The sequence below is a fragment of the Colletotrichum tamarilloi genome (assembly GCF_030869305.1).
Source record: "Colletotrichum tamarilloi strain Tom-12 chromosome Unknown Scaffold_23.1, whole genome shotgun sequence".
In the NCBI taxonomy this organism is placed as follows: Eukaryota; Fungi; Ascomycota; class Sordariomycetes; order Glomerellales; family Glomerellaceae; genus Colletotrichum; species Colletotrichum tamarilloi.
Window position 1 is genome coordinate 172,544 of NW_026849406.1, and position 265,931 is coordinate 438,474.

Here is a 265,931-nt window from a genome sequence, read left to right on the forward strand (position 1 = left end):
ATATAATCGAATATTATATTTTTATTAGTAATTATAATAGCTATAGCTCGCTATAAAGCTTATACGGGCTATTTGTATTTTTTTTATAAATTATATAGTTTTTAATTATTTTTATAATTTTAGTACGTATAGTAAATTTATTATAGTACTAGCGAATTTATTTTTATATTTTAATAACTCTTTAGTAACTATATATTAGTATACTATAAATTTTTATAATAAGCTTAAAGGTTATTTTTTTAGTCGGGCTAGTATTAATCCTCTTAGCTATTATAAAAAGCTTTATAATTAGTATAAAGCTACTATTCTTTTTTTATTTAAGAATAATTTATATTTTTTTAGGGATTACGACTTTATAATTAGGTCTTTTATTAAGAGCGTCTACTCTATTATTTTTTAAACTTTTTTAATAAATAATTTAAAAGTTATATTTAAATAAGAATTCGCTCTATTTAACTTATTATTTATTTAGGTTTTTATTTATTATAAAGTTTATAAAGTTCTTATAGTCTATATAGACTATAACTTCGTATTTAGTTCTAGATAATTATAGTTTTTATTTTTAAAATACTTTAATAATTACTATTAATTCTTTATTATAGATTTATTAATTTAATTCTATTCTATAAAATACTTTAAAATAAAAATAATATAAATAAAGCTTTTTTTATTTATTTTATTATTTTAAAACCGCTCTTATAATAAAGTTTAAAGCGTTAATCTTAATTTTAAAAAGTTTTTAGGGGTCCGGGATTATAATAACTAGTTCAGAAATAATTATATTTTTAATTTTAATAAATACTTTTTTATACTTAGGGTCCTAAATAAATAGGGTATCTTTTTATATTAAGTTATTAAGAGGTCTAATTATATTAGTATAGTCCTTAAAGAATCGTTAGTAAAAGTTAATAAATTTTAAAAAATTTTATATATCCTTAATGTTTTATAATATAAGCTAGTTTTTAATTATTTTTATTTTTAATACTTATATATAGATTTATCTTAGTATAATAATATATTTAAAAAAGTCTATTTTTTATATATAGAACTCGTATTTAGAAAGTTTAATATATAGTTTAGTATTTTAGAGCTTTTAAAATATTATATAAATATACTTTTTATATATTTTAAAATTAGGGGAGAAGATAAGAACGTTATTAATATAAATAATAATAAAAATATTAACGTAGTCCCGGAGTACGTAATTAACTATTATTTAAAAAGTTATTAGAGTATTAGTAAGTTTAAAAGGTATAACGAGGTATTTAAAAAGTCTTTTACGAGTTTAAAATACCGTTTTCTATTTATTTCTTTTTTTAATTTAAATCTAATTAAATACTTTTTTAAGATTTATAGTAGTAAACTAGTTAGTTTTATAAAATAAATTTCTAAGCTTAATAATAAGTAGTAAGAGGTAGTAATTTTCTTTTATAATTTCGTTAAGTTTTTTATAATTAATAATAAGTCTTAATTTTTTACCCTTTTTTAGTATAAAAAATAAGGGAAATCTTATAAGAGAATTTAATAGTTAAATATATCTTTTTTTAAACTTCTTATTAATATATTTATTAAGGTATTCTTATTTTTTTTAGTTTATTAGGTATATTAAATAGAACCCAGGTTATACTCTTTTTTTAAGTTCGATTTTTATATTTTAATTATTATATTTTAGTAATCCTATTTTTTTAGGTTTTATAAATAGTTTTATATATATTTAATACTCTTTAAATATAGTTTAAAGTCGTTACGATTCTTAATCGTTAGTACTATATATAAACTTTTTAAAGTTTTTTATTATTTTAATAAAAGCTATATATTATATTTAATTTCGTTTTTTAAGAGTTATTAAAAATCCGTTTAAACCCTTTTTTTTTTTAAGTCGTTTAGTAACTAGATTTTCTTAGAAAACCTAGTTAGTAATCTAATCTATCCGTAGGTTATATTTTTGTAACTATACGAATTTTAAGATAATATTAATATTTCCAATCTTTATAATATTATATTATAGTTATTTTTACTAGTTATTAATATATATTAAAAAGTATATAGTCTTTTAATTAATATATCCATAGTTATAATTAACTCGTTCTCTTTTTATTATTTATAATTAATATAAGTTATCCTTTTATATTTATAATAAGTTAAGTTTATTTACTATCTTTAGTAAAATATAGGTTTTTTATATACTACTATTAATAATAATATTTAGTTTTCGTTTATAAATATCGAGGTTAATTTATAAGTATACGTTATTACGTTATTTAGTTATATATAAGAACTTTTTTTTTATTCTCGCTTTTTATTATTTTTTTATAATTAGCTTTTTTAGTTCTTTAATATACGCTTTTTTTATTAAGCATTTTGCTTATATAGTTTTTATTATTCCTTCTATACCTTATTTTTTTTAATATAATAAACTTAATATTAGTTATATTTATAATCTTTTTATTTTATATACTTACTATTAAAGTATTTTATAAAAAAGCTAGGGTTTAGACTAAATATTACTTTATTATTATTATCGAAACTTAGTAATATTTAGCTAAGTAGTTAGTTTTTTATATAAATATTCTTAATAAGTTTATTATTACGTTTTTATAAGTAAAAACGGCTATTTTATTTATATACGAGGTATTAAAAGTATTTATTATTTAAGTATTTTACTTAAAATAATTCTTTATAAAAAGGGTCCGTAGGGTTAAGTAGAGAATAGTTTTTATTTATATAAGGGGTTATTATAACCTTTTTACGTTCTTTAGTTTTATAAAACTAAATAGTTTAGTTATTTTTAAATAAATAGATATATTTATATTATAGTTCTTTATTATTTTTTTTAAAACTAATATTATTAATACTAAGTAGTACTTTATAATCGATCTCTATTTAAGTACGTTATTAAGTAATATTATAAAGTTCGTCCAAATTATAAAGTAATTTTGCTTTATTAAAATAAAAAGAGCTAGGTCCTATTTTAATATTTTTTTTTTTAAAATTAAAGTTAATTTTTTTTTTTATAACTCCAAAGTTAAGAGTTAGTCTTTTAATTATTTTAATTTTGTTTTTATATAAGAGGTTTTTAAGCTACTCTTTAATTTTATAAATAAATTTTTTATTATTATTCTTTTTTTATATTATATAAATAGATTTAATTAGGATTTTATTTAAATCGAGTCTTTTTTTAAACTTAGTAAATTATTTTTAGTTTATATAGTTTTATTATACTATATAAACGAGGCTATTTATAATTTTTTTAGTATCGGGTCTTTTTTTTTTAAATTTAAAGAGTTATTTTTTTATATTAGCTAAGAGTTTTTATTTAATTTAACTTTTAAAGAGGTAAAGTATATTTTTTATAACGGGGTTTATTCTAGCCTTTTTTTTTATATTTTTATAAATCTAAAAGAGCATAATAATATACTTAATATTATTTTTTTTAAAAGTATAGGGTTAGTAAGCGGGTATTTTTTTTTTTATTATTATTACTAGGGTTTTAATAGGGGGTAATATAGTATCGTACCCGGATCGTTTTTTAATTTTAATTTACTTTAAGTACTATTTTATTTATTTTTTATTATTTTAGTAAGTAAGATAGTTATTATTATAATAAGTTATTTATAAAAGTTATTTATAAGGGACTTCTCTATTTATAATATTAGCTCGTTTTTTTAAAATAGGTTAGTATTAAATATGCTTAAGTTATTAATAATCTTTAGCTATATATTTTAATTTATTATAGTTATAGTATTTAAAATCCTTTTTTTATTATAATTCTTTACGTTTAGCAATATTAAGGTTTATAAGTCCTTTATATTATTTATAAAATATGCTTTATTATTATTAATTTCTTAGGTTATTTTAATAGTTACTTAGTAATTTATTATAATTTTAATATTTTCGACCGGAGTTAGCCTAAGGGCGTCGTACGTCTCCCTTTTTTTTATATTGTTTATATAATTAAATCTTAATTTTAATAGCGAGTTTAATATATTATAAGAATTCTATTAGTATTTTTATTTTACTAAGTTCGTTTTTAATTTTATTTTTTAATCTTTAATAAAACGAAAAGATATAGGTTTTTTTAATAAAATCGAGTCGTATTATAAGTTTTTTAAACTTAGTAGTATAATATGAAGCGGACTTAGTTTATTAAAAATTAGCTAAGTCTCTTTTAGTTTATCGTTTTTTATTAAAGTCTTAAAATAAGGATTTAAAAGTACTCTAAAATTTTATTATATTACTAAAAATATTCGCAGTTTTTTTTTTATAATATAGTAAATAATTATTATTATTAAGGAATTCTTTTTAAAAAAGTTCGAACTATTCTAAGGCTCGTCCCCTAAAGAAGGTTACTATATAAATAACTTATTTAGTCTTATTATAAAAGTTAGTAATATAAAATATTTAGTAAGTTCTAATTTAAATTAAGAATCCCTTAAAACGTTTAATAGTTTTATTAAAAATAATAGGTATATTAAGTTTAAGTTTTTTTTATTTATTTATAGGAGTTTTAATAATATTAATAATAGCTTAGAGGGTTCTAACTTTTTATTTTAAGTTTTTTTTTTTTTTTTTAATTCTTAGGTTAGTTATAATTTTATTAACTATATTTTAAAGAGCGGTAATATTTTTATTATTTTTAGTTAGGGTTATAACTATTTAAATAGAGTTATTATTAAAGAGTTTTATAAGTTTTTCATTTTACTTATTACTTTTTTTAATAGTGCGCCGTATTTTTTTATAATTTACTTTTTTAAAAACTATATTACTATCGGAGTTATAAATAATATTAAGTATTTTATTATCCTTAACCTTAGCTAGCTCGCTAATTAAGTTAACGAGTTATTTAGAGTTAAATAAAGGGGTACTTAGGGTTTTAAAAAATATCGTCGTTCGTTTTATTACTTAGTAAGTCTTATAGGGTTAACTTATTAAATAGGAGTAATTAAAATATTTTAACTAGCTAGTTATAATAAGTATATTAATAAAAATTAAAGTTACGAATATTAAATAAATAGTATCGTAATTATAAATAGCTTTTTTAAAGCTATATTTATAAATTATAAAATAAATAAAGCTTTAATAATTAATTATAGTTTTATTAAAAGAGGTTCTTAATAAAAATAGTTAAAAGTAATTATAAGATTTAATATTAAATTAATTATTAAAAAAACTATAAGAAGTTTATTTTTAAGCCTAGCTTAAGTTTATATTATATATAAATCTCGTTTTTAAATATATTTTTTATAATATTTTTATTTATTATTACCTAACTATTTACTAAACGGTCGTTTATTTTATTTATTTATAATCGTTTATTTTATTTATTTATGAGTATTTATTTTTTATTTTATTATATAATCGTAGTTACGTAACTTATTTATAGTTCTTCTATCCCGAGAGGAGTTACCCTAAGTCCGTATTTCTATATATATAATATAGTAGCCGCTATAGGTCCTGTGGGGCGAGGCCCTAGCCTTATTATATATATTAGGTCGTAATAAAGTAGTATAGAGGATATACCCCTAGTTACCTTATTTTTAATAAGTAATATAGCTACCCTTACGTAACCCCTATTACTTATAGTTATAAGTAATTCTTTATAATAATATATAAGATTTATTATGATATTTATTTATATATATAAGAAATTCGCGCTATTAATACTTAAAATATATAGTAGCCGTAGGTTTATTAGAAGGAAAGGTTTTGGTAGAGTGCCTCTTGTAGTCTGCTGTATGGCATTCTGTTTTCTTTTTAAAAATCTCTTAATTTCTTTTTAGTATTGACTAATATTAGACCTTTGCCTTCTTCCTACTGCTTGATAAACCGATAGCGCGGAGTAGTAGGGCCCCTTAGCTCGGCTTACTGGGCCGAAGATTGCTCCTTGACTCGGCTTCCTGGCCCGCCTGCACTCTAGCTACTAATTACTGTAACGGGACACTCTACCGATGCCATGGCTCGGAGCAAAGTCACGGCATTAGGGTGTCTCTATTCACGAGGATGCAAACTCTGGTCACCTGTTTGCCAAAGCAAGGCACTATAGACTACCTGCCTTACTGAACATGCCTTTGACTGCACTGTACAGGCTTACAAGCATTGAAAACGCAGTAACAAATGACCATTTGCCATGGCCTCTGTTTGGTATTGTTGAGTTGCGAGTAGGACGTTGCAATGAACAACCTCCTACCTCAGAGTCACTCTTGTTGACAGCTTGGAGTCTGAAAACAAAAGCTCTCGTCTTTGTCTACGAGATATCTTCCAAAACTAAAATCTCTTACCTAGGGCAAAGGATTTTGGTAAACAGGAACCTATAAATTTATAGAGCATTTGTCCTTGTTTGATTGGTGTTTTAAAAGGACAAAGCACTCGATGTAACAGTAAGTATGGTGTACCGCTTACATTGCTTACGAGGCCTTCAGAGTTGGTCTACCGCTATCCACGCGAGTGAATGCTACACATGCATCGGGAGCAGAGATCGCGTGAAGATATAAGAAGACGCAGTACCCAAAAGGGATCCAAATCACCAGTCATTCCCAGATTCATGGTGCCATTCGCAAGGTATGTACTGTCAAATTATGTGCAAGAAGTAAAGGCTATGTACAAATTTTCCCACTGAGGAGTCGTGGTGCGTCAATTAAAGAAACACGCCGAGCCCAGGGGTACGAAAATCGGATGTTCCCTGAGGCAGGCTGCTCAATGATCCCTTTTCAACAGTTGCCCGATGCAGTGAAGGAGGCCTTCTCCTTGGTACCAACTTTGTTTACGACGACCTGCTTACCGTTGGAGCAGGTGACGCGGACGCTGACTGTGTCCACAAGGAAGCCGTCACCACTGCTCTTCTGCCAGTAGTTGTAGTCCTGACGGACGGTGGGCTGCCAGCTCTTGCCGCTGTCGGTACTGACTTCGAACTTGGTGACTGGGTAGTTGTGGTTCACAACTTGCATGGAGAACCTAGGAGTTATGTAAGTCAGACTATCTGGGTCACTGCCGTGATAAAAGACACATACCAATATTTCGAAGTTCCTTCCTTGTTTCGGACGATCAAGGGTGAGGTGATGCCGCAAGGAACCTGTTCCCATGAGACGCTGATCTGTCCCTTATTGGGATCGTCGAGCTTGGCGAAAGCATCGGGGAAGAGATCGAGTTGGCCGTTTCCGCAACCTGAGGGGCACTTATCGACGACCTGATACCGAGTTAAAATGGCTCGTAGATGTGATTGAAAGAGATTATTGATACTCACCATAACCTTGATGGTGTTGCCCTTGGGTCCCTTCACATTGAGGCAAGTACCGCAGTTTCCGTTGTAGTTGGTATAGGACAAGGCAGTACCCAGGACGCTTGATGGCAACGTGTAACCGGAAAACAGGCAGTTACCTCCGTTCAGGTTTCCACCATACCAAGTTGCAACAGCGCTCGTGGCAGCGGTGGTGCCTTGAACCATGACGGCAAGGGCCGCGCCGAGAGAAATAAGACCGTGCATCTTGATGGATGGAGGGGATGATCCTGGAAGTCAAGCGAGAATGAACTGGATGGAAGGCTGGTTGGGAAGAGATCGCAGGAAAGCCAGCTCGATTTATACCAGGAAGCCCACGATGCTTGTCCCAATCACTTTAAAGTACGCAACCAAATGAAGAAGGTCTCAAGGGACGGGCTGACATACTGTCAGCCATGCGGCATCCCACAGAAGAAACAATACTCAATTCATTAATCTATTTCACCCGAATGACAAACTCTTTGGGGTATCATTCCTAAAGACTAATGGCTCTTGCAACTTATCAGAAACCCGCCACTCAGCAATAACAGCCCCCCTTTCTCTGCCATGTGAGACTACATGGGGGAATTCTGCCCTCTAATTTGTCAAAGTAGCGCTAGGAGCGCGGAGCAAGCGGAAACGCGATCGGGAAACGAAGCCACAGAGGTTCACAATGGGCCTGTTCTGCCTCCTACTCTATACTAGCAGCGGACTGTGCTTCGTCGGCTCCCCGGCTACCTGCATTAATTTATAGGTGTCATCCTGTCAAGGGGGCTTGTATCCGCGTCGTACGGTTTGTTGCCGACTTTGGGTTTATCCCTTGGTGGAGGAGCGTGCCAATTGGGAGCTTTAAAGTTCAACGTTTCACTAAATAGTCAATGCTAACCCAAAGGGATGGTTACTGGCCGCGAGTCTGGACCGGAGTGGATAGTGGACATGAGTCGCGATATTGCGGGCGGTGCCGTATTTCAGATTGCACGGCCTGTTCGTGAGCAGAATTCCACTTCGGATCCCACGTGGACGGATCGCGTTGTGGGAATCTATTGTGAAAAGAGACAGGGCTGCTTCAAAATGCCATGTCTTCGGGTCTAGCCTATTTCTTCTTCTCCATGCCGGTATTCCGTGCAGGTGGTTGATGGCCCTGTCAGGCTGTCATCGGTCAAGCCGGTGGTGTTCGCTTGTAATTAGTAGAAGCGATGTCCTAAGGTAGTGATGATCACATTTCTTTTGTTCATCCCTTCGATTGTCTTGCCGCACAACAAGTTGCTTGGCTATTGCCGAGTTGCTCAGATAGATTACAGACGGCCGTTCGGGCGAATGGCATTGACGCATAGATTTTTGTTTGCATTCTTTCGAAACAAAACGTCCTGTTGTTTGTCTCTCGAGATTCAATCCAGGCCATCACATAAGCCTACTAATTTGTACATATTGTCATTTGCAACCATGACAAATTGACATTTAAATTGCCAGCAACATCCTTCAGTCAGACCATACCCTCGCTATTGACGAGCTTTTTCGAACGCATCTGAACTCTTTTAGTGAAAAGCCTGATTCCACTGCACGTGAGCCGTCAGAGACCTAAGCTGATGAATGCCCAGGTGCGCTGACCCGTCAAAAGTCCGCCATCGCCCCGCTTAGACTGAACAAGGCAGTTTGAAGCATACACCACATCTCACACGACAAGGTAGGTAACGATGCATCTTCGGTCAAGTTGTAGTCACATCCAATTGGCACTTGCCCAGCAGCCTCTCACCCAAGGGTTACGAAAATGTACCCGGAAGATCGGAATCACTGAATCAGCACCATGGTCCAGCCCCAACGGTCTGGCCGAACCGGTGCTTGAAAAACGACCATTCACCAATGTAGGACTGATAGCCGAGGATATGACTCGAGATTCAAGCTGAACGAGGACGCTTTCGTATTCTCGCATATAACACGCTAACTGAAGATGGCATTCGGCGAGCGGGCCTTGAAGTCAGACCATGTGTGTCGCCGCATGCGTCCGATGTTCACAGGTGAGCAAGTGTCCACACCACGAACTTCTCAAGCCGCAGACGGAATGTCTCAACATCCGCCCTGCCTGAATTACTCCCGGATTCTTCAACATCGTCTGCTCACCGGAAGTCGCATCATTTGAACGCCCCAAATCATTTCTGTTCCGACTGCCTGTGACGTTTTCATACTTTGGTTCGTCTCATGTTTTCTTGGTATCATGTGTCCGTGGTGGATGGCAAGCGCGTCAAAATGTATATCTAAGTCTCTCCATGCGTGACTTATCGTCAGACATGGGCATGCATTAACCTAGTCAAAAACTGTCCGGTAATTCTCACACCACAATGGTCACCACACAATCAAAACCCGAGTCTTCTGGTCTGGACATGTCGAAGTACATCACTCCGTGGAAGCTTGATCCACAGCAACCATACCTCCTGAAAAATTGCAGAATTGTTGACCCTGTTCATGGATCGATCAGCAGCAATGCCACTATCGCCCTGTCCGCCGGCAAGATTATTTCCGTTGAAGCAGGCGAGCCAGCAAAGTCAGATGGAATTGATATCAAGACAGAAAACATTATCGACCTTGAGGGAAAATATGTCTGCCCCGGTCTGATCGACTGCCATGTCCACATCGCAGTTACACCAGGCGCAGCCAGTCTGGCGTCGTACCGAGATATGACTGAAACCAAAAGCCTTCTGCGGCAGCCTAGTGTTCTGAAGTCAATGCTCCAGCGCGGGTTCACTACTGTCAGAGACTGCGGTGGTGCAACTCTCGCCATGAAAGAGGCCGTTGAAGAGGGCATCTATCCCGGTCCGCGCCTCTTCATCTCTGGAAAGGCTCTGTCCCAGACTGGCGGCCACGGCGACATGAGAGGGCGACACGACACCATCCCTTGCTGCGGCGGCGCTGTATCGGGCATCAGTCGAATCGTAGATGGGGTGCCGGAATGCTACCGTGTTGCTAGAGACGAGCTGCGCCAAGGTGCAGACTTCATCAAGATCATGGGCGGTGGTGGCGTTGCCAGTCCAACTGACCGCATCGATCAGCTCCAGTTCTCTGACGACGAAATCAAGGCTATAGTCACCGTCGCAAATAACGCAAAGACATATGTCACGAGTCACTGCTATACCACAGAGGCAGTGACACAGGCCATCAACCAGGGCGTCAGGGGTATTGAGCACGGCAACCTGATCGATCTCGAAACTGCAAAATTGATGGCGGATACGGGGACCTTTCTCACGCCGACGCTTGTCACTCACTTCGTATCAAAGGAGTCACATTTCCTAGATGCTGAGTCAGAGGCCAAAGTCACCACTGTACTTGAACAGGGCTTAGTTACACTCAAGATGGCAACTGAGGTCGGTGTCACAGTATGTTTCGGAACAGATCTGCTGGGTCCAACTCACTTCGCTCAGTCGAAAGAGTTCTCTATTCGCAGTCAAGTCCAGACATCTCTTCAGATTCTGCAAAGCGCCACTATCAATGCCGCCAAGCTGCTTGGCCAAGAAAACAAGCTTGGCCAGGTCAAGGAAGGATTCATGGCAGATTTATTGATTCTAGATTGTAACCCTCTGGATGATATCACAATCCTGGACAAGTCTCAGGAGTCTATATTGGCTGTTGTGAAGGATGGCAGGGTCATGCATTCGCATCTGAGCTATATGAAAGAAGAGCCGAGAGTCTGAGGCCCCGGGGTCAATTGACCTCAAGTATAGAATCATTTAATTAGCATCAATAGAGATCCAAAGAATTTCTTGCATCTTACCTTAACAGCAATTCTTCCTGGGCGCGTTTGTCTCGCTCTTACCGGTGACCAAGTTTGATCAAAATCTATTCCAAACCATTTGTATTGACTTGATATCCTACCGTATTTACAGCTTTTCGAAAGAATCGAACTCTATTCGACAAATTTCTTCGTGTAAAATGACTTCGGCTTTATGGTGGTGTTCCAAAGCGCGTACTCAAGAAACCGAGTAGCCGGCCGCGATTTCGGCTTTTGAGCCCCATCTCTACGTCACCTGAGTTTTTTCCCCCCCGGATTGTTAATAGAAAACACGATTTGTAATGTATCATGGCTGATAAATCACATTCAGAATCTCAGGGACATGATCTCCAATAAGAAAGGCATCAATCCATTGAAGAATCCCAGCCTGCCTGGAGATACATCCAAAGCTCTTTGCTGCCAATTTTGACTAGGAACTTCTTCTTTTGATTACGCTTCCTTGGTCATGTCGACCTCAGTAACAACCACTCAACCCCATGCAATGGAACTTGGCTCGGCTCCAATAGACGATGGCATGGAGACGGAAACTCGAGTATCAGCTATCACCCGTCGACTAGAAGCCTCTGCCATCCCTCGAGAGTTCGCCTCCTTCGCGGAAGAAATCGGGTTCGTCTGCATATGCTCTATGGGCCAGCTGCTGTTTGCAATACATCTTTCGCATATCTTTGTCAATCAAATCACTTTAATCGACGCTCTGAAAACGACTTCGCTCAATACACCATGGCTTATCGGTTCATATCTCGTCGCTAACGGAGTTTCCGTTCTGATCTCGGGCTCCTTGGCAGATCTTATTAGTCCGAAACATCTCACCTGTGCGGCCTTCATCTGGCTTACTCTTTGGAATCTTATCGGTGCGTTCTCTGTCATACCTAAGAGAATAATACTATTCTTCGTCGCTCGAGCAATGTCTGGCTTGGCCGTTGGAACCCTTTGCTCCGCGGCGATGAGCATGCTCGGGAGGGTTTACAATCCCGGTCTACGGAAGAACCGAGTATTTTCTTTGATGGGTGCCATGATTCCCCTCGGGTTTGCCATTGGGTTCATACAGGGCGGTGCGTTAAGTACACGTTTGCCCTGGATATTCGGGTCAACATCCATCTTGTCTCTGGCATGCCTCGTCGCCGCTATCTGGTGTATTCCTTCTCTCCCCAATGAATCATTGTCTTTGAAGGACTTTGACTACATCGGAGCTGCAGCAGCAATTCTTGGATGCGGATTGCTCATCTTTGGTCTCACTCAAGGATCGCCTGCGCAGTGGACTCCATACACTTACACCCTTGTCATCATCGGAGTTGCCTGTTTAGCCAGCTTCGGTCTCATTGAGAGCCGCGTACGGCGGCCGCTGATCGACAATCGCCTTTGGAAGACTCCTGGATTCTTTCCTTTGATCTCGTCCTATTTCCTGGGATACGGTGCTTATGCCGGAGCCTGGCAATTCTATGCGGTGCGCTTTCTGCTTACCATCCAGCAAAAGCCACCCATCATTGTCGCATGTTATCTTCTCCCTATCGGTGTAAGCGGAACCCTTGCGTCGTGGATTGTATCCAGGACGCTTCATATAATACCGGGACACGTTATCATGATGGGAAGTATGCTTGCATTTGCCACAGGCCCTGCTTTCTTCTTACCTCAACAAGCGGGTACACTTTATTGGGCGCTCTCATTTCCCTGCTTCATCGTAAGCACATTTGGGCCGGATATGTCGTTCGCAGCTGTCTCCGTGTTCATCACGTCGAACGTGCCCAGATCGTACCAAGGTGCTGCAGGAAGCTTGGTCATCACTGCGCAAAACCTGTCCACCGCTGTACTCGCGGCATTGGGAGACACTATTGGGGAAAAGATCACAGGGCAGCCGGGGGGTTCCCTAGACTTAATGGCCCTGCGTTCCATCTGGTGGCTGAGCCTGGCGACCGCTCTGACAGGCGCTTTGATATGTGGTTTCTTCGTCAGAATACCAAGGAGTGAAGAGAAGGAGCATATCAGCTGAATGTATGCACAGGAATATGAAGGATTCTTGGGTATTACTGGTCATAAAACATTTATTATGTTCATCAACACCTCGATGGTGTATTTCAATTGATATAGCCTCATGCTCGTTACCTAACCACGCTTATTCAAATGCTGGCCTACCTTCTGGTGGCACTGGGGTATCATCAAGCTGTCTTCTAAATCTCTGCATCTCCAGGATTCTACACCGTCTCGCTGGACTTCTGTGATTGCGTAGTGGTTGAGCAAGCCGCAACATGCTCAAGGTCGACATTGAGGTCGTACGCTGGCTCGCTGACGACATCAAATCTGCTCATGCGTGTTATTTGCAGCGTCTTGACGGTTGATTTGTAGTTGTAAGCGTTAGACTTGTCCGAATAGCCAGCGTTTCGGTTCGATCGGAAGTATGGTCTTAAGCATGGTAATGTCGCGACTAAAAGACCAATATTGACGTCTAGCTCGCTCCAAAGTTCTGCGACTCAGCCGTCAGCACACGTATCAAAGAGCCTATAGAGACATGCAGCATGTTCAAATACTCACCAACCAAACCGAAAGGCAAGGCCTCGACCGATGCTGTCTGAATCGTAATGAAGCGAACGAGAGAGAAGGTCATGTTGATGATGCCGAGACCAAAGGTACAATAAACGCCGATTTTGAGGGCTCTTTTGATCTTCAAATCAGGTAAGATGAGCCAAGGAAGGCAGAAAACTTTGTAGAAAGTCAGGAAATCTTTGAGCTGAAATACCAGGGTCTCTGTTTACTTACTCAGAATATCCCCGAAGAAATGCAATGCCCAACCGACTTGGAACACAATTGCGGGAGACGAAGCCGAGCACATAACATTTTCTGTTCCTACGACCCGATCTTCGACAGACCTGACCGAGAGCTGAAGTCAGTTTCAATGCCTGAAAACGGGATTTCTCTCTGTCGGATTAACTGACCAGTTCTTACTAAGGGGCAGGCAAATAGTGAAAAGCAAAATCATGCTGACCAAGTACGCCAGCCCAACGTATATTATAGCAGTCCATAACATCATTCGTCGATAGTACATAAAAATGGGGAATATCTGAATGTAGACGGCGAGAAGGGCTCCTTTGCAGAGGTAAAATGTTGTGAAGAATGGTATGCTGCTAGCCCAAAACAACTTTCAGGCACGGAGTGTCAGTACAACTGAATTGATCATGAAAAAGGTGTTCTTTCTTACCCTCATAATTAGCATAACTTCGTCGTCGTTTCCGTCGAATCCATCGAGATTGATTTTGATATTTTGATGCAAAGCGCCCATGACTGTGAACTGTATATCGAATGAGGCAGTTACAACTGCAGAGCACCATGCTAGGCATAGGAAGTAATCGCTAATTTGTAATTTCCTCCCTTGGATGTTGATTCGGAGATGAAGAGAAGCAGCTAGTACTGCGCCGGCGGTCAAGATGGTGACCCATCCCGTCGTCTAAGTTCGTGCCAGAAAGGTCAGCGATCATGTTCCGATTTCCAAGGTCCCGACATTCAGAATCTGAGATCTGACATACAATGATTGTTACCGCCTTTGGGGTCGGAAAGTGAGCCATTATCCATCGTCACATCTTCACACACGTTGTTGAGCCCCGTCAAGAAAGTGGGCGTCTGGAATTATAAAAGAGGATGGAAAAAGAGCTGAATTCCTGCGTGGGCTAGTTGAGACAGACTGACTCCTAGCGTGAGATGAGAACCATACTAGCCCTGGTTCCGTTATCCGATTTCGAACTAAACATACGTACGATACCGAATTCATCGTCCGGATTCGGAAGTGTTCCAACTTTATCCTTGAAAGTCACGCCCATCGGCCGACCCTAGATCCTCTTGCACATGCGTGAAAGCGCTGCAAGAACACAAGTACAGCAAGGCAGGCGTCCTCCAAAGGGATGCATAACGATGTGGACATGGCTTGCATGAACTCATTGTGAAGATAATGCCGATGCCAACCATTATAGAGAGAACATCAATTGAATCGAAGTGGACCATTCAAGCGGGTTCTGCATATTCATTGCATCAGGGGTCTGAGATGAGTGTCTTGGTCGGCTGACATGCTGTTTCCCCTGCAACGTGGAGTATTGTCTTGGATGCAAAAGATCACCCGTGTCACCGCCTGATTCAAGATTTGACACCCCGCTCGCCAAATTCATTCTTAGATTCAAAGAGCGCCGGTAAAGTATATCATCGGATGCCTCTCATTTGCGGCCCTTCCTCGATCGGGATCGAGTTCGGGAAGCCGAAAAGACAACGGCCCGCGGAATTCTTCAAATAAAACACAAGATGCGTTGAGCCCTTACGAGCCTTAGTTTGGTGCCGCTATGAGCCTATCTACAGGTAGTAAAGGAAACAGAACAGCCAAACTCCGCGCATACGTTTCGCGCACTCCGTTTCGTCCGTACCCGTGCAGCCGATTTGACGGGCCGGAACGGTGCCCATGGAACCAGTCTGTGCGATCCGCGCCACATCGCAGCACATGAGTACGTAGACTGAGCCGCTTTATCCTGATCACTCACGCTACCATTGGGCTGCAGTCCTAATCTATTTAGACTAGTAACCGCGCCGAGACCAATGTGGTGAACTAGACCCGGGGCAGCACGTGGAATAATCAGGTTGTTTACAGGCTTCGGCCTTTCGAAACGGGAACTAGCTTCTGGGAGATCCCGAAGAGTGGGACACTCGCTGCGTAACCGTTCTAGACCAGCACTTTCCGATGTTTTGATAAGTACGGACGTATGAGCTTTCCCCATCAGATAGCAATCATTGGGCAAGAGACTTAAAGGTACGTTTCAAGAGCACGCCATTATACAGTCAACACAGTATTCTAGACAGATTCTTTCGCTTTGACGACACGCTAATCGATTAGAATTCCAACAATGACCCTTCTAGATGCATTTTTAACATTTCCGTCGAGTCAATTGAAGACTTCACGGAGAGAAACGCGTAGAAATATTGAGCCTGCTGAGATGAATCTACTTAGGTAGATACCTTATTCAATGATCTTCGCGGCTCGCCAGAGACATATAGGTCACAAGTCAAATCGCCTTCACCCATTCCGAGGTTAGATTTTGAGAGCTGATGTTGACTTCTCTAATATTCATCCATAATTTTCCATGTATCAAACCTCGGTACCCAGAGAACAATCTGCTTCTGAAGGGACCCCGGTGTCCGGGCCGCATGTTCACTCGGGGCCTCCGCCGAGACGGCCCCACTTCGCCGCGTTTCCGAAACCATCGAATCCGGGCATGGGTGAGACAAGGCGAGTAAGGGTGGCGGAAATCGAAGACACAGGAAACGTTTCTGTACGAATCATCTAACGTAAGCTCGGTTTGCCCGCACCACTTTGTGCTCGCCTTTGACGAAAACGGCCTGCCGCGATCCGACAATTCGAACTTACGGTTGGCCCTTCCCCCACGCCCTTCCGGCACCCGGTAACAGTTGCTCATCTAGCCATCGACCCTGCACTATACCTAGATAATATGATGTGTCTCTCTTTCTTCCGGCGCAGAGCAACCATGGGGGTTTTCAGACTCCTGTTCCAAAACGGTACCTAGCCTCGGCGACCTCGGCGAGGTGTGGCGCATCTTCGCCGGTCGAAACTGACTGGCTGGGAAACAAACACTGTTCAAGAAAGAAGACATAAGATGACGTGCTCTGGTCATAGAAGAAATGGAAAGATCATTGGAGTGGCTTGAAAAGTTCCAAACCTGTTGTAAAACAACCATAGCGGACTGGGCCTGTTCACATATCGCTCTGACAAGTTTCATGTCTGCTCGAATTTGTCCCTGCGCTGTCGGATTCAATGAGCAGAAGTCACGACGTCACTTTTTCAAAGCTTCGCAGGAAAGATGGAGTAGTCATTTATTAACATCACGAAATGCTAAACTATTTGGTTAGGTAAGACGATGAGATTATAATTCTTGCTCTTCCTGCCATCCCACCGCAGTATTTACCACAAAGTCTTAGTTCATAAGTTCAACCGAGGGCTCCAGCTTGCGTCCAAAAAGGATCTATCGTTCAATTTTGCCATGACCAATTGGTCTTCTAGACGGCTCTCCATCGGCTCGAAGCCGATATATCGCGAACCGGACCTTGTTCCTCGTAAGTAACGCTCACGAAGTCGGTCCGAATAATCTTTCCGTCAGAGGGACGCTGACTTGAGTCACTTTGTCTGGATGTGAGAGTTGGGGCATTTGAAGAAGCTGATATGCCCTGGTTCGAGTCGTTTGCTGGCGTAAGGATATTCTCCTGGCTGTCGCCCTCGACAATGGTGAGACCAAGTTCATCTTTGGGTTTGACTTTTGGCTTGCGCTGTCCCAGCTCAATACCTCCTCCTCCCCGAGATTTTGACTTGCTCTGAGAGCCGTAGTCCTCATAATATTGTGGCGTTTGTTTGGACCCCTTAGACGAGCTGAAGGGGTTGCGCCGAAGAATGAGCTCAAGAAGCGGCTGCATGACAGGTATTGAGCTTGCGATAATGATGGTGCTGCCCTCGACACTACCGGAATCCAATTTCAGTAAGGTGTTTCTTCCCGTGAGCCTCCTGAAGCTGATTGTACGTTGTAAAGAAGGGGCTAGACTTACACTGTCCAGATCACCAGATCAGAGGTATCGTCTATGCGGAAAAGATCAGTAAGATCTATTAACTTATTCAACAGGAAATACGGGACCCTACATGAGAAATCCTTGCTCGCAAGGGACGGGATGCGAGTCGTCTTGTAAATAGCAACGATACCAGATCTTCAAGTTATTAGTTGTATGAATCATGTTTTGAAGCTGCAAACTGGCCGAAAGAAAGAAGATTCTTACATTGACCCGATGCCTAGCGCACAAGAAAGCGCAATTTTCTTTTTTGTGGCCATCTGAAGGCGGAATAGTACAATTGCCGGGTAAACAGCGAGGTATACATCGACAAAGGCCGAGAAAGCTGTGTCGTAGGACAGTATTAGCAAAACTCAAGAACCTTTCTAAGTACTTATGGAAAAGGGTTGCCTCACATCCCGCATAAATGCAATAGGCCACCAGAATATTGACATCAAAGCAGGTGCCCTTGACAGAAAAGTCCCACAAGGACCTGGCCGGCATGCAACGTCCAAGTAGGAGACCAGCCGTGACGAACAGCGTCAACTGGCACCAAATCCCCAGCCACCATAAAAACCACTTATGATATCTGTCAGGGTTCATCAGTCGAACCAACAAGGAGACAACAGCTAGTTTGGGGAGACCGAAGGACATGATACCAGGGCAGAAAGCTGCCGTAGTCCAGAGAATGGCTCCCTGCTGCTGCTCGGTCGATAGTAGGGACATGTGCCTTCCGTTTCCGTAGGTGACTGCGATCGTAGACAAAGCCGTTGAGATGTAACCGCAGAACTGGGAAAATTCTTAAATTAGACTGAGTTGCTGACGCGAAAGAGGCAAGCGAAGAGAGTGTAATTCGTGACAGGAACTCCACAGACAACCATAGACACGTACCAATCCTAAGATGATGAACCAATCATCGCTCTGGAACTTCTTCATTATCTTCCCCCTCACGTAGACACGACCGAAGACGAAGCAAGTGCTGATGGCCGTGACAATCCAGCAGACGATAACGATGATTGGCCCTTTGTCCTGGGCCTTCCACTCATCTGATCCCTCCGCTGGCGAAGCCGACATGTTGGATTTGTAGTAAGCAACGAATGGGAATATATCGATCACGAGAAATGTGACACAGGAGACAAGAGCTGATCTAGGCGCAACCAAGACTCTGTTGAATAAATGCAAAGCAGACTGCGGCATAATGCCTTGCAGAGCGATTCTTCAGCATCGACCAAGAAATTGGCCGAAGACGTGCAGATCTTGCGCAACCTGGGATTCTTACCAGGTATTGGGGTGCTCGGGGTGATCAGGTGTCGTGTCGTTAGGTAGCTGGAGACGGAGCAATCTCCTATTCGACCTTTCCTTCGGAAGAAAAGAAAAAGCCAGCTTGCAACTCAAGGGTCTTGCTCAAAGTTTCATGTAGCATTGCCGGTTTTGCAATCATTCCATATCTCGCCCCTGAAGATCTGGATTCCATTGACAAAAAGAGCATCGGCTGAGGGGTAAAACTGCGAGACCATGGGCACATAAAGTCCAAGGATGTATCAAACCCTGCACCAACAAGCAAACATGTCAGGGGATATACGGCGTACGTGCAGAATGAAGAATCAACTTGGAAATCTTGAGTCGCTTGGGTACTTGTGAATACGGCGTGATATGGTCGACGTGAGCCGCGGCGCGCGGCCCGCAGCCCATTGACCCTTTTGGAAAGGAGATCGCAGTTCTCATCACGTTGGAAGTAGTCGTCTTGGCGGCTCCTTTAGTTCAGGTGGAACTTTAAAATCGGCGGATGCAGGAGCAACATGGGGTGTTTGATGGCGTGGAACGGCTCCCGTTATGTAAAGACCCTGGTTGAGCACCAACAGCCAAGTGTCGAGAATCACACCTCGTCGAATGGAGGACAAAAGCACTCGCCGCTAATGTATCTTCGGCCCTCGATTTATCTCAACCATACGGATACCGCCACGAGAATAGATGATAGCAATAATGTGTTGAGACAAAACTCAGACCAAAAGAGCTATGCAGTAGCGCTTGTAGTGAAAAAAAAATCTCTTAGGGGACATTCAACGGGATTCGCTTTCTTGAGAGACTGTGACGGGGACCTAGAGTTCTTTCATGCTTCAAAGGCAGATGTGGGCCGAGATATGATGAACGGATGAAGCAAACGGCCGTTGGACGGGGCGATCAGCATGGACTTGATGAAATTGGCTTTCTATTCGCATAGATACTAGGGTGTTGGTCTTCTGTATGGTTGGCTTCCAACGAATTTCATGTTGGCGCAAACCAACAAACATTTGCCCAGAGCATACCTAGTCCGGAAGACTCCTCCTGTTGGGCCCGGCGACCCGGGGCCCCGGTCCTCCCAGGCCAGGGTACTTTGTGAGCGGTTCGGCCTCTTGCGAGTTTCCGGTGTAAGACTTCTTCAGCATACGTATCAGTGACAAGGAATTTGGCGAGCACGCAGGAGTGAAACCTCGTCTGGCTGCGCAAAGTGGCTCGAATGCGAACGGCACGGTTGGTGGAGGATTCGAGCAATCGAGACTCGACAGGTGTTTTCTGAGTCCTGCAGTTTGACGGATAGGCGCCCTTTCCTCCACCTCTCTTTCCTACTGATATTCTTGAGGATTCTATCTCTTATCGTAAGTGTGCGTAGTTGTCGGACAGAAGGTTGCAGGGTGTGGGGGATGTCTGCGCGTCGTCTCCCCTGACTTCTGCCAAGATCCGATTTCGCTGAAATGACTGAGGCAGATATAAAGCACACGTCTTGCAAACTCTATGCCTGACTACCCCCGAGTTCTCACTCATCTGTCATTCATTTCACTGTGATACATCACTCAAATTTATAATGTCTTCCACAAACGGCTCGAACGGCACCAAAGGAGCCTCCTTTGTTGATGCAGCAATCGCCACTCGTCCGAACGACTTGGAAGCGGTTCCTCGTCTGCTCAAGGATCTCAACGAAAACATTGGCTCTTTGTCTGCTGATGACCACCATGCGCGTCACGAGCTGCTCCTTAAGGCTCGGTCTATCGTACAAGCTCTCGAGGCTCCAAGAGAGACCATGATCAAGCACTGCTGGGCACAGGTAAGCCCCAGGTGGTCAGCTGATATACATGTTACTTGATATGACTGACTTTCATCAAAGACCGGTGCAATTGCTGGTATCAACTTTGGCGTAGATACGGGTCTGTGGAAGCTCATGGCCAAGAACGGCGACAGGCCACAGACGGTGAAGGAGCTTGCTGAAGCTCTCGGCGTCGACCCGGCCCTGCTCAGTTAGTGAGCTCCCTTCTTATACTACTCACATGGCTCATAATTTCTACAGGCCGCCTCATGCGCCATCTTGGTGCCATGGGCTATATCAAGGAGACGAGCCTTGATGAGTACCAACCTACCAACTTCTCAAAGTCATTGAGCCTCCCCATGATTGGAGATGGGTATATCGCGATGTAAGTCGAACTATTTAGCTCGCTATTGGGCTCCTTGCCCTCGCATACTTCGTTGCTCTATTGCATTGTATCAATGCCTTTGCTAACTTCTTGGAAACCCAAGGACATCTTGCACTGGCGCTGGGCCCTTGAGATTCCACGAGTACTCTCGCAAGAGGGGCTTCAAGAACCCCACTGATGCCAAGGACACACCTATGATGTACGCATACAACACTGACAAGGATATGTTTGCGTGGCAGCAGGACCTTGGATGTAAGTACAATTACCAACATACTTTGGTGACAGATGGGCACTGACATGCAATCTACATAGACGGTACTCACTTCAACCACCACATGTCCGGCTACCGCCAGGGTCGTAATCCTTGGATGGCCCCCGGCTTTTTCCCCGTGAAGGAGAGGCTTATCGAGGGCGCTAGCACGGACGCCGACGCGCCCTTCTTGGTGGACATTGGCGGCAGCATCGGTCACGACTTGGCTGAGTTCCACTCGTACTTCCCTGAGGCGCCAGGCAAGCTGATCCTGCAGGATCTTCCAGTCGTTATTGGCCAGATCCAAGAGCTCACGCCAGCAATCATGCCAATGGGCCATGACTTTCTGACAGAGCAGCCCGTGAAGGGAGCTCGCGCCTACTACATGCACTCATGTCTGCATGACTGGCCGGATAACGTCTGTGAGACTATCCTGAAGCAGATCAAGGCTGCTATGAAGCCTGGGTACAGCAAGTTGTTGATCAATGAGAACGTCATTCCCTCAACAGGAGCATGGTGGGAGACGTCGGCTCTTGACATGGTCATGCTAACGCTTTTTTGCTCAAAGGAGCGTACTGAGGGTGACTGGTACCACTTGTTGGAGATCATCGCAGGACTGAAGATTGTCAAGATTTGGGGTGGTGGCAAAGGTGTTGAGAGTCTGATCGAGGTTGAGCTTCCCTAAACCTCCTAGATTTTCTACCTATTGTACTTGTACGTCGTGGTTGTCATTTATATTGATGAAGACGAAGTACAGAATCGTGCATCAAGTGCTAGAGTCACCTATTCTTTAGAACCACTTCGAACCTTTGGCAGACTCAGAGCTTCCCGTTCACATTTGTCCTAGTGACCTTGTCAATGGCCTGTGCTGCGCGCTTCACATTCTCCTCGCTCAAGCCAGCAAGATTGATCCTTCCGGACCCTGGGAGATGAACATGATACGCCTCAACTAGCTCCCTGCACTGAGATGGTGACAGCACCAGGCACCTATACACAAGATTAGCGATGTAACCATCCACCGTTAAGAACACAGCACTACTGACGAGAACAGTCCCTTTTCCTTCACCAGATATGACCAATTTCCGGGTGTCTACTTGAAGTCAATCCTGGCACGTATATCTGCTTTCGGAGCAAAGTACCTTGAGACGTATCGCAAGCTCATCATACAGAGCTTGGCGGTTTCTCTTCAGACGTTTCCTCATGCCATCGGTCTCTGAAGTCCTAAAGCATGTTGTTAGCGGATGAAAAATAGGGACTTCTCGAACACCGACTTACCACTCTTTTCGCAAGTCGGCATCGTTGAGTACGATCTTGACAAGACGGCTACCGTAGGCCGGAGCTGATGAGTACGTGTGCCTGATCAAACTTCGAAGCCTATCTTGAACATTTGCAGCTACCTCCTGCGAGTTGCCAACAAAATGAAGGGCGCCACAACGCTCCCCATACAATGCAAAGTTCTTTGAGAATGACTGGCAAACCATCATCTCAATCCCCGCATCTACGAAAACGCGTACACTCGCGGCATCTTCGTCAAGCCCGTCACCCAGGCCTTGATACGCTATATCAAAGAACGGCAAGTGCCCGTAATGTTTCATCTCACAAGCTAACTCCTTCCATTGTTTTAGGCTTAGATCGACTCCTGTAGGATTATGGCAGCAACCTTGCAATACGAAAATGCTGCCTCGCGCAGCCGATCGTACAGTATCGAGGAGAGCGGTAAAGTTGACAGCATGTTTTGACGCTTCGAGATAGGAGTAAGTGGTGGTTTTCAGACCGGTATCTTGGAAAATCGGAATGTGGTTTCCCCATGTGGGAACTCCGATGTAGACTCTGGGTTTCGGTTCCATAACTTTTGAAATGAAGAGGGCTCCCAGAGAGTTGGCCCCTGTCCCGGAGATGGTCTGAACTGAAGAAATCTGGGTGTTGAAGTTAGTGTATTTAACCTGAGAAGTGATTTGAATCTATTCGGATATCATTTGATCTCAGAAGACTACGAAGCCAACCACATACTCTGCCAGTTTGAAGGGCATCGCTGTGCGCGCCAAACATGACTTCGGCGGCAAGTCGGAGAAAATCCGCATTTCCTATCGTCAACTCATACTAGACAAAGATCTCAGCCTACTAACTTTCCAAAACGTTGGGTTTTAGACTCCTACATCATGCCCTAGGTCCAGATCATCTAGTTCTAATTTGGCCTACGTTTTGATCAGTTCTGACTCCAATCGAAGCTTGCCCTGTCTTGTCTCTAGTACTGGGGCAGAAACTTTTGACGATACCTTTTTGACAACCTCCAGCTCTTGGTAACTACCCTCTTCGTTACTATAGATACCAACACCCAAGTCGACCTTTTCTGGGCTTGTGTCGTTGTCTGCATCCCTTTTGAGGGTGAACATGGGGTCCGGAGGACCGGGCTGTACGTGTCCAAACATCGTGGCAAAGCTGGAATGCCAAAGCTGGAATGAAGAAACGCTGAAGGCTTTTGCAAGTAAGCCTTCGAGCTTTCTCTTAATTTTTTGAATTGACCACTCAAATATTAGCGAGCAAATGGCGACTCAAATTCCCCGGCTAACTAGCATCCATCGCCGAGTTGGCGGCGGTGCGGGCTACCGAGTCTCCACTTGACACTTGCACGCTATCGGGAAGGCTGGCCGAATCGCTCAGATTGGCGGGAAGAGGAGCCGAACCATCAACAAGTAAGCTGACACTATCCTCGGCCCAAGGAAGCAATGAATACTAAATAATATCTTCATGATACCTCATGATGAAGTACTGCACGTTGACAATTCAGTAATATTTTCGTTCATCTAAAATGGCCTCTCTCCTTTCCAACAGCTTGACTCGCCTAAGCGCGTCGGGAAAGCTATGCACGGTATGCTTCAGAAGAGAGCCATAGTATTACTCCTCTTACTGACATAACGATATAGGCAATGGGCATTCGCCTTGTGTCAAATACACAAATTGTCCATTTGGCGGCAAACGGAGGGTTTGATGCTCTTTTCATTGACCTCGAACATTCGACATTATCCATTCATGATGCCAGTCAGCACTGTATCGTTGGTCTTCAGTTGGGTATGACGCCCTTTGTCAGAGTACCTTATCAGTGCGGCAATGGCTTTGTTCAAAAGGTTCTCGATGGAGGAGCCATGGGAGTTGTATTTCCTCATATTCACGGCCGCGGTAAGTACCACAAGAGATTCCTACCTGGATTTCCGCGTCCATTCGGTTGGCAAGAGGAACTTACAAAGTCATTGCAGTTGATGCCATGGCTGCTGTCTCGATCTGCAAATATCCGCCGCAAGGAAAGAGGTCCATCACTGGCCAACTGCCCGTATTCTCATTAAAGGCTGTGCCACAGAGCACCATAATCTCAGAGACGAACGCCAACGGCTCAACTGTATTCCTGATGATCGAGACGAAGGAGAGTATTGAGAACATCGACGAGATCGCTTCTGTTGAAGGCGCCGACGTTCTCCTCGTCGGGTCGAATGACCTCGCTATCGAGTTAGGCGCGCCGAGCCAATTCAAGAGTCCAGTTTTCCGGGAAGCTATGGAGATCGTAAGCCGGGCATGCAAAAAACACGGCAAGATCATGGGCTTGGCTGGTATCTACAACAACCATGAGCTGCATGACTGGGCGATTAATGAACTAGGCGTCCGCTTTCTCCTTGGAGGACAAGACTCTGCGATACTAGCCCGGGGAGCTGCAGAAACAATGGCGGAGATCGCGAAAGTGCAGAAGTAATCTCCAAATATTCAAATGATCAAGGCCTAACATCGTCAAAACCCAATTTCCAGTCATCTGAGACACATTGCAACTTTATCCTATGCACGAAATCCTCGGGTCTTTTGTTTGTGTTCATGATCTTGGATCTGGGCTATCCTGCTCACGTGCAGCGGTTATGTCTCAGGACTTGCGTGGTGAGCGCCACCATTACATCATCGCCGTTGAACGATTCTTGAACACAACCATTTCCCCGGACGCCTCGGAATAACCACATTCACTCTACCTCTTAGATATTGTTGCCTGATCACTAGTCGCATGGCTTGATTCAAGAGCCCACTTTACATATTCCCTGAGGAAAGGCTTCAGTTTCCGCCTTGGCACCACAGCATCCTTTATCATGGCCTCCATTCTCCTCGCCATCCCGCGCATTATTCTCGCGTTCGAATACTTCGTCGGCGGTATTCCTAGACTCGGCCCTTGGCCTTTCAAGACGCTTCACGAGAGAATCTACCGAAAGTCTCAGAAGACTGCGCCGTTCCTCCACCCACTCTACCCTTTCACTGATCAACGCAAGATCAAGCTTCATATGCAATACATCGGAGCGCTGATGGTCACGGAAGGCTTCCTACTCGCGCTGCCACAAACCCGAGGGGGGGCTTTCGCCCTCTTCCTCGGATGCTTTTTGACATCTTCTGGATACTGGAGCCAGATGCGAGCAGATATGCCGTATTGGCTTCCCGTCACAAACTTCGGTCTATCATGGCTGGTGTGGTACATCGAGAACAGATCATAGTCGGAGGGAGTAGGTCATGTTCTCGTGTATTGAGTCTCTCAGTATTCTCCTTCATAAGTTGAAGCAAAGCAAGTCAATTGTTAAACTCTGGTTGTGCTAGATACTCTCCAGTCTACGCCCTGGATCTTGATGTGGAACTCGTTGATCTTTCGCCATTAGAGCCGAAACTCCTTGTTGAATCTAATCGTTGGTTCCCTGCTCAAACGTGGCTTATCAATGGTCCCTGTCGGGCTAACAAATCCGATTTCCGAAAACTAGGTGGAAGACTCAGAGACGAGAGGCTTCCTTCCATAGATGGACCAGCTGAGAATAGTTAGTAACCGCGACCAGTAGGAACGGAGTTCAATAAGCTCACATGTTGAAATACGCATGGATAGTCCTATTCTTGAACTCTTTGCGGGCCTCAGCCATGAGAACAAGCACTTCTTCCCTACTCCACCCATGGACCCGAGTGCACGGAGCCATGCAGAAGCCCTCCCAGCCAGCGATGGCATTCTCATGATTCCAGATTCCCAACTCCTTGTACTTCGGATTCTTGGGCCAAGAGTTTGTCGGCCACTTATAGAGCTGTTTGTGTACGTCCTCGAACCCGGTCTCGATCAGGACATCTTTCATCCTGCTGATGTCCTCGAATGGTTGACCAATGATGGCTGCCGCATCGAAGAGTAGGGTGGCGGACTTCGTGATTGCCGAGTCGGGCTTCAGGGTGCCATCATCTGATGTTGGCACGGCATCGAATTCAATCAGCTCCAAGTACCCTCCGGGACTCAGATTGCTGCAGTCTAGCTTAGCCACCTCCTGACACTGAATCCGCTCCGCCTTCTTAAAACGGAAATCTTGCTACTTACTCGAAGCACGTCTGTATGTAGGCCTTCCAGTCTTTGATGGACGAATTCATCATCCGACTATGAATGTAGTCAAATGGTTTCGAGAATGTCCAAGGCTGATCGATATCGTCTATCTCAAACTTGACATTTGGTGGCACACTGGATGCTCGCGTTAGTTTTTAGCATCTCGCCTGGGCCCTGAATTTCACTATACACTCACAATTCAGGCTGGACAGCTGAAAGATCGACGCCGCAAACCTCAGCATCAGGGTGCTCTTCCCCAAAGTCGATAGCCCAGATACCGCTACCAGTTCCAACGTCGAGAACATTGCCAACCTTCGATCTTGGATCATTGGGTGGAGCAGTTGCGAGCTTGTTATCAAAAGTCAAGATGAAGAGGTTGTGCTGGAGATCTACCGCAGTGGCGCAAGGTCAACATCCTACCTAGGCTTCAAGTGAATACTGATGATCTTACCAAGCCGGTCATTCTCCCTCTCATCATTCGGGAAGAAGTATTCTGACGAAAACATAAGTCAGCTTCATTTAACAACTGCAACACATGCGTGAGTAACTTGAGGATTCCAACGTACTGCCGTCTTTATACGCGTGATACGTTCTCCCGTTCTCTATCCTGTATTCCAAGATAGAACTGCTGACACTCGTACTCGAGGATGCAACGCTCTGGTTCAAGTAGTCAACATCAAAGATGAGAATTTAGATGGTGAGTTGCTCACGCTGCCAAGGTTCGATTCAGCGTCGCTCTCGTCGTGGTCCTCAGCAATGAGCACAACTTCATGATCGGTCGTGTCGTTGGGTTGCGTTGCCTGAGCCGCCGCCGTTGACGGTTGAGCCACCGGGTTCGTGTTGTTATCTGCACACATTTTGCAAAGTTTGACGGCCACAAAAGTTCAGCCGAAGCCCGTCGAACACTACTCTAATGGAAGTTCAAGAGTTTTGAAAGACAAAGAGACAGTCTCGCCTGATTACCCCTCTTCTTGGCCTCGGACAGTGTTGTTGGTTCAACCAACACGAAACCTGCATACAGATCCTTGGTAGTCTGCCATTTTCGGTTGATGGTCCCGAAACAGGGGTACAGTCCACGTATCAGATCAAGGCGGTTCTATAAGTGGGATGCAACAATTCTGCAACACAGTGTGGCAGCGATGGCTGGCTGCTGGTTGGAGGTTTTCTGTTGAGAAGCGAAGCGATTCAGCCTAGCAAGCACGGTCGACTCTAGACACCAACCTCTCAGCTCAATGCCAGGATTCTCATGGACTCACTAGCACATTGATGAGTTTTAAAAAGTAAAACTTTGCACAAAATAGTGGCGAATAAAGTGACGGCGCTGCCCCATAACTGCCTGGCGGTGTCATCAAGTATGATAGACTGACAGCTCCGCATCTGGCAACCGAGATACAATGCAAATGAGATAAACAACGGGGACGAAAGGATACCGATGTAGAGGTGTGGATATCGAGCTCAGATCATTGAGCATAGATACCAGCAATTAGGCTGGCAGGTGTTTTGCTTCGATCTGGGATGCTTGGTAGTATTACTGAGGGGCCTAACTCCATGTTTGAGTGCAAATTTCGCGACTACCAATGGCAGGCAAATGATTACATCATGAGATGATTCCAAGATGCGGGATAAAGTTCCAAAGGCTATTTAGGTTCAGCCTCATTTCAATGAAAAGGATGGCTCGGGCCACATCGAGACCCGAGTCTTAACCAAGATGGAGAACGATATACTAAGCGTTATAGAGCAGCAAACTCTGTGCCGGGATGATGATGACCACGCCCCATCTAGGCCACGTGGTGAATGAATATTTGATCATTTTTGTACAAAATGTTTTGTTTGTATCGTATATGTACATGAATAGCACACACCGTTGGCTCATGTCAAGCATGACCACATCTCCCATCAACCACCACGAACGTCTCCTATGAGTCAGACGTTCTTTACGTGCAGTCGCTGGCGCCGGAGATGAATGTGCCGTCAGAGTTCTCGCAGCCGCAGACGCCCGTGTTGGGGTCCTTGATGCAGCCGGTGCCAACACCGTCCTCTTCACCGGTGCCGCTATACATCGTAAACCCGTCAGCCACCATTCCATTACTAGCAAAACAAAAAGAACATCACTGGTTCATCTTTTCGCAACTCACCTCCAGAAGAAAGTCCAGCAGTCGTCGTCGGTGATCATCTCGGTGGGGGACTCGCAGGTGTACGCGGAGCAGGTACCGTAGGGGTACCCGTTGTTGCCGTCGTACTGGTGGTCGGTCTCGAAGACGGCGAACGTCTGGGTCTTGCTGGTGCGGGTGTTGTGGGAGCACTCGGCGGCCTGGATGGCCTTTGAGACCTTTGTGGCGCTGCAGTTGTAGCTCGAGGGACACTTGCCCTTGGTGTTGGAGGTGGCCGGGTCGAGGGTCGCGGCCACGAGGGCGGGGGCGAGGAGGAAGAGGGCGGAGAGCTGCATCTTGAGGCGGTTAGAGGTCGGAAAATGGGTAAGAACGAGTGTGATGTGTTTCCGGTTGTGTTGTAAACGAGAGTTATCCGAGTCCAGCCCAAGGAGTTGCAAAGAATTGAAGCACGAATGAACGGTGGTGTGTGAGAATGGAGAGCAAGATCAAAACGAGACTTTCGGAGGAAAAAGGGAAAGTCGCGTCAAGTTCATATATAGATTGCTCAAAATCGACCCATCCCTGGGATTTGTTTCCCTTCATCTTGGTCTGGTGTTCTCTGTGGGTGGTAGCGTATGTCCAATGTAAATTGCTTCTGGGGCCCGCGTTTCGAACAAACGAACGCATTACGAGCGCCTGGAGGCCGGCCGGCCCCTGAGCGCGCGGCACCCGGTCCCGGCGGGGCGGGAAGCATCCCAGTCTCCCGCTCGGAATCGGGTTCTAGACCTTTTGGGTTTCTATTTCCATCAGACAGACCCGTTCACCTCTAATCAAGAGGCCATTTTGAGAATCGATGGTGCCTGACTGACGTCGAGAGCTTGTTCGATGCCAAGTCATCAACCTGGGAGAACAAGAAAGGCTTGGCTCTCCTGAGTGAGAGTTTCTGCTGACACCCCTTACCCATCGTCCCAAATCCCCACACAATCTGACATTTCCCGCGGTGGATCCCGCGGCACTGCCTTGGCCAGCTAATACTTCGTGTTCTGTTGTTTTTATGACATGACAGACCTCCACTCACCCACATCTCATGTCTCTCGGAACTCAACATGAGAGTTCATCGGACGGACCAGCACATCAAGTAAATAGGCAGAGCTGCAGCCCGCCGTTCACATTTGGATACAGGAGCTCACTCAGTCAATATCCCTACTTGAGGTAAGACGCTCGGAAGCAGCTGACGTTTCATCCGGACAGGTGAGCTCAACTCAGCCCAGAGCAGAGCCCAGGGGTCGAGGAAATTAAAGGCGATCAGTGGGGACCCCCGCGTCCTGCATTTCCAGCGCACGGCGAACGATGCCGTTCACTAACTCATTCACCGAACGGATGAACGCATCACTGTGGCTTAGACAAAATATCGTTCAAATGTATTAACTTATTTTTGATGACGACGCTCTCTAAAAACCCGCGAATTGCAGGCTCTTGCATGTTTGTGAGAAATTGTTGCTTAGGTCGAGTCGCGAAAAAAGAAGCAAATCTCGCCAAAACTGTGCCACTGTGGGCACGGCGGACGGCACAAGTGGGAGAAGTTTAGATGTTTCAAGCATAACAAAGCTCGAATGATTTTGAGCGACGGAACTCGCGTGAGTCGTGTTGTTGCTAGCCACTCTATGCGCGACATATTCAGGAGCTTGGTACGACAGATGAGATAGAAGTGAGGCTTGCGCGGCGCGTCAATCCTCGAGACGATCATCTTTTGATCTAATGAAAACTTCAAACTTGCTCATTCTTTGAACGCCCTGATCTATACTGAGTAGGTCTCGTCGGAACTGCTCTCCCTCGCACGAGGACCTTCTCTATGTGATTCGCGTCGATCCAGTCGCTGGCCCGAGCTTCAGCATACAGGATTCTCATGAAGGCTGATAATTGAGATCGATTATTGCTCGATTAACCTTTGAGGCTCGCCGGGATCAAGCAGATGTCTTGGCATCACTTGGAAGCAGTCTAAAGCACCAATGAGATGCGAGGTCGTCTTCGGGCATTTAAAAGACGCAAAGTGTGGGGTGTTGCAGCGGGCGGGCGCTCTAATCTGGGGCGGAAGCTCATGATCTCTGGTGAGAATAACTTCATCAGTCTTTTGGCTCATACTCAATCTCACCGACATTTACTCAGACGTCGACATACTATTTCAACAATACCCATCCGGCTTCGATGAGATGAATCTATCCCATTCCCTCGATCCGAATAATCTAAGTTTTTCACCGCATATCAAGCACAACATTACTACCCTTCCCGCCCCCGTAAAACAACCTCACATTCTCTCCGACAACCCTCCGGATATTCACCCTCGTCTGATCAGCGCACCACGCCAAATGCGGCGTCAGCGTCAAGTTTAAGCCCTTTGCCTCCTCCCCCAGTAACACACTATCCTGCCCACTCCCCGCCGGCTCAACCTCATAAACATCCGTCGCCGCCCCCGAGATCCTACCCTCCCGCAACGCTGCCACCAGCGCAGCCTCATTCACGGTCCCGCCCCGCCCGACGTTGATAATCACGGCGTCAGGCCTCATCGTCGCCATCTCAGCCTCGCCGACGAGGTTTTTGGTCTCCGCCGTGAGGGGCACGATGAGGAAGAGTGTCGTTGCGCGACAGATGACCTCTGCGAAGGGCGTGCGGTGGACGTCTCCGTTGCCATTCGGCTGAGCGGCGGCAGCGGGAGTTACCCCGTTACCGTTCACAGCATGCGCGGCATCGTTCTTCCTCGCAGCGACGAGGACCTTCATGCCCAGCGAGCGACACATCTTGGCGACGCGCTGCCCTATGGGCCCGTAGCCGATCATCCCCACCACCTCGTTGCCGCACGTATGCGGCGGGCGGCCCTCACTGTCGAGGAGGAGGGAGGACATGCTCCCCTTTGCGCGCCAGGGGTTCGGGCGGCCCTCAGCGTGGTCCATCATCGTGTTATGGAGCGTCACGAAGCGTCGGCGGGATGAGAAGTACTAGAGTTCCCCGGCATCCAAGGTCAGTGAACAGCTTTCTCTCTCTTTCCACCCCTAGTCGATGATGGCTCATGACTTGAGATGTCGAAGATTCGTCTCAAACTAGAGAGCGGAAGGACTCACCAAGCCGAGGGCGTGCTCGGAGACGGCTTCGACTGTCGCGTTGGGTGAGTATATCACGGTCACGCCGCGACGCCTGCACTCCTCTAGATCGATGTGGTCTGTTCCTACCGTCTCTGTGATGATACACTTTCTGCGTCGTCCACGTCGTCAGCCATCGCTCGCCTTCAAACCAGCTAGCTATGTCGAGTTTGCTTCTGAGCACGGTAATGTAAGCAGATTGGCGGCGGTCGTTCCCCAGCTCAAGTAGACACTTGTCTTACAGGAGTCCTAGAGGGAAGACTTCCAAAGTCATCAGCCCTGCCCGGTACACCATACCCTCTCAATCTCGTGGTCTGGTAGGTAGGAATCACTCGATCCTGCGCCAGACCACCTTGCCCGGCCATTGACCTCATTACTCTTAGAAGCAACAGCCCCTTTCCCCCTGAGATCCTCTCCTCAACTCATCCTCACCTCAACCCCCACCCCCTCCTCCCTCTCAACCCTTAGCCACCACAACCCAAACCGAACTCCCCCAAAACTGAAGAAAATTCAACCCAAAACTCACAAATACGGCGCCTCCCCAAGCGTCTCCTTATTAATAGGCACAGTCGTCGTAATCAGCACGCTCGCAGGCCACGCCCTCGCCGCCGCGACGGCGCTCTCCGAGGGCCGGGTATACTCGTACCCCATAACCTCATGCGTCACTCCCGGCCCCAGGTCACCATCATTGACCTCCGGAGGCGGCACGTGGATCGTCTCGAGCTTGACGATGACGTGGTGCGTAGCCGAGGGCGGGCGGGCGGGCTTCTTTACTTCTGTCGCGGGGTCGGCCATTGCTTCCTTCGTTGGTTGTGTTCCCTTTTTGTAAAGGTGTGTTGTCTGCTGTGCTCTTTGTAGGGTTGAAGTAGGTGTTTCAAGGACGGTGAGTCTATAAAGATGTGAGCATGATGGATGATGATAAGGGAGTGTTTATACCAACGGTGGTGTAACGACAAACACGCCCTACAGATGGAACCCGTGTTAAAGTCGCGCAGTCGATCTCTTGTTCAGTCTCAAAAGTCTAAAAGATCTCGTCTCAACTTGATATATGCAAGCCACAGCTGTAAACTCAGATCCCAAACCTCAATCCCAAGAAACGAGCGACGAGATAAGTATTTGTGTACGGCTGGCTACTTATCTTATCAAAACAACAGAAAAAAGCAAGGAAAAAAGAGGCTCAGGGGTGCCACACGTCCGGACATAACACTCTGCTGCTCCCTTCCAAAGTTCCCAACCTCGCTAGTGCCATGCTACTTTCTCCGCGCTCCGCATTTTCCCACTCCCGGGACGCGATAAGATCGGCACATGTAATATGACATGCCGTGTGTTTGCTACTCGATGGAAGGGCGCGGTGTAGACATGGCGCGGCTTTGATTTTTGACATCCACATATCCATGATCCATCCACACAACCACAAACCCCTCGACGCCCTCACCCTCAACTCAAACGCGGGGAGCCGCAAGAAGGGTGTGACAACCGCGGAAGGAATTCCGTGCTTACCATGCGGCTTACAATGTCTGAGAGACCCTCACGAAAGGCGCTCGTCTTTTCGTGCAACATGTAGAACGGAATAACATCTCTCACAAATCAATTTGACAAGCTCTGCCACTGCTTCAAGACATGCATGTAATGATGGCATCATTTCTCTCTTTTGGCAAAATGTCCTAGTCCTGTTCCTGACTCTAGACGGGACCATCTGCCCGAGGACTTTTCTCGCCCGGGACAGTATTGCTACTGGTTCATCCACTCACGTTCCAATTATCCTACTCCCATCAAGCTGCAAACCCCCTGACAGCAAAACTCAACACGAACCTCGCCCATCCTATTTCCTAAACGTAGCGCTCCTCTCACCTCTGGGAGGCGGCGCCTTTCTCGCGCCCTTGAGCGGCTCATCGCCCGTCTTCGCATACGGATCAAACGTCGGCTTGACGTGCGTCTTGCCGCGGTTGCCTGTCCTCGCCGCATGGAGCACCGATGTGGCCTTGCTGTAGTCAAACGTCTCCTCCTCCTCGTCGCTGTCGCTCGAGTCCACACCGTCAGCCTCCTGCTGCTCGGCTTCCTTCGCCTCCTTCTTGGCCTTCTTCGCGGCACGCTTCTGTTCCTTCTTCGCCTTCTTCTCCGCCTCCTTTTGAGCCTTCTCGGCCTTCTTCGCCGCCTTCTTCTCCGTCTTGGACTTGCGGTTGTTGATCGCCGTCAGGTATCCTTGCAGTTTTCTCTGCTTCTCCGCGGCCGTCTCCTTCGCCTCCTCCAATTGAGCCGGCTCAGCCTTCTTCTTGGCGACTTCCTTCTCCAAGCGTTGTACCTCGGCCGCGGCCTTGTCGTAATCTTCCGTGTAGCGCGCCACCTTGTCTGCTCTCTTCGCAGCCACCTTTGCCTCGCGCTCGCCAGCATCCGTCTTGCCGTGCTTCTTTGACTTCCTCTCGGACTCTGGCCGCTCCAAAACAATGTCGATGGAGCTCTCGCCGGATTCTGACTCGTTGTCGCTAACATCAGAAGCGTCTGCTGCAGGGGCTTTCCGTTTCGTGCCAGCCTTGAGGGTGAATTCCTCCTCCACCTCAGGCTCAGCGGGCTGAGCGGCCGCAGCAGCCTTGGCTTCCTCCTCGACGCCTCCCTCCATAGCAACATCTTCCTCGGGAGCGACCTCGACCGTTTTCGCATTTTGCACAAACTTCTGCCACGGGAGCAAGACGTACTCTCCAAGGCCATTAGCTGCAGAGGCTGGCTGTTCCCAGGCCGAGCTCAGAGCCATGCGGCCGAACAGCTGTGACTCTGACAGGAGGGCAGGTTCCAGCGCTCCCTCGACCGCGTCCTCGCTCGCAGCCACTGCCAAAGGCTTGGCAGCGGCCCTTGGAAGCTCCGACTTGAAAAAGTCCAGCAGACGCGGTTCGTTGATGCCCCTTTCACGTGCCTCCTGGTAGCGCGTCCATATCTCGGTGACGTTCTTCCGTGCGATGAAGGCGTGGTTCGGTATCAGTGCATGTAGAGCTTTGGCGTCGGGCGGCATGTGTTTTGCGATATCGCCAACGATACCATCGGGCATAACAAAGGCTGTACTTTCGTCCTCCTTTCGTGCCACCTCGTCTCTCCATTCCCAGATGGCTCTATATACGGCAAATTGCTGGCCCGAAAAGGGCATAGGGTGCTTCAGAAGAGTGTTGTACCAGCCCTTGCTTCCCTTGCCAGACTTGGGGTTGAACGTCTCACCACCATACCGACTCAATGAGAGAGTTTTGGATTTCTGGAGCGTCATTTCGATGTAGTCGGTGCTGGGGTTGCCCCTGTCCGACTTCATCACGAGCTCGTTGCGCATCTTGTCGTAGATGTAAAGCAGGAAGTGGGTATCAGAACGGGCATAGTACAGCATCTCGTCAGAAAGGGGGCTACACAGTATTAGTATCTCAGAGAGGTCGCTTCAGGGGTTTGCTTACCGCACTCTCCAGTCGGCAAGTTGGTACTTCTTGTCGGCGTCAAAGTTGACAAACTTCTTGAGAAGAAATGCTAAGCTTTTTTGGGGGTAGTGTAGCGCTTCGCATGCACTTCCGGTATCGAACAGACCGTTGACATACAGACCGAGATCGCGCTGCAGCCAAACCATGTCCATAAATGGGCCGTGGAAGACCTAGAATTGTTAGTTTTGTCGAGGCATCGTCAGTGAGCTTAGCAGTACTAACCTTGATTATACTGGGGTCGGCAAAGACTTCGTTGAGTACCTGGAGCTGCTGTCTCCATGGCTTCAGAGTGTCTACAATCCAGTCCTGTTCTCTTGTGCTTATCTGCATCAACGAGGTGAGTCCGACGTATGTTCTGAAGTCGTGATGTTCCAGGTCGACGGCAATTTCCTTGGCCTTCTTGAGGTCCTTCAGCATCTTCAGGACCCCTTCGTATGTGTCGACGTAAATAGCTTCCGTACCTTCGACGGGCTGCCATGGAATCGGCTCGGCTTGTTCGTAGACTCGGTCGGGGTATTTCGCCTCGAGGATTTCGGCTTCGTACGGATGCTTGTATCTGATCTTTCTGTCAGTATCACTGAGAAATAGTAACTTCTCCGGTCTCCTGCGCGAGTTGGCTGCAGCCTTGTATGCGACCTTGTCGGAACTAGGCACTCTAGGAAATATCAACGGTAAGAAAGTTTGGTAGTCATACTGAACAAAACCCTCTTCTGTTTCGCTACTTATCAGGCTTTTCTCCAAAGGCACCGTAGCATGAGGCTTTTCGGTAATGAGGGGCTTCCATTGAGCGTTGTTGTCGACCGGCTGATCGAAGTGGAGTTGGGGTTTAGTGATGTTGGCGCTGCGGACAACGCCTCCAGCCGTCTTGGGCTTCTTCGATTGGGGAGCCTATGTAGCGTTAGTATACATGGTATTCCGTGTAAACAATGGAGCGCGCTTACGGCATCAGTAGCAGGCGCATCCTTCCTCTTCAAAGCTCCGGTGTACTCGTCAATAGATGTGTCGGCTTTCTCCAAGACTGAGTCGACAACGTCCACGATGCTTCGCCAGCGCATATCCACGTCGTCGGCATCTTCGAGATCGGGCGCATTTAGTCCGCAGACCTCTGCAGCTGACTTGAGCAGTGTGGTCGAGAGCTCGAGGATCCGTGTGGTTTTGGCGTCGAGATCGTCGCCGACGCTGGGGTTGACGGCACGCTGGAAGGGCAGGTCCTCGGCGGAGACACGGTTGACCGACTTGACAGTGGCCACGAGCGCGGCCTGGATCTTGTCCTGAAGAGACTTGAAGTCCTGGGGGGACGCCATCGTATCGGCGCAACGGGTGTGGTTCTCGGTGGAGGCTGTCGCGGTTTCGCTGCGAAGTTTGACGATTGAACAAAAAAAAAGAGCCCACCATGAAAGGCCCCGGCCGATAAGATTAGAGGCGTTATCTAATCGATAAGCGCCTGGATAAGCGACTTCGATGCTTGGCGCAGGATACCTTACACTTCGAGGAATGAAAGATGTATTCGTATTGGGATGATGGAGAGTCTGGTTTCAGTCGATGCTGACAGTAATTTCACAAAACCAGTGTTGGTGTTCAGAATGTCTGAAATTGAGAAGTTGCAATTGATTACACAGAGGATGAAGCTGGTGAGTGTGAGGTGGATGCCAGTAAAAGGGAAGGCAAGAGCCTTGGCCAAGCCCTTCCACTTACAGCGGATGACGCCGCTGACCTTAGGCACTCAGGCCCCTGTGATGATTTTGTCTCCATTTCTAGCCGCAACCTGCAACTTCACCTCTCAGTCCTCCGTGAGTTCCGTCAACAGAGAAGCATCCATCATGTCTGCGTCTTTAGCCCCCGAATGCAATGAAGTCAAGGAGTAAGCAGTTGATTTGTGAAGAAATGAATGAATGGGCTGCTAATACTGCTGGGGTAGGCGCTACGATACATGCTTCTTGAAATGGTACAGTGAGAGTAAGTTGGTTCCCTGCACACGACATGGATGGCGAAGGAGGCTTCTAACGACGGGCTGAAGAGTACCTCAGAGGCACCGGAACAGATAACAATGAGTGTGCCGATCTATTCAAGAACTACCAAAAGTGTTTGACGGTAGGTGACGTCTCAACGACGACGACTGCTCTCACAACCAAGCTTTCGGGTGAGCGGCGAGGAAGAGCACAATGACTGACTGGCAGGTAGGTCGCCCTCAAGGAACGCGGCATAGACAAGCTGCTGGATGAGGCGCGGGAAGACCAGAAAGACAACGATGCGACATACATGGGACGTGAATGTGAGTGCCGCATCAGCATGCACCCTCCCCATTGCTGCAATGTGTTCGTGGAGATGAGAATCTGACCACTTGTGCAGGAGGCATTTCAAATTCCGGACAAGATATCTCGCTAGCTAGTTTCCTTTGGCGTTTTTCCAGGTTGCATTTGTCGGGCACAATGTGGCAGTGTTTAGAGACGGCAATCTCCCAATATGATGTTTTTTTTCCCTGGCTTTTCCATGACGCGTCCGCGCGCCGGCTACCTGTTCCTCTGGTGACTCGGATGTGGACACCAACGTCTAGACTGAGTAGACTCTCAGGTAAGCTTGAATTTCTCCGAGGGAGACTCCCGGGATGCAGACAACAAGTGATACCTAAGGTACCTCACAGGCTCATAGAGCAAATTAGGTAGTGGGGTGCCACAGTATGCGCAATGCGAACAAGACAGCAAAGGCAAAGAAAGGAATCCTGGATGGCTGTGCAGGTAAACGGTGTAACGTGGGTTCATTGCTGGACATGTGTCAATATTGAGATCACCGTCAAGTCTCCATCGACTTGATGCACGACCAAGGAGGCCCCCAAGTTGCATGATGGACACGGAAAGCCTTTTGTCCCAACATATGAGCACAACTATATGACATATGAAGTCTAACGAACATGTACAAAACGTGAATAGAACTATCCGAGTACTTTTAGGTAAGTACCTTGATGTGATGCACCAGCCCACGTGATGTTGGTAGATTTACTTTCACCAGATCGCGCCGGGTCACTATGGAAAAAACCTAGCAAAAAATGGAAGCATGGACCAGAGGCGGGCCAGTCCCAGCTATGAAAAAGCCAAGCTCAAGCAGGGTGGGGGCTCGTTCCAGGTTCCAGACCGCCCACATCCCCGTAGACCCTCTGAGTGCGTCCCGCGGGTCACTGGTCAGCAGGAACTCCTACTCGTAGAAATCCTGCAAAGTGCAGCATTCAGCCAAACCTGGAAAATGTCCAGATCTCTCGTCTCCTTTAGTGGACGCGAGACCCGCCAGCGAGACATTTCGCTAGCGGCAGAGCGACTTGTATGTGCATATGTACCTTCCCTAGGCTGGAGGCTGGACGGCACACTGCAGAGAAACCAACAGGGACTAACTCCCCAAGGTACAGTGTACCTTACCGGTAGAGGAAGAACCTGATGTCCTGACGTCCTCCACCTCAGCTAACCCCAAAGCTGCCAAACCTCTTGTACCCCCCGTTCTGTCCCTCCAATAATTACATGGCAAATTCCCAGATTTACCGCATCCCTCTACGCGCGCGTGAAGCTTGTCCCTGGCTCTCTACATAGTTGTTTCTAGTCCCATCTTGTCTTGTGCCCTTTTCCAAGGTCCGCGTCGAGTACCTTTACTCCATCGGCCGTCCAGACTGCAGAGACTCGAGAGTAAGGTATCCACGCCCACATCCCTCCACGACTCCACGTCCCTTCTTCTTCTTCTTCTTCTTCTTCTTCTTCTTCTTCTTCTTCTTCTTCTCCTCCCATCTAGAACATCTCTGCGCAAAGCAACACAACACCAACTACGGTGCTACATCAGCGGATTCGAATCATCGCACCAAGCCAGTCCTCGCCCGACCCTCGTCCTCCTCCGAAAGCTCTCCAAGACACGCCGAATCAAGCTTGCGACCCCACGATCCTTTCCTAGCTTTCACCCCCCTCTTCCCCCCCGCGCTTGTCCCGCAATCACCGCCGCCGAGTCCGCAGTCCGACGCCCAAACTAGGTCCTTTCCGCCCCGACATACCAGTACCTCTCCTTGGCGACAAGCCTCGGCATGCACTATCCAAGGGAATAACGATTCTATGCACCCCCTCTCGGTTCTCAGCCTTGGGATCTTCGTAGCTGGCTACATCACCGCTCGATGGGATCTGGTCACACGTCTCTATGAGCTTGCTATTTTCGCCTGGGACTACGGAGTTATTGTATGATGATCCTCCCTCCCTCCCTCGGGCCCAGCTACCTATGCGCTGCCTCTTTCTCGACCCTAACATCCATGTCTAGACACGCGCCGCCAAAGGTTTCGCGCTCTTGACCTTCGTCTACCTCGTCATATTCATCCCCGTGGAACGATTGGCCACCAAGGAGGCGAACCTGGTACGACAAACCCTTTCGACCCCCTCGCTGAGACATGTCTGGTTGCGCAACTGGGAGAAGCATCTGGCTAATGACGGACTCGACCACAGCATCCCCGATCCACCGGAGCTGGCGTCTCGGCCAGGGAACAGTTGCGACGGAGAGGCTCCTTCTGAGCGCCGTCTCCCGCGCTGCCCTCGGCTGACATGCCAGAAAATGACGGTTTAATGAGGATATTCTGGCCGACGGACATCCAGCGCTCCGACCTGCCTGGCGTCGTCGTGGGATGGAGGAACTCGAGCCTGGATGTCTTCGTCGTAGCCATTCTTGACGATGTCGATGTCAGCAACCCCCCTAGACCACCAGCTCTTTCACCAATTGACCAATCTACAGGCCGGCCATGTCGAATTCGCCCTCAAAATCGGCACCCTCTTTCGAAACTCCCCTCACCCCGTCAATAGCATCTACGAACGATGCGGCCACAATGCGATGCACGTCCTCGGTCTGACGAACCCTAGCGAAGCCGTCGTACTCGATCCCTCCCTCTTCATCGCGACAACACCAGCCGGCGCAAAATCGCCCCGAATCGCGTGCGCAAAGGCTCTCAGCATACAGATCATACTCTACGACCGACCGCGCCCCAGCAGAATGCAGTACATCTCGCTGAACCCCATCTCGCTCGCGCTTGGGAATAAGGAGGCACCGGGCCTACCACCGACAGAACACATGGCTGAAGAAGAGAGGCAGGAGCTGAAGGTGAAGGAGGAAAAGAGAAAGTTGGTGGAAAAGCTTAAACAACACACCATCATTAAGCGGTCTCCGTCACCAAAAGAGAGAGCACTACCAAAAATTGTGAATCAAATCAACTGGTCGTGGGAGCTGGAGCAGCTGTTGCAGAAGAACATCTCCCGGATCGGCACCCGACCCAAGCGATCTCTCAGCGTCTCGGAGCGAGTGGTGGAGCATGCGACATCAATGCGGAATTTCGTCTGGGACCTCTTGATCTTCTACCTGCTTCCGCTGATACAGTGGGGGTTTGTGTATATGCTCATGGGTCACAGGGCGGTCGCCGAGTTGCTCCTCCAAATTTTGGAATTCCGATTGAGGGACGACTACCTAGCTTTGAAGGACATATCGGCAACGGCGCAACAAGTAGAGATCCGATTGCAGCAGTTTTGCTACTGGCCCATGCAGTACACCACTTTGCGACAGCGCAAGAATGACTGGGAGAGCGTCACGACCAGTCACCCTGACTACATACGGTTCTACAATAGCCTATGGCTTGTCGCCAACGATGTCATCATTGGTATTGCGTTGGGCTCCTACATCATTGACAACGCGGAGTGGGCCGCCAACGCAATCAGCGAGCTTCTGAGGGTGTACACGGTCGAGGCGCTTCAAAGAAGTATATCGTGGCTAATGGGATGGCCTGCGGGTTTGAAGCTGAATAGCGAGCTGGCTCTCTTCCTAGGAGACCTTTTCCTCTGGGTCATTGATTACTGGTCAAGTGAGTTCGTCTGCATTCAGAATTCAGGAGTGAAAGATTACTGACTTGAATAGACTGTATCGCGACGCTTCAGCCGTTATTGCCACATATCATCTGGTTCATTGGCTTTTCCAGCTTCGCCGGAGCCAGCATGCCCATTGCCATGTTCTCCGACCTGCTTTCCAGCTTGACCGTTCACATTTACTCCTTTTATCTGGCATCTGCCCGGATCTACCATTGGCAGCTCACAATACTCATCTCGCTCTTTCACCTGTTCCGTGGCAAGAAGCACAATGTCCTCCGCAATCGTATCGACTCGTGCGACTACGACCTGGACCAGCTTCTTGTGGGCACCATCCTCTTCACCCTACTCTTCTTCCTCCTCCCGACCGTGGTGGTGTTCTACTTGAACTTCGCCGTCGCACGAATGGTCATTATTTCGCTAAAGGCTATTTTTGATACACTTCTCTCTTGTCTAAATCACTTTCCCCTTTTTGCGCTGATGTTGCGGGTCAAAGACCCGAGACGACTACCAGGTATACATCACTCCACATCAATGCGAAGAGCCTGACTAACACGGAGTAGGCGGCATCCGTTTTGAACTTCGAGATACCCTTGACTATAGACTTAATAATACTTCCAACGAGCCACCGACCTCCGTCATCTACCTCAAGGTATGTCATTCCTCCCTTGTCACCACCGTATGTTTATAGAGAACTCGCTTCTAACACGCCTCACCAGTCCATCCCCCTCACCTTCCGCGCCATGTTCCACCAGTACTTCCAGATGGGCAACCGCATCCGCAAGCACTACCTCTCGCCCACGGTGGTACTCTGCCTGGTGACGGGCAAGTTCGTCCCGCCGCTCAACCGCAAGAACCTGTACAGCCTGCAGTACAGCATGCTCCCCGCGCGCCGCGCGAGCTTCCGCCAGATGTGGGACGCCATCACGACGGTGCAGCCCAGCAGGAAGCCCGTGCCGTTTGTGATGAATGGGAAAAGGTATCCCACGGGAATCGGGGGCGGGGGGAGGACGAGGTATCATCACTAGATTAATGAAATTCTTACGTTTTAGTTCTTTGGCGAGAATGGTGGCTTGTTGCGTTGATGTTGCTCTCTTGTGATGTGTGTACCGTCGATTGATTTTTCCTCCATCGATGACTTCAGCCCTCTGGCCTCTGTGAAGCCACCAACTAATTCTCGGGTCCTCCCACGACCCAAAGATGTAACTCAACCGCGCATCGTCCTTGACGTCGGCATTGACATCGCCCGCGTGCCGAAGACGCTCGGTCGTCGCGTCACCGGATCCCACGAGGCCAGAACGTGCGTGGGTCAAGATGAGGAGTTGACGGTGCTTTCGGCTGTGACTGGTACAGAAGAAAAAGGCGCAGGTCCACGGTTGGGAGGTAGAGGAGACGGAGTTAAGGGATGAGAGAGTATGGCGAGAAGGTTCTTTGGTTTCTGTTGGCTGATTTTGTATGGATGAAGGGAAAGTACTGATTTTCTGCACCATTCATAGGGGAGAGGGGTTCGCCCCTTCTCGACGGTGTTGTATCTGGTTGGCATGCCTGGGTGACTGGGACTCAAGGCCGGCGTGGGGTATATCTACGAGGTCGGTGATTAGACTGAAACGTGGGAGACAGGTCACATGGCGCGGCCGTCATATACGTGCTAGATATTAGACATATGCACGATCTTCATGCCCTTCATTTAGCGTCGGTGAGATTATATCCTCGAACCCGCCGCGTAGTCTGGCTAGATGGGATCGTATTGGAGTCGCTGCCGTGAGCTTTCAACCCCCTCCGAGCTCTTCTCTTCTCGTGCTCAGGGCTCAAGGGTATAGATTTTGAAGATGGAGAGGACAAGCTCACAGTAGAGACTAGTCTGGTCTTGAGCTCCAAGTTGAGGTTTAGGGTTGGCCGCGTTGTCCTGGTTACTTGGTCTTGCGTCCATTCTCGCAGGGTTGGTCTTCGTCTTCGAAGTCACGTCCGTTCGTTGTGGTGTCTCTCGATACTTGAAGTCAAACTCCGGCATGCTGCAGTCTTCCTGAGTCTTCTGTCTGGCACGAGCGAGTAAATCCATCTCGTCGTCGACGGATCGTACGGTGTTCCCGAGTGAGGTTGGAGTCCGTAGCTGTGATTACGGTCATTAAGTCCCGGGCACGGAATTCGACCCCTATTTTGGATACGCAAGATGACAGACCGTACTTGCCCTGTCTCTCTCTGCACTTTGGTCTTATTCAACAGTGTATACGTCTTTGTAGGTTGATGTAGGTTGATGATGAGGATTAAGTGATAGATCGTATCTAAGGAAGTTTAGTAAATGTTAGGGATCTAGATGAGTAAATGAACAGACAACAGCTCATCATGGCGGAATACATGCAAGATAAGTCACCGAGTAGAGGTGTCTTACATGCTTGTCGAGAAGGCCGCCAATCCGATGTGCCCGGATTCTTCTCATTTCCATAGGAGCTCTTTCTCTCAATAGGCTTTTATAGCATAGCGGCATGAAGGCTTGGGGGCAGCAGAGGCTTTTTTTCTCTCTTGAGATATGCAATTTGGTCCAAGCGCTCGACCGCGCTTCAAAAGGAGAGACTTGATGGGTAGACGAAGAAAGCACTCCAAAGCCCCTGTATTGTATGACACAGTCTCGTCAACTCAATCCCAGCTTTACCTTCAGAACCATCTCTCTGCACTTTGTTGCAGAGGTTTCTTGTCATCCAGCAGGCGCACATATATAGAGATGGATGAATACGTGCTTCCAGGGGGCTGAAACTAACTATGACCACAACCCAAGTGCTGGGCGAGAACCCCTAGGTGAAAGAGTCCGGCCTTTCTGCTACGGGGGTTCTTATCACGGCGTTGTCTATTACATAGGTCGCTAAGCTCATCGCGAGGCTTGTGTCATGGACCCGGAGCCGGTTACACGGTCATGCTTCTACCCTAGACCTGTGTTGTGCAATACATATCACCGAGGAATCTCATAGAGCTTGCAGCTTATCAAACTTGCTCTCCAGTAGACGAAATTGATGGCTCAGACATATCCCTAGAGTTGTTCCCGGCTCGGCCCTATTTTTTGGAAATTCATTGACTACCGCTATGTTTCACGAACCGAGTCTGCAACAGTGAAGACAACGTTTAAAAGAGAAGCATACCATCAGACATGCGTGGAGCGCATTGAAGCCTTGCTTCTCCTTAGCGATAGACGTGAATGGCCTGACGCCTAGATCTGTCCACGTCCTCATCGCTTACAGGCCATCTTTCCCTTGGTCGAAATGACAAGGCTGAGTCTGGATGATTGTACGGCCGTATGTCAAGACTTTGGCACTGGTAAGAGCACAGAGATTGTAACAAGTCTCTATTCGGTTTTCACTTGACGTCCTCTCACCATGACTCAAGAAAGCGGATGAACAATCGAGACTGAAAGAGTTTGCTCTCTGTCGGTCAGCTATAGCAAAGCAGTGTCACCGCATACGACGGCCGACGAATCTCTCCACTGGCAGCCCGAGCTCGAGTCATCTCGTACGAATGGCTCAATGACCGACAAGCTAAATCCCTTAGCAGGGGCATCCACATCAGCTGAGTGAACTTGCGGGACCTGCTTCCCCATGGGGGGCGGGGGCCTTCGATACGATGACCTCGAGTCTTCCGTTTCCTGGTGGGCAACTGGCAACTGGCAACGGAACAACGTGATGAGATAACACCGTTGCCGTTGTTGGTCTGTTGGATCAACAGACTTCATGGCGCATTAGTCGTGTCCTGTGTAACATTTCGCCAGATTCCCACGCGTTACTCCAGGAAGCTCTCGAGGTTTGATCGTGGTTGTTGCTTGAATACCCTTACTAGATTTTCAAGATCTTACTGCACTTTTAGGAGACGACCTTCTACTTCCATTTCCTTCCCATTCCTTAACATATCACCATAATCATATCATCAAAACAAACCACATCCCATCAACATCTCCCAGAATCCCAGCAGCCGAGGGACAGACGTCGTTTCCGTTCCCCCCCACGTCCATTCCCTCCCAATCCATAAAAGGCAAAGAGTGGGTCAGATTATCAGGTACCGTGTCTGCCCTGTTTTTCCTGCACCCTCGCTTACTCCTGCAGCAGTTCGGCTCTTCGCGACGCCGTTGCACTCGCCAATCCCTCGGTTCTCCGAATTGGAGAACACAGCCCAAAAAAATGAGCCCAGGTCTCAAAAAAGTCGAACGAGGTTCGCGTGAGGGGAAACCTGCCATTACCCTACAGCCGGGTTCGTCATAAATAGGAAAAAATACCAAAAAAAAGGGTTGGAAGGATTACTTAATCTCTCCAACGACATCCCATCTCAAAATCAACGTCGGGTGGTGCCAAAGACTGCAAGCCCACATTAACGCAACATCACGACATTACCGACCAGGCGACCACATTGCCCGCTAACCTCGCAAAACACGGTGGATACGAACGAAAACGGTGACAAGAATGGGAATTGGTCTTGGATGGGACAGAAGTCCATGATGCCATTACTGTTCTGTGGAGCCCCTCTAGCAAGTCGAAAGTCCAATCCCGCAGCGCCGCCTGACCGTCGAAACCTTTACGTTGGGACCCGCAAAGCTGATCCCAAAAGGGGGCAAAGAAAACGGGGGGGGGGGGGGGGGGGGGGGGATGATCGGGGCTGGGGGGGAAGGGGGAAGGGAAGGGGGTGCCACGGGTGGGAACACGCGCACGAAAGAGGTACCTGCGATAAGAGCAGCAAGAGACTAAGTACACTTTTTTCTTTTCCTCTTTGTACTGCTGCGATGAAACGGTGATCAGTACGGAAATGGAGAATTACAGCGTACGGATGGATATTCGCCCTTGTCTCGTCTCTCAAGTGAGAGGGAGACGACAATGGTCCTGCGGGAGCCGACAGGTCAAGTTGGGTGCCTTGCCACCCAGGACATATGATCGAGATCTGGAGGAGCACATGAGGAGGATGGAAGAAAGTCGATCGCGAACCTCAAGATTCTCATCGCCGTTGTCAATGACCATCACGTGTCTTGTCTGATTTCATCTGGACTTTTCTAGCTTTTCCGAAGCTTCTTCTTCAAAGCTCAAGCTCGCTCAAGCTTTCGACGGCGAAAGTTTTCGTCGCGGGTTTGAAGGGGATGGGAGTGGGGGAAAGAACTCAAAAGACCACCAAAACAAACGGCCGTTCGTCGTCTAGAAAGGACAGGTGTGTAAGAGACCCGAGGGGGTGTGTGAGCGTCTCCGTGACGGTGTTCCTCAGTCTACTTGTCTGGCAGCCTGCGGATACAGCGCTGTCGGACGCACGACTCGGAGCCAGGCTTCGACGATAAGGACATACGTCGAGGTCGAGCGGAGCACTCGGAAACCGAGCTTGTTGTCCTTCCGGGCTTGGGTCAGGGATTTTTAGGGGGGGACCAGACTATCGTTGACGGCGTCAATGACAGTTACGACGGGAATAGTAGTCTTGGTTGATGGTTCAAGCTGCTCGAGTGAGAGGAAGAGTGATGGGAAAATGGCGGCGACCGGCCTGGCTCTTCAATTGGCACATCAAGAGGTGTGCCTCCAGCGGTAGTACCTCTTCTTTGCCTGTGGCATCATCATCATCGTGGTCTTCTACTGCAGCGCCTTCAAGACCAAGATTCAGATGAGCAGGTAGGATATCCACACGGCATTTAAAGGAGAGAGACTCCCGAAAGTGAAGTCACTGGATCGAACCTAGTGGTGAACAAGCCAGCAGATTGATAAGTGAGAGGAGAGAGAGGCGTAGGGCATGGCATGGCGCGTGATTGCTCGTGTGCAAACAACCCCGTGGGGATGGCATGCTGGCTTCCCGCCGCCAGGCCCGGGAAGACACCCGCAAAAAAAAAAAGTCTACCTAGGTAGCTCGAGTGAAGCTCGCCCAATTCTCATCTCACATTGGCCAATTCGACCTCGAAAGATCTCGGGAAGCTTCAAGCTCTGGCACTCGGTAGAACTGGTCCCTTCCCCAGAGTGGAGATGAAGTGCCTGAACTCGGGCGGTGAGATTGTGCTGGTTGCCGGGTTGTACGGAGAATTTTGACCTTGTCTCACGATCTCATGCCCAATGCTCAGAATTTCATCAATTGCCTCACAAAAGTCATCAAAGTCGGTGATCATCAGTTTGAGGTTTGTAGTATTTTTACAGAAAAAATTGTATCAGGGCCAGGAGCCACGGGGGTAGGCTGGCTGAAGCAAAAGATGGGGAGATGCAAAACTTTTTCGCTGGTAAGAGTAGTGCGTTACCTCGTCCCTGCCACAGACCAATTTCCATCTATACAACACAGCAGAGCCGTGCGGTCTATGACCTCTAATCGTCTAAAATGCCCACCATGCTGTCTATCCCGTCTATTAACTCTAGCTCGTCACGCAGTGTGGAGTGGATGATGCTCCATTGCGTGACCATAGGCGAACCTGTCCCAAGAGGAGATGGCGGTCAAGAGAGCACAGCTCCGTCCGAAAACTGTCTCCTTGCCTCTCCCCAGCTCGCCAGTGCGAAATGAATCGCTTACGTCTATCGTAGTTGTTAGCTTTGATGAGTCTCGATGAGATGAGAATGGATTGGTGATGACGCACGAACTTGGCCATGAGGGCAACCATGAGGTCGAAAAGACCGATGGCCTCGACGAAAGCGAAACCAAGAATGGCGTAGGAGAAGAGCTGGCCACGGAGGGCAGGGTTGCGGGCAACACCGTTGAGGAGGGCGGCGAAGACCAGACCGATACCGATACCAGCACCGGTAAGACCGATGGCGGCGGAACCCATACCCAAGTTCTTGGAGACCTCGACCATGGCCTGGGCGATCTCAGAAGAGTAGGCGCGCTTGGCCTGGACCTGGGTGAAGACCTTGGAGGACTTGATGGTGGTAGCCTGCTGGCGCTTGACAGCCTGGAGGGGGCTGGAGAAGCCTGAAAATTTCGCAAATCGAATGTCAGAACAATCGTGGTTCTCTCATTATTTTCTTGTTTTCTCGACGGGGAGGTGGGAAGGCGACGATATCGAACTCATCGTTGATATCGGATCGGTGCCGCGAGGCCAATTGATGTGATTGCTCATTGGCTTCGATGTCGGCGTCGGTCTTATTCTTTTTTTCTTGTTCGATGCCTTTCCCATTTCCTCCCTTCGTCTCCGTTCTCTCGACGAGAACTAATTTTTCAAGACTTACCAGTGATGGTGCGCTTGGGCATGGCAGAGACGCGCACCGCAGGGCGGGCGGCCTTGGTGGCCATCTGAGTGGCGAGTCTGGAGGCGAGGACACGAGTGGAGGCCATTGTGACTGATGTGAGGGGAGATTGTGGGATAGACGGTGATGGACTGGGAGGAAGAGAAGATAGGAAACAAGGACAGATTGGGATGGAGGTAGGTAAAGTGGAAGGAAGAAGGAGGAGAGAGAAAAAGCTCAAAAGCAGGTTCGGAAGGGAAAAGCTCTCGCTCAGGTGACGGGCAAGCTCGGTAGAGAGAGGAGGGCAGGGGCCCGGGCAACGGGACGGCGGAAGTTGATCCAGATGGCTCGCCAGCCAGGCCTCAGGTTCCACGCTGGAGATGATGAGCCTGAGGCTTCTTCAGGATGTGTGTGGGATCGGATCAAACTGGAGACGGCAGAAACTGGTGAGTATCCGTACCGTTTGTGTATTCACTAGACATCGGTGGGCCCGGCGCTGGGGACGGATTCGCAATGAACGAGGCGTCCCAATCAGGTTTAGACATGTGCGGTCGTTGACATATCGTGGACCTTCATCCACCAAAGAGATCCAACACACACGCCCTCGCACCGATCTCGGGCATTGTCGGGAGGCTGGACGGCGAAGGGGATCCCTGAACGGAGAGAGGGAGAGTCTGAGAGATGGTTGATCTTGGGGCCCTTTGACCGTGCCTGAGGCGTACGGAGTGTGTACTTGCTGGATATGCCCCCTTGGCCAGGAACACGAATCATGAGAAGTGGGTTGCGGTATCAAGGCTAAGGAGAATCCGCAAGGTTGAGTCCGTTACGGCCGGCTAATCGATAATCAACATGTAGGTCCAGCGTGTGTCAACTCAGTCTTTGAGACGGCATGAGCACGCAATGTCCATGTTCCAAAGCATCTTGGCTTAACGGAGAGAGACCACCTCAAGCTCACTGAAGCATTCTAGATAAGAGGCTGTTGGTGCCGGAAACACACGGGTTGAGCCTGGATGGGAGTCCCATGGCGAGAGAAAATTTTCTCAAAAAAAAACATTCCCTCAGGCACACAGCGCAAAAAAAGAGAGAGAGAAAAAGCCGCCAAATGTCAGCTTTGATATCAGCCCGGTCATGGCTTGCGGTGACCCCCACCCGATACCGTCGAAGGCCCCCACTCTGAGGCGCCTGGGTCCAATCAGCCGCAGCCTTGCACTCACACGTGGGTGGACCCGACAAAATAGCTCAAGGAAAAAAGGCGTCAACACCAGAAAAGAAGTGGACACGATGACCGAGTTGGAACGTTGGTCCCAGAGATAAAAAGGGACGCGGTGAGACGGATCGTGGTTTGAAGGGGAGATAGAGAATTGGCCCAAGGCCTACTTCCGTTTTGTCGCTTGCGTCGATTTGCATTTCATGTCGTGCTCCCTCCCTTCACTTCTCAACCATTCCTCGTTCCCTTTCCTTTCACTGTTCTTCCCATCTTCTTATCAAACTTTTTCGTTTTTTTCGTTCGAGTCGATGCCGCCGCCAAACCATCAGCGAAGATGGGATGAAGTCAATCGAAGCACGCACACATGCCTTGGCCAGCCCAGTTTCCTGTCAGGGACGCTTGCCGTCTGACTGCACACACGCCCCTTCCCTGCACCCCCGACTGCAAGTAGACGAGTGTTACGTGAGATCCCGGCAGCACCCAGAAACCTGGCTGGCGTGCACTTGCACTGGCAGCGCTCCGAGGGACGCTGCAGTGTTCTCGTTGCTGGACAGCTTGGCCCTACCGATGGCCGACGGTCGACGGACGTGGTGGCGATTCATCTGCCAATGGCAGGCAGGTTCGCTCCATTGAGCCGACGTCCGAGGTTCCAGTGTCTGAGATGGCCGAGATGGGTGCGACCGCAGCGCCGTAACCGTAATGTCGGGATCCACAAAAGGAGTATCTGCGAGATTGATTCAGCGTCAAACGTAAATCTAGCGTTTGTCAATCCCAGCTGTCGGTACGCGATACGCAGGTCGCTCGAAATGATGCGTGGGTCTGCCATGTCTCGGAGGCCATGTACCTTTTACGGTTGGGCTTCACCCGTGAGGCGTCCAGGATGAGCCTGTGAGGTACCGCCCTCCGTCCAACCACTGGGGGTGAGGCCGACGCCGGGAGAAAAATTTGACTCCCAGCCAAGCTGCTCTTGCTAGTGCAAGCGCAAGCTTTGAGGGAGAAGAAACGCCGAAACGCACCGTTGGCGCTCGCCATTCCGCTTCGCTGCCATTGTCTTGTGGTGCATGCCTGAGGCTACAGAGCCTCAAAAATGACGCATCATTGTTGTCTCTGTCTCTGTCAGGGTGTGAGTGTCTCCTGCGTCAATGCCAATGGCGTCGTCGAGGGCCTGGAAGCCAGTGGTTGAGCTAGAGCTTGTGCTTCTGAATCATGTGTCCGAGTCTGACATTCCGATCGTATCTGAAATTGGAACTCTCGAACAAAAAGCAATGGTGTTTGCTTGTACCGACCATCTTTGATGATGCCGACTGATAAGACGCGGGAGATTATTGAGCCATTGGGCCGTGTGGCGTCAATTGATTGCTCAATGATGGTGGTATTCGGGATGATGGATGATGGAAGCTGATGGTGTCATGTGCGATAACGGGACAGATGACCATGAAGCCAAAAGGCCCAAAAAGTCCTTCCCTTTCTCCAGCGCCACGAGAGTCCAGAGGTTCTTCACCTCAGGCAAGTACGGATACGTACACGGAGTAGGTTCTTACCCTACCTTAGGTACCTTACCTTGGGTATCTTCCCTTCCGAGGGCAGCTGCTAGGGTTACTCTTACTGTTGTCATTCCTTCCTTTTCATTGTCCTAGTAGTCTAGGCTCTTTCTTCCTTCTCTCCTTCCTGTCTTGCGGGTGGCTCTTGTCATGGCTATTTCCTTCCCTTCCCTTTCCATGTCTCTTGCCGGCCTAAAGTGCCTTAGGTAAGAAGCAGGCGCCGTCCGGCGGCATGTCGTCGCCTTAGGCTCATGCTTCCATGCTTATTCCGCGGTGGCTGCATCATCAACCGAAACACCCGATGCCGCCCAGCGCGCCGAGAATCGATGAACGGGCAGGAACGGGATCGACTTGAGACGCCACATGCCCAAGAGGTTGCACTGTTGCACACACACCCGCCACAGCTGCAAGTCCCGGGGGCCCCTTCCGGGATTGGATTGAGGCACCAACACTTGAAGCAACTGCGGAAATAACCACCGAGCGCGACAAGGAGCAGACTACAGGCGACTACCTACGTACAGGCGACCCCGAAGAAATACATCCGCCCGAAAGAACGTCCATGGCTGTGCGATTTTTCGGCCGGGAATGAGTTGCATTTGGAAGGCTTCTAGTAATTCGCTAGACTCGCTACGACGTTCCATTCCTTACGCAAAACCCAGGCTTCTCTACCAGCCATTCGGAACGTACGCAGACACGAAGCCCAACGCGCATACGATTTCCCTGCGACTATTCGTTTCTCCCCTTGGAGCCGCTTTTGTAGTTGCTCCAATACCGAGTCGAACGAACCCCCAGGCATCACTGCATCAATCTCGTTTGCCATTGCAACCTCCGAACCACATAACCGTCCGAGCGAGGCTGTCAAGGCGTTCAACAGTTCAACAAAGGAGGGAAAAAATTTCAATCTGTCATTTCGGTTGGCGTCACTGTGACAGTCCAGAGCTCTCTGCGACTGGCCCAAGCTCCTTTCCCGATTCGACTTATGGCGATAATTGCTACTCCCTTTTGCGAATTGGCGGCTCTCAGCCTTCCGATAACTTCCGTCGGGTCGTATTGTTTCATTCCAACGAGAATGGCGATGATGTTCTTAAACCTCACTTCTAGGGCATCAAATCCTTCCGTCTGCTTGAAACTTTCCACGAATCCCTTTACCTAACTAGGGGCCATTTGTGGCAGTTGCCGCGTCCGCACCGTCAAGTTGTCCGGTTCGGGCTGACTGTGCGCGCTCCTGTTCACGTTCCCAGTAGTACGCGCTGCGCCTGGGCTTGTTACCTCGCGCTGGGTAAGCTCCAAGATCCTCGCCGACGAGGCTCACATTTTCAAACTGGCCACTCTTCCAAACGCCTTCATGCACGAGCCCATCCATGTGCAACAACCCGGCGATGCGGATATCCCCACGACCCAGATCTCTGGCGCAGATCGCGTACTTGCTAAACCGGCCCTCAGTCACCCGTTTGTCGAGGCCATCGTGAATCCACACACATGAAAGATTGTTAACACAAATTGAGACGGTACCCGGCTCCTCGAAGGAAAATCCATCGTACTTATCCGCCTTGGGAGCTAGATATACGTAAAGGTCCTGGTACTCTTCTCTGTGCCCCGCATCGAAAGCCGTGATATCATGGCCTGGAAGCTTCCTAAACAATTGTTCGACTTCGGGAAACTGAGGTCGCTGAGGGTTCGTTGGGTCTTGCGTCCAAAAAACAAATGCCACCTGATTGCACGACTTATTCCTGCCCCGATGTGACATTTCGAAGACCGTGTACGGCCATGGCTTAGCTGCAACGACTGATCCTGGAGGACTTGCCCTTCTTGCTTGGGCATCGTACTCGCTCAAGAGATCACATAGTTTTCCCAGCTTGAAAGCTGGAAACCCTAGGGAGTCTTCAGCTACCTTCAGACTGATTGGGAGGCCGACTGGACCAAATCCTGCTGCAGTCTCGTCATACATCTCCGTAAGCAATGGCATAACTCGCGAAGAGGGCTTATGCGTCCAATTCGGCGTCCATGACGGGATCCTGAATTTCTCAGGTTTCTCCTGTTGGACCATTTCATCCCCCTCATCCGCTTCCTCGCCGACCTCGCCGACGTGGAACGACCTGAGCAGTAACGCCGGGATTCCAAACCTCTGCGCAATCCACCTGGCCATCTGCATATACGCCTCCCTCGTCGACATCGTATAGTCGGCTACAATTCCATCGCTCTGTGCGCAAGATATAAGCCCATAAACGGCGAACAGCTTGTCTCTTGGATCTGACGCATGGCTGTTGCGCGCCAGGTCCAGGAGCCGGAGCAGGTCACTCGAGTCCCTGTACGCAGGCGCCCGAAACTGCAGAACGGACGGCAGCTGCAGCATGTTCAGCAGCCGCGGCTTCTCTTTCGTGTTGATGAGCAAGCATCGGTCCGCCAGCCAGGGGATCTGGAGCCGTGACCAGGGCATCTCGTACTGCCCGCAGATCAACGTCGCCTGCCTAGCCAGCGCCACCTCTTGAAGAATCCATGCCCGCGAAAAGTACCGCCGCGTGAGAAGCGTCTCCAACGCCTGCTGGAGCGACAGCCGCCGGGGCAGATCCGGGGTCGTCGTGTCCCGATCATTCAAGAAGCGGAAGAGCGCCTCTTCCTCGGGCACCGGTTCCCCGACGTAGACGAGGACGCGCTGCGCGCGGGAGTAGATTTGCGGCATCAAGCGCACCTGGTGGCCCCTCTCCTCGACGTCCTGCTGGTTCATGCAGACGGCGTCGATCCAGACGACCCTCTGCGCGCCGCGGCTGCGGACGCGCCGCAGCGCCGTCTCGCAGTTGGCCGTAACGAAGAAGGCGCGGCCGTCGAGGGTGATGGGCTGCGTCCAGGCCATCGCGCCATCCTCGCTCGCCCAGGTGTAGGAGATCGCATCGTAGTCTATCATGCTGGCGGTGCTGCTCAGGGCGAGGGTGCATCTGATGGGGTCTGCGAATTCCCCCGGCTCTAGGGTGAGGAGGCGGATGTCTGTTTGGGATTCTAGGGGCCTGTAGACGGCAGTGTCTATTGTATTTTCATCCTCGTCATTTGCTTCAGGTGGTGGTAATGTATCGAGATCGAGTTGGATGGAGCCGCAGCTTAGGCAGCTGGAGATGCCGCCGCTGGTGAAGACGTCTAGGCGCCGGCATGACGGGTCGTGCCATTCTGCCATGATGAATGCAGTGTAGCTCCTCCTCAATGCTTTGGTAAAAACTCAAGTTCTAACGAGAATGATGATTCTAAGTGTCAGGAGATTGTTGCAAGATTCAAGTGAGCAAGTAAGTGTAAATAGGCGGTACGTTGGCTGCATGTCAGATGTGAGGTCCGGCGGCTAATCCTGCAAGAGGTACGCATAGCCTCAGCAGCTGATTGGCAGCTTACCATACAAGGTCGTAGTTTGTCGACTGGATGAGTTGACTTCAACACAGATCATTCCCGAGGAGAGGTGGAATGGAACAGGATTTCCATGGACAGGTAATGGTGTTTTTTTACTAGGTATACTATTTATGTGTATACAGATGCATATCGGTGAATACATATTTTTGATCAGACTTCTCTAAGCAACAACGGCATAGTATCACCTAGCAGAATTAACACATATACATACATTCTATATAAACTCCATCTTGGAGGCAGAAGAAACCCATAGGCAATCAAATTAATTACCACCACGGACTAAAAAGAGTTCACCCCCCCGGTGCTGAATTGGGGGCTACATCTCTTGGTGCTCATGCTGGGATTCGAACTCGGGTACTCTCGTATGCGCTTAGCCTGTCGTCGAGTAGGCTGGTTGGTGTAGATAGTTGATTGTTGACCATTAACCATTCCACCACCCACGCCACAGTTTGACCTGACCCCCGACCTAGGGGGCGCCTGCTGTGCTGGTGACAGGAATTAGATTGAGGAGGGGTATATACCTTTCTCGTGTATTCAGATAGAAGGTGGGTAGGATACCTTGAGGGCCTTCCTTCCCGTCTCATGAGACAATGGGAAGGTGTGAGCCTCTCCCGCCTTCTCTTGCCGGGATGTTCAATATGACCTTGGATTATTGCCGCATTTGGATGGGAACGCTGAACGGCCAAGGCTGCTTAGAGACTGAAGGAGACCGATACTGTCAATTACGTCCATATAGTTGATCATTGAGTAGTGAGATGGCATTCATATATGAGGCAGCCGAGACGGTGGTGTCAGAACAACACCACCATGGCATGGTAACGTCAGAAGAAAGACATGCCCTGTTCATACGCCATACATAAGCCATTGTTCTCATTTCGATAGGGGCTTAAAGTATACCATACCCCAGACTCTCATTACTTCGAGCTGCGGTAGGCATCCTCTTTCGCTTGAGACGTCTCTGTTGATCTACCGACACGGATGCTGCCGAAAATTGTCAAGTATGGAGAGCAGCGGTGACTACGCTTCATCGCTCGCTCTCGTACGTTCACGAGATTGAGTATATAAGGTGTCTATCTCCACCTCAACTTATATAGTCACGGACTGGTAGCCCCAGAGTCTTCTCCTTCACATTGTTCGCTTCGCAATTTTGGAATTTCCAATAAATTCGCTATGAAGATGTACACGTACATTTCTGAAGCAAGGGTATCTAAAAAAACATATCCAACACAAAAGCCTGCTCCAGACAAACAAGATTATCCCCCCTCCGGAACTGAGCCAACACCTGAATGAGAAGACTCTGACTTGCTCCAAAATCTCATAAGGGTACTCCGCCGGCCTGATTCATGAGACGCGTGGTCACTGGAAGTTGAAGACCTAGTGAAGATGGTCGCCGTGGATGCGTCGCTAGACTTTCGAGTCGACGTCTGCGAATACTTCTGAAGGAGTCGCTTGATCTCCGACCCGGCCAGTCCACAGTTGGAAGCCGCCTGGAAAGCGTTCCGGCCATTTGCATCGGTCAAGCGAGGATCCGCGCCGTGGGAAAGGAGCACTTCGATCATGCCGATTTTGCGGGAGCTTTTTGTTGCTACAACCTGGATCGCGGCAATCAGGGGAGTGCACACATTGTTGTTGCTGAGATAGGGGGACGAAGTCTGCGATCTCTTCGTCTGATGGCAGATATTGGGATCGGCTCCTTCGCCCAGCAAGAACCGGACCATTGCCTCGTTCCCCATCTCGCAAGCCATATACAGCGCCGTCTTTCCCGAATTGTCGATGAGATCCAAAAGGTTAGGCGTGTCTTTGAGGAGAAGTCGGGCAACATTGACGCCGCCGGATTTGTTCTGACATCGGTGTAGGGGACTCAGACCTGCACTATCACGAACGTCGGCCCGCGCGCCCGTCTGCAACAACAGCCCAACGCTGTCACGGTTCCTGGTCGACGCGGCAAGCAGCAAGGGCGTCGGTAGACCAACGTTGCCCCCGTTCTCGAGACTGACCACATGTCCCACCATTTGCCTCAATACCTCGAGGTTTTCGTCTTGGATGGCCTTATGGAGCGGCGAGGTTCGTGTCATGAAGTCGCAGGCGTCGAAGCGGAAGCCGGTCGGGACATCGATGTCGAATCCGTTCTCGCGACACCACTGAAAGGCTTGAGAGAGCTCGCCCATGGAGGACGGCCTCCTGGCGTCTGGTACAGAGTCTGGATCAGGGGGCGACGCAGGACGGCTTGTCAGCGGGATGATGACGGTGTTGACCCAGACTTCCACACCGCGCGCTTCGTCAAATGCCCCGTCGAGTTGCAGAGCCTTGATGTACAAATCTGCCGTCTCTTGTACCAGTTCAACCGGGATGGGTTCTTGGTTCTTCCGGCCTTCAAGAGCTCGGCTTAGGAATGTCTTTGCCTGCCTTAGATTACCGAGTCGGATGTATAGACTCCCCAGGTCGTGGTATAGCCGACTTCGCCGTTCGTTGTTCCGAAACTCCTCGGGTTGCTTCACCTCTTCCTGGAGTAAGTCCTGCAGAATTCCTTTCGCCTCGGTGATTTCCTCTTCTGTTTCACTTCTTAAAAGGATATCGGCGAGTCGCTCTTTCATGACAGCTTGCTCGGCAAAGCTAAAGTCAACGTCGTATCCTGGCTGGCTAAGCTGTTCTCGGATCTCGATGCCCCGCTTCTGATATAGCGAAGCCCGGAGAAATATTCCGCAGTCTACCAGGCGGTCGACTATTTCTTGGTTCGCGTCGTACTGGTGACTGAGGATGTCTTTGCTTGGTCCGTCTGGATGTTCGGGCTCTGGGTCCCAGTCGTCTGAGTCTACGTCTCCTGATGTTTGTTTAGAGTCCTGGTCCTTTCCCGATGCCAACTTAGTGTACGATGAGTTGAACGACAAGAACGAGTGGTGTTGGTCTGCATTTTGCAAAGTGACTGCGGCTGCTACTTCGTCGGCCGACATTCGCCAGGCTTGGATCTCTCTTGTGACAGACAGAGATTCATCCATTCTTGTGTCACTTTCGTCGTCCCATTCCGTTGATGGTCGTCGTTGACCCTTGCCCGTACGTGAGATGAGGTTCGCGGCTCGAATTTCGTCGGTCAAGTTTCTGATTGCGACATGCACCTGGTCTTGAGACTTTTGTTGAGTCCATAATGAGCCGCTTCTAAAGTCAGTCATCCGATCCACCAAAGGGTTCTGCTTGAAGGGTTTCACGTACAGAGACAGGGTTATCAGACTGAGTTGAAGTACTTGTGTATACGACGTAATGTGAGAGACCAGATCGCGAATCACAACCGACTTCAACGTCATGGTAAAGCTTGCTCTAGCTTTATCAATCGGACCCGGCTTGTCGTCAAGTTCCGGTAGCTCTTTCTGCAGCCTGTCAAGCGAGGAGCGGCATGATTTGAGAATTTGGTAAATATCTTGGTGATGCTCTCTCTCAAAGGAAAGCTGATGCGGGTGCTGCTTCAGGATTCGAGCCACATTGCGCAGCGCGGCGTGTAGGTTCCGTATGGTCTCGTGGAATTCGCAGATGCTCGAGGAAATGGCTTTGCTCTCTTGGACAAACTTGCCCGTGCCTTCTACGATCTTGCCGGCTATTCCGACCATCTGCAGAGCAAAGGCGGCAATCGAAAGAGGATCCATCTCAATCTGAGTTGTTTGTGCAGCGCTGTTATCCGAATCTCTGGCTCTCCTCAGTCTCCTGAACGGCGGCCGCGTCCATTGACTTCGCGATAATCGATGCAAAGAGTCCTCGGGCGTTGAACGATGAACATGTTAGGGAGTCGTGGATGGGCTCGGTGCAATGTGCAAAGTCAACAAGCACTCGAGTGGAAAAGAACACACAGTAGAGGACGGGCGGGCAGTGAAGGGGCAGACATTGGACACCCTCCTCCATCTATCGATGAGGCAAGTACACTTGTGGTCCCCGCGATCGACAGATGTTACCCTCCCAAATGAGTCTTACTCGCCGAGACAAAAAATCGCTGCCGTCAATCTGGGGGGCATAGCCACGAAGGAACACATCACGAGCGTAGGGCAGGCTGCTGCCGCAGTCGGTGTAACGCAGAGTTCAGCTGGCCCTGCACTGCGGGCTCCTCAGTGAGTAGGTACTCCTTGGATGTCATTGTCTCACTTCCAAGCAAATGATCTCACTCCGTAATCGACCCCGACCTTAGAGCTTCTTTCTGCCCACTTGAGTAGGTAGCCGTGACTCTATACAACGGGCCCCCGCGGGGAACCTCGCAGGACCGGGGTCTACTCCGTGGTGTGGGAGTTGATGCAGTAGCCTTATTCCACTTGAACCCCAGTTGCCAAGCTTCACCCCGACTATGTCCTCTGGGTCTGTGGCGCAGCAGGATACCAGGCGATGAACAATATGCATAATATTCATAAGCAAGACATAGTGATGACAGCAGGAGAGCTGGGCGATCTGCACCTTGCAGCCCCAAACTCATCTTGTGAACGTCGATTGGCTTGGGCAAAGCCACAGTTCAAGTGCTGCCTGGCGCCGTACATCTGCAGCTTCCTCCCGTATTCGGGATCGAGTACAAGAAACTCAGCGTCGGCGGGTGAAGTCAGTTGCGAGTGCCCGAGATGAGGCTTCTCTAGGACTTAAGGACTTCTGGAATGACACATCAAAATCCCAAGAGTTCGTCTCGTTGGTCAATGTAACCCCCCGATACCTCAATAGTTTAGCACGTTTCCCGGTGGTACAAAGGGCAACACTGCGGTCAATCTGGCATCTGTCACTCAAGGCTCCTTCCATTGCCTGATGGGATGGTGGATGGCAGGGAGGCGGAAAGGTTTGGCTTCGCCTCCACATTCACAGCCCTACATATGGGGGGGGGGGGGGTGGGGGAGACCAGATGCCCCTCGCTTCACTCTACTCCGCATCTGGTATATACGAGTAGACAAGTAAACGGGACGACGATCGCTGGCTCGAAGGATGAAAATGACGGGCCTGTGCATGGGCTGCCATCTGATTGTACAACGCCAGCCGAGGAAAGCCTGCGAGACAAAGTCTCAGTGAGACGCGGGACGCGGGACGTCGTCATTCAATCCTATTGGGGGCCATGAGGTCTCACTTCCTGGGCCATGGTTCATGCCGTTTCGCGCTCGCATAGGCGACCATAATGACAGTGCCCTACCTATATGACTGAGCGGCCTGGCTTCCGTTCACTTAATACCCAGGATAGGCCTGGCTCGCGATCGATTTCAGCCCTATATTGGCTACTCGTGATGCTACTTATCGTGGTATTGCTGATAAGTGCCAATTAAGTCCATAATCTCCCAGAACGATCATATTGACAACGGCATGTCTGATATCGACACTCTCGGCCAGGCCGAGTCTCATTCTGGCCATGACAGGGTTACAAAACAACAAGCCCGCCACCGGCATATCAACGACCGGGCGGTAATCGAGAACCCTCTCTGTAAGCTCCATGTCCGAGGACTCCAAACATTCAACTCTACTACTCAAAATCCCCTTCCCTTCTAAAGACCGCTTCTTTTGCTGACTCAAATCTCTCCATTTAGCTCACTATACCGACGAACAGCTAGAGGCAGATGTCACGTCATTCGCGGAGAGGTATCTGAACGTCGATAAGGGAGCTTTGATACGAGCTGCGCGTGTGGCAAAGGATATCAAGCTATATGACGAAGTTGCGAGAAACCCAAGCGGTGCGGCAGGAAAGGAGCTTCCGGTCCAGCTGACGGCGGAGGAGAAGCGGGCACTTGTTCGGGAACGCGACGTCCCGTTCAGCGAAAAGGGGATGTGGACCATCATCATTACTGTGTCCCTCGCAGCATTCTTGCAAGGTAGGCAAACCATCTTCTTGTCTTTGGCTCAATATCGGTTCACGGGCTCACCGAGCTCCCTAGGCCACGTGCAAGCGTCATTCAACGGCTCCTCTCTGTATGACACCGAGTTCGGGCTGAACACGACGGCAAAGAAAGACGACAACAGTGTGACGGGTAGCCATGCTGAGTTGGGAATCGATGACTGGAAGCTGGGAGCCGCAAACGCGTCTCCTTTCTTGTTCGCTGCGCTGCTGGGGTGTCCTCTTGCGCTACCCGTAAACCATTATCTCGGTCGTAAAGGGGGGATGGTGGTGGCTGCTTTTCTTATCCTGGTCAGCTCGATTGCTTCGGCCTTTGCGACGAACTGGGTGCATCTTTTTGGTATTCGGCTGGTGAATGGTATAGGTTAGTGTACACACCTCCCTTTTTCAAAGATATCACAATGCTAATGATGGGATCAGGTATGGGACTCAAGGCCGTCAGCACTCCAATCCTAGCCAGTGAGACCGCGGTTGGTTTCTGGCGTGGCACCTCCATTCTCGCATGGCAGCTGTGGGTAGCCGCGGGCCTGATGGTCGGCTTCGCCTTCAACCTGATCTTCGACACAGCGGCCAACAAGCGGCTGACCTTCCAACTCATGGTGGGCGCGCCCATGGTCCCCGCCCTCGCGCTGCTCGTCCTGGTCATCTGTTTCTGCGAAGAAAGCCCGCGCTACCTGATGCGCGTGTCGAGTCCCCGGTACGACCCGCAGCGGGCCTACGAGATCCTCAAGAAGCTGAGGAACACCGAGCTTCAGGCTCTCCGGGACATCTACCTCGTGCACAAGTCTATAGAGCAGGAGGAAGTGCCGGGCGGGGTCGCGAATCTCAAGTACATTCCGGGATTTGTGTCAACCGTGGTGGGATTCCTGCGGCAGTGGAGGCAGCTGTTTCTTGAGAGGCGGTTGAGGAACGCATTGATTAGTAGCTCGACTGTGGCGCTTGCCCAGCAACTGTGTGGTAAGACGCGAACTCTCTGAAGTGTGATTAGACGTAGATGAGAGCCGTGCTGACTTGACGCAACAGGAATCAACGTGCTGGCCTTCTACTCGGGCACGCTGTTCAGCCGCGCCGGTGCAGTGAAGCGAGATGCCATGTTCTTCAGTCTAGGCTATGGAGCTGTCAACTTCATCTTTGGGCTACCCGCCATCCGAACGATCGATACGTTGGGCAGACGGAAATGGCTGATATTGACACTCCCCGTGATGGCACTCTTCATGCTCCTCGCGGGCGTCTCCTTCAACATCCACAACCTGAATGCCAAGGTCCCAGTGGTGGCACTATTCATCCTCCTGTTTGCGGCCGCGTATTCACCTGGTCTGGGGCCTATCCCGTTCACCTACGCGTCAGAGAGCTTCCCGCTATCTCACCGCGAAGCTGGGGCCGCGGTCGCCATCGCGGTGAATCTGGGCTTTGCCGGTCTGCTCTCCGTCTTCTTCCCGCGTATCAATTCCGGGCTGGGCGACGGCGGCTCGCTATACCTCTTTGCGGGACTGAATGTCTTGGCCCTGGTCATGGTCTTCTTACTGTTGGAGGAGACCAAGAGGCGCAGCCTAGAAGACCTGGACCTCGTGTTTGCTGTGTCGAAGCGACAGTTCGTCAAGCACCAGGTTGTCGAGTACTTGCCGTGGTTCTTTAGGCGTTATGTCCTGCGGAAGCACGAGTACAAGCCGAGTCTGTATATTGATCTGATCTGGGGGTCCAGAGGCGACGAAGACGAGCGGACACGGGCGAGGGATGCGCGGCGGATGGACGGGAGGAGAGATAGTTCCGAGTCGGACAGAGACAGCACTCACGCGTAAATAGGTTGAGGACCGGGCTGCGTGAATGGACGATGAATTCTGGTGATTGCAACAGCGTTGTGGCTGAGTTCACGAAAGCGAGAAAGCGAATTGATGATTTACTTATTAGTCCTTTTGGCGTGAAACTGGTCCGCAAATTACTCGTTGGCTTTACGCGTATACGAGTCAAGGATTATTGGAATTATTTGGTGGCAATGATACTTGGCTTTGGGTCAAAAATAGGAATGCCAGACTTGTTGAAGCTTAGGAAGAATTGTTACAATTGCTGGATTTAAAAAGTTCTTTGAAGGCGTGATGCACCCAGCATTCGTTGTTGGATTGTACCTTTTGGTACCCAGGGTAGATAGTTGTGTGTCCGTGTACCTATGTCGGAGCTGCTCGTGGAAGGAGCTGAAGCTTACTCCGGAGCCAGCGGGCCGGTCAGACCCACCTCCATCCCGTCAAATCCCCGATTATTTGGCGGCGTCAGCCCGGAGTTCAAGCGAGAGCCAACGCCGCGGCCCCTCCGCCTGACCCCGCTAGAGTCCCTTGGGAAGGGCTCCCATTGGCTCCGGGGGTCACAGGTGGAACACGAAAACGAGCGAGGGTGGCAGGTGCAGTCACGCAGACGCTTTTTCCTACCTCGCGCTGCATTGTCCGGGACTCTGCAGGGCGTTTGGATGAGGGCTGCGACGCTGCGCTATGGCAGGCGTGACGATTGTGTCTTTCTTTAAAAGTCCAGGATGGTCTACTTCCCATACCTAGTTGTTAAGCCAAGCCTTTTCTCTCTCTTCTCTTTTTTGAATTACTTTACCTTGGGTTGCTTGCTTTGTTCTTCAACTAAACCCGTAGCCACGGAAACAAAACGGTTCCATTGTTCAAGGTCAAAGTAATGGACTGCTCGGCAGGGGGGTAGACCATTTGTACTCGCTTAAGGTAAAGGCCCCCGAAGGATTTAGCGCTTGGCGGTCGCTCAAGCCGTACGCTGGGCCCGATAAGGTACCTCCACCCGTCGACTGACATTGCGCATCCCGCTAATCAGGGCACCCCGTCAGGACGTCATCGAACCGTCCCAATTATTCCAATCTCGGACCTTTCGTGACCCGTGCAGTCCGCCGTCGTCAGTCGCTGCGCGTGTGTCCTGCTGCTCTCCTATCTCGAAACCGCAAAGTTGAATTTGTCTCTTCCTTCTCCAAGCTCCAGGACGTCGTCATTGCACCTTGGCGGCATAGCGAACGAGAAGCACTGCCAGATCTCGACAACACAAGCCCTCGCCATGTCCACATTTCGATTGACTATCGAAGACGGCCAGTTCCGCGACGGCTACGGTAGACAAGTTGTGCTTCGAGGCCTCAATGTCGCCGCCGACGCCAAGCTCCCCAGCGAGCCAGATCAACCCTCGCACATTGGCGACGACTTCTTCGATGGCGACAATGTCAAGTTTCACAACCGTCCTTTTCCCAAGGACGAGGCTCACGTTCATTTCTCGAGGATAAAGCGCTACGGATACAACACCATCCGTTACGTCTTCACCTGGGAGGCCATCGAAGCCGCTGGCCCAGGACGTTACGATGAAGAATGGATCCAGCATACGATTGAGATTCTGAGGATAGCTAAAGAATATGGCTTTTACATCTTCATGGACCCTCACCAGGACGTGGTATGTCTGACTGTTCTCTCCCCCATCATGTGGTTCCCAAGGCTAACAAACCAATCCTACAGTGGTCGAGGTACTGTGGTGGTTCTGGCGCCCCAATGTGGACAATCTACGCCTGCGGCCTCAACCCGCAGAGCTTCTCCGCCACCGAGGCCGCGATCGTGCACAACACATACCCGAAGCCCGAAGAGTTCCCCAAGATGATCTGGTCGACAAACTACTGGCGTCTCGCCGCCGCGACAATCTTCACCATGTATTTTGGCGGCAGGGATTTTGCGCCAAAGTGCATCATTAACGGCATCAACATTCAGGACTTTTTGCAGGGCCACTTCGTCGCCGCCTGCGCGCACCTCGCGAAGCGCATACACGAGGCCGGCGACCTCGAGAACGAGGTTGTCATCGGGTGGGAGAGCATGAACGAGCCGGGCTGCGGTCTGGTCGGCTACCAGGATATCGCCGTCATCCCCAATGCGCAGAAGCTGAAGAAGGGCTCGTGCCCGACGATCTGGCAGACGCTCCTCACGGGATCTGGCCGCGCCTGCGAGGTGGAAACGTGGGACATGGGTGGCATGGGCCCGTACAAGGTCGGTCGTTCACTGATTGACCCCCACGGTGAGATGGCTTGGCTGCCCGCCGACTATGACGACTCGAGATACGGCTGGAAGCGAGACGAGGGTTGGAAGCTCGGCGAGTGCATCTGGGCTCAGCACGGTATCTGGGATACGAAGACGGATACCCTGGTCAAGAAGGACTACTTTTCCAAAAACCCTAGGACCGGGAAAACGATCGACCACCCAGAGTTTACTAATACGTATTTCATGGACTCTTACCGGTTATACAGAGACGCTATCCGCCCCATTCACAAGAACTGCATTATGCTGATGCAATACCCGACACTAGAGCTACCACCTCAGATCAAAGGCACCGCCGACGACGATCCGATGATGGCCTTTTCACCGCATTGGTACGATGGTATTACACTCATGACGAAACGATGGAACAGAGTATGGAACGTGGACGTTGTTGGCGTGTTGCGCGGGCGATACTGGCACGAGGCACTCTCTGTTAAGGTCGGTGAGACTGCTATTCGGAACTGCTTCAAAGACCAGCTTGCGTCATTGCGGCAAGAAGGCCTGGATAGAATGGGTAATCACCCATGTGTTATGACGGAATTCGGTATCCCATACGATATGGGCGACAAGAAAGCGTATAAGACGGGAGATTACTCGGATCAGTCAGCTGCCTTGGATGCCAACTATTTTGGTGCCGAAGGCTCGGGTATGGAAGGCCACTGTTTGTGGGTTTACGTTGCAAAGGTAAGCAACCTCTCTCATGCGCGATGTCACCCTAGCTAACACACGTTAAAGAACACTCACGAGCACGGTGATCTCTGGAACGGCGAGGATCTGTCAGTCTTCTCACTAGACGACAAGACACTACCCATGTCGCCTCTCCCCCGCAGCCCATCACCCAACCCGTCGTCAGACCTCAAGCGCAACTCCATGAGCAGAGACGTTCCGGACGAATCGACCGTCACGCCGGAAAACCTGCAAAGCACAATCACGAACCCGTCGATATCATCCGCCCCCTCCAAGGACCCAGAGCTGACCAACGCGCCGGGCCTCCGCGCCGCCGAGGCCTTTGTGCGGCCGACCCCCGTCGTCGTGGCGGGCGACGTGCTCGAGTACGGCTTCGACCTGCGCAGCTGCACCTTTACGCTCAAGCTCAAGGCCGCCGCGCCTCCATCCGAGACGGCGCCGACGGTGGTGTTCTTGCCCGAGTTTCACTACCCACAGGATAACTGCACGGTCGAGGTGTCGTCGGGCAAGTGGGCGATCAGCATGGATGATGACGAGGGCCCGCTGCTGCAGAAGCTCAGGTGGTGGCACGCGGACGGGGAGCAGACGCTCAAGGTTACGGGCTTGGTGAGGCAGCATAACATCGTCGAAGGATCCGAGGAGGACATGGGGTACCTGGAGCAGTGCCAGCAGAACTACGCTAGGTGCAGCGTGATGTAAAGAGTGTGTTATGGTCAGGATTGGGATGAGAAGAGTTGCCAGGCGAGGTTATCCAGAGATACGAACAGGGTCCGCCACACGGCCCGCCCATGATGTGATGGTCAAGAGGTGGTTATTGCAGGCATTGTTTTTTCTTTACATTTAGAGCAATGAAGAGGGCGAAGGATTTTTGGCGGCTTTCAAGGCACACCTCTGGCTATCAGGGAGTTAATGGGGAGCATACTTGTTGGCTTATGATGACCTCCCGTAATTGTTCGTGATGTTTGAACGTAATGTTGAGTGGAGCGTGTCCCTAATCGCCCCTTAATCTTTCATATCTAGCAAGCAACTAAGACAAACCGAGAGACCCTGCAAATACATCCGATGTTTCAACATCACCTTAGTAAGATTAGGTACATTAGTCTGCGATGACACGCATGTCGATGATGGGCTAAGTTTTGCGCTTAGCTGACTTGACTAAGGTACCTACCCGATTCTCATTAGTAGTAGTCCTCCTACATCGGGTTTTCGGACAGGAATGGTCAAGCGGCAGTCTTTTTTCCCCCCCTTCCCCCTTCTTCTGCAGTCTACAATTAAACTTTTCTTGTCCTTGGTGGTCCACCGGGCAACTTGTCTCATGCTTCTCTGATGCAGCGTTGACGTGCGTTTGTGTCGGCTGCTCGGGTGGTGTGGTTCATGCACTCCCGGCCCCGGCGGCGGCTCGGCTGCAACATCATCATACATGGCACATCCGCGAGTTGTCAGGGACACGACGGTTCAGTTTGTGGGATGAGATATGGCTAGCGACATATAACACACCTTGGCCGGTAAAAAAAAAAAAAAAAGGCCAAAAACATACATCACCAGGTATTCGCTGATCGTCACCGACTCAACTACTGATCTGGCCCTCATCGGCTTGTCTATGGGAGAGCGGACGGGATCCCGAATTTTCCGATGGGTGTGGTCGTATGTGCTTGTTCGGTGAGGTCAATTGCATTATAGCGGAAAGACAACGCCAGGTGGAATGGAAATCCATGTCGTCGATGATCTGTACGGTTGTGGATATTGGTTTCAGTGGTGGGGGATGACGTCGGCCAGCTGGGCCTCTTGCCCGGTAATGAACGAACTGTTGCTGGGAATGGGGTAGTGGTAGATGATACTATAAGTGTGTTTTCTATATGTGGTTGATATGCAATATGGAGGTGTTTGGGCCTCGAGAGGGAGAGAGTAGCGATGCTTGGCGATTGCGCCGAAGAGTAGGTATATTTTGCGAGTAACCATTAATGGCGAGACACAAAGATCTCCTGAGCAGAACATCTTTTTTCTTCCAAAGTGAAGGTTGAGTGAAACCCATGAGCTGAGAACTCGCAGCTGCGTCTTGAGGTTGAGGCTGAAAATGCTCCAAGGCGAAGAAGCTCCTGCGGGACCGGGGGCGGGGACTAAGGCCGGCGGCCGGGTCTGGGGTAGACCATAATGCGGCACGGGTACTTCAAACGTCGCACGGTTGGAACCTGAAAGAACTTTGGGCCTTGATTCCTGATTCTCTCTCAAGGACGAAAGAGGACAGCAGAGGATACAAGTTGGAGGACGAGGAGGGCACAAGGGGAGCCGGAGACATTTAAGATGGCGCTTGTCGGATTCTGGCGAATGAGACGTCGAGAGCCATGCTGGCGGTTGGCTGCATTTTGCGAGGATCGCGGCTCACCGGTTCGTCGGTCTGGCGGCGGGGAGGTTTGGAGGAGCGCTTGTGTGCCTTGCTGCTTTAAGAGGAGTGATTGGTTCTGGTTGGTATTCACTGATGCTTTCAATACGCTTTCGATGATACCCAGCCATGTACCTCAATTTGTGCACGCCGATGAGCACTTATTCTCATGCAGTGTGCTGCATCTGGTAGTTGTGCATCTGAACTGCAAACCCCTTACTTTGCGACTTGCAAATGACTATTCATCTCCATCGGTATCAAAAACGAGTGATGGCACCTCGTTCAATTTGAAAATATCGAGCAAAGGGGGTCGAGTTGAAATGAATTGTTCGTGTTAGAGCGGCAGGTTAATAAGGTAGCGCGAGGTGGGCACCCGCTACCCGGCCCCTCATGCAAACCTGGAAAGGCCCAAATGAAACAGACGGGGCCCTGCGTCGGGTTGCGGGTGGATTCATTGATCTGGGTCTAGCTGCTTTCTGGAGTAGGTGTGTCTTACTCTTGGATCTTGAGATGAGGCTGGAATTGGATTTAGCGGACATTGGGATTTGGGGATGAAACAGAGAATCCTGAAAGTACCGGTATCTGTACGAAGTTCGTACCTCGAGACCTCTCCCAGCTGAGTAAGCCGATGTAATGGTTGCGAGGACGTACCTTTGGGATGAGGTGCTGTGTGCTCATGCAAGGAATCAACCAAGCAGGCAGGTCCTTTCCATTTGTTGGTTGCACTGCGCGCGCCTGGCTTCCACTGGCCTCTGCTGCCGAGAACAAGACGGCAACATCTTGGACTTGGACAAACCACCACGAACACGGAAACACGACGACACATGAGCATTGTCTTTGATCGCGCTCTATCTGTACAAGCTGTTACCGACGACGATTCATACGGTATACCCAAAACGAGTCACTGACCATCACCGAGTCCTGACATCGTTCTGAAAAGGACCCGTGATTGCGCCTTTGTATCGTCTGCGCCGAAGCCCACACAGGATTCTTTACCAGCCAGAAACCCACGAGTCGCACTCTTCCATCCTACGACCAGCGCAAGAGGTCGTTGCCGGACGGATAGGCTGTACGAATAGCCCCTCGTCACACCCTCACGGTGCCTTCATTGGCCCGGAGATCTGCACGGCACATCCGCCCCCCGCCAAAAGCTGCGTGTGCGTGGGATAACGCACGCCAGAGCCGAAGCCAACGTCCACTTCCCACGCCAGTTTCGAACAGTCTCATCCCATCTACGAATGCTCTGCCGCCACTCGCTGCAGTCTTAGAGATAGCCTGCCAACACTAGCCCAAAGAGTTAGTGTAGACGCACCTCGTCGCGGCCCAGCCTCCAGCATTCACACGCATCCGCCATTCTCTAAGCGCGCTACAAAGTACTCACGCACTCAGGGTACGGAGTGTAGGTACTGTCCTTTCTGTGGGCTTGTCTTCTGTTCTGCCTCTATCTGCCCGCTTTTGCACAACATACCAGTACCCTGCCAGTCTGCCACTACCTATCCACATCCGTAAGCTGAAAGACATTGAACGGCTGCTACCTTACATTCACATACCACCCACCCCTCTCTCCCGTCCAAAGTCCCCATTCGGTTCTCGTCTTCTTCTCTTCAACATTCCTACAACCTGACGAATTCCTCCAGATATACCTAGCGCGCCCGAGAGAGTCAAACTCCAAGCAGCTGCTCGCCAAGACCACCAACACGATCTACGATAATTAGGCATAACGCCCTGGTGCCAATACAGCGACAGTCGCCGCCTTACCGCAACATGACTACGGTCTGAAGGCCCGCTCGCGCCCACCAGCCCACACCACCACCCCTGCCATGTGCCGCGTACCCATACCATCCATACCTGGCATACCATGAGCACCAGCTCGCGCCAACGCTCTGCGACCCGATCTGATACCCACGACCGAAATTCGAGCCCATTCCCATCTGTGCCTCGATCCAGAGACGAGATACACAATCTCGACGGTTTCGTCTTCAACGTCAACGACTTACCCACCCATACCTCGACGACGAGCTCGACAACACCAAAGATCCTGTCTCCGAACATCAACGGTAACGGCGCTCTCTCGCCGTATCCTCAGCCGAGGAACTCCAACTTTCTTTCCGCCGGCGGTCTTCGCCCGAGGGCCTCGACTGCGAGCTCCGTTCCGACAACACCTCTACTCGGGCTCGATCCCGCGAGGCCAGCCACCAGAGCTGGCCCGCCTCCCCCGCCGGCCATGTATCAAAACACCCAGCGACATGCCTCTTCGACCGACCCCTCGAGGCCCTTCCAGGTCCCCCCTCCACCGCCGCCTATGTCGCCGCCCGTGCAAGGCCAGATGAGCAACATGATGTCGATACCTCCTCCGCCCCCGAGATTTCCTTCTGCTCCTGGCGCAACGGGAGGAAGTGGAATGATGCTTCCGCCGCCTCCAGGGCCACCGCCTGGAAGCGCAATGGCAGGCCAAGCACCATGGCACGGCGCTTTTGGGCGCATGTACGACGGTCGTGGCGGCTTCAATATGCCACCTCCCCCACCTGGACAACACCAGGCCTACAATCCAAAGTTACACGCGCAGGTTGCGACAGGAACGACACTATCGATACCGCCGCCACCTCCACCGAACGAACATGTTATGTCGGCAACCTACATACCGCAAGGCGACACGTATGGCGAAGGCGTTGGAATACCTGGTCTAGGCGGCTTTGACGAAAATGCCACATTCTCGGCAACCTCTCAGAGCTCATGGCCTACCAACAGTCAGACCAGCGGTGATACTGCAATGACCACGCCGCAAGACGATGTGTCAGGAGGGAGAGACAGAATGTACGCTCAAGCAATGCACAGCCGTGGGATGTCAACGACCTCCAATGCCACGTCAATTAGCACCTCCAGCATCCACCCAGAGCTGGCGGCGCAATGGCCGTTGGAAAAGGTGCTGTTGTGGCTGGCTACGAATCAATTCTCCAAGGATTGGCAGGAGACTTTCAAGGGGCTTAATCTGCATGGTGCTCACTTCCTTGAGCTCGGTAGTATGCACGGTGGTCGGGGTAACTTTGGCATGATGCACCAGCAAGTGTACCCAAGATTGGCTGTCGAGTGCACAAACAGCGGGACGGGCTGGGATCAGCCGCGGGAGCGAGAAGAAGGCAAAAGAATGCGACGTCTCATCAGAAGCATCGTGACCGGCCGGCCGGCTGACCCTTCCAAAGTCTCGTCGCATGGCCGAAAAGAGTCGGTCAACCACGGCAATAACTTACCTAGCGCTGGGACGGATATGGCAGAGTCTCCCAACGTGAGTATGATTACCCGTGTGGGTGAACACCCAAAGACTGATGGACGGCAGACGCCTATCAAAGCGCCGGGGCCTGGTTTTGGCGGCCGTCGATTTTCGCAAACGAGATCGACGACCATGCCAACTCTAAACAGCACCATGAGTTCGGATTCAAGCCACAGAAACATCATGAAGCAGATTGATGGGGATGGGGTCCGCCGGCAAAGTCCAAATGCCAGCGAGTCCGGCGAGGGCACATTCCGTCCACCCCCCTTGCGGACCGACAGCCCGAACGGCAGTCCAAATCCTCAGAGCGCTTCGCTGTTCCCCTCCTCCGCTGGCAACATGTCAGCGTCTCCTCATTCGACCAAGTTTGGACACAGGTCGAGAAATAGCACAGATTCTGTCTCTTCCAACGCCGCTATTTACGGGTCAGGTATCCCACCTGAAGCTACTCAAATGCTGCGTAGTGGGATGAACATTGCAGACATCATTCAAGCCACTCGAAACGGCGAGCCTCGGCGGCTCGGGCAAGACGGAGGGCGTCCATCGCCGCAGGATTCTACTGGCGATCGTTCAGCCGGCACCGAGCCTCCGTCCTCTGCTAAGGATTCTAAGAGTTTCCTCAGTCTCAGCTTCTTGTCGAGAAAGAACAAGCAAAAGAAAGAAGACGGCTTCCCAAGCCCCGACGACATGGAATCGCCGACGTCTCCAGCTCTCAGCTTCAAGCCTCATTCTTTTGGCTCCCGCTTTGGAAACAACAGCGAAACCTCTTTGGACATTCGACCTGGATCCAGTTTTGATGTTCACGAAAAGGACTCGGCCAAGTCTAGACGTCCTGGCCCTAACAGAGTGTTTGCGCTGGCTACCTTGGACGGATACAATTATCGCATGTGCGACATCACCGAGGCCGAATCGGCCATGGACCTTCGTCTCGTCATTTGTAGCAACTTGGGTCTGATGGATGCCACGACATCTCAAATTTACCTCACAGAGCTTGGCAAATTTAACCATGAGAACCCTCTGGACGACCAGAAACTCCTAAATAATCGCAAGCATAGGGCCGATGCAACAGGGGCTCTCAAGTTCTTCATCCGTCAAGGTGGAAATGCGCCTCAAGGCTCTAGCCACGCCAATGGCAACCCAACGCATACATCCCTTGACGAGGAGGCATACAACCGACTGAACGGGTTGTCGCGGACAAGATCCAGCTCTTCTCCCCCAACATCGAGGCAAAACACCATGACCGGCGAAAGGGTAGATGACAAGATGCTTGCTCAAGAAGCAAGCGAGTATCGTGCCGAGATGGAGCGTAAGCAGCGTGAGTACCTCGAAAAGAGACGTAAAGCTGCTGGTTCCGGCAACACGCCAGAGAGTGCTACTACGCCGTATGGTATTCACGGCAGGACCGTCGATTTCGACCAGCCACGCCAATCACCTTACGAGGACAAGAAGCCGGAAGTGCTGTTCCCCGTACGGAAGCCTCCTGCGCCGCCGAGTGACCCATCAGCTACCTTACTCAAAGCCAACTCATTGAGTCGGAAGACGGGGCATGCGATGCGGTCGTCTGCCGATGGAGCTCCTACGCCGCGACGGCCCTCGACTCTGTTCGAGGACATGGAGCTCCCCGGCCAGAACGGAGACCGTAAAAAGAAGACTTCGAGCCAGCCTGTCGCCGGGATTGGTGCAGCACTTGTGGGCATGGGCAGAGGCCTTGGGGCAGTTGGCGTTAACGCTAACCGAAGATCCAAGTCGCCCAACCGAGTGTCATCGCAACCGGCTTTAGGCAACGAATACTCAGACCGAGGTAAGGGAGCTATTTCATCTGTTGACTTTGCGAAGTCGTTTTCGGGCCGAGACAGCCCTCAATCAGCGTTGTCTGGCTCGCCCGGCACTCTGACATGGAGTCGCGGGAACATGCCCTTCTTTGTGCCGGACTACTCTCCCGAGGGTACTCCGATCCCGCGGAGGCAATCTAAGAAAGGAATGGCAGCTAAAACAAACCAAACAGTACACAGAGTTGCCTCGCGCGAGATCAGCCCCAGCTCCATGAACCCCCCACCATTTCCCCAGAGTGCACCACCCCAGCCTCACCGTCGCAAGTCTCACGGGCCGGACTTTGACTTCCTCGAATCCGAAGTCAGCTTTGAGAAGCCTGCTCCGCCACCTGCTCCAGAGCGTGCCGATGATTCAGGGGATGACTCAGATGATGGCCTGTTTGCAATTCCCATCGCTGCTGCCAAGCCCAAGCCGACAAAGATCACTCGTATTTTTGACGGCGACGATTCGCCTGATGAATCGACTGACAAGCGGCCAAACTTGACGGTGAATACGTCTAGATCTAAGGGAAAGCAGCTTTCAGTGTCATTCACGTCTCCCAAGTCCTTGGGCAGTGCAAGCAATAGAACCCCCGAAGGCGAAGAAGAAGACGCTCTCATGAGTGCCAGGAGCGGTAAGAGTTCACGCAGAACTCCAAACACGCCTCAGTCGGAGTCTGAGGATAGTAAGCTGGGCAGGAGGAAGTCTTTTGTAGAGAAGGATGTCTGGGCCAACCGCCCGACCACCGACGCCCTTATTAACAACCTCGATGACTTCTTCCCCAACCTGGATCTTGATCAACCCGTACTGGAAGAAGGCGAGGCAGAGGCCAACCCACCGTCTCCCATCGCTGAGGGAGAGGAGAAGGAAGCCTCTAAACGTCCGGCGCCACCCCAGTCACCACCAAGTCTTCGTGCGGCCATTTCCAATAATCGATCATTTTACAACGACAACGATACGCTTGGATCGGATGAGTCTACTCTCAAGGCACTTGAGCGTCCTGCGTCGGTCGCGTCGGTTGCACAAAGGAGTGTTCGACGCTCAGGCGGCCTAGGCCGGATGAAGTCCATTCGTGAGGTTGCCCGTGGCGCTCATGAGGCTAATAAGCGGTTCACCACGACGACAACTACACAACCTGGCCAGGCTACCCAGAACACATCAGTACTGATGAGGAGAAAGAGCACAAAGATGTTCAATGCCAATATTGTACAAATTCGGCCCGATCAGCGAGGCAGCATGGTCATGCCGCAGATTCCCCAGGACACCATCCCCAAACGCCAAACCACATTCCGGTGGTTCAAGGGCCAACTTATCGGCAAGGGTACGTATGGCCGTGTCTATCTCGGTATGAATGCTACGACCGGAGAATTCTTGGCTGTCAAGGAAGTCGAGGTCAACCCCAAGGCTGCGCAGGGCGACAAGGCAAAGATGCGTGAGCTGGTGGCAGCTCTCGATCAGGAGATCGAGACAATGCAGCATCTTGACCACGTAAACATTGTGCAATACCTTGGATGCGAGCGTAAGGAGACCTCTATCAGTATTTTCCTCGAGTACATTTCTGGTGGCAGTATCGGATCTTGCCTGCGCAAGCACGGCAAGTTTGAGGAGTCTGTCGTCTCATCACTCACTCGGCAGATGCTTTCTGGTCTTGCGTACCTTCACAGAGAGGGTATTTTGCATCGCGACCTCAAGGCGGACAACATCTTGCTAGACCTCGACGGAACTTGCAAGATTTCAGATTTCGGTATCTCAAAGAAGACGGACAACATTTACGGCAACGACAAGTCCAACTCGATGCAGGGCTCAGTGTTCTGGATGGCACCAGAGGTTATCCGCTCTGAAGGCAAGGGCTACAGCGCCAAGGTCGACATCTGGAGTTTGGGCTGCGTTGTCCTGGAGATGTTCGCTGGTCGACGACCTTGGTCCAAAGAGGAAGCCGTCGGAGCCATCTACAAGATCGCCAATGGAGAGACGCCGCCTATCCCTGATGAAGTTCGGGAAACAATCAGTCCACTGGCCATCGCTTTCATGCTGGACTGTTTCACTGTGTAAGTCTGATCCCATATGGTCATTAGTCCAGTACTAACTTTCGATAGAAACCCGCTGGAGCGGCCTACAGCAGATGTCCTGCTTTCGCAGCACCCGTTCTGCGAGCTGGACCCTAATTACAACTTTTTCGATACGGTGTTGTACTCCAAGATTCGCGGGAAAGACGTCTAGGGGAGAGAGGCCTTGGAGAGCTCACTGTGAGCTCTGTGAGAAAAGAAACAGGATGCGTGTGTAGCGGAGACCGCGTCAGGGCGGTAGATTTTGGGCGGACTCGTCGTGAAAATGCCTGTTTTAAGACGCTCGTTGGTCGTTGCAGCGATGGCGCAAGGGGAGTCGCATTCGGATCACTGGTTTTGTCTCGCAAAGCGTGTACTTTCTTGGTGCTCGTCTGCTTCTTGAATATTTATTTAAGTAGAGTGCGCCTCTGCTGGGCGGCCCGAACTCCGCCCAGAACTCGGGGCTGGCGTAGTACATATCGAGGCGGCCAGTAATTACATGGAAAGGGCAAAAGAATCCCCTCAAAGCAACCCTCCACGGAGCGACTGTTCTATTATGCTTGAAGTCGCTGGTCATTGTTGTTATTTTACTTCTAATTGATTAACTACTATAATCCGTTAGTTGTCAGTCGCAGTCAGAGTGGTACGTTGAGGTAACTAAGGTACCTATTCATAGGTACCTATCGTAGGTAAGGTACCTTATCAGATGGATTGGAATTCCTTATCTTATCGAATAGTGGTGATGTAAAGCTTATGGCTACCTACCTACCCAGTGCTAAGGTAGGTGCCACGTCGGGGAGCTGCTATGCTCAAAGCGGGGCATGATGTAATAAGGGAGGTGTTGATGGTGGGGCACTGCCCTCTGTAGCGCTCACCACAGCTCATGCCTCACTGAGCCTCTCATGCGAGGGTTTACTGCAAGAGAAGGCACCAACGGGAATCTCACTTCATCCGCCAACACACACCAGGGCTGGATCAACACACTGTAAATCCCGAACCTCTGTTCTCGGTCTCTTATTTTCCTTCACGTTCTTTCTTCCTCTCACTCGCGGCCTTCCAGCACCACGGTGATGCCCCACCTTTGGAAGAATACCTCACGTTCATGATTCACGACATCTGTCACTAGCCACGATGTCCGGGGCCAAGGCTGTGCTGAAGGCCATTGGCGACTCCATGAAGCAGCAAAAATGGGATGATGCTATTCAGAAGGCGACTGACTTTCTTGAGCGGGAGCCAAAGAACTACCAAGCGTAAGGGCTCGTTGGATTTCCTGCGTCTCTACACCGAAGGCAGCTGCTGACACTGGTCGCAGGACCATCTTCCTCGCTTTTGCCCTCGACAAGAAGAGCCGTGTCGATGACGCGGAGAAGGCTTACAAGTCTGCGGCTTCACTACGACCAAAGGACAGCCAGGCATGGCAAGGCCTCATCAAGCTCTACGAGAAGCAAGACCGCAAACGCTTAGCCGCCTACCAGCAGGCTGCCATCAGCTTGGCTGAGATTTACCGTGATGCAGAAGACATGTACAAGTGTCAAGATGTCATTGATAAGTTCATTGACTTTGCGAGATCTCAAGGGGATACTTCGCAATACATCGAAGCTCTCAGTGTCATCTTGCCCGGGAGTCCGATTTACCCTGCTCTCGAGGGTCGCGTTCCACACCCGGCCAAAACCTACGAGACCATGGCGCAGATGATTGAGACAGACGAGAAGAAGCGCATAAATACACTCATTGGCGAACGACGGACAAGGATCGGCGCGCGCCTGACTGAGGTCACGCTCGAGGTCAAGCGTGAAGTCATAGCTCAGAGCAAGCTCGAGTTCGTCTACCACCAGCTGATCAACTGGACGAACGATGACGATCTCCGGCGGAAATATGAAGAAAAGCTTCTCCAGTACTGCTACGACCGGCTCCTGGTCGCACCACACGGCCCGGAAAAGGGTCAGGCTCTTCAAGCTGTCCTGAAACTGGCGCTTGACATGGTCATCATCAAGCACCCCTTCCGGCTTGCCTGGGAGATTGCCATTGACTACAAGGACGCCAAAGAGATCAAGGAATGGGACGTCAATATGCTGAGAGACTATTGCACGTTCTTCCCCGAGACCGATCTCTACAAAGTCATTACCGGCTTTCTTACGAGTAGCATCTCTCCCTTCCCTAAGCCAACACCGGCGGCTCTCGAAGCGGAGGAAACCGAGGAGGAGAGCGAGGACGACGAGGGAGGCGGCGTTTCCATGGTGCCTCTCACCGAACAGGATAGAATCCTTATGATGACTGAGGGCATCACTACGTCGAACTCACTATTCGCTCACCGATTAATGGGAGAGTACTACCAGCATTTGGAGGAATACGAAACGACGGTTGAACTGATGCGAAAGTCGATGGGACACATCAAAACGGAGAGAAACAAGACTGGCATGTCGTTCCAGAATACCCACGATGCCTTCTCTTTGTACTTGGCAACAGGGTTGGTGTTCTTCCAGTCACCGAGACATCACACTGAGGCCAAGTCGCTGTTTGAAGGGGTTCTATCACATGATCCGTCGTCTACTCCAGCCTTGATTGGTGTCGGTCTCATCTACGAAGAGGAGGAGGATTACGACGACGCCATAGATTTCTTTGGGCGTGCTCTGGAGAGAGACCCCTCCAACCTACGGGTCAAGACCGAATCTGCCTGGGTCCAGGCGCTCAAAGGAGACTTTGAGACTGCAAAGGCAGAGCTGGAGGATTCGCTGCCTCTCATCGAGGAGATGCCTACGCCTTCGAAGGAGCTTCTCGCGCAGACACAGTATCGACTAGGTTCATGCATCTGGAACATTGACACATCAAAGGCAGCACGCAAAAGCCGCACCGGCGCTTATTTGTACTTCTTGGACGCCTTGAAGAACAATCTCAACTTTGCGCCAGCCTACACGAGTCTCGGTGTCTACTACGCCGACTACGCCAAAGACAAGAAGAGAGCCAGACGCTGCTTCCAAAAGGCTGTAGAGCTCTCTGCTTCCGAGGTCGAAGCCGCCAAGCGTCTTGCTGAGTCTTTTGCTGACGAGGGCGACTGGGACAGAGTCGAGCTTGTGGCGCAGCGTGTGGTTGACTCTGGAAAGGTCAAGCCGCCCCCGGGCTCGAAGAGGAAGGGCATCAGCTGGCCCTTCTCTGCCCTTGGCGTGGCAGAGCTGAACAAGCAGGATTTCCACAAGTCTATTGTGTCTTTCCAGTCTGCACTGAGAATCCACCCAGAGGACTATCACTCGTGGGTCGGCCTGGGCGAAAGCTACTACTCTTCCGGCCGATACATCGCAGCCACCAAGGCGATTCTCAACGCCCAGAAGCTGGAGGAGACTGCGCCTGCCGAGACTCTGGGCGACACTTGGTTCACCAAGTACATGCTTGCTAATGTCAAGCGTGAGCTGGCTGAATTCGATGAGGCCGTCGCTCTGTACCAGGATGTCATTGAGGGCCGCCCTGATGAGGACGGAGTTGCCATTGCTCTAATACAGACCATGGTTGACAGTGCTCTCGACAGTGTAGAAAAGGGCCTGTTTGGCAAGGCGGTGCACCTCGCCATCGACACGATAGACTTTGCATCAAAGGCCGCTCCTAGCGTCACCGAGACCTTCAACTTCTGGAAGTCGCTTGCGGATGCTTGCTCCGTCTTTTCCGCGGTACAAAGCCGAGCGGTTGACTTCCCAGCAGATGTAATCATGACACTAATCGACAGTGGCGACAAGGAGGCATATGACCTCTTTGCCGACGTGGATAACGTCGGAACCGGTGTCATATCTGCAAAGGGCTTGTTCTCTGAAGATGAGAGACTTGGTGTTGATCTGACAAGATGCATCCACGCAACCATCTTGTGTCATAAGCGGGCAATCCACGTCTCTGCAAACGACTTGCATGCCCAAGCAGTCGCATATTATAACCTTGGCTGGGCCGAGCACCGGGCTCACATTTGCCTGCCCTCGAGCATCAGGAAGAAGTCGAGCGTCTACTTGAAGACGGCCATGAAGTGCTTCAAGCGAGCCATTGAACTGGAAGCCGGTAACCCGGATTTCTGGAACTCTTTGGGTGTCGTCACGAGCGAGGTCAACCCGGCCGTCTCGCAGCACTCGTTCGTTCGCAGCTTACACCTGAACGAGAGAAGCCCGGCAGCCTGGACCAACCTCGGCACCCTCGCCCTTCTCCAGAACGACGTGCAGCTCGCGAACGAAGCCTTTAACCGGGCGCAGTCAACTGATCCCGACTACGCGCATGCGTGGCTCGGCCAGGGCTTTGTGGCACTCTTGTACGGAAAGGTCAAGGAGGCCAGGGGCCTGTTCACGCACGCCATGGAGATCGCCGAGGCATCGTCGGTGCTCACCAGACGCCAGTACTCGGTGGCCGTGTTCGACTTCATCCTGGGCACGACGTCTGCCAACGTCGCCTCCCTGATTCAGCCCATCTTCGGCCTCGGCCAGCTCAACAGCCTGAAGCCACAGGACCTCGCGTACGGACACCTGTCGGCCATGTTCCTGGAGCGGACCCATGATACGGGAAAGGCGGTGGAGACGCTGGAGAAGATCTGCGGCATTCTCGAGTCCGACTACGAGGTCACTGAGTCCCCGCAGTCCCTCGCGCATTTCGCGCTGGCCAAGACCGACCTGGCGCGGTCCTACCTCGCCGCGGGCGCATTCGAGCAAGCCATCGAGTGCGGCGAGATGGCGATTCAACTGAGCGCCGACGAGTCCGACAACGAGCTGAGCAGGGAAGAGCGCAAGAAGGCGCGACTTTCGGCGCACTTGACCGTCGGGCTGGCGCAGTACTACAGCGAGGATGTTAACGAGGCGCTCCTGTGCTTCGAGTCGGCGCTCGAGGAGTCTGACAACAACCCCGATGCGGTCTGTCTCCTCGCGCAGGTGCTCTGGGCCACGGGCGCCGAAGAGTCCCGCGAAAAGGCTCGTGTCGCGCTATTCGAGGTCATTGAGAAACAGCCAGACCACGTCCAGTCCGTCCTCCTGCTCGGCGTCATCGCCATCCTGGACAACGACGAGGAGTCGGTCGAGGCCGTCGTGTCGGAGCTGCAGGGGCTGCGGACGAGCCACAACGTCGGAGACGCGGAGCAGTCGCAGATCGGCGAGGTTCTCAACGCTATCGCGAAGCTCGGGGATTCGAGCACGGAGGAAGATGTCATGACGCAGATCCAGACGGATATCATGCTCTATCCTCACCTGCCTCACGGCTGGTCGAACCTGGCCGAGTTTAGCGGGGAGCAACATGCTGCGGCGATGGCGTTGACTGTGGCTAAGAAGGCAGCGCCGCCTAGGGGTACGCTTAAGGCGGAGAGTTTGGCAAAGGCGTATGCTGGGACGGGAGTCGCGGCAGATGCGCAGACGGCCATCTTCTTGGCTCCTTGGAAGCCTGATGGTTGGAACTCTTTGCGGGAGGCTGTTTACGGCAGCTAGTCCAGATGAAGTGCTGATATTACCGTTATTGCTGCTGAACCGAACAAGATAGGTGAAGGGTCCATGTACAGGGTCAATTTTGACCAGATATGGATCAGAAAGCGGCTCTTCATGAGACCTGTTAGAGTTTGCTGCAAGCTAGACTACGAATTGAAAAAAAAAGGAATAAAAGGGAATTTGTCCTGCCCGATTTCCCATGAGCAAACAAAGCAAGGGGGTATCAATGCCAAACTCCAAGTGATGCCACACTCACACCGGTTTCCTCGAGCCATATCACCTTTCCCCCTCGACAATCTCCTTCAACCTCGCCATCCGCCCCTCGATCCAAGCCTTCTGCCACGCATCGACCTTGCCCCCAAGCATCACGCACTTATCCGGCTCTAGCAACACCGTGCCCCTCGCCACGACCGTCCCCTTCTTGAGCACAATCTTCTCGCCGATATTTGTGCTCCCGATCCCAATCTTGTCTATCCGTCTGAGCTCCAGCGCGTAAATCTTGTTGCCCTTGAAGTCTTGCAATATCAGCCTGTGGGTAGCGCTCCGTCTCTGCTGCTGTTGTGGTTGGATGGCTCTACTACCCGCCCTAACAGCATTCCCACCGCCGCCGGTGCCCTCGTCGATATTATCATACTCGGGCTCCTCAGTGGCAGCAACAAGTCTCACCACCCTCCGCCCCGTCGTCTGCTCCCCCCTCGCGACTGCCTCGAGCTCCTCGACCTGTTCCCAGCGCGAGAGGCTCAGGTTCTCGACGTCGAGAACCTGGCAGGGGACGTCTCGTTGCAGGGTCAACTCGGGTTGATCGGTGGTTGTCGTGGGGAGACTCGCAGTGGCGGAGGGTTCGAGGAGGCCCGGCGTCGTGAGGTCCGAGGCGAGGAGGCGGGCTTTGGCGGTCGCGATGAGGGAGGGGAGAGGGGGGGTCGGGACGCGCGAGGTCAGGGTTGTGGTCCAGGGTAGGGAGGGGGTCGGGAAGGATTGGGTTTGGAGAGCGGAGCGGATCTTGGATGTGTATTCCATGTTATCTTTCATGTGCCGGTTCAGGTTTGGTGAGTGTCTACATCCTGAGCCTATCGAGAGGGAAGTTTGTTGTTTGCTTTCGAATGAGTTTAGGTTGGAGATGGAGAAGAATAAAGCTTCAGTGGGGTAAGCTACCCCAAAATCTCTAAAACCCTGGGCGCGCACCCCCCCCACTGCAGATCCTGGGCGTTTAGCATGTGTCAATTAGCGCAGCCTCGCTGTGCAGCTGAAGTTCAGGGGGCGCTTCCCCACAGGAGCTCTGTCGCGGACCTATCGCCTGCATCCCCGTCGTCCTCCCAAGGTCAGCCTCGCTTCCTTCGATCTGTCACTACCATCCAACTCTACGCAAACACCTAGAACAGAACACCTCCGACCAATCCCTCAATTGGCTTCCCGTGCTTTTTGATTTTGCAACGATCGAAAGAAGGTCTCTTACGCAAGGCCGCCTGCATCACACCAAGATGTCCACAATCGCATCCCCCCGCGAACCGCCAGCCCTCACCCGCCGCGTCTCAGCACAACCACACACCCCGACATCCTCAACCAGACCCTCCCTCGACACCCCCCGCTCCCTCACAAGCTCCCCGAACCCAGGCTCCTCCGCGACCTTCGGCAATGGAACCGGATCCGGGGGCGCCGCGCCAGCGCCCTCTAAGCGCGCGAACCGAGCCGCCCTCCGCGAGTACTACAACCTCAAGAAGGCTGCCGCAGCCGGCGGGAACGGCACGCCTCCTTCGCTAGAAATCACAGAAGACCACGAGCGCCACGCGGAGCACTCCGAGGTCCCGCCCAGCGAGCTCGACAGCCCGTCATTTGACGCCGAGGCCTACGTGCGCAAGGCGCTGGCGGAGAACACGCTTGACGATTTGTTGAGGGTGTATACCCGCGTGCTGGGCGAGATCCGGGCGCTGGACGCAGAGAAGAAGGCGCTGGTGTATGATAATTACTCCAAGCTTATATCCGCGACGGAGACGATTCGCAAGGTAAGCAAGAGAACAGAGTCTCATTTTTAGTCTTTGGCTATTTCATGAATCCCAGAGAGAGCCAAGTCCCCAAGCGAAATACAGACAAGAAAAGATCAGAAAGAACGATAAAAGCTAAACGGAACCCTTGGGGGCATGTGAAAATAGATGCGCGCAAATATGGACCCCCTGAACCCCATGGCCTCGACCCTCGACCCTGCGATCGCGGGTATCTACGCCCAGGCGAGCTCGATCCGCGAAGCGCTGCGTAAGACGGTTGTGCCGCCGACGTCGAAGGAGCGCGAGGATGAGGCGGCGGTAGCGACGCGGCGGAGGACGCGGGAGCTCGCGAGGGAGGTGTTGGGAACGCCTGAGAAGCTGCGAAGGCTGGTGAAGGAGGGCAAGGTTGAGGAGGCAAGGAGTGCGTGGGAGATGCCGAGGCGGCTGCTGGAGGTCTGGAAGGAGAAGGGCGTCGGCGGGAAGGATGTTGCTGAGTGTCTTGAAGAGGGGGATGCGGCGTTGAGGGTTGGTGGTTCTGGGGAGAGCAGCGTGAGGGCTTCAAAGGATAGCGTGAGATCGTGAGGTGTCTTGTTCTTGGTGTCGTGTTTGGGGTTTGCGAGCATAGCGATGGAGTTATTTGGTGTTGGGGCTTGGCGCAACTTTTATGGTTTGAGCAAAAGAGATAGATTCGCCAATTAGATTTGGACAAAAATCACAGATTTCACAGATTTACTTCATCACTTCAGTCCACGTAACAGCATCTTCACGGATCAAGTCGGACCTTACGTGCACAAATAAGGCATATCTGTCCTCGGCGGTATGGCTTAGCCATCGCAGCGATGTCGACACGGGACTCGAATCGTTCGAAAGGAAGGTAACGTCGTCAGCTATCTAGAGATGGCTGCTTCGAGCTTGTCTTCGACCCCCAAGTGTGAGCTCGATTCTCTCCTAAACATTTGAAGACATCGCTTTTCCTCTTGAACGTTCGATTCACAGATCGACTTACAGTTCGGAAACGTCCACAATGTCAAAAGGATCCCGGTCAGCCGTGCTGACGAGGACCTGCACATCATGCTCCTGCTGCTTCAGCTCCCCTTCCAACAGGGGCTTCATCACCTCGGTAAGGTACCCCCTCTCCGAATTGCTGTGGAACACAGCAACAACCGTCTTGCCCTCCTGCACGGCCTTAAGCGCATTGTGATGGCTCATCTCGCCCGTGACAACCACGTCCGCGGCCGCACTCTTCACAACGTCCCACCCGCTGCCCGCGCACACGGCCACGGCGCCCACGCGCGCCATCGAGATTGTCGACGGGTCCGGCGATGCGACCATGACGCGGCGCATGCCTACGCGGGAGGCTACGCGCCGGATGATGTCAGCGAGGGACTCGGGCTGGCGGAAGGTGCAGAGAAGGCCGTAGCCTGAGCCCTCGAAGCCGGCTGGGGGCGAGGCGTGAGGAGTAATGACGGTGCGGTCGGAGGGGGCCGCGGTCGAGGAGGAGGAGGCGGGCCCGCCGGAGACGATGTCGCCGAGCCAGGTGTTGAGACCGTTGGGGGCAGCGTCGACTGCGGTATGGGGGCAGTAGACTGCGATGCCGTTGGAGGCGAGGAGCAGGAGAGTTGCTTGCTGGGGGTCCTTTGTTGTGATAGACTTAAGGCCCGAGAAGATGAAGGGGTCTAGGGGGGTTGTCAGATGATGGAGGGGAATAATGGATCATAAGTCAGTTCGGGGGCGAAGCTTACGATAGCTCACGATGACGCTCGCTTTTTTCTGAACTGCCTCTTCGGCGACGGCGTAGGTGAGGTCGTTAGTGAGGAGGACGACTGGGCTTTTGGGCGTGGCGGTTGTGGTGGTCACGATGTTATCCAGGAGAAGACCGACATTGTCCCATCTCCTGTCGGCAATCTCTTCAGGGTAGCTGTGTGAGACGATTTAGTTTTAATTGGTCTGTGTTTGGCTGAGAGGTGATGGTGAGACTTACTGCTTGCGCATGGCAGCCACAACCTGGGCGGTGAAGCCTGCAGAGGAGTACTTGTCGCTAGCCGCCATTTTGATATTTGTTGTGGCAAGATGAGTCTGATGAAGGCAAGATGCTGTCGAGAAATGAGAAGCAGAGTTGTGGACTTTCGTGGAGATGTTCAAGGACTGAAGCCGAAGTGAAGCTGTAGACCCGCAAGACCGTCGACTTATATGCGCTGATGCCCTAGCAAGCTTGAAGCTCATTGACTGGATGGGCGTCCTGAAATCAGTGAGCATAGCTTCTCTTGTAGAGTTCAGATATAGAAGGATCAAACAGACTCTTGCTTCTTTCGAAATCGATTGACATACAACACGCTCAAGTTCCTAAATTCTTCAAGCCTTGAATCTAGGTGTCGTGGTATGAGGTAATGTTGTAGAGGGGTTGCAGAGCTCGAGCTTCATTCAAATATCCATTAAATGCATACGAAGATGTCTTCTGTCATTAGTGTTTTGACTGAATGACATAAGCCCCGCAATGACACATACCCCACTTTCCTCCAAGTCGTGCCTTCCGAGTTGCTTCAGTGTTGACCTGCGTGTCGTCAACTAAACCTCTCTTGCTTGACTCTTCTTTCGTCAACATTGAGACAGACCTGTTTTTTCATCATCAACTCAGCCAAGTCTCATCCTCAAGCTTCTCTGTCATGATGAGACTCCACGTCTACCACGGGCGCGCATGCAGTGGTTGACTGCCTTGCGTGGGTATGCGCATGGTGAACGAGCGAGTAAGTACCCGAAAGCGGAGACCGCCAATCCACTCACGGTACTTGGTGCAAAGTCTTCACCGGTCTGTCATCAACCATCAATCCGATATGGTGTAGTGGCCAACATGATGCCCTCTCATCCCCAGTGAGAGGCTAGGCATAGCCCCGAGTTCGATTCTCGGTTTCGGAATTAACTAATTGTTTTGTCATTTTTGCATGTTTATGATGCAGTTGGGTGATATATTGTTGATATATTGATAATATATGTCCCTTCTCTCTCTAAGGTATGGGACTCAGTGTCTATGACATGAAAAGAACTTCGAGATTGGTACTAACTCCTAAATCTAAATCGAAAACTGTTGAGGTAAAAAAGGTACTCAAATTTCTAGTTGTAGAGCATGAAACCTATCTATCTATGGTTCTTGCTGAGGGTTCTTTCTCCTGAATGACTTTTACAGTAGTTTGTGAAAGAGAGGGCTTCAACTACATAAAAGAACTTTCAGATATGATATCTTCTCATATGTTCTGAGCTAGAGCAGAGCCCGACCCAAACTCGCCTTTAAATACTTCCTTACTCATCAAATCTAAGCGTCAGGAGTGCACGCTTGCGTAGGTCTGTCGGATCGTGTACATCGTAATAGAGGCGATGATAGTCGCTAATTCCAATGGCTATATCTATTGGAATGAACCGGTTTGGACTTGTGCACAGGGCAAGTCGGCATAATCCTGGGGCGCATGGACTGGTCACCCGTTCTTGTTTATCTATAACGCCTCTGGCAATGTTCGATCACGAATACGAGCAGCATGCAGCGGGTTGATTGGTTCCAGGCTTTTGGTCCTACAATAGTAGTCTCTACTGATAAACCCAGTATTCTTTGCTGTATCCCATCATGGTGTGAGGTTGAAGTACAAGGGACATCCAGTACTGGCGAGAAGACTGTATCACCTCATCGGTTGCAATCTATCTCATATCACAATGCAACGCGAGAAAGAAGAGGCACTGGCGAGCATCAGATTGGCAGAATCACGAACTGGAGATATACAGATTCGGATCTACGACTCTCTGAATTGCATACAATGACCCGTGGACGTGAGCATGGGGACCTGCTCATGGCGCGTGATTCAAAGCTCAAAGCAGCGGTTAATGCGTTGAAGTACTTTATATCAGTAGAGGTCTTTCTTTGCCCGTGGTGAGAACACCTCCATCTCGTTGATCGGAATGCTTAAGACCGTAGTGGACGTTAGATGACGCTTTGCTTCACGCGGAAAGGATGCAAAGGAAACTTTGAGATCAAACAAGATAAACAGGGCAATCCAAGTTCAATGCGCTCGGATCAAAGGGCCATGGCAGTACAGCAATCCATAAGGAAGTGCAGCATCTCCAACAAAGTCCCCAAGACGAATGGAAGCCACCAAACTTACCTTAGATCCCCAATGACGGAACCACTCCGCCTGACACTTTCAAAAAAAAAAGAACCCCACCATCTAATCAATCTAATCGCCGACCCAAGCCACGCCGCCCACCACAGGAAACCCACCGCAGAACCAAGCACCTCTGATTTTCGACAATCTCCCAACCCAAAGCTGCCACCCCCCGGAACCCGATCGTCACTCTTTCCCGAAAACCACTAGATACCCTCACAATCACATACAAGATGGCAAACCAAATAACAGAGGCCTCGCTAAAGCAGGCCCTCACCGAGCGTCTGCAGGCAATTCACGTCGAGATCTCGGATATGTCAGGTACGTCTTCGCTCGTCGCCAGCATGCACTCCTTCAACCGAAAACCCCCCCACGTCATGCCCCGCCATGTTAGAAATCAATGTACTCGCCCGCGCATCGTCTGTCGCGCCCAGCACACCTCACCGACCCATGCGAAACCACCATTATGCGACATTCTGGGCTTCCTCCTAACTAAAACATTCTATCAAACAGGCGGCTGCGGACAAGCCTTCACCTCGACAATCGTCTCCCCCGCCTTCGAGAAACAAACCTCCTTGAAGCGCCACCGCCTCGTCAACGCCGCCCTCAAGGACGAGATCGCCCAGATCCACGCCTGGAGCGCAAAGTGCCAGACGCCCGCCGAGTGGGAGCGCGATAGAGCCGCCGCCGGCGGAGGCAGCGACGGCCCGCCGATGGACGGGACTGTCGGCGGCAGGGTGGAGGGTGTTGCGCAGTGAAGAAACAGGGAAAATGGGACAAGACACATCGCACCGGAATTGGAGCTGGACTGGACTGGCCGCCCCGGTTGGAGAGAGGGGAGCATTATGCATCATCGGTTGTCACTTCGCGCCGAACACGGAGATGACTGGGCCGCTTGGGGCGACATGGACATATACACAGGGCGATACGTCCCTATACAAGGCGGGAAAAGAGACGCCACGCATGAGATCCAAAAAGAAGAACATGGAGGCATCTTGGGAGGATGGCGCGATAGGTGTTTGGTCTAGACACCCCCCTTTTCGAGTATATACATGAGTTTTTCGCGGAAAGCAGAAAAGCAGAAGCAGGCTTTTCGTGGCTTCGTTCTTTGTCATTTATCAACCTACTCCTAACAGCATGCCTGGACTCCCCAATGAACCAGCTCCATTAGCAAGAGATCTAGAACAACCCAAGCAAGTCCTCATTCGTCTTCTTCCCGTTTCCTTCGCCACCTTGAGGTTGTGCAGGCTGGTGTAATTGCATGCCCGCCGGCAAGGGCTGCCCGGACCCTGTGTTGCCAAAGTCGAGCCCAGCGAAGCCGTTCATCATGTCATTCATGCCGCCACCACCTGCTCCAGGGCTCATCGGGTTGGCCGCCTGCTGTTGCTGCGGCGGAGGAGCATCAAACAAACCCATCATGTCAGCCATGGCACTCGAGTTACCACCTCCCGCAGGGCTGGCCACTCTGTCTGGGGTGTTGATGTTGCTCTGCTGCTCGGCTGATGCAGGGGCAGCACCGTCAAAGTCGATATCGAGAAGGTTTTCGATGTTGTTTTGTGAGTTGGCGTTGCCGTTGGCCACAGCTGCCACTGACGCAGCAATGGGGTTTTCGGCCGCCTCTTGCCGTTGTTCGCGGATGGCCGCGCGCTGAATCTCGTCTGCTCCATAGCGACCCTTGCCGACAAATGATTCTGGTGGCTTGTGGTACACCGACGCCAGAGTAGAAAGCTCTGCGAGAAGTTGCTCGAGGAGAGCAGGGGGAAGGCTGGTCATTGTTGTGGTAATGGCGGGTTTCTGAGACAGGACAATATTCTTGGCGACATCCAAATCGCCTGACAATAGACGCCAGTAGACGTAAGCTCTGTCTCTGATATCTGGGTTGTCGTTGTCTGTCGTAGCCTGCTGAAGCACCTTTTGGACCAGTCCCTGGTTGCTGCCGGGCTTCTTGAGGAAGAGCTTGACCACAGCAGTGAGGATTTGGAGTTGAGTCTGCTGAAAGTTAGCGGTTTCCTTGAATATCTGGAATGAATCGACAAACCTGTGTGAACTCCTCCATGAAACCCTCCACGAAACTTTCCAGAATGTCGTCGGCGTTGTTGATCTTCTCAGCGTACTCTCCCACAATCCAAATCAGCGATCCTCTTGCCGTTGGCTCGTCCAGCTCGTCGATATACTTGCAGAGCGTGGGGATGACGCCCTCGTAACCAGGGTATTTGCGGAGAATATCCTTGATAACCACCACAACCTCCTGCACAACGTAGTTGACCTTGGTGGCAATCAAGTCCAACAAAGCGTTGACGCACTTTTGACTGGCACTCTCGAGCTTGATCGCAACCTGGCCAATGGCCTTGACGGCGCGCTTGACAAAGTCCATATCGACCTCCAAAGCGTACTCTTTCAATTCTGCGAGGAGTTGGTCAAAGTTCTTCTCGTTGGCTATCCGAACCATGATCTCGAGCTTCTGAAGTTTGACGTAGGGGGGATCGTTATATTTGCAGAAGAAGACTCGCAGCTCTTTGCTAAGAATATCGGGCTTGGCCTGCAGGAGGAGGTCAATATTGCGCAGAGCAACATACTGCACCTCAGGAGCAGACGCCACAAGCGTGACAAGAGGCGGCGCCATCTTCTTTAGGTATGATCGCACAAGCTCCGGGCTAACTGCCTTCATGTGGATAAAGACCACCTTCACGGCGGCCAAGACCACACTGGGGTTGACGTGTTGGAACTGTGGCGCAACTCTTTCACAAATGTGCTCAGACTCCTTGGTATCCGCAGCAGGATAGTCGGCCAGTGTGGTCAGGATAGTGACGCGACCCCATTCCGTGCACTCGTTGAGAGCCATCAACAGCTTCTTCAGTGTGGCCGGTGTCACTACAAGTGCTCGAGTCTCTGGTGCGGTTTCGGTGATCTCTGAAAGCGCCTGGACCGAGTTTGCGACAACCATAGGATTCGGGTCCCCAATCAACTCCTGCAGTGACTCCAAAAAGCCGTTCTCTATGCACATTGATGGGTTGAGGTCGAAGAGTTTGGCGACACAAATCGCGGCCGTCTTTCGAACGTATGGTGACTCGTCTCGTAGTGTCTTCCGCAGCGGCTCTTCCATGTAATCCACCATCTTGTCGACTCTAATACAGCCCATCGTTCGGATCGCTAGCGCACGGATGAGGGGATTTGGGTCTTCGGAATCTTGTACGAAAGTATTAACGGCAAGAATACAGAGATCTGGATGCGATTTCGCGTAGTTCCTGTTGTATGCTGTCAGTAGTCGCGCTAGATGCCTCGCCTAGGCAGCGGATCGGTTTCGACTGCGGACTAACATCAAGTATAAGTAAACCAGCTTCTTCTGGTCCAGGTCGCCTGTCGCAATGTTCTTCAGGACATCGGGGAACAAAGCAGACACGTCCTTGCCCAACGTCATCGCCATAATCGTCTTCTGGATGGATTCCTTGCGCTCGTAGGCATATTGAGAGACAAGGCCTGCCCGCAGCTCAAAGGTCTCTCCCTTCCTCGGGACAGCAAAGGCCCCACGAATCCGATTGACCGCCATGGTGTCGGGAGGTGCTCGAGGTAGGGGGTATGGTGATTTAGGGTGTGTTGTCGGAGGGGGCTAAAGGCGATCTGGCAGATGAGAGAGATAGCCAGTCCGATCAGGACCTGGACAAGCTCATCCAAAGGTAAAGTCTCGGTATTCAACAGCAGTCCGCTTGCTTTTGCTCGTCGTAGGTGTCCGGGGGATGCAGTGAATGCACCTCGTCGGTAGTCGCCAAGAGGATGAGGTGGTCGAAGAAGTACCTGGCAGTGGAATGCACCCCTAACCTTAATCCCAGCCTGGCCAGCCTGGCAGCAGTGCTGGGCGCACTGCTCCGATTCGCTAAATGAATGTCGCTCCTTCTCCTTGGCGACTCCACAGCGATGCACATGCAACTATCGGGCCTGTTGTTTTATCGGAAACTCTTTTACAGAGGTACAAGGTACCAAGCTCTAAGGCAAGTAAACATTGATGAGCTTATTGCAACATCGCCATTTCCATCTGCTGCCCTTGACCTCACTTTTTATTATACTTCTCCGGCTCCTCTACGTCATTACGGAGCTTTTATTCCTTTCAGCAAACAAAAGTTGCTAAGAGATTCGGCTCAGGCCCACGATCTGAAACACTGCCAATAATACCAACCACTAAATAAATCACCATGGTAAGCCATTTCCGTTCATCTAGTGAATGAAGGCATCTGACAAGTCTCTTTAAGGCCACATTGCCCAACCTGCGTCGTTTGTTCATCGAGGCAAGAACGGATGATGAAGAGCGGGAAGTGTCTAGGAAAGCAGTGAGTCGGTGTCAAACAGCTCCATGGTGTCCCTAAACTTACCAGTCATGCAGTTTTATAACGCAGTCCTCTTCATGAGCTCTGTGACTATCTTCAGCTTGATTGCTCAGAGGATGAATGCCGTGAAATGAATCAACACAGTCAACCAATAGTGTTCGTTAGGTTGAACCACAGATGTCGAGCTTCTCGATGAATGCCCGCCGCGTTGGGTATCCAGAGGTTCGCAAAGCCTGCTTCAGGGCTCTGCGGTCCAAGATGATGCGCCCCGCAACAACGCCATCCGCAACAGAGTCATAGGCAGGCGAAGAAATTAGTCGTGCGAGACACATCCCGCAGCATGACAGGGAATTCGCGCTTGCAAGGACGAAGTTGAACATATGCGGGCGACCTCTTCCCCCGGCAACTGGGAGAGTGGTGCTCGTTGAGGACAGGGTCAGGCCCTGGTACCGCCGATTCACGACTTACTGAGACTCATAGCCGTTGCTGCAACGAGTATACGAGCATGATATCAGATTAATGAGTCACCTGGAGGCACAAAGAAGATGTGGAAGATGTGCAAGTACTACTATAGTCGTAGGCAATGCGATACGAAAAAGCACCGCGCCAGGCTCCTTGACACAGGCCCTGATATCAATGAACATTGTTTGATCCTTTGCTTTGCAGGCGACGGCTGCTGATGCTACCCCTGGCCAATGCGGAGACCTCCGTCTCCACGTCCGTCTCAAATCGTAACTACTGTACGCCATCATAAGTTATTCTCTTTGAGTGCCTCCCCAACAGACGCGAATATTCCTCTTGAGTTATTCCAAATCCTCACCAACGGCCCCTCAATCCCGTATAAGGGATCATTGGGCGGTACGGGAACAGCGGAAACCTCTTCTAACAGCCCGCTCTTCTCCTCCAACTTCTTCTTGCCGATTTCGTATTTATAATGAGGTGAACCTTTGGGATACACTCCAACATATCGATACTCAGGCTCTCCCTCAACAGGATCCGCTGCTCCCTCCGCCTTTGAGACAGAGGCATGCCCTACGCCTGCTGGGACGACGACGACATCGCCGGCTCGCACTATACATCGTACTCCGCTGCCGACGTCATCCGAGACCCCTTCGCCAAAGACTAGCTCGGAGCTGCCTTGAAAGACGCCTGCTTCATGGGTTAATGGAGTTGAATGATTCAAGGGGATCGATGGACCTGCCGTAACACTCGTGAGTGTTTGGGTGAAAGTGCTTCAGACTGATAGTCCCCCAAGTTCCCTATAGGTAAAAGTCTCTTTAATAACGACGTCAAATGAATATACGGAGACTTAGTAAGCCAGAATTCTTACCTTCTTCTCCCAGCCGTGACGCTGAAGTCTTTCTGATGCGCTCTCCTCGTTAAGTGGCTGGAGAACATCACGATATATGAGGACTGGAAGATCATTATTCGGACAATGAGCAGTCCTCTTCAACGGGTACGCCTCGGGCTGCGCGACCTTCTCATATGAAGACATTATTTCACCGGCCCATGCGGGATGGACTCGAGAAGACTCGTTTATGATTCGATGTGTTACAGAGTTCTCACGCCCGAGTATGGCCACGAGCTATTGGGTATTTTGAAAAATAATGTTTGTGGTGTGTTTGTTCATATTAACTTCCTGTCGCTGTCAACAACACCTACTCCTCTAACCCCGGATTCTCTGGTCATTTGACAGTGCCAAGCAGCCAGAAAGGCAAAGAGGCAAGCTGCTGGAGTTATCTCCGAACGTCACCAGGAGAAGACATCGGCTCCGAGGACCCCTCCATATCGTGCATTCCTGCCGATCCCATGGCCACTGAAGCACAACGATGTCCTTAACTCTGTCATAACATCAACGCAAGCTTACAGATCAACACCTCGACTGATTATCCAGTATTACTCTTCAAATTCGTCCAAAACATCGCCCTGCCCTTCCTTCGTCGGCGCCTTCGCCTCCTGCTTCCTCCACAAACCAGCAAGAAACTCATTCGTACTCGCCTCGTCCATGCTCTTATCCTCGCGCTTCTTCAAAAATCGAGGGAATCGCAGGCTCAACCCTCGTTCGTCGCTGACGAGCCCAATGGCGGCCGTGTACGTCGGACTCAGAGTGATGTCCGCAAACGCCATCTCCCACACCTCCTGAGGCTCGAACCACACGTCAGGCTCGGGACCAGAGTACTCGACAAACGCGGGCTTCTGGGTGCGCGTGTTCTGCCTCTCGCTTAGCTCGCCGTCGTCGTAGTGTTCCCTGTTCGCCTTATAGAAGGCGTCTGTAAAGCCCGACATGCACTTGCACACGACCTCGAGAGCGCCGCTGTCGTCGTTGCGGACGGCCATGAGGATTGGCGACCACCATTTGGACTTCCGGCCTTGTCCGTGCCAAGCGGCTACCGGAATCATGTCCAACGTCTCAAAGCTTGAGTTGTAGTCCTTCTTGACCTTTAGCCACGAGTCTAGTCGCTTATCGGGCTCGTATGTGGCCAAGAGAGGCTTGCGTCTGCCCTTCTTCTTCGGAGCACCCTCCTCGCCCTTGGTGCCTTTGCTTCGTGATTTTGACTTTGAAGGCGTTCTGGGTTCCTCGGCAACCTCGCCATCGGCATCTACTGCGCCGTCACCATGGTAGGGGACATCTGTCAAGTTGTCCAAGATTTTGACCATAATGCCTTCACACTTGATATCGGTTGCCGCCTTAAAAAACTCCAATACGGCATCCGAGTCTTGCGAGGTAGCATCCAGACTCTTCACCCAGGTGAATTGGCGGGGAACTTCGATAAACATCGATCGCAGGAGCTCCCTTCTTTCTCGAAAGGGCCGGTTCAGTAGGGGTTGTCCGTTGAGAAACATGAGGTCAAATGCGAACATGCAAACGTTGACTTGCACGCTGCCGATAGCGACATCCTTCCGCGCGCGATTGCTCAGCGTCTGGAAGTTCTTCAAATCTCCCGTCTCGCTGTCCACGGCCACCACTTCGCCTTCCACAATAAAGCTGTTGACGCCTTCGCCGCGAACCTTGGGCATCAATGCGACTAAGTCGGGGTACTTGTCCGTCATCAGCTCGAGGTGTCTTGAGAAGATGGAAATTTTGCCGCTTTCATCGCAGTGAATCTGAGCTCTTTGGCCGTCATACTTGAATTCGCAAGCAAAGTCTCTGCCCTGGAGTTTCGTGAGCATCTCGGAAAGGTCTCTCGTGATGCTTCCCAACATGGGCCGGAGTGGTATGTGCAGCGTTAAATCACAACGAAGTAACAGCTCGTCGCAGACGCCAATTTCCAATAAGACGGGTACAAGATCGTTGTAGTTGGGGCGCCGCGCGAAGCAGGCCTTTAGTATTTCCTCTGGCCTGCTCCATACTTCAGCGAGCTCTTCCTTCTTTAGTTTTTGGAGGTCCTTGACTGATCGTAGTGGGAACTCAGCTCCCGGAGGTCTAGAAAGGAGGAAGGCTCTTGAAAGAGCAATCAACATGGTGGTTTTGACAGCACCAATACGTAGCTACCGACGTTAGACATTTGATAAAAAGGCTGTTACAAAATCAAAACCTACATGTTGACACAATGTTCGTACAATGAACCTGCTCTCTTCACCACCGCGGGCATCTTGTAGAAGTCGATCGACAATTCTCTGCTTTGCTTCGCCGCTTCCGTTACCTTGGCTATTGGCAATTTTGACTAGTGATTGGTAGACAGCCTTGATGGTCAAGGGCTTCGGTTTCCGCAGAGTAAAGCTTTGCTTCTTCTTGGCCTCGAATGCAACGTCCCCGGCATCACCGTGCTTGTCGTAAAGTGTCTTTAGGGAGCGACCGTCTAATCCACACACCTGCTTTAGTGCCTTGGAAATCGCTGACCCTCCCAAACCGAGCTCTAAGGAGATGTAAGGGGGCGAGATGGAATTTGTTGCAAGCCAGACCGCGGGCAGTAGGCTCTCCGGATCAGCTTCAATCAGTACTCTGATACAGTTGACTAGAGTATCCACAATCTTAATCCGACTTTGTGTAGCGGATACCAAGATGAAGCATCGGGTGAGGAATGCGTATGAAGCGTGCCCTCCCTCAGCTGCCCATGATTCCTTCAGCCGAGGGACATATTCCGAAGGATCAAATATCAGTGGGCTTTGGTCCAGAGGAATGGTTGCTGAAACCGTGTCTTCAGCATTTGCCACGGAAGATAGTGACAGCGTCTTCGTCTTTGGCGTAACAATTGGCAGAACCGAGGATGTCGGCGACCCTTTCAGTCCAGACTTTGCCTCGATAGGTTCCTCTCCATTAGTCTCATTCAACCGTAAACTTGGGTCATTTGCTGGCTCAGGACATGGCGTAGATTCTGCTCTTTCATTCTGCACCTCGGCATCCCATTCCGCTTGCAGCTTCCTGGCAAGCTCCTCATCCGTCAACTCCGGCTGCTGGTCGGCGGATCCCGTGCCATTCGATATGGCTTCAGGAGCAGGTTCCGTTGTGGGTTTCAGTGACGATGTGCCGTTCTGCTTCTGCTTAGAGAAGAAGTATTCCAAACCTCTCGAAGGTACTCCGGTTGACGACTGATCGTTCAGTTTCCTCTTCTTACTTGGGCTGGGCATGGTGATGATGATGTTCAATGCAGGAACTTAGTGCGTGGAAAGCTTCGGATGATGATTCTAGTGAGAACAGATGCAAATGAAACTTCGTGTTATCATCACGAACTGCCCAGTGGAATTTTACTTCCTTCTCTTTCCATCTGCTCAATGTTGTTAGTTCATCACTGAGCTGTCCGCTGAGGTACCTTAGCTCAACCCTGTAACAGTCTCAGTCAATGACGCCGCTGCCTGCGAACCGAACAAGAGGGTACGTGCACCTTCCCAGCCACCCCTGTAGCTTGCTCCCTTAGTCAGCAGAACCCTTGGATCCATCGTCTTAGGTAAGGTGTCCCGGTCTACCTGCGGAGGAGAAACGGCCACACCTTTCCCCTTACTCCGGCGCTAAACCTCATTTGACGACCCAAGCGACTTCCACACAACAACACACTCGAACTTTTGGAAATCTTTCGCCAGGGCGGCCCAAGCCCCACCAGCGGCACCGATTTCTTCCTTCCCCTCCACGATACCTCTCCTAACCCGCCGAACCTCGAAAACCACCCTCTCACACCCCCCCACGCCGCACATAAAACCAGCAATCATGTTGAACGGCGAAGATCCGCCCGAGCGGCCCGACTACATTGTCAACATCATCAATGGCCTCGAGCGGTACAACCCTGAGGCTGTCGTCAACCTCGAGTCCTACCTGCAGGAGCAGTGCGAGCAGAAGTACTGCGATTGCAATGCGAACCGGACACTCCTGAAGCTGTGAGTCGCAATCTCCAACATGCCTACTCGACCACCACCACGCGTCTTTTTTGTACACGTCGGTGGCATCGGACCCCTTTGCTTGGTCTTGCGCCGGTTTATATGATGATCGTGTAAACGTTTCCTATTACCTGACATGCACTGGTTGTTCCGTCATGAACCCCTCAGTCGCAACTGAAGTCAGCACATGGTGTTAACTGAACGATACCGGAACTCAATATTGAGACACAATTTGGATGCGAGCCTACATCATCATGGAACTCGACAGCTGACCACTTTGTCTTCTCTCTCCTTCCAGGTACCAGCTCAACCCCGACCGTCTCAAGGATGAGGTCGTCACCAACATCCTCGTCAAGGCCATGACCCAGTTCCCCTCGCCGCAGTTCACCCTCGCCCTGCACCTCATCAACCCCTCCACCATCGCCCAGGGAGAGCTCCATGAGGCCGTCGCCAAGCTGCGCACCCTCAACAGCCAGCTCGAGGGCTCCCAGTACGCCCGCTTCTGGAACACCATTGACGGCGATGACCTCTGCGCCGACCTCATTGCCGACATCTCAGGCTTCGAGGACCTCATCCGCAGCAACATTGCCAACTCGATCGCCCAGGCCTTCCGCGAGGTCAGCCTGTCCCAGCTCGAGTCGTGGCTCGGCCTCGACGGCGACGCCACCGCAAAGTTCGTCACCGAGGTTGCCGGCTGGACCGTTGGCGACAATGGCGTCGTTACCATCCCCAAGAACGCCGAGAACGAGGCCAAGAAGTCTGAGATCAGGGAGGACGTCAACGTCGACATGTTCTCGAGGATTCTTCGCAGATCATGGGAGGAGACTGCGTAAAAGAAGTACTTTTTTGAAAAATAAGAAGAGAAATCGCAGACTTGGGCTTCGGTGTGAGGATGAACAGAAGAAGGGGACGCAAGGGTTGATATCACAACCCTTGGCTGCTAATAGCTCCGTACATGGAGTTAGGGCTGGAAGAGAGCATGGCGGCAAAAATTACCGGCGTTCACTTTTGACTTTGGAATCGGGGGCCATAGAGTATATCCCTGAATATGAGACATGCCACAATGTTTGAAATGTCGTGTAAAACGCTTCTTTTTCTTCTCATTATTTTGATGTGCTGCAAAATCTTTGTCCCTGCCTGTCCCCTTTTAAATCATCGTCGTGTAGCACATAACTTTCTCATCGCTTTGAAAGCTCCTCCCACTGAACACCACACCATTCCTCAAGATACCCTGCCTCACCAACCTCGACACCGCGCTGCTGACAATCCGCCTCGCAAACGCCGACAATGATGGTACCCCAGTCCATACCCTCAAGCGACAGCTCCTCCGCCTCGAGCTCGGTGATGGCATGCGGCGTCATCTGCACCTCAAACACGCGCCTGGCACCACAGTTTCCGCACCGCGTCATTCCACCACTGCCGGCAGCAGCGCCCAGCTTCGCGCCCACGGCGTCCGCCTTGGAGTACAGCAGCGGCGTGCCGTTGAACTCGTAGCGGATACACTGTTCCGGGTTCTGCTCCATGCGGTCCGCAAACTTTTGAAACGCCGCGTCCATGGACGACTCGAAGACGTCCTTCATGTCGCCTCCCCCACCAGCGCCGCTACCACCCTCGGTGTCCACCTCCATCCGCGCGTTCTGCGGCACGGGCATAGGTTCCGGGTCGAGCGTCTCGAACTCGGCGTCCGCGAGGTAGGAAATCGGGTACGGCTTAGGCAGGGCGTCGGCCGCGGGCCACGGCTCTGGCGGCGGGGGCGGTCCGGAAGGCGTTTGCGGGTTGTCGAGGTTCAGCGTCTCGGCAAAGGTTTTGGGGAGGGACTCGGCCGGGTCCTTGGCCTCCTCCTTCTTCTGCGTGGGCTCGTCAGCGGCGGCGGGGTTAGAAAACGGGTTCGACGGGGCGGCGGTGCCAAAGGGGCTGCTGCTTGAAGAGGCACTCGTGCTGAACGGGTTCGCGTTGCCTCCGAATGGGTTCGCTGCACCGGAACCGCCGCCAAAGAGGGCGGTTCCCAGTCCCGAGCTGACGTCTTTCTTCGGCTCTTCCTTCTCCTCCACCTTCTTCTGAGGCTTCGCTTCCGCCTTCTTTGCTGCCGCTGCTTGCGCTTCCTTGGATACCTTGACACCTCTCACAGCGCGGATGCTGCCCTGCTTGCGCCGGCAGGTGGATTTGCGGCAGGCGAAGACGTACAGGCGGCGCTCGTGGCCGGGGAACTTTTCGGGGAGCTCGCCGTTGAGTTGGAGAAGCTGGACCATGATCTCGTTGCACACTTGACAGCGCGCCAGGGCTGCTGAGGCTGGTTGTTCGGGGTTCAACCATTCCTACAAGTGAAAACAACCATGTGTCAGTCAATTTGGGGGGCTGTCATCTCTGTTTGTCGATGCGCGGCGGCAAAGGAGAACTTACTGGTTGACCACCAAGACGACTGATGGTGTCATCGTCGGCGTCTTTGCTGGCGTAACCGAGCAACACGTTGGTCTCGGTGAACTCCTGCTCTGAGGAATCACTGTCGTAATCTGCCATGGTTGTGTAAATCGGTATGGCCTGCCAGATTGACGGGTTGGGCTGGGTACGTGGGGTCAAGATTTTTTGGCTCTCGAAATATTTCGATGCGGGGCTTATCTTATCGCTCCTCACCTGCCCTCCTCCAGCGAGGGGTAGCAAACGATGAAGGCTGCCCCTGACTGACATGCCCCAACCACTTTGAATTAACACACTTCACGAAATGGAATGCAGGAATTGTCTTCATAGTTGGATATCATTCCGGCTCTCAGCTTTGACAGATCTAAGATCAACGCCTTTTGTCTACCGTGCCAACACTTTTAATATTGGAATCCATCAAACTCTTTACTCCTCAGGGCCGTCCATACCAGGGCCAGGGCCTCCCGCTCTGCCCATCTGTCTCGCCTTCAAGAGTTCGTCGCACAAAAGCAGGTTGGATGCAATGCTCGAACTTGAGGCGATGCAGTTTCTGAGTACTCTGAAGGAGTCGAAGATACCCTCGAGCTCTGCGTCCATCGGCTCGCCCGTTGCCAGATCCAAGCCAACGATGTTGCCATCCGCGTGCTCATCCTGCATAGCAGCAACTGTGACATGTTAGTGAATCTTCTTCAAAAGGCAAGCGTACTGTGCACTTACGAGCATCCTGGATGTCAAGACCAGCGTTGGCAGCGAGAGTCTTGGGAATAATCAGCAGAGCATCGGCGAAGGCCTCGACACCCCACTTGGCCTTGCCCTTCACCGTCTTGGAGAAGGCGTCGCTCTTGAGGTGTGCTGCGCAGGCAACCTGGAAAGCACCAGCACCCGGGACAACGCTCTTGTCCACAATCATGTTGTAGACACTGCGCAGACCGTCACGGACAGCGTCCGTAACCTGGGTAATGGTGTGTGCATTGGGTCCCTTGATCAACAGGGTGACAGACTTGGGCTCCTTAACCTCCTCGATGAAGGTGTACTTCTCCTCACCCAGAGTTTGCTCGTAGACAAGACCAGCCCATCCCAGAGACTCGGGTGACAGGTCGTCAACACTGTTCTGTGCAACACCACCACAGATGAGCTGCAGTCTCTCCATGTTTCTTCTCTTGGCACGGCGGAGGGCGAGAATGCCGTTCTTGGCCAGTACGTCGAGAGAAAGAGGGTCAATGCCCTTCTGGTTGATGATGACGAAGTTCTTGGTGGGGTCGTTTCCGCAAACCTCCTTCTTCAGCTCGACAATCTTCTTCAACTTAGCATCAACGAAACGACGCTCGCTCTCCACCAGCTTGTCTCTCTGCTCTGCGCTAGAGTAGAAGAATCCAGAGTTGATCTCAGACTTCTCGTACTCCAAGCTGACGTTCATCGTCAGGATGTAGGCGTTCTCAAGGCGCTTGGGCATATCGGGGTGGCGGGCGCCGTGGTCGAGGGCAAGACCTTTGATCAACTGGGTGTCGGAGGCGGTCCGGTGCTGCATCTTCATGATCTCGACCATGTGCAGATCCGGCTTGGCAGGTGCCTGGTAGATGGCGAGAACAGCATCGACGATATCGGGGGTGAGCTTGGCCGCAAGGTTGGAGTTAAGCTTCGTGGAAAGCGACGTGCGGGCCACGGAGAGAAGCAACTCGCGGTCGACCTCCTTCTCGAGCTTGAAGCCGTCAAGGAACTGTTCGCCCGTCAGCACCACTATCCAAGTATCCGTGTTCAATAGATGCCCACCTTCAACGCCTCGTTCTTGGCAATCTCGAAACCATCCGTAATAATTCTAGGATGCAGTCCTTCTGAGATATAACGATCCGCCTGCTTGAGGAGTTCTCCGATCAACAGGACAGCTGATGTCGTGCCGTCTCCGCAGATATCATCTTGTGCCGTCGCAGCTCTAGCAATCATGACTGCGGTAGGATTTTGAATTTGCATCTCGCGGAGGAGGACGTTTCCATCTTTTGTCAACTTGATCTGTTCGGCGGCGCATTAGCGGTGGGGATTCAGGGGAAGAGGGGTAGTTATTCGCACTTGACCGGAGCCATCGACAAGCCTATTAATGTTAGCATCTAATTTGAAGACATAAACAGCGATAGACTAACATCTTGATAGTGCCCAAAGGGCCGAGGTTGGACTTGAGGACATCCTGGAGGCCTTCACCAGCGCTGATGTTGACCTTCAGGGCTTCACCCCGCCGCTGCACTAGCCGTTAGCATGCAAACAAATATCGTCAGGACAAGGGTCGCGCACCCTCGATTCGGCCTTGGGGTTGAGCAGTTGCGCCGCAGACATGTTGGCTTGAGGTCGTCGAGGGGTTCGTGAGGGGGTATCAGTCGGTAAAGTTATTGGATTAGCGACCTGACGTGGAGTGTTCTCGAGATTGACCTGGCCCCGGGAGCTTCAGATGCGGGACTCTGCTGGTGACTTTTTTTCTGCCTCGAGGTGGCAGGCGGTCAGACGCTGGTAGAAGGTGCTGGCTCACTACCTAATTGCCAGCTTGGTGGTGGTGGGTGCCTGGCACCTGCAGTGGTCCATTCTTGACTAATTCTCTCTATAAGCATAGCTGCATGCGTAGGGGAATATGTACTTAGTGAGGTGTGGATGGCTGCCGCATCTGTCAGCAATCCCGCCGTTCTATGAACCGTGCGTCGTTAGAGCCTCCTGATGGGGCGAATGCAAGCTGAGAACGGGAGACCGGGACGTGGGGACTTAGGGGTCCCCTAGAGGACCACTGCAATGAAACTTTCACCCCAAGAATACACCGCTGCTTTACCCCAAGCTTGTGCCGGTGACATCTTTTCTTTGGTTGCGAAGGCCAAGTGGCTTATCTACCAAGATCAAGAATTCATACTTAGACCGTCTTTTACTGAATAACCTCATGTATAGAGTAAAGGGGAGTATTATAGACGGTCCACTTACCGCCTGCCGCTCAGTTTCTTGCTGCATCATCTCCGTTGGTCGTACCAAAGGTGAGCTTCAACTGCACTAAATTCCAGAGCTACCAAAGTAAAGCAGCGGTTTGTTTACTCACCCTGAGTTTAATTCATTTGGGGACCTCCCGGAGACACGCCGGAGACACCTCACAAATGACGAATCTATTTCGTGCTCTCCTTTCATCCTGTTCATCTTCCAAGCGTACTCAAACGTATCGCTGACACAGTTGTTCCTGACCAGTCATTCCTATCTCTCCCTTCTTTCATCGTCTTCATCTAGTTCTGTGATTCGCCTTTTGTAGTCTTCAATCTACGCGACATCATGTGGGGGTCCAAGCTCTCAGCTGTGCTGTCCGCGCTCAGCTTGACACAATCCGTTCCTGCGACTGAGCTTGAGCAGGTTGTCACCGAGAATGGCGTGAAGCAAGTGGCCATCATTGGTACGTGAACGCTGCTTCATGAAAACCTTTGAAGCTCCGACGATTTGTCCATGACCTTAGCGCGTCGCCGTTCAACCCAGTACTTACACGGTATGTAGGAGCGGGTGCCGGTGGTTCCTCCGCGGCCTACTACCTCCAAAAGTTCGCCGAAGCCGAAGGTCTTCCCGTCAACATTACTGTGTTTGAAAAGACCGATCGAGTAGGAGGCCGGACGTTGACCGTCGACGCTTACGGCAACCCGCTCGAACCAGTTGAGCTGGGCGCTTCCATCTTCATCGAGGCCAATCACATCATCTATAATGCCAGTATCAACTTTGGTCTTCCCCTGAAAGAGCCAGAGTCTGGCAGTGATGGTTTCCTGGGCATTTGGGACGGTGAGAAATTTGTCTTTTCCCAAGATGATAGTTCCTGGAACTGGTGGAACTTGGCCAAGCTCTTCTGGAAGTACGGCACCGCCCCGTACAAGGCGCAGAAGCTCGTGCAGTCGACCGTTGCGACCTTTTTGCAGCTCTATGAGAAACCTCACTTTCCTTTCCGATCGCTCACGCAAAGAGTCTTCGAGCTAGATCTTTTGAAGGCAACTTCCGTCACCGGGGAGCAGTTTCTCGCCAACAACGATGTAAGCCCAACATGATCCTGCCTGATTTTTCGTATACTAATCGATTTGTGATAGATCAGTGAGCTTTTCTCCCACGATATCATCCAGGCAGCCACCAGAGTCAACTATGCGTCAAACCTGAAGTATATCCATGGCCTTGAGACCATGGTCTCTCTTGCCCCTGAAGGCGCTCGGCAAGTCATTGGAGGCAACTGGCAGGTTTTCCAGGTAATGCTTCAAAGGAGTAACGCAACATTGCATCGCAATACTTCGGTGACATCAATCGCCGTGAAGTCTGGCCCTTCTAGCTCCAAGTATCTACTTTCAACCAAAGACGCTCATGCTGAAGCCGAGGCAGAGTCGAACCAGTACCCGATTGCTTTCGACAACGTCGTCATTGCGACTCCTTGGCAGTATGGAGATATCAGTGTCTCAGAGGATCTTTTCCAGCACAAGATTGATGAGGTTCCTTACACCAAGCTTCACGTTACCCTTTTCGCCTCACCGTTCCACCTCTCCCCAGAGTACTTTGGTCTCGAGCCTGGTTCCAAGGCACCCGACTCAGTCTTGACAACGCTCGGCCCTGATGACGAGGCAAAAGCTGGCTCTGAAGGTGCTGGCAAGGCTGGCTTCTACTCTGTCAGCACCCTCAGAACCGTTACAAACCCCGACACTCTCAAGGACGAGTTTCTCTACAAGATCTTCTCTCCTAAGAAGGTGACGGCAGAGTTCCTGTCAAAGCTGCTTGGCGTTGAAGTGCCGGCGTCCATTGTTGCGGGCAAAAAGTCAGAGGAAGCTGGCCAGCGCACTGTTGAACCCATCTCTTGGTATTACCCGCATGTGTTCAACTCGTACCCCATTGAATACCCGCGTGTCACTTTCCAAGACCCCATCCTGAGGGACGGACTTTATTATCTTTCGGGCGTCGAAAGCTTCATCTCGTGTATGGAGACCAGCGCCTTGATGGGGATGAACATTGCAAAGTTGATTGCCGACGATTTCTCAGAGGCCAAGGAGACACTCGAGGAGAAGATCGAGGTCGATGGTGCGCAGGAGGTACTGGGCCAAATTGAGAAGGAGGCGCCCGTGGCTGAGGAGCTGTGATTACTCTGGGTTGAAGAGTTCTGTTTCCTTCTGTTCGTTTGATATCTTTCAGTGCCGGGCTCTACTCACTATTGAAACATGCGTAGGACGTAGTAATCTCAAAGAACTGTATAGAATGATAGTTGTTGTTGGGCATTCTGCACCAGATTGTATTCCCTTATTCGACTTTCTTCAAGAGAAAGACTTTCAAAACGTCACTCACTGAGCTAGCTGCCTCGTAAATGGTTCGGGGTTTCCTCAGTGGCCAAAGCCCCATGTCTTTTGGAGTACTACTCAACTCCTAAGGCAGCAGATTGTTTCTGAGGACACCTGATATGTCTGGAATAATTGTATTCCGAGCGTAGAATACTGACTTCTACTTCAATCAAAGATTGAGGATGGGATTTCACCAAACGATCCTTGTCACCCATCACCTTCCGGGTGCCGGCGTCTACATACGTGTAAGCCGGTGACACATGTTAGACGTGCCAACAAGTGATGAATAGCTTTCTTGTCGTTTGTTGAAGGGCAAGGATTACTGCCACAAGTCAGAGTGTCGTTATGGAAGACAAATCTGAGGCCTCCAACACCTTGATTCTCTTGTCTCGCAGTGGCGATATGTCTGTGAAGCAATGGGAAAGAAGCTGGAGGGGTACTGCCTAGCAGGATAGAAGGGTCCGAGTGGGTCTGGATCGGCCGCTGCCGGGGGGCCCCACGTGATACCCCGGTCCCGTGGCACCGTGGCTCAGGGACCTTGTGTTGCCGTGGCAAAAAAATTGGGAGGAAAAAGGGACGTGCACAGCCACAGGCCATTTCACCCCTCCATCATCTGAACCCCAACTCAAAAGCTCCCTCTTATGACGCATTTTCTTCCCTAGTGCCTGATCACTTTTGTTTCGTGGCCAAGGTCTGGGACTTTCCGTCTCTTTGTCCTTTTGATCAACCCAGCGGCCGGGCTTGCTTTGCAGAAATACAAAACCACGTCGCAAGAGCTCTCTGCCCACGATCAACACAGCTTTCCAAACAAGACCCAAACTTCAAGATGTTTGTCCTCAGAAACGGTAAGTTTACCCCGCTACTCACCTATCACTCGGAGCGTTCGCCGCGCCGCTTAGCCTTATCCCGCGACCGACGGCGAGGCGCATGTGAAGCGTTTGTTGGGTGTCATTTTCTGTCACCGTTTCGCGATCAACGCCTTTCCAACTTCTTCCTGCCGCGCCCGTTTGCGATTCCCAGAGCCCTTGAGTACATGCTAACAACTTTTCTCTTTTCCAGTTGGCAAACTTATCTTTGGATCTAGCAACCAAGAATCTCTCATCGAGCTCCCCCAAGGACAACTCTACCTCGTTCGCCCCCTCTCGCCGAAGGGCTACTCCGAACTCATCTTCAAGGACGCAGCTGCCCGCATCCGACGAACTGCGCAGGATTTCCAATACCAGCTCGTGGTACAGAGAGTCTACGAGGAAGGCGAGGCCGAACTTCTAGCCGAGGAGGAAGGAGAGGACGCCGAGATCGACGCACTTGCCGCCGCCGAAAGAGACGAAAAGACCTTCCTGCTTGACGAGGCCCTCCACTTCCGCATCGAGATTCGGGAAGGCAAGGAGAAGATTCTGGCCTGGAGAGACCTGAGTGGTGATACTGGTGACGTCTACGAGTTCGTCTGCGACAACGTTGTGTCTCCTGGTCAAGTCGCGCAATTCGAGCGGGTCGCCAAGGAGTGCCAGTACGAGCGCAAATACCGCAAGCCGCATACAACAGCATCCGAAGTCGACCTGAAGCAATTCGAATTTGAGGACGAGCAGCCGATTCCTCCCGCAAGTCCCATCCACAGCCCTACTCTCGTCAGATCCATCGAGTCTGCCGACAGTCTGTTTGTGCCGCAAGACCCAATCACACCCACAAAGAAGGAAGAGCAATCACTTGTCCAGACCCCTACGAAGACGCCGGCCAAGATGCCTATCACACCGGAGAAGAAGTCCAAGCCGACTGGCCCTCCGAAGTCAGCGGAGGCCCCGGAGGCTCTCGACACGTACGCTACAGAGAGCTGTGAGCTTCACTTCTACGACCATCCCTCTGGCTCCTTCATCCAGCAAGCTGCCGCTGTCACTGCCACCGTCACCGAAGTTGGAAAGTGGGAGTACTGGCTGCAAATCGAAAGCGAGGACCGCGCTTGGTTGGGCATTCCGATTATCGCAGATATCAACCCTGTCTTCAACTTTGAGTTCTTGTCCTTCATCTTCAACCACCTCTCTGCCGATGGCTCAGCATACTCTTGGCTGCTCCGTTTCAAGGACCAGCCGACTTTGGAACGTTTCCAAGAAGCTCTTCTCCGAGCTTTGTGGGAGCAGCTGAACGAAGTCAAGTGGGAAAAGAAGACGGACAGAGAGCAGGAGTACATTACCTCCGCTTTCAATGATTTGGTTATGGAAGATACACCCGAAGAGCAGGAGGAGGAGGAAGAGGAAGAGGAGTACGAAGATGCAGAGGATGATGCGCAGCGTAGCGAGCATTACGACAGCGACGAGGAGGATGACGACGTTGAGACCAAGGACGAAGATGGCAACGTTAACTCTCAGCTTGCTGTTGGCTACAAGCATGATCGGTCCTTCGTCGTGCGCGGATCCAAGATCGGCGTCTTCAAGCACACGGCGAATAACAATCTCGAGTTCTCCACCAACATTTCCAAGGTCGAGACTCCCAAGGGCACACTGTTCAGCCCCAAGAAGGTCATGCTTCACAACGAGGATCGCAACATGATTCTTCAGAACGAGTCGGATCCCAATAAGCTGTATCGTATGGATCTCGAGTACGGCAAGGTCGTTGACGAGTGGAATGTTCATGAGGACATCCCTGTTCTCAACTTTGCTCCCGAGAACAAGTTTGCCCAGATGACTCACGAGCCGACCTTCCTTGGTATCTCGAAGAATGCCCTCTACCGCGTCGACCCCCGTTTGTCCGGCACCAAGCTGGTTGATTCTCAGCTGAAGCAGTACGTTTCCAAGAACGACTTCTCGGCTATCTCTACTACGGAGAAGGGATACATCGCCGTCGCTTCCAACAAGGGTGATGTACGCCTCTTCGATCGCCTAGGAATCAACGCCAAAACCCACATCCCCGCTCTCGGTGAAGCCATTCTCGGTCTCGACACATCCGCCGACGGTCGCTGGGTCCTCGCCACCTGCCGAACATACATCCTGCTCATCGACGCGATGCAAAAGTCTGGCAAGAACGAGGGCAAGCTTGGTTTCGAAAAGTCTTTCGCGGCTTCCGACAAGCCTCAACCTCGCCGCCTGGCTCTGACACCCGAGCACGTTGCCCAGTTCGCCCACGAGACCGGCAAGCCTGTGTCATTCACACCTGCGCGCTTCAACGCCGGCGAGGGCGTCGAGGAGACGAGCATCATCACCGCCACCGGCCCGTACATTGTGGAGTGGAGCCTGAAGAAGGTCCTGCGCGGAGCCAAGGCCGCCTACCGCATCAAGCGCTACGCCGAAGAGGTCAAGGCTGACGACTTCAAGTTCGGAACGGACAAGAACGTCATCGTCGCCCTCCCCAACGAGGTCAACATGGTCGGCAAGCAGGGTCTCAAGCGCCCTACTCGCGAGAGCATCGCCGGCAACTTTGCACAGCTCAGCATGGGCCGCAGGGATTCTGGACGGATCACGACGCCCAAGAGCGGTCGGTACAAGTTGGGCAAGGAGGATATCGTCGCGTCGCCGTACTGAGTTAGGCGAGAGAGGGGTCTTCTTTGTGTGTTATGTGTGATGCGTTCATGTTGGACTATTTGATCCCCACGATGGCGTTTCCAAGGTTGAGAGTACGCTGAATTTGCGTAGCGCAAAGGGACGGGTGTGTGATGAGGGAGGATGACGGGGGCTTTACGGGAGGGACTTACGGCACAACACGTTTACCTCTTTTCTATTATTTCTTCTTCTTCTTGCTCTTTGCCGCCAGGTATCTTCACTCTTGCTTGCTTTTTCACTTCGTTGCCTCCTCTCTCTCTTGACATTTCACCATGACGAGAAGAAGGGGCACTTTTCTAGATACCTTTTGAAGAGCTCCGCGAGTGAGCAAGCTTTGGTGGTTTGTTCCTCACTGCATTTCTTGTTCAGGCAAATGCGAAATTAGCCGGTTTTTCTCAAATTCATACAACTCTGAATTCACATGAACTCTGATTGCTCCTCGTTGCTTGCCTTTGATACTGTGCGTTTGGTCGTTCACATAGTGGGCTGGTTTGCAATGGTCCACAGCTCTCGTGAAACAAGTAGGTAGTAGATAGTCTATTACGGTCATGCCCCCTAGAGAAATCAAATCAAAACAAATGCATTGGAAAGACCTCTTGTACGACACATTTCCCTCTCAATGCGACCCGTCCATCCATATTGCCCTCTCCACCATCAGGAATGAAACAAAAGCATATGACAAAAAAAGCCCCTAAAAAACTCCGCTCGGCTCGATGCCATTGTTCCCGATCATGTATGCTTCCTCGCCCAGCTAAAATTTGCCCGAAAAGGGCAAGGTCTTCCTCTTTTCTCTCTTTCAATCATGCTTTCGTTAAAATGGGTCAGGCGGCCTCTTGTCCAGTGGAAAAGTAAATAACCTGGTTTGCAAGTTTTGTTGGATGTACAATTGGCCGTTATGCTTCTTGCTTTACCGCCTTCGTCTCCTTTGCATCTTCCGCGCCATCCTTGCTACCGGTGACGCTATCGACGGCGCCCTGAATCGCCTTGGTGACCTGACCAACCACGTTGCCGCCAATGTTCTTCAACGTCTTGGACTGCGTCGCCTCCTGGGAGAGGCGAGTCATCTCGGCGACGAAGGACTGTCCCCACCAGGATGACGTGTACTTGAAAACGTAGCGCTCGAGCTTCTTGTAGTTGGTCTCGCGCTGCTCCGGGGACATGGTCACGGCATCGTGGATGGCGTTTGCTAGCTCTTCAGTGTTCCATGGGTTGACGATGAGAGAGCCATTGAGGGACTGGGCGGCGCCGGTGAACTCGGACAGAATCATGACACCGTGACGCTCGCGCTGAGTAGCGATATACTCGTACGAGACCAGGTTCATGCCATCGCGTGTGGAGGAAACAAGGCAGACGTCGGAAACGGCGTACAGAGCTGTGAGCTCGTCGAAGGAGACGCTCTGGTGGAGGAAGTGAATGGGCATGAACTCGATGGTGCCAAATTTGCCGTTGATACGGCCGACAAGCTCATTGACCACGGCACGCAGATTCTGATACTCCTCAACGTCCTGCCTTGAAGGCACGGCGACCTGAACCAGCACAATTTTGCCGATCCACTCGGGGTGTTCTGTCAGGAAGACCTCCAATGCGTGGAGCTTCTGAGGGACACCCTTGATATAGTCGAGGCGATCGACACCGACAATGAGTTTCACTCCGTTGAACTTGCGCGTAAGAGCGTCAATGCGCTCCTGGACCTTGGGTTTCTTGAGGCCTTCGACGAACTTCTCAGGATCAATACCGATGGGGAATGCGCCAACGGTGACGAATTTGCCATTGTAATCAACACCATTGGGGGTCGTAGGAGTTCCACTACATGTGACGTCAGTTTGTGTCTAAGAGAACAAGCTTTCGCTTTTCGATTGCGTCTTACAGAATGCGAGAGCAACTGCTCAAGAAGTGACGAGCGTAGTCGTAGGTGTGGAATCCGATGAGATCGCAGTCGAGGACGCCCGTCAGGAGGGCTTCGCGAACGGGAAGGATGCGGTAAATTTCAGAAGAAGGGAAAGGCGTGTGCAGGAAGAAGCCAATCTTGACGTTCTTCTTGGAGTCGCCGATTTCCTCGCGAAGCATCTCAGGCAGCAACATCAGATGGTAGTCGTGAACCCAGATCAGATCGCCATCCTGAACGTCCTGGACGACAGCCTTGGCAAACAGGCGGTTGACTTCGCGGTAAGCGGCCCATGCGCTCTCGTCAAATGTGATTTCGCCGGGGTGGTAGTGGAAAAGCGGCCAGAGAATAGAGTCTGCGAAAAAGGTTTGGCTGTTAGTCAAGCTAGGAAATATAGAGGCAAGGGAGGGTCGTCCATACTAGAGAAGCCGTTGTAGTGCTTGTCGGCGAGCTCGTCGTCAATGAAGACAGGATGAGCATCGTATTCGTCCTTGAGACGCTGCTTCATGCCGGCAATCTCGTTCTCGGGAACTTCGAGGCCTGGCCATCCGTACCATTGAAAGCTGGTGGTTTTTGACAGACCACTGAGGCCGGTGACGAGACCACCAGAGGACATGGAGAAGGAGTAACTGCCATCGTCGGAACGCTTGATAGTGATGGGCAGTCGGTTGGAGAGCAGTAGTAGGCGACCAGGCGCAGTCTCTTCGTCGGGGACGAGCGAAGGCATCTTGGGCGATTTGCTTGGTGCTGAAGGTGTTCGGTGGAAGATGGTGGTGCGAAAGATTTCGTGGAGGGTTCGTTCGATGGGTGGCAGGTAATTAGGGAACAGCAGTAGCTAAGGTATGCTGGGGTGTCCTGTGGCGGCAGGGTAAGGTGTTAGCTGAGACTGGCTGGGATGAGCTTGCGGGGATGATGGAGGGGTAAATTCCAGGAAGATCAAGTACCCAAAACTCAAGTGACGGCGACGGGAAAAGCACACAGGGGTGGGCTGGTGTTTATTTGATTCTCTGAGGGAGATCGAAATGGGCAGATTGGTGCTGGACACAGCTCCGTCGCAAAAGTCGTAAGCTTCTTGAGTTGCCGAGAGAGGTGGGAGTGAGTCGTGGTTCGCAGAAAAGCTTCAAACAAGGGCGACGGCGACTAGTGTATGTATAAGGTGTGTTGACGGGACGGTAGGGATGCAGCGGTATTGGAAGAAGCTGGGCTGTCGGGCGCAAGCTACGTGGAAACGTAATGCACAAAAACAAGCAGTGCAATGTAGGACAAGCTTGGTCTGGGTGGATGGAGAGAGAGAAGAGAACCTCAGGTGCGTGAAGATAGGGTGAGGTGGAAAGAGAAGGAAGACGGCGGCTAGTCAGTGGTTGGCTTGTCAGGTTGCGTTTGTTGACTGAGTGAGGTCCTGGCGGGTGAGAGGGCAGACGAGAGGGTGTTGAGAAGAAGCAAGAAAGTGCCAATCCGGTTCAGTGCAATCCAAACTAGACGGGCAGCAGCTGCACAACGGAGAAAGCTCGACCTGATGTAACACTGGCGCACTACTGTAAGGCAGAGCTTGCGTTTCCCCAGAAGTAGAGGTACTTGGTTTGTGGGGCACTCTGGGTAAAGGCAATGGAGAAAAGTACGAATGGGTTTGACGCCTTTCTTAGTCTACATGTTTGGTCTTATTCTGTTGGCAACATTTCAAGATAAGAGAAGAGCACCAAACGCGGCAGACGAAACATGGCTACCCAAGGTCAGCATCCAATGACCTGTTAAACTGAGGTGAGGTCAAAGCCGGAGCATGCCTACTCAGAGAGCAAAGTCCTGTACAGAGGATGGTGTTTGATTTTGGGCGCTGCTGGTACTTCGTACAGATACCTGCTGCGGTGCCATCTACGTAATTTTGGGTAGAGATCCTTGTCAAATCACTGCGAGGAATTCCCGGCCCTGTCACTCTTTTCTCTGCCACCCCTCCAACCTCTCTCTACCTATGTACAGGCCCGTCTCGCCTACCACTGTCTTTCTGGCCCGGACAAAGAGACAATCTGATTGAGAGGCAATATGAGCGATATTTTTCCAACAGGTCCGTCCAGCCGAATCTGTCTCACCTGCGTCTTCTGCCATCCATTTCTCTCGCAGGACGAGCCCAAAAGACATCCAGAGCTTGAGGTGTCAAGTAGATGTACATGAAACCTGGGCACCTTCCGCCAGATGGTGGAGAATCCGGCGCCGAGATGTGGGTACTTTATCGGCGGTAGAGGAGAGAATGTTCACGATGTCTCTTGAAAATTTCCCTGCATCCACCCATCGTAATGACATCCGGTCTTTCCTGCAAATCGAGCCTCCAGGCTTCAGCTGGCTTCCCGGCGACAATGTGAGCTTGTCGCTGCCACACAAGAGCCTTCCTTCCCCCCTCAACTGCGCTTCTCCAGCTGCCTCTTTACTCTTTGGAGAGAAGAGTACCTTGCATCTTTTCGCTAAATCCCGAGGCTTTCGAAGCTAGTGGGGCTTCGCATTTATAGCTGGGCACACATTAAGTGGTGATCGGTCCCGCAACGTAAATGTGCTGTCACCATCCTAGTATCAAATATTATCCAGCATCATCAACAACATGCTTACCCTCTGTCATTGTAGTTGGTAGGAGCTTCGGGCCCGATTGCTGGGCATTTCGACCATTTCGTAACCAATGACATACCCTAGGTGCTTAGAGAACGATCTAGCCCAATCATCCAACCCACAAGGTCGACCAGGCTCCCTGTTTGGCTACCGCGGACTGACATCGACGGCCCCATAAGTTTCGGACCAAAATGTCCTGACACCCGCAAATTCAAGTTTGCGAGGTTGACTGCGGTGTTATTCCTCGGCCCGCCCACCATGAACCGGCTTACAATCATTTCAGACCCGAATTTGCACACTTTCAAATGATCGAGAGATATATCATGGACAAAAAACAAACGGCAGCATTGAGGGACTCCATACCTTTCTCACATTCACTCACCGAGCTTTCGTCGGCCACCTTGTACTAAATAATCAAGCTGCTTTCGAGACCAAACCTCAGCACTTATTATTTACATAACTACACAATGTCGCAAATCACATCAAGTAAGCCCACTTTCGACAATACGTCATTGTTCCCGGCCGGCGAGTGATATTTAGGAGAAATGTAAAGGTAGCAGCCTTACTTTATCATGATTGATAGTTACGTGTACCTATCAAGAAAGGAATGGCTGATTCGAACACGCACACAATACTGCCATCTCTCCTTCCTCCCGGCGCCGTTGCATCCTGCCTTCTATGTAAAAAGCTCGGACCAGGCCCGATATTGACGTCGGATGACTGCCGCCCCACTCCGGTCGAATCAGTTGCAGCTTACCCCGGTTGCGCTTGATCTGCGCCTGCCCGCGTCGCCGTCCACCTGCTGCGCTCAGACACCGTCCCTCGACGCGACTTCCTGCGCGACAGAGCCCCGAAGCTCCTGCATTCTACCCCATTCCGCGCTAAATGTCCAATGAAGCTGTAAATTTCCTTATCGACGGCATCAACATTCAATTGCACCATTGACTCCATTCATCCCGACCAATCTTACAAGCATGGCTCCTTCAGACAAGGAGATCGAGGCGACGATCCTCGCCAAAGTCCGCGAGGTCTTCAAGACGGATATCGATAACCTCAACGTGAACTCCATCCGAAGGCGCGTCGAATCAGATCTCGAGCTCGAAGATGAAATGCTCTCTTCAGGAAAATGGAAGGATAAGAGCAAAAAGCTCATTAAGGAACTCGCTGTAATTACCTAGCCCCTCCCTGGCACTGGCATAGGCACGAGCACCGCCAACAGTGTCGGAGCATGTCTTTCTGACATCATACTAGACCGACCTCGTGGAGGGCAACGCAGACCCCGATGCAGAAGTCGAGCCTAACCAAGATGAAGAAGATGCGAAGCCGAAGAAGTCTGGCAAGCGTCAAGCAGCCGATGAATCACCGCCTGCTAAGCGCAGAAAGCGCGCCTCTGCCAAAGTAGAAGAATCCGAGGCGAGCGCCTCCGAGGAAGAAAAGCCAAAGGCGAAGCCGAAGAAGAAAGCAGCCCCGCGGAAGAAGAAGGAGGAAACTCCTGTGATCGACTCTGATTCTGACGAAGCGAGCCCTGCCAAGCCGAAGGCGTCTAAACCCACCAACGGACGTGCGGGCAAGGCCGAAGAGAGTGGTTCAGATGCCTTGAGCTCCCCACCTGACAGCGAGGACGACAAGGTCGAGGACAAGGAGGAAAAGTCACAAGAGAAGAAGGTCGAGGCAAAAAAGGATGAGGAGTCAATCGAGAAGCACCCCGAAGCTTCAGACGAGAAGAAGGGCGAGGCGCCAGCAGACGACACGACCAGCGAGCTATCGGACGTGATAGACGAGCCACCCAAGCCGAAACGCAAGAAGAAGGAAGCTGGAGCGGGCCCCAAGACCAAGGCTAAGGCCACCAAGCAGAAGAAGGCACAGGCAGCCTCAGAGAACCCTGACGATGCGGAAATCAAAAAGCTACAATCTCATCTGGTCAAGTGTGGTATTCGCAAAATCTGGGGCTTCGAGTTGAAGCAATACGGAGACGATACCAAGGCCAAGATTAGGCACCTCAGAGGCATGCTCAAAGACATTGGAATGGATGGTCGGTTTTCAGAAGCAAAGGCAAAAGAGATCAAGGAGCGCAGAGAATTGGAGGCGGACTTGGAAGCAGTTCAGGAGATGAATGCCAATTGGGGCGCAGAAGGCAGATCGTCTCGAAGCAAGGCGCGTGGCCAACCAACCCCCAAAAAGGCTGTGAAGGATGATGTTTCTGACGACGAGAACGTCAAAGACAACGAAGACGACGAAGATGACGAGGACCAAGAGTCACACGTCCCGTCGCGTGCACGAGGCAAGGCGCGAGCGGACCTGGCGTTCCTCGGCGACGACGACGAAGAATCGGATTGATGTAGCGAATATTGGGATGGGACATTGTATTATGTGTTGGCGGTCCATCATTCATATGAGTGTGATTGTTGCTCATTGTATCATATGTAGCTTGGAAGCATGAGGCCTCTGGGTTTTTGGTGGCGCTACATCGCGGAGTGTCGCCCGAAGAGGACAAGGTCACCAAAAGGTTGTACACAATCTTAATGCACTAATTTTCGGACCACGGTGGGTTCTCAGGAATTCGGGACAATTGACAACATGTTCATCCACTCACAGCTCGCGGATGAGAGCAAACTTTCACTTTAGTCTTAGTTTCTTACCTAGCTCAAGCGGGCCTCTCAAGTTGACTGTCGTGTGTATCCGCCATCCGCCAGCATCCCTCTGGTCGTCTGGGAACTTGGCAGCTTTGGATCCATCCATTTCCCCAAAAAGCCGGAGACGCGAAGACAAGGCGCACAGCTGCTCGTGTTGTTTTAGACGCACCAGTTAGACGACAGCATGGCCGCTCGAAATGGGGCTAGGAACCTCCTGGTTCGGTGTTGAGGAGTGAGAGCACCGGCCAAACAGAGGGGAAAGCTTCCCCGCCAGGTGGTCCGTACAAATACTGGACGTCTTTTGTGTCTCCAATTTACCCCGCCGCGGGCGTGCGTCCCCGCAGACACTGTCATTTCTCTTCAACTGTTTCCACCCCCTCCTCCATCGGCCATCCTCGTCCAAACACCCCACTACATCGGCCAACAAGCGCAGATACAAGCAATAATAGCCTGAATTGCATGTTTCGCCATGTCAACCAGTGACGGGACTCTTGGTCGCACTCCATAAAGGGTTGCTGTCCCCTTGCCCAAAAGTACAGCTCTGCGTGATTCCAGGCCTCTGTCGTAGCTCTCTTTCACTTTGGAGTGACAATTCCGTGATTCAACACTTCGATCGACTACCTTACCTGTCCCCATCACCAAGCCCGTTTCCCCAACAGGCCACACATACCTTTCGCACAATGTCGGACGCTACCTTCGAGTTCCTGCCCCTGGGCGCCATCCTGCAGTCCTTCAAGGTCAAGGGCGTCAACATCGTCCAAGGCTTCCCGACCCAGGACCTCTACGAGAAGCACAACTCGCCTTACTTTGGCGTCACCGTCGGCCGTGTCGCGAACCGCCTCGCCTCGGCGCAGATCAAGTCCCTCAACGGGGGCAAGACGTACAAGCTCGCCGCCAACGACGGCAACAACAACCTGCACGGCGGCGCCAAGCCCTGGAGCTCCAAGGTCTGGGAGGGTCCCAAGCCCGTCGGCGTCCGCGCGATCCCGGGCGTCGAGGGTCTCCAGGGTGGCGAGAGCGTCCAGTTCTCGCTCACCAGCGAGGACGGCGACGAAGGGTTCCCCGGAAAGGTTCAGGTAAAGGTCATCTACACGGCCGGCACGCAGCAGGTGGATGGCAAGGAGGTCTCGGTGCTGGGCATGGAGTACGAGGCGCAGCTCGTCGACGGCGCCGAGGAGACGGCTATCAACATGACGAACCACTCGTACTTTAATCTCACGGGCGACGAGACCTTTGCTGGCACCGTCGCGACGCTGGCGACGAACGCGTACCTTCCCCGCGAGGACGGTATTCCCACCGGCGGGCCGGCGCCCTTTCCGGGCATCGAGGGCGGTAAGCCGTTTGAGCTCGGCGTCGAGGCCCCCGCGGTGGACGACTGCTTTGTCGTCGTCGAGGAGAAGGAGGCTGGCGCGGTGCCGATTGATACCCGCCAAGCGCCGCTGAAGCTGCACGTGCACGCGAAGCACCCCAAGAACGGGGTCAACCTCGAGGTTCTCAGCACGGAGCCGGCGTTCCAGTTTTACACGGGCGAGGGGATCGATGTGCCCGCCGTGGGAGGGGTTGCGGCGCGGGGCAAGAGGAGCGGGTTCTGTGTCGAGCCGAGTCGGTGGGTGAATGCGGTTAATGTGGATGAGTGGAAGGGCCAGATGTTGTTGAAGAAGGGGGAGACGTATGGCACGAGGATTGTGTACAAGGCTTGGAGCGAGTAGAGAGACTTTGGAAGTTATTGGTACTGAGGGGTGGAAATGACGATATCAATGAGTATCTAGATTGGATAATGAATTTGCTTCTTAGTTAAAAAATCCGGTAACTGATTTAACTTGGCTTTTGGGTTCACAAGTCGGTCAGCATTTCTCGTGATAACCTCCTAAGGCAGAGACTGCATCCGGCTGCGGTATTCCTGGACAGCGCTTCAAGCTTTGAGAGCCGGGGATAACGGATACATGTCAGCCATTAACGTCCGCATAGGATGGAAATATCCCGATTTGGCTGAATCTTCTGACGAAGCTTTGGGGGGGGGGGGGGGGATGTCACAAAAACATGGGATGAAGACGAGAGAGGTTCCCACGGCGTACATGGCGTACACGACGTACGCAGCTCACCGAGGGGCTCTAGCTTTGTTTTAGCGTGGGTGTGTTCAGCTTATCGCACCCGCGTAACGGTCATTTGGTGGGCATTTTGCAAGTTTGTACTCAGGAAAGGAAGGACCAGCCCAGATCCAAAGGGTAACTGCCGGATCTGCCTCCCAAGACTAAAAATATTCAATCACTTGACCAAGTTAGAGCCTTTCTCTTCAACAACTACCTCACCGTACCTTCCTTACCTAGATAACTTACGCTTCTTGACCGCCACTGATCCACGATACCCAATATCCTCGAGAATCAAAAGCTTACAAGCTTCAACTTACCTAACCGAGACAACATTCTACCAACCGACAATTACGGTCCTTCGCCTTATTGCATCGTCCGACTCATTCCTATTTGCCAATAATATCCCGAACGAGTCAGATACCTCCCTAAATCAGCCCACACCATCAACGGCCTTGAGTACGGCGCTACCTGCGCAATATACCTTACCACACACTGCACAGCATTATGGCTGAACCCTTCCCAACCCCGACGACGACGCCGAAGCGCAAGAGAGACGAGGACGCCCCGCCGGTGTCGCCGATATACACAACCTCCAGATTCAACTTCCAGCTGCCTGCCGACCACCCCAAGAGCAGCGACGCAGAAGACGGCAGCGCAAGCCCGCACAGCAAGGTCGTCCACAAGTTCCGTGGTCTGGCGTTAGGTGGGAATAGTGGTGGGGGCGGGGTAGCCCAGCAACAGAACCGAGCTGCTGCTGCTGGACCCGGCAGCGCCGCATATGATCCGACCCGCGACGAGCACAAGGACGGCAGGGGGTACGGATATTCTGACGACGACCCGTTTGCGAGCCGCAAGAGAGTCAAGGTTCCTGAGCTGGAGATGACGGACGTTGAGCGCGACAACACTGCCGTCGCTACCACTACTGCTACCACTGCTGCAGACGCACTGGTCGTCATTCCGGACCCCGATGTCAAGAGCGATCCGGTGTCTATCCCGAAATCGAAATTCACAGAAGAAGACGCTCCCACTGCTACCGCCACAACACTACTCACGAGCACACAACAACCGCGCTCGCATCCTTCCTTCGACAAACTACAAGATCCAAAAGCCCGAGGACGGAGACGCGCAGGCACACCACCGCTCAAGGGCCGCAAGGGGACCAACAAGACCAACCCTGCCATCATAGCCTCTGCCGCTGCTGGACTGCAGCAACAACAAGAAGACCAGGAGATGAAGACGATTGTCGACCCAGTCAGGGCTGCGCTTACCTGGAAGGAGGAGGAGATTACGATTTACGATCCAGAAGACAAGGACGACGACGGCACAGGCATCAATGGTGTCGGGTTCATGCCTACAGCCGCGATGGCATATGCACGGACGCAGAAGCGCCGCCTGCAGCTGGCCGAGTACAAGAAGAGGGAAGAGAGCGAGGCGAGGGCTAGAAGAAGTCAGCGGAGACGAGGGAGCGGTGCTGGTCTTCCTTCCAAGCCTTCTGCTGGTGGCAGCAGCGGCGGCGTGCGAAAGGTGCGCTTCACCGAATCGGAAGCCAGCACAGTCGTGACGAACGTCTAAGGACAGTCGCAAAAGGGGTGCAAGCAGTGAATTTTTTTTGCGATGAGGCCTGGTAGTATTGGGCCTTGTCGTTTGGCTTTGGTATGGCCTAGGCTGAAGGAATGGCCACGGAAGGCTTCGTATGGCGTTAGGGATAGGGGGCGTTTATGAACCATATGGGTGCGTCTATTTACGAATGGACTTTTTTCTGGATTGCGGTTCATCACTTGGATGATGGCCAGCACGATATCCCCTTCACATCACGCAGCAAAGACTGCGACAGGAATTATAGGAAACAGGGGAACAAGGAAGAATGGATGGAATGATACAAATAGTCTTTCTTTTATACCCCCAAATCGAATGGATGATGATACAATTATTTCAACACGCTTGCATCGCGGGCCAAAGCCACTCGCAGATGCCCTTCTCTTTCGCCCTTTGTGGAATGCTATTCATACAAGGCGTGGCTCGGCAAAGGATCCCTTTGGAGATGCCAACCTTTCTTCCTCTACGCCACGAACGAGTTCCTTTCACCAGAACTTGTACCAAGACTTCTGGCTGGCGGCCTTGGCCTCCTCCTCTGCCTTTTTCTGCTCAGCCTGCTGCTTGAGCTGCTCGATCTCGCGGCGGCGCTTGTCGATCATGGTCTCCTGGTAGACCTCGACGGTGCGCTTCATCTTGACGCGCTCCTGCCGCCGCTTCATCTGGCAGTACTCGTAGGAGCCGATGCAGCCGATGAGGAAGCTGCCTACGGCCCAGTTTGCCGCCTTGATGGGTGAGCCTGGTCGAGAGTTTTAGTGGCTGGCTTTTAGTATGAATGAGGATGAGTACAGCGTAAGAAAAGGGGAGGAAATATAAGTGCGAGTGTGAGTGTGAGTGTGAAGGTGAGATAATGTGAGAGGGGGATTCTCAAATTGAGGCAAGGTAGAATAGGAACAATTAGGGAAGATCTACCTCCGAAGACATATCTAAATCCTCCAATACCAGCACCGCTGGCGATACCGGTGAGAAACCCGTCCCGCGCGCAAGGCGTCTGCGTGACGGAGAGGAAGTCGTCCGATTTGATGGTCTTGACGGCCTCGCCGATAGACGGGTACCCCGGCGCGGCGGCACCGTCCTGCGTCGGGAAGTTCTTCTGGAAGTCGGTCGGGTTGAGCTTAGGGTCGGACGCCTGCTCCGGTGATGGTGATGTTGGTGATGCCGCTGTAGGTGTTGTTGAACCCGGAGCTCCCTCCCCGACTGGGCCTTGGCTTGAACGGGACCAGAGGTACAGCTTCTGGCCTTCTTTCTTGGGGCCCGGGATGTTTGGTGAGTCTGCCATTACGTGCGAAGGTCTAGCTTTTATATGTGTCTAGTGTGAATGAGATCGAGCGCATCCGATACTGGTTCTTGTGAATCCCGACGCTTGATTTTCGGACCCCCGGTAAAGCTCTCAAAGTCTGCCCGTGGCCTGAGATGACGTCCACCGAATTTGGACCTCCACTCCCCCCCGTCGACGGTTCGTTGCTGGGCCGGTGTCCATGGTCCGTGCCTCTGCGTTTAAGTTCCCCTGCAGACTGAGTGTGTGCTGCACAGGCGCTGCGCAGCTGTCGCGCGGGATGTTGGGCTTAATTGAAGTGGGTCCCCCGGTCTCCTGTTCTGGCCTGCAGAACGTGCAGATTTCGCGTAAAGTCGCGACGGGGACGACGCGTCTTTGGCACCATCCTTTTTGTGCCCTGGACAACGAGTAATTGGATAGTGGCCCTCCACTCCCGTCCTCAATGCGCAAAAGCTCAATGCCTTTCGTTCTTGAATACTAGAGTGACAAATCCCACTCTCCCACTCGTCCAATTCCTATTCCTAGGATCGTCAATACCCCGTTCTCTCTCGGTTGTTCTTGGTTTTTTTCGTCACCAAGACAGACTTGCCTTTATTTGTTGGTCTTGACAGAGACGGAGAGAGAGAGCCTTCTTGATACCCACCACCAGTCCCTCATTGTCAAGTCTTCCCCACTGCTACGAACCTAGCCGTTTGTCTCTGTGGTCTTGTCTCATGACTCCATAGAGGCTGCGATTTCCTCGAGAGACCTCCTTTACCTAGAGTCCCTCGACGGAGATCTACACCGATCATCAAGACCCCTCGAGATCTCCCCTTCCTACCGAAACCTCAACCACATAACAGCCGCCCACAATGCCCAACACGAGCCTACGGCGCCCGCAAAAGGGCTACCGCCGCGGCGGCAAGCAAGCCTACCACGGCCCCTCACGAACGACACGCACCTTCGCCGCCTCGGGCCGCAACGAGGCCACCTCGGCCGACGAGAAGTGGGAGCGCACCCGGCTGGCGCACCAAATCGACGAGAATATGGGTTTCGCCCGCTACGAGGGCGGCAAGCGCAAGGAGGGCTGGCTCGTCAACGTGCAGCCCACCTCGGTCGAGGACGACCGGAACCCCAACGGGCGGGCGGCGCTCGACTGTTACTTTATCGAGGACGACGGCGCGCACTTCAAGGCGACGGTCGAGTACGACCCCTACTTTTTGATTGCCGTGAAGAAGGGCCGCGAGAGCGAGGTCGAGGAGTGGCTGAAGCGCGTGCCTGGCGACGGCGTCGTCAAGACGATTAAGAGGGTGGACAAGGAGGATTTGAAGATGCCGAATCATCTGCTGGGTTACCGCCGCACGTTTCTGGAGCTGAGGTTTACGAATGTGGCGGATTTGATGGCGGCGAGGAAGGATATCATGCCTATTGCGGCGAAGAACAGGAAGAATGTGGATGCTTTGGACGCATATGCCGAGGTTTCAACGTAAGTCGTTGCCGTGTTCTGGGGTTTATGAAGTGGGTTGACTGACATGCTTGCAGGATGAATGGCGACTTTGACCTTTTTGACGATTCACGAGATGACGATAGACGAACGAATGCTTCTTTTGCCGACGCCAGCGACTTCATTGTCGATATTAGAGAGTACGACGTGCCGTACCATGTAAGAGTAATGATAGATATGGGTAGGTTTGGGTCCTTCGGAGCTCGGAACCAGCCACGACTAACCAGTCCTGATTGCAGATATTCGGGTGGGAAAATGGTACTTCATCGACGTCAAGCACGGTGTCACAAAAATCACAACCAATGAGGACCGCCTGGCCATGGCAGACCCGGTAGTCATGGCCTACGATATCGAGACGACGAAACTGCCCCTCAAATTCCCCGACGCCGCCATCGACCAGGTCATGATGATTTCGTACATGATTGACGGGCAGGGTTTCCTGATCACGAACAGAGAAATCATCTCCGAGGATATTGGCGACTTTGACTACACCCCCAAGCCGGAATACCCAGGACCCTTTATGATTTTCAACGAACCGGATGAGAAGGCCGTGCTGGAGAGGTTCTTCCTACACATCAAGGAGGCGAGACCGACAGTCATTGCGACGTACAACGGTGACTTTTTCGATTGGCCCTTTGTGGACGCCCGAGCTAGCATCAACGGCATCGACATGTACCAGGAAATTGGTTGGAAGAAGGACAGCGAGGACCAGTACAAGTGCAGCTACAGCGTGCACATGGATTGTTTCCACTGGGTGAATCGTGACTCCTACCTGCCTCAGGGATCCCGAGGTCTGAAAGCCGTCACCGTCGCCAAGCTCGGTTACGACCCCGACGAGCTCGACCCCGAACTCATGACGCCATATGCCCAGGAACGCCCCCAGACCCTGGCCGAGTACTCAGTGTCCGATGCTGTGGCGACGTACTACCTGTACATGAAATACGTCCATCCCTTCATTTTCTCTCTATGCACGATTCTGCCGCTTGGTGGTGACGACACGTTGCGAAAGGGTACCGGTACCCTTTGCGAGATGTTGTTGATGGTGCAGGCCTACCAACAAGAGATTGTGTTACCAAACAAGCATGTGTCGCCAAGAGAAGCGTTCTACGAAGGACACTTGCTTGACTCAGAGACGTATGTCGGTGGCCACGTCGAAAGTATTGAAGCAGGTGTCTTCCGCGCGGATATTCCCGTTAATTTTGCGGTTGACACGGGTGCAGTCGATGAGCTGTTGAACGATTTAGACGCCGCGCTGAAATTCAGTATTACGGTGGAGGAAAAGAAGTCCATGGACGATATTGAAAACTATGACGAGATCAGGGAGCAAATCGCTTCTCGGTTACGCGCACTGAAGGAGACACCGAACCGCAGCGAGCGACCCCTCATCTACCATCTCGACGTTGCGTCCATGTACCCCAATATCATGACGACAAACCGTCTGCAGCCAGACTCCATGATCCAAGAGTCGGACTGCGCGGCATGCGACTTCAATCGCCCAGGCAAGACGTGCGATAGACGCATGCCGTGGGCGTGGAGAGGAGAGTACTTGCCGGCAAAGCGGGACGAGTACAACATGATCAGAAATGCTCTGGAGAATGAAAAGTTCCCCGGCAAGTGGCCGAATTCGCCTCAGAGGACGTTTCAGGATTTGTCTCCCGACGAGCAGACTGCTCTCCTGCGAAAGCGGTTGCAGATCTTCTCACAAAAGGTCTACCACAAAATCCACGACTCGACGACGACTGTCAAGGAGGCCATCATCTGCCAGCGAGAGAATCCGTTCTACATCAACACCGTACGAGACTTCCGTGATCGTCGATACGATTACAAGGGCAAGGCCAAGGTCTGGAAGGGCAAGACGGAGGCCCTTAAGTCCTCTGGCGCAACTTCCAGCGAAGTCGACGCTGCCAAGAAGATGATTATTCTATTCGACTCGCTGCAGCTTGCTCACAAGGTTATTTTGAATTCCTTCTATGGTTATGTCATGAGAAAGGGATCCAGATGGTATTCCATGGAAATGGCTGGTGTTACGTGTCTGACGGGAGCGACGATCATCCAACTGGCCAGGTCGCTCGTTGAGCGATTGGGCCGTCCCTTGGAATTGGATACCGATGGCATTTGGTGTATGCTTCCCGCCACGTTCCCGGAAAACTTCGCCTTCAAGACCAAGGGGGGCAAGAAGGTCACCATCTCGTACCCTTGTACCATGTTGAACCACTTGGTTCACGCCAAGTTCACCAACCACCAGTACCAGACGCTCACAGACCCCAAGACTCTCAAGTACGAGACGCACAGCGACAACTCCATCTTTTTCGAAGTCGACGGCCCTTACAAAGCCATGGTCTTGCCCACTTCCAAGGAGGAGGACAAGAATTTGAAGAAGCGTTATGCAGTATTCAACGACGACGGCAGTTTGGCCGAGTTGAAGGGTTTCGAGGTGAAGCGCAGAGGTGAGCTGAAGCTCATCAAGATCTTCCAGCAGCAAATCTTCAAGTTCTTCCTGGAAGGAGAAACTCTCGCCGAGTGCTATGCTGCTGTTGCCAAGGTTGCCAACCAATGGCTTGATGTATTGCACAGCAAGGGTGCAACGCTAGCGGACGAGGAACTCATGGAGCTTATTTCGGAGAACAGAAGCATGTCCAAGACCTTGGAGGAGTACGGTTCGCAAAAGTCAACTTCAATCACCACGGCGAAGCGTTTGGCAGATTTCTTGGGTGAACAGATGGTCAAGGACAAGGGATTGAATTGCAAGTTCATTATCTGCGCCAGACCCAAGAACGCGCCCGTCACCGAGCGAGCCATCCCGGTTGCCATCTTCTCTGCTGAAGAGACGACGAAGCGTTTCTACCTCAAGAAGTGGCTCAAGGAGGAACCTGCGGACACCGACCCGAGAGCTCTATTGGACTGGGACTACTACCTCGAGCGCCTGGGATCCGTTATCCAGAAGCTCATCACCATCCCTGCTGCGCTCCAGAAAGTCAGGAACCCGGTTCCTCGTGTGGCTCACCCCGACTGGCTGCAACGCCGGATCAACATCAAGGACGATAAGATGAAGCAGAAGAAGCTCACCGACCTTTTCACCAAGGGGCCACTGGAAGACATCACCAACCGCAACGGTCGGTCCGCAACCGACATGGAGGACTTCGGCACACAGCTACTCAAGCCCAAGCCCGTGACGTCTGTGGTGGCCGCTTCACAGCCTACTGCCCAGAAGAGAAAGTCTCCCGAAGCTGCTGAGAGCACTGATCCCTTCGCCGCACTGCCCAAGGTTATGCCCTCCCCCTCAGACGACTACATTGGCTTCTTGCAATACCAGAAGCAAAAGTGGAAGATTCAAAAGCAGGCTCGCATTCGAAGACGACAGCTTTTTGGAGACCGACGCGGCAACAACCAGAATAACATCCAAAACACGTTCATGAAACAAGCCCATATGACTTACATGAGCAATTGGCAGCTGCTGCATCTCAAGCCGACGGAAACTCCTGGTATCGTCAACGCTCACGTTCTCATTGATGCAAAGATCCACTCGCTCAAGATCAAGGTCCCGCGACAGGTGTTCTTGAACTTGAGAAGTGGCGAAATGCCCGACGTTGATATCCCTGGCTGTGAGGTCGAGCAGGTCAACCACACGCTTCCGAATGGTCACTCTTCCGTTCACCTCTTCAAGCTTACGGTTCCTGAGGACGTCTACTTCAATGAGGCGGACAAGTTCTCGCTGCTGTTCAACCACCCCAGTGTCGAAGGCGTGTACGAGAAGCATTTGCCGCTGAATATTCGGGCTGTGCTTCAACTGGGTAATCTCTGCACCATTGACGAACAGCAACATGCAGTCCTTGGAAAGGGCCTGGAGCAAGGCTTCGATCTAAGTGGTCTCAAGCGTCCCCTGAAGGCGAAGACCTATCTTGAAACTTCACCCCTGGCATACATCTACGTCTCTCACGTCACTGCTGGCGACAAACAAATCTTTGGAGTCTTCTCTACACTGAAGGACGAGGCACATGTAATTATCCTACAGAAGGGCAGAGACTCGGGCCAGGACCTCCCCAACATCTCCCGGATTTACACCGAGCTGCTTGCTCGACGAGGAGAAGAGGCCGAGGGCACAAACTGGCAGGATTGCTTCACATACCAGGAGAAGCTGAACTTCAAAATCACCCAGGTCACGACGAGGCGAAAGGCGCATTTGGAACTCAGTGACGTTGTCAAGAAGATGAGAAAGGACGAGCTGCGACCACTCATGATGGTTATCCAATCATCCCAGCGCAACATGCTCATCAATGACGTTCCGATTCTCGGCGAGTTTCCAGTACTGCCGCTTAAGTATGATGCTGCGGATAGCTCCCTGCCGCCACTTGGCTGGCAAGCAGTCGTTGCTAGACGGCTTGTTGGGCATTATCTTGGTCTTGGCTCGTGGATCTTGCATCTTACAACACTCGCACGGTACGGAGAGGTTCCTCTCTGTAATCTCGAGCGAGAGGACCCGCGCTTCCTCATCGATATTGCCTATGCTAGAAGGTTGCAGAACAACAATGTTGTCCTGTGGTGGTCCGCAAGCCCTCGTCCCGACCATGCCGGTCACGAGAAGGATGACATTATCGGCCCGCTCGAAACTGTCCAGATGCCCTCAATCAACAACCCTGGCACGTTCTCCTCGGTCTGCATCGACTTGGAGGTCAGAAACCTAGCCATCAACACCATACTCACATCCTCTCTTATCAATGAGCTGGAAGGCTCCGAGTCTATTTCTTTCAATCCTGCCGGAGATGGTAACGCGGCTGGCGACGAAGTCATCTCGTCAGAAGGCACGTTTGCCAACGCTGGTGTGTTGGTTCTCCGAGAGATGGTGAAGAGTTGGTGGCAGGAGGCCTGCAAGGGCAACACCATGGCCGATGTCATGGTTCAGCACCTGGTCCGTTGGGTCGAGAATCCCGATTCCTTCCTGTATGACCGTGCTCTGCACTATTACGTGCAGATGATGTCCAAGAAGGCCTTCCAACAGCTCATGGCCGACTTCCGCCGAGTCGGCTCTCAGGTCATCTTTGCCAACTCGAACCGCCTTTTGCTTCAGACGACCAAGGCCGAGGTCGGTACCGCGTATGCCTACAGTCAGTACATTATCAAGTCGATCAAGAGCAAGCCCCTCTTCCACTTCATCGATCTTGAGATCAAGGAATATTGGGATTACCTAGTATGGTACGATGAGTTCAACTATGGCGGCAAAGCCTGTCAGGAGGTGGTGGAGGCAGAGCAGCAGATTCTCGACACCGTCATGCACTGGCAAATGGCGACATTCCTCCCTATCCGCCTGCAGCCCACTTTCCAGGACTGGGTCATTGAGTTCATCCAACTCATGCACAACCTCAAGCGCCCTCAAGACGGAGACTTCTCCTCGACGCCACGCCTTACACAACTCCCGCAAAAGGCCCTCGCGGAGGGCGCACAGGGACAAATCATCCTAGGCAAAGTCTTTGAGAAGCCCCTGAAGAAGGACATTGCCAACCTCGTCAACCTACAGAAGCGCGAGCTGCTCCACCCGGAGCTCGCGGAAGACTACTCCTTCCCCAAGCTCCCCGGCTCGCACCTTGCCCACCTGTCCTCGCGCAACGCCGTCCTCGAGCTCGTTAAGTCCCTGATGCAGGTCCTCTCCCTCGACAAGAACATCACCCTCGAAGCGCGCCTCCTGCGCAAGGAACTCCTCGCCATGTTCGACGTGCGCGAGTTCAGCAAGGAAGGCGCCTTCCAGAACCCGAGTGAGAGCCTGAAGGTGATCCAGCTCAGCTGCGACAGCTGCACCATGGCGCGCGACCTCGACTTCTGCCGCGACGAGGACCTGTTGCCGGAGATTGGGCCCGACGGGCGGCGGCTGGGACCGGAGACGAGGCCTTGGCGGTGTACGTTTTGCGAGGCCGAGTATGATCGGAATGCGATCGAGGAGACGTTGTTGGCGAGCGTGGAGGCGTTTGTGGTGGAGTGGACTACGCAAGATCTCAAATGCGGCAAGTGTGGTGCGTTGAGGATGAACGAGTTTATGGAGCATTGTACGTGCAGCGGGACGTGGGTTGAGAGTGTCAAAAGGGCGGATATTGTGAGAAGGCTGAGTGTGTATTGGAGCGTGGCTAAGTTTTATGGGTTGCGGATGTTGTTGGAGGTTACGGAGGGGTTGAGGAAGGGTCTTTGAGGCCTCTTTGAGGGAAGAGGGAGAAGGGATGGGCATGGGCAGGCGCGTTTGGGTTGCATTTGACGGCGTTATTGGGGATGTGAGACTTGTGGGAGGGATGATATACTAGATAGCCCTTTGAAAAAGCATGAGAGGCTGTGGTTTACGTGCTTGAATACGAATTCTTAATTCAGGATATGGATGCAATCCCTGTGACTGTGAATGTGACTTGTTCGCGTTCTAAGGGGGGGGGGGGGGGGGGGAATGGGGTAGGGTGGGGGGCCGGGGGGGGGGTGGGGGGGACCGGGGGGGTGTGGGGCATAATGGGGTTTTTGGGGGAGGTGGTTGTGTAGTAGGGGGTTTGGGGGGGGGGGGGGGGGGGGGGGGTGTGGGGGGGGGGGGGGGGGGGAGGAATAGGGTATCGCTGAGCGGACCGAGACGGCTGTATGGCATCCGTGGTGACTTGGGCCAATATCGAGATTTGATGGAAGTCGTGTCTAAGTAAGAGTCTTTAGAAGCGTGAGGCGTTGCGGCGGGTTTGTGAGATATAGTCAGATGCTCCCCTCCTCCCACCTAGTACCGAATGGCGTCACTTCGTAGACACCCGCCTTATTCAGGGTAACAGCGAACTGTGTGTTGATCCGTTCCTATTTCCTTATAGCCTCGAGATAAAGTAAGAATATCAGAAGCAGAGTTGGAAAAAAAATGAGGAACGTTTGTATTCCCATCATTCAGCTTTCGACGGGATACATCACACGATACCTTACATGTATTGTTCCTGATTAGATGCGGCTGGAGTTGCATGCGCTTCATTACTAGTTCATTCTTGTCATTGTGCGAAAGGGCTCATGGAAAGAATTGTGAAGTCGGCAGACGTCTATCATATCTGCTATTCATTCTAGACCCCACTTGCCAAAGCGTCATATTCGCCAGTTCCTCTCCATCCAGAGATCCGTAGATGGGTCTTGATAAACTCAAACCAGAGTTTGGCATTCTGGGACCCCTCGTTCGTCAATGACGAAGATGTGCTTTGGGTCATGAAGCTTATCCTTGTGAGGCGCGCACTTGAAGCAAAGCCCAAAGTTTTTATAACAATCATTGTCATCGCAAATGAGGAAAGCACCCCAAATCAGCTGGATTTATCGTCTAGGTTAGCTCGAATATTGTGGTATATCGGCACGGGGAAACTTACAGTATTGCAACCATCGCAAATCCATCTTCCAGCGCGCTTGGGCAACGCTTTGATGGATTCGACTTGAACTTGTTTTCCCTCCGTCACGTCCCTAAACGCAGCGACGATAATTTCAGGCGCGCCGTGGTGTTCCGCAATCTCCAGTACGCCCCACATACGTTCGTTGCCACCGGGCACACGTTCTGCCAGACCAGGACACTTCTTCCGAGCTAGGAACTTGATGATTTCAGCCTTCTCTGCCCATTTCCGCGGGACATCTTCGTCTCCAAGATCTTCGATGGAGGCCATTGGCGCTGCCCAGTGAAGAGCCGACCACCCGTCGACGTCACGGCTGTCAATTAGATTTGGATCCAGGTCGACAAGTCTCTCAACAAGTCCCAGATGCCCCGAGTGTGCTGCGCAGTGCAGGATACCCCGTGACATTCTGTCCTTGTCCCCTAACGAGGCCAAGAGGTCGTCCGCTCCGTAGTCGTCTAGTAGCATGTCAAACATCTCGAGGGCGTCGTCCTTTCTGGCACAGATATTGAACCACGCCGGCTGTCCGTTGCCGTCTAGGGTGTCGAAACTCCCACCCTTTTCGAGCAGGTACCGTACGAGCGATTCGTCGCCAGACCGGAACGCCTCTCCCATGGCACTGCGGAGGTAGCTTCCTGGGCCGTTGATGTCGATCCCCTTTTGCTCGACTAGGTACCTCAGTACTGCCAAGTCATTCTTGTTGACATTGTTGCATGCCGCCTCGAGAAGGGTGCCCTGCATCCCATACCAGAGACCCGCATCACCGCCCAGCTCCAAGATCAATTCTACTTCTTCCACTTCACCGAACCTGCAACACCTGTGCACGGTGGAACCGTACCTATCTGGACCCTTTGCGTTGATCGGAGCACCTTTGGAAATGAGGTATCTGCAATTCTCTTCACGGCTCTGCGGCTCGCCGTAGATCAGAGCGTTTAGCAGAGCGGTATGACCCCAGTTATCGGTGGCTTTAACATTGGCGCCAGCGTTTACCAAACGCTGGGTGAGACTCGAATCTTGCTTCGTCACGGCGTAAAAGAGAGGCGTGTAGCCATTGTCGTCTTTGGCCTCCTTGTCGGCTCCGTATTCCAGCAATACCGCGAGTGTATCGCCGCTGTGTGCGAGATGGAGCGGTGTCAGACCGGTGCCCGGGATCCGATGGTTGACGTTGGCCCCGTGCTCTAGTAACAGCCTCACAATCTCCATGTGCGAGTATAGACTGGCAACAGCTAGAGCAGTATACCCTCTCGTATCCGCCTTTTCTTTTTCAATATCCGAGGATGGCGTGAACTCGATGTCCGGGTCGCCATGCTTCAACAACAACCTGACACTTTCCGTCTTGCCGTACGTCGCTGCGAGGAAAAGCGCTGTACATTGGGTGTCTCCGAACTCTGCCACTCGGTGATAGTCGGGCGGTGGCCACGCCTTGGTGACCAAATGTGCCATGACGGCCGGATAGTCATATGCCCCCTCCAAAGGAGACCAGTTTCGCGCCTTTGAAGGAATAGTCACGTCGGCTCCCTTGCTCAGGAGATATTCGACGACTGCTGGTCTCGATTGAAGTGTCGCTCCGTACAGCGGCGTCAGCCCCTTGACATCAGTTCGAATGTTGACGTCGGCGCCCCGTTTCACGAGGAACTCCACCATGGATAGCGTGCCCTCTTTCGCGGCCACGTAAAGAGGCGGTTCGCCTGAGAGTTCTCCAGCGTTTATGCCGACCCCGCAATCCAAGAACACTTGTGCCAGCTCCGTGTTATCCTGCTTCACGGCGTCACTCAAGTACTGCTCTTGACGCCCGTAATCAGTCTCGACTCCCGTGTCTAGAAGCAAGAGACAGACTTCCCTGGATACTGATTTCTGTATAGCACGACTCAAGCAATCCATCAGGATTTCCTTGTCTCGGACAACATCAACATGGCCGAGGAGTACTCTCACAATTTCCAGTGAAGAGTGATCCACGGCCATGTAGAGACTCTCCTTGAGTCCTACACTGGAGAAATACTCGCTCTGAGACTGGCTCGCCAGCAGCTTCTCCAAAGCAGTATGATTGCCCGAGTAAATAAGCGCTCGCAGAGATCGGGACGAGATATCTAATCTGAGCCAGCTCATAAGCGCAAAGACGTCCTTACAATCGCATACGAGGCTTGCAGCGAGCAAGATGTCAGCCTTTTGGTCTTCACTGAGGAGAGGTTCTGCAAGCTGTGAGATCATCTTTGTGGCATCCGATCTCGGGAAAGCAATGGCCTTCAATAGCCATGTGAGCCACGTGGAGCTGTCAATATTACAATCTTTGATGCTTTTGGGGCATACTTGAATGCCGGCGAATGCCGCGCAGAAAAACAATTCGAACGGGGGTTGGAAATTCTGCCGAGACTGCGCTTGTCGGAAAAGATCATGGATGCAGTCGTGTGTGAGATTACCTGGTTCAACTGCTGAAAAGACCTTTCTCGCTTCCTTGTCTCTGAGGACAGAAACAGGGAGCTTCGGAAGAAGTGTCATGTGGCCGCCCCTGACTGCCTCCAAAAGCGCAGGGAACACAGTCTTGGGGCTACGTTCCCATCCGGGACAGCTGGCAAGCATGCCGATCTCCTCGATGTCATGGAAACCATGACATACGAGAAGAGCCACCGCAGTAGCTGTGGTATCTTCAGAAATCGCCCTCTTGGGAGATTCTACGACAGCATGTTGAACATGTCGGAGCATAAGGAAAGTCGCGGCGTGGTTGACCTTCAGGAATCTGGCTACCATGGCTTCGGCTTCTAGTTTTGTCGATGTGTGAGATTGAGCAACTCTGTAGTGATGTGACCAAAAATTGGCGGCATACGTCGTCAAGTCGTGGTGGGAAGGTGAACGTCGGATGAACTCGGATTGTGAACTTTGACTGTCAAGGCCTTTTTGCTCTGCCTCGATACCCAAATGCCGGAGCAGACAGCGCAGTATCCATAAGTTTGATTTGGCATTATGGGAATGCCAGGGGCCAGCGTCGTTCGGTTCGCCAGTAACGTCGTAAGTGAGCCGACACTCGCCATCAACTACTTGTATAAGGCCTGAAAGATGGTTCTGGATGGGGCAAAAGCTAGCGGATGAGGTGTCTTCTATACCTTTTCCAAGACGGCATTGACCTGAGATGAATTCGGTTCCATGTGATTTGGCTAGGCTCCGTTCCAGAGCTAAAACAGTGACAAGCTCAGTCGGAGAAAGGGGTCGGCAACCGAATTGGGCCCAGAGAAGGGCGCTATTCGTAAAAACATCCTCATCTCTTGTAAGAAAACCCGCTATTGCAGTCTGCAGGGCGTGTGGATCAAGCTTCCCATTGTCGTCGATGGCCTCGTGGACTCTTCGGTAATACTGAACGCCTGATACGCTTGTTTGTGCTGTCCTGATGGCGAATTGCATGAAACTCTGGCGAAGATCGTCGTCTTTGCTGTTGCACAAGGCAGCCTCGATCAATTCTGGCAACGTACCGACGCACGCGTGGCTGCCGTGTGAAGCTAAGGATTCTGAAGAGATCTGACTGCTATGATCTTGAGAGCGTTGATAACAAGACCCTAATTGAAAAAGATGAATGCCGGCATCTTGCATAATTCCCTCAAAATCAGAGGTTGATTGTCCCAACCAGGAAAATAGTACCGCAGGCTTGGGCGTGGTCAACCGAAAAAGCTCTTTGAAGTTGCTCACTAACCTGGTCACCTCCGTATCGCCGCCACAGTGTTCTAGGTTCCAAACACACCAAATTGGACGAATGCCGTTGCGCCGAAGACAATTGTGCAGAACGACGAAGAGAACTGTAAGCGAGTCTTCACCCAATGGCTTCGCAGGCGAGTAGGTTGATTCAAACAACGAAAGTAAGCTCGCCACACCCATGTCCTGCTCCATCCGAGGAGAGATGCACGCAAGACCCTGGACTAGGAAGCTCTCGAGCACATTCCGCATACTGCTCAAGCGGATTTTCGCTTGAATCTGTGTATGTGCTCTGATCTCTCGAAACTGGTAGATAAAAGCTCTAATCTCTGTCTTAGGTGCTGACAGCTGGTTTGCTTTCGACACCGATCGAACGAAACTGCCAATCGTACTCGATGGGGATGATTCCGTAGGAGCCCAGATATATCGGGTATTGCTTGACGTACGACCTTCGATCCACTCATCGAGGTCTTCTTCAAATCCCAAATTATCCAATGTCTTGTACTCAAGCCCCGCTTGAAAAGTAGGTGGCGGAGACACAGATGAGAGCAGGACTTGTAGCCTCTGGCTGCTAAAGCTTGCTTTTAAGGGAAGCGTAAATTAGTGATTGTGATCATATAGAAATGTCGATGGTGTATTCAGTGCACAGAAATATCTAGGCGCGTTACCTGTAGTTGAAACCTGAAGTTTTCCCTTGAGCAACCTATCCGCTCTCTCGTCGAGTTCGTGACCGAGCAGGGTGCCGTGAGGGTGTGGCAATCCGATGCGAGTTTCGCAACTGAGGTCAAGCGTAGCAGTGAACTCATCAAACGTCTAATAGGGTCAGGACTGAATTGAAAAAAGGTTCATGGCGATTCTATGACCCAATTGCCATCTTGCATGATCGCCCTTATGATAATATTGTAACTTTTGTGACAGGAGAGGGGTGACAGGACTCAAACATCAGGTATGTGTGCTTACTCGGTCAATAGAATTCGGTGCCTCCGAGAAAACGCTGATTATGTGCACCATGAAAGGTAGATTGCTGTTCAAAAACAGGTGATTCACATCTGTGGTCATTTCAGCGCATAGTTTGGCAGCTTGGAAAAGGCCGATACTGGGAATGCTGTGAGTGTTATAGATCAAAGTCGCAAACCCATTAACAAGCGACTCAGCGCTCGATGTTTTGTGTGGGCAGCCGATGAAGATCTTTGCTCTTGTAAGCATTGCAATCTCTCCAGATCAAGTTCAAAGATTGACTTACTAAGACAGAAACAGAGGACAGCAATGGACTGTACTTGCTTAGGTTGCCAGCAGCAATGATGAAGGCCTGCAGTCCACTATGTAGTCAGTCCTAAGTTGGAGAGGTTCTACAAATAATAGAAACAGGTTTAGAGACGTAATTTGGCTCAACCTACCATCTTAATAAGCACACCACCCGTGTCGTGGGCTAGAATGGCAAGTGGACGATCTCCCTTTGAAGGCTAGGTCAGCAATTGCGTCTGGTTATAGGAAATTTTGATGATACTGACCTCCGATGCCTTCCAAACCATGATATCGTCTAAAAGCTGACAGGCAACGAACTCCAGTCCAGCACGAGTGCACATGGGCTTTTGGCCGTCAAAAAAGTTTTCGTAGTTGAAAGCAATGATGTTGGAGTTGCTATCATTGAACAAATCTTGTCTCAGCCAGGCCGGTTTGGTCGGGGTTGCCTCCCAAGGGCTGCCACCGCTATATGACAATCCATGGACCACAAGGATGCTTCCATATGTTTAGTTACTATAACATCTCGTAACTAGGCTTGAATCGAAGAAGGGTTTGCGAGATAAATCACAGCAGCATTGTCATTGTGCAACATACTCTTTATCTGAGTCACCATCCTCCGCATCGAATCTCTCGAGTAACTCCATGATCTTGTTCTTTTATGGGGCAACTTTTGCTCTTTTGGCTGTCGTTCATAATTCTGTGGGAAATAACGTCCCCAAGATATCCCAATTTCGCAACAAATATGTTTCCGAGGAAGATGGATTGGTAGAGGGAAGGAAGCCGCCTTAGGCCGGCTACTCATACATCAGCTGATTGCTCAGATTGGGTTGGTTTCTATCCAACATTCCAACAACAAATCACGCATTCATAAAGTAACATGCTGGGTACTTGAAAATACATCGAAGCTAGCTGTGACTACTTCTGGCCATCTTTGACCTAACTTGGGGTTCCTGTTCCGAGGCTAAGCGACAGGCGCAGGTTACATGCAGGGATTCAATGCGATGTGATGAAAGCGTTTACATGCACCTTGCCATGAATACCAACCAACTACCCGCTTGTGCCGCTCGAACACTACCGTACAAAGTCTCTTGAAAATGACTCAGTCTCTAAGGCGCCAGAAGACAATCCCCAAAGGTCACCCACTACATCCGCAAGCTGTTTCGAATCATACTTGCGCAGGTTTTCGGTGGATTGTTTGAAGGGATCAACTCTCAAACAACCTCGAGGCACCTTGCCAAACATCTCCGTCAAATTCTCGATCGATGTTTTCAGATCAACGGAAGACTTGATTTCCATTTCGAGGACGAAGGGTCTGCCCATCGTATTTCCATTACACCGCTCAAGTAAGACAGCGGCACGAAAATGAGGCGGGACACCGTGTTTGGGCAGGGCGGGGTTCTCCATTAGCGCCCATTTGACGCAATTATGCGGCCGTTGGTCATTTACTCTGCCCTTCGGTTGTCGTGTTGTCCATCCATTAACAGTGGCGTACTCCGTCGTGTCCAAGCTGACCGTCTCGCTGCGTTTGACACCGCATTCGATGGAGGCACCATAACACAAGCCTGCGGACAGACTACTCTCATTACTGCGCGAGAGAGTCATTGCTTGTGGGTGGAATGAAACTCTTCCCTTCGGCGAGAGGCCTCCTTTGCGCACGCGAATGCCCTCGGGTAGAGTGAGGCTTATGATGGCTTGGCGTATCCTTCGCGTCGCTTTGATCCGGTCCAGCTGAAAATCGAAAACAACTAGGACACATGGGGTGGCATCATCTAGACTAGCTTGGCCGTGAATAATGTCGGCTAAGGAACAGCGGACCAACACTGCAGTCTCGCGCGGGGTATAGATGCCGTCTGAGTTGAATCGAAACTGGCATTGGGCCTCACTGACCGCACCCAAGCCGAAGTCGATCACCGTACCAACGTCTGAGAAGTCGTCTGATTCGCTATCTGACATCTTGACCACTGAGTAGTATCCGAGAGATGACAGGGATTGTATGAGGGACGGGTGATTGCTTGATTGTTAACGAGGCAGTGTTGCTTGATGTAGACATAGATAGTATTATGATTCGGAGGGGATGCCCACTCTTTTATGGACGACGAAAACAAGGCACTTGTTTGTAGAATTTCAAAACAACCAACACAATGTGGCTGTGAAACTATGAACGGTGCCACAAAGGCTGCGCGAGGCTATTCCTGGAAAACCACTGCTGATACGTCTGCGCCTTAAAGCTTGTTCGCAAAATTACGGGTATCCTAGTGTGCCTGGAGTAGGACGAATCCCGGCGATGGTGAACAGAAGCACGTTGGAGTAGCAAGTTGCAAGCAAGTTGAGAGTCAAGCTTGCAGAGATGGGTGCAATATTGGCTTGGCTGCATATGCAGGGGAAGCTTCCAACCAACTTGCTCGCTCTTCCAACTAGACTCGGATAATCGGATGATGCCGCAATGTATCGCATAGGTAACTATATGTCGATCATGATGGCGAAGAGAGAGTTTTCAAGTTAGCATGTAACCGCGTTGTACATGGACTGTGGCCTCGGTGTCTCGGGTTCTCCCGTCTCAGCGATGCCTACGTGCAAATGCAAGTAGCTCAGAACAAAATCTTTTGCTTCTCGTCCAAACATCGACCTGGGAGCGTCACGAATGAAAATCGCCTCAAGCTAGGAATTTTGTGCGCAGACCAGTACGTTATCGCTCTGAGTTCTGCGCAATCATTCGGCACAATTGAGCACCGCATTTTAGGACATGAGCCCAAAACTCACCCACGAACCCGTGGCAACAATGGAGACGCCTCCTTCTTCTGAAAAGGACTTTTTCGATGTCTTCCATCACATATCAGGCGAGATCGACGCCATAAAAGCGGGCGAACAGCGAGATCCCCAGTCTGAAAAGCAACGTGTTCATGAACTTATTTGCTTCGTCGAGGATCATGCCGACGAGATTAACGAAGACGGCACGATTCTTCACCAGTTTCTGCGCGATGCCAGAAGAGCAGATAATTGCCCTCCGGAGGTCCTGAACACCGTCCTCGGAAAGTTACCAGAAGCAATTTTGATGAACTTCAGTGGAGCCGTTCCTCTGCTAGAGTTCATCAGGAGACGCTCGAAAAAGATGGTTCGTGTCGTCATCGAATTCATGGCACAAGATATGAAGAAGCGCAACTTAGCTTCTTTAGCGACACTGACCTTCGGTTTCGCTGAAACCTGGTTCGAAGAGAACGAGCAGAATCCCGACACCATAGAAGCTGGTCGAGAAATTATTCAAGCTGCTTTTAACTTCAATGACAAACCCAACGAGTTGCTCCCGGTCAACATAGACCTTCTAGAGATTCTAGTCAACCTTGCGGCTCCAGAGATGCTTTTCAAAAGCAATAACGAATTGAGTCCGCTGGAGCAAGTTCTGCGTTTCGATTTGTGTCTCAGTGACCCTGACCGTCAACTAGCATTGGTGAGGCTAATTCTCGACAAATGCCCCAATAGCATCCACGATTTGGTGACCAAAGAGGTCAGACTTCAGCCGTGGAAAGCGAACAACTCTCTTCATCAACCCGAGTACAGCGTTTACAGGTGGCATATTGCCACCAGGGAATCTTGGCATAATCAGCATCTTCGGCAAATGAATGCATCTACGCCGACACAAGTGGGCCCACCTGATCGACTAGCTACCTCTGAGATCGCGAGCGAAAGAGGGCTTGGGGGAACACAGCCTAAGCCCGGAATGATGTTGAAGGGTCTTATGACTGCTTCTTACACGCGGATACCTTCTTCGAGTCCAAGTTTCGATGCTGATAGACCGGCGAAACCAAGCATATTGAAACCTAGCCACCCGCCCACGATTATGGATCAGCCATCTGTTTCGGAGGGTCGGGGAAAAGAGGGTCAGGTTTCGCGTCGTCCGCTATTGCGCAACGGAGGCCTGACAAATGGGAGAAAACCGAAAGAGATACGCTTCACTAAACAGGATGTTGAGGCTGCAGACAAAGCCAGCGATGAAATTTGTAAGGAGCTCGGAGTTCGCTTTCTGCGGTCGACTGTTTTCCACGACGATGAGACGAGGAACGCATTCCGGGAGATTGACACCGAAATCCAGCGATTTTTCGGAAATAACGAACAGCGTAAGTTTCAAACACCGAAGAACCCCCGGCGTAGAATCCCTTCAGCTCTTCATAGGTAGCTTGGTTCTAATGCCCGCATGGCGTCGTCACACCCCCTTCCTTCTTCCCCTGAATTGATTGATGAGGAAGTGGCATCTTGGCCACTATTCAATTGCTTTTGTATAAATGCTAATATCCGAGAACTCAGATTACTATTTCGCAATGGATACGGCTAAGGAATACCGTGATATGACAGAGAACCAAGTGAGGAATTATTTTGGCAAACGGGATCACTACCACACTCTTCGTCATGTCTTTCTTCAGCCGGCTACGATCCTCCTTGAGAATGATCAGAAAACCCCTAATGGTTCATCCCGCTATACAGATCATCTTCAATTCTTTAATTGGTTCAGGGAGTGGGGTGTTCGCAAGATCTTCAAGGTTGTTGTCTTTGACGGCGACCACCCTCACCGAGACGAGGAGGTTGAAAAGGCTCTAGCAGGCTTTGTGCGCGGAAAAAAGAAGTATCCCTCTTTTGATGTCGAGATTCTCGACTGGCACAAGGAAGATCTCTGCCCCGAGGTGATACAGACAGCAACGCCGCAGGTTCGCGAACTGCATCTGCATTGGAGTGGTCGGAACTCTGTCCTGCGTGGGTGGAGCGAGCCTGAGGGACTACCTGCTCTTGAATATTTGCAGAAGGTGTATATCTACTACACGGTACCATCGATCGAGGAAAGTCGCATACGAAAGAACATCGAAAGCTTCACAAGGCGCATGAAGCAGCCAAGGCGACGGCCAGTGAAGATGGGACAGGCGAATCAGAACTCAACTAGTACTAAGGCGCCAGTACAAATGCAGTCGTCCAGGCAAGGAATGTTGGTCCAAGCACATGAGCATTTCGACGACTACAAGAGTCTACCGACCATTCAAATTGTAGACGTGGGCAGAGTCACGCCGACAGGCGCAGCTGGGCCCGATCTTGCCGCGGGTTCTGCCTCAGAATCTGTAGAACAGCCGTGGTTCAAGTACGTTGAAGAGTTTGTTTCGATTATCCCCACACCGGAGGAGCTGCCAGACTATGACTTCAAGAACCCGCACCTGCGTCGAGTAAGGGTTGCACTGATTGACGACGGGGTTGATCTCTTTAGCAAGAGCATGCGTTGTCTAGAGTCGCGCTTCTTGGAAGGTCGAAGCTTCGACCAAACGCCTGATGGGCCCAACCCGGTTTATTCATCTGTCAGTGGCCACGGAACATTCATGGCAAAAACAATTCTTCGCATCTGCCCCTTCGCAGACATAATACCTTATCGTTTGAAAACCGTCCGAGACGTATCCAGCAATCGGCGAGTACCTGATGCAAGCAGTGCAGCTAAGGTAAGCATCATAGCCCCACGTTTCAAGGCCCTTTTCGAGCGAAGTTCTGTCATCGGGCTTTGTGATCCTGAACCGGTAGTTGAAAAGGCTATTGATCTGACTGACTTGCGCAGGCTATCAAAGCTGCCATAGAGCAAGACGTCGATATCATTAGTATGTCTTGGACCATCCGCAACGACAATAAGAAGATTTCAGAGGCCACGCTCATGGAGCTACGCAATGTCGTGAGCGCATGTGAGGGCACCGGCAGTCAATGCCGTCGGATTCCCATCATGTTCTGCGCAGCGAGCGACGATGGAATCCAAGGACGCAGTCAGCACGGTGATAGAGGAGAGTTTCCGCGGGAGATCAACAACGCCAAAGTGTTCTGTATTGGTGCTGCTGATCCTCACGGACAGGTCTGGCCAGAAGTTACGGACCAGAATGGGCTGAACTACCTATTCCCAGGCGTGGATATCAAGGATGTTTTTGAAGGTGACAGCCATGATTCCGATACCATATCAGAGGCTTTGGGGTCACAAATCAGTGATCTTGTCACTAGGAATGGACGTACAGGCTCGTCAGTTGCCACGGCTCTTGCAGCTGGCCTCGCAGCGCTTCTTATTCACTGCACCAAGTTGGGACACTACTATACCAATGCATGGAAAGGACCCGATACTCGCCGCAAAGAGACCATCACGCAGCAATTTGTCGACCAGATCGCAACTTACGAGGGCATGCAAAATGCTCTAGATAATCTGAGTTCTGGTAGTCGAAGTGGGACGAAGTATGCGAACCCAAGCAAGGATTTTGCGTGTGCGATTCAGGATCTGAGGCAATATGATGTACAAGGTGGAGCAGCGAACAACTTGCCTCAGTCTCTAAAACCTATCGCAACTCTGTGCCGAAACTTATGCAGGATATGAAGGCGAAACCAAAGTTGTCTCGAAGAGCACATAATTAAGGTCGTTTGATCTAGCTCACTTGAAAGAACGTCGAATCCATGCAGTCCAGATAACCACTTTACGTTCTCTATTCGTATTCTAGAGCCTCCTTGATGTCGTGGAGAAATTGCTCAGGCGTCCCTCACGGTGAATCTCAAGTTCAGAGTCTCAACTTCTGGGTTCGCTCTGAAACTGAAACCGCTCGCGCCTCCCCATACTGTCACTTCCGTAATTACTTTCCGGCCAAATGTCGCTTTGTGCTGGATGAGGAACAAGGCCGGAGCGGCGCCGTGCGTGCTCCCGAGAATGGCCAATCCCGGCCGAGAATCCATTGAAAATGTCGCCCTCTCGCCCCAACCTGGCACCCTGCGGTACCCGGCGTCATACAGAGCCTGCGCAATGAGGTTAAAGCTGGGGACATAGGTGATGTGAGACTGGAATATGAGGTTAATGTTGTTAGGACGAACACGCTTTGCTGCGCAGGCATCGAGCCATTGGAAGTAGGCGAGGTCGGAGAGCTGTTCAAGTTCTGGGACGTCGCCGGCACCGCTTTCGGCTATTTGATATCGGGGGCTGAAGTCTCTGTCAAAGATGATTGCTCCTGAGCGAGGGTTGAAGACGTTTTGGTAGGAGGCTTGTGATGGCTGGAGGAAGAGAGTAACATGTTAGTAAGAGATCCAGAATATTGAAGGCCGAAATTGACGGCTTCGTAGGAGCCGAAATTCAGAACTGACCTCTCCCCACGAGCCATCCCGGAGTGTGAAGTCATTTGCATGCAGGAATGTAGACAGCCCATTCTCCATCGGGTCTACTGGATGACTCGGGTCTGCGAAGACATCGTCCATGAGATTACCGAAACCAGGTGAGGTCTCAAACTGGTCAAAGTCATCGCCGTCACTGAACTCGTCGCCGCCGTTAGTGTTGAACGGCGCCCAGTTAATTTCGCGCGTCCACCCCCACTGTTCGACGGCGGCCTGGTTCTGCCATGGGCTCGCAACGCTGACCCCGCGGTTATGGCGCGTCGCCTCCGCGTCACTCAGCGGCATGAGCGTACGGAGGTAGACACCCTTTTGGACGCGACCACTGTAATCATTCGGAAAGCTGGGGAACTGTCCTACGACTCGCTTGGCGAGAGGTTCGTGGTCAGGGTAGGGAAGAGTGTCGGGTCTTGCGACTGGTGTGGGGGATGCGCCAACGAGGGCTACTTGGAGGACTGCCCATGACAAGAGGAGGCGAAGACCGCTTGCCCCGAAGGAGTTTGACGTGCTTGACATTGTAAGTTAGAAGTCTTGATGGCTTTAAGAGACACAATGGGCAAGTAGAAATGAAAGCTTCGGAGGGAAAAAACTGGACGTAAGCCGGATGTCGTTTAGATAATGTAAAGAAGCATTACCTAAATCACATCTTCCAGCGCATCCAGAATGAGTGAGCATATTGCGGAAATGACCATTGGCTTTAAGTTTTCCTGGCGTTCGGTAATATATGAAGTGCCTCGTTCCTTAGAAGTCAGCTGTAGCCTCATTCTTGGCGGGAGTAATTCAATGCGGGAATGGCACAACGGGGAGTTGCTAGCTCCTGGCAAGAACACTAATTTTATCCAGTTCAATGATATTAGGAAACTTACAATGAGCAATGACTCCACTGGTAAAAAAGCTTCGATGAATCGGCGCGTATATCTTGGAGGTATTTGAGCTAGCTCTTGCGGACGAGATGAACGCAAACACCGTCGATATTGCCGAAGGCAGATAGTCATGTAATTGCCCAAGTTTGGCAGTCCATAGTCTAATTCTCGTTATTTTATTCGCCATGACCAAGAAGCTTCTGGTGGCACTGGCCACTGTGCCGTGCCGTGCGGCGGCCGGCGAAGCCGTCTAATCAAACTCAAATGGACGACGACTGAGAACTTGAAGCAGGGCGGGCAGAATTTATCGGAGTCAACCACTAATGCCCATATCAACATCGTTATCATTATCTCTTAAGTATGCGCACCTCTCGAGATATCCCATCAGCGACTCGCTAGTGTTGTAACCTCTGTCTCAGCTCAACTTATACATCCACTGACAACATGTTTGTGAGAGCTCAGCACCTTCTTACAGTATGCCTCCTCTTCTCGGAGGCTGCCCTAGCTGCCATCTTGCCTCGCGGAGGCGATGATTCAGGTGGTCATCCATGGGCCAATCATGATATGATCACACCTTTCAAACAGGACTCCTCTCCCGGGACAGACGGTCGTCTGGAACGTAGATTTAACCCGTTCCTTGCCGTCACTGGAGGTTGTGATCCATATCCTGCAGTTGATGCCAGCGGGGCTCTTGGGTAAGCCTCCACGTTGTTCGTCATAAAAACAAAATCATATCTAATGGAATAAATAGAGCAGGTCTGAAGCCTACAGGCGGCGGGAGATCAGGCTGCGGCAACGGCGGCGCCGGCCAAGTCTACGCTCGCCACGGAAGCAGTCACGGACGTGATGCCATCATTTACAGCTACTACTTCCCCAAGGTTCGGTGGGGCAAGGGAAACGATGAGGGGCACCGCCACTACTGGGCCAGCGTTGTGGTCTGGATAAATCGATGGGGTTGCAACGCCGAGAAACCCTCCTCATACCGTGTCGTTGGCATCTCATACACGGTCGACCACTTGAGATGGGGTACTACGGCTGTCGGTGACCTCAAATTCAGAACTTCACCCACGAACCCGATTGTCTCAATCCACGATAACGCCATGGCACCTTTTCAAGATACAGACATATCCGCGGCCTCCAATCGCACTCTTATCGCGTGGAGCTCGTTACCTAGCCCAGCGAGGCAGGCCTTGACTGACGTCAAATACGAAAAGACCCAAGTGCCGTTCAACGATGCCAATATCCAAGGATCCCTCGATGGGGCTTATCAACAGATATTCTACAACGGTTTGAAGGACGGGCAGGACTGTACCAAAGACATCCCGGACCCTGATGGTCCTGACTTGGCACCTGGCGAGCAAGAGCCTATTGCAATTCCTCTGCCTCCTGTTGATAATTAGATACATCAATGAAGACAAACAGAGACAGTCTAAGTGATTATTGAACAGCTGAGTAATATTCGCAATTGAAAAAGTGATGTGATATCACTGATTTTGGGTGATTGTCCTTGGCAGTGTCTCTTTGAGTTCAATCTTGGGTCTACCATCCATCATGCCTGCAACGCAAATGACCTTCAGTCATTGCTGAATTCAGTGTGATCATGGACGAATTTTGATGAAAAATAATCGACTCCTTTACACCGTGTGTAGAAGCAGGGCTTTTGGTGTGATGTGGTGTAGGAGCGACGTCAAAATGGAATGCAAGGGTCAAGCGTGCCGACTTACATCATAGCATATCGACCGATCTTCTTATTCTGTCTATCGATGACGTCTTTTGAGACTTCCGCACTTGGCCTCAACTTCCAGAAAATCCTTAAGAGACTTCCAATCAGCCGAGGTTGAAAATTACTGAACAGCTCCGCCTACCCACAGACGGCGCGGAGTCCCGGATCCTCCTGGAGCTGGGCCAGAAAATACCGGAGTGCAACCAACACGCCGCTAGAAGCTTGTTGGACACATTCCGCATGATTCCATCATTGCTCGGTTCGGAGTTGTTGCTGAATGCCTGTAATGACCACGGGAACTAAACGTTCCCACATCAAATACGCGTGTTTCAGGGGTTGTGCGTCTTCTGATACCATGCGGTTTACCACGGCCGATAACAGGGGCTGTCTGATACTAAAAGTCCATATGTGCAGAATGGTCCTCGAATTCTTTCGAGTGAGAATTTTGATCTCGTTTGCAGTTATGGAAGGAACATCGGATTCGAAAGCTGCTCCTGAGGCTCCCAACATAATCCTACCAGATATGCCAGAGCCACAAGCTCAGAACCTTGCCTCGAAGGCCCCCATACAGAATCATGATCCTGAAGCTGTCCATGCAGTGGACGCAGAAGCTCTCATCATCGATTGGGACGGGCAATGCGACCCTGAGCACCCCTTGAATTGGTCAGATGAAAAGAAGGGGCTGAACATCGCCATACTGTCTCTTCTCAGCGTAGTTACGTCAGTAATTCTCAGGCTCTTGGCTTCTTGAAATATCTCTTGGTTGGTGCTGACATTTCCAGACCTCTGGGCTCCTCAATGTTCGCGCCTGGCATTCCCCTTATCGTGGAAGAATTTCACGATGACAGCTCCGTTACTGCAACCTTTCTGCTCTCGATCTACGTCCTCGGATTCGCCCTTGGACCTCTGTTTGTAGCCCCGATCAGCGAACTATACGGCCGCAGATACCTCTACATCTTTGGGAATATCCTCTTCACAGGATTCACAATCGGGACAGCGCTGAGCAGTAGCATCGGAATGTTGCTTGTTTTTCGCCTCTTGATGGGTCTATCTGGCGTTGTTCCCCTCACTATTGGGAGCGGAAGCATCGCAGATATGATGCCGCCCGAGAAGCGAGGTAGAGCCGTTTCAATCTGGGCGCTGGGTCCCTTGTTGGGCCCATGTGTTGGGCCGGTCGCCGGCGGTTATCTCATTCGCGCCGCTGGATGGAGGTGGGTGTTTTGGCTTATCAGTATTCTAGTAAGTTCATGTCTCTCGGTCTTACGATATGTCGTTAGGAACTTCCAAGACTGACGGCGCTCTTTCAGGCAGGACTATTCATACCAGTCTCAATTCTTGTATTACGGGAAACGTACCCCCCTGCTATTCTAGAGCACAAAGCCAGCCGTCTTCGGAAGAAGACTGGAAACCAAGAGATACGAAGCAGACTCGAACAACAGACCCGTATGTCAGAGAAACTCCGTCTTGCCGCCATGCGCCCGATCAAGCTCTTGGTAGCCACTCCTGTGGTCACTCTCAACGCCCTCTACATCGCTATTTCTTACGGCATCCTGTACCTCCTGGTAGCAACTTTCACTTTTGTCTACACAGAATACTATGGATTTGACGAGGGTTCGAGCGGTCTCTCTTTCCTTCCCGCCGGCATTGGCATGGTCGTTGGCGTGATCGGTTTTGGGCAGTTGACCGACTTGATTGTGAAGCGGACGAAAGCCAGAGGCTTAGAGCACAAGCCCGAAGACCGATTGAAACCAATCATGACTGTTCCTTGTGCGTTGGCTTTACCATTCGGCTTGTTTCTCTACGGCTGGACGGTACAGAATGGGGTCCACTGGATTGTTCCGATGTTGGGCGTCATGGTTATGTGTATTGGATTGATGGGTATAATGGTAAGTTCGAAAACACTTAGTAGATCTTGCTTATATTTACTAACAACAGGGCAGACATGTATTCAAAACTATCTCATTGATGCCTATCCGCAATATGCCGCCTCAGTGACAGCGGCACTGACAATTTTGAGGTCGCTCCTTGGTGCTCTATTGCCCTTGTCTGGACTGGAAATGTATGACGCTTTGGGCCTGGGTTGGGGGAATAGCTTGTTGGGGTTCATTGCATTGAGTCTTGTTCCAATCCTGGTATCATTCTACGTCTTCGGGGAGCGCATACGGGGCAGATTCAACTCCAAGTTGTAAAGGTTTCCCGTCTTTGTTCATAACAAGACTTGTTGGGGGCCATGCGATTAAACATGTATTAGTAATTGAGAGTCTCCAATACCTAATGCTTCCTCCTTTGACCCTCCAGATGATTACGCAAGAACATTTCCTTGCGTCCCAGAAAATGTCCCATGCTCAACATCGTGAATCTCTTCCGGCCATGATAGCCAGGGCTGCCACATCGGTCCCAGGTGAGCACTGATGGCATGTAGAAGGTGCGGCCCGGCCTCTCCGATCTGCCAAAAGCTCCTACCGAAGTGAAGAAACATGCTGTATCGTGCTAAAATCACCAACGCCTCCGGGGCCTGGCGCTCCAAAAGGCAGATGTAAAGATCAGACAGCATGATCGACCAGGTAAACATCATCCGTCGTCCGCACTCCACCCTGGTTGGATCCCTTAGGTCATGGAGGCCGGTATCCACCAGTCGAAGTGCCATCTCACATGCTGACCTTTCCTCTTCATCCAAGTTGGATGAGTGAGCTATGAGAGACTGCAGAGTCTCGTTTGGCTCAATGGTTTTATGGTACATGTCCGCAGCCAATCCCCTGGTCATCAGCGGGCCAAATTCAGTCTCCAAAAGAGAAACCCAATCTTGTTGAGCGGCGATGGCTTTGACTCCGCCATGAATCCTAACGCCGTGAGTGAAGCGATTCAAGAAACTAGGGAAGTCCAGGCCATCATCACGAAGCACATCAGCCAAGATGTGGCGGCCAAGGACAGAAGAAAACAACAGTCGGGCTACGCATGTGCTCCTGCCTTCTTCATGGTGCGTCATGTTGAACATTTCGATCGCTCTGGTTTGCAACCTGACTGCTTGATCGAGGTAAAGCGCCGACTTCTCGGGCCGAATAATGGAAAGATGGCGTGCAGACATGGCCAGGACCCCCTGCATCAAGAAAGGTGCCTCCTGGGCGATGTCCAGAACCAGCTCGGTTGCAGGTCTCCCCAGGTTGTCATCGAATTCGGGAACGTAGACGTCGAAGCTGAAGTGGAGAAGTAATTCCATGTGAAGCATGTTGACGGCGTCGGGGTCTCCGTTTGGCTGGAAATCTGGTGATGTCCTAGCAGAGTGATGATTCGATCGAGGGGACACATCATGGCCCTTGTTTGGTTTGGTCAATTACACGTATTTGCCTTCGCAAATGGGCGTGGCTGACTTACCCGTATGTATGGCTCCTCGCCAAAAGAACAGAGGCGGTCGGCCTTGATGCAGTTGAAGCATGTGGGCCGTTGTTCATCGCACTATTCAAAAGCAAAGAATGTCAGTCTATCAGATGCTATGCACGAGAGAAATCTTGAGAAGGGAAAGAGCCAATGATAATGCTGGTTCGAGAAACAGCTTACTCGCATATGTCGCCGCTTACACTCAGTGCAGCCTTTACGACTTTTCTTGTGTTGACGACGTAACATGGCGATTGGATATCCTTTGGAAATTTTCTTTTCAGTTTGTTGCTCCTCTGCTTTCAAAGGATGAACTGCCGGCCATGGGAAAGGATAAAGCTCTTCATGTCATGATTCGACTCTCCCTCTGAACTTGACGGTATGAAATGCATTAAGTCCGGTCAGCAGCTGACAACATCGCTAGGTAGCACAAAGCAGGGTCCAAGTATTTAATTAGTTGGCTGAGCGTTCGTTGATGTTACATCCGTACCCCTGATGGCTAGGATTGAATACGCGTATCTCCACAATTCTCCATAAGACAAGCATTTATGTGTATCTCGGGTCGTCGGCCCTCTTGCAAACCAGGATCCATCTTTTTAGGGCCGAGATCGAAGTTCTCTAGTCTGATGTTAAGAGGAGCAACGCATCTTCTGATACCGACAAGATTGGTCAACTGTCCTCCCAGGCAGCAACATAGCAAATTTCTCGCCGTACCGGTAGCGTGAGATTGTCACACAGTCGCTAAGCCACCACAATAAATGCTGATACAGACATAGTGACTGTCGCGATTAGTAGCTCAGGGGACACAACTTCTATACGGCAGACACTCCATACGTACAATCCACAAAGATGCTATTTCAGGGTAGAGGCTGAGTTGAATATCTCAAGGATAAGATCGAGACCGAGGGGATACATGCTAGTGAATTATTCGTGTTTGAGACCGGGCATCTCGTCGGCCAGAATCTTTTATCAGTATAAGAGTCAATGCCAATGACAGACGATTCAAGAAGTTGCAAAAGGAATAACTCGGAAGCTACCACATTTCTAAATCGATTTATAAAAGCTTGGCTTAGACCGCAATCAAAGATCTATCACTTCCTATCGATACCCGAACCACCATGACATCGATACATCAGCGAAGCGACAGCCAGGTCATGGCATCTCTTTACTTATACGACCCTTCACTGGCTGCCGCATGCGTCTTCATCGCCCTATTCTCTTCAACTCTTGCCGCTCACGCGATTTTTCTTTACAAGAAACAAACCCGCTTCTTCATTCCATTCATCGTCGGCATCATCTGCGAAATCCTTGGTTATGTTGCACGTGCCATATCGGCAGCTCAAACCCCGAATTGGCAGGTAATGCCATACGCACTGCAGTCTCTCATGCTGCTCATCGCCCCGTCGTTGCTCGCAGCTTCTATCTACGGCATGCTAGGTCGCCTCATCATTCTATCAAACGGCCAAGACTACAGCCCGGTCAAGCCGACAATTCTTACGAAAGTTTTCATCACGAGTGATATCCTCTCCTTTCTGGTACAGAGCGGAGGTGGGGGTATTCTCACCAATGCCAAGTCGCCGAGCAAGATTCAACTGGGAGAAAACGTCATCATTGTTGGTCTTTTCATCCAGCTCGTTGGCTTTGCTCTTTTCATTGCCGTCACAGCAGTTTTTCATTGGCGCGTTTCTCAAGACAGAGGTCAGAATCTGAGATACGCTGCCTCATGGGAGAAGTTTCTTTGGGTCTTATACGGCGTTAGTGTACTGGTCTTGATCCGTTCACTTTTCCGCGTCATTGAGTACATCCAAGGCTATAATGGATAGTGAGTTTTGTCAAGTCTTCTGCTTCCTTTTCTAGTCACTAATTACTCATACTATCAGCTTGCAAACCACAGAGGTGTTCCTCTACGTCTTCGACGCGGCTCTTATCTTTCTCGTCACTTTCATACTAGCTGTGTTCCATCCCAGCAGGGTAATGACCGTGGGTGAAGACGGAAACGTCATTTCCGCCGAAGGATCACAGGAGTTGAGAAGTTTCGTGTCATTGGGAACCTCCAGCGCTCAAGATCTGAGTGCAAGGTGGGCTCCCAAGAGTACTCATGAGAGAGAATATGGTGGTCACTGAGTTGAGGCTTCTAAACTGTGGAAATGCCTTTGTCTCTGGCATCCAAGAAATCTATGGAATGAACTCCGTGGGAATTTTTCTAGAAAGAGTCACTTTATCTGATGTCGTGTTTCTTTTGTTCATCTTAGATGTCTTAGCAATGTTAATATCTTCGGCCAACCTAAAACCTCCAATTCAGATGACGACGATATCGCTTATGCATTGCGAGGTGACTTGAACACATACGCTTCATCAAATGAACGGGAAACGGCCTTAGAGTCGAGGAATCAAGAATTCGGGTGAATATTAGACTCCATTCTAATAATGAGAAATTATGAGATCTCAAAGTTTGGCAGCAAGTCCTGAGTTATGAGGCCTATGCCCTGTCTACCACATTCTGCCTATGTCAGAATGCACCTTTCAGTGTTAATGCGAGATCCATTCATAGACCAACCGGTTCAAGGAGCCCATGGCGTTCATAATTTCCTCCACGCACTTGGATGTTGCAATTTTCTCAAGAATTGAGAAATGCCCTGAGGAGCTATTATGTTACAGTTTTTTTTTGAGGTTGAACTTGATGAGTTACACGAAGATAAAGAAATACAATTGGAATTTTGACCTTCATCGAGTAGCTTTACCGAAAAGTTGTAGGCAGAAGATCAAGTAGCCGATCGACGGCAATGTTAGCGGCAAGACTTACAGCAAGCGCTCGAGGCACAGCATGAGACGAAGGTTTAGAATCTACACACGACAGTCACAACACTACTGGCTCATGGAGTGTGCTTTCAAGTCCTGGGAAGCTTGAATCCTCCCCAATTCTGTCGCGTGAAAACCTCCAATGGGTCATAAGCCGCCCTTACGTCTCTCATCCTCACGAGGTTCTCGGCAGGAAACCCAAGAAACGGATTCTGGAACTCGGCTGCGTCACCCATGTAGATGAACTCTGAGGCAAGACCCTTCGCCTGATTTTCAGCATGCATATCGTCAAGAACCCCGCGAGCAAAGTTCGTCACACGTAAGTCGCTCTCCTCACTGTCCCATGCGGTAGATGTTTGCCAAACTAAGTGTTGTAGCATTAGCGATGTACGTCTAATCAGGTCTCTTTGAAACTTACTGATCAATGGCTCGGTATCGTCCAGGCCCCAGGTGTTACCAATCCCATTGTTCTTGGCTACTCTCATTGCGCTCGCCGCCATTGTGTTCAGAACAAGAGTCGCGATCAGACCTTCCACGTCACTGATGTCCTCAACGGCAGCTTTCCAGGCCTCATAAATACGGTAGAGTTGATCTGCATCTGCTTTCATCGTTTTGTGACCGAATTGAATTCTGCGGCAATGTGACATTAGTATTGAATGAAGGCATCACCCGGATCTGACTCTTTGCGTTTTCAGGACGGCGAGATCGTACCTGAACATTTGGAACGGGCTATCCAACTGCGCATGCCAATCAAGGGGGCGTTGGACCACATTCTCAGTCAAGACAGACGGAAGGTCTGAAAACTTATGAAAGCTCGAGGGTGGTGACTCAATGCCTTCTTGCACACCTCGAACTACGGCAGAAATGCCTTTGGTAGTGGTGTTGTATGTGATGGTGATGATGGAACCGGCGCCGACCTCGGGGTTTTGGTTTTTCGCCAAATCAACTGTAGCGTCGATGAACTCTCGGACCACAGACTCGTCAAAGACCTGCAGAGTGGTGCTAATCTTTGGAATAGGCAAAGTCTTGATGACAAACTTTGTCACAGCTCCAAAGTTGTTCGCGCCACCCTTCAATGCCCAGAACAAGTCAACGTTAGAGGTTGTACTCGCGACTACCTGAGTTCCGTTGCCGAGTACAACGTCGTAGCTCACGACGTTGTCCATTGCAAACCCATATTTATTCGTCAAGTAGTGGAAGCCTCCAATCAACGAAAGTCCAGAGACCCCAATTGTCTTCATGCGACCTCCGATGCAGTAGAGATCATACGGTGCGAGGGCTTCGTAGACATCTACCCATCTGTTGCCGGGTCCGACACTGACAGTCGAGTTGTCGGGGCTTATCTCAATGTCGTTCAGGAGGTTAAGTGCAAGTAAGACGCCGTTGTCTATGTCATTGGATCCCGGAAACTGGACGTGAAGTCTCGTCAGCACCCCACGAGAGCAAGAGAACAGCAGCAGCAACGACAATGATTGCTTACATTCATGTGACCGCCCCCACGAATGGCGAACTGCGCACCACAGGATGCGAGGATCGACATGCCTGAGGCTACCTGTAGCGCATCCGTCGGCATGAAAATGCATCTTGGTTCAAGGACTGCCCGGATGTCGTAGAAGTCTTGGGCTTGAGTCGTATAGTCAGTTGAGTTCATGCTCAGGAGGGCATTTCCAAATCTCTTTAACAGCTGGTTGCAGGCACATTCCGTCCCAGAACTCAAGGTTGGCAGGGATTCCAAGTACTCGAGAGTGAGGTTTCCCGGGTTGGCAAAGGAGGTTGCAGCTACCGCTCCTGATAGGGCAGCGAGAAGTAAGCTTGAGAACATGATTGAAAAAGGCAGACGTTTGGTTAAAGAGATCTAATCAAAGCAGGGACAGTTCGAAACGGTGGTTTGCAGAAAACAATCTTAGGTTCTCGAAGTAGGCGAGGCGAGTTCTTAAGTTAATTCCGATCGTGAGGTCAAAAAGACCGGCCATTGGCGGTGCATAAAACAAGCGATTTGTATACGCTTGATAGGCAACAAGCCAGAGAATACTACCTTCCGAGATACGTGTATCTCACTAGCTTCCAAAAACTAAGGGCACTAGATAGCGATCTCCTGAGGGATATTGACTGTCCACAACACCCACCATCAGCATCATCATCAAGTATGCTGCAAGGTAGATGGGTGTGTAAGTGGAGCTGATTGCCTACAAGGCCCACTCTACACAGACACCTCCATTTTCTGTTCCTTTTCCTTTTTTCTTCTTCTTCTTTTTGACATCAAGAATACTGTGTAGTCTTGACGGAACAAGATCAATTCCCGGCACCCGAAACTCAACACAGGAGCAAGCCAGGGGGTCACGAAATCGTTTGCCGCTTAATAGGTAATACCCCCCTTAGCTCTGTTCCTTTGGTTTTTCTACCACCCCTTATTTTGTTCTTTGTTTGAAGAGTGTTCTCTAATGAATTTTCAAGAAATAAGAGTAAGAGTGGAAATGATAAAAATAAAAGGAATAAGAAGAATAATAGCAATAATATGCAGGTAAGTAAGCGTTATAATCTTTGATTGGCCAACATCCTATGTTGACACCCATTTGACAGAGAACATTAGAGAGTCGTAATTTCTTAAGCTCAACACCGGCCCGAATGTGGCAGTGTAGAAATACGTGTATGCCGGGCCCAGACTTTACGACCCGCGCCGAAACATTTCCATTTCGGGAAGTGTAGATCGACTTTCGCAAATACGTGTATTTAGTCCCCCAATCTCGAGATCCCTTAGGTCAACGATCGGTATCTGCAATTTTGGTGAGGCAAACTTGGAGGAAGGAAGAGGCCTTGAGCCTGGCTCACCGACTTGGAATCGATGCACCTATGCAGAGGCTTGTAATGTTGGTGTTCAATGTTTATAAGAGTGACCTCCTTTCAATTCATGGCTCTTTCTGTCCGATCTCAATCCATGATTTACCTACTTCTTACACCCAGAGCCATTGAGAACACTGAGATGCGTTCGACTGTCTTTTCTGCGTTGCTTTGCGCTGGCCTTGCCTCCGCTGTAGCTAACACGTTTGGTAAGCTGATGATCGTATTCCAAACAGGCGGTGGAAGTGGCAGCTAACAATCATGAAGTTGACTGGGACACCGCAGTTTCGAAGGCCAATGCAATTCTAGCAGAACTTACCCTCGAAGAGAAAACGGCAGTCGTCACCGGTGCGAACCCGCTGACCGGCCTTGGTTGCATCGGCAGCATTGGTGCAATCCCGCGTCTCAACTTCTCTGGCATCTGTTACTCAGACGGTTCGTCTGGCGTGAACCGTGCCGATCTTACAAGTGTGTTTCCAGCGGGTTTGACAGCTGCTGCAACTTGGGATGCGGACTTGATGTACCGTCGTGCGGTGGCCATCGGCGAAGAATTTCGAGCAAAGGGCATGCATGCTTGCTTAGGGTAAACCTTGTCGTTCTCATGGAACAAAGCATTCTTGTGCTAACATGTTGAATTCAAGTCCCGTGGCAGGACCACTCGGCCGTCATCCGCTTGGAGGTCGTGTCTGGGAGGGGTTTTCTCCCGATCCCTACCTCACCGGCATCGCGATGGATCGCTCTATTCGAGGCCTCCAAAGCGTGGGTGTTCAGTCAATCACGAAACACTTCATCGGCAACGAGCAAGAAACGCAACGCACTAATGTCACCCTTCCCGATGGATCCAACATCGACGCCGTATCTACCAACATGGACGACCGCACCCTTCACGAGCTCTACCTCTGGCCTTTCATGGATGCCATCAACGCGAAGCCTGCCGCAGTCATGTGTAGTTACAATCGATTCAACCAGACATATACTTGCGAGCACTCCAAGCTGCTGACTGGTATTCTGCGGGATGAGCTCGGTTTTGAGGGGTACACCGTGTCTGATTGGTATGCCACACACTCAACTGCGGCCTCTATCAACGCTGGCCTGGATATGGAAATGCCTGGCACAACTGTACCCGGACAGGGTACTTCATGGTTCGGAAGCCACGTCAAAGATGCCGTTCAAGATGGCAGCGTTTCCACAAATCGCCTAGACGAGATGGTTCGTCGTATTTTGACCCAGTACTACCTCCTAGGCCAAGATGATAGCAGCTTCCCGAGCCTGGATCCTTCAACTCTCTCAGTCATCGCAACCCAGTATCAACAAAATTTAGGAGATCTTGTCAGCAACACTCCTGCCAGAGATGTACGTGGTGACCACGCGAAGCTCATCCGAGAAATAGGGGCCGCCGGTGTTGTCCTGCTCAAAAACAATAACACGCTGCCTCTCATGACTCCTATGAACATTGGTGTCTTTGGCAATGATGCTGGCGACTTGACGGATGGCTTGATCTACCAAGACCCTCCTGCAACGAACGTCGGGTTCGAGTACGGAACTTTAGACATTGGCGGGGGCTCTAGTAGCGTTCGCCATACGTACGTGGTTACCCCGCTGGACGCCATCAAGGAGCGAGCCAAGGGCTTTGGGGCTCGCGTGCAGTACATCCTCAACAATGAACGTCTCGCAGCCGGGGACTTTCATAGCATTTACCCCGTGCCCGATGTATGCATCGTCTTCCTCAAGACCTTTGCCGCAGAGGGATTCGACCGCGTCTCCTTTGAGGCAGATTGGAACTCCACAGCAGTGGTCACGCAGGTTGCGAATATGTGCAACAATACCGTTGTGATCACCCATTCCGTTGGTGTCAACACCATGCCATGGGCCAGCCATCCTAATGTTCGCGCCATCGTCGCCGCTCACCTGCCTGGCGAACAGACTGGTAATTCCATCGCTGACGTCCTCTGGGGCGACATCAACCCGTCTGGTAGACTGCCTTACACCATTCCAAAGACTGAAGCGGGCTATGACATCCCGGTTACGAACCTGACAAGCGATGAAGTGTCTTCTCCTGGTGCGTGGCAAGCCAACTTTACCGAGGGTCTGAATATCGATTATCGTCATTTCGACGCCGAGGGAATCGAGCCGCTGTACGAGTTTGGATTTGGTCTAAGCTACACAACTTTCGACCTGTCGTCCGACCTCTCAGTCAAGGCTTTGACAGCAAACATGGCACCTTTGGCTCGCGCTGCGAATGAGTCTTCAGTACCTCTGAGCGACCTCTTCCTTCCCGTGGCGAACGCGACGATTCAAGTGGCGAACACCGGCGATCGAAGCGGCGCAACCGTTGTTCAACTCTACTTGTCACTGCCTACTGATTCGGCTCCCTCTGGCACGCCTGTCCAGGTCCTTCGAGGCTTCTCAAAGGTTGAGCTAGGTCCAGGTGAGACCCGCGAGGTTGCTTTCGAGTTGAATCGTCGAGACTTCAGCTACTGGGACACTGATGCTCAGACTTGGCGCATTCCCGTAGGAGATTTTCAACTCCATGTTGGCTTCAGTTCGAGGAACCTTCTGGAACCGATCAAATTTTCGATGCTGTGAAGGGTGTCAGAAAGTTTGACATTGCCTGCCATCCCTTTCAGGATTGAATCGCTTTCTTTGAAGGCGTTCCATGTATTGTTTTCTCCTCTCTCATTATAATTATTTGTAAGAGACCGAAACGTGTTATATCTCAGGAATTGACGAGCATTGGTTCGTAATGGTACCAACGGGCGGATAGTGACAAAGCAGGAAGACGGAACTCAAATCATATTATTTTACGACTCTCAGCTACGCGACGCTCGACTGACTACCCTAGTTCCACATACTCCCATTTTTCTGCGCATTCCTGCATAATGTTAATTCGGAAGCTGGCCCATTCTCGAGACCAGCAAGAACTACGATCACCAGGCTCGCCTGGGCAAAGGTGACTTTGATTTGATTGATGATGCAAAAGTCCTTCACGCTCATTTCACCTTTGTCCGCCCATTTATTCCAATCATCTAGTATTTGGCACAGAGACTTAGCAAAAGCTTGTTCAGTCACCATACGAAACTATATAGTCTTTGTGGCTTCCTCCATTGTCTGTATGGCTGGGATGTGATCTCGGGGGCGCAACCAATCGAGGGTGGCCTCACGAAGCTCCGTACCTGTCATAGCAGGCGTGTGAAGAGCATTTTCTATGCGTTTGACGTCGCTATCGAATTCAGCGCGGCGTTTCTTGCGTACTGCTATCATGATTAGCTACGATATTCGAAATTCACCTTTCTAGACGTGCATAAAACACTGACTTTCTATCTCTCTCTCTTTCCAAATGTTGTTGTCTATTGGTGATGTATGTATTTGCTCTTCCTGGCTACTTCCCTCCGATTTGAGGTATTTGCGGGTAAATATGGGCGATATTTCTTCGACTCCCTCGCCATTCAGTAACCTGATAACGCCTTCCGGGATGGAATCTGGCTTTGTCAGTCGGCATATATCGGCTGGAACTCTGTAATGCAAAATTGGGGTTGAAATTTGCGCGTACAGTGCCATTGCGCAACTGGCGAACCAAATCCCATGGTGACTGAGATCATTATCGGTTCGCAGATGTTCGATGTTGAACGAGTCACATTTCCTGGAGCTTGGGTATGCAACTACCAACCCATTATTTGTCACATCGCAAATTATTGAACCGGAATCACTCTTTACTTCATTCGCTGGCTCCCGGTGTTTGTGATCCCGGTGGTGGTGACACGGGAGAGTGATAGATCCATGCGTAGTGAATCTCACTGGTCCGTCTCTGAGGAAAGACGGCCAGTCGCTCCTCAAACCTGACCGAACGAACTCAAGGGAAATTGAGCTTTCAGAGTCATGGTAGGAGGCCACCTGAAGTATCAAAGTCGACTCCTGCGGAGTGTCACTCAGAGTCATCAAGTGACGACCTCTCACCCAAAGGGGCCTTTCTTGGAGCTCACACCACCCCGTTGTATCGACTGTCACACAAGCCGACAGGTAAAGTCGAAGGATCAGATCCCAGAAACGTATTTGAGCCCGTGGTTGTCGGAGGTTGTCTCCAGGTTGCGTTCTTTGGGTTCTGGTCCCAAGTTGGTGCCCTTTCCATTTCAAGAATGACCAACTACCTCCGGGGATATCACCGCCTTGTAGCGGTGGAAGGTATTCTTCTCTCAATGTCGATGTCGTTGAGCTTAGATTCCTTAGAGGAATATCGTCATTCGAAACAATCGGTTGATGTTCTGTGGTATCATCACTGGCTTGTCTCTGCGGTGATTGAATACGGTACCTGGGAAACTCCACTTCAACAATGCGGTTGAAGATACCTGAGCGGAGTGGTGGAGGAATTCCGTTGCGGCGTAGCACCCGCTTGATCTTGTGCAGATGGATCAGAGTGGCAACAACATTGTAAATGATTGGAAGCAATCCAATAACTGTCAGCGGGACACCAATGTAGGTGATGAGATCGGAGGCTGAAGGCAAACCATAATCTCCAGGGGACGTCTCGATGTAATGAACTCGGCTCCTGTGAAAGACCGACAAGTTTGAGCCAGGGAAGCAGAGGGTGCAAACCCGGGCTATCAAATGGGCCCAAAAAAAAGCCAAGCCGAGTCTACCTTAACCAACTGGATCACCGGCCGGCTTGTGATGTTTGGCAAATTCATTGGTGTGATAAAGGATATTAGCGCCAACCAGCCGTACCAGCCTGCCGCAAACTTGGGTGCTGCAAACACATCGTTATTCCGGATCTGGAAAAAATTGATTGGATTGGTTTCGCTTGTGTAACGACAAGAATCTGCCCGGCTACTGTTGGAGTGCTGTAGAGGAATCAGGCATCGAATCGGGTGGCTGCGATTATCATCATTATATCATACCAAGGCTGGGTGCCTGGCATACGTATCCCAGAACCAACAAAGCATGCAATTGACCAAGAATAGCATGTATCCCGATGTTTTTTTCCAAAGCCGGTAAAGCTGGTCAGCCGGAAGCCAACATCCTCACACCAAAACATTCGTGATGTAGCTCTAGCACGAACGTGAAATCCAAGGCTTTACATCACCCTCGGCCTACTTCTACGATTTTGTGTCTGCTATTACTGTCACCTTCTTGACTATCAACCTTCAATCTTGTGTTCTATTGCGGGTATTACCTTGACCATACCTCCACGAGGATGCTGTCCACACCTCTTATAAGCCCTACTGCACACAGCGGTTGGCCATTTCTCCTTCTGCGCAGCTTTTTTCTCGCAGGAATACTGGCATACTGCGTCAGATGGTATTTGCAATATCGAAAAGTTAAGCTGGAAGAGGAAGCTATCGCAGCTCAACACGGTTGCAAGCCGGTACAGGCAACTCTACCATATAGATGGCCTTTTGCGCTTGACCTTCTCAAGCGCCAGTACGATGCGTTGCCTAGCGGCCGTTTGCTTGAGTTCCAGACACGGTATATGAAGATTGCTCCGACTCTGAGGATTGATATTCTCGGAGAAGGCTATATCATAACCGATCCTGTTAACATCGAAGCAATCTTGAGCACTCGTTTCGAGGATTTTGGCTTAGGTTCCCGCCGGATAGGGCTCATGCCCCTGCTAGGTGAAGGTATCTTCACGCAAGACGGGCCAGCTTGGCGCCACTCTCGGGAGCTATTACGTCGTCAATTTTCACGCATCAGAGACTCCGAGCTCACGGCATTTGAAGAGCATACAGACATACTTGTCCGCGCTCTTGAGCACGAGTCACAGACGTCTACTGTTGTGGATATGCAGCCTCACTTTTTTGAGTACACATTGGGTACCACTACGCATCTTCTTTTCGGTGAGCCACATCACAGCCTCCCCGAACATGAAAGGCTTGCTCTCCGCGACAATTCCGACTATGCGACGTTGATTTCAGCTATAAGACTTCGTCTAGCCGATCTTTCCTGGCTCTACACGCCAAAGAAATTCCGAGACGCTTGCAAGGGCGTTCGGGACTGGGCCACCTTCTTCTCCGATAAAGCACTGGACTTCATGGAGGAATACGGCGAAGAAGCTGCCATGGTTAAATACTCTTTCATTGTAGACCTCTGGCGTGATACGCACGATCGAAACATTGTTCGGGATCAGTTGTTGCACGTTCTTATAGCCGGTAGAGACACTACGGCCTGTCTTCTCAGCTGGACATTGTCAGTTTGCACACTCATGTTTTATGCAACTTTTGGCTTGCATGCTGAACAAGAAACAGTTTCCACCTCATCCGCAATCCCGAGTTAATTGACCGTCTGAGATCCGAGATGGCTAGCGCAGCAACTCCCAACAGTGGCATTCTTACGCGGAAACATATTCAACAACTTCCATTCCTGAGGTGTTGCCTCAATGAGAGTACGTCATGAAGAGTCTATTTTACTTGCCTCGATAATTTTATTGACTCAAGTTTGACTAGCACTTCGTCTGTACCCGCAACTTCCTGTCAATGTCCGCTTCGCAATCCGTACTACCATCTTGCCCCGCGGCGGTGGGCCAGATGGCGAATCACCCGTCTTACTCCGCAAAGGCGTCGGCCTCGGGTGGTCTGCATATCATCTGCATCGAAACGAAGCTATATATGGTCCTGATGCTTGCGTATACCGACCGAGTCGGTGGGAAGACGGTGACTTGATCCGCAAAGCTGGGCTCGGTGGCTTCTTAGATTTTCATGGTGGACCACGCGTATGTCTCGGCAGTAAGTGCGATTGCTTCCGTACTAATATCGTTTTTCCCAAATCATCCGAGTAATATTGACTTCTTTGACAGAGGACTATGCAATAATGGAGTCGAGCTATGCGATCGTGAAGATCCTGCAAAGATTTCCTAATATTCGAGTTCCCCCCGGTGTACCCAATGAGCCTGTTGGAGGGGAGAAGCAGAACCTGGGCATCGTTTTGACTAGCGCGGAAGGAACCAAGGTTTTGCTTGAATAACATGTGGTTGTAGAGCGATGTTGCGCCTCTATACTTCAGCGGGGAATGTCCTCGTGCCCAGTCATGGTGGCTATCATCAAATACCTATTCGTGCTATTCTATGCTGATTACTCACTCGACTCTTATTCTCTATAAAAGATCCGATGGTACCTTCTGCATCGTGTCACTCAATGGGCGTGGTCAAGTGAGAGAAAAAGAAGCCCGCAGCCACCATTGAGCTGTACCACGTGCCCGCATCCTAAGTCCGGCACCTGAAGCCCATATGCTGACAAGCTACAAGGTAGGTACTTTAGCTTACGTACATCTACAACAGGGCCGCTTGGATGAGGCGGAAGATTACCTGCGCAAGGCTTGTGACAAAGATAAAGACGCCGATGCCGGCGATATGGATGGTGAGCATCCGGACAGGATATGGCACGTCTGGGAGCTTGTGCAACTCCTCGAGCGCAAGGGAAACCTGACAGAGGCATTGGAGCTGTGCCGAGAGCTTGAGGCAAACATTCAGACTGTTGGTGGGCATGGACTGGGCCCCAGCCATCGATTTAACAAACGGCTACTCCAAAGGATCGGGGGGTTAGAGACGCAAATAGGAGCATGAGGTCTTTTTATTTCCAGAATTATGGTACAGGCCATGAAAACGAAGACATGTGATAATAGAGAGTAGGGAAGTTAGCCCGGGATACATTACTCATCGTTTGACTGTCTGATTGATCACTAGGCGCCGGAGACGCAATCCGCCATGCATCTGGATGTTTCCTCCTATGTGTGGTTAATTCTGAGGTTCTATGGGATGGACCTGGCATTCTCATTTTTAGCGGTTGACAGTCATGGAGGGTTCATAGCCAACCTTTCGAACGGACATGGTGATAATGAGGTGGGCGTTGATAGACGCTAGCAGGGTAACCGATCGGCTGAGGGAATAAAGTAGCTCGAATTTCTCTTAGAGTATTTATTTTAAATAATCAACGACGAAATTCACCATCCCTCTGTGCTTTCCCTCAAAGACGGCCCCGTGAATAGGCACGCCGGCAGTCATTGAGGACAGACTATCTCGGCAATTGGTATCCGAACATGGGTACAAGACACGATCATCGTGCTGGTGACACCACAGCTCGAGTTGGCATTCTCGACAGGATCAGGCAATAAGTAAATCAGAGACTTACATGTCTTCGATTCAGAATCACGTTTCAAGTAGCCTATCTCGTCTTCTGCCGTATCAATTTCCTCGGCGTTGCACAACGTTCCTATAGAAAATGATGTGGCGTGGTAGTCAATTCCAATAACCTCCCTGTTTCCCCCTAACTGCCATCGCAAAGACGCCTTGCTATTTCAGACGGTCGCAAGTCTTCAAAATCCAGACCTTCTGTCTCTCGCATCGAAAATCATGTTCTAATGTCGTTTCCTTCAAGTGTTGAGGCCGATACCTGCAACAATGGGTGCCCTTGCCTCCAAACAGCCTTACTCCTATCAAGGCTGCGGTGCGGTCACCGACGCGGCCAACATTTTAGACCTTCAGTATGACAATCCGACGAGCAACGGCCCTACAGAATGCCAGAATACATGCATCGCTAACTCGCGTGCTGCGTCACTACTACTCGATGGGAAGTGCTACTGCTCCAAGGACGGTATAACCAGCATCGAGTTTGCCGCCGATCCTCCCCCAGACGAACAACTTTGCACCATCTCATGTAGCGAAGTACTACCGCCGATTATTTCTGGGCTTCCCCCTATCAGTCTCCCGTGTGGTGGCTATGACAATGGGGTTCCAGTATATATTGTCTATGCCATTTCAACAGTGTCCACGGCAACAACAGCGAGTAGCACCTCGTCGAGTGCGTCGCCAACCTCCACGATTACTTCTGCATCATCCCCGGTTGTGACAACAACCTTTCAAACGACATCTGGCACGACTTCCACGTCTATCAGCCCTTCAACTTCCCCCACATCAACCTCTTCAACTTTCTCCTCCACTTCATCATCATCCTCGGACTCTCCTTCCTCGACATCATCTGTAACCTCCTCTTCCACGTCTTCATTCTCAGATACAACTTCATCGGCGTTACCTTCAACCCTCTCTTCTACAACAGCGTTACCCTTAGATTCTTCTTCGTTGACGTCAACTTCCACCCTATCTTCTACCTCATTGTTGTTCTCGAATTCTCCTTCTTCGACATTGTCTTCAAACTTCTCTACACCATCATCCTCTACAATTTCTAGTGATACCTACAGTACGCTGGGTACAACTTCCTTTTCATCAGGAAGCAGCATTACAACACCCTCCGTTAATCTCACCAGTGCCGACAATAGTCCGACGAAAACGTCCGCTTCTAGCCTGGCTTCGACCAGCACGCCCTCGACGACAAGTGAACCAACTCCTACCAGCCCAGCCTCGACTACGAGTACTACAGCCAGTTCTTCCTATAGGACAACAATTAGTGGTACGACGAGCAGTAGCGCAACAGCCACCACTTTGTCGGATACATCGAGGGACGGGCTCTCTTCGTCTACCACAGTTATCACCGCAAGTGATCCACCTTTCTCCAACACTACGATCTCCACCACTCGAACCTTCACTCTCCCTTCGACTGGCAGTGCAGACAGCTTGTTATCGTCTACTGCCACTAGTCTCATCAGCACCGGCACAACAGTCTCACCCTCTTTGATCGGACTTCCCTTCCATTTGCAGGTTATCCCGCCGACCGGCCTGTCTCGCAAATAGGCTTTCTTGTTAGATTCGTATAGAGTTCGATAGGATTGCGATTTTGGTGGTGTGGCCCGCCTTCATTTATTTTAGAATTCTCAAAATGGTTATGAATTTCAGGCTATCAAAGATTGCCACAATTGATTGTTGAATATTGAATAATGGCAACCGGTATGTTCAGTAGTAGCATGTCTACAGAGCTTACAATGATGTGTCTTCTTGATGGGCTTGCATGGCGAACTTCCCTCTCTCCGAAAAAGCCCGTTGTTGCTCCGGTCCCTGCGTCGTCGGCCCGGAACCGATGTTTCTGGTCCCACAAATGCCGCTTTCGGTTTCGGCGAGCGGTTCGCACCAAGGCTCCGGCAGACTGACCACAAAATGACTGTACACGTAGTCTTAGACGAGAGCTTGCAGAAAGAAGCCGTTGATCTAGGCGTCAAGGCAGTCGTCTTCGAAGCCGATGCCTTTGAGACAGGAATCAGTACGATCCGCACCGCAGATGACGAAGGCTTCGCTAATCTCTCCACGAATCCGGACTATCGGGGCCTCGCCGAGGATGGCTTTGGCGACTTCGTCCTCAAGGTTCTCATCAATCACCATTCGGACACTGAGAGGCTTCCGGGATCGGTGTGGGACTTGGTCAAGGGCCAGTGCATGGCCGCGGATAGGCCCTTCCAGATCCGGGGGCCTGCCGGGGCGTATGCGTTGGCTACTATGAGGCAGAAGTGAGAGGAGCAGCTTCAGCTTCGCAAGTGGTAGACTGTTGCGCTTAGCGCGACAGAAGAATGGTTTAATCATGAGTCAGGATCTGATTGATCGGATCTCGATTGTGAGAATGTTGAAGTGAAGGTATCCTTAATCCAACAGCCAAAAAGCATCTGAAGGACCACATAGAAATCCTTCAAGATAATCAAAAAAAGAGTTCACCTCGGTAGGCTAAATCTCTTGATTCTCATACTGGGATTCGAATTCGGGTACTCGCTAAGCCTGTCGTCGAGTAGGCTGGTTGGCGTGTTGATTGTTGACCTTAGACCACTCCACCACCCAGCCAGTTTGGCCTGACCCGTCGACCTAGACGGGCGCCTGCTGGCTGGTGACGGGAATGGAATTGACGGGGGGTTTGTACCTTTGGCTGCTATTACAAGTTCCCGCGTACGTATACTGTATATTCCTTCAAGTATCCGGACGATCCACCTGGGAGGGATCAATGATGACGACGGATGCCTTGATCTGAACTCGCCTATCTGTGAAAGTAGGCACTAACTGCAGTCATTCGTCCGAGGCTGAAGAAATCACCATTAGCTTTCAGGCGGATATACCGTCATACAACCCCAGCAATCTACATATATCAAGCATAGAGATCTAACTATATCTGAGCAGTGTTCGTCGCCAGGTTGTTTCAATCTCAGGCGGCTCAACTTACATGAACATGGAGGAGAATACACATACAACCCGGCATTAGTGAACGGCAGTTGTCCTCGTCACTTCGCGGCTCGGACATGCCTCTCAGCCCGTTTGCGGGGGTGGGGTAGCCCCCGACGCCGGCCACTCGGACTCTTGGCCCGGTCCGAGTGAGGTATCTTATGAGTGGCTCGTACTCGACCCTCAGCAATATGCGACACCATCTGAGAGGTTTGAATCGGTTTTCTATAACGGTATTACGGATTTACGATCTAGTGGTGGTCGCTTGACGGAGGGGCGTCAACCCGCCGAGGCACGATGCTTACACCAACGCTCGACTCCTTTACGGCCACAAATATGCATACTACCTTAGGATTGTATAAATTTCTCAAGATTGCCTGCAAACCTTCCGCTCCTCGCCACCTTCATCCTACCAGTAGCCCTCTCACTCGGAATAATGCGCTCCAAAAAACTCCGTGTCGCAGTGATAGGCCCCAAAGGTCAAGCAGGAAGCTGCGTTGTCGACGAGCTCCTCACGCGAGGCCACGCCGTCGTCGGCGTCTCCCGCAACCCCCCAAAGCAATGGAACCACGGCACCGGCGACGGATCATACACCTCGACCTCTGTCGACATCTACACCGAGCAGAAGAAAGTCATCGACATCTTCTCGTCAGACTTTGACGCCATCGTGTGCGCCTATGGGCCCAGCTTGGCGAACCTGGATACCGTATACGAGGACGGCGTCGAGGCGCATGGGAGGATAAAGACTGCACTGTTGGCTTCGACGCACGAGGGCCCTTTTATTATTGTTGGTATGTGATTTCAAGGCCGGTGACGGGATTCAGTATGTATGGGAGGGGTTTGTTGCTGAAGTTTTGAGGATACTAGGTGGAGCGGGATCTATTCACGTCGCAAACCGTCTTCAACTTACAGATCAGAAGGACTTTGCGTATAGCTGGTGGTATGCGAACCCCCTCAGCTCACACATGGAAGAGAACTTAGAACTAATAGCGCTGGTTGACTAGGTGGGCATGGCCCGACGAGCACCTCGACTATATGACCGCGCGAGGCCTGGATCACGGAAGCCGGTTCATAAGCTTAGTTGCCGTCTTAATGAAGTGGAGCAGAAGTCACATCCAGCGACCGAGGTGTAAGTCTCTCTCACTCTTGGTTGGTTCGCCGCGGCTGGAAGAGAATACGCAGCGTCTTGTTGCTAAAAACAGTTTTTTCTCTTCTCAGCCTACTCCTGGCTTCTGAGACCGGTCACGTATCTAGTCCAACGCTGGCTCAAACGCTGCATGACGGACAGGAAGACCATCGCTCTAATCACCATGTGTCGGGTGGCCTTCACGATGTGGAACGGCGTCACTGAGAAGTCGTGGACCTTCCTCTCACCTCCAGGTCTCTTGCGTGACAAAGGTCAGTCTCTTCTCCTCAACTGTTTGTCTTCCGATTTCAAGACTGGCAGACTCGAGCAGTTGACTCTAAGGACAATTTATAGGTGTGCGGACTGGAGAGTACAAGATCTTCATCGACACGCCCGAGAACCCGGCGGCAGAGGCAGCGGAGAATGGAATCTATAATGAGGATATGGCGGTTGCCATCGTTGACGAGGTGGAGAATAACAAGCTTGCGTTCAAGCATTGGAGCTGTACGGGCCCTATCGGGCTGCGTAAATGGTAAGGTAGTTGGTAGAGCAAGGTTTCTCATAAAGTCGCAAATGGCGCTGCAAGGGTCACTCAGTAGAGACGATGTTGTACGCAATCACGGCCTCTGTCAACCTTGCAGTGATGCTCACTTTAGCCTATTGCGGACAATCAAGGCGGGCCACTTCTTGTCAGGACGCCTGAAGGATGAACTGCTTGACTGTGAAGAAGGTACCCGAGAATACGAGCAGGATAGACCGCGAGGCTCACTACTTAGCCAATGAATCATCGTCACCATTCTAACAACAAGCATCTGGGCCGTATGGTCGAGGGGTTAATCGGACTGCAGAGGCCCCGGTTAGGCAGTGAAGACTCCTGCTTATTTCGGGATCCAAGTTCGATTCCTCGATCGGTCGTCTCATTGTTGTTTTTTATTTTTTATTTTGCTTTCTCCCCTTCCCTCAGTTGTTGTAGACCCCATAGGTGGGGATATCGAACAGCTCCCACGCCATATCACGGTTGCGAAACCTTGTTATAAGATTCGGACTCTTGTTGCTGATCATTCTACTTACTCGCCGGCCGGTCGATAGGTTCCAACTTGAAGTCGTGATCCGCCCCGGGTGCCATAGCCGGGCGCCGGCTTGGCCGCCGTTTCCGACATTGCCGCCGCGCCCGAGAGGAGAATCCCAACGACGGAGCCGGTGGATCCACTGGCGTCAAGAGAGACCATTAAGTCTGTGCTGACAGGCACGGTGCCAGTAATGGTGCGGCTAAGAGACATTTGATGTAGTTTTTACAGGTCCAGTGGCTTTTTCAAAGGGAGATCAAAATGAGGAACATAGTCAGGCCAGTGTCCATTCGGCCGATTGCAAAATTGACCGATACGAAATGTTGAACTCTAAGCATCGTCATGTACAGGACCTAGCAGAGGCAGGCAACCCCTTGCATAAGTCCGTCAAAAGTTGCCCTCAGCTTGAGACACCCACCAACCTTTTCTGATGAATGCCATGTTCTGTCGGCGGCCAGCGTGCCAGTAGACAGCCACGCCACAAACCGTGACGACCTATTTACTGTGGCCTTATCTCTATGGTATCCAAGATGGAGCTCTACTGAAGTCATCTAGAGCTCGGAGTGTTTCGGCTTCAAGATTGTGTTTCTCATCCGCGGACCCGTGTGGGTTCTCAGGAGTCTTGAATTGGTGGTCATTTCGTAGGAGCCAACACTGAGAGGATGGACGATTGTTACTTGTGATGTCAGAACAACAGATGTCAGAATGAAAGGGCCAGAGAGAAGAGGCCTTCATACGGATAGATCCTTTCAAACAGCAGAAGGTCGGGAAATTGCCGTATGCTGCGTGGCTGATAAACACTCCCTCGCCCTTGAGATCGTTGTCTTTGGATGTTTTATTGCCAAGGGGCCACTCAGGCAGGTTCAGCGGAGTCGAGGTGGGTGTCTTCTGCCAAGACAATAGACGGGTCAAAAGGCAGAGGCGCAACCAAGATCCGGCTTGGCTCAAGTCGGGTGACTGGATTCGAGAGTCGAGGCGACGGTTTCGGGAATAGCTGCATCGCCAAAGACACTATACTCGAGTTGGGAATTGTTCGATGCCACCTTACGATCTAAGACGATGTGGGCTCCTCTTTCTGGTCGTGTGTTGCCTCGTCTTGTTTTTTTAGCCAGAGTTTGTCCTCCTCTCAGGGAACGGGAAATGATGGAAGATCGTGAATGGAGCGGACGACCCTTTTCCGGATACGACATTGGAGCAAGCCAGCAGGCGAGCAGCGAACCACCATTCCCCTGGGAAAATAAGGTCCATCTGGTCCATCTGGATCCGTTCCCGCCCCGCTGTTAGGTTGCGTCGGTCCCCGGCCCCTGGATTTGGTGCAGCAAGAATGCTCTTCCAAGAGTTAAGGTGCGACCCGCCTCGGGAGCCAATTGCGCTGGGAGCTTCTCTTTATCTCAGGTGAGCCGGGCGTTAGGTTGGGGGTTCAGTGCCAGTTAGTGTCCGGTCCGGGGCATGAAGAGACTGGTACAACGCATTTTCTTGGTGGTACGGTACGGAGGATGAGGGGGCGGGTAAGCTCGAGACACCTTGTGGAATGCTGTTGAGGTTGTAACTGTCGACCGATGAGCTACCTGTACAGTAGGAAGTATGTGTAACGTGGCAATGGTACGGTTAGCCAGTACCGCTGAGTTGGGGTTGAAACGTTTTTGATAGAACGCGAGAGGCCATCTTTAGACATGGGGTATGGTAATCTTGGATTACGCGACGGCTATCCATCGTTAAGGAGAAGCCGGGTCCGATAGCGATCATGGTACCTTTACCAAGGATTTACTAGCAGATGAATGGCAAGTGTTAGCATGTGGACCTCGAAACACAACCGAAGAGCGTGTTAAACCCCTGGACCAACCATTTCGTTGATCAATCCGACACAGGGAAACCTCAGATCTTGCGTCTTGGACACAGAGGTGACAGGGCACCTTCTGTGCAGGGTGTGTAGGTCCACCGTTCAGGGATCCTGCAGAACGGCACAATGGGTGAGTATTGAGTCGAGAGCATTTATACGAGTACTGATGTTTCTGGTGATGTGTAATTGAGGTGGCAGATGGACAGCTAGACAATGGAATTTTCGTTCCTTACATAGGCAAGTACGAAGTACTCCGTACCTAAGGTATATCAGAGTACCTACCTACCTACCTAGGTAGGTAATTAGTGACCGGTGGCCTCGTGGATCATCTTTCCCGTCTTACCTAAGAGATCCGGGGTGTTTCCTTCCCAAGCACAAGTTCCTCCCCTCCGAGGTACTGGATTTTTTTGGACCTGGGCCAAGCTCCCCGGTGTGTGCTGCTGCTTCCTACCTTACTGCCACGTCCCACCCCCCTTAACGCCAATCTGTACATGCCACCTGCCTTACTTCGCCCTACCTCACCTTCCTTGCCTTTTCAATCCATTCTCTACGTACCTTCACTTTTCTTCTTCTCCTGCCGTCTTACGTGCCTTACAAAGTGCCTTCGTGCCTTCCAACCTTACCTCATCTGCGCCCGAGTTCCAATCCGTGGCCTTTTATCCTTCCCTTCCTTTCTCATTCGTTCCTCCGCTCCTTGTCCCCCTTGCCTGTCGTCCCAGCTTCCTTCGTGGCTCTGGCTCTGGCTCTGGCCTTACCTTTAGCTTTTCCTTCCGACAACGACAACGACGGAAACCGAGAAATGACATCGAATTAGCATACGCATCATCCTTGCTGCTTCTCGAATTTTTTGGACCCCAGGGTCCTCCATCCTTCGACTCGACTGTCTAGCGCTACCTGCAGAGTAGCACGCGACAGCAATACAACTTCTCCTCCACCGCGCGACGAGAGCCTCGCTCCGGCGAGCCCGCAAACATGATGCCCCGCCGACGGAGCCGTTATGTGATTCTTGTCGCTGTTGTGATGGTCTTTATGCTGTATCAGGTCTTCAAAAATCCTGAATGGGATTCCACAGGTCAATCCAGCAGCATCAAGCCCAGCGAACCCGAAAAGGGCCAAAACGTCCATAAGGATTCCTCGAAGCCACCCCCGGCCAACGATCCCGCTTCCAACAAGCACCTCAACAACCAGCCGCCCCCCGATAGCGAACATCCCCACGACCAAGAGGAAGACGAGCCTGAGCAGAACCCTCAGAAGCAGACGGCCAAGCCCACTGTCAAGATTCCTCAGCTCAAGACGGAGAAGGCCAAGGCGCCCACCAACACTCTCTCTGGCCCTACCCTTTCCATCCACGCCTACAATGACGAGGTAGAGGCCACCAAGTCGCCCGAGGTCACCAAGGCGCCCACAAAGCCTCTAGAGTTGGAAGAGGACCTCCATGCCAAGAAGCCTCCCGGCCGACCCAACTTTGATATCGCCGAGAGCCTGTCGACCTCGACATCACAGATCCACTGGCACAAGGTCTCCGAGCACTTCCCCGTTCCAACGGACGAGATTATTCCCCTCCCCACCGGCAAGCCCAAGGACATTCCCAAGATCCAATACGACTTCAAGCCAGAGTCCGAGGCTGCCAAGGACAAGCGCGAAAGGCGCCTAGCCCTGATCAAGGCTGAAATGCTACGGTCCTGGGGCGGATACCGTAAGTACGCTTGGATGCACGACGAACTTTCGCCTGTCAGCGGTCGTAACCGCGACCCCTTTTGTGGCTGGGCTGCTACTCTCGTAGACGGTCTTGATACGCTCTGGATTATGGGCATGAAGGAAGAGTTTGCCGAGGCCGTCAAGGCCGTCAAGGAGATCGACTTCACCTACAGCCCGACGCGCCGTGACATCCCGATCTTCGAGACCACTATCAGATACTTGGGCGGCCTCCTCGCTGCTTACGATGTGAGCGGCGGTAAAGAGGGCGGCTACACTGTCCTGCTGGACAAGGCCGTTGAACTCGCCGAAATCTTGATGGGCATTTTCGACACCCCCAATCGCATGCCTATCTTGTACTACAACTGGATGCCCGAGTATGCTTCCCAGCCACACCGAGCTACGACCGTTGGCGTGGCCGAACTGGGTTCGCTAAGCATGGAGTTCACACGCCTTGCCCAATTGACCGGTAAAGACAAGTACTACGATGCCATCGCTAGAATTACCGACGCTTTCGAGGACCTCCAGAACCGTGGCACTACTATTGATGGCATCTTCCCTGAACAGCTGGACGCCTCTGGCTGCAACAGGACCGCTGAAGCCATTATTTACCAAGAGGAACAAGCTGCGGCTGCTAGTGCGAGTGCGGCCGCTGCTCGGTTGAGCGAGCCCCAGGGCCACGAGCCTGCGGCTGCTGAGGCCAAGCGCGACGAAACTGATCCGATTTTGCCGCAGGAAACTGCTGTGGCCAAGGGCAACGGCAGTGAGCCGGAACGCAACCCACTCGCGAGGCGGGCTGTTGGTGTCGACAAGAATGGCGAGTCTGTGGTTGAGAATGCAAACATCGATAACAAGCAGGCTTTCCCGGCACCCAAGGTCAACGAACAGCCCTTGTACCCCGGTAACAGTGGTCGGAGGCCATCTACTCCTACGACACCTGACAAATCTTCATGGGAATGCATCAAGCAAGGGCTTGCCCCTGGTGGTTGGGGATACCAGCAGTATAGCATGGGTGGTAGCCAAGATTCCACCTACGAGTATTTCCCCAAGGTTAGTTCACCTTGAGGAGTTGTACTGAAAAAGAAACTAACTCGCGTAGGAATATCTCGTCCTTGGCGGTCTGGAGCAAAAGTACAAGACGATGCACATCAAGACGGTCGAGGCTGTGAAGAAGTGGCTTCTCTACAGGCCTATGGTTCCCAAAGAAAGGGATATCCTCTTCTCGGCCAAGGTTTCGACATCTGGCGACCCCGAAAACGATCTGCGAACTGAGTATGAAGTTACTCACCTCACCTGCTTCATTGGTGGCATGTTTGGTCTGGGAGGCAAGATTTTTGACAGACCCGATGATATTGAGATCGCCAAGAAGCTCACTGACGGATGCGTCTGGGCGTACGAGACTATGCCCTCCGGTATCATGCCTGAAGGAGCCTCTGTCGTGCCCTGCGCGTCTACCAAGAGCTGCCCGTGGAACGAGACTCTTTGGTGGGAGCACCTCGACCCGTCAGCTGACTGGCGTGAGGCACAGGTCAAGGCGTGGGAGGATAGGCAACGTGAGAAGAAGCAGCAAAAGCAGCAGGACGCCCTCCGTAAGCAAACCACTGAACGAGGCAACAAGCCTGTTGAGAAGTCAACCGAAGAGACAGTCCAGTCCGAGTCACCCGTCGAAAAGAAGGACCCCCTCGACGATATTCACGTTCCCAAGGATGAGCCGAAGAAGCTAGGCTCAGCTGAGAAAACCGAGTACCCGGCGCCTGAGCCTGGCCTGAACAAGTCCCCTTCCAACGTTGATGAGCACCTTTTGAAGAAGAGAGATCCTGCTCCGCCAGTGTCTCAAGACCCTCGTAAGGGCACTGCTCAGGAGGCCGCCAGCAACACTCTAAAGGACAAGCTCGACCTGAACAACCCTGGAAGTGCCACCGACGATATCACCGGCAGTGTCCCCAACGATGCACCCGTCAGCGGTGGCATCGTGGGCAAGATCGCGTTCGAGGAGGAGGGAGAGGTTCCCGATCCGAAGCCGCTCTCGCATGAGGAGTGGGTCAAAGACAAGTTAGAGCTCGAGAAGATCCCGCCTGGCTTCGTCAACATCAACGCCAGGCGCTACATTCTTCGGTAAGCTATCACTGATCCTCGTTCAAGATTTGAGCATGGCTAACACTCCTACAGTCCAGAGGCTATCGAGTCCGTGTGGTACATGTATCGCATCACTGGAGACCCTGTATGGCAAGAGAAGGGATGGAAAATGTGGGAGGCCATCATCAAGGCGACTCGTACCGAGCACGGCAACAGCGCCATCGACGACGTCCTGTCTGAAGATCCTCAACCTGTAGACGAGATGGAGAGCTTCTGGATCGCCGAGACGCTGAAGTACTTTTACCTCTTGTTCTCAACTCCCGATGTCGTCAGCTTAGACGACTGGGTCCTCAACACCGAGGCGCATCCGTTCAAGCGTCCTGTTTGAGGCGGGATGAAGGTGTGAATTCGAGTGTGTGTGTACGAGGGCAAGGTGCAGAGAGCATGACTTTTTGGCATAAGATATCACGGGTGGTGGCTACCATGGCGTTGCGGCGTGCTTGTGTTGATTTGCGTGGCACGATTTGCTGGGGCTAAGGATTGTTCATTGTATAAAGTTAAAAAAAGGTCTGCTAGCCAAATGCTAGTCTGCAGCATAATGATGAGCGATGAAAGTGGCCAAGCCTGCCTTGCTCTATCTACCTAAACTTACCCTACTCTGATGAAGAAAAAAATCGTTGACGCTACTCAACGAGATTGTATTTCCCACTACACAGCCCCTCCCTCCTATCCTCGTCACAGGGTCTCTCAAACACGATGCAAGGGCCACATGAGTCAATTGCCATGTCACTTCATTGACATGGACGTAAGTAGTACGCTTTGTGGTTTGTTTGTCATGTTCAATTTCATTTCCATCTCGTCTCATCTGTGTCGTCTCTTCGAGGACGCCTTTGCTCATCGTCATCTACAGCGGATGACATACTCCTACACATTTCCCATTTCCTATGCGTCCGACTTCGTTTCCCCCATTTCCCTCCTTTCGTATTGCTCGGTGTTGTTTCGTCTCCATTGCGAGCATGCTGCGTCATCCGCTGCTCTTAGAGAAGAGAAGGAGCTCATCTATATTCGTCTTTGCTCGCGTGAGCAAACCAACATTAAAAATGACGAGGGGTTCTTTGTGGCAAGACTTCGAAATGTCTTGCCGCCCCATGCCGGCCAAGGATGAAAGCCAGAAAGAGAGGAAAATCAAAAACGCAAAACTCGATATACAACGCCGATGTCCCAGATGCTGATGGTTTTTTTGTGCTGGACGATGAATGTGCTGATGGCGGCAGGGGTTCAAATGTCCCCTCCTCGAGAAGCCCTCCATGTACAAGTTTTCCCCTTCGACTCTTGCTTGGGACTCTGTGTCCGTCTTCTTCACACATGTATCGTCGTCAAATCTTTCGTCTCATTCAATCTTCTCCGTCGTCGGCCCCTTAATCAACCATCTGGCTCAGAACGCGAATGCTGAGAATCATGACCAACAAGCCGATGGTGACGATGATGAGCAAGGTGAAGCTGAACCAACCGAGGACCATGGCGGAAGTACCGACACCAGAGCGGACAGCGCCGTTACCGAAGTCTTGGGCGATGATCGACGCGGCGACGGATGCGGTGTGCTGCCATAGCACAGAGACCAGCACGAAGATGGAGGCGATGAAGATGATGGCCAGCGAAATCTGGGAAACGGGACGCGAGGGGAAGGGCTTGACCTCGCGGTCGGAACCCTCGGAGTCCTCCTCCTCGTGCCAACCCGGGAAGGTGGCGAGCAGAAGGAAGCAGACGAAGGCGAAGATGATGGCAATGATGCTGAGAAACTATCAGTATCTACTCTGTGCTGAAAGGTCGGGTGGGTCAACTTACATGAGATAGGGGAAGACAATCATATCCTTGAACTGAGCGGCAAGCCAAATCAGGTTCAGAGGGTCCTGATCGACCGACACCTCGTTGGCGAGAGCGGTGGCATTGTTGCTGCAAAGCCAACTGCCTCCATCCGGGCTGATGCAGATACCAAAGTATCCAACACGGCAGGCAAGGCGGGCATCACCAGCAATGTTCTCAATAGCGGTGTGGACGTTGTAATCAACTTGGGCCGTAGAAGGAACTGCCGTATAATGGTCATAGTACAGCGACAAGAGGAAGATGTCGGGGATCAGAGGTGATGATGACGAGCAGCCTGCCAAAAGTAGAGCTACGAAGGACGTTAGGATGTGGTTCATGAGGTCGTATGGCAGGTCTGAGAAACTCACATAAAAGGATGATGGCGACTGCAATCAAGATCATCAAGACATGGTGGTATCCTAGGAATGGCACGAACCCTGTGATGGCGCAATGTTAGCCGGGGCTCTGTTCTTTGAGCTTTGCAGGGAGATAAGCTGGGATAACTCACGATACCAGCCTACTTGGAATTTCGGCATTTTGACTGTGTAATATTACTCCAGTCCTCGAGAGGAATGGCTCTCTTGTTGGTGACCCACGCCGTCCTCCGTTGTAGCGGAGCGACGGAGGGGTTCTAGTCCTGGCACCTCAGCGCTGGCACGCTTGGTGTCTTTCCCTATCGTCGGCGGGAGGTGATCGCGCGAGCGGGAAGGGAATGCGGAGCGAGGGAAACTCGTGGGTCGATGGAATGTAGACGATAAGGTTGCTTGGTTCTGGTTGAAGAATCGTGGGTAGTGGGTTGCTGGAGAACACCGCGAGGAATGCGGGACGGTGTCGGAACCTGCGATTAGAGTGAAGCCTTTCCGATTACTGTCAGACGCAAAAACAGACTTCCACTTTTGATGCTTGAGTAGAATGCAAAAGTGAGAGAGTGTGTGAAGGTGTCAAAGTGAAAGTGCGGGTCGGGTCTTCGAAGGGGGGGGAAAGAAGTGGTTTGATGCAGATGCAGGTGCGGATATTGAGATGGCTGGGAGAGGAGGGTTGGAAGGGTGAACTTAGTTTTGTCTCTCTGCCTGACGATGATCCAAGAAGCAGAATTGAAAGCGGGAAGCCCGCAGGTTCGGGGCGAGCGGGAGAGGTTTGTACGTCTGCAGAATGAAATATTCAGATGGCTGGGAGGGAAGAAAAAGGTCGATGGATGTATGGATGGATGTTCTGGAGACTGGAGAAGAGGAGCAGTGACAAGTTTGGGAAAAAGAGACGTCGACGAGGATGCGCAATTGGTCCTGCCATCCACTTTTTGGTCAAAAAGGCTGTGCGGCGGTTGCGATGCTTGGTGTCTAGGTCACTAGGAAGAGCATCCGTACGTTAGAAGGAAGCTACGTAGCTACGCCAACCTCCTCTATTTACTCTTGGTACTGCGGCCGTTGTCCGGGCGATTCGCAGCGTCGCAGCGGTTCCTGGGCGAGCAGGGCGGAAGAGTGGGGCCACACCTTTAAGAGGTCCGGTACGTACCCGCTAGAGTTGTCTGGGGGAGGCCCCTTCGCTGCGTATTCTGTGGCTTTTAGTGGCTTTAGTGGGAAAAGAACGGGTCCCACCAGCGCGGGAAACAGGCCTGAGAGGTTCGAAAAAAGCCCGGTGGCTGGGTGACGTCTTTTCAGGGGTCCCCCGTCCCGTGTCCCCCGTCAAATCTAAGGCCGCATCTTTAGCCCAAACCTCTGCGCGTGTCTGTCTACCTTAGCCTCGTCAGGTCCTACCAATTCTCAGCTTCTCTTTTACCTTATCCAGTTATGATCTTAGCTGCTTAGCTGAGCTCCAAGCAGAGCAACACGCATACTCCAAAAGTCCAGAGCACTCTTCAAAGACCCCTTGTCGAAACTTCCTTAAGTGGGCTGTTCTAACGCTCGCGCTTCCTCTTGTATCTCGCGGCTTTCCCTGTTTGTCCTTCGCTTGCCTAAAGCTTGCCCCTCGCCATACCCAATCCAACAGGCACACGACTCGACTCGAGACGGCAGCTCGGCGGTTCCTGCATTGGAGATGAGACCCGAAGCCGGGGTCCGGCACATCGCGTTGGTTCCTTGATTTTGTTCATTCGCTCGTGTCGAGTCTTGGTGATGCGTTGTTACGGCGCACCAAAAGTCCGTACGAAGTACGGCTTCTAGCCCTTTGCCCCAGTTGGCATGGCGACAGCATGAGAAACACAAAGTCCCGGATGACAGCCAAGAATCATCCTCGGGTTCTTTACGGATACAATCACTCGGCGCCCTGCCACATTCCTACACGGGTCAGCTCGCCTGCTCTCTTACACAACAGCTGAGGCTATTCGCAGTCGAACTCCCCTGCTCTCTGCGGATACATCTACTGCAGGAACCCCAGGCGGCTCCGTGTTTCCCATCGAGACCCATCGACTTCTCACCCCCACCATGCAAAGTCCCATCTTCTTCGCCTCTGCAGCGGTAAGCTACACCAACACACCGCTCGGTTTGGCGGTCAATCTCACTCTTCAGCTCGAAATCGTCAGCCTATGAATTACAATCCTCTTGTGGCTGCAAGACTGTCGTTTAGACACCTGTCACGGCTGTCGAGTGTCAGCCATTCCTCCTGTCTCTGTCTCTCTCACGGGTCCGCATTGACCTTCTTCGCCGCCGGATGTTAGCGCCGTCTGCCTGCGGTGCCCGAGTTGCCGGAAATGCGCAGATCACGGGAGTCTATGTGTTTGCCTTCGCCCAGCGCAGCGACTAACAACACTGCCATCCTTGGGGAGACTTTCTTCGACGGCGTTGAAAAACTGTCATCATCTGGATCTGTTCGCGAAGGAACACGCCTGGCAAGCCATTGACGCAATCTATATGCGATTTCGCCTGCCTCGTCGAGCCAGTCGCCGATTACACGGACTGAACGCCAGACGGTTGTTCTTAGAGAAGGAATCACAGCCTCTTAAGAATTGCCAGCGAAGAACCCGTGATGACTCACTGACAACATGTTCAAGCCTCGCAGTACTCCGTAATCCCTTGATGATGACAGGTATCTCAGCCACACGAGAAGTCCTGAATTGGTCGCTGTACTCGGGAGCCGCAGAAGCCGGCCTCCGGCCTCGTCGACCCTGAATAATATGCGGCTGGTAAACAGAGGTCATTGCGCCATGGCCAAGACTCAGATGCATCCACTGCTTGAGTCGGTGCTCTGTTATCCGAAAGACCACAACGTTGATGGGTTCCCCAATGATCTTGACATCCAACATGAAAGAATTTCCTAATTCATGTGAGAATCGCAAGACGCTCATGGATATCCATAAACTACACAGCAGCGATTTCCAATCATGTATGGATACGTGCATATACCAGATTAGGTAGCCATCATGGTGTCGCCAAATATGCCTCTACCATGTAGAAACTCCGTATCCGTGTAATTGCATGTGTCCCACCACGTGCTGGCTTCCCTCAGCTCCACGTCATTGTTCAGACCACAGTCGCAAAGTGAAGGTTCAAGAATGACACTTGGTGCGCAAACAGCCGCAACAAAGACTGGCCCGACATGAGCACGACGTTTGGAGACCGCGCTCAGGCGGGCGCTCTGGATATCCGCGTCGAGGATTTCCTCGACGACAAGCTTCAGTCCACCACCGATCTCGAGAACCTCGACTCCCTCATCGCCAACGTGGAGGTCCAGCGCAGCCAGCTCCAGACCCAGCTCGACAACGCCATCAAACAGCTCGACGAAGCTCGCCAGACAGCCGGCGACCGCCAATCCTCCCTCGCGCAGCGTATCCAAGACTTCCAGGAGCTCCAGCACAGCATCGATGTCCGAGTCAAGATAGCGGCCGCATCCGACGCCCCGAACCAGGCCATCGCAAGGCTGCAACAACCTATGAAGAAGCTGCAGACAATCGAACTTGCCCAGAAATACCTGACGCTGCTACAAGACGTCGAAAACCTGCGGACCGAAGCTCGCTCGCACCTCCCCGACAGCCCAAAGGCCGCTTTGGAGCCGTACTCGAAGCTCAAGCAATTGTCGAGGCGCCTGGAGGAACTCTCAGGGCCGGCTGATGATGCGGCAGTACATCTCGTCAATCACGTGCGGAGTGTTGCCGATGCGCTGTGGGACGAGATGAAGAAGACAATGTCCAGCGAGCTGGAGACTGTTCTCAGCAAGAGGTCATGGCCCATGGTGGAACCTAGCTCTGAAATGGACGACGAGTGGCTCGCCTGCTTTGAAAAGCTGCTGGACCTTCAGATTCCCGAGGTCATCCTGAGCAAGTCCACCGTCAGCCTTCTCTCGTTCGATGTCATGTCACGAATCTTCATCTCAGAGTTCCGCTTCCACTTTCTCAGCGACAAGCCGACGAGCAAACCCGATGCCATTGGATCGCACTGCTTCCCCTGGTTCTTGGCAACCATTGAAAAATGGGAAGACTTCTATAGAGACAACTTGGGTTACCTGCTGGCTGCCAAGTTCCGCGATACCTCCGCGGGTAACAGTCTAGTATACGTTGATCCGGTCTGTGCTTTCATGACCAGCATGCTGCCCGTCATGAGAGAGAAGGTCCAGAATGTGGTTGCCGAAACGGCCAAGAACCCTGCCTTCTTGAGCAGCTTCATGGGGCAGTTGATGACATTCGATGAGAGTATTCGGACAAAGTTCAACTATGACGGCGGGGATCCAGACCAAGGTTGGCCCGGCCTGGCTACTGAGGTCTTGGAGCAGTGGTTCGAGCCTTGGTTCCAGGCAGAAAAGGAGTTTGCTCTCGAGCGCTTTCAAGCTATCATGGATAGCTCCGATGCACGAATTATCGACTACGATTACGCTATAACGGGAAAGACAAAGCCGACTTTCGGCGCAGTGCGCGTCACTGACTTGTTGAGGTCTATTACAACCCAATATGAGAGAGTACGCGCCTTCAAGCACAAGATTCGGTTCTTGATTGGAATTCAACTCGATATTCTCGACGAGTTCCATGAGCGTCTGCGTGGCTCTCTCGAGGCCTATCAAGCTCTCACATCGACAGTCGGCAGGACTTTGCACGGTGTCACGAAAGAACAGCTTGCGGCTCTCGAAGGCACCGGTAGTTTCGAGTCTCTGTGCAAGGTTTACGGCAGTGCAGACCACATTGTCAACACGCTCAAGGACTGGGGTAACGAGGAATTCTTCGTCACTTTATGGGATCAGTTGCAGGGTCGCGCGACCAAGGAAGGCGAGACATCGAGGATGTCTGGCGAGATGAGTTACGAAGAGGTCAAGGATCGCACCTCTGCTGCCGTCGGCTCCGAGGCTAATGACGGCGTCCTCTTTGATGAGACAATCGCTGCGTACAGCCTTAGACGCAAGACGGCGCAGGAGTTTTTGGTGAGCGCGCTTGCAGACTCTCATTACAAAGCCTTTAGAGCATATGCGACACGGACACACTGGACAACCATTAGTGACAGTGGCTCCGAGAGTGAGTTGCCTATCTTAAAAGCATTACCGTGCATGATACTAACAATTTACCAGTCGATCCGTCGCAATTGGCTGTTACACCAGAGCTCGACGAGCCCTTGAGAGTACGTCTCCCCACAGCCCAACTCCCAATGTCCCTCCTAACCTTGACCAGATCCTCAAGCGCAACTTTGATTTCCTACTCAAGGCTATTGGCACGGCAGCGTTCCGACGCACATGGCGCTCCGCACTGGACAAACTCCAAGACCTGCTTTGGGGCGAGGTCTTGATGAGGCAGAGCTTCACCGCGTTTGGTGCGGCCCAGTTCACGCGTGACGTCAATGCCATCTTCTCTCTTGTGGAGAGATATATCCAGAATGGTGTAGGATCATTGGGCAGTCTGTTTGACGCGCTGAAATTGCTCAGCCTCCCGAACGAACCCCAGGAGGGCACTTTGTCGCTCAAGGACGCTACGGATCGGGTGTTTACCGATAACACAGAGGCCAAGAAGTTGTTGGAAGAGCTGGACATTGACACGCTCACACCCGCGAATGCTAGGCATATTTTGCAGCGCAGGGTGGAAAACAAGGAATAGTCTGGAATTTCCTTGCAGCAGGCAGACTCAGATCTACACAGACAAAAATGATGCTAGGCACTGATATATTACAGATGCCATACCGTCGCAAGTTGTTGTAATAGATCCTTGACAATTCATGACCCTGAATGATTCTATTTTGCCAAAACCCCAGCGTGTGCATATTCTGGTAAATGAATCTCAAGATAGATGACCCTATTTCACCCATTCCGTCTCCCACCTTTTTTTGTTTCATTCCAAATAGAGAGATGCTCAGCTAATAGCACGCATGGTCAACTCGACCGTGGCAAACGTGCCAGCACTGACAGGCATAGCCCTCAACAGCGTCGGCACAATACCCCTCCAGAACCCACGAAGCCCCTCACCGCGATACGTCTGCGCGAAGCAGTCCCGCATCGACTTGTACCGCTGCTCCTTGCCGAACCCGTCCGTCTGCATCTTGCTCTTGATCACGTCGAAGGGATAACTGCTCAGCCAGAGCGCCTCGCCGGCAAGACCGCCGTAGAAAGCAATCTTGTAAGGCGCAATGTCCTTGCGGTCCATGTTGTTGCGCCGCGCGTCGGCGTTCATCATCCACTCGAACGCCAGGAACCACACGCCGTAGGCCTGCGCCTCGCGGAGGATCGTGACGGCTTCGCCGCGGTAGAGGCCGTTGTTCAACACACCGCCGTGGGAGGCGAGTTTGCGGACGCAGTCCAGGGGGCCAGAGTAGAGCCGGGCGGCGCCGTGGGGTTGGGTTTGCAGCCTGATGCGGACGTGCTCGATGGGACCTGAGATTACCGAGTTTGCGACGCCGGCGAAGGCGCCCGAGGCGTAGTACTGGGCGTAGGAGAGGGGACCCGTGGAGCCGTTGCGGGACTCGAAGAAGCGGCGAGCCTGGTGGAAGCCTGCGAACTGGATGGAGACGCAGGCGCCGATGCCGAGGAGCGGGGTGAGGGTTCCCTTGTAGAAGGCGAGGGCGCCTTCGTTTTTGTAGATTTGGGTTGCGGCGTTGAGGGCCGTTGTCGGGGTTGTTGAGGTTTGGAGGCGGACTTTTACGATGTCGAAGGGTTGGCCTGCGGGGTGTTAGCTTTTTTCTCAATTGATTTCACGTTTCTGGAACTCTGATCGTTTCCAGGGGTTCATGAAAGTTCTATGAAGGCGAAGTGAGTGAGAATGAGGTGGTGAATGCTTGAGGTCGCCATTGTGTGAGGTTCGGCTGTGATTCCGAAGTCGGCTCCAAAAAAAAGGCATCTCAAGCTCATCTCATCGCCAACCTTCTCTTTCTCATTGTTCTGCGCAATTGAAAAACGTACCGAGCAAGACCTGGGCAACACCGCCCGCGGCGCCAGAAAAGAGGTCCTTGGCCGTCTGGAGAGCACCGCCCACAACCTCGGGCTCAAGCGCCGCGTCCGCCATCGTGTCTAGCCTTTTCGTTTGTTCGGTCTGTTTGCCGAGCTTCACTCTCTATGCCTTTGCCCCGCCACCGTTGATCGGTGCGCGCCCTGAAAAGGTCCGTTGGGGAAACTCCGAATGTCAACGATAGTGAATCTCACACTCGAGATTGAGTCGACTGACTAGAGGGCGTACCGAAGACAATTGGTCTCGGGGAATGCGTAGGAGGTGAAGTTCGTCGGTGATGGTTGAGAGGGAAATCGGCGACCACTTGTCCCGGTTTAAGCTCAATGAGACTATTTATCAAGAAGCCACCCCCCAGACACAGATAAGGCAAGCTGTCTGTGGGGACATGCAGGGCGGTCATGGCGTGCTGTTGCTAAGCCGTTTACGGCGGTGGTGAGGGTTCACCTTGATGAGTAAGCTGGTTAAGCGCGACAGCGCGGTTATGAGGTCGGCGAGGCCTTCCGCCATCCTCCAAAGCCTGCGTGATCTTTGTGAGATCAGCTCCGTTGTCGAGATGTAAATTGGTTCGTCAATTCCTCATGTGTTGTTTAATGTTCTAAGTTAGTCCATGCTAGGGGCTAGTGTCGAGTATCAGTACTGAAGCATGCCTTAAACTCGTACCCAAATTCTACCATGCGTGGGAGTCCTGCATTCGTCTTCGTCTGTCATTTGTTGCCAAATTTTTGAATACCGTTATAATGAATGCCAAATAGTTGGCTGGCGATTGCTGTAAGAAGGGAAAGTAGTCAGCGGTGACAGCTACCTGGCCCAAGGTTGAGCTGGCTCAGGTGAGGTAGCTACCCCACCAAACATGTACCTTGACCCCTCACCTCGGTGAACAGGCCACCGTAGAATGGGCAGTACCGTCACTGCAGCTCCCCCTCCACACCGTTACGAAAAATCGCGAGTTCCTACCAACATCGGAGAGATGCGCTGAAGGCAAACATCAGCTCAATTTCACAATGTCGGCAGCGGGAAAGAAGCCGGAGACGGCTGTGTATGTCTACCCGAACTCGTTCGTTGCCGCGCACAAAGCTGACCATATTTTTTTAACCACCTCCACAGCAAGGACGCCACGCCCAGCAACCCTCGAGGTATCCCCAAAGCGCCGTTCGTCGACAAGGTCGAGGACTACGTCACCACCCGCGAAGATGTCGAACCGACGATGCGCAACTTCCAGGAGATGATTTCGTGAGTCGCTCACGTGCCCGCTCACCCGCCCGCCAGGTGGGCTGGTCATGCCACACCAGAACTTCAGTCCGACGCATCGAACGAGGCTACCGGGAAGGGCAAGGCCAGGTTAGGCACATGGGGAACAGCTGGTAACATATCATTCTTTTGCGCAGGAAATACCAGTTCATGGAGCTGAATCTTCAGAAGAGGATGGCTGGACTGAACGACAAGATTCCCGATATACAGAAGACGCTCGACTCTGTGCGGTTTCTGAAGCTCAGACAGGTGACTAGCCGCTCACGGATGCATCTATCGACAGGAGGCGCTGACAAAAGAGATAGGACGACGATGAACCGATCGAGACGACGTTCGAGCTGAACGATACGCTTTACTCCAAAGCAAAGATCCCGCCCACCGAAGAGGTGTACATTTGGCTAGGCGTATGACAATGACTGCTCCGCAGTAGACGATGCCATGGGTTTGAAAAGGTGGCTGACTGTACAGCAGGCAAATGTTATGTTGTCGTATCCCGTCGACGAAGCCGAGACCCTACTCGAGTCCAAGCTATCAACGGCGAAAACGAGCTTATCAAACTGCGAGGAGGACCTGGATTTCCTGAGAGAGCAGATCACGGTAACATTTGGCACCTAGGCGAGACGGGCTTGACCGCGTATACTAATCAATCACAGACTATGGAAGTCGCCATCGCAAGAGTATACAACTGGGAGGTGGTTCAAAAGCGGAAAGACAAGGAAGAAGGAAAGGATATCAAGAAGGAAAAGGACGAGGACAAGGCTGGCAGTTAAGAGGCGAAAAGCTCGATACCAAACCAAAAAACAACTTGATGATGTTCTGCCATTTCTTGCACAACCGCAATTTCACAGCACAGCATAAACCCGCAGCTATGTTTTTACACAACACGATCCGGATCATTGGGCCGTTGGTTCAAGCGATGGCCCTGTAGGCTTACGAATCCCGACCAGGGTCACGCATCCGTAGATAATTTAATTTCGAGGTCGTGGCTGAAGGCTTTCCATTATCGATACCCCTTTATGCCATGGTAACGATCACGAAAGCGAACTAGGAGGTTTTTGTTAGTGCTGTGCAAGATCGCAGACTACCAATACAGCGTCACAGCATAGCTATGCACGTATGATGTTTAATCACTGGAGGCCAACCTGTCAGAAATCCGCCCGAGGTTAGCTAAACTTAGTAAGGAAAGTTTTAGCCATTGGATCAGCCGCCATCTCGATACCACTGGTGCTGGCCCGGTGCAGCTGACCGTGACCGAATCATGACAATCGAGAACAACGCCCGCAAGCTAAGATCTGAGACGATGTTGGGCATGAGGTGGCAGACTGCACCAATCTACAGCGGCTCCGGGTGCTCGTGGGTAGGAATCCAGATCATTACGTAAGGCTGGGCTGTTATCTTAATAAGATGCGGGTGCCGTGGCAGGCGTGGCACCGTGGGTGCGTGTCCGTAGGTGCGTAAGTGCGGTGTAGACGGCCGGCTAGGTTCGACGGGAGAGCCCAATTCGTGAGGGGCAGCCAGGGGCAACAGCTGTGCGGGACCGGTCGCTATGACGATTTTTGGCATTCTGCCAGCAGGTTCACTTTAATTCGACTTCCCAAGCCTCCCCTACTTTCCCGCTAGAGATCTTCCTTTCCCTTACCTTTCCCCACAACCAGCTCTTCTCTCCTAAACACCTACAATCCTGGTTGGCAACTTTCTTCAGGACAAACAACTTGTTACCGTTGTCCTATTGTCTCCGAATCCCATTACCTCTCCTCCACCCCGTCTTTTTCCTCTCTCTTTTCTTTTTTTCTTTGGAGGGCTCTGCAAAATCCCTCTAGCTACACCGATCTTCTTTCCTCGTCAACGAGAAGACCCTAGAACAAAACCCCCACCATGTCCCAGCAAGAACTCGATCCCAAGTACGACCAGTACGACTACCCGACCGTCGCCCCGACGGCGGCCAACGGTCACCCTGGCCACCTCACCCCCGAGCAGAAGGCTCAGGTTGCCCAGCTGCGCCTGATGCTTGAGTCGGATGGCTACGACAAGCGCCTCGACACCCTGACTCTGGTATTCCCTCCCATCCTGTGGCAGACACCCAATACTCGGAGGCCTGCGAATTCCACATCCAGAGCACCTTACTAACAGCCGAATTATAGCTGCGCTTCCTCCGCGCCCGCAAGTTCGATGTCAACCTCGCCAAGCAGATGTAAGCGGTGTCTTGTCTTCCACATTAGATCGTGCAACATGTAGCTAACGGGTATGATTCAGGTTCGTCGACTTCGAGACCTGGCGGAAAACGACCAAGCTTGACAACACCGTGCCGACCTGGGAATACCCCGAGAAGGAGGAGGTTTTCAAGTTCTACCCCCAGTACTACCACAAGACCGACAAGGTACGCCGCCATAGGAAAGAGACAACTTGCTCGGTGAAGTCACTCACTAACGCACTGCTTCACAGGATGGCCGCCCCGTCTACGTTGAGCAGCTTGGTGGCATCGACCTGAACGCCATGTACAAGATCACCACCGCCGAGCGCATGTTGACCAATCTGGCCGTCGAGTACGAGAAGTGCGCCGACCCCCGCTTCCCCGCCTGCTCCCGCAAGTCCAACCACCTCGTCGAGACGTGCTGCACCATCATGGACCTCAAGGGCGTCACCATCACCCGTGTCCCCCAGGTCTACAGCTACGTCAAGCAGGCCTCCGTCGTCTCCCAGAACTACTACCCCGAGCGTCTCGGCAAGCTCTACATGATCAACGCTCCCTGGGGCTTCTCCACCGTCTGGTCCGTCGTCAAGGGCTGGCTCGACCCCGTCACCGTCTCCAAGATCAACATCCTTGGCTCCGGCTACCAGAAGGAGCTTTTGAACCAGATTCCCGCCGAGAACCTCCCCAAGTCCCTCGGTGGCAAGTGCGAGTGCCAGGGTGGCTGCCAGCTCAGCGACGCCGGCCCGTGGCACGAGGCCGAGTGGACCAAGGAGCCCTGGTGGCAGAAGCCCGAGGCCAAGGCCGCTGCTGCTGCCGGCGGCGATGTCATTGAGAACAAGGGCGGTGAGACCGTTACTGCTCCGGCTGCCGGCGGTGCTGCTCCTGCGGCTGCTGCTACTGCAGACGCCAAGGCTCCTGCTGCGGCATAAATGTTGCCCTTTTAGGAAATTGCGTGCATTGGAATTGAGGTTGTTCATTGAGAGTGGCGCTGCCGGATGAGCAGTTAGAGAGAAGGCGTTGACAAATGTGGTGTTGTGTCCTGAGGTGAAGAAAGACACTGGGTTGGGTGGGAGATGGGGGTGGCTACCTAAAAACAAGAGCATCTTTTCTTAGAACCGCTCATACACGTGTTGATCCTGGCAACCTTTGCTATTTCACATTATACATACTTTCATTTTGATCAGTGGACTCCATTGAAAGGCATTTTCGCAAAAAAGAGAGAGACCATCGTCTTTATGCTTTCCAGACTTTATTAGACTGCAATCAGCACATGTAAAAAGCACTGTCCATGGGTCATCGGCCGTCTGGCAGGATGCCCACTGTTGTGGTATAAGTTCCCAACGCCTCAACTCCCATAAAGTAAAAGAATCCCCCTCTCGTCAGATTGCCTCACGACCGTTCCGTAACGGTATACTCCCCAGCAACCCTCGCCCTCTCCATCTTGGCAACAGTAGCAGGCATCGTCTTCTTCAACCTCCCCAACCCGCCCACCGCGCCCCCAAACGCGTCCTTCACCTCGCCCCTCCTCTCCATCGCCTCGAGCGGGAGCACCTCGGCCTCCATCTCCCTCGCCTCGTCCTCTTTCGCCTTCTTCGCAGCCTCGAAAGCGGCCTCGTCTGCGGCCGCGGCGGCTTTGAACTCGTTTGTCGTCGCGGTAGCGATGGCGCCGGGGACGGATTTTTTGAGGGCGGCGATTTCGTTGAGGAGGTCTTCTTCTTCGCGCGCGAGGTCTTCGACGCGCTGGCGGAGGCGGGCGTCCCAGGGTTCGTAGGCTTCTTCTGGTTCGTCTGAGGGCGTGTTGTTGGAGAGGAAGGTTGACGGGTCGGTATCCATGCCGTTTATGGAGAGGTTTGGGGCTGCGTAGGTGAATGTTTTGTCGATGTACTGTGTTTCGAGGGGGGGTTTTGTGTTAGCGAGATTCTTGGGGATTGGTGTGGCTCGCTTTCTTCTGCCTTTGCTTTCTCGTGCCTTGGAGGAGCAATCTCGAAGCAAGAACATGAGGGTCGTGCAAAATTTCGCCGAGACAAAACAAGAGAAAGGGGAGAGTCTGGAATAGTAGCCTTACCTCGTTGACCAGACGCTCAATAGGCGCCCGCAGCTCGTCCTCTTGCGCGTTGCTGCCCTCGATGTGCGGAAACGCATTGTCGAGCTGTTCCTGCGCGGCGCGCCGGACGTTGGTGAGCAGGTACGCGAGGTCGTCGCGGGATTGCAGTTCGATTTTCCTATGTGCGTCCTCCATAGTTGTCTCCTCGTTTCCGTTTCCTATCCCCTTCTTCCTTTTTGGGCCTTAGATTTCTTTCACTCTTTTTCTTCCTTCTTCACTAACACATTCGAGTGGGATCCTGGTGGGTTTGAGAAGGGCGGTCTGTATTGAGAGTCCTTAATTGCTCCTTTTGGAGGGTGAGATTCCTCGAGTTCGATTGGTCTCGCGACGTTTGTTGGCGCGTCGTGGGTGGTGGGGTGTTTGAGTCGTGGTGGGATGTGTTTGTCCTCGGTGTGGATGTTTACTTGCGCCTGGTTTGCTTGACGACGGGACGGTCCAGTTCCATTCGACACCACCTCACCCCGGTCAGCGGTCGCCCCATCGGTGCGCGTCGAGCCCGTCGTCCGATGTGACCTGTGCTCCTCCCACCATCCAGCTGGGCTTATCAGGCGCTAGTGCGTCTACCCTATCTTATCTTCTTATCAGCATGTGACGCTGCCTAGACTACCCTTAGGTACCGACCTTGAATGGCCGAATCGATCCCAATGCAACGCCAACGACCCAACCCCGAGAACTGCCGAGATCGGACAGTCGCTCCGAAGAGGTTCAGCGAATGGTTCGGTGTGGAACACAGACCAGTAAGGTAGACCTGTTCCGTTCACCTTTGAGAGGGAATGATGGGCGGTGGCACTGTGCGGGACAAGCATCACCAGAAAAGAAACCCTCCCCAATTTTAGTTTTACCTACGTACAGCTTTACCCTCATGCATTGCATGAATGCTGCAAGGGGAGAAAAGAGAGTATGGGATCATCCGCCAAGGTCACGAGGTGCAGCAGTCCCACGGTTCGGATCTTGTTCAGAGGGATGGGCGAGAAGGGATCGACGTCGATAGTCAATATATGAGAGACATGAAGAATGACGACCGGTTCGGTGTCGGGACGGTGTGTGTGTTTACAGCATCAGCCAAGCTACCATCTTCAAAATAGCATCACAAACTTTCTCTGCCCATACACATTCATCCAACAACTTATGCTTCCCGGCCGAACCGGATATGCTATGTCGTACAGACTAAGGAGCGCCTGTCTATATAGGTGGCACAACGCAGGCAAAATGTCCCAAACTCTTTTTCCGACTTTGAACGGCGGTAGGTACTCTCAAAACTTGGCATTCTTGCTGGACGTCCGTCCCCTTGTCCGTCTGTCTGGGTTGATGCATCTCGGCGCTATGACTGCGAAACTGGGACGGACCTGCATGGGGGGGGGGAGCACAGAGGATAGACAATTTTACCGCACCATCGAAATCAAAACCAAAGGGGTAGTTTCGAGGACTTTCAAGACTGCGTTTCTTATCCGTACATATGGAGGTACGCCAGACACTCACAATGAGAAAATTGCGGGGCGATGGTTTACGGGATGGTTCAGCTGGTTGATGCAGCTGGGGTAAACGCTGTTTTGCGTCACCTATCAAGGTGAGAAATAAATAACCGGCACGGTGCGGCACACCTTGGTGCTCAGCAAGGGAAAGAACCGGGACATCTGTCCCAGACCTTACCTTACCTTGCTGTTCTTCTTTCGCAGAGTGTACATCATGTCTCACTTATCTCCTCATCGTTCTGAGTGTTACCGACAAGCAACGGGGAAAAGCCAAAGGACCAAAGACCATCATCGCACTTACACCATCCATACTCCCATGTCACAAACGTGGGGTTCCCCCCTTCCCAAGATGGGCAAAGCCCACGGCGAAAGCGGAGCTTGCTTTGCTTGGAAGGGGTTTAGGTGCCATGGCGTTGTCGGTCCTCGGGTGCGTGCGGTGAAGGTACAGTACAGTAGCGCCGGGCCTGCGGTACTGGCGGTCTTCCGCTGGTCTGGAGCCAACCCAAGGTAACTGGACCCTCTTTCTCAGAACGCCATCTGGGACGGAATGGCGTCCAAACAGGCCACACCGACGACAGTGCGCCGGGAGAAGAGGGGCTAACGGTGACCAGAGACCTGAGGTTTCGAGTCAGAAGTTGAAGGGGGGCCGTTTCAGCGATTTTCGAAGATCAACATGATACTATTTGCACTTATTCAATGATTGTGACTATTGGGCTCTCAGTAAGGCATGCACTCATGGAGTGGCTGCAAGACAGGTGGTTGGTTATCGGCTGGTCTGCCCAACTACTCCGACGGTACCCGTGGACCCTGACGTGGTACCTGGCCGGCTTGCGCTACCCTACTGCCCAAACTCTCGTAGAAAGAGAGACAGGAACATGCTTGATAGGCTCAAATGTACGCCATAAATCAGGACATTGTGTAGATCACGGTGGCGGACGGCTTTTGACTTGTATAGTGTCCATGTGACACTCCCTTATTGAACTATGAACTGGTGGAAAATCAATGAAAAGGGAAAACCGCGGTAGAGGCGGCATAGTACACGATCGAGGAGGGTATGTGCTTGCAATCCCATGGAACGCCCCAATCCAAAAGAAAAGCAAACGGCAACAAACAGATAAGAAATGTAACTTGAGACAATGAAACCCGTCTCGCCAAAACGATCCCAACTCCCCCGATGATTCCCAAAGGCCGGTGTCACTAATAGCTCCTCGATGTCGAGAAGGAAATGCGACTTGTACTGTGTTTCCACTTGGTGTACTCCCATGCACGTTCGTATCCGGATCGAACATGGACCCATTTGCCTTGGTGGTTCGTTCGTAAAGCAGTCTGATAAAATGATAAAAAAGAGTCCGAGGGGGTACAGGTCGTGGCCGGACGCCGTGATGTGGAAAGAAAATGTATCTCGTGAGAATCGTCGGTCTAAGCGCTCAGGACGTAGTTGTTCATGTGTAGCGTCATGGCCGTCTCTGAGGGACGCCGTTATTGGGGAAACATGTTGTTGATCTCCTCGTCGCTAAGGACAATCTCGTGTACGGGCTCCCGTCGGTTCTCGAGCGGGGTGTAGTCACAATCGACATACGACGGCAGGAAGATCTCTGAACAAAGTGGTCAGCAAGTAATGGGAGGAGAGACCGGGACAACCTTTACTCACCTGGGTTCCACGCAAAGCCCTGGCTCGAGGAGAGGTAGGTGATCTGGATGGCCTGTTAGCATTCGTTCCCTGAGGAGGACTATAGTGGTCTTACAAGGCGGGGAGTTCCGTTTGGTTCGCCGATGTTGATAACGGTGCTTTCCTGCTTCGACAAGGCGGAGCCTGCCCGTGACGTGAGCAAAGGTCCCAAGTTGACATGTACAGAGTCCGAGACAGGCATGTCGGGCAAGGCTGCAGGCCCGGGCTGTGTAGCTTCAGAGTAAAGTGGGATGACTTACTGAGAAGGCTAGGACGACGTTCATGGACCATCTTTCGCTTCTGAACGGAAGTCGGGGAAGATGTTTGAGGTGAACTGGAGTATGTCGACGAGGAAGAGCTAGCAGCACCCCGGACCTGGGGTGACTGGTGGTGGTGATATGTGTTGGCCGACGACGGGGTCATCGGGATTGCAATTGACGACGACATGATGTATGTAGTTTCGGAGGGGAACAGAGGGAAGACACCAAGTAAGATGAGACGATAAAGTTCAAGAGTGATTGAAAGCAGTCAGAGAGATCGAGGAGAAGCACGAGAGAACGCACACCGGAAGGCAGGTCATGTATGGTAGAGAAGCAGTGCAGCGTCACAGTGAAGCAGATGTTGAAGGAGTCAGAAGTGGGATTAAAGGTACGAGAATGGAGAGAAGGAGTGCCTGTGACTGTACAGTGCTAGGTCGGCTTGCTGGACGAAGGCCCAACGAGGCACCCGGCCGGTGAACACATCATCCCATGGGGGGGTTGATAAGAGATAGGTGCCGGAGTAGCAGGCCGTGCTAAGGACCGACGGTGACACTCACCGACGACTCTAACAGTGGAATTGCGGGAGAGACCCTCACATCATCATGGCAGGGATCTTGTGCCGTCTCCACAGTACATTGGGGGCAGGCGTCCCCACTCGAGGCCAATCGGAGGTCGTCGCTGCCTCCAGTCTGGGCAGCGTGATGCAGGCACTTCGCCTTGCTCCAAGTCATCTGCTGAGCCAATCAATCAACCAGAGAGTGTCCAGTGGGGGCCTGCCTGGTATCCCACCAGCACGTGACCTTAGAGCTTCGACCAGGTTCCTGACTAAGCTGGGCTGGGCTGAGAGGCTGCGCTGCATGCGTATCCGATTGACGCCTACAGCCAAGCTCGAGCAAGCAAGCACCACCACCACCCAGCTTGAAATCAACAACCTTGCCATCATCAACGACACCGCCTAGTTTCCGCGAACTCACATCCTCTACGAACTTCGAGGCATCTCGAGTAACGAAACCCCTTACTCCACGCCTTTAATACCCATCAAATATCCGACACAATGGGTGACGTCTTGGTGGAAAACCCGGCCAACCAAGTCGCCCCTCACAAGAAGACAGCTCCCTCAACAATCCCTAGTATTGAGAACTTTGAGGGCATCGCGACGGAGGGAGGTGACGACTATGCCACATTGAAGAAGCTGCAAAGACAACTGGAGTATATCCAGTTGCAGGAGGAGTATATCAAGGATGAGCAGAGGTTCGATACTCGCACGATCACTGCGTGTCATCTGGTTTGCTGACCCGCTGGCGTAGGAGTCTGAAGCGCGAGCTTGTCCGGGCTCAAGAGGAGATCAAGCGAATCCAGAGTGTTCCTTTGGTGATTGGGCAGTTTATGGAGGCCATCGACCAGAAGTATGCAGACCCCCGCAGGCAGCTCCCGCTTCGAGCTCAACAATGCTAATTCATCATAGCACCGGAATCGTACAGTCATCCACGGGTTCGAATTATGTCGTCCGCATCCTTTCCACCCTCGACCGCGAGAAGCTCAAGCCCTCTTCCTCCGTCGCCCTCCACCGCCACTCCAACGCCCTCGTCGACATCCTCCCCCCCGAAGCCGACTCGTCCATTGCCATGCTTGGCGCCGACGAGAAGCCCGATGTGACGTACGCCGATGTTGGTGGTCTGGACATGCAGAAGCAGGAGATCCGCGAGGCTGTCGAGCTGCCATTGACGCACTTCGACCTCTACAAGCAGATTGGTATCGATCCCCCTCGCGGTGTCTTGCTCTACGGTCCTCCGGGAACAGGAAAGACGATGCTGGTAAAGGCTGTGGCGAACTCCACGACGGCGAACTTCATTCGTGTTGTTGGCTCCGAGTTTGTTCAGAAGTACCTCGGTGAGGGTCCTCGTATGGTTCGCGATGTCTTCCGCATGGCCCGCGAGAACGCCCCCGCCATCATCTTCATTGACGAGATTGACGCCATTGCGACGAAACGTTTCGATGCGCAGACTGGTGCCGATCGTGAAGTTCAGCGTATTTTGCTCGAGCTTCTGAACCAGATGGACGGTTTCGACCAGACCGCCAACGTCAAGGTCATCATGGCCACGAACAGAGCCGACACCCTCGACCCCGCCCTTCTCCGTCCCGGTCGTCTGGACCGAAAGATCGAGTTCCCCAGCTTGAGAGACAGACGCGAGCGTCGTCTCATTTTTTCCACCATTGCCAGCAAGATGAGCTTGGCCCCCGAGGTCGACATGGACTCCCTGATTGTTCGCAACGATCCTCTCAGTGGTGCCGTCATCGCTGCCATCATGCAGGAGGCCGGTCTTCGTGCCGTGCGGAAGAACCGCTACAACATCATCCAGAGCGATTTGGAGGATGCCTACTCAAGCCAGGTCAAGGGCACGAGCGACGAGAACAAGTTTGATTTCTACAAATAAGCGACTGCTCTCTCCGAGGGAGAAGGCGCAGGCGGAAACGGCGCATCGTGGGGGGAACGAACAGAGCTCGCTGCCAGGCTGGCAATGTAGTGTCATGAAGGGCACGGCTGGGAAGGCAAGGGATAGACTTTACAAGGCTTCGGGGAGCGAGACTTGGCGTCGCGTTGTACAATACAATACACTCGATAAAGAAGTTGCGTTGCCGCCACTATGTTTCAACCTGGTTTTCAAACCCATTTCACTCGTGTGCTGGGAAATGCGTGCTCGTGACCGTGACCTAAAGGAGTGCTTCCCTTTGTCTATAAATTTCCGCCAGTATCACCAGAGGCCCCTGAGTATGCGATGCAGCTCTATGGATCTCATAAATCAGGGTTTGTAAGACATGGATCTCAACTACATGTGCCTCTTCCAACACCGACATTCAGCTGCCTCCGACCCCTTACGACGATTGTTGGAAGCAGAAGAGCGGAAGTTCAGATAGCACCTAGACGTTTCATTAAACAGAAGCTGGAGTGAGATTAAACAGACCCTATCCAAGACGTAACCCAGAGCGTGAGCCGCTTGGCATAGTATACAAAGGGGAATATATAAAAGCGCCATGCTACAAGTTTGGTGTCGATGACTTGATTACCTAGCTCATATTGTTTTCAAAAGCAGAAATAGGTGTGTGTCTACGTCTATGTGAGAGGTACGAAAACGCGCAAAAGAGAAAAAAAGGAGAGAAACTCATAAAACCGACACATTGAACAATGAAAAAAAGTGTTCAAAACTGAACTTGCCCATGTGAACTGTCCCCAGACGAAGAAATCAGAGGGCCGGTCGTTGGTTGTTAATCGGCGGGCGAGCGGTGCGAAACGTCAAACACACACACACACACACACACACCGGGACTCCACTCGGTATCAGCCGAGAACTTCAGGTTTCCTTCAAATCGGATGGCTGGCCGGCCGGAACAGAACCTACCTTATCGAAAGGAGGGAGGGGAGGGAGAGGAGGTTCCACTCGATCAAAGTAACTTGATAGGAACAAAGCATTACATCACATATCACCTTTCCTTCTCGATCTTGTTACCGTATCAGTCGGCCTACATGTAAATTTTTTGCCCCCCATTATGAATTATGTATAAAGTATACTGCAACTACTTACCTTACTTCGATTGCCGTTAGATATTGAGGTCCTCTCTAGAGTTACTGTTCTCATGAAACAGGTCGCAACCCAAGTATGAACAAGGCCAGAATGGATTACGATATCGTCAATATAGTATGGTAAATTCATCAGGGTGATAATTCTGAATTTTGCTAAACCCCTTTTCCCAAATACTTTTCCGGATCCGATAATCCCCATCTATTGATTGGAAATCTTTTCCCTTCTTCCCCTTGTTTGCCGTTTGTCCTTTTCCCATTATCCTTTTTCTTTTCCTTCCCTCTGTTGTCTGTTTTTACCACAGACGTGAGCCTGGAAGCTTCCGTTGTGAAGTCTAATGTCGCTACTCTCGAGGGGAATCTGGGGAAAGGAAGAACATGAAGAAAAACCCGTGAATCATGAAGCCATGGCTAGAAAGTGAAAAAAAAAAGTAGGGATCCCAAAGTCTATGAAAATCATGCCCAGCCTGCCTGCTTAGTCGTGAAAACCGCTTGAAAAAGGATAAGGAAGCGATGCTGCCGTTCGCTAATGCAAAAAGTCCTAATGCAAATGAGATGCCAACCATCTCATTTGTGGGGTATATCCGTCGTCCCGCTGCAATCACTCTCCTCCCCTCCCCTCCTCTCTCTTCGAGTAGTGGGCAAGGTGATTAGAATTATCATTACCCATTACTGCTTTGGTTCTGGCTACCGTGTCTGAGGTCCGGCCTAAGCCCGCCGCATCATAGTTGTATGTGATTTGTATGTTGGTATGTTTCATACGAATCGCGTCTTCTACTGCCCAAGTCAATAACAAAGGCAGCGATTCTGTGTTGTGAACGTATATGTGCTGCAACTGTTACAGCTCCTAAGAGCTCAGCGCAACGCCAAGTTCGAGCATAAGCTTCACAAACTTGGCATGCAGCTCAATAAAGAAGTCGGGCTTGCCGACAAGTTCAGCAAGACCTCGAGCTTTGAGTGAGACACCGCCGGGACCACCGCCCATTCTCCTTGAGAAGCCGCCACCTCCCGTGAGGAAGCTGCTGCCACCACGGTCTTGTCCTTCGCGTTCAGGCTTGATCATCGTCGGATACGAGCTGTGGTGTTGCGGGCCTCCAAGGGGGCTGGCTTCGGCAGCTTTCTCTGCCTCAGCTTCCGCCAACTGCTGAATCCATGAAGCAAGATCACGGAAAGCGGCAGCCATGAAACCAAATGTTTTCATCGCCAGTCTCTCCTTGTGTGTGCTAAGAGCCAGAAATGCATACACACGCTTGTGGCCGCGAGCATGCATATCTGGAATGCGAAAGATGTAGGCTGTTGTGTAGCCGTTGACTGGATCGCCGAAGAATATGGGACCACCAGAAGCTGCTGCCCCAGCGCTGTGTGTCGTGACAAAGGCTGGCATGTTGCTTGACTGCGGCGATGCACTAGGTGTTGGGTTTGCCGGGGCGCGGGGTAGTGTCTCCAGTGAAAGGGTTCGCAGACACGAGGATCGCACTATCGAGAAGGAAGCTGGGATGAGAGGTTCGTGGGTCGAGGTGTAGTCGAGGTAATGTGTGTGGCCAACATGCCTGCCCGATGACATGCTCGATCGCGTTGTTGTAGAGCCCGTTGCCCTTCGGTGCATTCGTTCGGGTTGGCTTTCTCCATCTGTGTCACTAGCAGAAGATGCTTGAGAGGTAGGCGGCGATGCCTGCCCGTATACCCTGGCGTAAGGAGCGCGAGTGCGCAATGTGGGACCACGCTCAGCCTTCAAGTCGTTCTTATCCTTGCCGCCCTGTCGTTGCGGTAGCGTCAGCGCGCAATTCTCGCAAGGGCCGGCGCGCTTCGTAACGTAGTCGTCGTAGGTTCGGCGAAAACTCGAATCGCGTCGTGGCTGCTGCTGCTCCGATATCCGGCGGGGGCTTTCAGGTGGGGTCTCGATTGCGGAGGGCGACAGAGGGGAAGCTGGCGAGTTCGTGGTAGAGTTTGCTGAAGAGGCGCGAAGCATGGCGGCGCGCTGGATCTGGTTTTCGGCTTCGGAAGCAGGTAGAGACGAACTGCGGTGCGAGTTAAGGTGCATCTTGCGCAGCGCATCCGACATGGCCACGGTCTGGTTGAGAGAGCCAGCCGGTGCTGGGGCGCTGGTCCGGGCTCGGAGCTGATCTTGATCGGCGTAACCAGCGGCGCCATCATCGAAGCATGTTGTGCATGGGACTGGCAGGCCCTCGGTGACCATAAGCGGGGTCGGACCATGTTGGTCACAGTAGTGAGCGAGACATAGCTGGAGGCCGGTCATTAGCGACAGCGAATCTGGTGGTTGTTGGTTCATGGTTGCAGGGTGTTCGCAAGGAGTGGCGAAGGTGTGCTCGAACGACGGGACACGCATCGTGGGAGTACAACAGCCCTTGAGGGTTGGGTGTGTTTGGCAACAGAGAGATACTCTGCCAAAGGTGGATGGGGAAGGAATATCAAGCAAGAAGTGTAGCCATGCCAATGCCAGGAAAGGCGCGAGGAGGTATAGGAACAGCTTATATCAGCCGTAGAGGTGAGAGAAGACGACAGAATATGAGAGCGAGTCGTGTCATGCGCCCGAGGGTAGAGTTATACGTGTGAGAGGCAAAGTAGGGCGAGGGTGCATGGGAGAGGCCATGGCGGCGCAGTCTCCCTTTCTTATGGGAAGTTCAAAGGGGGTCTGGGTGGTGGTGAATAAGAATTGGGCATTGGAAATGATGGGGGAGGACAAGATGGAGGGGTGGCTAATTAGGGGACGAGTATCCGTACTCCGTAGAGGCGTATGGAGACATGGGAGTAGATAGGATGGGATGAGATGAGTAGAGAAGTTGGGCAAGGTGAGGCCGGTTGCAACAGGCAGGGCCCCGGTCGTGGGGGATATTATCCTGATTGCCGGTGTCTCGTGTCGGGCTTGTCTGAGTGTCTGGGAGCGACGGGGAAGACGGGGAGGATGGGGATGTGCACTGATATGCGGGAAGCGGTGAGGCGGTGAACGAGCAGCTCTCTCCAATAACATGACGACGGTCGGTCAGGTTTGACGGCCAGGGACAGCAGGAAATGCTGCAATCCAGATTGGCCGAGGTGTGTGGTCATGGTCCATGGGAAATGGGTAGGCAGGCCCTTTTTTCCCGGTGGTGGGAAAAGATAAAGAGGCAGTGTAACGCAGCAATAAGGAGAGACTCTGAGAGAGAAGACAGACTTACTATGGATGTCATGACGTACTCCCTCTCCCCAGGCCGAATCCGGGTCGTGTTTGTGTTTCGCCAATGAAGAGATGAGCGCAATCAACGCCCAGGCCCAGAAGGGGGGGAAGAGAAAAGAAAGGCTGTGTCGTCTGTAAGAAGTCGTAAGGAACCCCAGCAAGGGTCGGTTGTTGCACTTTGATCTTCGTTTGGGGGCGATTTTTTTTGGTGCCACGCGGGATGGCGGGATCGCAGGCTGAGAGAATGAGAAGTGATTAGAAAGAGGAAGCCTTGAAGACGGCGAGTCGGAGCAGGAAAATGAAAATCAAAGTGGTGGTTCTCGAAAAAAAGGTGTATGGATGAGACGGCAATAATAAGTTGCGTGTGTGTGCGCGCACACCTTGTGCCTCCTCTGTATGTGTGTGTGTGTGTGTGTGTGAATGCGTGTGAGGAAAAAGAATAGCAAGTGAGGAGTGAGGAGTGAGTTGAAAGAGTAAACGAGAATGAGTGTGTAAGAGAGACAGAGGCGAGTCCAAAGTGGGTGTGTGAATAAGTGGGTGTGAGAGAGGTGTGTGGTGCGGATGCAGTAGCCACGATCCCCAAGGTAAAGGCAAGTAAGTGCAAGTGCGACTGCGATGAGGTGCCGAGATGAAAAGAGCGAGCGACCACCGGAGGGTAAGGTACTTACTGCGCTGGCTACACACAGTGGTGGTAAGGTACCTTATTCACTGGTGAGGATGAGGACGAAGACAATAAGTGATCTGCTTTCTCTCCTCTCAAAGAGCTGTTGCCGTGAACGCTAAGAAGACGCAGACCCAGACTAAGCAGCAACGATGGGCGGGGTTCCCGGAAAGCGCAGGTTCGTTGTCGTATGAGAAGGGTGGGAAGTCCCGGCGGGACACGATGCAGGGCGATTTCGATGCTGTTGGACGTGTCAGCGACTTTTGCAGTCTTGCCCACTGGGCTAGAATGATGGGACGGCTCACAGTTGGTGTGGTTGGTCGTTGATGATGCTAGCCAGTAAAGCAACCCAGTCTGAGTCTGAAGTTGGTGGCCAGACTCGATGGGAACCAACGGCGGGACTGACGGGAGATGGTGAACGATGTCTTGAGCTACTGCGTAGTCCCATATGCTAGCAGTGTTGACCCGATATTCCTGACAGAGGCGATGGACTTTCGATACGTCTAATCAACGATGGGGGGGTTGTGAATGGTGGTTGACAATGACACGCGCACTAGTAATGACTCAATGCTGAGTGGCTGAAGATGGTTTTTGGACACCAGAAAAAGACGAGGACGAGAACCTCAACGGGTCGGCGGCCACGGCAAGCTCAGTCTAGTTATTACCACATCACATACTTCTTCATTCATCGAGTGGGATGAATGTGGCCCTGTGGAGGGGGGAGGGGGAGAAAAAAGTCAAGGCGATTCTTCATGTGCGGGGCACATCAGGGAAAATAAACAACCCCCGTGACATACACCGTACATACACAATAAGGTAGATGATGGATATTTTCCTACGATTATCGTGGGCTTCATCCACTCAGATGGTCTTCCGTAGTTGATCGGTACCTGGCCTTGGGTCGCTGCCGACAGCTCGGGACTGGGACCTCGGACACAACTGCGATTGGGTACTGGCGATGACCAGGGACTCGAAGACATGGCAACGAGGAAACACCACCATACCATGGACGAGAGACCCGGGCCCAGAAGACCAAGACGTGGGACGACCTGGACAATGGGGCCGGGCTGTTGACTCGCTCTAGAACTCGGAAGACCCACCGTGGCCAACGGAATCTCGGCCTATCTAAGCTATTCTTGAGTCTTTTTTGAGTCTTTGACGAATTCCTATGGTTTGCTGTTCATTGTTTCTCACTTTACTTTGTGTGTAATAAGTCTGAGCCGTCTTATCGTCGCGTGCCAGTGGGGACGGACTCTGAAGCCTTGCTGGGAAATGGGGACGTTTCAATGGAGACAATGAATTCTTCGTATGTAAAGCGTTGCTCTATAGCCGTGCGCTAACATCCAAAAGAGATTCGCGGCGGAGTAGGGGTCGCAGAGGCCAAGGCATGCCGGGAATTGCGAGTGGTTGATTCGTTTCTAGGCATGTCCAGCATGGTTTGACCGCACGTTAGCTGCTGCGGACGCTCATGTAGGTAGATGCGCCGTTGTGGTGCAACTGCTCCGTCAAACGTCTCTGATCCAAAAATGAGAGGGGAGGGGACAAAACTGACTGAGGCATTATACGGGCCGCAAGGTAATGGGGTTGCAGGCGCTAGGGTAGGGTCAAGTTCCGAAAATCGCGATTATGAATCGCAAGGCGGTTTGAGACAGATTACCCGGCCGGTCGTCATGAAAGAAATTCAACAATAACCCCGTCCCCAGTGTACGGATCCCGAGTACCGTACCGGAGTAATTCACGGCGTAGCTATTCGCGAATAAGTCGGGCAAACCTCCCCACGAGCGGCGAGCAATAGTAGGGCAGAGCATACATAACAGAGCCAAATAAACTCCGCACGTTCTCCGTTGCGGTCATGGGTGGTTGTAGCCTCGTAGGGAACAGTGCTTTCTCTGCGTCCCGGGTTCCTGAGCAGGTATTCGGGATTCTCGACGTTCCAAGAAATCCCGAGCCCAATATCCCTGACCTGGTTCAGCTTTCTTTTTCCTCTTGTCTCTTGTTGCCCGACCCGACGGTGGGAAACCGGGGTTGTCTTGTTGTTCTCCTCTTCCTTTCTCGACAAAATCGGGGGGGGGGGGGGGCCAAAACCCGACGCAACCGCAAGCAGCTGACTGGACTGAGAAGCACCGTAGCAGTCCAGTCTCTCAGTGTCCCCCCTGATCGGAAAGAAGCAGTATCCCTGTCGGCCGGATGTGGATAGCGGACAGGAGGGCTGCAAGCAAAGACCCAGTTGGACCGCGAGTGGCAGGCTTGCTAGGATGTGACTTGGCGCAGTGGAAGGAATTCAAACGAGGGGTAGAATTGTCCACATCTTCCAGAAGCATTCCAGCGGGTGGGCTGGAACTTTCGACTGGGGGCCCAGGGACGGTGCACGGCCGCGAGTGAGGTGCAAAGCAGTGGTGCAGGACGATGGCACGGGCAACGAAAAAAGGCGGGTTTTCTGGTGACGTTGTCAATTGCGTCCCCATGTAGGCAGGCAGTTGAAAGTTCTCAAGCTTCGGGCAAGGTCCTGGTCTGCTCCACTACAGGGTCGGAATGGCTCGCAGAGTTGTTTTCAAGATGGAGATGGAGGTGAAGACAAAGTCGATTTGGCTTGGGGTTTGCGGGCGAGGATACCCCGTGGATACTTGGTGATGACGGGACCGAGGACGGCAGTGAGTGAAGTGGATGAAAATAGCTGCTTGGCAAAACGAACGTGAGCTGTATCCGTACACGAGTTGAGGTACGGAGTACGGAGTACCTCCAATAACTTTGGTGTCCTGCCACAGGCATCGGCCGAGTAGTGTACTTCGTAGGCAAAGAAAAGGGGGATCGAGGCTTGTGGTGCTTGTTCCGTTTGGGCTCTCGGTGTTTCTGTCGTTTCCTGGTGGACTTTTTCTTTTTCTTCCTTCTTTTTCCCTTTCTGGGTGTTCAGATGCAGGGTACTTGGGCGTCGACCGAGGCAGGCGGCAGGCGTAGGCGCACGCTGAGTTGCTGACCGCCCCCAGACAACCTAAGTCACAAAAGTTGCTTCCGGCATATCGTAGGGGTCTTGGTAGATGAACGGGGCAAGTGAGGAGAAGAGAATGGGAGACCTTGTCAATTTTGTCTTGTCGTCGCGATGGAAAATTAGGATCCCATCTCACCCAAAAGGGCTCCTTCCCTCTCGAGTGTCGAGTTTGCGCATCAGTCTGGGGTTTGGTTTCGCACGAGTGAGAGTCGGGAAGGAGGGGATGAGGTAATGCGGGGCTCTTTCTCGTACAGACTTAAGGTACCTTAAGGTACCTCAGGTCCGTACCTTGGGTAAGGTACGGGGTGGAGGGAGTTGCGGACTGCGGTCCAGGACCTCGTCACTCGCCCCTTCCGTTCAGCCAGACCTGACAGGTTCAGAGCTCACGTGGAAGGTACAGCTTTGCATCTGCGCATTCCTAAATTCTCAATCTTAACCTGATGGACCCAACTGGGGCATGCCATTGGACGCCACCGGATCGCCAGCACCGCTTCATCGGTGCAAAGTGCAAGAGCGGTGCCGCGGTGCGAATGCAAACGAGCAGGTGCAGCGAAGTTCGGCAGGCGCAGGCGTAATGTAAGGTAGGCAGGCAGGGTCCCAGATGTCCGGCTACCTTCCATACCTTCCTTACCTAACCTTACTAGGTACTGTACAGGACTTCACCTTGCAGCTCCATTCCATTACACGCTGCACATCTCAGTTATCCAAACTCAAGTGTTTCGGTCACAACTCGCCTCGGGACCGGGAACCGGCCAAGCTTGTCTTGGCCTCTCTGTCTCTCGGTCCATACCTCATCCTGATCCTTGATACATCCACCTTACCCAATGCCAGAGAATGACAGCCAGACTACCTACCTTAGCTACATGTGCCCAAGGTGGTCTAGCACTCGGGTTAGCACTTCCTGATTCCCTTCGACCTACCTTAGCCCTGCTTAGCCCCAAGCTGTCAGTTGTCACTGCTGCCTCTCGACTTGCACGACTGACCGCATCGCCTTGTCATCGTGATCTTAGCTAGGTACCCGTATTTTGGATAAGGGAGGAAACGCAAAGCTGGTCTGCGGCCTGCCATGCAAGTCTTCCTTTCACTCTTCACTTACAAACTTGCAACGCGGCTAGCGCTAACCCTAACCAGCAAAGACCCAACGGGCAGCGTTTGTCTCTCCTGAGTCTCTTCCTGGCTCAATTACGCAGCTCCGGAAACATTACCGGCGGCATTATGTACTAGCGCCCTCTTCCTTGACTCGTTCGACCGCAAAAGGACATTGAGATTTCACGTATCAAAAACACCAGACGAAAACATGTCCGACACATTCGTAGTCTACGTACACACTGCGGAAACTCGACAAGATTCCGCCGGGGCCTGCAAACTCAATCCAGCCATCCCAAGTCTTTTCGCCAGCACGGCGGCATAGCGATCCTTTGTGTTTCCACTCATCACGCTCAGATCCGGACCTGTCATTTGATCCCAGTATCAACCCCTGTTTGGCAAATATCCTCTATCATCTTTGGGGTATGAATATAATACCCACGCCAAGCATGTGATTGTTGAACCGGTATCCTGGTCCTTGGTCCCGACTGACTCTGTCTCTCACCGTGCCAAACATGGACCAAGACTTGGGCCACCCATGGGAACAAAAGAAAACTTGTGGTGTCGTTGAGCTTAGGAGAGTAAACGACACATTTTCTACGTATATTGGCAGTCTCCGTCATACTGCATACTGCTACGGCGGTGTAGACGTGCATTGGAGCCTCATTCCCCTCGTCACCGCTTACTTTGGGGCGGGCTTACATGGCAGACAATCCATCAGCTCAGCTGAGCTGCGCCGTCACTTCGGGCCGGACTCTCTCTAGTCTTTCCAACATCACCACTTCCCGGTTCTTCACAAATCACTCTACTACTCCAAATCTTATCCACACGCGACTGCTGGCTATTACAATAGAGACCGCTGCGAAAGCTTAGTAGATTCAGCAACACTCGAGAGATGTACCGTAGGAAGTCTTACGCTTGGTCGGAAAGCAACGCTCAGACTCGACACATGCCTTTCGCAGCTGTCAGTCCACTGCAATTACCTTTCCCCGGATCCCCTTACCTGCGCTGCCGGACAAGTCACAGTTGGACTGCTTATCTCGACTTCATGCTTTCTCTTATCCACAAATCAGAACATCAGACAATTGACAGGAATTGTCCCGACTCGATCTCACCCCAATGTCTCTCTGACATGCTTCTACGCTCCCTCATTACACGTCGTCTCACCGCTCAACTTGACCTCACCTCAACACCACTCATCCAAGACACCTCGCAACCTGCATCACAGATCGTGGCCTCTCTCCTGACGACCGAACACCCCTGCCGTATGGAGCCTTGCCCTCCTCTTGTCCCACTACAGCCTCGCTGCTGGTCCCAACTGCCGCCCGTTGGGCCAACTCATCTCACCCACACCATCCTCAGCCTGCATCCACACACACACACATTCACTCACACACCTCTGCTGTCATGTCCACCGCTCCAATCTTCCGCCGACTTTGATTTTCGTCCTTACAGTTAGTTGTCTGGGGAAAGCTTCCGTGGCCCCGCCGCGGCGAGGGCTAAGTTACAAAACCTGCGCGACGCTTAAGCGCTTAGCCTGACTGAGCTCAAGCTGTATGATCCGGCCCTCGCGGAAAGTGTCGTCAGTGATCCGGAATTAAGGATCCAGAAAGACTTGTGGTAGGCATCGAAAGACTGCCATTGTCTACACTACCAGGACACTTCAAGCAGGTACAAAATTTGGATACACACGCAAACACTGCTTCAATCGGAATCCGCTCTACTCTCATCTCTCGCTTTGGCCTTTTTTGCGCTCGCCCATCTTCTAGCAGGCCCCAGTCCCTCACGATGATGATTGACTTAGAAAAGACTCGCTTTTCAGAGCAGCAGCCGGTAGCGGGATGTAGCATAAGCCACCACGCGTGGCAGCATTTGGGCAGCCCGGGGTCTACTACGTAGGAGATCGACTCGCTCTCGGTCCTCAACGGGAAAAATGCTCGTTTTGGCCGGTATGGCCGTCCAACCTTGCAGCTCTCAATGCGCCGCTACCATGTGTCAGGCCCACGCTTCGGTGAGCGTACCGGCGCCGTTCTATGCCAGTCATGAGGGAAGGAAAACGCACAGACATCTCTGGATGGCCCATACCACGCTGGAATTGACGGCGCATGCGACTGGACGTCAACCTACACATGACGGTAGCATTCTCTACATCATCATTCCCAGAACTGGACCTCCAAGGCGTTGCACGCAAGCTGAAGGAAGCTGGCCGACTGTCTTACACATGCGCTGGCTGAACCGCAGCGAGCAAAAGGAAACAGCCGGCTGCCCCCTCCAACTCGTGCTTCCGTGCGCCAGCTGCACATTATTATCTGGGGTTTTCCAAAGGACCACTCATTTGCTGGTTCGTCTCTTCTGCCCACCCCCTACCGCTGTAACTTGCAACTTGTGATGAGTTGCGCTGCACCTCGCATCAAGTAGCCCGACATGCTCCGTGCTTTCTGCCGTGTAACAACGGCACAGGATGTCACTACAGTATAGCTCATCTTCTTCGAGCCTTTCTCAATATTGGTCACTTCCGAAGGCTGAAGGAACGCGCTAACTTTCACCACCTTTTCGAGAAGAAGCGAGGGTTCCAACGACGGTCACACAACTACCGGGCCAGAGCAGCATGCGCATTTTCTGAAAGTCGCAGTCTTACGCTTCGAGAAACAAGTGGTTTTCTATTCTTTAGTGCCAATAATTGACAGCGGAAAGTCTTAGAGTAATCGATGTTTTCGCAGCCTCCAACAAGCACGGCGGCACGGTCACAACGACACCCTGGAAATACCAAGACAAACCGGCCCTCAATTAGCCGCGCCGGTCCGAAATGCCTCCATCGTCCGCACTCCCGAGGTCCACATCGGACCATCAAGGCATCTTTCATCTCATCTTTTCCACTTGTGTCCATTGAAACCGGCCAAGAGACACCTACAATTGACCACTAGCCGGGCGCTAGAAATGGTCTCCACCAAAGCCAACACACGATGGGGAGGATGATACCCAACGCTCAGTAGAAAGTCTTCGGCGTATGTTCACCGAGCATGTTCACACCAGAGTTTATTTTCTGCTTCATTTCCGGTGACCGGAACGTTGGGTGAAATAAGTCTAGCAAGGGTCTCATCATCCGCCGTTGCAAAAGACAAGGATTGACAATCCCAGCGAGCTGGCTGGGTTCATGGGCCTCGATTTATCCGGCCACTCTTTTCTCTTGGGATTGATCACAAGGAGAAAGTTCGGACCATTGATCATGCTCACTGAAGTTCCCAGACGGCCGAGCATTCGTGTTCTGCCAGCATCGAAACATCAACCGTGGATACTGATTTTTGGCTGATCTTGCTGGCTAGGTACTTCAGTATGCTGTCATGGCGATCCCATAGGCCATTACACTCTGACTGCCTGGCATAGTCTTAATTTCTCCCGTCACCATCACATGGTAGCATGGGGTAAAGATACTGCGCGGCCTAACCTGCCCGCTGAGCGCGCTGTCATCTTTAATGCCTGTACTCTGTACTCCGTATCACACAATACGACGGCAACTTTCGCAGGAGAATGCTGTGGGTTGGGCCACGCTCATCCTTCTTCTTCGCGAAAAACTCCATACAGATACCCCAGAGACGCAGAGACGGCCGCCGCCCCCTCCACCCTCCCTTACCGCTGTGCCGTCCCACGACCCTCAACCCCGGACGCAGGAAAGAGGAGGGCTGCTGACCAACAACCCCGGTTCGAAATCTCACACCGAGACGGGAGTCCCCGGAACCGGTCAGCGCTATGGAGGAAGGATGTCATTCCCGCCCGCTCTCCCTTCCTCCCCATGTGACGGTGACATGCCATGTCGAGTTGTCGATGAAGGCGTGAAACGGGCGCAAAGCGCCTCGCTATCGACGCCGGGGACAAGGGGAAACACGATTTTGGGTTTTGACCGTTCGCAATAGTCGCTTCTTCACTGCCCTTCAGAGGCACAGAGGCGCAGACTTGGGGGGTGGGGGGGGGGGGGGGGGCAGGATTTCCATCGCATCCCGAGGTCTCTTGCCGGCCGAGGGTTGGTATGTCTGAAGTCGGTCCGACATCATCATGTTGGCTTCCTCTTCCCTCTCGCCTTCGAGATGTAGCAGCCATGCTAGATGATGTCTTCTTCCATGCCTCGGATTCGGCGACATGGCGACAACCCGCCAACCCGGGGACAAGTTATGTGAACCCGTCGTTGTCGTTACTACTAATCACTCCACCCCCCCAAGCCTGGCCCATCCCATCACATCACATCCGTCCATCGCCTCTCTCTTGCGAGAGAAAATGGCCGATTCCGTGGAAATACGAGCTATCATAAATCAGGGAACACCAGAAGCGCCAGGCATCGAAGGCGATAGCGGTCGATCGCCCGCTTTTGTTCGTTGAAGAATTCAATGTTTTCCCCTTTCCCCCTTTCCCCCTTGCCTCTTTTCTTTGACCCTGTCCCTTCTATCCGGATCCTACCGGTTAGTGAGAGTTGCCTTTTTGTGGTTGGTCCATAGGATTAGGTGAGGTGAGGTAAGGAACGTAAGAAATAATTGGAATGAATGGAACGAAGCGTGGCCCAGTTTACTAGATTTCAGCTGTAAGCCGGGTAGCATGAGAGGAAAGCCGCTCGAGCTAAATAAACTTGATCCTTTCTCCACTCCAGCTATTGGGGGAAGATGGGCCAAGTTATGTGAGATGACTTCCGGTCGGTTCAAACTACATACAGTACCTTGGGAAGTCAGAATATCAAGGCGCTGACTTAGGTTGAGTGTGGTTTTTTCTTTCTTCTTTTGGGACCGCATTGGGGCCATGTCGTTTTGTCCGTCCCATTGTTTGCCTCTACGCATTTGCAGATTATGCTGAGCTTCATTGGAACAAACGCGCGATAATAGTAAAAGCAGTCCAATTGTAAAAGGGAGAAAAGCTAACCTAACTTTGTTGGGAACATTATCAGCGCAACCTCCGCACACACTTTCGCAACAGACTGCGTTCTCATGGTGATGCTCCTTTTTCTTGCTCTTATAGAGGAAGGGTATGTATGTACTTCATAGGTAGCCATCTGGTCCGCTCTAGGCGGACGGGGGGCTCACGTAAACCGCAACTACTCCTATGATGTCTCTTTCCTTCTCGTCACGAAAATACCATCATAACTCAAAGTCCTTCTTGGACTCTCTTCTGCCCTCGAGGCTTCGTCGACCTTGAGCCGTTGGTTATGACCCGGAATCATTGAACCTCCCTCATCGCCTCAGAATACTCCTACAATTTCCATCACCGGGCCATATACGCTTGCTTCCTCCTGCTCAGTCAATGCTGGTCCCCCCTTTCCCCCTTTCTCCCAAATCATAACGCCTGGTAATGCTGTTGCTTGCTTTGATATACAAGTTATCGAAATTACACATGCTATGCCGCCACAGTCTGCCGATTAAATCATAATTGTTTATGTCCTTTCAACCTTTCCATAAGAAGAAAAAAAAGGGGTATCTCCGTGCTTCATCCCCGGCCGTTAATCCAGTCGTCTTACTCTTCCGTCAAGTGAAGTAAACCCGGCATGCGTCACTCAATCGGTCGACGAGTCCTCAACCTCCAGCCTCTTAGCTGCGGGTTCGCTGTCCCCGTCACTGTCCTCGACGTCGTACTTTTCCTGCCACAGCTTGCGCAGCACCTGGTACAGGAACAAGTACTGCGACTCAGCCTGGACCATGCTGCGGCGCTGCTCGCGGAGGGCATCGACGGTCGCAAAAATAAGGTCGTCGCCCTCGCCGGCACCATCGTAGTCGTCAAGCGCTCCCTCGTCGAGCTCGCGCATCAAGTGCTCCAGAGTGATGAAAGTGCCTGTTCGTCCTACTCCCGCGCTGCAGTGGATGATGCGCGGGTTCTCCGAGGTCGTGTTGTACTCGCGCGACAGACGCATGAGCGTGAAGAAACTGGACAAGTCGTCGACGGCGGGGACGCCAAAGTCGGGCCATTTGGTGTAGAGTAGGTGCCAGACTATGCGGTCCTCTTCCTCGTCGCCTACGCGCAGCAGGAGCTTGCGCACCTCAATGGCGCCGTTCTCGAGGGACAGGAGAGAGTCAAAGGTCAGCGTAGCGCTCCAGCCATCGCTCCAGCCGTCCATCTCGTTGATGACCCAGGGTTCGTGCTCTTCGTCCATTGGCAGGTAAGGGTAGCATTTCACCTGGTTGTTCTCGTAGAAGCTGGTAAGCTGTACGATGACGACGGGATCTGTGAGTTGCTCCGCAATCATGCGCCAGACAAAGTCTAGGGAGTTCTCTGTCGGACCCTGCATCGCAATGTAGCGCAAGGGAGGGAGCTCCTTATTCGAGGGAGAAGAGAGGGATATCGTCGAGGCGTTGACGTAGTCGAGCTCTTCTGCAGGCACGCGCAGTTTTATGCGGTTGTGGTTCCAGGGCTTGATGTTGAAGTAACGATCTTGCGGGCCTCTGCGCATGTCAACCTGCTTGTAAGAGCCCCATTTCGTGGTCTCGTCAGCATCGGGAGCCATGCCGGCAGCCAGACGGATGCGTTCCTGCCATACTAGCTCCTGGAACTTATTGTCTAAATCTGCAGGGATCCCAGCAGTTAGTTCCCGACCGGCGCCTCCCAGTCTGCGACGAGACGGAGGTTTCGTACCTGGTACGGAAAGGTTCAAGAAGGCCGGTATTCTCGGCTTGGGCCTGAAGCTTTCGTGGCTGCTCTTCCCGGACGAGGCCGAGTCGTCTTTGCTGCCAGCGCCAACACCACCACCACTGCCATCCTTATCTTTTGGCCTCGGGGACGAGGTGATGCCGTCGTGGGAGACGATCGCGGGGGGCGGCGACTGCGGCAGGGAGGCCGGAGGAGGGGATCGTAAGCGCTTGCCGGAGCTGCGCAGGTGCAGACCGCGGAAAGCGGACTTGCGCAGGCCGGGCTTGGTCGGGGTCGGGGACCGGCCGCCAGTGACGGTGACGGTTGTGGAAGGGTATATTTGCTGAGGCGGCTGTTGTTCGTCGATGCCGTTTCGGGACGGAGAGGTCTTTACGTCTGTGGTGGAGATTGTCGGGATCTTTGGTTTTCTGCGAAACTTGGGGAGGTGGTCCATTTTGAACCCAGCTACCGTAGTACGAGACGTGGCGAAGGAGCGTCGGGTGAAGCGAAGTGGACGAGTCGGATGGAGCGGTGGGAAAGCGACGAGACGCAAGGCAACGAGAAGGGAGTACGTTTGCTCAACAGTGAGGCTGACGAGCGTGAAGTTGTGGTTTTGCAGCGGCTGGCTGGGGGCGTGGCGCGAAGGGTTCGGGTTGGTTATGTACTATGGCCGTGAGCCTGTGAGGTAGGCAGGAATGTCGTCAGGGTTTTTTTTGGCAGGCAGGGCGCGGGCGAAGGGCGGCACACGGCGGGCACCCTACAGGAAAGTCTTTCTTTTTTTGGAATTCGGGGGCGGCCCAGCAGGTCGGGCAGCTGCAGCAAGTACTCCGTGAGGTACCTTAACGAGCAACAAGCAAGCGGCCCAGCAGCAGCTTTAAGCGCGGGTTGGGGTAAGACGTTCGGAGTATTAAGGGGAATTTCGTCCTTCTTGTTGGTTGGCTTGTGTCGTCCAAAAGGGGATGGACGTGTGTGCGTGTGTGTGTAAGGTGTGTTTATGCACGTGTGAGAGAGTTAGAGTCAGAGAGACTGTGTGAGAGCGTGAGAGAGAGGGGTGGCTGAAGGATGAAGTTTTGTTGTGAGGAAGAGTCGTGCGTTGGGCGTCGTGATAATTAAACAGCAAGTACGGAGTATGGAGCTAAAGAAGAAGAAGAAGAGTGGTCCGTAGTAATAATAAAGTAGTAGTGGTGGGTGGTGGTAAGGAGAGAACGGAACGGAACGAAACTAAAGATGAAAAGTGTCGTTCCTGGCGATCTAAAGTGGTCGCATGGATGGACCTCTGAGGGGGAGTGGGAAAGTTCGTGCGTCACGAGTCCGAGTTTGGTTGTGTGGTTGTGTCACTCGGGAGGCACGTGCCGAAGGATGCCCGTCAGGAGATGCCAGATGGGCAGAAATGCAGGGTAGCGTGGTCTTTTGTTGCTGTTATGGGTGACCAAGGTGTAGTAGTGCTGCGCGGATAGTAGTATCTCTTGAAAAGACTTGAGAGACGAGAAAGAAGGAAAGGAAGATAAAGAGAAGAGAGATACAGAGCAGTAGATGGAAACAAGAGAACCCGTTACCCGAGGAGGGCTCGGAAGAGGAAATTGCCACGATGAGAAGAAGGTAGAAATTTTGATTGTAATAATAAAAAAGGCGGGTATCCGTTCGGATTACGGGTACTCCAACGAAGATGCTCTCTTCCTCCCTCTCTCTCTTTATTTCTCCCCTTGTCGGTTCCCCGGGAACTGGGAGCGAACCTAGTCCAAGTGTCCCACCCCACGGCGGAACGCGAATTAGCAACCTGGAAGCGGCAGACGGCTAAGGCTAGCAGCTAAGCAGAGTAGCAGAGAAGTGGGAGACGATGGGAAGAGGTGTCAACATGAGGCGTACATACAGGCTCGCAAATACACCGTCCTTGACAGAAAGAATAGGAGGTCGCGGCAAGACGGTCCAGAAGTTGGGTGATTCCCTGGAGTCCTCCTGCGTAAGGAAAAAGAAAGAAAGGTAGGTAAAAGTCCACTCCCCCCGTTGCAACGCTCTGTTTCCGCGCCGAAGGAAGGCAACCGACGGGGGGAGGACATCGATTGGGCGAGAAGAATCGAAGCCGAATCAGCGTTCCATGGATCAAAGGTCGAACCGGCGATGCAAAGTCGCCATTGTAACAGGGGGTGGCAGCAGAGCAGGGGGATGAACGACATCTGGATCGAACATTGGAACGTTTGCCCATGTTCTGCAATCTCGGGCAGTGCAGCCAGTGCACGGCTTCTTGGTCCGCCGAATCCTCGGGAGACCAATGAATTCTAACGGATACGTACCTACCTTACAGGCTATACTGAGGTAGGTAGTCATTCTGGAAGGCGGGGTGGGGGGGGGGGGTCCCTTGCCCCTGCCCCTTCCGCCTGCGAAAGTACACTGCTGTGTAAATGGAAAGAGAGACCTGGGAACGGCCCACTGTTTTCTTTTGCCTTAGCCTCCCGCCCTGCCGCCGCGTCCCGAGGAACTGGAAGCACCGCTGCACTGCGTGCGTGCCTGCCCGCTGTTGAGGCTGCTGCCACCGTTCCACCGTACCACCTTCCCAGGCAATGGAAGGCAAGGCGAGGAACCCAGCAGGTTCTTGCCTTTGATTCAAGGTTTCTGTCAGGTTGGAACCGCGCTTCGAAACGGAAAGGGGGCCACGCAAGTTTTGAACGGTTACACCGTCGGCATTTCCGTCTACCACGGTTCATGAAGGAAGACGGATGCAGACCTACCGTATTCTTGTCACCCTCCGCGTTTGTGCTAGAATTTCTAGCTGAGTGAAGCTCTAACACGGCAGAGAATCAAGCTTCGAGCCAGCGAGTCTACCTTTCCCCCATGACGGCTGACGGCCGCTGTCGCTAAAAACCTAGGCGACTAGGTAAAACCTTACCACTCTTGCAGAACTTGGTCGTAGTATAAGAGGCGCGCTTATTGGAAATATCGGGTCCCATTCTCGGATCGTCCCATTTGTCCGGCCTGCGCCCGACGATATCTGGTTTCTAGAGTTTGAGAGTCTGCCGATCACCTGGACGCGCTATCGAATCAGCCGCCCGTACCTTACAGATAAGGTAGATGCCCGATGTGCATACGTATCTGTACGGAAACACATACTTACCTACCCTACCTCTCCATGCGTTGCCCAACTCTCTCTCCACCGGCTAACGCAAGTTCGTTGAATAAAGTCTGCACGGAGTATGGATACTGAGTAGCACCAGGAAACCGTTGCTCGCCACGCTTGCTACTGCAGGCCAGCTGCATCAACTTAGTAGCGTGCCCCCCCCCCCCCCCTCTTGGCCGTTGGGCATGTCAGAGTCAGGCACGTCGCATTTCTCTCTAGCGTTGTTCTGGGTGGCGCTACCTACGGGATAATAGATCGTAATGGCCCGCCGCCCGCCCGCCTCAGCTGACGACTAACGCGCACCCTCCCCGCTCCCGTCTCTCCCGCTGTGCGTATGCGGGATTGTGTTGGTTCGGGGGTTTGCCGACCTTTCGTGTTCAGCTTTTGGGGGAGGGTGTGAGAGAGTCATGTCGTCGCGTTGCATCCGGGTTATTGGCCCGTACGAGGGGAAGGGAAAGGGAAGGCGAGGTGCTAAGTTTAGCTGCGAGCATTCATCCCTACAACTAAGACGTTGTTGGTTCCTTCATCTTGTCGACGTATTGAGTATCGCTCTTGTTCAGCTGAGTAGCTGACTGGCTTACATCGAGTATATCCTCCATCGAGTCATAAACCTGGAATGCAACCAAGACCTTCTGGAAGAAGTCTCGTTCGGGTAGAACTTCCTCCGCGACTGATGGGAGAGAACCCGTCACTTCTCAAGCCGGCGTTGCCAAGCCCCGGCTATTGAGGTAAGTGTAGTACACCACTACCTACAACACACCTGCTTGGGACCGCCGTCATCTCAGCTTTCCGGCAGAGTTTCTCTTGCGCCGCCAGAGTGTATCCGATAGACCACCCACTCCATTTCTGACAGGTAACGCGCGTCAAAAGGACAAAGGGTCGACGGCGACAATTACTATGACTATGACTGTGTGAATATGACATGGATACGGATTCTCGGATAACCCAGACTCAATACCTGGCCACAGCGTCTGACCAGCAAACCCGAAGATTTCTCTCTTCTGAACCGGACAGGTAGATAGATAGACATCATTCGATGGAACGGAAATCTGAACAGCGCCCCCCCCCCCCCCCTTTCCCCCTTCTCTCCGTGGTTCGAAGCCACCTGCCAAGCCATAGACCAGACTTCAGATGATTCACCATCCTGCGCTAGACAAAAAGAAGCAACAAAAACGCCGAGAAACGGCAAAACCCCGGGTTCAACACATGGATCGAGGTACATGTAGGTAGCTTGTCAAAAGATTGCGATAAAGTGTGAGTTGAATTTTCTTGCCAAGATTTCTGGCGCGTTTCGATACGGGGGATATGGAGTCTCTCCGATATATCGACGAGATACTCCGCGGATGACCCGAATATGGTTTCTGAGAAGGTCTCCGAGGAAGCCTTGGAGCTTTCTCCCTGTATCTCCCCTCTTCCTATAGTTGTAATTACAAGGTTTTATATCCTTACAAGCCGTGAAAGCCACCCGATACCTAATAGTACAGTTCATCGCGCCCCTCTCATTCGTGCGTTGGTAGCCGAATCAAGAGACGACGACGACGACGATGCCCGGCCAAAAGTCATGAAACATGCCACAATAGCCGCCCATTTGAAGCCCATTTCTTCGTTCTACCCACCCCAAAGAGCCTCTTCAAACAGCAGAGTACGCGGCCGTCACGAACCGCCCACACTCCACCCTCTGCTCCAGACTAACCTTCCTGCCCTTGCCGTCCTTACCCAGCCGGACCGTCTGCCGCGGCGTGAGCTGGAACCGGTGCACCTCGCCCCCGCGACCGTTGACGGCGTCCCCTGCCCCACCGTCCAGGGCGCCAATGTACGCCGGCGCATTGAGGTTGCTGCGCTTACCCGTGCCGAGCTGGTAGTGCTCATTGCCGCCCCAGAAGAGCACGTCAGCGCCCCAGTTGGTGTCATTGTCCGAGGACCGCGTCGTCGCGCCCGTCCGCGTGACGTTGTCCATGGTCGCCGAGACGTGCGTCGCGCCGACAGAGACGTTGGCGAGGCGGATGGGGGCCATGCGGTTGGCCTTTTCGTCGAACTCGAAGAGCGAGGAGAGGGCTTTCACTTTTGCTGGCCCCGGGGTAACGTGCGTCCACTTGCCGGTGCCTAGGGATCCGTAGACGCCCTGACCGCAGGCCCAGAAGTCGGCCGTGACGCGCGGCATGCGGCGGGCGGGGGCGATGTCGCCGGTGACGGACGCTGCTGGTGCGAAGGGGTTCTCGTTGACGGCTTCGGTGGCGTCTACGGTGAAGAAGGTGTTGTTGCCGCCGGCAGAGATGGAAGTGATCGTAGGTATGAGGCCCGTGTTGGCGTAGAGTTTGGCGGTGGGGAGGAGGGAAGGGACGTCGACTCTCTGGTAGCCCTGGTCCGCCGGCAGGCCGAGCTGGCCGTACGTGTTGTCGCCGAATGTGAAGAGTTTGCCGTCCTTGTCAAGGGCGGCGGAATGGAAGTCGCCGGCGGCGATCTTGGCGATGGAGAAGCCCGAGAGGCCGGTGATCTCCTGGGGTTGGTCAAAGGGGCCGGCCGGGCGGGACGTCCAGCTCAGGCCGGGGATGCCCATCTGGCCCTTGGAGGGGTACTCTGCCGTGCTCGAGGCCGCGGAGAAGACGCGACCCTTTGAGGTGAGGAGGAGGCTGTGCTGGAGACCGCTGCTGATGTCTGTTACTTTCTCACCCCAGGCGAGGTTCTTGGGGGTCAGGTCTCTAGCCTTGACGGACTGAGATTCGGGTGAGCTCCAAAAGGGGATCCAGGATGATGATGACTGCTGAGGCTGCTGTAACTGCTTTCCTGCTGCGAGGCCGGTCTTTGATGCTGGGACCGAGTATACTGATCCGCTGGAGGTGAGTGCGATGATGCGGTCGTTGGAGATGGAAATCTTGGAAATGTCTTTGCCCTTGAGCGTCTCGACGGGCGCAGGATCAGTATTCGAGAAGCCCAGGCCCCATTGGACGAGATCGCCCTTCTCCGTGACAGCAGCGCCAAAATCTTGACACAGTTTGATGTCCCTCAGTAGCTGGCCGTCGAAATACTTGATCCGTCTCGGGAGCTTGACGAGAGTCTCCTTGGATTGTGGGTCAATCACTTTGCCAACGTTGCTTCCCCAGGCATACACGCCCGGGTTCTCCCAGCTCTGCTTGACCTGGAGATGCTGCGAGCTAATGAGATCGCGGTTCTCCTCCTTTGACTGGGCCGCCTTCCTCGCCTCCTCAAACTTGATCTCGGCCTTTTGGTACTTTGGCTTCCGCACGTCGGGTGATTCCTTTTCAACCTCGGAGCCAAAGTATTGCTTCAGGGGTCCGTTGAAGTAGTCGTCGGCGTAGTACAGGACACCAGCAGTTCCTGCGGTCAGAAGCAATGCCTTTCCCTTGCCCATGCCCGACCTATCACCAGCCCGGCGAGGCCCGGAGCTGGCGTAGCGACGAGCTACAGCAGCGCATCTCTGGGCTGTAAAAGAAGTGCCTGCGTTGCGTGCAGCTGCCCTATAAGCCTTCATTTTCGGGCTCACGAGAGTTGATTGGACAGAGTGGTGTCAGTGCAATTATTTTTTGGGATGATGAGAGCATTAAGTAAAGGATTCCAGTGAGATGAGAAAGATAGGCTCTTCCTGGGTGAGGAAGTGAAGTGAGGTGAGGTGAGGTGTAGTCGCTTACAGGTCGTGAGGTCATCAACGAAAACTAAAACTTCGATTCGCCCAGCACTTAGCTTAATCTGCTCAGTAGACTCTCCCGGACCCTTGCCAGTGCAGGGACCGTGCGCCCCGCTGCGGGTGAGCATGCGGGCCCCACTTTGTACCTCTGAGCTCCAACCGCTCGCAATTGGGGCCAATGATTTTCCGCCCAGTTTACGCCCAAGGGAGCTGAGCTGTCCCGTTTGGAGCGGTGGTGGGAACCACCGACCCGGCGCCATATCGGGGCCCTCTTCACGCCAGAGCTTCCCTTCACTCTCGACCCCAGTCCCGGAAGCCCCTCCACGACTTTGAGGCGAAGCTACGATGTACGACGATTCTTGGTACAGCTTCGTGCCGGAGGTGGCCAAGAAAGCTAGCACGGCTGCCCAAGGCCCAGGCCATCGTCGCAAAGAGTCACTGTTGCAACAATCCAATGTTAGCTCCCAAACCCCACTACCGTCACCATAACCATCACCACCGCAACGGCGTGCTGACAGTTGATGTTACCATAAGGGTATTCCCCAAGCTTCTAATGCGCCAGAGGCTCTCGACGAAATCTTCGAAGAGATTGAAGACCGAAACACACCCCCGGAAGCCGAGGTCTTGCGCCGCGCAAAGTCCTATTCGGACTTCTACCACGTCGTTCGAGCCCAATTAGCTAAGGATGAGCAACACAAGAGGCGCAGGCGGAAGAAGGAAAAGACATGGGATGCGCTAGATATTGCGACAGACGTTGCCGAATCCAAGACCGGACCTCGCCCGGTTCATCGCCAGTACGAGGGGGAACTGCTTGAGGCTAGTCAGCAAGAATACCTGTGAGTAGGGACCAGCTACGCACGAAACTTGCCCTTGTTAATCACTAGAGTAGACTGTACAAGGACCAACTGACGCTCACCGAACGGCATCTCGACATGCTCATCGACGATACGAATCAAGCGCTCAAGCTGTTGACAACATTGTCTGAATCGTTCCAATCCGTCGAAGCACAGACGAGTTCGTTCCAGTCGCAGTGCGAGGACCTATTGTCGGAACAGCACAGGCTCGAGAAACTTGCAGACGAGGTCGGCACTGATCTTCACTTCTACGCATACCTCGATAATGTCTCTAGGAGACTCAATGCTCCTGGCGCTGGACGTCTGGTTGATGATGAATCTTTCGGCGAGATCTTGAGGAACCTAGATTCTTGTATCGGCTTCATGTCGAAACACGTGAGTATTTCTGCGATGAAGGGTATTCGCGAATCGAGGTTGATTGACAAACCTAGACGACGTACCGTGACGCCGAGTCCTATCTGGCTCGATACGAGGCTTTGCTGACCAAGGCACTCCATCTTCTCGAAGTCGGTTTCACCAATAGACTGGAGAGCATCTCCTCCGAGATCGCAAGCCAGATTGTTGGCACCAAGTCCGAGGCCACCCGTCATGCTTTGGCATACGGGCGTTTCGAGGAGATGATTCTTGATTCTTACTCTCTAATCCCTAATATCCACAAAGTGATCAACAGCGTGTACGACGAATACGGGCTTCCGATCACTGGCGTTGCCAAGGACATCTACTCGAATACCACGAGCAATCTCTTCAGCTCTTACCTGGCTGTTCGAGACCGCGACTTGAAGCCCATAGTGCAGCACGACCAGGGCGAGTTCAAAAAGGAGATCAAAGATCTTTCCGTCGAGACAGCTTCGAGGAATTACATCAAGCAGAGCTTCGAACGCGCGTTCAATGAAGCCAATCTATTCGCCAAAATCTTCGGTCTGGATCTACAGTGGAGCTCCGATCCGGAGTCGGCATATGGGGTCCTCAAGTCTAACCAGAGGTCGCTCGTCAACCCCGCGAATCTCGTCCAGTTGGCCGCCAATCTCAATGCTGCACTGCAGACTGCGGACCTCGACACGATCTGTAGTGTGGTCGGCTGGCTGACCAATGAGTATCTGGTTCTCGACTACGACGAGGAAGAATCTCCCTTCGCGCGTCAATGCCGTGAACTCAGTGCCAGACTTTTGACCGAACATTTATGGGTCTTTACAGACAACACATTTGAGGCGGAGATCACAAAGACGATCGCCAAGGCCACGGTTAAAGATGAGTCTCTTACTATCGGCCCAGTGGTCGGCGGCGTTTCTTCTTCAAATGCCTTCCCCCCAGTTAAGCAAGCGCTCAAGCTTTTGGCCAAGTATGACCAAGCCATGCCCAAGGAACGAAGTGTAAGTTTATAGCCCCCGGGTATCGACTATTTGGAGTGGAATTAATCATCCCACAGCAAAAGAACAGCCAGGTCATCTTCAAGATCGTCCGGGAAACTATTCAGATACTACAACGCGCCGAGGCGCGGATCAAATCCATCAAGGCAGGCACGGACGCCGATCTGTTCATGGTGAAGAACCTCCTCATCATCAAAAACGAGCTCGTCTCTCTAGAAATTGGAGACATCCGAGGCGACACGGCCGCCATGCAACATTTCGGTCACATCTGGGACAACCTCAGCCCCCAGAACTGGATGGGTTTCGTCAGCAACATCATTGGCGGCTCCCTTTGGTCCCGAGGAGCGACGGCAGGCGCGGCGACTGTCACCGCCAAGACGTTGACGGTCGAGGACATGAGCGAGCAGCTGGACGAGCTGCTGAGGCAGTCTATTGTCGCCTTCACGCAGCGCTGGGGCGGACTGACGAACGATGCAAGGGCTAGGAAACCTGGTGTCAAGCCCATTGGCAAGGTCGAAAAGGAGCTGGATGAGGTGCTGTTGAGGGCTTTTAGCAATCAGCCCGAGGTGATTGCGAAGCTGAAGGAGGCGATTGAGATTAATGCGCAGGCGCAGGAGAAGGCGCAAGAGGAAAAGAAGGGAATTAGAAGGTACTGACGGGTTTATCGATGACCGTACTTAACAGAGGTACGTATGGTCGAGAGTGAAATGAGACACCTGGTGAAATGCCATATTCACATGTTGCTTGGTCTCAGGATTCCCACATTTGACAATATTTCATCTCATGAGTATCTTCGTAGAGAGCATTGAACTTCAGATGGCAGGCTATCATTTTTCTCGGTTCTAAGTGCCCAACCTCCATGACCCCAGCTAGCTTTCAATGCTGCACCTCACGTCCGGAACAGCGGAACATTGAGTGTTAAAGCCATAAGCAAGCACCGATGTTGGGGTGCGGCACGCGGTCAGCGCCAACCTGGGCGCAGTCAGCAGTTGCCTCGTTCTGCATGCCGCCTGATGAACCGGCTGCAGTCTGCAGATGATGTGTGTTCTTGCCGCGCCACTTGAAATGTCACCCTCCTCGATCCAACACGGCAGTTCACTCGAGGATCACTGTTGACTTTTCTCGTTCCTTGACCGATTCTACTCACCAAATTCCTCGTTCATTCACGTTTCCGGGAGGGGGGGTCCGCGAACATGCAAACGCCGCCTCTATGACAATAAGACACTTGTGGTACAAACCATGTCTTCTCATGAGTACCTTGACTTGTGCCACGAGGTTCACAATTTATTCTTGGGGCACCTGAAGCGGAAAAACAGCGAGAGTCTACGTTTCGCCACCCGCGAGACACCGAAAAGTGTCTTGAGCCCGCACTATCTCCGACTCTTTTTCCGCAGCCTGATCGGCGGAGAGACACCCAATGGACGCCGATTTTCCATTACAGAGAACCAATTTGTTGAAAATGTACAGGGTAGGGAGTTACACAAATTCCTCGCAATACTGGTCTTCGCCGGCTGTCGTATAGAGGCAGCCAGGAACTTCACAGAGAAGCTAGCTGCTGTTCCCGAGTGGCCGCCGCCCGAGGACTGTGAGATCTCTAGGCGCGTGTGTTTGTTACCAGCCGACCGTCAAAGCTTGACGGAGTTCTTTGACGGGGACGAGGCGACAGCCGATAAGTTCTATGGATCGCAGGCCCTATTCTGTACGGTGGTGCTTCGGCAACGAGAGGAGACTACGATACAAGACGGTGATACCCAGCGCCTACCGTACGTGGAAGAGGAGCTTCTGGGCTCGGGCTCATTTGGAAGAGTGTACAAGGTGAAGATTGCCAAGGGGCATTTCGAAGACCGCCGCAGAAATGACAACAGGGAACGATGGGTGGCTCGGAAAGACTACATTGTCAGGTCGTCTTCGGATTCCGATGTTGAAAGCAGGGAGGAAGGCGAGATCATGAAGATGATTCTCAGCTTGTCAAAGACGTGCGAGAACATTATGGAGAATCTGGGGACGTTGAACATCGAGTACCCAACGGGCGCCAGCCCGGCGCCGTACAGCCTCTTCATGCCGCTCGCGGTCTGCGACCTGGGAGCGTACATGAAAAAAGACGGGTCGAACGCTCCAAAGACAGCGATCAACAGGGCAGGCTTCATCCGGTCCGCAATCGGTCTCGCCAACGGTCTCAAGTTTCTTCACGAAGAAATGCAGACGCCCGGCCTCGACAGGATAGTCTGTTACCACATGGATCTGAAACCGAGCAACGTCCTCATTTTTCGAGAAAGCGGCAATGGCGATGGGACCGGGCCCCGCTATATCTGGAAGTTGAGTGACTTTGGCATGTCAAGGGTCAAAATTCGACATCATACCAGCCGTGAGGAAGAAAAGGATATCGCCAAATGGTTCACCAAACGACGCGATATGCAGCAGAGGGCGATGTCAGGAACACAGAATCGACGCGGCCAGGGGACGTATCTACCACCCGAGTCGTTCCGTGAGGGTAAAGTCATGAATACGAGAAGCGACGTGTGGTCACTGGGCTGCATTCTGAGCGTCCTCTTCGTTTATCTCGAGGGCGGAAAGAGCGCCATCGACAATTACGAGACCAACCGTCTCAAAAACCGTAGAGGCATCGATGCAAGCTACGACGTCTTCTTCCACGTCAAATCATTCGGACGCACTTCTGTGCATTCGGCTGTAAAGAATGTTCATAAGCAACTAATTCACAAAGCTGCCGCGAGAAGCGTGAAAGAACATCATGCAGTCCGGAGCATGCTCAGTTTTCTCGGGTCCAAAGTATTGAAGATTAATCAGAACAAGAGATGCAGCGCAAAAGAGGTCGAAAATATGCTGCGACGCACGCTCGACGCGTATGAGGAGATTGATCGGCTCGAATCTTCCTCAGAGTCTTTGAGACCGTACGTAGAGCTATGAGCATCATTGAAGTCACTCGAAACAGAGTGCTAACCCTTTCCAGGCCCAAATCCTCTATGGAGCAGATTGTGCAAAGATGGCGCATCCCGCGAGACAATTCTGATGTTTTCAAGGGTTGCAAGGTGTCACCGGATGGAAGTATGATCGCGTACTGGAGCGACAGCAAGATTTCACTCTTTGCCCCAAGTTCTGCCGAGAACGCAGATGGAGAATTCCTAAAGGTACTCGGGGATCACTCTTTGGAGTCTTTGGGATCGACGAGCCGTTTTTGGAAAGCTATTTGCTTGACTAACAGATATCTGATTGCCACAACCACGGGTAACATCTTCAACGTAGGTTTCAATTTCAGAGTTCCTATTCATGCTGCTGACCTTCGATTTGGCAGTGTTACATATTCGATCTAGGGCAAGGGGCTACAGCCGACTCAAGCCCACAGAACCATTGGCACATTCGGCTTCCAACCGTTCCGGAAGTATACATCATGGCGATGTCAACCGATCAACAGAACTTGGTCTTCGTAGTGGAGAACCAGGAAGACGAGAGCCTATCGGGATCCATATTCCATGTGAGAATCGAGGATCTGATAGAGTGAGTCTCCTACGCTTATCTACTTGCGTCTAACTTGCCAGTATTCGTAATCAGTTGGCTGACCGCGAGATCAGGATGGGATCTATCTCAGAGGGATATGAGATAGAACAGTGTGGCAGAAACTTGTTGGGCCGCTTCATCGCACTCGACTGGCCTGCCGAAGACGTGATGTCTTTATCACTCACCAGCCAGGGCCGCTGCTACGCGGCGATTCGCCCGTACCTTAGAAACGACGACATACATCACATACCTGTTGTTTCATATTCTCTGACAACAAGAGATATAGAGGAAGTATCCATCGAGCCGCGGGTGAGTCCCGCAGTTGTTTGTATCTATATCACCAGGGAAGCCATATTACTGACCCAATTCCGTCTCGCAAGAGCCAAGAGAGCAACGGCTCAAGTCTATTCACGACATTTGCTGGTCTACACCAACAGGCAACTTGTATTATCGTGTCCCGAGAAACCCGTCTTTTCACCGTTGATCTGCTAGCGAACTCATCTAACTCACCGACGAGGCGATCCCGATACCCCAACAACATTGAAGGTTACCGCATCCTCAGAGTCATGGTCAACCAGAACAACGATGCCATTTTCGCACTGGGAATCAAACGAGATGGTGGTCGGATTCGTCTGCTTGAGATCGTAATACCCGAGATGGGACGCCCGGTGTCTGTTCGCGAATTGGCTCAGCTACCCAGTCTATCTGAAGACGACGAGTTCACCGGCAACATCGTTGGCGATGACGGCAGCAGACATATCCTCGTCACTGCCCTTGTGGGACCCAGTCGGCACGCCGTCTTCGAGATCAACCTCCCTGGCAGCCACGCTACATCCGCAGGCCCGGGGTCTTCCACCTGATTAAACCTCCAGGCTATTTAACTCGACGTCCTTGTCGTCGTGCTGCCTACGATACAACAACCTGCGCCAGTCCAGGTCTCTCATCTCCAATATCTTAGCGTTGAGGTAGCTTCCTTCACGCATCGTGTAGTACGTCGCAAAGGTTAGCGTCGTGAGCGCTACAGAGCAGAGCACATATATCCAAATCATCGGACTGCCGACAATCTTGCCAGTCACAGTGTCCATGTTAAAAAAGTTCATTCCAAAGAATGTCTGTCACGTAAAGGGTTTAGCAAGCTACCATGAGCGTCCGGGCAACGGAGAGAAGGAGGGGTGGGTGATCAGGCAGGCAAGCAAACACTCACAGCTATAAACGAAGGCGGCAAGTAAAGCAGCGTCAGTGTAGTAATAAACACCACCGACTTATTCAATCTCAACATGTTCTCATTCTGCTTCCTTGAATCGAGCTGTTCCCGGAATGAGAGCGTGTTAGCCAGCAGCTGCGACGTCGTTTGCGCGCGGTGGTGCAGGTCCGCCGCCGTCCGCGAGAAGGCTCTGCACTGGCGGCGGAAGTTTTCAAACTCTGATGCTGATCCTTGTAGTACTTCGTTGTCTGCATTCTCCATGGATGATTCCTTTGGCAGCACCAGACGGTGGGTGCAGAGGGCAGATAGCTCCGATAGCGTCTCCTCGGACGATTCCAAGATTGATGAGATTGTCTGGAACCGGTTCGCGAGGCTGGCTAGTTTTGTGAGATGGCTTGGTTTCATTGTGGTAGGTTCGTCGATGAAGTTGATTAGTGTTTTGTATGACTGTTTTGTAGCATCAAGTATTAGGCTCGCAGAGCTGACTTGAAGGCGCGTTTCATTGAATCGAATCTCTCACCAACGGTAGAAACTGCCGCTCCATTGAAGCAATGTAGAACCTCCACGCGGGCAAATATGTCTCGAAGACGAGTTTATGCAGCCAGACATGATCGTGCGTCTCGGTCTCGGAGCCTGCTGCGCTATTCCTGCTCGAGAGCCATTCGATGGCTCGGTTGCTGGCTTGTGAGTTCGGCGTCGGGTTGATCATGACGAAGAGACTCTGACGAGACGCCGCGTCGCAGCGGTGGTATACACCCGTCTGACGAATCACCCACGTATCCTCTTCGGATTTGTACTCGGGGTATCGAATTGTGTACGATGCTTCTGTCAGATTATCAGTCCCGCGTCATGTTTCCGGTAAGATGGGTCTTGGGAACTCGAAAGCATTTACACACCGACCACGGATCCCTTTCGCCGCTCGGTATACGGCATACAAAACACCTCTTCCACGTTCATGTTCCGCGTATAGAAGCACGAGACGATATCCCGTAACGAGCCGTTCAAGCTGAGTTTCTCCATGATGAGTTCGAACATGGGGAGGGTGATCTGTAGAGGCCTCCATGAGTTGCGCTGGCAGATTGAGCTTTTGCTCAACGTTAGCAAGGCTAGGAAGTTCAGAGGGGCTCCCGCAACGACGACGATGACGACCTAGAATGAAACGTACATGAAATGATGGATATGCTCCTCGCTGCGGCTCTGTATGTCTTCTAGGCATATGCTCAGCTCGTCGAAGTTGGCGATGGCATGCTGCTGGTGCTTGACCTTGGCAACCCTCTCCTCCTCACCATCACTACCGCCCTCCGCTGGCAGGCGCGTTACGCCGCAGATGCGGATGGGCTCGATGACATCTTCGACGAAGCACTCTTGTTGCGTCGGCGCCATGGACGTTGCGGGACAACGCCGGTGTGACAGGTAAGGCTGAGGTAAGGATGTACATGTAAGGAGAAAGGGATGTTGGCGGTATGCTGCTTTCTGCTGCTTATTATGTACTTTGATCTGCTTCCACTGTGAGGCTATGAGAACTGTCTACCCCAAGGGCGATCAGCCGCCTGCCTGCCTGCCTGTTCCTCCTGAGTTCTAGCCAATGCTGACGCTTGCTGGCATGTCACTATACTTGCACTGCCCATCCATCCCTTGGACCACCATCCCCTCACTCCCCCCATCGGTCAAAGTCATTGATCTCGAACCGCACTATCAATTCTCGTCAGCATGTTTTCTTTTTTGCTTTTTCCATTTTCGAAACTATCCGGCAGATTCCTACTCTATCGTGTCCTGTAATTCTCGTCAGCATCGAACTCCCCAAACAAGACTTTCCCCGTTGAAGGGGGGCTTCGAGCAAGAAAAGACATACGGCATCGACTTCCTTCGGCGCCTTGAAATGCCAAACGTCATCCCTCATCTGTGGTCGAGCAAGGTCTCAGTAAATCTCATTCTCGATCGAATGCATCCTGCGGCGAGGCAAGGCAAGGCAAGGCAAGGCATACCTCAATCTCAAAATCAGTGTGCCCCGGGAAGATCTTCTCAAGGAGCTGCTGGAGGCTGGCCTTCTTCAAGTACCGACTGGTGACGTTTTGAGCGACTTGCTGTCGTCGTTGCGTCATGATTGTGAATGGGACTTTTTTCTGGCTTGCTACAAGGTAAGTCCAGTCCATCGCTTATCGAGATGAAACTATCACAGAGGCCTTGTGGGGGAAGACGAAGTTAGAAATACAGCGTTGCGGGTGCAGCAAGACGCGCCGTTCTGGGGGATCCGGGGAAGGGAAGAGTCGTCAGACAGCGTGGCATTGTTGCCATATTCCTTCCAAAACCCACAGCCACCTTCAAGGAAACAACACACCGAAGAGTGTCAGACACTTCGCCGCCTATCAAGTCCTGGGCCCTTGGGTTCCGGGCGTTCTCTAGGCCGCAGTTCGCGCTCCATCATACCATCACCGCGCAAACGTGAAAGGCTGTAGGCTGCGTCGGGTTACACCGCATGACGAAACCAAGCCCATCCCACCGACCTGGATCGACGCTCAGCAGATCAAATCCGTGATCCTACAGAACCTGCATATTTCGCCACTAGAGAAACACCACAAGCTGAGCCCCAGAAAGTTCTTGCTCCCCAAGTCCTACGAAGTCTTTATGCTCTCCTTCGTAGGCCAGGGTCCAGAACCTCGAACGCATTGGTAGCCAAACCCGTATCATCCAGGGCAGGGCATCGACATGTGGTTCAAGAAGATGGCGAATGTGCAAGTAAAATAGAATATTGATGAAATGTATCAATTAGCCTGACTTCGTAGGACTACTCCCTTAGAAGCGTCCTGAGTAGACCCTGAGTTGAGTTATACACGGGCCGAAGACGACAATGGTTCAGACTTGAGCCCATTCCAGCATTCGCAAAGTCAACGAAGCGAGGCCAGGTATTTAAGTGAATTCGGGTATCATTTGAGTTGGTTTCCTAACTAAATCGCTGAATAGAAAAACGCCTCGAAGGTGCCTGCTACTGGCTGTGTTCGCTGTTTTTCAAAAACCTCAACGGACGAAGGATGAAACAATGGTTTCCAACATGATGAGGGATATATCGTGCCAATCTATCCCAATGAACCAAGCGCCACGCGATGCACTTCCGACAGCAGTCCTGCTTGTTCTTCCAAACACAAGCCATTTCTGCTCAGCTCGCTCAACGCACCTTCTCCTCAACTTGAACCGCTCTCCTCCCGGCCACTGCTGTAGCCGCTCTCCGCCCCACCTGCAGTGGCGGCTGAACTGCCGGCGGCAACTGGAAGCTCAGCACTATTGCTGCGACCTCTGGCAGTTCCGGCGGCCGCAACCGCACTGCTGCTACTGGTGCGACGGAGATCCCGAGGGGGAATTGGGATCTTGAAGTCGGCTCCGCTATCTTCATCTTCTACAATGCCTGCCATCTCATCTCCATTTTCCGGCTCGCTGTCGCCCTCGTCGCCGCTCGACATCTGTGCATCGTCAGGATACTGTCTGTCAAAAGCAGGGGCGTGAGCTTTTACAACGCCCCCTACCTTTGAATCATCGTCCGAGTTGGACTCGTCATCATCATCGTCGGAGCTGCCAGAGCTGTCGCTGTCGAAGTCGAAGTAGAGACCCGGCGGCGGCAGAGGCGTAGGGTTAAGCTTCCGAACAGATTTAGACGTGTATTCGATGTTGATCGGTGATTTCTTGAGACTCTCGGACTTTGCTGATTGTGCCTGGGATCCGGAAGACCCAAGCGGCGATGTGATTCTGCTGATTAACTTGGAAAACTCCTCAGACTCTAAGCTGATCGTCGTTTCCTGCTTCACATCCACCTTCGGCCTCTTCGTGGTGGCGACCACAACAAAGTGGTCATCGGGAATAACACCACCCAGACCGCAAGCGTCCAGCTTGCTGCTCACAGCGTCTTGAGGGACGTTAGACCAGGGGAAATCGGCCTCGATGCCACCATCACTCTCGTCTGAACCATTTTCTGTTGTGACAGCCACACTTGGGGCTTTACGGCCTTCAACAAGCGGCCGGTACGGGAGCGCCGAACCTGATTCGGTGCGACGAGGGAGATCAGGTCTGAGGAATCCAGCACTAGAGGAAAGCTGTTGGTCCTGGCCAGATGAGGTCATGTATGACGCGGGGGACGCATCGCCAGGATCGCCAGAGAGATCGGTACAGAATGGAGCACCGCTGTAGTAAATGATGGCACCATCCAAACGACGTCTCTTGCGGCGCGAGGATCCCGATCCATCCCATCGCGACTCTCCGTTGTTGCTATCTTCAACAACTCCATATGACGAGCCAACATCATCCAGTGAAGTCTGTTCGGCAGACGACGATTGGTGCACGAACATTGGCTTGTAGTGGAAAGTATCCGCCGATGGGATTGGATACTCCGGTTTCGACTGGTCGGACGAGTTCTTACCATATGAAGTGGAATAAGAACCATTCTTCCCCGAGCGTTGTTTGCGCTTCTTGCTCTGGTTGTCTAGTTGTGCCTCGTCGGACTCGTCGGAGCGACTGAGCTGAGAGGTATTACCTGAGCTGTCGCTACTGAACTTGGTTCCCTCAGTACCACCGCGCCATCTGATTTTCCGACCATCATGTGAAAGTTGAAATTTCGTGCTCTTCTCAGACACTGCACTCCTGATGTAATCGGGGGCAACGTTGAGCATGTGCAATTGAGCCATATTGCAAAGCAGGTTCAAGTAAACCCAGCCATCAGCATCCGGAGACACATCGCCATCGCTCATCAGCGCCGTAAGATGGGGAGGGGCGAGGCCCAAGTGACGAATGTAGTCCATATTGGCGGTTGGGTTTTGCATGCGATCCGGGTCGAGATCGAGCGGTCTGGTGGGACGCTGCTCTGGCGGCGGCGGATCCGGCGGCGAAGTGCTGCTTGCATCTGCCGCGGTCGCCCAATTGCCACCAGAATCCCGTTGATCGCCATTCGAGTTTGATGATTCACCATCTTTGGCGACGTTCTTCTTGCCATCGGATGCAAGTATGGGAGCCTCGCGGGAAGGCTCGAGGTATCCGGCGGGCACATTAGAGGGCCCGTGATGAGTGGTGGTGTTGCCGGTTGTCGGCTCCACCATAATCGGGGCGTATGAGGCGATGTTTGCTGCGGACTTGGGCTGCGGACGAGCGAGATTCCGTCCGCTGATTCTACCCGTGAAGATCTGCTCCAGCCGACGAACAATCAACTTCTTCCGGTCTTTTTCCGTCAAAACCATATGTCGCGGGTATAATCCCTCCGGAATGTCCTTCAGGTAATTCTCCACCTTCTGGTCCGATGCCTTGGTTCTGGAGCTAATGGATGGCCGGGCGAGGTGTGTGCCGGATGAGTTTGCCCCAGTTGACATCGATGCATATGCACTGTCAACCGGTCTCGAGTGAGAGCCTGAAGAAGACGATGCATGCTTCGAGACGTAACCAGAACCTGAATGCAAATGAGCGTTGTGCCTCGACTTCTTTCGAGACGATGAAGCTTCGGCGCTGGGGGTACTGCTTTCCAGGCCAGATGCAAACTCGCGTAATGTACTCTCCAGTTCTCTCTTCTTGCGCTTGGGAAGCCCATGGACTTTGATTTCGAACAACTTGTCTCTCTTCATCAATTCTGATCCTTTTTGCTTGTAACGCTTCAATTCGTCCCTCAGCCTCTTGATCTCAACCGTCAAATCGTCGATTACGCTTCGATAATCGTCAGCGCTGCTGCTGTGCGTGGCACTCGGCTTGTTGGCCCCAATCATCATTCCGTTCATCGGTGGTCTCAGATGCGTCGGGTAGGCGGAGGGTTTCGCGTCGTCGTTGGAGGAATCGCTCTCTTTCTGGAAGAACGGGGGATCGACTGAATCTTGAGTTAGACCTTCTCCCAAAAAGGCGGCTCAAGGGCGCTTACCGTCCATTGCGCCAGCATACGTTGTCGTGGGATTCTCATTATTTTGATCGAACCATTTCTCCGGGTCGCTAGGGCCGGTATTGTGGCTCTCGCCAGAAGACTGTCTGTTAGGTGATGATGACGACTCCGGGCTGGCAGCGGCCAGGGCTCGCGTTAAGGCAGCTTTCTCAGTTGCTTCGTGTGCTAATCGGTGGTTGCGCAATGTGATTGAATGCTCAGGCGAACTTCGGCGTGGTAGCGGGTGTCCCTTCGGCGACTTCGGTGGGCGCCCGCCTTCAGACGTAGGCTGGGCGTCGGGCATCTTGGGCACCTCAAGACGCCTAGCTGAATTGGCAGATTCTGCGTCGGTGCTCGCGTTGCTATGCGAAGTATTCAGGCGACATGGAGTCGGAGTTCGGGTTGTCGTTGTGCAAGCCGTTTTGTCGGTAGTGACCACTTCGATGAAGTGGATGATGGGGGGGAATGTTGATGCTGGATTTCGGGAGGATACTGTTTGTAGGCTGTGTATTAGTTGGTGTTGGATAGTCGCTCAAGTGTTGGACCCTGAAATTGTGTAGGTACAAGAGTGTATATGTCAGGTGGGCAGGTAGGCTGTGATTGGTCGAGGCATCGATCGATCGATCGAATGCTGGGAAAAAGGTATGACGACAACCTCCGTCAGGAGCCGACACGGTGAGAGGGTAGCACTCACATTAAGAGGAGAAACACGCACAGTGTAAGACTGCAGCTAATTTCAATCCTGAGGAGCAATGTGTTTCCACGGTCCGTTTGTCGTTCTGCCGCGCAGTTCGCGATGTGTCGCGAAAGCTGAGAAGCTCAGCTCTGAGTGAGGGTTGAAGAGAGTAAGTGGTGTTGGTGTTGGTGGTTCGAGAGGAGCAGCCCGCTCTCGTGACCTTTTGCCACCGAGGCCGCGACTTTGTTCCTCGAAGGACAGCGGTCTTGTTGGGAAGAAACTTGAAAAGACGATTCGTTTCGCAGGACAGCTAAGTATCTCTTGTTGGCAACGCAGGGCAGGGCAGGCGTCTGACTTGTGGGTAATGGCAAATGCAGAGCCCAGGGCTCGAGGAAGAAAAACATGTCTGTCGCCGGGATAAGAGCCAAAATGTATGGGGTGAGGGCACGTTCACGCCGCTCGGGTCGCTGGTTGAATGGTGCGGGGCGGACAAGGTATGGGCCCACAGCAGCTCGCAAGCTGCTTGGTCTGATCTCCAGGACCTGACAGGGTTCTCGGGATCAGAGTCAATCGAAGAGGCAAGTGGGGCGCTAGTTACCGCGTAGAGTAGGGGTGTGGCTTCCCAGCGTCTTTTTGGCAGAGGGGAAGGGGGGTGTACCAATAACGAGACCCGAGGACAGTTGCTCTTGCTGCCCTGGTCGCTGGTCACTGGTGTCGTCTCAGTGGGTGTGTGGTTGTGGTGTGTGCCGGCCCCCGACACTGCCTGCAGAGTCCAGACACAATCCAGACAATGGTGGCAGGCCACCGCAGGGCTGGAAAGGGCGATGGACGCACCTAGGCCTTTGGGCAACTTTGGATGGTGGTGCACCTTGCAAGTAAGGAAGCGTGGGAAGGTCCTCCGGCTCCGTACCCCCTTCCAGAAATCAGACTGCCACCGGCGCTTCATTCCTTCCTCTGCATTAGTCCGAGCCTTCATCTTCAAGACCTTGTTGTTCCGAACACACATTGCCCGCCATCCTAGTCACGTGGATCCCCATGTGCATCGTCAACTTGGGTGGCAATCGCCAGTATGTAAACGCCGACAGCCATAACAATTAGGTCGAGCAGATAAAGTCGGGACAGGAGGGAAAAAACCTTCTTTCTACCTTGGTTCTCTCCTCGTTGCCCGGGTACATTACCAGACAGGTCGCTGGTCGCGCCTGGCCCCCTGTCGAGACCCTTGGTTTGAAGGCGGTGGCAGGTACCTCCCTACCTTGCATTTTACCACAGCAAGAGTGAGGTAAGATCCCGGCCGTTACAGGCTACCTACCCACCTACCTAGGTTCTTTCAACTTCCAAGCCGCTCTTGTAGACTAGAATCAAAAGGACGAGAGGACGAGTAGACTCAGCTACGTGCTCCTAATCATTTCAGTGGCTTTTGAACCGCAGAGCGACACCAGCATCATGGTTCCGATAGGTAGCATGCATCCAGCGTTCCATAAGGTAGTGAAGGCTTTTTTCTCCTTCCACGTACTCCGTACTCCGTAGATTATTGACAGCGGTTGCAGCCATCCGTGCACAGCTGCACACCGTGGCACCTACTGGTAGGTACCCCCACAGAAATTTCATGGAGCTTCTACAACTGGGACCGAGCACAGCGCAGCGAGTGACATGCCATGCTCGTGGCCGAGGCAGCAACGAGTGACATTCATCCCCAGCCACCATGTCACTTTTTTAGGCCAAGACGGATTGAGAAGGCACCGCTTACGTCACGCCGCACCCACTCCCTTGGGCGTGTCTCGTTGCGCTTGAGGTCCAAATGCGATTCACAACGCTGGACTTGCTACACCCACAACCACCACCCCACGAATCTCGAGCCGAGTAGAACGATCCAACTGAAGATGAACGGCATAGAAGCATCAAACCCCCACACAGATAAATGTGTATACAACATTGAAGGTTATTTCGGCCAAAACATATTTCGCGCTTTGGACAAAAGGACAGCGCGATTGAGGGCCTGTTCGTCATCCCGGTCCGCGTCCACCTTGGGCAACGAACAAGTCGGAACAATACTGTGGTAGAGCAACGAAGGGCCATCATGATCCATTCGAATATCGCAAAAGCTCGCTCTCATTCGTCAAAATGAAATCCACGAGTTCGCGAGTGAGCTACGACGGCCAATACTCATGCAGCACACGGGCCGCCAGACGACCAGTCATGTCAAGGGGAGTCCGCATTATCATGAAGCCGCGATCTCGCTTTTGCTGTGTCATCGACGCAGTCGGTGGCCACGGGCACCAGCCCGACTATGCCAGCTTACCGTATTATCTGACCGTTTCCCTCCCAAAATTCCAATTACGCAAATCCAAAAATCTCGGCTCAATTTTTTCATCATGGCGCGCGAATGCATGACCTCCCTTACAATTCTTCATCGCCGATTCACAGTGTTCTTCAACGGAAACGGCTTCGCCTAACAACATACCTTGCGGCGCAGTATTGTCTAGCATAGGGATAGATTCGCACACTTACAACCACATACGGCCATGGTCTTGGATCAGCCAACCACAATTGCAAACTCGATGCTCAAACAAGAATCTATTGGCCTGTCGCATCAGGATCAGCTCACCGCTGTGGACAAGGCCGTCTTCATTCCGAACAGAGACGTCGGACACGATCATCAGTTATCAATTCCGCAAGTTCTACTTCCTTCTTCCATTTTCCTTGGATCACCCCCCGACCCCTCAAAACCTACTGCCCACTGTGCATACCTCTCGCAGTAGTATGTACGGGTAGGTACCCTTCACATTTCACACTCACATCCAGTCGCCCGTTGGGCTAGGTTCGGAGGTGTAATTGCCCTGACCAGTCAGAGCCGCTGGAAGTACATCCGTCTCCACTTGATGGCTGCTCATTGGTCATACACACTCCCCTCTTCCGTCATTCCCGAGCTACACGCAGGGCAACCCTGACACCAAGGGCACGTCACCCCTGACTGCTTCACGCCCCCCTCGGAGCCTGGAGGTGGTTCGAGGACAAGGACAGCCCGACACTGTGTGATACTCTTTGCTGACCTGACTCTCTCTTACACAGTATATGGTTGGTAGGTAGCTAGTTGTTCAGCTGTCCATTGCTGAAAGTCGCCACCGACGCTCACGACGGGTCTGGCCAGATTTGCAGGTGTCGCTACCTTGTTCGAAGATCATTATCGATTTTCGGACACAGACTCCGCATGTCAGCCAGGCACGCCTGTCCATGGCGCAGGACGCCGCTGCGTCTCTTTCCTCGGAATTCAGGGTCCGGCGATCATAGAAGTCCACCTACACAAATCCCACGACCCACGATTATGACGGAAATCAAGGCAGACTCGCATTGCCATATGCAACCCTGATTCTTCTTTGCAAAAACCCCTCGCCGGTCCTCGACCTTTTTGCAGCGGTATGACGTCAGTTGGCCCTCAGCAGTTGTGCCTCGAAGTGCCGACGGCGAAACACAGCATTCTTCCAGAGTTGTAAGACAGTCGTCGTTTTGGATGGGGTCGGCCGGCCGTCAAGCGGCGCCGCCGGGCATCGTCGACGGGGAAAACACTACAAGGACGGGCCATAGCACGGAGCGATCCACACCGGCAGCTCCGTCTTGAGCACCGGACACCGGCTTCTGGACACCTCTACTTCACCGGCGCTACCCGGAAACCCACAGCCAATCAGTAACGCCACCAGTCGACTGTGGAATAAGCTTTGAGTCCCCGACCGTCGCGAGCCGCATCGCTAGCGTGGATCGGGAGCACACAAGGACCCTTCGTGCAGGGTCGCCGCCCCTTTCTCGCCCGTCGCATCTCCCGACCGCACCTTGATCGCCCATTCCAGCCACTTGGAAGTTGCCACAAACAAAGAGGAGATGGTATCCTCGATCAAATTCGCGGTCCAAAACCATAGCGAAACCTGGAAACCTGTCAAATTCCCATTCCCAACACCATCTTTCCGCATCTCACAGTTTATGCAGATCTAGCAGAATCTCATTCGATACCCTTCACAATGCCTCGATTCACCATCGATGTGGATCTACCCGCCTAGACCCTCGCCTCGGGCACCACGCGCACGACATGGAGGGGAGTGTAATTCGAAAAGCAGTAAACCCACCAAGACCTAGACCATTGGACCGGAGGCGAAGCCATCCCCTGGCGACAGAGACAGTACTGTCTGCTGGTGAACTCGAGCTGTCGCGTGCCAACAAGACTTACCCCCCTGTTGCCCATGTGGCCCTTCACTTGCCCCGGTGCTTCTGCTCCGCGAACGTCTGTCCCTCGCAAGAACGTGAGGAGCTCTCGCATGGCGCTTGGTAGCTAATCTGTTGCAGGCGACTGGTTTTCACCTATGCGGAGCGAGTAACGAGGTTACTCGTCATTCTCTACTGGACCAGACTATTTACGGCCTTGCTTGCGCCATTCCCCACCCTCTATTCGATTGGGGGAGAAACTGGAGATTGGGGTCGGAGCAAACTTGACAGGCACCAAGGGCACCCGTCAGTTTTGTGACAGATCAAAAGTTTGATCTCACAGATGGACCAGGATCGAGGCAATCTTCCCGTTGGCCCAGTGGCGAAGCAACGGTCGTGGCCCAATCGGGGCACTACGACTTCTCCCTGCTGTGGCTTGTCTGCACTGCGGGCTCTTCCCGACGCGAATGGAGCTTAGGGTTGTCCTGGCACACTCACGTCGACAAGTCGCGACCAATCACCTGTTGCAATCGCTTTGGATTATGCTCTTGGAACCATCCATCTAGCCGAAAGGCCCCCACCAGAGAACAAACATGGCAAACGTCGTTTGTTGGCCGGGATCCCCTCTTTGTAGGAGACGAACTGGAAGTTTGCAGATCCGGCAAACGGTGGTATTCATATCGCATGGGCTGCCAGGATCGACCCCATAGCCTTCCCCTGGTCAAAGCTGCCAAGCACACACAAGCAAGTGAGCCCGATCTTGAGATCAGCGTTGCTAAACTCAGTCGGCTGTCGCATTGCCTTCCCCCCACCATCATCTGGGTAACTGCCCACAAACGAGGCAGAGAAAGCATACTGTGTAGAAGACCGCTTGTTCGGGTTCACTGCAGAGATACAGGGAGCGCGCTAAGAAGAAGCTTTGTTTCCCAACCTAATCTCAGGTTTGCCGCCCATCTTCTTTTCTTCGGGTATCTGATTAGTGCGTATTGACCACTGAGGACTCTCGGGAGATCGGACGTTGCTGGGGGGAGGGAGGACCTGGTGCTACCGTGCCGCAACGCTTCCCCCGAAGTACCTACTCGGTGGGGAAGAGACGGCGTCCCGGGCGCGGCCGCCACGAACGACAAAATGTGGCGCTCTCCTGATTCTTGTCCAACAAGCGTTGGTGGCGAGAGATTGAGAAGAGGCTCGGTGCGACGACCCCTTATGCTCCCGCTTCCTAGAACACGATCGTCTCGGACCCGAGATCCAAGATCCCGGTAGCGATCTCAGTTCTCAGTAGTTCATTTACTTGCTGTCCAAGTCCCTCTTCCCCACCATCCGAACGGAGATGGTGGCAACTGTCAACCGCGCATATTGGTGACTCTAATCGGCAGCCTTGTGGAAGACGAGTTTTGGGGCAACGACTGCATACGTGCGCGCACGGTTTGATTGGACACTACGAGATGAACGAGAAACATGGGCGGCTGAGTAGATTGAGTCTAGAACTGGTATATAGGCACAAAGGTTACCGATGCAGTGGGTCTACGTATTCCAAGACTCGTGTCGGCGCATTGCAGATGAGTACTACAGGGAAATAGAAACCGACCCAACCTCCTCAACTCATACCATTGCATTGCCCCCGAAATTCAGCTTTTCATACAGACATTACTACATCATTAATCTCCGAGGGTGCCCGTGGAATGAGCATCACCAAAATATTTTCAGAAAGCCATGATATCAGAAGTTCTTCCATCGGGCCATGCGAACAGAAGCACACTTGGCATTGATCGATTTGATAGTACCTTGTGTAGATAATCATAACCGTGGGCCCGATGTCTAGATACGGTTCGACTGAGCAAAATACAACAAGTAATCTCGCTTTACGGCCGTATGGTCGGGATCTAAAGCGATTCTTCGAGATGGTCTGTTCTCCCGGCTCGTATTGTTCAGTATAAGCAATGCAATGAATAGGCTTGAGAGAGAGAGAGAGAGAGAGAGAGAGAGAGAGAGAGAGAGAATATAAACTAGTAAACCGTCTCCATTTTCCTACTGGAATTGTAATCAGTTATACTTTTTTATCTAATAAACCCTATGCTCTTCACGATCATCACCTTTGCTCTTCCTAGGCTTATTCACTTCAGAACGGGGAATGGAAGACGCCTGGATTTAATTAACCTATACGGCCCGGGTCGCAAAACGATATTATTTGTAGCGTCCAACTTGAGGAAATATCAGCTCAATACGTAGTAGTCTCTTTGGATATCGCAATTGCGGTTGAGGTTATGCTGCTCCACGTGTAAAAGTAAAGGGTGATTCAGAGACGTCGAATGGGCATCGAAACCATTGCGGAGAGCAACGCAACCTGCAACTTCGTTTCGTAGCGGATCATAATGGCCCCGTGGGCGAAACACTCTCAGCGCTTACACATGGACTCAGGCTCGTCCCACGTGCTTTGGCGTCGCTACACGCGCTGGAAAGCGGTATGTCGTCGTTGTCGCGAATTAGGGCCACATGCCCGACGTCGTCATCTACTGGTGGAGGAGGGAGTACGCCAGCAAGATGAGTCTATGAACCCCCCTCCCGAACGTCGAACTTGTGTCGCGTGACATGGTCCGATCTCAAACTCGCATGAATGACCATATGATAAATCTGGAACACTACACTGTTCGAAATAGCCTTCTCGGCAATCTTGACTGCTCGTCTCGTGGCGTGTCCCATCGCGTTGCCATTGATGACCTGTACCATCATCAACACGAAGTCCGAATAGAAAAAGACACTTGTGTATAGCGACGGCATTTTAACAGACCAAGCACCATTCAAAATATATTAAATAACGAGGTACTTGAATGTCACCGAAATCGCTGCGGTAACGAGGGGTCGGGGCTACGAGGTATGAGGTGAGTTTTGCGCGGAAAAAATTGACCTGGGAGTACGAAGAGAGTGGTGATGGCGTGGGAGGGCTTAAGAATCGAGAAGCGAGAAGGGAGGTGAAGGCGAGGGCGTAGAAGGTAGAGTTAGACAGTGGCGTAGACGGTGTATTACATTGAGCAGGCTGGGAAGGAGGGTCTACAAGTTGAGTAGGAGGCGACTGAGGCGTTGTTAGTTACCATTGCGACTCATTTGGTTTATGTCGGAGAGTATGAGGGCATGTAATGGTTACGAACCGATGAAACTTGGGTGTTTATCGTTGAACCGAGTGTTTATTAGCAGTTGAATATGTGATGGAAGCGAGATGCAGAGAAGTAGAAGAAAGACGAATGAACGAAGAGCTCAGAAGGAGGGGACTTTGAGTACTTGACCATGTTGAACTTTTCATTTCGATATGCGACACTGACGATATACATCTCCAGGTGTCGAACTGGGACTCCGACACGACCGCGAGTCCGGACCATCCTAAGGGCTATCAACGGTCCCTTTCTCATCATTCAGCAAGCCGGCAGACCTGCCAATGGGGCCTCCTTTATTGGTATTGCGTAGAATGCCAATAAAGGCTAATTGAACCTTCGCCACCCCTCAAATCAAGTGGTTCGAACCAGCTACCGTTTGACAGGGACGCTAACTCCAGGAGACATCATACAGGTTTGCAACTCCACAATGACAAGGCTCAGACTGGAGCTGTTTGTGCTAGTTTCAGGAGTGTTCACGAAGAAGCCACAACAACATGCATCTCAGTTGGCAAATACAACTATCTCTATGGCGATACAAATTTCTATTGAAACTTGGATTCTTGCGCTCTCAGGTTGCCTATTACACTTCTCGTACTAAGCCTACGTGATTTGTTACGCAAAGTAAAAGTGACCAATGCGGCTCTCAAGCATTCTCAGGCATCGGGATCCCCTGAGTCAACAAGCGATTTTTATCTGCCAATGAGTTGCTCAGCCCCAGTCGAACAGTGACATGGCTGCTGTCATTTTATAGCGTTGCCCGATAGGAGGCTAGGGCAGTCGTGATTGTGAATGCCTAATCCCATCGTTCGTAACTATCGTAGGTAAGGTAGGTACCCATTATCCAATCATGGATTACAGAACTAAATTAAGGAATTTCAATCAACAAGCGCCACCTGAAGAGCCTCAGCTGCTCAAGGGTTAGTTCCTTGAGCTTACGCAGGTGGTGAACATTCCTAGACTCGTACGGGTACGAGTACCCACTTTGGCGTTGGGAGAATCCACTCATCTGCCGGTTCGGGGCGGGGCCTCGGACCCCAAAAGATTTCCGGACCCGGGAGATCTCCCTGCCCCACCGTCCAGAGTCTGCCTTACGAGACCCGATCGTAAGAGAACGTCGTGCGAAAACCCTAGATTTCCCCTTTTATTATTTACGAATCTTTTGACCACGACATACGTCTTGTCCCCAGATCCCCCTCTTTTTTTTTGTAAAGTTTGTGTAAAATCGTCCGATTCGCTCATCTCCCATCCCAGACCGCCTCGCCGTCCCGTCCCGTCCGCACTTGACATCCTACAACTCGACGCCAAGACTCTGCTGTGTGCCGACAAAGTATGGAGGACCCAACTATGGCGACTGTCGGCAGCCAACAACAAGGTAGCCACGAGGTGGCTGCGCGGGCCCTGGGTGACAGGCCCCTGAAGCGCGACCCTGCATGTGTAGAGTGCCGGCAGCGGAAACTAAAATGCGACCGAAAGTACCCCTGCTCAGAATGCATCACAGTATGTGTTGTCTTTAGTAAAATTCTCCTCTTCCCTCGCAGCTCTTGTTGCTACTACTTGTATCTCATTCGTGCCATCTTCCATCCTCCTCCACCACTTCCCTCTTTATATTAACATGAACTCCCACGCAGCATGGCCGCCATTGCCTTGCTCCACCACCATCGGGTCCACGCAAGCCTAGAAGGAAGAACCATCATGAGCTACGCGACAAACTTGCGAGCATCGAATCGCTTTTGGAGGAATGTATGGGATCGAAGCCAATCTATCTCGCCAATGGAACGCCAGTCGCCCTGACCCGTCAAGAATCTCCAACGGACGACCAGAATCACGATTACCATAGACCTAAAGTCCAGTCGCCAGGATGGCTTGTACAGACCAAAAACGGGATCGAATTCCGTGACAGCAAGACGGCGTCAGCAACCCGTGAGGATGTAAGTAAATGTCTTCCTTCCTATAGCTCGACGGCATTTGGTTCTTGAAACTATTCTTCACTTTGATTAGCTCTCCATGCATACCCATGCCATACCAAGCTTGAATCATACTCACACAGTGTCAATGCAGGAACAGACCATTCGTGCCCTTTTCGAAGTGGAAAGCGAGCAGTCGACATGGCTACCTGCTCTCGCCTTCCTCAATCAGCACCATGACTCAATAGGCATATCTCCCGCCTCGGGGCTCTCCTACAACTGCGTCCCATCTTCACCCAACATCATCATCTTGTGGAGAGTGTTCTTAGACAGAGTCAACCCTGTCACCAAGATACTTCATATTCCGACGTTCCAAGCCAACATTGCAGATGCGGTATCCAACTTCCACGCCATTCCGCCCGTCACACAGGGGCTCTTGTTCTCCCTTTTTCTCGCAGCATCTGGTTCTCTCTCTCAAAAGGAGCACTGGGACATGCTACACTGGTCCAAGAAGGATGCCTCGACGGTTTTGTCTAGAGGCTTTAAGACTGCCATGGCACGATACAACTATCTGAAACGGTTCAACGAAGATACGATAAGGAGCCTGATATTTTATTCAGTGAGTACCTTATCTGAACAGCATCATCCTTTGGATTGTCTCTACTAATGGCACGTGGCTGACTGTAACGCAGTTGCACCAACGAACTTTGAGAGATCCAGTAGATCCATGGATCCTCAACGGTATCGTCGTGAACATAGCTCACCGTCTCGGTCTCCATATCGATGGGACGCGTCTCGGCTTCTCACCCTTTCAAATAGAAATGAGACGACGTCTGTGGTGGCAAACCGTTCTTATAGAGGCCAAAACGAGTGCCGCCTCATGCATTAGCGCCAAGGTGCTACCATCCAGCCGGGACACGCTCATCCCGCTCAATATCAACGACGAAGACCTACATCCTTCTATGAAGGAAGCACCCAGTGTCCGAGAAGGTCCATCAGAGATGTCTTACTGTGTACATACATACGAAACAGAAGCACTCGCCATGGCTATGCAGATCCCGTCCGTCGATGAGGTGCTCTGGCGCCAGGCCTCCTCAAACCCGGCTCCGGCTTCGGCGCACGCTGCCATACCCTCGCCGCACCCTTTTGACTCACCCTTCGTCACCGCCATACAAGATGCCTTACAAAAGTTCGACCGGACGCTGGGGCCCCTCGAGCGTCGTCTCCTCTCCGACTCCGCCGCGAACCCGCTCCACGCAATGGCACTCTACGCCCGCACCTCACTCGCCGCCATTGTCCAGATTATCATCACGCCACTCGAGGCCGCGCCGGAATGGGGCACGGAGATACGCGGCCCGGAAGACAAGTTCTTCAACGTGGGCCTGGTGGCGCTGGAGATCCTGCTCGAGCAGCGGCGGCTCGCGGGCCGCCAGTTTGCGTGGCTCGTTGACCTCGACTTTAAGATTCAGACGTTTTATTATCTGGGCGCGCAGCTTCAGAACCGGGTGTCCGGATCCTTGGCGGAGAGGACGTGGGCTGTCATTGAAAAGATGTATGCTTGTCGCGAGGACTTGTGGGAGCTCAAGGATGAGGAGAATATGACGCTGGCGAATCTTTTGATTGTGGCGTGGAGTCGGCGCGCGGAGCATTTTCTGGGGAATCGAGTTCTGCTGCTTGAGCCTCCTTTTGTGACGCGCCTGCGAGATGAGGTTATGATGATCAAGGCCGAGGCGTTGAGCTTATTCTGATGATGTTGTCAGATACCACAGGCTGGGTGTCCGGGGCTAATTGCGTTTTCGCAACTTGTCTCGCCCATTTTCGATGTGAGGCTCTGGTTGGGGGAATTCAATTGAGGTCTTGTGTGTTCATGAAAATAGTGTTAGATGGATCATGGCCGAACTCTGCAACCACTGATGATCTTAAAAGGGTTTGCGCCTCATCTAAGATTCTGTGACATCTAGTTGCTCCACCGTACCGCTGTGCCGGATATGTGAACAAAGACTGGAGACATCATGGCTTGGGTGAGGAGTACGTATTCGTAGAGCTTGACTTTGCGCTAGTCTCTTAGACAATGGCAATTAGCTTCCTGGGGTGTGCCACGGCGTCCTGATTGTGAGCCTTTTGGCTCTTCGAGGCGGCTCGGCGTCTGGTATTATGGTATACATTTTGTGAATTGTCCGAGATGGTCGGCCCAATCCGTAGAATGCCATGGGCTCCGGCCGTGGGCAAAGATGCCACCGCTGCACGCGAGTTTAATTCCATAAGGCTACCACCAAAGAAGCCGTGGCGACCTATAGGGTCGAAATCTCGTTGAATACGGACTGCAAGTTTCAATTAGTCCCTTAGTTTTCAAAAGTTCAGATGATGTTCCGTCTGACTAGAGTTTTAGAGTTCACTACTACGGAACGCTAGCCCGTTGGGTTAATACAAATAAGCGCTGATCCAGACATTCGGGAGCACTTACAGGGTTCATGTTTTGACTTAAACGTTGCTCAGCTTTTTCGGCACATGCTTGGTGCTTACCTATTTGCATCGAATTCAAACGGGCGTATGTGAATATGTGAGGGTGATGCTGACAACTTCATCGGCGTTTTGTGATGTTTTCTTCCGACATTTTGTGCCAAATTGTATCCTGGAGAAGCCTTTCTAGGTTCTTCGAGCCAATATCAGGCCGTATAAGAAGTTTTGCAGTTGCCGTTCCAAATGTGGTATTGGTGATTATTGCACACGTTTTTGGGGGCTTATCACTTCGTCAGCCATAAGTTCTTACACCTCAATCACAGCAAGTTCCAAGAAGTCCAGAGACCAAAAGATGCCTTCTCCATACAAGACGGCTCTCATCACCGGCGCCACGTCCGGGACCAGCTATGCTTTAGCAGAGCGTCTGGTCGCGAACGGTGGCTTTTTTATTGCAGCAGGTCGCCGCGCAGATCGCCTGGAGAAAATCCTCTCCAAGCATGGAAGCTCAAAAGTTGCCACCGAAGTCTACGATGTCTCTAATATCGACGGCATGGAATCATGGATCGAAGAGTTAGTACGTTTGCATACTTTGATCCGCTCTAACTCCTAGGCCTATTCCTCCCCCGCCTCATTCAGAAAGTCGTCCTCAAATACACCACCTAAACGTTGTACGTCGACTGATTATTGACAACTACCCAGAGTGACTACCAAGTATCCCAAGCTAGACTGCCTCTTCCTCAACGCAGGCGACCAAAACACCTTTGACTTCACGCCCGCCCTCCTAGAAACAGCCAAAAACGAGCTAAACCTGAACTATTTCTCCCCGCTCGTCGCAACGTCGCACATCCTCCCCCATTTCGAGTTTCTCTCCACGCCGACCGCCGTCAAACTCGTGACCTCGAGCCTGGCCATCGTGCCCATGTCCCGCTGCGCAGACTACTGCGCCAGCAAAGCCGCACTTCGATCGCTAACCTGGAGTTTGCGCGCTCAGCTCGCCGATCGCGGGCCTCACACCGAGAGCATCCGCGTCATTGAGATCGTTCCGCCTGCTGTCAAGACTGAGCTGCATACGCGGCAGGCGGACCTGGTCGCAGCGGGACGGGCTGGTGTGGGTATGCCGCTGGAGCAGTTCATTGACGAGACATAGGAAGAGTTGGAGAAGGGTGAGGTGGATGATAACATTATTGGGCAGGCAAAGCATTACGCCTGTGGGGAGAAGGAGAGGAAGAAGGCTTTCAATGGATTGCTTGTGATGTTGAGGGGGGATTGAGTCGGGAGCTTTGAGTGACTGTGAGTTATCATCTGAGACAATGCTCATCTATATCTTCTATCGACAAGTCTCGAATTATCCTAATAACACTTTGAAACTAGAAACACTTCATGTAAGCTCACTTGATTTGAAGACAGCTACAGAAATAGCCTCTTATAGCAAACCCATCAAATTGGCATTCTATTAGTCACAAGGAAGGAGAAATCTTTTTCAAGACAATAGTAGTCTGTTATGTTCCTTTAGAGCTACATGTGCCCTGAATCTAGATCCTAAGTCTGAATCAGAGCAAGATAAGTCTGAGCTATACACCATTCATTAATCCTAGCCGTCTCTCCATTCGCACCATTTTGCCACCAGATCATCTTTCTGTCTCCAAAGCTCTGACAAGTTACAGTTCCGTATGATTCCCGACTAATTCTCTCAAGTCTAGACGGAGTACCAGTCACTATCATCGGCGACCTCGTCACAGGCTACGCTTAGATAGCAGGGGGAGGAGCCTGCTGGTTGGTGGCAGGAGGAGGAGGAGGGGGTCTCTGGTTGGGGTCGACAGCCCGAGCGCCGTTGGGCTTGGGAGGAGGAGGGGTGTTGTCGTTAGCCGGGGGAGGAGGAGGAGCCTGAGCCTGCTGGTTCGGGTTCACGGCCCTAGCGGCGTTGTTAGGCTTGGGAGGAGGAGCCTGCTGGTTCTCCGCGGGAGGAGGAGGGGGCGCCTGCGCATTGGGGTTGACGGCTCTGGCGTTGTTCGGCTTAGGAGGAGGAGGGGTGTTGTTGTCCTTGGGTGGAGGAGGAGCGGCCTGAGGGTTGACCGCTCTGCGGTTGTTGGGCTTGGGAGGAGGCTGCTCGTTGTTGGCCGGGGGAGGGGGAGGCTGTTGGTTGGGGTTGATTGCTCTCGCTCCGTTGGGCTTGGGGGGAGGAGGAGTGTTGTCGTTGGCGGGAGGAGGAGGAGCCTGGGCCTGTTGGTTGGGGTTCACCGCCCGGCGGTTGTTAGGCTTAGGAGGAGGGGGAGTGTTGTCATTGGCGGGAGGAGGAGGAGGCTGCTGGTTCGGGTTGATGGCTCTGGCACCGTTGGGCTTAGGAGGGGGAGGTGTGTTGTCCTTGGGAGGAGGGGGAGGAGCAGCCTGAGGGTTCACGGCTCTGCGGTTGTTGGGCTTGGGAGGAGGAGGCTGGTTGTTGTTCGCCGGAGGAGGGGGAGGCTGCTGGTTGGGGGCCACGGCTCTGGCGAAGTTACCGTTGCCGGCGTTGTTGCCGTTGTTGGCGGTGTTTGCGTTGTTTCCAGCCGCATTGCCGTTGGCACCCGCAGCTCCGTTGTTCACATTGTTCGCATTGCCGTTGTTGGCATTATTGGCGTTGCCGGCGTTGTTGCCGGCGTTGTTGCCAGCAGCTCCGGCGTTGTTGGCGTTGTTCCCAGCGTTCGCACCATTTCCGTTGTTTGTGTTGTTGGGGTTGGCATTATTAGGGTTGTTGTTGGTGTTGGTAGGACGGGGAGGAGGGGGCTGCTGGTTGTTGTTGCCGGCGTTGTTGTTATTGTTGTTGTTGCCAGCATTGCCGGTGTTGCCAGCATTGCCGGTGTTGCCAGCATTGCCAGTGTTGCCTCCGGTGTTGCCTCCGGCTCCGGCTCCATTGCCGGCACCTCCCCCGTTACCACCTCCAATGGCACCAGCACCGCCCTGAGGAGCGGGAGCTAGAAAAAAGAGAGTTAGTCACTGACTCCATACGATGTCCATGAGAGTACTTACCAGTCAAGGCATTACCCGTGAGAAGGGCAATAGCGAGAACGGTGAGAGTGGTGTAACGCATTTTGACTAGGTATTGGAGACTTGGTCAAGAAAGTCGAGTAATGACAGTATAGAGGTGAGAGAGAGAGAGAGAGTTGGGTATCGTCGAAAGAATCGAAGAAGTGAAGAATCAAGTGAAAATAGTGAATATGACTAAAGTTAGATGTGCACAGCACGGGAGAAGGTTGAAGAGTTAGAAAGGATGTTGAGGTAAAGTTAAGAAACTGTTGATGAGAATGATGAGAAAAAAGAACCTGATTTCCTCGAGATCGAGTGAGTCTTTATAGCCAAATGAATCCTCAAGACTTGTCGCCATTGGCAAGCAACATGAAGACTTTCAGCTCCACTGATCCCATCATCCAGCTCGTCTCATGTTGCCATTCAGCTGACGTTTCCCCCCAGGGCCGTGTTTGCCGATGTCTAGAACGCAGCGTCGAAGCATAGCCCGGCATGTCGAATACTTGACGGGCTGTGGACATCGCGACATCACCAACCCAGCATCTTGCAACATCGGGAGTTTAGATGGCATGTCGTCGTCCGCCGAACCTCAAACGAGCATTGACGTTGCCTGCAAAGGCGTGTGAAGGCCTGCGATGGGAGGATGAACCCAGCCTCCAATCGAACGATTACGAAGCTTGAATTAGGTAAAAAGTCATCAGAAAAGAGACTAGTCCGACGTCTAACGCGAATAAACGATTCGGCAGAGCCCCAGAGGCCCCCGGGAATGTGGCTCTGAGCCTCAATTCTCTATTGAGGCTTGGCTCCCTCTTGCCGTTGCGGTCCTGCCGGGAAGCCTTGTGGGGAGAGGGAGCGGGAGCTTGTTTTCGGGACCCCATCCGGTTCGGAGAAAAAGAGTAACAATAGTGGGAAAAGTCTTGAAAGGGGTTCAAACAAGGAGTCGCATCACGGAAAGCTGGGGGTTTCTGAGCTCTGACGTTGCCATGTAGATTCGCAATCCTCTTTGGGCCTTTGCGGTCCCCGCATTTTCGTGTTTCGACTGATGCTGTGACATGCCTACCGGGGGGGGGGGGCAGGGGGGGAAGCCGCACCGATTGATTGCGCGGCCCGATCTACAACGTGATGTGGGAGACGACCCCGGCGTCGATGGCTAAATGCGGAAACTTTTGGGATTTCTAGAAGCTCCTTTTTTCTTCAGATCTCTCCAAGAGCTGGTGAGGCTGAAAAGACTTGTAACGTGAGCGCATTGAACGAGACTCGGTTCTTCAAACATTCTGGATCTTTTTCGTCATCTTACTTGGAAAATCATAGGTGGCTGGGCTGCACACACCGCCTCACCAGTGGAAGGGTCCGAGTGCAAGAGGTATGAGAGCAACATATGATGTCCAGCGACAATATCACCGTCAATTATGATCATCGCGACTTACAAGAGCCTCCCGAGGCTACGTATGCCCATGAAAGCCGCTAGGTTCGGGCATGCCGAGCCGACGATGGTTGCCTCAGAAGGCGCAGATGTGTAAGGGCAACGATGGAGGAACACGTGATGGTCAAGTTTGTAAGAATACGGCATTTCACTGCTCAGATGTAGCGCAAGACGTGCCATATTACTAACAAATCCATGCGACGTGGCTCCGTGTGGCAGCCAGCTTCTCACAGACAGCTTTCAAGTTGTGAAGGCGAAGGATGTTCAAGTTCCATACGCATTTATATCGCTGTGATGGTTGATTGAGATGTTTGCGATGGTAGAGACAAGAGTAAGAATAAAGAACCTCTAGAATTGGTTATATCCCGAGAAACAACATCAAGATTGAAAGCCGTCGGCGAGCTAGTGAATAAGCTTGTCAAGCTTTAACGAGTGGGCATCCGAGCCTACTTGCCATGTTGGAAAACCTAACAATCAATAGAGCGGGGCCAGCCGCGTCACTTAAATTGCGGCTCGTCAAATCATTCTACGCATACGTCAACTACCTTGCCAAGCCTCAAGTTGTAATTTCCAATCCGTATCGGAACAATACATAAGGAAACAGGAATAGAGAGCCGGCATTTCCCGTCTTTGATGTCCTGGATTTTACAACGCAATTTGGCACGTAAGGCAACCTCCGATAGAAATATCAGGTTTCAATGGAGACTTTTCAATGAAAAAAGGTTGTGATATGAACCATGGGGTAAGTAACTCTCTCCGGCTTCAGTTGGCCCAAATGATTAACACACACGGGATTGTGCCTTTGAGGAAGTTTGTACGATATGATACACATAATACTACTGAGAGGTTCTAGCGCTTCATTCTAATCTCGCGCTCGACAGAACATGGTGCTCTCAATCAGAGTGTACTCGATTCTGTACGGGATTACGGGCAAATCATCTACTAACAAGGCGACGCCAGCTGGGAACGTCGGTCTGAAAGATTATCAAGGAAAACGACGAGTATCGAAACTGTTGGTCAGTTGGTTGAGAGCAACCTGAACCCCTAAGAAGCCAAGAGGAATAATTCGAGAGATGCGTTTCGTGAAGTCAAGAAGCTTACTTCATTGTGACATCAATTTTGGCAGAATTTCGTAAATGATGTATAGGCTCTAAGTAGGTTTGCCGATTACGATTTACTTTCTTTAAAAATTTACTCAAATTATCTTAACTAATAACTTTCAAGTCCCTGAGAAAGTGATATTTCCTTAGTCAAGAAGATAAATGGATGCAACGTAAAATGACTAATCTTTATACATGAAAAACTACTAAATTTAATTGTGATTAATTTAATATTGAAAAGCCTTTCTTATTTTAAAGCCCTCAAACGTACTTCTCAAGAGGTCTTACCACTTATTACTATAATCCTCCTTTCTAATAATTATAGGTTTTTTTACTTATCCTATCTTGAATTCATTTCCACTAAGTTTGCTCATATTTCTCAAGCACGAGCTGGGAGTCGCCTTCGATATTAAACAAGTAAGGAACAATCACCTCAAGCACGAAGAGGCGGCTGAAGTAAACCCATTTCGAGGGAGTTTGGGAAATACCCATGAGTAGGCAGCCTTGAGTGGTTTGGGTAACATAGATGAAATACACACCACGAGATGAAAATGGCTACAGTCGTCGGCATCATCGGCATCATCGGCAACACATCACAAATCCGCCCAGAGCGTACGGGTAAGATAATGAGGGAGAATACTCGCGACTTTTTCCATTTAAAGTCAAGGAGACTATAGCCTTCATTCTTCATCTCGACATCCAATTCGTTAATCGAAGAAACTTACTACTCGTTGGTCAGCAGACGGCGTTCCCGATGATCACAACTGCAACACGCCCAAACACAGAGTTACCCAGGCATCTAACGTCATGTCATCAATAAACCTCTTCGGTATATCTGCTTCAGTCATCCTCCTCCTCGACATCCGGCTGTTTAATAGCATACCCCTCCACAAACCCCTCCGGATCACATATCCTCTCAAGACTAATTCCATTCGCAGCAACCCACTCCCACACAAACGCCTTATTAACCTTCACCCTTGGTACATCAGGTCGCGGCCCAGCATCCGCGTCCTCCATCTCAACATCCTCATCCTCATCCTCTTCTTCCACCGCCTCCTCGTCAGCATCGCCCTCCCCAGCTATTTTCTTCACCTTCTTCTTCTTAGCCGGCGGCTTCCCAGGCCCCAGTCCAGCCTCCACAACAACACCCATCTCCCGTAACGTCGCAAGACAATCATCCAACGCGATCCACGTCGCCCGGCTGCAGTCCTCGAGGTCAACCAACAACGCCGGATCCGCGTCACCTGCTACTCGACCGTTACTCGGACACCCCAACACCCACCTCGCGATCTCCCCACCCCAAAACCGCTTATACCCCTTCCTCCCTAGTTCCGAAATAGGTTTCTCCGGCCCGCCCAGCACGCCCTCGCGCCGCGAGATCTCGTACGACACGCCCATGAGCAGTGCGCCGAGCCCCTTTTTCTGCCAGGGCGGGAAGACGAGGATGCAGGCTAGGTTGTTGTTGTCCCATGACATTTTCTCTTTTGAGAAGAAGCCGACAATGTGTGGACGTGGTGGTGGGGACGGGGGCGGTTGTGGCGGCTGCGCTGATGCTGTCGCTGTTGCCGTCGAGTCTTGGTGGGAGGAAGGGTGTGGTTTGGGGGCCGGGGGTGTGTAGACTAGGAGGAAGTAGTTGAAGCCGCGGACGTCGAAGAAGACGGACTTGTTGTCGAGGAAGAGTTTTGCGAACAGGGAAAGATTCTGGCAGAAGAGCTGGCGTGAATTGTGTTAGTCAAAATGTGTCTCACTCGCAGAAGTCTTCTCTCACTATGAGAAAAACAGAAAAGGGACCAAGGTCGGGTACTCACCACATCCTGCTCGCCATCAACTTCCCATACACTCCACTCCCCCTCATCAGTAACATGCTCCTCGGTATATTTCGGCGCAACATTCGTCTTCTTCCCCGTCGTCCGCGCAATCTCCTTGCGCACCAGCCTCCGACCCCGTGGGTGCCGGTAGACCTTCCGTCCCGGCACTACCCCGTTGCGCTCGCACATGCGGACGTGGCCCCACCACGCCACGAGCTCCTTGGAGTACTTGAAGCACATAGGACACACGTATAACCTGTCGAGCATGGGCGCGTCGCCGCCCTTTCGGTGCTGGTTCTTGGCGCCGCCGTTGCTGTTGCTGCTGTTGTTTGCGCTGGCAGCGTCGTGTGCAAGGGGGTTTTTGCTCCCGCCGCCGCCCGTTTTTGCACCCGCGGCCTCGCCGAGGACTTCTTTGCCGTAGTAGGATGGGTACCACGCCCGGAAACAGATGTTGCCGAGCATCACCTTGTCGATGTTTCGATCGGTCCGTGGGGCGGACTTATCTGCTGTCCTCTGGGGAGGGACAGGTGGTGGAGGCGGGGCCGCCGCCGCTGGCGGCTTGGAGGGTGTTGATGTCGATGTCGGGTGTACGGGCACAGGGACGGCGGTAACGGTAGCAGGAATGGTGTGGTGATAGGAAGGTCGCGTCGTCGTCGTTGTCGTTGTTGTAGTTGTCGTCGAGGAGATTGGCCGGAAGTGCTGCGTTATGGGCGGCTGGCTTGTGGGAGGGCTCGGACGGACGAGGCTGCCTCCGGTGCGATTGCGGTGAGCTTGTGTCTGGGGTGCTTGGTACGTGATCTTTGGCGCGACGAGCGTCACGGGCCTGACGTTTTCTTTTGCGTCTTTGAATGCCATTTTGGGCGACGATGAGTCGTTTGCGTTTGCGCTCTCACGTCGTTGACGGGTTACGCGGAGTTCCTGTGGTGTGGGTGTTGCGGGTTGACCAACCGCTCGTGGTATAGATAGCTGCTGCTGCTGCTGCTGCTGCTGTGGTAGATGTGATGCTGATGACGATATTGGCGGTATCGGTATCGGTATGGGCGTCTCGGAGATCTTGGATGCGGGGTACGGCTTAGAATTGGAAGGACGACGTCCACTGATACACTTGTCTTCAGCGGCACCGGCGGCGGCAGTGGAGGGGTGCAAGGGTTGCGGGTGCGATGCGGTGGCGGAGGTCGGGATCGGAGGGGGCAGAATCGGAGTTTGACGCGTTGCGCGACGCGTCGTCGTCGGATCGGCGGTTGTTGCGCCGGCGGCGGCGGCGGCGACAGCAGCGGCAGCCGGGATGGGAGGTTCGGGCTCGTCGTGGGGTCGCTTGCGCTTCGCCGGCGCCATGCTCAGGGGAGAGCGAGGCGAGGATCGTGTGGTGGACGATGATGTTACGCAGCGACTCACGAGGTACGCGGTGAGAGTTCCGGAGCGCGCGAATGGAATCAATTAAACTTTGGGGCCTCGTGGGCGGGAGTGACCTTGCAGGGGTTGAGGATCGAGAGACTTGCGTAAGAGAGAGAGAGATTCAGATCGGTCGGTGGATTGAATGGGTCCTACGACTGTCGAACTGAGACAATTTCGTGCGAATCTTCAGTGTGGGAGCATGGGAAAAGCTGTCTCACATGGTCAAGAGCGATGGGTTGAGTCACGAGCTTGGAGGCGCGCTGCGATGGGAATGTGCTGGGCGCAATTCGTGTTTCAATTGGCGATCTGTTGTTGGTTCAGGTCGATTGCGACCGAGTGCGACCGAGACTTCTGCGTCCTTTCCGTTTGGAAGCAATGACGTTGGAGCTTACATAATATGGGCTGGTCCGTCAACATTATCTTGTCGTTATCGTTATCGGGAGATAGGTAGTTACCCCAAGCCATCGGAGGGGAAGCCACACAGCCCTCGCTACATGCATGCGCAACAAAATTTCCGCTAGAAAAAACAAAACAAAATCCCCCGAAAAAAGTAAAAACACATAATATCAACCCACGCAAAAGAAAACGAAATATCATCAAAATACGAGGTCCATCCAGGATTCGAACCTGGGCCTACGGAAGGTTCTGAGAATCAGAATCCGACGTCCTAACCAACTAGACTAATAGACCTGACACGGTTTATTGACTGTTGGTGGAGTAGTGGCTTCCGGCGCTGATGATCCCAAGCCTCGAGTGGAGTCCTGACGCCGATGGCAAGCCTCTCGTCGCCTCCGTCACGAGGCCCTCAATCCATTGATGGCTATCTTCCGGCCCAGTCTGACTGAGAGCCTCAACCCTCAGAGAGACCTCGCTGGAGGTTCTAGTTGGAGAGACCTCAGTGTTTGCGTGTCGCGCAGAACGGACCTTTGGCGTTCATGACTCGGTCCAGCGTGTCGTCGTTGCTGTCCCAGTCTTTGACGAGGAGTTGCTGTTTTCGCCGAGCAAAGCCAGCGTCACGGTTACGATACACGGAGTCAATTTTGCGCACGTCGTTCTTGTCACTGGTCATCCACCGCAGCTCCTCATCGAGGAACCTCGTATAAGTCATGTCAGTACCGAATCTGGCCTTGACGTTAGCTTCGAGGTGGGCATCAACCGCCTTCTCAAGGGCCTTGTCGTCCTTCGTTGGCGCCGATATCGAATGGAGCTCTGGCATTGTCGAGTCCGCCGACGGGTTGAATGTAGGCTCTTTGCGATGCGCTTCGGGAAGAATGGAGTTAACGCTGTAGTACAGCAAGGAGCTGTTCAAGACAGCGGCGTCGATCCTTCGCAACTCTGGCGGTGTGATCGGGCAATGGCCGAGGTTCAGGTACTCGAGAGTCTGATTTGTCGACAACAGCTCGCAGAGAACTGGAGCAGAGGCATTTTGGATGTAATTCCATGCCTGGCCGAGGTCGAGGGTCGCATATGCCTGGCCTACATCCAACATGCGCATACCGGGATGCAACGTGACAGCCCGGAAGATGTCAATGGCGCCTTCAGTAGTCAGACCGGCAGATTGGAGTGACAGCCGCTGGAGTTTGGTGGCCTGGCGGATTCCGGAAGCGAGCACCTGCGCGCCTTCATCGCCCAGTGGGTTGCATGACAGGTAGAGCGAGGCGATTCCGCAGGCAGGGGAGGATAAGAAAGCGGCGATGGCAGAAGCGGCCTTGGTCGATATGCCGTTTCCGTTGAGGTATATATTTCGCAGGGGTAGTTTCTTACGGCCGGGAACCGCAGAGGAAAAAGTTGTCAGACGTTGGAAGAGCTCTGCGATGCCCGCATCACCCAGCTCAGTCTGGTCGAGGTCCAGAGTGCGGAGGTTTTTGGTCTCGGTGATGAGCCGGAATACATCTGCAGCGGCTACGGGACCTAGCGGGTTTCGTTTCAGCCAGATGTTCGTCACTGCGTCTGAGTCTACCAAGGCATCGACAAGGACCCTGAAGCTGGTGGCGTCGATGCAATTGCCTGCCAAGTACCAAGTATCCATGCGTTCGGGGAACTCGCGGACGAAGCGCGCGATCTCCTGAGCCCCAACCGGGCCAATGATGTTGTTACCCAACAGGAAGTGTCGTACGAAGGGGTTCGGCCGTAAGCTGTCCATCAGGCTGCCAATGTGGTCTGGACCAACGACCATTTTACACAGATCCATGCGACCGTCTTGGTAGACGACACCTTTGCGAAACTCTGCTCCTTTGACACCATAGAAGGGTTCGCCTTTGCCGCCATCGAGATGTGTGCTTAAGCTGCCGGAAGCCTCGTCAAGCTCGTGAGTGCCGCCACGCTCAAGGTGGTTGAAGAACGGCGCCAGGTCGGCGGCGTCGGCAACGGAAACGGGCATCGGGATGGCTTTAGTGCCAGCGAGGGACACGGGGAATTTGGACGGGTCCCACGGGCCCTGGGCAAGGATGCGGGACGCCCACACAGGCGCATGCACGCCCGGGGCAGCCCCGCCGGTCAAGCCGCGGAAGCTGTGGCCGTTCCGTTTGGTGGCGGCAAAGATGTCGTGTTTCCGCTGCAGGGCAACCCATGCACGCAACTTGACCCTCGTCGCGTCGTACCGAATGACGGGTGACACAGCATTATCGTGGGTGGCGGGATACAACAGCGTTGCAACGGCTTCGGCGAGGCGAGATCGCGCAGATTTCCGGCGCGGGAGACTGAATAGCTCGTCTGGCAGGCGAATTCTGTCCACGGGCAGTGAAAGAATCTCATCGGCCGTGTACGCTTTGGCGTGATCAAAGTCTGGCATTTTAGCATCGAGAAGATTGAAAGCCTCTCGGCAAAGAGCGGCGAGGCGAATTGCTTCTGCCAAGTCATCTGGAGCAGCATTGCTGCCATCAACCGTGTTGTTGGTAGGCACGGTTGGGGTTAAGGCATAGGGCTGGCGGTGGCCATGATCACCCGATATTGAATTGGCCAATGTAAGCTGGAGTGTTGCGGCGGAAGCCATTTTCGTGTCAGGGATTGGAGGTGCGGACATATGTTGGTAGTGTTTGATGGTCAAAGTATTGATGTTACTGTGTGTGCGTTGATAGTATAATCCGGACGAGGTAAGAAACTCGGCATGAAGCAGACATGACACTTATATGTTGATCATCATGATTCCCAGGTGAACGAAGTGACTGGACCATTTGTCGACTCTTCGTGGTGAGTGCCTCGAGGCGTGTAGTTGAGGGCATCTTCGATTTGCTTCTCTGCACGGCCATAGTCCGAGTCGATTTACGCTTAGTCTGGGGCCGTTGAATAGGGCTATGGCTTCGCCAAGGGTAGAGCTTCTAGGCAGCAAGTGCGAAAATGGATTGACGAATCAGAGGCACGGATGGTAGCTAGGAATGGCATCTGTCATGGTTGTATGTGCTCCGTACTGAATGTCAAATGTCGTTGCAAGGGCGTAGTTGACGAGAGTTTGACATGTAGATGTCGAATCTTATTGACACGAGGTGACCGAAAGTAGTCACTACATCAGACGACGCAGGCAAGGCAGACAACAGGCAGGAACTGGAGATGGAAGCCACTGGTTCGTTCCGTCTGTTGTGCTCCGTACACAAGGTACGTATACTGCACCTCCTGCTCTTTCCACGTTTCGCAAACGGCAGGCAGAGATGACTGCATGACATGGGTGGCTGGTGAGCTGATGACATGATATGACTTGTGGCTGGACCTGTGGCTTGCGATATTGCAAACCCCACCAGCCACACATCACGAACCACACCACCACCACCACCACTCAACCTCCACTTCTCACCACCAACTCACGACGCTTCTTGGCTGCGATGCAGCACCAACCCACCCACACCTCTTCTCTTCCCCCCTCTCCCCCTTCGCAAGCACCATACCGGCACCTCACTCACACCTCGGAGCTTTTCAGCTGCAGCGCAACATCAAACGTCTCTATCCCTTGCCCGTCACCTTGTCCCCCGGCCTTTCCAATGTTGCATCGCATGACGGCTCACATTCATTGCCCAGGCCTTGTCTCTCCGCCCGCATTGCAGCCCTGTCTCGTTGCCATTTGCTTTCTGTCTGACTCTGTCACGGAGTCACAGCTGACCGCGAAGTCTAGGAATCCACCGCAATCAATCTGTGTAACACAGCGCAGACCACGTCAATAAACGCCCATCACGTCGCCCAAGGGCCAAACATTATGTGTGTGTGTGTGCCAGCTACTAACCGCAGCACACTGTCACCAGTCACCAGTCACCACACCCCATCCGACGTTCCCAGCTCTGCTATATAACCTGCTCCCTGCGGTTATTAATTTAGCACATTTGTGATTCGTCGGCTGCACCTGTGTCGACCTTGTCTCTCAAAGTCTCACATCGCTCGCGCTTGGACGAGACACTTTGCTTTTTCCACCTTGCTTCTTCGACGGCATACACACACACATGCCCACACTATTACTCTTTCTCTCACGCCATGTCACAATGTACCTGTACAGCGGTGAGCAGACAGCGGGGCGCGCCGGTACTTTTCTCATCTTCGTCAACCGCCCGTAACCCATTCCAGCCGTTTTCGTGAATCTTCGGATGGCTTGGAGCAAGGAATCTCAAGTTTCTACCAACAGCGAACAAACTTCCGTGGGAGCAAACAATCCCGCTGACTGCAGCATGCTCTCGCCTCATCTTGCCTGTCCACCCCGTTGGCCAATCCTCTCATCTTCGCTTGGACTTGTCTCGTTTCGTTCTGCCTATGCGGCAGCGGACGAGGGCAAAGAGGAGTAAAAAATGATATATCGTGCAGTATCCCACGGCTACAGCCCGCTCTCATGCGAGCAGCCGACCACTCACAGACCCTCGGGACCACTTTGCTTTTTGCCGTCATAAATTCTCTCCCTCGGGCATCGACGCATGCGATCAATCGGCAATGCCACAATTTCGGCCGGTTGACACGAGGCTCTGAATCGGCTAGCGACATGCGGGAGTGCGTATAGGACCTCTTGATTGGAGTCCACATTGCTTTTCTGCATAAGCAGAATGACGATCTCTTCGGGAGGCATGCAGGGAGGGGCAAGCCATCGAGGCTGTGGAAGACACTTACGCACGCTAAGAAAATAAGATGGTGGTGTGTCTCCCAAGTTCCCGGTCAGGCGGGGGTGCCTTTTTTTTTGGCCTTTTTCTTTCCAACACCCTCGACAGCAGCACCAGCTGTATAGACGAGGTTAGCCCTACCAACAGCCCTCTGAAGTGTGTTGTGCGTTGGATGTGACGATGAAGAAGAAAACACTCTGCCCTTGGCATGTTGGCTGGAGAGGGATTGGCCCGCGCGGGGAGATGCAAGACAAGCTGTCTCGGTGTGTGGTCGAGCTGGCTGACCGCTCCCCCTTTGGTCCGATCGTTTGGTTGCGTCCTAATGCTGCGTTGCGGGTAGAAGTCTTTCCGTATATATGCTCCCGGCCTGCTGACGAGTGAGCGCCCTACGTTCACTCTTTTCTCGAGGTTTGAGGCTGCTGCGTTCCGAAAAGCAAGGCTTCTCTTCCACTTTCGTCTGATTTTCCCTACTCAGTTCACTATGTCATCCTTTCCAATGTTTGCTCCCATGCCACGCAGAAACGTAGATGGGCCAGTCTCCCACGCCAAGTGGCCGACAGTCGACGCCTTCCGCTCAACATCGACATCGTCACCATGGGATGTAGATGAATCCACGGCCCAGACCGTGAGCAAGCTTAACTGTGTCTTTGGTTTCCGGCCACCAAACGCCTACGCCAAGCAACCACCTCGAACATCCCCGGATGAAATATCCAGATATTCTCCTGATATTCAACATCTTCGTCTAGACCAGACCCCCGAGCTACGACAAGACACCCCTTCAGATGTGCGGACACGGACGTCTTCCTTTGGACCAGAGACGCCTCCTACCAGGTTCGACTCATATTTTGCACCAGAACCGGTCGTCCAGCCTCCAACACCGAGTCGGCCTGTCCATGCCCATCTACGCTCCCACTCGGATAGCTGCAGCGTTACAAGTCTCTGGCCAGAAAGCCAAGGCTCATATCGATATGGGGGTGAAGCAATTTCAGATCAAGGGATCGATACCAAGCAACATGGCTATCTTGGCGCAGCAGCATCTCGCTCGGGAGATAACTCTCACCCTCAACGGCAGTCTCGCGAGGCATCATCGCCTCACCAGAACTACACCGTCACCCTCACCCGCAACAACCGCGCCGTCACTCTCATCCTGCAGCAAGGCCGCCCTACAAAGCAAGGCCAAGCAACCATCACATGCTACCGCCAAACTTTCCTGGCTCTGGGAGGACCCTACGCCGAATTCTTCAAGGCATCCGAGGCCCTGGTTCTACTGCAGCACATGGTGAACGCATCATCAATGTCATTTGTGCCCTTTAGCAAACGGGAACGATCCGAGTTGATGCTCCGCATGCGAACTTCGCCAGACGCCATGATTCTCGGCGAGCCTTGCTCCAACGCACGCGCGTGGACGAGCTTCTTCTCCACGGAGCTCGGTGCTGGGAGGGCCTGGGAGGTGGGCACCGTCATCTTCCCCTGGAAGGTGCTCGAGAGGCTGATGAGCTCTCTCAATTCCGAGTTTGCGCGCAGGAGGAGAGTGCAGTCCCGCGCTGCCGCCGCGTTTAACAGACGAGAGGCGGAAGAGCACGCGGGACCAAGAGGAGGACGCGGAGGCGCGGCCTTTCAGCACAGCTACAGCCACTCATACGACTCCCGCCCCGTATCTCTGCACCTTGCCGGTGCAGAGCATGGTAATCTCGAAGCAGCAGCAGCAGCAGGGGACCGCAGCTCCGTGGCATCCGGGTCGCCACCCCCTCGGACACCGACAGAGATTCTGCCGCCCAAGCTGCAACTCCTGCCGGAACAGCGCACCTCTCAGCTTCACCAGTCTCCTCCGCCTCCGCCTCCTCTGGCGTCCGTGACAGCCGCGCAAATCCGAACGCGCAGACGCCAGCACTCGGAGCCCGCCGTCCGACGCCTAAGCCTGACGCCGCCGCGCATCTCGCTACTCAAATCCAACAACCTGCGTAGGCTGCACGCTTCCTCGACGCCCATGCGGCTCGAGTTTTACGACTCGATCCGGGCGTGGCCTGCTAGTTCGCACCGAGCGCGTGTGAGGCTGCCGCCGTGCTCCCGGTTCCTGGAGATGGTTGAGGACCAGGGGGCTGATTCTCATAACCCGATTGCGGTTTGAGGTCTCACTCTTGGGTCCGGCTTTTACTCTCCTGCATTACTACATGTGGCTTCTTCATGTGCTTTTCTCTTCATCATTCTTCTCTTTCATTCTTGTGTGTGTGGATTAAGTGGCCTGTAGAACACAGGGGGCAGAGCACCTTGAACTGCGCGCAGCATTTCATCCCTCTGCACAGCTGCTGTTGGGTTCAAGACTTTTTAGACGGGGTTACTATCATATGTGTACACGGGAAACAAAAACGGGGGAACTGAACGGGTTTATGAGAAATGGACTATGTGAAATGGAAAATGAAACGAATGATACAAAACAATTGTTAGAAATAGGGCAGGGTTCTTGAGGAAAGGCACTTTAGATAGAGAGAGACAAACAGGATCACGCGGTTTTTTGCTGGGCGAAACCGCCAACTCACGGCAGGATCCTGATGAGCGGGAAGAAAGAAGTGGTGTTACACTCATGAAGAACGAACGTCCTCGCGGATTTTGTTCCATGTACTACAAGTGGTTTGACGACTTAGGTCTAGGAAACACGGATATCTCACTATGCTAAGCATGTCTTGAACTTTTTTCGCTGGTCTCCTCCCTCTCTGTTCCCCTTTTTCTGCGAACAGCAGTGGTGAGTCACTTGGAATGTAGGAGGTTTTACGTCCGTAGCTGTGTGATGGGACACATCGCATCATAGCTCCGAGCTTAGCTGAGAGTTTACTTGGTCAGGAATGTACATCCCGCCTCTCACGTGCCAGATAGGACATGCGACTTGCTACGCGATCTGAGACCGTTTGACATACGGCCGGAGAATTTGGAGGTTGGAATGTATTCGTAGATTGGCAGCAGCGGTTCTAGAACTTGCGAGGTGCTCGGGTTAGAGTCTAGAGATCATCGGGCGGAAGTCTTTGGACAACTTCCCCAATATCAGTCACGGGATTAGAGCCTGTGAAATACAGCTGGACCAAAACCCCGACCTGACTCGTGAGATCGTGCCCAAAGCACCCTTCCACTCTCATGGGTATTTCGCTTCGGTCTCTTGTAAATAGCACAACGTGGATAGCAACCGTGAAAGCAAAGCACGTTGTACTCCGTACAATGGCCTTCAACCCGTGGTCGCGATGCACTCCTCAGTATCCGCAGGTAGTCTTGAACGTTCTGCCCATCAAGTGCTCGAGGTTCTCTTGGCGCTGATGCTTCCCGGAGTTTAAGTGCGAACCACTCCGTCGGGCACAGAGGACCTTTCTTCTCCCGCCGCAGGGACCAGGATCATCGCAAATACACTCTTTTACCAACGGGTGTAAATTAAGAAAGACCAATAAGGCTCTCAGCACAGGTAACACAGCGCGTTGACAATTTCCCAAACTTGAGACGAACGTCAACGGGGTTGTCCATGTTCACCCAATGCCGGGGAAGCCGCGCCGCGATCCACTTCTCTCAGGACTTCATCTTTTAGAGTTTCTGGTGATGGAGTTGTCTGTGTCTCCCCTCCGCCCCTTTTACCGGGTTATAGGATCATGATCATCCTGGCCATTTACTACGTAGATGCTGAGGGCCGCGCGCGCGTGGGGGCGCGGTGAGATATAAGTCTCCGTCCCACCTCGTTCCCGCGGGGAGTGGGCATCGTGAGGTTCTCGCCAAGTACCTCTACTCACCACAGTCACTCGTTCTACCTGCGGCATCTACTCAACTAAACGTAACTCAACCACGAATCTGCGATCGACGAAACACCGTCCATAACCGAATAACATCCTCCCCCGAAACGAGAAGCAATAATGGCCCGCTCAACCCTCGCGCTCCTCGCCGTGGCAGGCCTCGCATCGGCAGGCAGCATCCTGGCCCCGCGCCAGGATAACGAGACGAAGGCTGCGGTCGATATCACGGCGCTGAACAAGAACGTCTCGGCGACGACGGGGTCGGGCGCTGTTAGTGCCGCGGGAACGCTGGCGCCGTTTGGCGGAATTGGGGTTGGTTGTGGGATTAATTGGGCTGAGGGGCAGTCTTATGGGGGTGAGTTCTTGAACGGGATGAAGGAGAATGTCTGGCTTCCAAGCGTCTCCTGAGTTGAGGGTTCTGGGAGTGTTTGAGGAGATGAACTTGAAAATTGGATTAGATGTGGTTGTGAAAGGAGAGGATACGCAAGAAGGGGGTGGGGGGTGGTTATGCTTTTGACCACTCAGCGGATGGAGAGGGGTGACTTGGAGGAATTCGAGGCGACGAGGTGCCTTTCTTTTATTGAAGAAGGATAACGAGCTGACGCATTTTGTGTTCACCAGGTGGCCTGCAATCCGGCTCTGAAGCCTTTGGTCTCGGCGGTGGCTTCACAATCACCAAGGACACGATGAACATTGGTCTGGGAATCGGCATCAACCCGATCAACTTCAACTCCAGGTAAGCAGAAACCAACTCAGACCGCTTCACTACGGGCTGGGTCATTACCGCCCCGGGTTCCCCCTCATCCACAACCTGGACCAGAATGCGGGAGGGTTGTGAGGTGGACAGCGAAAGGCCAACGATCAAAGTTTTTCGTGTTTCTTCTCCTTGAAAAAGTTAGACGATGCTGATACAGTGGTCTTTTCACAGTGTCAGCTACGAGGCGTCGACGAACGGCACCGTGAGCTTGGTGTTCACTTCGACTTCGGCGATTAAGTGCGAGGAGACGACTGTTGATGGGGTTAAGGGCGTCAAGTGTACGTCTACCTGAAATGTCTGGGCATCCGGTGGCTCCCGTATTTGTTACTTGCTTCGAGCGTGTTGAAAATCTAGATACATATTTGCTATCTACAACCCCCCATGCCGTGAGTAACTCTGTGAAGACGTGACCAGCCATAGCGAACTATGAACATGGCCCCGTGGTGTGAATTGGGTAGCTTGGTACTCGAATTGAGAGTGATTGTGAAGAGGACCTTGAGATACCGGTACCGTGGTTGCGGGACAGATTTCACCAGGTTGATGGCCCGCTACTTTGATCTTTTGCAACGGTCATGCGGGTTCCTGGGATCTGTGGAACAGAGGGTTGGAGGCTTGGATAGTCGAAGGTGTATGTTCAGGGAGTGATCAACACTTTTTGGCGTCGACGACGACTCAGATGTACAGTGCCTCCGCCATGCATTGCCTATATGTAGGGTAGAATCAGTAATAGTCCAAAGAAGTTGAGGTGTTCCGATCAAAAGTGTAATTGACTGTCACAGCCTTTTCTTGGTGGTTGACACCAGGCGTGCTCATTCTCTAAGCCAATAGTCTGAGAGCACATTGCAAAGAATTGAGGCTTTTCACAGTGTCACTCGCTCAACCAGGTTTTTCAATTATACTTCATCTAGACCGAGGTTTAGTCGACTACAAAGGTTGACGACGTTCGGAGATAGCATTGCATCAACCATTCTGTCCCAGCCCTAGAACCCATCTCCGTTACCTTTTGATTCAGCCTTGGTGATCGTGTATTCCTTTGATAGATATATAATAGACAGATATCCCTCGTCTTGGCAGTCTTATTCTCTTCTATCTCCTATCCACAACCCATCTCTGCTTCACTACATCGGCATATGCCAGTTCCCAACTTCCCATACAACCAACAAGCACTCGCTTCTCTTCAAACTAACCTATCGTCGTCTCATCACTCTACTCTCTAAACCCACTCTCTTCTCACTACCTTACTCTCTTTTCTAAATTTCTCTTCACCTCTCATCATCCACCAACCGTAGTCATGTATACCACCATGAATACCCAGACCGCCACCGCCACCCAGCTCTCTCATTGGCGTCGTCAATACGGCACTAGTTGGTTTGACGGCGCCGATGGGAGTAGCGGAGACTACGACCTGTGCGCGGTCGAAGACGAGGAAGAGGACGAGAACGAGAGATGGTGGGAAGAAGACTCCTCTGCTATCGAGGACGAGGACGAGGAAGAGGACGAATGCGACATGGTGCAGGATGTCGTACCTGAAGAACTTAAGCAACAGAAGCTTGGTGTTCCTAGCATCATGCTCACCACTACCGAGGGAAACGTCTTCTTCGGCAATGCTATCCCAGAGGGAACATGGTGCACCGAGTCCCGTGAGTCCCTGAATCTGCGCACAAAACACATCAACAACGCAGAGACGTTCCTCTGTCCAGGCGACTGGAGACAGCTCCGCAACGCCTACCGCCTGTGGCAACAGCAGGAGTATGACCAGCGGATGGAGCAAAATTTGGAGCTGGAGCAAGAACGACAGCAAGAGCGACAGCAAGAGGAAAAAGCAGAGACCGCATTACGCGAGCATCAACAGCTCTACGCGCCCCTGATCTTCCTCACGACCCCCGACGGCGACATCCTCGCGGGCGACGAGATCCCAGAGGGACAACGAGCCCAAGAGCCCTGCGAGGCTCGCCGTAGGAAAGAGCAATACGCCGCCAACGCAGAAACGCAACTCTGCCCGGGCAACTGGGAAAAGATCCGCGACGCCAACCGGCCCGAGGAGCTAGAAGAGGACGCGGTCCTACACGTCAACCTGCGCGAGGCAGAGGCCGCACTTCCCAAGGGCAGCCGCAGCTGGCAGAAGCGTCTCGCGCGCGTGAACCAGCGCAGCCAGCGGCGCCGGGCGAGACAGCAGGAGCTCGAGGAGGCGGAGCGGCTCTGGCGGCTGCAGAAGGTCCGGGTGGAGGAGTTTGTGGCCGAGAGGAGGGCCAAGGTTGAGGCGCTCGAGAGGATTGGCGCGGCGGGGGATTTCCCTGCGTGGAGTCGGAAGATGGATCGGGAGCAGGGGGAGGCGGAGGAGAGGCTTAGAATGCTGAGGAGGGAGCTTGAGAAGATGTTTGAGGGGGGTTGTTGGGAGGAAGGTGAGGTTGAGGAATGAGCATATGTTGTCTCGTCCCTCTTCCCTCTTCTTGGGCGGCACAGGTTGCTTCTGGAGGAATAAGCACGAAGCTTCTCTGCTCTCTTCTTGGATATCGCCGTTGTATTCTTCGGGTTACTATACGGCGAAGATGGCCATGACTTACGGCCTTGGTGTTGGCGTTTAGTTGTTTCGATAAATTGACTACCGCTTTCCCTTTCTCACCTACTCCCATCCATCACCCAATGCCTCTTCGCCATGATTAACGATTGACGTCTATGAAAAGCCTCATCAACATGTAAGCCTTACATGGATTTTGTTTGGAGTTGTCGAAACAAGCATAGACGTTGTCAAGCATTTCCCCACGAATCAACTGCTACATCTGCCGCAACACGGTTCGTCTCGTATTCGATGGTTTCTTTAGATTGTCTGTGAGAGGCAGCCATTTGTCAATTGTCTACGATGCGATTTGACACTGAGCCTCATCGGAACGAATTGCTTTTGTATGTCATTGCGCAAAACGGTCCACGTGCTATAAAGTCGTCTCAAGTTGTACTTGCATGTACAACAGGTGTATCGTCTGACGCCAGCATAGTAAGCTTGCAAGAAATCTCTACATGTAAGGAAGGGAGAGACGGGAAGATGACGATGGTAGGCCTCCTCCCTCTGTACCCCAAAACTCTAAAAGACCGGATGTTCCTCAGCTGGTGTTACACGTATCAGTGCAGGGAATGACAATTCTTCCGAGGCTTCATCCGTTGACCTAGCACCAGGCTGGCTCATCAACTTGCACCGATACTAGTGCTTGATATGTCCGTTCTCGCAGTGATTATCTCCTTCATCCACTGCCTCGTTCAACTCATCCCTTCAGTAGCCTGGGATAGTGAGACGACGTCAGACAGCCAAGCTCATCGTCGATCCAGGGTCCTGGGATGTCTTGGCAGAGCGTCAGTATCCGGGGAATGCGGGGGAGGCGAAGCGTTCGTTTGCTGTTCGAGCAGGACCTTAAACCACAAGCAGCATGGAACAGCAAACACCCCCCCCCCCCCCGCTTGATTCGATTGTTTGTCAGACCCCAATGCAGTAGTTTCGCTGCTCGGTGGTGATGTTGGCTGCCACTCGCGTGACTGATATGCATGACGAGAACATTGAATATAGGTACCCACGTATCGAAGTTAGGAGGGAAAGGAAGAGGACCCCACATTCACGCCGGTCCAGGGTCCCCACTAAGAGCACTGAAGAAAACCCGACCGATCGACCGAGCGGCCAATCCGCGTCGGCCGGCTCCCAACGTCGACCGGGGTGGCAAGCGCCAAATGGGAAGCGTCCCTTCCGTGCCCCTCACGCCGTCTTGAACGGTCTTCCCACCATCATAGGTAGGTACAGAAGGAACCCATCACCTCACTCCTGCCTGCATTTCATCGTCCGATTCGGCACCTGTTTCGCGTACGGAAGTAACGTGCTTTTCTTCGCTTCCGCCTCCTACCATACGCACACCACCACCCTAACACCCCCAGACACCCCAAGACAACCTCACTTTGGACGACCACACCCACTTCGGGAGTTGCAAAACCTCGTCCATCCCCGGATCTTCCAGCTCGTTCCTGCCACCCTGGTCCCCTTTTGGCTCTTCCCCGCCAGCCACTGCGCAAGCGTGTCACAACAACCTCAGCTACGTTGACTTAGTACGCTGATACTGCGTACACTGTCACGAAGCGAGCAATCAGAAAGTCGCGTGGTTCGATTTTTGGCACCGACCGTGTAGACGACGGGACTTTTAAAGACAGACTTGGTCGCACACCCCATCGTCTGAAGACACGCCACTTTTTGGATCGTCTTACACCAAGCTTGTCTACTTTGCCTTACCTCTCATCAGGTAGGCCCAAATCTTCATCCCTTCCTCGCTTGAAACACAAGCCCCGAGCTTCTTTTCTGGCTGGGCTCTGTTCCTTCACATATAAAATCATATACGATTTCCACTTTTCCATTTCCTACCTATACCCCGCCACTACGACGACAATGGCACCCGAAGTACTTCAGCAATTTGCCGTAGGTGGAGGACTCCCAGTAACCAAGATGCAGGATCCGAAAGAGAGGTTTTATCACCATTTTCAAGAAGAAGTCATCGGTACGTTGGCCCCGTAAAACAAGGACCGAATGGTCGTCTGATGTTTTCTGGGCCGTATACTAACAAAGAACCCCGCACCCAGGTCTACAAGAGCAGATCGACAATGTGAGCTCCATATCTCAGGTCGGTGGTGAGAGGCAGGACGCCATTGATCACATCCTGGCCGGTATATCGAATCTCTCCAACGAAGTCGCCGACGCTTCCGACTATGTTCCCTCGTATGACCAGCGGAACTACGCCCAGGTGGGTTTGAATCTATAACTTACTCAGGCTTCCTATTACATCTCGTTGACACCTCTTTACTTAACAGGCCGTCAAAGCTCTCACAGACAAGTTGAATGAGACCACGGCAAAGCTGGCCCCGCGTTCCCGCTTCCAGTTCAAACCTCGCGGAGCCAGCTCAGCAACAACATCAACCACCAATGGCCCAGCCGCGCCCAAAATTGACCCCCGTCTCATTGTAGGGGCAAGCCTTGCCGACCCCTTCTCCCCATCCCGCGGCGGCCCGGTCACCGCTCCCCCCTCCTCCTCCGTAACCCAGGCCGCCACGGAGATGGACTCAGACGGCCTCGGCGATCTCCCCAACTTCCCAAAGAACTACAACGAGGAAATGGCCCGCCCCAGCGCCACCAAGGTCCGGAAACCCAGCTTCTCTACCGCAAAGGACATTGCAATTTTCGGCCAAGACGGCCTGCACATCATCCTCCCGTCCTCGGCGTCGAGGGCGACGAGTTCGGGCCGCTTGACCGATCTAAAAGGGTGTGTAGTGGACATGTCCATCGCGCTCTCGGGCCACACCTCGTTTGCGAACCTGGCGCTCAAAAACGTCGAGAGGAGTCTGATTGTTGCGGGAAACGTGGCCGGGCCGGCGCATATTACGGGTGCGTCGGATAGTATCATTGTCGTTTCTGCGCGGCAGGTGCGCATCCACGAGTGCAGGAACGTTGATATTTATCTGCACTGCTCGAGTCACCCGATTATCGAGGATTGTTCGAATATGCGCTTTGCGCCGTTGCCGCCTAGCTTTGTAAGTAAATCCCTACTCGTCCATGCTTCTTCCCCCCCCCCCCCCCCTTTTTTTTTTTCTTGAGATATCAGCCGCTGACTGCCGAGAAGGACACCACAGAAGATCCCACCAAGAACCAGTGGGACCAAGTAGACGACTTCAAGTGGCTCAAATCAGAACCCAGTCCGAACTGGAGCATCTTGCCCGAGGAGAAGAGGCTGGCCGAGGAGATTTGGACAAAGGTTGTGCCGGGCGAGCGCGGCAAAGATTTGCACGATATCCTCAAGGCGGTCGGGGTCCAGAAGCATTGAAAATCGGATGGAACATGCTGTACATCGACGGGATGCGGGAAAGTGAGAGGTCATCACTACTTGCAGAAGTTTCCTGAGTCGAATCCTGGTTTGGAGTTTCAAGGAAGGCGGTTTTGCTAGGTACCGCAAGGGATGCATAATATGTTTTGGCGCAAGAAAAACAGCGTCCTCTTCTGTCCAAAATTTCTTCGTTTGGTAGTTCGCATATCGGGGTATCATAATAATTCACTCTGGCAAAAACTTTTCGTCCCAATCTCTCTCCCTCTCCTCTTGCATTCGTTCTCCTTCGCAACTTCTCGCTTGAAGTCTTCTTCCATCGCACGTGTTCCATCCTTCGCATCACTCAGTCTCCATCTTATCCCCCCTCCCGCCCTCCTCATGCCCAAACTTCACACCCGCCTCCCTCAACCGATCCAACACCTCACGCTGCATCCGTATCCTCTCCTCAAGCTCCTTGATCTCCTCCTCCTGTTCCTCAACGGTCCGTTCCATATCCGGGAGGGTACGCATCTGCGTGCGGGCGCGCTGCAGCTTGTGCTTGAGGGCGTCGGTCTGCGCGGGGACGTCTTTGAGGGAGAGCGGCGCGTTGGGGCTGGCGGCACCGCCGGCGGCGGAACCGAGAGGGTTGGGTGTGGCGCCGGCGCCGGCTGGTGTTGCGCCTGTGGTGAGGCCGCCGCCGATGGAGGAGGAGGAGGAGCCCGAGGTTTGGATTGCGGTTCGGAGGCGGGTTAGGATGCCTGTTAGTTCGGTGAGGGTGTCGAGGGCGTCTGGGGAGAGGGTTGGGGGTAGTTCGAGGGGGTGAGGCGGCATTTTGGTGGTTTGGTTTGGCTTGGTCTCGGAGTCTTGTATGAACGGAGAGGAGACGTTATGCGTTGCTGACAGAAGTGTGGTGAGAAGTGTCGGTGAAACGGGTGATTTGTGGAGAGGTATCGGGCTATTCTCAGCCTCGCGGTAGGTGCGTGATGGAGAAAGGATGGTCGTTGGCTGCGTGCTCGAGGCTTGGAAAGTCAATTGACGGGGAGATGGAGGCGTAGGTACAGTACCCAGGTGGGATGAGATGAGGTGAGGTGAGGTGAGGTGAGAGAAGCAGTTGCTCGGTGAGGTCCGTCCGCGTCCAGGGTCGTGTCAAGCTGGAACGGCAAGGGCCAAGGGCCAAGGGAGGGGGGAAGCTCCGCCGGGGCAAGGAGCTTCCACGGGCGTTTTAGCGGCGCGGCGATTGGTAGCTAAAAATTGTTGAAAGTCAACAGAGGGGCAGCCGGGCAGCCCGCACCGTTTCTGACAGAGTTGGCACTGTACTTTCGACGGAAGAAACGGTTGTGTGGACAGTGTGATTACGGAGTGCCACGGCACGGATCTATTATCGGCGATACTATGACATAAACCCCCACCAAACCACCGACACCGATAAAACAGCCCAGGCGCCGGGAAAGCTCACTGTACCTAAGAAAAGGTGGTACATTGGCTGATTCAATCAAATCTCCTCAACCAGCCTGGCACTTCTCTCACCACCACCGCCGACGCCGTAAATAAAAGTCTCCATCTCCCAGAACAGAAAAAATCACGCACTTCCTAGAACTCTGCTTTCATCCAGATATCCCCTTCTGTAAAGAAATTGCTGCACAGAAAATAACCTAATTCACCATGGCCAAGACCGACCAGAAGGCCTGCCTGAGTACGTCCAAAGATCTCCCTCCAGACCCTCCGTGCCCCTCGTCGAAGCCCCGCGGTGATGGAGATGGTGGTGGTGTGAGTGTTGTCGAGGCTGGCCACCAAAACCACCAGAACGCGCCGCCAGCAGAAACAGTCCCCTCGCCTCTCCCGCAACCGCAACTAATTCCCAAATCCAATCCCGATTACATCCTCACCCTTGCCTACATCATCCTCTATCTCCAAGTCGGCTGGCTAATCTTGTGGATCTTGCGCTCCTACAGTCGTGATTGATGGCTGGGGTGTGCCCGGCGCCGACTCCCCCAAGGATGGCGACGCCATCACCAACGCAAAGACCCCCGTCATGGACGACTTCGCCCAGAGCAAGACCGGATACTGCGAGCTCGACGCCTCCTCCATTGCCGTCGGCCTGCCCGAGGGTCTGATGGGTAACTCGGAGGTCGGTCACCTGAACATTGGCGCCGGCCGCGTCGTCTGGCAGGACGTCGTGCGCATCGACCAGACCATCAAGGAGGGCAAGTTCGCCGACAACGAGGTCATTAAGAAGACTTTTGAGGGTGCCAAGAACGGCAACGGCAGACTGCACCTCTGCGGTCTCGTCTCCCACGGTGGCGTGGTGAGTTCCAGCCCATCTTCCAGCCCAAGATTTATGATCGTCTAACACACAACCCTCCCAGCACGCCAAGCAAGAGCATCTCTACAACCTTCTCAAGGCCGCCAAGCAGTACGGCGTCCCCAAGGTCTACATCCACTTCTTCGGCGATGGCCGTGACACCGACCCCAAGTCCGGCGCTGGCTACATGGAGGAGCTCGTCAAGACCGCCAAGGAGATTGGCATTGGTGAGATCGCCACTGTCGTCGGCCGCTACTACGCCATGGACCGTGACAAGAGATGGGAGAGAGTCCAGATCGCCCTCGACGGCTTGATCAACGGCAAGGGCGAGGAGAGCACCGACCCCGTCAAGACCGTCAAGGAGCGTTACGCCAAGGGCGGTGACAAGGACAAGGACGAGTTCCTGACTCCCATCATTGTCGGCGGCGACGAGGGCCGCATCAAGGGTGAGCATCTCTTTCCCCAAAACCCCATACTTCATAACTAACAGAAACCCCAAGACGACGACACCGTCTTCTTCTTCAACTACCGCTCCGACCGTGTCCGCCAAATCACCCAGGTGCTCGGCGACGTCGACCGCTCCGTCCTCCCCGACTTCAAGTTCCCCAAGATCAAGAACCTCGTCACCATGACCCAGTACAAGGTCGACTACCCCTTCGAGATCGCCTTCAAGCCCCAGCACATGGGCAACGTCCTCGCCGAGTGGCTCGGCAAGCAAAACGTCGAGCAGGTCCACATCGCCGAGACGGAAAAGTACGCTCACGTCACCTTCTTCTTCAACGGCGGCGTCGAAAAGGTCTTTGCCCTCGAGACCCGCGACGAGTCCCAGGACCTCG

At 52.1% G+C, this 265,931-nt stretch overlaps 91 protein-coding genes across 91 annotated transcripts in view, besides 1 other annotated feature; 48 read left to right on the forward strand and 43 right to left on the reverse strand.

Moving 5' to 3' along the window:
• Positions 1 to 6,707: 6,707 nt before the first annotated feature.
• CTAM01_07441 (rare lipoprotein A) lies at positions 6,708 to 7,480 on the reverse strand (the record flags this gene model as incomplete). The annotated part of the gene is made up of 3 exons (XM_060523464.1): positions 6,708 to 6,951; positions 7,008 to 7,183; positions 7,241 to 7,480. The coding sequence occupies 3 exons, from the start codon at positions 7,478 to 7,480 to the stop codon at positions 6,708 to 6,710; spliced, it is 660 nt and encodes a 219-aa protein (XP_060381840.1).
• A 188-nt stretch (positions 7,481 to 7,668) lies between these two features.
• Positions 7,669 to 7,752: a sequence feature (Short protein (CTAM01_07442, KAK1498224.1) was converted to a misc_feature.).
• Positions 7,753 to 9,588: 1,836 nt separating this feature from the next.
• Positions 9,589 to 10,935, forward strand: CTAM01_07443 (amidohydrolase; the record flags this gene model as incomplete). The annotated part of the gene is made up of 1 exon (XM_060523465.1): positions 9,589 to 10,935. The coding sequence occupies one exon, from the start codon at positions 9,589 to 9,591 to the stop codon at positions 10,933 to 10,935; it is 1,347 nt and encodes a 448-aa protein (XP_060381841.1).
• A 723-nt stretch (positions 10,936 to 11,658) lies between these two features.
• On the forward strand, positions 11,659 to 13,020 carry CTAM01_07444 (uncharacterized protein; the record flags this gene model as incomplete). The annotated part of the gene is made up of 4 exons (XM_060523466.1): positions 11,659 to 11,884; positions 11,936 to 12,085; positions 12,125 to 12,519; positions 12,601 to 13,020. The coding sequence occupies 4 exons, from the start codon at positions 11,659 to 11,661 to the stop codon at positions 13,018 to 13,020; spliced, it is 1,191 nt and encodes a 396-aa protein (XP_060381842.1).
• A 202-nt stretch (positions 13,021 to 13,222) lies between these two features.
• On the reverse strand, positions 13,223 to 14,587 carry CTAM01_07445 (uncharacterized protein; the record flags this gene model as incomplete). Its single annotated transcript, XM_060523467.1, has 6 exons — positions 13,223 to 13,491; positions 13,560 to 13,727; positions 13,785 to 13,894; positions 13,961 to 14,163; positions 14,224 to 14,469; positions 14,549 to 14,587. The coding sequence occupies 6 exons, from the start codon at positions 14,585 to 14,587 to the stop codon at positions 13,223 to 13,225; spliced, it is 1,035 nt and encodes a 344-aa protein (XP_060381843.1).
• Positions 14,588 to 17,072: 2,485 nt separating this feature from the next.
• On the reverse strand, positions 17,073 to 18,683 carry CTAM01_07446 (uncharacterized protein; the record flags this gene model as incomplete). The annotated part of the gene is made up of 6 exons (XM_060523468.1): positions 17,073 to 17,526; positions 17,613 to 17,643; positions 17,704 to 17,768; positions 17,838 to 17,955; positions 18,026 to 18,398; positions 18,501 to 18,683. 6 exons carry the CDS (start codon positions 18,681 to 18,683, stop codon positions 17,073 to 17,075), a joined length of 1,224 nt encoding a protein of 407 aa, XP_060381844.1.
• A 1,768-nt stretch (positions 18,684 to 20,451) lies between these two features.
• Positions 20,452 to 21,990, forward strand: CTAM01_07447 (uncharacterized protein; the record flags this gene model as incomplete). Its single annotated transcript, XM_060523469.1, has 5 exons — positions 20,452 to 20,691; positions 20,752 to 20,881; positions 20,932 to 21,055; positions 21,159 to 21,307; positions 21,368 to 21,990. 5 exons carry the CDS (start codon positions 20,452 to 20,454, stop codon positions 21,988 to 21,990), a joined length of 1,266 nt encoding a protein of 421 aa, XP_060381845.1.
• A 133-nt stretch (positions 21,991 to 22,123) lies between these two features.
• On the reverse strand, positions 22,124 to 23,734 carry CTAM01_07448 (aspartate aminotransferase; the record flags this gene model as incomplete). Its single annotated transcript, XM_060523470.1, has 7 exons — positions 22,124 to 22,292; positions 22,349 to 22,395; positions 22,445 to 22,526; positions 22,581 to 23,221; positions 23,316 to 23,405; positions 23,462 to 23,500; positions 23,582 to 23,734. 7 exons carry the CDS (start codon positions 23,732 to 23,734, stop codon positions 22,124 to 22,126), a joined length of 1,221 nt encoding a protein of 406 aa, XP_060381846.1.
• A 380-nt stretch (positions 23,735 to 24,114) lies between these two features.
• CTAM01_07449 (HpcH/HpaI aldolase) lies at positions 24,115 to 25,047 on the forward strand (the record flags this gene model as incomplete). Its single annotated transcript, XM_060523471.1, has 3 exons — positions 24,115 to 24,174; positions 24,230 to 24,482; positions 24,560 to 25,047. 3 exons carry the CDS (start codon positions 24,115 to 24,117, stop codon positions 25,045 to 25,047), a joined length of 801 nt encoding a protein of 266 aa, XP_060381847.1.
• Positions 25,048 to 25,426: 379 nt separating this feature from the next.
• On the forward strand, positions 25,427 to 25,822 carry CTAM01_07450 (uncharacterized protein; the record flags this gene model as incomplete). The annotated part of the gene is made up of 1 exon (XM_060523472.1): positions 25,427 to 25,822. The coding sequence occupies one exon, from the start codon at positions 25,427 to 25,429 to the stop codon at positions 25,820 to 25,822; it is 396 nt and encodes a 131-aa protein (XP_060381848.1).
• Positions 25,823 to 26,076: 254 nt separating this feature from the next.
• On the reverse strand, positions 26,077 to 27,530 carry CTAM01_07451 (TAM domain methyltransferase; the record flags this gene model as incomplete). The annotated part of the gene is made up of 7 exons (XM_060523473.1): positions 26,077 to 26,125; positions 26,178 to 26,597; positions 26,671 to 26,808; positions 26,870 to 27,062; positions 27,125 to 27,166; positions 27,240 to 27,330; positions 27,384 to 27,530. 7 exons carry the CDS (start codon positions 27,528 to 27,530, stop codon positions 26,077 to 26,079), a joined length of 1,080 nt encoding a protein of 359 aa, XP_060381849.1.
• A 1,077-nt stretch (positions 27,531 to 28,607) lies between these two features.
• CTAM01_07452 (uncharacterized protein) lies at positions 28,608 to 29,119 on the reverse strand (the record flags this gene model as incomplete). Its single annotated transcript, XM_060523474.1, has 2 exons — positions 28,608 to 28,725; positions 28,809 to 29,119. The coding sequence occupies 2 exons, from the start codon at positions 29,117 to 29,119 to the stop codon at positions 28,608 to 28,610; spliced, it is 429 nt and encodes a 142-aa protein (XP_060381850.1).
• Positions 29,120 to 31,015: 1,896 nt separating this feature from the next.
• On the reverse strand, positions 31,016 to 32,692 carry CTAM01_07453 (D-isomer specific 2-hydroxyacid dehydrogenase; the record flags this gene model as incomplete). The annotated part of the gene is made up of 3 exons (XM_060523475.1): positions 31,016 to 31,756; positions 31,880 to 32,009; positions 32,424 to 32,692. The coding sequence occupies 3 exons, from the start codon at positions 32,690 to 32,692 to the stop codon at positions 31,016 to 31,018; spliced, it is 1,140 nt and encodes a 379-aa protein (XP_060381851.1).
• A 1,027-nt stretch (positions 32,693 to 33,719) lies between these two features.
• On the reverse strand, positions 33,720 to 36,650 carry CTAM01_07454 (3'-5' exonuclease; the record flags this gene model as incomplete). The annotated part of the gene is made up of 4 exons (XM_060523476.1): positions 33,720 to 35,277; positions 35,326 to 35,516; positions 35,569 to 36,234; positions 36,288 to 36,650. The coding sequence occupies 4 exons, from the start codon at positions 36,648 to 36,650 to the stop codon at positions 33,720 to 33,722; spliced, it is 2,778 nt and encodes a 925-aa protein (XP_060381852.1).
• A 516-nt stretch (positions 36,651 to 37,166) lies between these two features.
• Positions 37,167 to 37,683, forward strand: CTAM01_07455 (uncharacterized protein; the record flags this gene model as incomplete). The annotated part of the gene is made up of 4 exons (XM_060523477.1): positions 37,167 to 37,207; positions 37,265 to 37,302; positions 37,364 to 37,437; positions 37,528 to 37,683. The coding sequence occupies 4 exons, from the start codon at positions 37,167 to 37,169 to the stop codon at positions 37,681 to 37,683; spliced, it is 309 nt and encodes a 102-aa protein (XP_060381853.1).
• Positions 37,684 to 38,397: 714 nt separating this feature from the next.
• CTAM01_07456 (N-acetylglucosaminyl transferase component) lies at positions 38,398 to 42,235 on the forward strand (the record flags this gene model as incomplete). Its single annotated transcript, XM_060523478.1, has 8 exons — positions 38,398 to 38,658; positions 38,922 to 39,548; positions 39,628 to 39,720; positions 39,957 to 40,040; positions 40,093 to 41,206; positions 41,260 to 41,721; positions 41,771 to 41,859; positions 41,927 to 42,235. 8 exons carry the CDS (start codon positions 38,398 to 38,400, stop codon positions 42,233 to 42,235), a joined length of 3,039 nt encoding a protein of 1,012 aa, XP_060381854.1.
• A 5,265-nt stretch (positions 42,236 to 47,500) lies between these two features.
• On the reverse strand, positions 47,501 to 48,461 carry CTAM01_07457 (ATP synthase subunit C; the record flags this gene model as incomplete). The annotated part of the gene is made up of 3 exons (XM_060523479.1): positions 47,501 to 47,604; positions 47,703 to 48,098; positions 48,356 to 48,461. The coding sequence occupies 3 exons, from the start codon at positions 48,459 to 48,461 to the stop codon at positions 47,501 to 47,503; spliced, it is 606 nt and encodes a 201-aa protein (XP_060381855.1).
• Positions 48,462 to 52,253: 3,792 nt separating this feature from the next.
• CTAM01_07458 (heterokaryon incompatibility protein) lies at positions 52,254 to 54,266 on the reverse strand (the record flags this gene model as incomplete). The annotated part of the gene is made up of 1 exon (XM_060523480.1): positions 52,254 to 54,266. The coding sequence occupies one exon, from the start codon at positions 54,264 to 54,266 to the stop codon at positions 52,254 to 52,256; it is 2,013 nt and encodes a 670-aa protein (XP_060381856.1).
• A 1,477-nt stretch (positions 54,267 to 55,743) lies between these two features.
• CTAM01_07459 (uncharacterized protein) lies at positions 55,744 to 58,125 on the reverse strand (the record flags this gene model as incomplete). The annotated part of the gene is made up of 1 exon (XM_060523481.1): positions 55,744 to 58,125. One exon carries the CDS (start codon positions 58,123 to 58,125, stop codon positions 55,744 to 55,746), a length of 2,382 nt encoding a protein of 793 aa, XP_060381857.1.
• A 1,672-nt stretch (positions 58,126 to 59,797) lies between these two features.
• On the forward strand, positions 59,798 to 62,122 carry CTAM01_07460 (uncharacterized protein; the record flags this gene model as incomplete). Its single annotated transcript, XM_060523482.1, has 4 exons — positions 59,798 to 59,915; positions 60,019 to 60,687; positions 60,744 to 61,280; positions 61,347 to 62,122. 4 exons carry the CDS (start codon positions 59,798 to 59,800, stop codon positions 62,120 to 62,122), a joined length of 2,100 nt encoding a protein of 699 aa, XP_060381858.1.
• A 1,255-nt stretch (positions 62,123 to 63,377) lies between these two features.
• CTAM01_07461 (glycoside hydrolase family 5) lies at positions 63,378 to 65,776 on the forward strand (the record flags this gene model as incomplete). The annotated part of the gene is made up of 3 exons (XM_060523483.1): positions 63,378 to 63,761; positions 63,824 to 65,074; positions 65,126 to 65,776. 3 exons carry the CDS (start codon positions 63,378 to 63,380, stop codon positions 65,774 to 65,776), a joined length of 2,286 nt encoding a protein of 761 aa, XP_060381859.1.
• A 1,468-nt stretch (positions 65,777 to 67,244) lies between these two features.
• Positions 67,245 to 67,373, reverse strand: CTAM01_07462 (uncharacterized protein; the record flags this gene model as incomplete). Its single annotated transcript, XM_060523484.1, has 1 exon — positions 67,245 to 67,373. One exon carries the CDS (start codon positions 67,371 to 67,373, stop codon positions 67,245 to 67,247), a length of 129 nt encoding a protein of 42 aa, XP_060381860.1.
• A 1,942-nt stretch (positions 67,374 to 69,315) lies between these two features.
• On the forward strand, positions 69,316 to 74,757 carry CTAM01_07463 (uncharacterized protein; the record flags this gene model as incomplete). Its single annotated transcript, XM_060523485.1, has 2 exons — positions 69,316 to 74,585; positions 74,634 to 74,757. The coding sequence occupies 2 exons, from the start codon at positions 69,316 to 69,318 to the stop codon at positions 74,755 to 74,757; spliced, it is 5,394 nt and encodes a 1,797-aa protein (XP_060381861.1).
• A 956-nt stretch (positions 74,758 to 75,713) lies between these two features.
• CTAM01_07464 (tetratricopeptide) lies at positions 75,714 to 80,017 on the forward strand (the record flags this gene model as incomplete). Its single annotated transcript, XM_060523486.1, has 2 exons — positions 75,714 to 75,832; positions 75,895 to 80,017. The coding sequence occupies 2 exons, from the start codon at positions 75,714 to 75,716 to the stop codon at positions 80,015 to 80,017; spliced, it is 4,242 nt and encodes a 1,413-aa protein (XP_060381862.1).
• A 273-nt stretch (positions 80,018 to 80,290) lies between these two features.
• Positions 80,291 to 81,031, reverse strand: CTAM01_07465 (RecQ mediated genome instability protein Rmi1; the record flags this gene model as incomplete). The annotated part of the gene is made up of 1 exon (XM_060523487.1): positions 80,291 to 81,031. The coding sequence occupies one exon, from the start codon at positions 81,029 to 81,031 to the stop codon at positions 80,291 to 80,293; it is 741 nt and encodes a 246-aa protein (XP_060381863.1).
• A 461-nt stretch (positions 81,032 to 81,492) lies between these two features.
• Positions 81,493 to 82,575, forward strand: CTAM01_07466 (uncharacterized protein; the record flags this gene model as incomplete). The annotated part of the gene is made up of 2 exons (XM_060523488.1): positions 81,493 to 82,014; positions 82,162 to 82,575. 2 exons carry the CDS (start codon positions 81,493 to 81,495, stop codon positions 82,573 to 82,575), a joined length of 936 nt encoding a protein of 311 aa, XP_060381864.1.
• Positions 82,576 to 82,995: 420 nt separating this feature from the next.
• On the reverse strand, positions 82,996 to 84,042 carry CTAM01_07467 (uncharacterized protein; the record flags this gene model as incomplete). The annotated part of the gene is made up of 3 exons (XM_060523489.1): positions 82,996 to 83,669; positions 83,736 to 83,911; positions 83,975 to 84,042. The coding sequence occupies 3 exons, from the start codon at positions 84,040 to 84,042 to the stop codon at positions 82,996 to 82,998; spliced, it is 918 nt and encodes a 305-aa protein (XP_060381865.1).
• Positions 84,043 to 86,371: 2,329 nt separating this feature from the next.
• On the forward strand, positions 86,372 to 86,896 carry CTAM01_07468 (BolA-like protein; the record flags this gene model as incomplete). The annotated part of the gene is made up of 2 exons (XM_060523490.1): positions 86,372 to 86,459; positions 86,652 to 86,896. 2 exons carry the CDS (start codon positions 86,372 to 86,374, stop codon positions 86,894 to 86,896), a joined length of 333 nt encoding a protein of 110 aa, XP_060381866.1.
• A 421-nt stretch (positions 86,897 to 87,317) lies between these two features.
• Positions 87,318 to 89,685, reverse strand: CTAM01_07469 (uncharacterized protein; the record flags this gene model as incomplete). Its single annotated transcript, XM_060523491.1, has 3 exons — positions 87,318 to 88,127; positions 88,177 to 89,383; positions 89,456 to 89,685. The coding sequence occupies 3 exons, from the start codon at positions 89,683 to 89,685 to the stop codon at positions 87,318 to 87,320; spliced, it is 2,247 nt and encodes a 748-aa protein (XP_060381867.1).
• A 676-nt stretch (positions 89,686 to 90,361) lies between these two features.
• On the forward strand, positions 90,362 to 90,591 carry CTAM01_07470 (uncharacterized protein; the record flags this gene model as incomplete). The annotated part of the gene is made up of 2 exons (XM_060523492.1): positions 90,362 to 90,460; positions 90,514 to 90,591. Coding segments are annotated over 2 exons (177 nt in total), but the record flags the coding sequence as incomplete, so codon positions are not given.
• A 27-nt stretch (positions 90,592 to 90,618) lies between these two features.
• On the reverse strand, positions 90,619 to 90,837 carry CTAM01_07471 (uncharacterized protein; the record flags this gene model as incomplete). Its single annotated transcript, XM_060523493.1, has 1 exon — positions 90,619 to 90,837. The coding sequence occupies one exon, from the start codon at positions 90,835 to 90,837 to the stop codon at positions 90,619 to 90,621; it is 219 nt and encodes a 72-aa protein (XP_060381869.1).
• Positions 90,838 to 91,205: 368 nt separating this feature from the next.
• On the reverse strand, positions 91,206 to 91,952 carry CTAM01_07472 (uncharacterized protein; the record flags this gene model as incomplete). The annotated part of the gene is made up of 3 exons (XM_060523494.1): positions 91,206 to 91,606; positions 91,659 to 91,716; positions 91,788 to 91,952. The coding sequence occupies 3 exons, from the start codon at positions 91,950 to 91,952 to the stop codon at positions 91,206 to 91,208; spliced, it is 624 nt and encodes a 207-aa protein (XP_060381870.1).
• A 401-nt stretch (positions 91,953 to 92,353) lies between these two features.
• Positions 92,354 to 95,026, reverse strand: CTAM01_07473 (DNA ligase I; the record flags this gene model as incomplete). Its single annotated transcript, XM_060523495.1, has 2 exons — positions 92,354 to 93,946; positions 94,019 to 95,026. 2 exons carry the CDS (start codon positions 95,024 to 95,026, stop codon positions 92,354 to 92,356), a joined length of 2,601 nt encoding a protein of 866 aa, XP_060381871.1.
• Positions 95,027 to 95,600: 574 nt separating this feature from the next.
• On the forward strand, positions 95,601 to 96,600 carry CTAM01_07474 (eukaryotic translation initiation factor 3 subunit K; the record flags this gene model as incomplete). Its single annotated transcript, XM_060523496.1, has 2 exons — positions 95,601 to 95,767; positions 96,066 to 96,600. 2 exons carry the CDS (start codon positions 95,601 to 95,603, stop codon positions 96,598 to 96,600), a joined length of 702 nt encoding a protein of 233 aa, XP_060381872.1.
• A 345-nt stretch (positions 96,601 to 96,945) lies between these two features.
• Positions 96,946 to 98,284, reverse strand: CTAM01_07475 (ribosomal small subunit biogenesis protein; the record flags this gene model as incomplete). Its single annotated transcript, XM_060523497.1, has 2 exons — positions 96,946 to 98,082; positions 98,168 to 98,284. The coding sequence occupies 2 exons, from the start codon at positions 98,282 to 98,284 to the stop codon at positions 96,946 to 96,948; spliced, it is 1,254 nt and encodes a 417-aa protein (XP_060381873.1).
• A 324-nt stretch (positions 98,285 to 98,608) lies between these two features.
• Positions 98,609 to 100,606, reverse strand: CTAM01_07476 (T-complex protein 1; the record flags this gene model as incomplete). Its single annotated transcript, XM_060523498.1, has 6 exons — positions 98,609 to 98,847; positions 98,900 to 99,899; positions 99,953 to 100,189; positions 100,247 to 100,268; positions 100,318 to 100,412; positions 100,466 to 100,606. Coding segments are annotated over 6 exons (1,734 nt in total), but the record flags the coding sequence as incomplete, so codon positions are not given.
• An 864-nt stretch (positions 100,607 to 101,470) lies between these two features.
• Positions 101,471 to 103,290, forward strand: CTAM01_07477 (prenylcysteine oxidase; the record flags this gene model as incomplete). The annotated part of the gene is made up of 3 exons (XM_060523499.1): positions 101,471 to 101,588; positions 101,687 to 102,207; positions 102,262 to 103,290. 3 exons carry the CDS (start codon positions 101,471 to 101,473, stop codon positions 103,288 to 103,290), a joined length of 1,668 nt encoding a protein of 555 aa, XP_060381875.1.
• A 1,021-nt stretch (positions 103,291 to 104,311) lies between these two features.
• CTAM01_07478 (VID27 cytoplasmic protein) lies at positions 104,312 to 106,994 on the forward strand (the record flags this gene model as incomplete). Its single annotated transcript, XM_060523500.1, has 2 exons — positions 104,312 to 104,330; positions 104,545 to 106,994. 2 exons carry the CDS (start codon positions 104,312 to 104,314, stop codon positions 106,992 to 106,994), a joined length of 2,469 nt encoding a protein of 822 aa, XP_060381876.1.
• Positions 106,995 to 107,905: 911 nt separating this feature from the next.
• Positions 107,906 to 109,624, reverse strand: CTAM01_07479 (glycosyltransferase family 20; the record flags this gene model as incomplete). Its single annotated transcript, XM_060523501.1, has 3 exons — positions 107,906 to 108,818; positions 108,880 to 109,252; positions 109,318 to 109,624. The coding sequence occupies 3 exons, from the start codon at positions 109,622 to 109,624 to the stop codon at positions 107,906 to 107,908; spliced, it is 1,593 nt and encodes a 530-aa protein (XP_060381877.1).
• A 2,839-nt stretch (positions 109,625 to 112,463) lies between these two features.
• CTAM01_07480 (transcriptional regulator) lies at positions 112,464 to 113,826 on the forward strand (the record flags this gene model as incomplete). The annotated part of the gene is made up of 2 exons (XM_060523502.1): positions 112,464 to 112,655; positions 112,741 to 113,826. The coding sequence occupies 2 exons, from the start codon at positions 112,464 to 112,466 to the stop codon at positions 113,824 to 113,826; spliced, it is 1,278 nt and encodes a 425-aa protein (XP_060381878.1).
• Positions 113,827 to 114,802: 976 nt separating this feature from the next.
• Positions 114,803 to 115,831, forward strand: CTAM01_07481 (aldose 1-epimerase; the record flags this gene model as incomplete). Its single annotated transcript, XM_060523503.1, has 1 exon — positions 114,803 to 115,831. One exon carries the CDS (start codon positions 114,803 to 114,805, stop codon positions 115,829 to 115,831), a length of 1,029 nt encoding a protein of 342 aa, XP_060381879.1.
• Positions 115,832 to 116,716: 885 nt separating this feature from the next.
• Positions 116,717 to 117,784, forward strand: CTAM01_07482 (uncharacterized protein; the record flags this gene model as incomplete). Its single annotated transcript, XM_060523504.1, has 1 exon — positions 116,717 to 117,784. The coding sequence occupies one exon, from the start codon at positions 116,717 to 116,719 to the stop codon at positions 117,782 to 117,784; it is 1,068 nt and encodes a 355-aa protein (XP_060381880.1).
• Positions 117,785 to 118,293: 509 nt separating this feature from the next.
• CTAM01_07483 (uncharacterized protein) lies at positions 118,294 to 119,084 on the reverse strand (the record flags this gene model as incomplete). Its single annotated transcript, XM_060523505.1, has 2 exons — positions 118,294 to 118,544; positions 118,718 to 119,084. The coding sequence occupies 2 exons, from the start codon at positions 119,082 to 119,084 to the stop codon at positions 118,294 to 118,296; spliced, it is 618 nt and encodes a 205-aa protein (XP_060381881.1).
• Positions 119,085 to 119,932: 848 nt separating this feature from the next.
• On the forward strand, positions 119,933 to 126,739 carry CTAM01_07484 (DNA polymerase family B; the record flags this gene model as incomplete). The annotated part of the gene is made up of 3 exons (XM_060523506.1): positions 119,933 to 120,546; positions 120,603 to 120,745; positions 120,804 to 126,739. 3 exons carry the CDS (start codon positions 119,933 to 119,935, stop codon positions 126,737 to 126,739), a joined length of 6,693 nt encoding a protein of 2,230 aa, XP_060381882.1.
• A 1,108-nt stretch (positions 126,740 to 127,847) lies between these two features.
• Positions 127,848 to 134,801, reverse strand: CTAM01_07485 (ankyrin repeat domain-containing protein; the record flags this gene model as incomplete). The annotated part of the gene is made up of 8 exons (XM_060523507.1): positions 127,848 to 130,681; positions 132,050 to 132,184; positions 132,272 to 132,416; positions 132,564 to 132,791; positions 132,847 to 132,912; positions 133,001 to 133,057; positions 133,115 to 133,343; positions 134,020 to 134,801. 8 exons carry the CDS (start codon positions 134,799 to 134,801, stop codon positions 127,848 to 127,850), a joined length of 4,476 nt encoding a protein of 1,491 aa, XP_060381883.1.
• Positions 134,802 to 135,627: 826 nt separating this feature from the next.
• On the forward strand, positions 135,628 to 139,221 carry CTAM01_07486 (uncharacterized protein; the record flags this gene model as incomplete). Its single annotated transcript, XM_060523508.1, has 3 exons — positions 135,628 to 136,960; positions 137,148 to 138,316; positions 138,430 to 139,221. 3 exons carry the CDS (start codon positions 135,628 to 135,630, stop codon positions 139,219 to 139,221), a joined length of 3,294 nt encoding a protein of 1,097 aa, XP_060381884.1.
• Positions 139,222 to 139,370: 149 nt separating this feature from the next.
• On the reverse strand, positions 139,371 to 140,513 carry CTAM01_07487 (uncharacterized protein; the record flags this gene model as incomplete). Its single annotated transcript, XM_060523509.1, has 2 exons — positions 139,371 to 139,883; positions 139,974 to 140,513. The coding sequence occupies 2 exons, from the start codon at positions 140,511 to 140,513 to the stop codon at positions 139,371 to 139,373; spliced, it is 1,053 nt and encodes a 350-aa protein (XP_060381885.1).
• A 791-nt stretch (positions 140,514 to 141,304) lies between these two features.
• CTAM01_07488 (NPP1 domain-containing protein) lies at positions 141,305 to 142,260 on the forward strand (the record flags this gene model as incomplete). The annotated part of the gene is made up of 2 exons (XM_060523510.1): positions 141,305 to 141,555; positions 141,612 to 142,260. 2 exons carry the CDS (start codon positions 141,305 to 141,307, stop codon positions 142,258 to 142,260), a joined length of 900 nt encoding a protein of 299 aa, XP_060381886.1.
• Positions 142,261 to 143,046: 786 nt separating this feature from the next.
• On the forward strand, positions 143,047 to 144,772 carry CTAM01_07489 (uncharacterized protein; the record flags this gene model as incomplete). The annotated part of the gene is made up of 4 exons (XM_060523511.1): positions 143,047 to 143,303; positions 143,366 to 143,822; positions 143,891 to 144,469; positions 144,524 to 144,772. 4 exons carry the CDS (start codon positions 143,047 to 143,049, stop codon positions 144,770 to 144,772), a joined length of 1,542 nt encoding a protein of 513 aa, XP_060381887.1.
• A 113-nt stretch (positions 144,773 to 144,885) lies between these two features.
• CTAM01_07490 (uncharacterized protein) lies at positions 144,886 to 146,204 on the reverse strand (the record flags this gene model as incomplete). The annotated part of the gene is made up of 3 exons (XM_060523512.1): positions 144,886 to 145,896; positions 145,956 to 146,036; positions 146,139 to 146,204. The coding sequence occupies 3 exons, from the start codon at positions 146,202 to 146,204 to the stop codon at positions 144,886 to 144,888; spliced, it is 1,158 nt and encodes a 385-aa protein (XP_060381888.1).
• An 869-nt stretch (positions 146,205 to 147,073) lies between these two features.
• CTAM01_07491 (uncharacterized protein) lies at positions 147,074 to 148,079 on the forward strand (the record flags this gene model as incomplete). Its single annotated transcript, XM_060523513.1, has 2 exons — positions 147,074 to 147,777; positions 147,836 to 148,079. The coding sequence occupies 2 exons, from the start codon at positions 147,074 to 147,076 to the stop codon at positions 148,077 to 148,079; spliced, it is 948 nt and encodes a 315-aa protein (XP_060381889.1).
• A 764-nt stretch (positions 148,080 to 148,843) lies between these two features.
• On the reverse strand, positions 148,844 to 150,576 carry CTAM01_07492 (FAD binding domain-containing protein; the record flags this gene model as incomplete). The annotated part of the gene is made up of 4 exons (XM_060523514.1): positions 148,844 to 149,118; positions 149,173 to 149,384; positions 149,466 to 150,163; positions 150,235 to 150,576. 4 exons carry the CDS (start codon positions 150,574 to 150,576, stop codon positions 148,844 to 148,846), a joined length of 1,527 nt encoding a protein of 508 aa, XP_060381890.1.
• A 1,086-nt stretch (positions 150,577 to 151,662) lies between these two features.
• On the forward strand, positions 151,663 to 154,178 carry CTAM01_07493 (glycosyl hydrolase family 3 N terminal domain-containing protein; the record flags this gene model as incomplete). The annotated part of the gene is made up of 3 exons (XM_060523515.1): positions 151,663 to 151,801; positions 151,860 to 152,175; positions 152,234 to 154,178. The coding sequence occupies 3 exons, from the start codon at positions 151,663 to 151,665 to the stop codon at positions 154,176 to 154,178; spliced, it is 2,400 nt and encodes a 799-aa protein (XP_060381891.1).
• A 492-nt stretch (positions 154,179 to 154,670) lies between these two features.
• Positions 154,671 to 156,110, reverse strand: CTAM01_07494 (uncharacterized protein; the record flags this gene model as incomplete). Its single annotated transcript, XM_060523516.1, has 2 exons — positions 154,671 to 154,843; positions 154,907 to 156,110. Coding segments are annotated over 2 exons (1,377 nt in total), but the record flags the coding sequence as incomplete, so codon positions are not given.
• Positions 156,111 to 156,780: 670 nt separating this feature from the next.
• On the forward strand, positions 156,781 to 158,546 carry CTAM01_07495 (cytochrome P450; the record flags this gene model as incomplete). The annotated part of the gene is made up of 4 exons (XM_060523517.1): positions 156,781 to 157,772; positions 157,832 to 157,968; positions 158,030 to 158,308; positions 158,380 to 158,546. The coding sequence occupies 4 exons, from the start codon at positions 156,781 to 156,783 to the stop codon at positions 158,544 to 158,546; spliced, it is 1,575 nt and encodes a 524-aa protein (XP_060381893.1).
• A 1,432-nt stretch (positions 158,547 to 159,978) lies between these two features.
• Positions 159,979 to 161,265, forward strand: CTAM01_07496 (uncharacterized protein; the record flags this gene model as incomplete). Its single annotated transcript, XM_060523518.1, has 3 exons — positions 159,979 to 160,314; positions 160,368 to 160,762; positions 160,842 to 161,265. 3 exons carry the CDS (start codon positions 159,979 to 159,981, stop codon positions 161,263 to 161,265), a joined length of 1,155 nt encoding a protein of 384 aa, XP_060381894.1.
• A 360-nt stretch (positions 161,266 to 161,625) lies between these two features.
• On the forward strand, positions 161,626 to 161,976 carry CTAM01_07497 (uncharacterized protein; the record flags this gene model as incomplete). Its single annotated transcript, XM_060523519.1, has 1 exon — positions 161,626 to 161,976. One exon carries the CDS (start codon positions 161,626 to 161,628, stop codon positions 161,974 to 161,976), a length of 351 nt encoding a protein of 116 aa, XP_060381895.1.
• A 1,129-nt stretch (positions 161,977 to 163,105) lies between these two features.
• Positions 163,106 to 164,331, forward strand: CTAM01_07498 (uncharacterized protein; the record flags this gene model as incomplete). The annotated part of the gene is made up of 5 exons (XM_060523520.1): positions 163,106 to 163,460; positions 163,537 to 163,609; positions 163,674 to 163,798; positions 163,888 to 164,067; positions 164,150 to 164,331. The coding sequence occupies 5 exons, from the start codon at positions 163,106 to 163,108 to the stop codon at positions 164,329 to 164,331; spliced, it is 915 nt and encodes a 304-aa protein (XP_060381896.1).
• A 531-nt stretch (positions 164,332 to 164,862) lies between these two features.
• On the reverse strand, positions 164,863 to 165,075 carry CTAM01_07499 (uncharacterized protein; the record flags this gene model as incomplete). The annotated part of the gene is made up of 1 exon (XM_060523521.1): positions 164,863 to 165,075. The coding sequence occupies one exon, from the start codon at positions 165,073 to 165,075 to the stop codon at positions 164,863 to 164,865; it is 213 nt and encodes a 70-aa protein (XP_060381897.1).
• A 2,599-nt stretch (positions 165,076 to 167,674) lies between these two features.
• On the forward strand, positions 167,675 to 170,861 carry CTAM01_07500 (glycosyl hydrolase family 47; the record flags this gene model as incomplete). The annotated part of the gene is made up of 3 exons (XM_060523522.1): positions 167,675 to 169,447; positions 169,497 to 170,512; positions 170,567 to 170,861. 3 exons carry the CDS (start codon positions 167,675 to 167,677, stop codon positions 170,859 to 170,861), a joined length of 3,084 nt encoding a protein of 1,027 aa, XP_060381898.1.
• Positions 170,862 to 171,891: 1,030 nt separating this feature from the next.
• On the reverse strand, positions 171,892 to 172,872 carry CTAM01_07501 (uncharacterized protein; the record flags this gene model as incomplete). The annotated part of the gene is made up of 4 exons (XM_060523523.1): positions 171,892 to 172,264; positions 172,319 to 172,646; positions 172,705 to 172,773; positions 172,845 to 172,872. The coding sequence occupies 4 exons, from the start codon at positions 172,870 to 172,872 to the stop codon at positions 171,892 to 171,894; spliced, it is 798 nt and encodes a 265-aa protein (XP_060381899.1).
• Positions 172,873 to 175,867: 2,995 nt separating this feature from the next.
• On the forward strand, positions 175,868 to 178,340 carry CTAM01_07502 (RINT-1 family protein; the record flags this gene model as incomplete). Its single annotated transcript, XM_060523524.1, has 3 exons — positions 175,868 to 177,767; positions 177,821 to 177,870; positions 177,921 to 178,340. 3 exons carry the CDS (start codon positions 175,868 to 175,870, stop codon positions 178,338 to 178,340), a joined length of 2,370 nt encoding a protein of 789 aa, XP_060381900.1.
• A 252-nt stretch (positions 178,341 to 178,592) lies between these two features.
• On the reverse strand, positions 178,593 to 179,738 carry CTAM01_07503 (uncharacterized protein; the record flags this gene model as incomplete). The annotated part of the gene is made up of 2 exons (XM_060523525.1): positions 178,593 to 179,395; positions 179,636 to 179,738. The coding sequence occupies 2 exons, from the start codon at positions 179,736 to 179,738 to the stop codon at positions 178,593 to 178,595; spliced, it is 906 nt and encodes a 301-aa protein (XP_060381901.1).
• Positions 179,739 to 180,682: 944 nt separating this feature from the next.
• Positions 180,683 to 181,699, forward strand: CTAM01_07504 (prefoldin subunit; the record flags this gene model as incomplete). The annotated part of the gene is made up of 6 exons (XM_060523526.1): positions 180,683 to 180,717; positions 180,786 to 180,911; positions 181,067 to 181,178; positions 181,235 to 181,333; positions 181,401 to 181,526; positions 181,583 to 181,699. 6 exons carry the CDS (start codon positions 180,683 to 180,685, stop codon positions 181,697 to 181,699), a joined length of 615 nt encoding a protein of 204 aa, XP_060381902.1.
• Positions 181,700 to 182,804: 1,105 nt separating this feature from the next.
• Positions 182,805 to 184,049, forward strand: CTAM01_07505 (CRAL/TRIO domain-containing protein; the record flags this gene model as incomplete). Its single annotated transcript, XM_060523527.1, has 4 exons — positions 182,805 to 182,981; positions 183,071 to 183,120; positions 183,183 to 183,306; positions 183,372 to 184,049. 4 exons carry the CDS (start codon positions 182,805 to 182,807, stop codon positions 184,047 to 184,049), a joined length of 1,029 nt encoding a protein of 342 aa, XP_060381903.1.
• Positions 184,050 to 184,509: 460 nt separating this feature from the next.
• CTAM01_07506 (uncharacterized protein) lies at positions 184,510 to 185,359 on the reverse strand (the record flags this gene model as incomplete). The annotated part of the gene is made up of 2 exons (XM_060523528.1): positions 184,510 to 185,004; positions 185,186 to 185,359. The coding sequence occupies 2 exons, from the start codon at positions 185,357 to 185,359 to the stop codon at positions 184,510 to 184,512; spliced, it is 669 nt and encodes a 222-aa protein (XP_060381904.1).
• Positions 185,360 to 188,175: 2,816 nt separating this feature from the next.
• CTAM01_07507 (uncharacterized protein) lies at positions 188,176 to 188,812 on the reverse strand (the record flags this gene model as incomplete). Its single annotated transcript, XM_060523529.1, has 4 exons — positions 188,176 to 188,291; positions 188,348 to 188,390; positions 188,442 to 188,509; positions 188,626 to 188,812. The coding sequence occupies 4 exons, from the start codon at positions 188,810 to 188,812 to the stop codon at positions 188,176 to 188,178; spliced, it is 414 nt and encodes a 137-aa protein (XP_060381905.1).
• Positions 188,813 to 189,227: 415 nt separating this feature from the next.
• Positions 189,228 to 189,584, forward strand: CTAM01_07508 (uncharacterized protein; the record flags this gene model as incomplete). The annotated part of the gene is made up of 1 exon (XM_060523530.1): positions 189,228 to 189,584. One exon carries the CDS (start codon positions 189,228 to 189,230, stop codon positions 189,582 to 189,584), a length of 357 nt encoding a protein of 118 aa, XP_060381906.1.
• A 95-nt stretch (positions 189,585 to 189,679) lies between these two features.
• CTAM01_07509 (26S protease regulatory subunit 6B) lies at positions 189,680 to 191,060 on the forward strand (the record flags this gene model as incomplete). Its single annotated transcript, XM_060523531.1, has 3 exons — positions 189,680 to 189,876; positions 189,933 to 190,031; positions 190,091 to 191,060. 3 exons carry the CDS (start codon positions 189,680 to 189,682, stop codon positions 191,058 to 191,060), a joined length of 1,266 nt encoding a protein of 421 aa, XP_060381907.1.
• A 1,989-nt stretch (positions 191,061 to 193,049) lies between these two features.
• CTAM01_07510 (uncharacterized protein) lies at positions 193,050 to 194,549 on the reverse strand (the record flags this gene model as incomplete). Its single annotated transcript, XM_060523532.1, has 1 exon — positions 193,050 to 194,549. One exon carries the CDS (start codon positions 194,547 to 194,549, stop codon positions 193,050 to 193,052), a length of 1,500 nt encoding a protein of 499 aa, XP_060381908.1.
• Positions 194,550 to 194,990: 441 nt separating this feature from the next.
• CTAM01_07511 (uncharacterized protein) lies at positions 194,991 to 195,167 on the forward strand (the record flags this gene model as incomplete). Its single annotated transcript, XM_060523533.1, has 1 exon — positions 194,991 to 195,167. The coding sequence occupies one exon, from the start codon at positions 194,991 to 194,993 to the stop codon at positions 195,165 to 195,167; it is 177 nt and encodes a 58-aa protein (XP_060381909.1).
• A 3,012-nt stretch (positions 195,168 to 198,179) lies between these two features.
• Positions 198,180 to 198,359, reverse strand: CTAM01_07512 (uncharacterized protein; the record flags this gene model as incomplete). The annotated part of the gene is made up of 1 exon (XM_060523534.1): positions 198,180 to 198,359. One exon carries the CDS (start codon positions 198,357 to 198,359, stop codon positions 198,180 to 198,182), a length of 180 nt encoding a protein of 59 aa, XP_060381910.1.
• Positions 198,360 to 201,005: 2,646 nt separating this feature from the next.
• CTAM01_07513 (uncharacterized protein) lies at positions 201,006 to 201,569 on the forward strand (the record flags this gene model as incomplete). Its single annotated transcript, XM_060523535.1, has 1 exon — positions 201,006 to 201,569. One exon carries the CDS (start codon positions 201,006 to 201,008, stop codon positions 201,567 to 201,569), a length of 564 nt encoding a protein of 187 aa, XP_060381911.1.
• Positions 201,570 to 203,519: 1,950 nt separating this feature from the next.
• CTAM01_07514 (uncharacterized protein) lies at positions 203,520 to 203,906 on the forward strand (the record flags this gene model as incomplete). Its single annotated transcript, XM_060523536.1, has 1 exon — positions 203,520 to 203,906. The coding sequence occupies one exon, from the start codon at positions 203,520 to 203,522 to the stop codon at positions 203,904 to 203,906; it is 387 nt and encodes a 128-aa protein (XP_060381912.1).
• Positions 203,907 to 205,640: 1,734 nt separating this feature from the next.
• CTAM01_07515 (protein-tyrosine phosphatase) lies at positions 205,641 to 207,161 on the reverse strand (the record flags this gene model as incomplete). Its single annotated transcript, XM_060523537.1, has 1 exon — positions 205,641 to 207,161. One exon carries the CDS (start codon positions 207,159 to 207,161, stop codon positions 205,641 to 205,643), a length of 1,521 nt encoding a protein of 506 aa, XP_060381913.1.
• Positions 207,162 to 208,557: 1,396 nt separating this feature from the next.
• On the reverse strand, positions 208,558 to 208,881 carry CTAM01_07516 (uncharacterized protein; the record flags this gene model as incomplete). Its single annotated transcript, XM_060523538.1, has 1 exon — positions 208,558 to 208,881. One exon carries the CDS (start codon positions 208,879 to 208,881, stop codon positions 208,558 to 208,560), a length of 324 nt encoding a protein of 107 aa, XP_060381914.1.
• Positions 208,882 to 211,449: 2,568 nt separating this feature from the next.
• CTAM01_07517 (uncharacterized protein) lies at positions 211,450 to 213,309 on the reverse strand (the record flags this gene model as incomplete). Its single annotated transcript, XM_060523539.1, has 1 exon — positions 211,450 to 213,309. The coding sequence occupies one exon, from the start codon at positions 213,307 to 213,309 to the stop codon at positions 211,450 to 211,452; it is 1,860 nt and encodes a 619-aa protein (XP_060381915.1).
• A 498-nt stretch (positions 213,310 to 213,807) lies between these two features.
• On the forward strand, positions 213,808 to 220,056 carry CTAM01_07518 (Sec34-like family protein; the record flags this gene model as incomplete). The annotated part of the gene is made up of 11 exons (XM_060523540.1): positions 213,808 to 213,918; positions 214,027 to 214,298; positions 214,352 to 214,691; positions 214,748 to 215,686; positions 215,743 to 216,332; positions 216,588 to 216,723; positions 217,151 to 218,592; positions 218,652 to 218,829; positions 218,994 to 219,196; positions 219,271 to 219,505; positions 219,577 to 220,056. The coding sequence occupies 11 exons, from the start codon at positions 213,808 to 213,810 to the stop codon at positions 220,054 to 220,056; spliced, it is 4,926 nt and encodes a 1,641-aa protein (XP_060381916.1).
• CTAM01_07519 (uncharacterized protein) lies at positions 220,057 to 222,502 on the reverse strand (the record flags this gene model as incomplete). The annotated part of the gene is made up of 8 exons (XM_060523541.1): positions 220,057 to 220,308; positions 220,401 to 220,847; positions 220,921 to 221,225; positions 221,297 to 221,484; positions 221,566 to 221,819; positions 221,892 to 221,914; positions 222,249 to 222,300; positions 222,386 to 222,502. The coding sequence occupies 8 exons, from the start codon at positions 222,500 to 222,502 to the stop codon at positions 220,057 to 220,059; spliced, it is 1,638 nt and encodes a 545-aa protein (XP_060381917.1).
• Positions 222,503 to 223,579: 1,077 nt separating this feature from the next.
• Positions 223,580 to 226,582, reverse strand: CTAM01_07520 (uncharacterized protein; the record flags this gene model as incomplete). The annotated part of the gene is made up of 2 exons (XM_060523542.1): positions 223,580 to 226,230; positions 226,282 to 226,582. The coding sequence occupies 2 exons, from the start codon at positions 226,580 to 226,582 to the stop codon at positions 223,580 to 223,582; spliced, it is 2,952 nt and encodes a 983-aa protein (XP_060381918.1).
• Positions 226,583 to 235,623: 9,041 nt separating this feature from the next.
• Positions 235,624 to 237,946, forward strand: CTAM01_07521 (fungal specific transcription factor domain-containing protein; the record flags this gene model as incomplete). Its single annotated transcript, XM_060523543.1, has 4 exons — positions 235,624 to 235,791; positions 235,923 to 236,222; positions 236,353 to 236,817; positions 236,891 to 237,946. The coding sequence occupies 4 exons, from the start codon at positions 235,624 to 235,626 to the stop codon at positions 237,944 to 237,946; spliced, it is 1,989 nt and encodes a 662-aa protein (XP_060381919.1).
• A 1,064-nt stretch (positions 237,947 to 239,010) lies between these two features.
• On the forward strand, positions 239,011 to 239,805 carry CTAM01_07522 (uncharacterized protein; the record flags this gene model as incomplete). Its single annotated transcript, XM_060523544.1, has 2 exons — positions 239,011 to 239,228; positions 239,358 to 239,805. 2 exons carry the CDS (start codon positions 239,011 to 239,013, stop codon positions 239,803 to 239,805), a joined length of 666 nt encoding a protein of 221 aa, XP_060381920.1.
• Positions 239,806 to 240,404: 599 nt separating this feature from the next.
• CTAM01_07523 (uncharacterized protein) lies at positions 240,405 to 241,722 on the reverse strand (the record flags this gene model as incomplete). Its single annotated transcript, XM_060523545.1, has 2 exons — positions 240,405 to 241,606; positions 241,662 to 241,722. The coding sequence occupies 2 exons, from the start codon at positions 241,720 to 241,722 to the stop codon at positions 240,405 to 240,407; spliced, it is 1,263 nt and encodes a 420-aa protein (XP_060381921.1).
• A 3,299-nt stretch (positions 241,723 to 245,021) lies between these two features.
• On the reverse strand, positions 245,022 to 247,324 carry CTAM01_07524 (MOZ/SAS family protein; the record flags this gene model as incomplete). The annotated part of the gene is made up of 2 exons (XM_060523546.1): positions 245,022 to 245,894; positions 245,990 to 247,324. 2 exons carry the CDS (start codon positions 247,322 to 247,324, stop codon positions 245,022 to 245,024), a joined length of 2,208 nt encoding a protein of 735 aa, XP_060381922.1.
• A 955-nt stretch (positions 247,325 to 248,279) lies between these two features.
• CTAM01_07525 (leucine rich repeat protein) lies at positions 248,280 to 250,376 on the reverse strand (the record flags this gene model as incomplete). Its single annotated transcript, XM_060523547.1, has 1 exon — positions 248,280 to 250,376. The coding sequence occupies one exon, from the start codon at positions 250,374 to 250,376 to the stop codon at positions 248,280 to 248,282; it is 2,097 nt and encodes a 698-aa protein (XP_060381923.1).
• Positions 250,377 to 251,199: 823 nt separating this feature from the next.
• Positions 251,200 to 251,535, forward strand: CTAM01_07526 (uncharacterized protein; the record flags this gene model as incomplete). Its single annotated transcript, XM_060523548.1, has 1 exon — positions 251,200 to 251,535. One exon carries the CDS (start codon positions 251,200 to 251,202, stop codon positions 251,533 to 251,535), a length of 336 nt encoding a protein of 111 aa, XP_060381924.1.
• A 1,396-nt stretch (positions 251,536 to 252,931) lies between these two features.
• Positions 252,932 to 254,578, forward strand: CTAM01_07527 (uncharacterized protein; the record flags this gene model as incomplete). The annotated part of the gene is made up of 1 exon (XM_060523549.1): positions 252,932 to 254,578. The coding sequence occupies one exon, from the start codon at positions 252,932 to 252,934 to the stop codon at positions 254,576 to 254,578; it is 1,647 nt and encodes a 548-aa protein (XP_060381925.1).
• A 1,756-nt stretch (positions 254,579 to 256,334) lies between these two features.
• On the forward strand, positions 256,335 to 257,263 carry CTAM01_07528 (uncharacterized protein; the record flags this gene model as incomplete). Its single annotated transcript, XM_060523550.1, has 3 exons — positions 256,335 to 256,569; positions 256,836 to 256,950; positions 257,143 to 257,263. The coding sequence occupies 3 exons, from the start codon at positions 256,335 to 256,337 to the stop codon at positions 257,261 to 257,263; spliced, it is 471 nt and encodes a 156-aa protein (XP_060381926.1).
• A 1,011-nt stretch (positions 257,264 to 258,274) lies between these two features.
• On the forward strand, positions 258,275 to 259,390 carry CTAM01_07529 (uncharacterized protein; the record flags this gene model as incomplete). Its single annotated transcript, XM_060523551.1, has 1 exon — positions 258,275 to 259,390. One exon carries the CDS (start codon positions 258,275 to 258,277, stop codon positions 259,388 to 259,390), a length of 1,116 nt encoding a protein of 371 aa, XP_060381927.1.
• Positions 259,391 to 261,388: 1,998 nt separating this feature from the next.
• CTAM01_07530 (tubulin binding cofactor C) lies at positions 261,389 to 262,814 on the forward strand (the record flags this gene model as incomplete). The annotated part of the gene is made up of 4 exons (XM_060523552.1): positions 261,389 to 261,497; positions 261,580 to 261,740; positions 261,808 to 262,524; positions 262,596 to 262,814. 4 exons carry the CDS (start codon positions 261,389 to 261,391, stop codon positions 262,812 to 262,814), a joined length of 1,206 nt encoding a protein of 401 aa, XP_060381928.1.
• Positions 262,815 to 263,153: 339 nt separating this feature from the next.
• On the reverse strand, positions 263,154 to 263,624 carry CTAM01_07531 (uncharacterized protein; the record flags this gene model as incomplete). Its single annotated transcript, XM_060523553.1, has 1 exon — positions 263,154 to 263,624. The coding sequence occupies one exon, from the start codon at positions 263,622 to 263,624 to the stop codon at positions 263,154 to 263,156; it is 471 nt and encodes a 156-aa protein (XP_060381929.1).
• Positions 263,625 to 264,455: 831 nt separating this feature from the next.
• CTAM01_07532 (2,3-bisphosphoglycerate-independent phosphoglycerate mutase) overlaps positions 264,456 to 265,931 on the forward strand; it is a gene marked incomplete at both ends in the record, with an annotated part of 1,949 nt that continues 473 nt past the window's right edge. The window contains 4 exons of the mRNA XM_060523554.1: positions 264,456 to 264,486; positions 264,746 to 265,098; positions 265,160 to 265,541; positions 265,596 to 265,931. The exon at positions 265,596 to 265,931 is cut by the window's right edge and continues 473 nt beyond it. Of these exons, the coding sequence (XP_060381930.1) occupies positions 264,456 to 264,486; positions 264,746 to 265,098; positions 265,160 to 265,541; positions 265,596 to 265,931 (1,102 nt within the window). The remainder of the gene's footprint in view (positions 264,487 to 264,745; positions 265,099 to 265,159; positions 265,542 to 265,595) is intronic.